The sequence below is a fragment of the Ptychodera flava genome, chromosome 1 (assembly GCF_041260155.1).
Source record: "Ptychodera flava strain L36383 chromosome 1, AS_Pfla_20210202, whole genome shotgun sequence".
In the NCBI taxonomy this organism is placed as follows: Eukaryota; Metazoa; Hemichordata; class Enteropneusta; family Ptychoderidae; genus Ptychodera; species Ptychodera flava.
Window position 1 is genome coordinate 59,809,267 of NC_091928.1, and position 288,358 is coordinate 60,097,624.

The 288,358-nt window shown below is 38.6% G+C and overlaps 11 protein-coding genes across 12 annotated transcripts; 4 read left to right on the top strand and 7 right to left on the bottom strand.

Annotated features, from left to right (window-relative positions):
- Window positions 1-75,050: 75,050 nt before the first annotated feature.
- LOC139142111 (uncharacterized) lies at window positions 75,051-109,272 on the top strand. 2 transcript variants are annotated; one of them, XM_070711946.1, is made up of 10 exons: window positions 75,051-75,215; window positions 98,091-99,364; window positions 100,098-100,178; window positions 102,547-102,621; window positions 103,392-103,763; window positions 104,441-104,704; window positions 105,112-105,567; window positions 105,708-105,956; window positions 106,982-107,044; window positions 107,354-109,272. In XM_070711946.1, the coding sequence occupies exons 2-10, from the start codon at window positions 98,101-98,103 to the stop codon at window positions 108,163-108,165; spliced, it is 3,636 nt and encodes a 1,211-aa protein (XP_070568047.1). In that variant the 5' UTR covers window positions 75,051-75,215; window positions 98,091-98,100; the 3' UTR covers window positions 108,166-109,272. The 2 variants fall into 2 exon arrangements, with proteins under 2 accessions (XP_070568047.1, XP_070568038.1); XM_070711937.1 differs by having other exon boundaries at window positions 75,062-75,215; window positions 100,095-100,178; window positions 105,702-105,956.
- LOC139146239 (paraneoplastic antigen Ma3-like) lies at window positions 89,312-90,217 on the bottom strand. The gene has a single exon (XM_070717650.1). The coding sequence runs from the start codon at window positions 90,215-90,217 to the stop codon at window positions 89,312-89,314; it is 906 nt and encodes a 301-aa protein (XP_070573751.1).
- An 11,353-nt stretch (window positions 109,273-120,625) lies between the features above and the next one.
- Window positions 120,626-121,570, bottom strand: LOC139146251 (uncharacterized). Its single transcript, XM_070717661.1, has one exon. It carries the CDS (start codon window positions 121,568-121,570, stop codon window positions 120,626-120,628), a length of 945 nt encoding a protein of 314 aa, XP_070573762.1.
- A 3,960-nt stretch (window positions 121,571-125,530) lies between these two features.
- LOC139142123 (uncharacterized) lies at window positions 125,531-129,329 on the bottom strand. The gene has a single exon (XM_070711957.1). It carries the CDS (start codon window positions 128,232-128,234, stop codon window positions 125,565-125,567), a length of 2,670 nt encoding a protein of 889 aa, XP_070568058.1. The 5' UTR covers window positions 128,235-129,329; the 3' UTR covers window positions 125,531-125,564.
- A 239-nt stretch (window positions 129,330-129,568) lies between these two features.
- Window positions 129,569-148,057, top strand: LOC139142131 (uncharacterized). The gene is made up of 8 exons (XM_070711969.1): window positions 129,569-130,090; window positions 138,211-139,489; window positions 139,907-139,999; window positions 140,784-141,155; window positions 141,646-141,909; window positions 142,173-142,622; window positions 143,287-143,519; window positions 144,414-148,057. Exons 2-7 carry the CDS (start codon window positions 138,220-138,222, stop codon window positions 143,502-143,504), a joined length of 2,667 nt encoding a protein of 888 aa, XP_070568070.1. The 5' UTR covers window positions 129,569-130,090; window positions 138,211-138,219; the 3' UTR covers window positions 143,505-143,519; window positions 144,414-148,057.
- A 3,223-nt stretch (window positions 148,058-151,280) lies between these two features.
- LOC139142138 (apoptosis inhibitor 5-like) lies at window positions 151,281-173,836 on the bottom strand. Its single transcript, XM_070711983.1, has 12 exons — window positions 173,643-173,836; window positions 171,587-171,748; window positions 165,994-166,159; window positions 162,060-162,211; window positions 161,098-161,238; window positions 160,694-160,759; window positions 159,816-160,010; window positions 157,262-157,443; window positions 156,654-156,804; window positions 153,240-153,325; window positions 152,552-152,727; window positions 151,281-152,113 (listed from the first exon to the last, which is right to left on the bottom strand). Exons 1-12 carry the CDS (start codon window positions 173,709-173,711, stop codon window positions 152,019-152,021), a joined length of 1,641 nt encoding a protein of 546 aa, XP_070568084.1. The 5' UTR covers window positions 173,712-173,836; the 3' UTR covers window positions 151,281-152,018.
- Window positions 173,837-175,434: 1,598 nt separating this feature from the next.
- Window positions 175,435-202,261, bottom strand: LOC139142155 (cholinephosphotransferase 1-like). Its single transcript, XM_070712003.1, is given in 10 exon segments — window positions 175,435-179,930; window positions 182,026-182,151; window positions 185,152-185,310; window positions 186,397-186,528; window positions 187,150-187,191; window positions 193,740-193,824; window positions 194,260-194,401; window positions 195,759-195,800; window positions 195,803-195,905; window positions 201,894-202,261. Coding segments are annotated over 10 exon segments (1,236 nt in total). The 5' UTR covers window positions 202,122-202,261; the 3' UTR covers window positions 175,435-179,753.
- Window positions 202,262-202,950: 689 nt separating this feature from the next.
- LOC139146262 (epithelial-stromal interaction protein 1-like) lies at window positions 202,951-203,436 on the top strand. Its single transcript, XM_070717671.1, has one exon. The coding sequence runs from the start codon at window positions 202,951-202,953 to the stop codon at window positions 203,434-203,436; it is 486 nt and encodes a 161-aa protein (XP_070573772.1).
- Window positions 203,437-204,554: 1,118 nt separating this feature from the next.
- On the bottom strand, window positions 204,555-214,350 carry LOC139142145 (alpha-1,3-mannosyl-glycoprotein 4-beta-N-acetylglucosaminyltransferase C-like). Its single transcript, XM_070711995.1, has 4 exons — window positions 214,074-214,350; window positions 210,963-211,099; window positions 208,905-208,995; window positions 204,555-207,960 (listed from the first exon to the last, which is right to left on the bottom strand). The coding sequence occupies exons 1-4, from the start codon at window positions 214,153-214,155 to the stop codon at window positions 206,762-206,764; spliced, it is 1,509 nt and encodes a 502-aa protein (XP_070568096.1). The 5' UTR covers window positions 214,156-214,350; the 3' UTR covers window positions 204,555-206,761.
- An 18,204-nt stretch (window positions 214,351-232,554) lies between these two features.
- On the bottom strand, window positions 232,555-237,631 carry LOC139142161 (uncharacterized). Its single transcript, XM_070712017.1, has 2 exons — window positions 237,346-237,631; window positions 232,555-237,213 (listed from the first exon to the last, which is right to left on the bottom strand). The coding sequence occupies exon 2, from the start codon at window positions 237,030-237,032 to the stop codon at window positions 235,953-235,955; it is 1,080 nt and encodes a 359-aa protein (XP_070568118.1). The 5' UTR covers window positions 237,033-237,213; window positions 237,346-237,631; the 3' UTR covers window positions 232,555-235,952.
- A 45,822-nt stretch (window positions 237,632-283,453) lies between these two features.
- On the top strand, window positions 283,454-283,963 carry LOC139146272 (uncharacterized). Its single transcript, XM_070717682.1, has one exon. It carries the CDS (start codon window positions 283,454-283,456, stop codon window positions 283,961-283,963), a length of 510 nt encoding a protein of 169 aa, XP_070573783.1.
- Window positions 283,964-288,358: the final 4,395 nt, after the last annotated feature.

Consider the following 288,358-nt stretch of genomic DNA (forward strand, 5'->3'; position numbering starts at 1 on the left):
CTATGAACCCAGTCCGTGATTCATCCCATTGCTCCGAAAATAAACATAACTCGTGATGAGTTGTCCGGGGTCACCCTCAAAGCAACCGAGCAGCCGACCTCGATCACTTACAGATATCGTAGTACGCGAGATTCATGGAAATCTCGATCCTTCCATGATGTAGTGAACTTATTTTTTATTTTAGCGATCGGTCATGACGTCGCGTCGTTCACCTATTTCCTACCATTTTCCTGACCGTGTTTCTCAGTCAATGTTTAGATCGGTAATTCGTGATTTCAACATACAAAATAGCAAGTTTCGGATTATTTTTAATGTTTATGTTTATTACTTTCTTGATGATTATTTCCAGTACGCGTACTACGTACGGCGCCATTTCCGTATGTAGATATGGCGGTCAGTAGCCGAATCATTCTCGAACGATGACATGACCCCGAAACTTCAGTAAATCAACTCAACTAAAACTTCAGTAGATCAACTCAGCACGCTCCTGTTTTTATGAAATTGATATTTTTTCCTTCTTTCTTTTTTCTTTCGCCTATTGCGAAGGCTGTACGTAAGCTTATAGTCAGAGCGTGAGTTGAGAGCAAACAGATTACGCAGACAATGCGAACGATAGCAACCGTTACCAACAGACTCATTATGCAGAGCCATGCCCAAAAACGCCCACCCAAACTAGGCATTAATCCGGATCCCGGTCCATTTCGCCCCGGGCTTTAAGAACGAGTTTTCTGACACAGAAATACTACTGGGACATGGCTGAGAAAGTGATGAATTGCCAGGGACAAGGTATTGCATTGGATAAACTTGGGAATTGGTTGATACATATTCATGAGAGTTATTTTGACATGGCCGGGATACTGATTCTTTTGCTTCTGTTCCTAATGTTAGGATTTGTGCATTGAAATTTTGATGGTTATTTGATAAACAATCCAATGGAGGAAGACCATTTGGCAAAAATTATGTGTTGGACAATGTACTATAGTCGTCTGACAGCATTACTGATGAATCATATTCCCCATTACTGATCTGACAGATGGATGTCTCCGGAGAATCAAGTTCTAAATGTGACCATAAACTGAAGAACTGAGACCAACGATTATTTGGGGCAGATGCAGTATAATGACCACCAGCAGTTGGAAGCTGTTTGTCATGCAAATGATTTGAAAGCGCTGGTTTAGAGGATTGTCTGTCACTGTGATTGCTACTATGACTTGCCATTTTGACACAAAAACTGCTATCTGATAATGGAAAAGCTTGTCTAGTTAATCTATTACAGTTTCTTTCAAAGACTGTCTCTGATATACTAAGACTTGCAGTGCTGAATGATTTGTACTTGTTCTGTGTTCTGTGGTGCAATTCTGTCAGAAAAAGTACTATATGATGGTGTGGCACGACTCATGTCATCCAAGACAAAGTACCTATTACTTGCTTTAATAATTGCCCAGAAATGATCAGGTACTAATTGAACAGCCCCTGTGAGTTGATATTGAATATTGAAAAACATACTCAATTCAGGAATTACTATTGGGGGACTCTGTACATTCTTTCCATCTAAAACACCTAATTCAATAATGTAGAAAAGTGGTAGTGCAACTGATCCTCTACTGACAACTATACTGTTACTAACAGTTCTCACATCCACGTCTGTGTAACCTATTTAATGACTCTCTGATTGTCTCTGTAACCATCAGTGGTAAACTACCATTTGAATTTTGACCTACAGAATAAGTTAAGGTCAAACAGCCAAAATTCCTTTCACAAGAATACTCGTGCCTACATATTGTACATTTAAGTGTTAGTGACACAGACATAGTAAATACATTGGTACAATCATTGCTAGTTAAAGCATTAATGCAGCAAAACATTCTGCATCGTTTCTTCCAAAGGGACGGAATGCATCTGGGATATTTTCCACAAGCCAATCCCAAACTGGCTTTCTAGCCCCCCTCAGCTGCTGCCGAGTATCTACACATTTCATTGGCAACAGAGGGTAGACCTGTTTTTGCAAAGAATGAATAACCTGACTTTTACGATACATTGCAAAACAATAAACTTCCAAGAAGCTGTCAATAGCACAGCTGAACTTGCCTGTACCAGATTTACACTCATTCAGGAATGGAACAATTCTCATCATGTAACAATAAAACACAAAATATACAGTACATAAGTACGGCCGCTTTCACAAGTAAACATTTTGTAACTTGTAGTCACGCAGCACAGAGGGCGTTATCATGTGACCTCAAGTCACATGTATTTTGTGTTCTTAGCTTGGTGCGTCTCCGGCCGCCAGCAGAAGCCATGTCGGAGACTCCGACGAAACTGGCGACTTCGCAAAATACTGACAGAATTGAAGTCATCGGTTGATGCCCTTTGTCAACAAAATAGGGATACACAGACCCGCCTTCACAATCTCGAACGATCACTAGGCGAAATACATGGACTGCAAGCAGACGCTGCCCACGTGGGTTGTCAGCAAGCGGCCACGATCAACCGGATCAGACCAGTCAAGCTCAGCCAGAGCAGGCCAACGTAAGGCAAAGTGAAGCCGCCAAAATTGCACACAGAGTAGTGCCCTTGGTCCTGTTTCTACAGCGACTTAACTCGCAACACACCACCGAGGATATTCAAAGTGAGTTTACAACTATTAAAGACTCTCTACAAAAAGTAAAATTACCAAGTGATCTGAAATTATCAGAATCCCGCCAAGGCATTAAGCGGGAAGACCAAGCAGTCCTCAACATTGTCACAAAGTGCGTCAGGTACAATAAAATGACGCTGAAGCTACAAGCTACTCTGTCAACAGCTACACTCTCAGAAGAGACATTGCAGCATTTATTTCTTATCCAGTGGGCACAGATTAGATATTTACAAGACGAATACGCAGCCATAGTAGTACAGGGGCAATTTGATAAAGACACATCAAGACTGTTTCGTTCCCTCCAAAGAAACACCTCAGGTTTACCACGTGAGGCCCTCGAGAATTTGAGACAAGTAGCCGCAATAGCGGCTGTACGCCAACCTCCATCAACTGGCACCCGACAGTGTGGTAGAGGTAATTATAACAGCAACTATAATAGAGAAAGAAGCAGTTTCGGTAACAACAGACAGGACACGTTCAGTCAGTTTGCCAATAGAAATATTCCAGCAAGAAGACAGGTGTCTGGATCTTACAGCCCTCAAAATGAAAACAGTGAAGCATGAACAGTAAGTTTCAAGCTGCTTCCCTTAGCGACCATGTGGATGAGTGGATTAAAATTGGAGCACCTAAACATGTTGTAAAGTGGCTTTCTGAGGGTGTTGAGCTACCATTTATCTGTAACCCGCAACCATTTTGTTTACCAAATCACAGACTTTCAAAGAAGCAGACTGAGTTTATAGACGGTGAGATTGTTAGTTTATTGAAAAGCAATGCTATAAAACAATGTTCAGAAAAACCTTATTGCGTTTCACCAATTGGATGTGTGCCACAAAGGGAGGAAAATGGCGTATGATAACAGACTTGCGAGCACTGAATCAAACTTGCATCCCACCAAAATTCCAGTATGAAGATATACGTACAGTTATGGAAATGGTACAGCCGAACGACCACATGGTAACATGGGATATCAAGAATGGTTTTCACCAAATACCAGTGCATCAAGACTTTCACAAGTTCCTAGGTTTCAAGTGGAGAAACAGATAATACCAATGGAAAGTCCTTCCATTTGGCCTAAATGCCAGCCCGTATTTCTTCTCCAAAGTGAATCGAGTTGTGGTTCAACACTTGCTGACAATAGGTTTTTGCAACATGGCATATGTAGACGATTTTTTCCTGACAGCCCAAAAGGAGAAAATAGACAATCAAATGACAAAAGCACTACAGACGATGCATTCATTGGGTTGGTACCTAAGTTGGGAGAAATGTGACTTGTCACCGTCCAGCAAGAAAGTGTTTATTGGCTACCAAATAAACAGTATTGGCCCAGATAGGCTACCAGAGATAAGCATACCAGCTCAGTGTGTTCGGAAGTTACAATGCGATCAGATAAGAGCCTTGAACGAGGGTGCCCTATAGGCACGATTACTGGCCAGGATAGCCGGACAATGTATAGCAATGGCTCAGGAAATTGTGCCAGGCAAGCTACTGCTGCGCAGTGTTTATCGACTGCTTGCTTTCAAAACTCCATGGGAAGATATCTTGATCTTAAACCAACCAGTGAAACACGAAATGAAGTGGTGGTTGCAAGCTCTATAGTCTTGGAATGGTCGGTCAGCAGCAACACAAATAGTAGATGCACAGATGTGGACAGATGCATCCCAGTCAGGACGGGGTGCTGTGTGCCTTCATTTCGAAGCAGCAGGGCTTTGGAACAAAAGAATGTCAATGGAACATTCAAACTACAGAGAGCTCATGGTGATACTGATGAGACTGAAATCTTTTGCCACAATACTGAAAGGCAAAACACTTCAAATACTGTCAGACAATGTCACAGCAGTAGCATATTTAAACCATTTGGGTGGAAGCAGTCCAGAAATGACACAGTTAGTCCAGGCAGTGCGGATCGAAGCTCACGACTTCCAAATAAAATTATCAGCAAAACACTTGCCGGGGAAAACAAATTGCCAGGCAGATATGTTGTCCAGGATAGTGGATCATTACGATTGGGATTGCACGCAAAACTTTTCCAGATGTTAGACGATATGTGGGGACCTCACAGTATATACTGTAGACCGCTTTGCCAGTATGACAAACACACAGATACCAGTCTACAACAGTTTAAGGTACGACCCTCTGTCTTCCGGAATCGATGCTTTATCACAACAAAATTGGAGAGACCACAACAATTACGTGAATCCCCCGTTCCAATTACTGCAAAAGTGTTACAGTGGTACAGCGACAACAGGCAGAAGCAACAGTGATTGCGCTGTATTGGCCCACACAGCCGTGGTTCCAGGAGCTCAAACGAATGACGGTTGCTACGCCACTTCATCTACCAAACTCACCTCGAACATTCTGCAAAATGGGAACTCAGCCAGAGCCAAGGAGAAACCCAAGATTGAAGATATATGCTTGGAGGATATCTGGAAGAAAAGACTGATGGATGGAGGATGGTCATATCGTGCAACAAAACAATACCCCTATGTTGGGCTGACTCAACACTTACCTTGTATAATCGTTTTATCAGACAGTTTTACAGATACTGTGTGGAAAGACAGATAAATTTCCCACCATTAGATACAGCTATTATTGCAGATTTTATGTGCAATATTGCTGACAGTTCAAACAAACCAAGATCACAATTACGATCAGCCTCCGCAGCATTGGGGAGTCTGTACAGCACATTTAACAACTCAAATCTGATGAATGAACCAATAATAGCAAACTTTATGTCAGCTCTTGTTAAGTCAGGCAGAACCAATGAAACATTCATCGGCAATGCCAGTATCAGTCTTCCATGAGTTGTTTATGTCATGGCCAGACAATGAAAAACTAAGTATCAAACAGCTGCGCTTTAAAGCAGTAACATTGCTTGCATTAACAGCGGGTCTTCGCCCATCAGATGTTGCTCCAAAAGGGCAAACCTTTAACCCTAATGCTTGTAGAAAGGGGCCAATTTGTTTTTCAACCAACCAACTGCGATTCAATGAGGACAAAAGTGTCAATATCACATTTGTGGTATTAAGAATGATACTAGTCGTACAGGTTTTGAGGTGTGTTTACCACCTTCAACTATTGAAAAAGTACACTCTGTTAAGACTTTGTTTGATTATATTCAACGTACAAGTGATGTAAGACCAAGTAATAATGCAGTATTTATCAGTTTGAATTCACCTTATCATGCAGTTGAAGCCCCTAGTATTGCTCGAATTTTAGATGAAGCAATTCAACTTGCTGGTTTAGGAGGAAAGTATAATGTAAAGGATTCTCACCCTACTGCGGCTACATATGCAATCACAGCTAACATTGACCCAGAGATTGTCATAAAAATTGGAAGATGGAAAACGAGATCTGTTTTATTTGACCATTATGTGCACAGCAAAACTCCACCAGATTATACAGACCAAGTGCTTGATTTGTAACACAGAACATTAACAAAACAGCAACGGTAACTCTCCAAATAGGCATATTGTATTAATGTTTAATGTTCAAGTTCATTAAAATTGTTGTTTCCACTCACAGTGTTGCGTGACGTAAGTTTACAAAAATTGTAGTCATGCAACACAGAGGGCGCTATCATGTGACCTCAAGTCACATGTATTTTGTGTTCTTTGCTTGGTGCGTTTGTTGATATTTAGACTAGTTTTTGGAGACAGAGTTATAGAGTGATTGTTGGAAGGAGACGTACTAGCAGGGATATAGGCTTATTGTATCAATGTTTAATGTTAAAGTTCATTAAAAGTGTTGTTTCCACTCACATTGTTGCGTGACGTAAGTTTACAAAAACAACAAAATAAACTGCATGAGCCAGATCTTGTCACCAACAACCTATAGGCAAACTGAGTTGAAGGAAACTTCAGATGCTGAAACAATGAAGCAATGTTTTTGTAATGACGGAATTTGAAAGTTTACATTTCCTTGAGATAAATCTGCAGACAAAGGCCATATGTTCCTGCAATATATATATGGTTTACAAGGTCTAATTTAGTCCAAATGAAAGCTTAAATTTCCCGCAAGAATGTACAAAACGTATATGGAATCCCATAGAAATACTAATGTGCTTTTTGAATGAAACTTATAATGTGTAATACCGTTTTTGTGTGATTATTATTACAGTACCATATCAGCAGTTTATTGGCCGATTACAGTTTGACAATGCCTGAAAATCGTCTCTTAAATAAGCTTCAATGTAACACTACAGAGCAGATTTTGCCCTGTCATAAACTGCATCTACACATACATTGTGACTTACTTGAATTACTCTGCCTCCTTGTGGTCAACTCTCTACCGCGATCACACATCACTGTATTGCGGTAGTTGTCAGAAAATGGTTGACGACATACCGGTATAGCACTCCTCAGCTGCAATGAAATCATAATTGCTGATGTCTTTACGATTTTCAATTTTTATGATGTTGTAGAAGAAATGTTCAAATGGATACAAATCCCAACCTCTACATGGCAATTGGTCTAATCTATGAATTGAGTTTGATACATAGTCTAGTACATTTGCATAGTTTGGTGCTGCTAGATGTAAAGCAGGTAAGTCAGTGGTGGGATAACACAGGCCTAGGTTCACTGTCTTTTTCATTGACTTGCTTTTCATACACACCCGTGCCTAAGATCTGATATGTACTGCCAGATGGTGTCTTCTAACATAACTTGAATATGTGTTGTCGTCTTCCTTCTGCAATGCGTCCATAACTGTGATTGCTGCTCTCCCCTTAACTTCAGCAGCTACAGCAGCAAGACTGTGTACTGCCACATTTGTATCAGGTACAATAACCCTTGAAGCAGGTATAGAGATCGTGGATTCCTTGCACATGGTAGAGTTGTATATAATATAGCCATGGCAGATAGGATCAGTTCCATTTGTGATTATAGATTCACATAAAAATCTGACCCCCAATGCGCTGTACACCTTTCCAGCGGAAGATTATCACGAACTGTTGCTGACATAGATCATAAAGAAATCCACTGTGTCTCACATCCTCCCTTGCAACACTGGGCTGTGAAACACGTTTTCGCTTTCTTCTTTGCACTCTCTTCTCAGGATCAGCCACTTCAACTACGGACCAAATGTATAAAAAAAATGTAAATAACTTACAGGTATTGGCTTGCCATGAAAATAATAATCATGAACCTTTTACTTGTCACAGCATTTACCTTTCACAAAAAAATAATTACAAGAAACTGTGACAGGATTCATGGACACTTGTATAATCACAATAACAATTAATCTATTTTCATAGACAATTTCAATTGGAATCCATGAAAATATTTACCTTCCACAAAATAATAATTAACAAAAACTGAGACAGGTTTCCTGTACAAAGTCCCCTGACTATTAATTTTTACTGATGATTTCAACGGCTACATGAAGATGAAGATATAAAATAGAAGCTAAATTAATATTTTGACACTAAGGCAAAGATGTGGATATTAAGTATTCTGAGACCTATGACTGATATATGCACAGCAAAATATTAGAAAACATACCTTGCAAAGAGCGAATGTCAGGGGACTGAATTATTTCTCCATTAGTTGACAGAATCTGCTTTCTTATAGGGTCAACAATGTCAACCACAATAGGCTAATTGTTCCAATAGACTATATCACCACCAATCAATTTTGATGTGATATCAGTTCCACGTCTAACTCTACATCTCTTTGTACCTGTAGGTAAACATCCTTTCATTAAAGAAGAAATTGCTATATACACAAACATTCTCAATACATATTTGTATGTCACAAAAATTACTCTATATTCTTTAATGCATTTAAAATAATGATTAAAAATGATTACATTGATCGTATTTCACAATTAGATGCAAAGTAATTAGAACCTTGAGTATGGAATATGAAAACTTCGTACGTTCAGAAGCTCACATAATGGATTTATTTATTTAACCTTACGATCGTTTTTGTAGTCAGTTCGAAGGTCCGCTCGTATTTTGACTGAGGGCGATGTTCGACATTTCTAAGGCTCCAGCTTTACGTACTAACTTTCAAACTGTAATAAATCGAGAAGTTTTTCATGAGAAAAACTCAGGCCATTGCCTTCGAAAACAGTTTAAACATACGTAATTATCGCTCTCTTGTTCCTTGGTGCGCTTTAAAAACCCACGATCGTACAGCAAAGTTTGACCTCGCGGTCGCTTCTTCCATTGCTTCCGCCATTTTGAATATAACTTATGAGGAACGATAAGGGGAGTACGCACGTTTTCATTGGTAGATATCAAGGTCACCACATAAGGGTGGGCAATTGCAGTAGCTAATAGAATCGTCCATTGCAATTCAGATTTTCATTCAGGCAATGCACACAAGACGTGTTACAAAGCAATTGAATTGCAGTCCGTATCATTTCTGAAGGTAAAAATTATTTTAGCGATTGAACAGTTCCTAAAAGTAGCCGGCGAAATTGTTAGAGTTACCGGTCAATTTCGCCGGCCGCCGATAAGATTATACGATCGAAGATGTTCACATGCACAGCGCGCAGCGCTAGCGGGTCCCCAAATTGCCGAGTCATTGAAAAGCAGACACGTAACCAGATTAGCGCTGTGAAAAACAAACACGGCTTACCATATTACCGATCATACAAATGGTTGAATACGGGCTCGTCTCACACTTTTAAAGAATTTAACGCTAGACCGCGTAGTACAAAAAGATTAAACTAATTTACAGGCTCACAGACTCAAGCCAGCATGGACACTGGACGACCTCTGCGCCTGTGAATGTGTTACGCCTCTGAGGATCAGCAGAGGGTGAACGCCTTGCTAAACAAACATCCACAGATGCATGTCCCTGATAGCTGAGCAAAGGCATTTCGTTTATAATTTCGATCATCTGACATGATAATGGAAGGATTTAGTTTACGATACAAGTAAAAATACCATTCTATGAGTAGTTTGATGACAATAAGCAGACAAATGCGTTAACATTTACAGATCGAACATGATTACCGTGACGTGTACCATATGCTAATTTAATCACGTGACTCAGGCGGAACTAATCCCTTCGACATCTTGTATGGTTCGCTTACTTCTACACTATTCCAACGAAACTTTAAAGAAGAAATTCCTCTATAAACCCTCGTGTATGTAAAAAAATGTACTTACCCTCAATAACAGGAGGCTTTGGTCTGACCATGTCTGGTGATACGGTCAAATCAAACCGTTTTGACCACCCCGGGAAGGTAAATTTGATATTGCCATCTTCGTGAAGTTCTAGGACTTTAGTTTTCGACCAGTCCACTGCTTCAATGTCATTCCCTCGTTCAAGTGTGAAAGTGGCCATACTAATGCGATGTTGAAAAGTCTAGTCAGACATGCAGTTTGACGAGTGGAAATAGCGTACAAGCAGGACAGCGGCCAACCGTTGAATGCCAATTTGAAATCGGCGTGATTATGTCTCCATGGGCTAACTTGTATGCATACGCGTCAAGGTATTGTACAGTGAAGCGGCACAAACTCAGTCTCATGTTAACCTTGACAGTATTATCATTTCAGGACATCGGAATTTGTTCCTAGTTTTATTAATTTGAACTACAATATGGCTTGTAGTATATTTATAGGTCCTATTCTGTAAAAATTAGGGTACAATGTTCAAGAAGGTCAAGGCGAACTATTTTCTGTATGAGTGAAATGTGTAAGGCAGAATCTCTTCCCTGCACACTCGCTTATCGCTATCTCTAATCACATTTTGCAAACAGCTTACGAGATGGCAAAGAACTTTAATGAGAAGCTCCATACCTGGTGAAAACCCTATTTCCCGGGGTGAATGTGCCTTGAATATGCATTGTTTTTTAGATGGAAACGTCCCCTAATGAGGTCAGTGTTGAAACTGCATGTTGATAGGTATCTATATCGGTACCGTACGTTTGCATTTATTGCAATGGTCACGTTGTCTTTGCAATTTTCCCATGTGACCAGCTTCTGACAAAGCTTTAAAACGTTTTCTACGCTCTCTTTCCACCTCCTTTAATTGGCTCTATTTACGTGTTACGTCGCTGCGACATGACCCTAAAATTCATATCGCGAGAGCTAAGTATTATCCCTGGCGCTAATAGAGCAGCAACTTGAGGTCGACATCAAAATTGACAGATATCAAAAAGTTTACCTATATCTAACTCGCCACACATTCTATTAAATATCAGCACCTTTCAAGAGCTGTTTTTAAAAATTCGTTTTGGAAAGGCAAAGAAAAACAAAGTAAGACTGACAATGGCAGTAAAGCCGTCTATTTATACCTCTTTAATGGACTGACATATATGACGATACTCTTTATTATATTACAGTCCATCGTTCAACTGTTCATCCACGAATCGAGTTTATGGGCACGCGGGGCATGCTCGAGTTGCATACACTCTGTGTCTTCTCAATCACAGGTTACATAATCCGTACATTCAGACAGAGATCAAGACTTGAGATTACGATTTCCAAAGGTCAATGTCAGTACCTTTTCTATCAGTGATGAGTGCTAATGCATAGAGCATACAAAGGAAGGGCTTGACTTATTACGAGTATGAATAAAAACATAGACAGTAGAAACTACCACCTATGATTAAAAGCTTATTTGGTGAATGCTATGTATAGATGAGTGATCGAGAGCGTTATTTTTGTTTTGCAATATATAGTGAAACATCATGAGAGACTGCGCATGCGCAATTTACTATTGGCCCCGTCGACCAAGTGCATGCCAGGCTCAAACACTCAGTGAAGCAAGGTATGACTTTGCACAATTTGGACTAGCGGATATTCACTGACTTGTTTCTAAGTTTGACGTCCCGAATTTTCTGTTATACATACCAATCGATTTTACCGGCGATTTTGGGAAGCTAACATTGATACTACCGGGTAGACGATGCCAGAATGACTTGTCTGTGTCTCGGCAAGCTGGCTCTGTGAAATCGCTGATAGGCAAGTGCTTGCTTGCCTTTTGCGCCAGGCTTTTGTGACTCATGAAGGCGCGACTTTGCACAATTTTTAAACATCGGATATTTACAATCTAGTATCGAAGTTTGACATATCGATGATTTTGGGACTAGTATCGATACTAGACGATACTAGAATGAACTGCAGTTGTCCCATGGGAAGCAGCGTCTGTGAAATTGATGATATTTACCCGCGATTTGGGGACTCTAACATCAATACAAGACGATACTAGAATGACTTGCCCAGTGCCTCGGTACGCTGGCTCTGTGAAATCTCCGATATTAATCCGATATTTATCGGCGCTTTGGGGACTCTAATATCGATACTAGACGATACTAGATTCAGTCAAATCGCACATAAATATCCGATATACCTCACAGTTCTGGCCAAACCCAACTTCCAAGGACTGACTCTAGCGTCGATACTATACGATACTAGTGAAACCTCTCAGAGACACTGGATTGGTATTTACAAATTATGCTTTAATAATATGACACGTCCTGACACGATACAGAGAGCTAACACAACCACAAACAATACAGCCACCTCACTCCAGTCTACCCAGCATTCCCCTGTTCCTCAACTACCATAGAGGGCGCCATCCAACTTAACCATCTCATTACCTCCCTCTCTGTCTGCACATGGTCACATGTGAAATTGACTAATAACTTTTTTTATACATCATCTGTGTCTCTTGTAGTCCTTATTGTTCATAGTTCATAAATTTCAGAGTTTTTTTTTAAACAAACAAACATTAATCGCATACAATTGTAACCACACAATGCATCAAAATCAAAGTTCAATTTTGTTTACATTTTCAGTCCTCATCTTGAAGCACATAGTCCTGAAATCGTATCGGCATACGGCGCTGTCTAGTAGAGCGACGCAATTCTAGTCCCTCTGTACTTTCACCCAAAGATAATTGTCTTTGTTGCTGGTTATCCACAGTATTATCTTGTGACCCACTTCCCTGCCTCGATGTATCCCTATGTTCAGTTGCTGACTGGTGCTCAGGTACATATGCAGCTGTGTCTTCATCCTCAGATTCGGATTCAGATTCAGAATCTGGAGTCCTATCCTCACACACACTCTCAGGCTGATTGTCATTATCACACTCCTGATCAATGTCATAATCTTGGGTATCTGAGGTATCTGAAGATAATAAATGTTCTGGTCTCTCTGTAAACAAACGAAGATGATTGTGATGAACAACTCTCCATCGTCTCCCTCCTTGGCTGACTCTATACAGCACATCACTGATAACTTTGATGACAGTATATGGTCCCAGCCATCTTGTGCTCAATTTCCGTTATAGACCTTTCTTTGTTACCATATTTCCAACCATTGCTTTTTCACCAACTTTATAGCTGTAAAATCTAGTGTTTCTCTTGGACTTTTCACAGCGATTGTCTCTCAGCTTGATAAGTCTTTGACGAGCTAGTTTCATAGTCTCAGTTAGTTTCTGAAATTGTGTTCTGGTTCTATTACGGGCTGCGGATAACCCTTTGAACTTTGTGTCTTCAGTTGCTACCGGCTACAGTGCTGTCCTGACTTCTTATCCACACAACAATAACATGGCGACTGCTCTGTTGCATCATGCAGACTGGTGTTGTAACTATGGATAACTTTAGGCAAGTGAATATCCCAATCATCCTGGTAAGCACTGAAATAATTCTTCAACATATCAACTAGTGTTAAATTAAATGTTCAGACTGCCCGTTGCCAGAGGCATGTTAACCAGCTGTTCTAGTTTTAGTGGTGTTGAATATCTTGCAAACCTCTGCCAGCAAGTAACTTTCATAGTTTTTGCCCTGGTCACTATGAAGAACTTCTGGAGCACCAAACATCATGCACCTATCATTGATAAAGACGTCAACAACAGTAGAAATATACATTTTTACTATAACCCAAACGGGATTCGAACCCCCACACACTCACGGCAACATCGCCTAGCTGCTAGGCCTCACACAAAACCAGTCGGCCACTGCTTCCAACCCAAAAGAGTTGGTCACAGTAACCGACTTAGATGTTGCAATTCTGTGTGGACCGAGCAACACGGTGTGCATGGAGCAGACGACACACAGACACAGTACACACACATATAGTAATCGGAAAAGCACGAAGCTTTTTACTGAGCTATCAGACAGACTCGGGGACAAGTAAATATCCACCAGGCAGAACTGTCCACTCAGGTTAAAGAAATATAAATTTTTACTATAACCCAAACGGGATTCGAACCCCCACACACTCACGGCAACATCGCCTTGCTGCTAGGCCTCACACAAAACCAGTCGGCCACTGCTTCCAACCCAAAAGAGTTGGTCACAGTAACCGACTTAGATGTTGCAATTCTGTGTGCGACCGAGCAACACGGTGTGCGTGGAGCAGACGACACACAGACACAGTACACACACATATAGTAATCGGAAAAGCACGAAGCTTTTTACTGAGCTATCAGACAGACTCGGAGACAAGTAAATATCCACCAGCAGAACTGTCCACTCAGGTTAAAGAAATATAAATTTTACTATAACCCAAACGGGATTCGAACCCCACACACTCACGGCAACATCGCCTTGCTGCTAGGCCTCACACAAACCAGTCGCCACTGCTTCCAACGCAAAAGAGTTGGTCACAGTAACCGACTTAGATGTTGCAATTCTGTGCGCGACCGAGCAACACGGTGTGCATTCTTGATTGGGAATGGCCTTCGCTACCACAAATTTGCTAAATCCATCATTAATAGTGATGATGCAGGAATTTCCCCTCTTGGTTACCGGAAATGGACCTACTATATCTGTACTGACCTGTTGAAATGGGCTCGAGGGTTCTGCATACGCTGGAATGGCGCCTTTCCTTTCACTCAAAACTTGTTATGGCTACACTCAACACAGCTGTGGCACCATTCTTGTACCCGCATATTCATTTTGGGCCGATAAAACGATTTTTTTAGCCTGCTTAATGTTCGTTTGATTCTAAGGTGACCCTCTTGGTCATGTACCAATGGCATCACTTCCGCTGCACAGGCATCTGGAAAAACTACTTGTATGCATTCTGTACTTCCCATCTTGTATTTACAACACAGGAGATCAGTATCCTCGATCTATATGGAGACCTTTAGCTAGTTTCATTAGCTCTTTGACCTTCTTTCCCTCATTTGGTGAACAACATTGTCCTAGTATTACCAGACCATATACCCCGGTTATGACAGGATCTGCGTTTTGCAAGGTTTTCAGTTCATCATATGACCATTTTCCTTGAACAATTACAGCAGCTACTAATGGTGCACGTGACAGGGCATCAGCATGTGGAATGTGTTTCCCAGGACGATATATAATTTCATAGTTATATGCTTGTAATTCTGATTGCCATCTTGCAAGTCTACCCCTTGGTTTTTTTTTTTTATTGATTTTAAGTACGTCAATGCCTGGTGATCTGTCATCACATAAAACTTGGTGCCATATAGATAACTACGAAACTTGTCTATGCCCCATACTACCGCATAGCATTCACGGTCGGTAGCAGAGTAATTTCTTTGTGCTTTATTGAGAGTGGCACATGCAAATGCTACATGTCTAGTGATACCATCGACAGTTTGTTCTAAAATGGTAGCAACACCCACAGCACATGCATCTGTTGTTAAGGTGAAGTGCTCATTAAAGTTTGGAAATGCTAACACCGTTGCAGTTGAAAGTTTTGCTTTCAATTGATAGAAAGCTTGTGCACATTGCTGAGTCCAGACAAATGACGCTCCCTTGGAAGTCAGTGTATGGAGCGTGCTGCTATCATTGAAAATCCCTGGATAAACCTTATATAATATGAGGTCTAGTCCTAAGAATCGTCGTAGCTCCGCAGATGTTGTAGGTCTAGGAAACTGTTCAACAGCACTGACAATGCGCAGACTGGGCGACACCCCTTGTGGTGATATGCGTTGTCCCAAATATTCAATCTCAGTTTGAAAAAAATGGCACTTCTTTGGTTGAAGTTTAACACGGCCTCAAGCACTTTGGTCAAAACATGGGACAAACTTTCTAAATGTTCGTCAATTGTAGTTGAAAATATCAAAATGTCATCCAAATAAATTAGCAGTATTTGCCACATTTCCTCACTAAATATGGAGCTCATCAACCTCTGAATGTGGCAGGAGCACCCTAAAGCCAAATGGCATCACATTAAATTGATATAGTCCTCTGTGTGTTATAAAAAGTTTTTTCCTTTGAACTCTCATCCATACGTACTTGCCAATAGCCACTTGCCATGTCTAAACAGGTATACCACTTACTTTGTCCAAGACAATCAATAGCATCATCTATTCTTGGTAAGGGAACTTCATCATCCTTAGTCACAGAATTTAAGCGGCGTAAATCCACGCAAAACCTTGCTGAGCCATCTTTTTTGGGTACCAGAATAGTAGAACTTGCCCATGGACTTGAACTTTCTTCTATTATGTCCTTTTCCAACATGTCGTCAATAATTGTGTCCACTACCTCTCTCTCATGAAATCCTGTCCTGCGTGCACATGATCTAATAGATATGCATCACCCGTATGGATTCTATGTTTAATTATGTTTGTTTGTTCTATTTCTCCATTCCAAGAAAAGGTGTCCGTAAATCTATTCAACATGTTGTGTAGATCTCCCTTTCTTGCCTGATCAATCTGACTTCCGTCCACCATAGCTGCAATCTTTTTTGGACTGTGTTGTCTTCCTTCCTGGATATTTCTTTATCTTTTCTCTCCTGAACTTGTCCTATTTGTATTGCCATACAGATACTAGAATCAAAGTTACCTATTCTAGATCCACGATGCAGTACAACTTTGTTAGGATGTGGATTACATAGTCTCACATATGTGTTTGATTATCATTAACAAGATTCAGCGATGCACCACATGCAACCTTTTTACTTTCAAAAAGCTGATCATTTCCTTCAGTAGCACCTTCCTGTCCAGGGGAAGCTGGAACTTGTACACGGCAAACTTTCTCATGTCTAGGCGGTATCACAGTTACTGTAACAATGTCACTCGAAAGCACTGTGGAGCATTGGTTTTCTTGCTGTCACTCAGAAATGTAGTGCAAGTTTTCTGCGTCTGTTGTTTAAATAGTACAGTTTTGTTGATGAAGTTAACCTCCATTCTACCGAGTCTCTCCATAATATCAGTTCCAAGTAGAAATTCATTACGCATAAATTCTGGTGACATCACATAAATCCACACTGGTCCTAGTGAACAACCCTGAACTGCAATGTTTACCTGCACTTGTCCCATAAACTGGACAGCTGTTCCATCACTGCTTCAGGACGTATTGTCACAGGACTAAGAGGCAGATCACGTAACACAGGTAAATCTTTCCTGGCAATCGTTATCTGTGAACCAGAATCTACGAACATGGTAGTTTGCACTCCATTAAAAGTCCCGATTACACTGTATTGGTCACCACAAAGTTTGGTACCTGTAGCTTGTCAGTATCTGAGGTGTTGTTTCTAGGTTTATGTCTTCTGCTACTGCTCTTGGTTGTCCGGAGAGGTACTGAATTTCAGGTGATGATGTCTGAGCTTTAAGGCCCCAGTCAGACAGTACTGAAGTCCCCCAGACATCACTCCCTTTTACAGTCTCAGTAACCACTCCTTCATTGGCCATGCTGTTCTGTGAGGTCAAGAAATGGCCGCCTACCTGACTCTGTCTACCGGTAGTTTGGGTAGTAAGCAGGACAATTAGCTGCTTTATGTCCAAAACGTTGGCATCAGAAACATTGCATTCTTTGGGGATAGTGTCTTCTTAAATGACCAATTTTATTACATTCAAAACACAGTTTACCGTTTTGATATGATCTTCTATACTGTGATCGTACGTTTCTGTTTGTATTTGAACTAGCACTCTTGTATATTCGGTTTACCTGAGCATCTACTATTGACGATATTGTGCCTGCTCGACCCTTTACTGCTGTTTCAACTGCTTCTACAACAATTCTGTTTATATCGGTTTTTAATTTTAGCCACCAGAATGGTTTTCCCGCACTGTTTAGGGGTTTCCCTAGTCTGGTACTTCTGCCAATTCAAAGCAAAATTTACAACATCGTCTAAACTCGCCTAAGTTACTTTATACTGCAATGCTGTAGAAAGCTGATCGCTAAGTTTACTTGGTAGTCCTTCAATAGACTTACCTTTAATGATAGAATCAAGCCCACTGCCAACACATTTCGGAAATCCCTCAACAGCTAATTTCTTCAATGACCACACATATTTTCCAATAGTCTCACCGGGTTTTCAACTTAAGGCTGTGAAATTCTCTTGGGCCGCTAATTCATCTTTCTTCTTTCCAAACTTCTTCCTTGGTTCTTCTGTAATGGCGCCAATATCTTTTCTGTCATCCTCTGACATTGACTGTATGACCATTGCAGCATCTCCCTTCAAACACGTGTGCACAATAGCTGCAGCCTTTTGTTCTTTGCCCTCCAACTCGATGATTGCATCAAACCTATCAAGCCATGTAGTCCAGTCATTTCATGCCAAAAAAGGGGGTAACCCACCACAAATTGCAACAGAATTTATTGTTTCACCATTCTTCTCAGAAATACCCATATAAAAACATATCAAAAGTCTTCAAAATCCAAGGAGTGGAAAACCGCCTAATTTGCATAAATCCAAAATGGCCACCCCGGTATTATAGGTTCAACGCTTTTGGCCACTTACTACCCAATATTGGTCCGATTTTGAGATTTTTTAAAATATCCATATACTTTGTACATTCCCTTCATATTTTAGACATGTTGACAATTCATTATTTACAAACAGGAACATAAGTCTGAATTTTACAATAACCAATCGTATTCTCATACACTATGTCTTGTAATCAATACTTGTTTCATTTTATACGATACAAATGTCTGTAATGTGAAATAAATAAATAAATAAATAAATAAATAAATAAATAAATAAATAAATAAATAAATAAATAAATAAATAAATAAATAAGACAAGAAAGACAAAATTATTCATCAGTTGTTGCTTCGTCTTTGGTAGTAAAGGGAAAGCAACTCCACACATCGTTCTTATTTGGGTTGTTTGCGTTTTGTGTATGATATTGTGTATAATATAAGTGTATATCATGTTTGGCTGTTTTATGTAAAATGTTGCTTAGCCATGGCGAGACGTACCCGTAATCTACGTGTCTTGTGTTAATCCGCACTGGAGCGGAGAGATTGCTGTGACACTACGATACTTTGGCGCTACGTTTCGAAAACAGAGTTTTCTGGGGTACACACTTGGAGATAGGTTCGGGTTAGAGAGAGACAGAATGGCTGGAGACAGCTTTGTATTGTGTCTTAGTATGACCAAGTTCAAAGCTAAAAAAATGAAACACAGAAACAAGAATCATAGTATGACAAAAATAACGAAACGTCGCAATAGAACAAATTGAGCACTGTATCAAACAACAATCTCATATTCATTAAGTACCTATCGACACACAAACTCACCAATATTGATATCAACGTACTTAGCAAAGGCTTAAAATTCATTCCTAACAGAATCCACCTGTTAGGGGACATAAAAATACATAAAAATACATTCGGAAAATGAGACTCCGATATATCATGAGACACAAACAGACCATACAACACCCATTCAAAATGAACTCTACTGTGTAAATGGATCCCACATACAACCGAGTACAAAAGACTAGAAAATTATTTGGAAGCGACAAAATTGGCTATTGTTACACACCTATTCGAAAAATAAATAAACAACATGACACGTAGCGTTTAAAATGCTCTCAAAATACAAGAACATAGCCATCGAACTCTTAGATAAAGGACGGGGGACACATATTTTAAACACTGATGATTACATACCCAGTAAGACAATGCCAACGTCAACTTAACGATCAACAATACTACACAAAATTGGCAATAGATGACACAAAAAATACAATAGAAGACATACACAATCTCACAACAGAAATGTACAATGAAAAACATATTGACCATCACACATATGAACTTTGAATCTAGTCAATAGAAAAATAAGAACACCACTTTGGTACAGATAAAGTATCGCTCAAAGCTTTGCTTTTCTAGCCTCATTATCGTTTCCGTATTGTTTCCGTATCATTTCCACTTCGCCCAACCCCCAATCATAAAAACGCTCCCTCGGTTGTTTCGTATCGTTTCCGCATCGTTTCCGTATCGTTTCCATATCGTTTCACTAGCGTATCGCCTCATTTCCGCCCATAAAAGGTGTGTTTTCATTTTAAACTTGCATTGCGTTGAACAATAAAAAGAACGATACGCGAACGATTTATTTTTGCAATATTCGCGATTGCAAAAATCGCGATCTTTTGACATTGCAACCATGCATTATCGCTCACCATGCTCACTGCTAATTTAAACGACCTTTTGCCGTGACACATATCAACAGCTGAGCAGGCCTGCTGCAGTGTTCGCGCTGGTGCTTGCCACACTCGCAAAATGCGAATAAATTTCTCATTTTGCGAAAAATTTTGAAAGTCATTAGCCACGCTTGCGAATTGAATTTTTCGCCCCAAATTGTTTGGACACATCGTCGGATCAATCACTCAACTACCATCGCCCCTGCACTATTACTTCCGGGTGCTGGAAGCGACCCGAATACTCCGTTCACCAGAATAGGAATGTATATATTTTAAAGGGGTGAGCAAATTAACTACCCCGAACTCACTGGCTAGCAGTTTTTACCGCAGGGCAAGTAACTTTTGGTACCTCTACTAGCCCGATGGGCTAGCGTATGAAGTGTAGGAGACAGCTGAGGAGAGTAGCAAAGTCGATCGGGGGCAAACGACATGTAGAAACGCATTGCCTGCGCAGCAAAATGAACACAGAGACGGACGTTTCCGAGCCTATGTAACTGACATGAAATTCCTCATCCAAGTTCGATTTTAAAGAAAGTGTGCAATTCTCGGATAAAGAAGACGAATTTCTAGGAAATTGCAGCTTGAATTTAATCTCGAAAAAAGACAAACAAACCATACGATTTGACGTCAAGCTCCGTACAAATTCAACTGAGGTGGGTCTACAGTACATCATGCATGCACTGTGATTAGGCCTAGCAGCACGCAAAAACACAGACCTTTCAAAGATAAAAATAAACAATATAGCAATGAAATTTGTTGTAGTCATGAGTGAAATGCCTCAAATAAAAGGGTCATTCATTTGGATCGTGCTGTGACACATGAAATCTCTCTTGTCAAGAAAGAAAATAATCGTCCATCGCATCGCGACGTTGACACAACCGCGCTGGCATACAGCTATGGCGGATATATGACATCAAAGAAGGACTCTTCTATTAGGGAAGAGGGACCAAGGATTAAAAATACCACAAATAAGTTTGGTTTTACTTGCAGTTCCGTCACTTGAACTTCCATTCTCCATTACTTGGTTATCCTTTATTGTTTTCTTTCATCAGTAAGGTAATCTTATCAAACGTAATGGGTTTGTAAATGTTCATGATATTTCCTAACCCCTTTCAACAAATAGTGCGCTCATCATGATGGTCCATGCTTTTGAATACAACACATGCATATGGGAGTCAACCACCATCGTCGCATTGGACACTTCTATCGCATGACATGCTACTATGTGTGTGCTTTGTTGTTGTTGCTGTTGATGTAATTTCATTTATTTCTGCAATTATTACATGGGTATCAAGGAGCAGAATGCTTCCAATGCATAGGGTTATTGTATTCACAGAGACATTCACATGGAGCTGCCGTGGTTGTAGGAAAGCACAAAAGGTGCTATCAGATCAGGTACTGATATCATGTGTAAATGGTCATGCTCTACGCTAAAAAATGACTGATTCGTATCTTCAAAGACAGGGGGAAAAAAGTCTGTGGTATTTTGCTATAGTTTTTGGTACACAATTTTCGTAAATTTAAGTAAAAAATCGTTATGTCAGACGAAATTTTTCCCTCACATTTTGCAGCTGGAGAGCAGGCAGTGTAAACACAAGTCACAGGCAGGCCAGTGGAAACTGGCGGAGCTAGCAATTTTTTTGTCTTCTTGCCTGGGGACAAGTGAGTTTATGACTAAAATTGATTTGCTCATGAAGTGTGTTTAGAAATGTTCCATGACGTCCAACATTGTCCACTTTGAATAACAGAGTCACATCAGTTGCATATCTTAATGTTTGTAGTAAAATATTAGCGTGGCTAATCAATTTTTGCTGTGGCTAATGTTTTTTTGCATGAATTAGCCACGCTAGCAGACCGTGGCTAATTTGAAAAAAAATCCTAGCGCGAACACTGCTGCTGTGTCATGTACTTATCTCAACAACGATATTTAGAGATGCGCAGACATGGCACAGCGCATTTTTGTAAGATGTAATAAATGCAATGATTTTGTTGAAAGTTCTGAAAAAAAATCAGAGCACAGGGGTCGACACGAGGTCGCGGCCATGTCGACCGACTCAATTTCTGCTTGGCTGCACGGAACTCAAAGACATCGGATATGAGCATGAAAAATCGATGTCATTTCGTCAAAAGTCAGCGAAAATTGAGAATATAGACAAGATTTCATCTAGTTGAAGGTAAATGATCGGACGATGTGGGTACGTGACTTAGAGTGCGATAGTTTGCCTAAAATTAATTTTATTTTTGATGGATAATTGGTTGCAGAGTGTAACTCTATAGTATGAATTGCGTAGCAATTATTGAAACACTTGGAAGTTCCCGCTATCAGACTGTTATCAATGTGTTGTGACTAAAGGTCACGGACTTCCTTCTACGTCATAATTTATTCATGTCAATTGAGTTTAAAGGTCACTGTGTAAAGAGTTAGGAGAGATCATGGCGGCATCACCGTATGTGTTAACCTAGTATATGATACACTGCAGTTATTATTTTAGCAATTCTCCTTACTTTGTACGGCCAGGTTTTTCTTGTGCGCTTTCACGGACGTACATGTACATGTATTTACGCGTAAAAATACTAATTTCAGTCATATAAAATGGTCATCCGCATACAGTACCGCACATTTTTGGGTTTCTAGTCAGCGGAAAAGTTGTCCAACGTCATTTTTTGACACTTGTCTCATCGGGCAACCGGTACTGGTGTTTCAGTTGCAGTTGCCCGAACGCGACTTTCACTTGCAACCGTTAATGTCTGTCCCTGGCAGAGTGCTATCTTGTTACAAAAATGTTCGCAAATAAAACGGTATACAAACTTCATATCAAATAAAACAATTCATATCAAATAAAAGCAATTTGCAAAAGTAGCGAATTATAATCACAATATGTTTCAACTTTGTTCCCATTTTTGTGTGTTGAAGCAACATTTCATGAATGGATAATGTCGGACACATGTATTTGATCTTTCATTTTGTATACCTTTACTCTCAAAAACATCGGCAATGCCAGGCGGCGAAATTTCCGAAGACGGCAACTTTGCTGTTGCATTTTTGAGTGAATATGCCGTGGCCAATTGGGACCATGAAATTGACTTGATACGATGCAGCGGCGATGTTTAGGCTGATACGATGCGGAAGCGATGCAAGGCTGATACGGAGGCGGTAATGAAACGATATAGAAAATAAACAAACTGAGGCGACAGCGATGTCGGAAACGATACGGAGGCGATCTAGCGGCGATGCGGAGGCGATCTGAGGCGAAGGTTTATGCCATACTTTATCTGTACCTTCTCCCGAAAGTACACAAAATGCCGCTACCAGGAGCTATGTTCGTAAGACGGCCAATCATAAGTGGATGCTCCAGTCCAACATTCTACATATCAGAATTCATTGACCATTTTCTCAAACAAATCGTCAAGAAACAACCGACATACATCAAAGACAACAGACTTTATACGGAAAATTGAGACAATCAAAGTTCCGGCCAAAGCGACATGTACACGAATACACCACATGATGAGGCAATTGAAATCAGTTTGCAAAGCATCAAATCAGGAAAGACCATCAAACATTACATAATCAAGCAACCACCAACGAAACACATGATAGCTCTGCTAGAAATAATCTTAAAAAACCAACACATTTGTGAATTGAAAGATGAATTCTACCGAAAAATATGGGGATGCTCGATTGGTCCCCGCCTTCTCCAGAAATAGCAGATATTACATTTCACCAGACAGAAACGAGAATAATACACAAACACAAACAACAAATATCGACCTGGCTGAGGTTCAGTTTTTCTGATTTTCATCAGAACACAACACGAACTCAATGAATTCATATCAAACATCGACAAAATGCATCCTACTTTCAAATTTTCATTTGAAAGCTCCTCTCAAGAAATCACATATTTAGACCTGACTATCTACAAAGGTCGTCGATACAACAAAGAGAATATTCTCGATATCAAGACACACACAAAGCCAACAGATACATTCCAATTCTTACAAAGAAACTCATGCCATCCGGCAGCAACATTCAAAGGTCTGATCAAAGGTGAAACATTACGATACATCAGGACAAGTAACAACGATACTGATTTCACACAGAAAGTCATACAATTTAATGAAAATTTAATTAACGTAACGTGGAACAACATGTTACAAAATAAAACAATCTACCATTCAACACGTCTCACCAATCAAAATGAATTTTAAGCGACTGATGAAGAAAACTCTGTTTTCGAAATGTAGCGCCAAAGGATCGTAGTATCGCAGCAATCTCTCCGCTCCAGTGCGGATTAACACAAGACACGTAGACAACGGTACGTCTCGCCATGGTTAAGCAACATTTTACATAAAACAGCCAAACATGATATACACTTATATTATACACAATATCATACACAAAACGCAAACAACCCAATATGAATGATATGTGGAGTTGCTTTTTCTTACTACCAATACTATTTAACTCCTTGTGATCTGTACACCTTCAAGGAGACTTTAAACCCCATCTCCCTTGGCTCGGCTCTCTTGCGCTGGCACACCCAGGCACAGCTGTTCATCTACAATTTGGGGTAAAATAAACAGCATTTGGTAAACTGGTAATTTTACAATTGCCAGCTAGTATTGAACCCATGTTGAGTTTCACAACTGTGGTGACAACCAGTGTACCCTGGTAACACAATATCACCACACTAGATATAACTAGACTTCAAACCATGTTAACTGTGTTTGATATGAATAAACCGCCCACTTTTTATAGAACGAATGTTCTAAACAATGCCTTAGTTCAGCTGGTGGCTTTTAATGTGAAATAGGGAATAGGTTATTGGCAAATTAACAACCAAAAACAAAATGGATACATATTCTGTATTAGTTATACTGAGATTGCTTTCAATTTATTTATATATTTCACACCATATACATTAGCATCTTGCAAAATTAGACAAGTATTGATTGGAAGGTGAAGTGTGTGTGTGTGTACCATTGTTTCAACCTGAAATTCAGACTTGTGTGCCTGTTTTACTAATAACAACAATCGGATATGCCTTAACATTGTTGGAAATTCGAAGAGAATGTACAATTTATTAGAAAATAAAAAAAGTGTCCAAATTGGACTGATATCGCGCAAAATGTGGTCATAAGTGTTGATTCTATAATACCGGGGTGGCCATTTTGGATTTATGCAAATTAGGCATTGTTCCACTCCTTGTGTATTTATTTATTTATTTATTTATTTATTTATTTATTTATTTATTTATTTATTTATTTATTTAACATTACAGACATTTGCACATTATAAAATCATGAAACAAGTATTGATTAGAAGACATAGTGTGTGAGAATACCATTGTTTTACCGTAAAATTCAGACTTATGTTCCTGTTTTGTAATAATAACAACGAAATTATCGTCAACATATCTAAAATATCATGAAAATGTACAAGGTACATGGAAATAAAAAAAAATTCTCAAAATCGGACCAATATTGGGCAGTAAGTGGCCAAAAGCATTGAACCTATAATACCGGGGCGGCCATTTTGGATTTATGCAAATTAGGCGGTTTTCACTCCTTGGATTTTGGAAGACTTTTGATATGTTTTTCTGTGGGTTTTTCTGAGGTGAGTAGTGAAAAAGTAAATTCTGTTGCAATTTGTGGTGGGTCATTTCGTATTTTGACTGGACTAATTGCTCGAACTCATCTTTCTCCTCTCCGGTGAAATATTCTAGTTTCTTTGCCATTGTTCACCGCTGCCACCATTGAAACCTCTCAGAGACACTGGATTGGTATTTCCAAATTATGCTTTAATTATATGACACGTCCTGACACGATACAGAGAGCTAACACAACCACAAACAATATGGCCACCTCTCTCCAGTCTACCCAGGATTCCCTGTCAATCAACTACCAGAGAGGGCGCCATCCAACTTAACCATCTCACTAGATTCATTCAAACCGCAACTAAATATCCGATATATATTGGAGATTTCACCACCTCACAGTTCTTGCCAAACCAGATACTAGAAGACACTAGAATGACTACAAACCCGACTTCCAAGGACTGACTCTAGCTTAGATACTACCCTACCGGACAGATGTAAGTTGACCACTTCACGCGGAAATACCCCATGTTTATATAGATCAATTAGCGTAACGTCCGCGTGAACCAATATGTAAACACGAGAGATTACAAGATACCGCGGAACAATTACCTGCGTGATAAAATCGTGTATAGGTTTGGTGGAACACGCCCTCAACGTTCATACCGTTGTCATTCTAAATCTACCCGGAAGATATGGCCCTGCATTTTTACGAACACATTTCGCTCCTTTTCATTTTGTTATTGAAGTGTTTTTAATGTTATGAAGTTTGTTGGTATTCTGTACTTCTTAAATGTAAGATCCGTCCATGCCATGGGCGATAGTTTCACCCATTAGGCTACGTGGGACCATTTTTACCCTGCGTACGTGGTGGTGCGGTAGGCCATGTACCGCACTTGATCACGTTGCACGCGTGTTGCATTTATGTCAGATAAGAGTGCCTAAGAATTCTATCTTCGACTGGTACGTCTGAACTCGCGAGTCTTTTGTCGCAAGTCCCAATCAGCGACTGTCTCAAAGTATATCTGCGTCTGTCTCCGATAATATCTTTGTTCAGATGAATTTACCTCTACGATCATCGCAGCTAAATTTACGACATGTCATCAATTGCGAAGAGTGCACATCTTGAGCAGTTTTGGCAGGGTACGTGTGATCAAAGAAATAAATACATGAACGTAACAAGCTTGTTTTCTTATTGTCTGTATTATTTCACGCAGAGGGAACGACTGTCTTTGGATTTTGACGGTTGAGTGTTAAGTAACGTGTTATTTTAACATGGATGATTTTCCGACCTTAGTTATCGAATATTATTAAAGTGGCACAGTTCGGAAAAATTTACGTACGTCGCAAAAAGCTTGTCATTTTTTCAACAGACAATCTCTTCCAACATTGTTATCAATGTAGTAAATGTACAAACCCATGCCTTTACTTACTTTCAAGTGGGTGAATTACCAATCATAGTGTCGCATTATCTTTTCTGAACCAAAAAAGCCTCTGCCGACTTTGACATCGATTTATTTCATTTACAGCTTTATGGGCCTTTTTCATTTGATATCGGGACACGTTTTCAAATGTCGAATTATCTCTTCTGACTTTATCAATGTATTTAATTTACAAGCCCATGGGCCTTCATGTTTGCAATTTTGGTATCAATTAACCTATGTCGCAATTTTTTGGAAGAAAAATCGCATCCAACTTTGTTGTTGACGTATTTTATTTACACATCCATAGGCCTTTTTCCGATATCCACCCGGGACTAATGTACCGACGTTGTAATCACTTTTTCTGAGTCGAATTCCCTTCCGACATTGCCATCACTGCATTTATTTCTAAAAACACGGTGCTCTGTACATTTTCAGTATCATAACAAATGTTCCGATGTCGTGCCATATATTATTCTGAACCTGAAATCTTTTCCGACTTGACATTTCGAGGAATTAACGGAACTGTACATTAGAGTTCATCTACTTTCTTAGGGATAATGGAGATGACATGTAATGGTAACCGAACTAATAATCGAATAAATTTTTTTCGTGAGGTATTTGATAAAAATTCGCACATAATATTAGATATAATATACGATAAATTACCAAGTTTTCACATGCAAACAGACCAATGGTTGCAAAACTGAACAACACGTAATTGTCAACGCATACAAAGGTTATGCTCAGCCAACCGGCCGATGATGACTCGGACCGCGGACAAGATACATGGTACATGAACGCATCAGAACACTTTATTAGTTCATGATCCCATCAGGAATGCAGTCTTGTGGAACTTTTTTATTAAAATGCTTGCTTTTCTTACTACGGTCATCTTCAAAGTTCCTGCTTTCCCGAGATGTCCAAGTTCTGGCTCTCCCGATTTCACCCATGTCTGTGCAATATGGATCAGAATTGACCTTCATATTTCGAAGATTTAACTTTATAGAAAAATCCTTAACAATTTCATTTGCAGATTCGACAACGGGGATGACTGTAACTTGAGTAAACTGATTTAATTATCGAATTCATTGCTGTTTTGGTACGTACTGTTTGCGAGAGTAAAGCACAGAATTTGAAACGTCATTTCTACTATTTGATATACGCATGCGTATTTGATTCATACCGGTTGCAACATCACCGTGTACGTGTTGACATGGCCTGGCTTTCCCACAAGCGGTCAGGAAGGTCTCTGCCCACGCCCGGGGCCCACGCCCGGGTCTCTGCTGACTGATTCAGCCAAGTAAAACATTGTTTGGTCAGATCGAAAGATGGAACCATAAAAAGAGTGACAAGTGACTACTGCACCACGTCGAGGAGGCAGACTGTGTCTACAGTTTCTCGCGAACCACCGTCACGGTACGGTCGATACGGTCGCCACTGTGTAAATATGCTTTCCCCCACCGAGCCACCACTGGCCAAATGCTCGAGGGCGAGTGCGAAAGCACGGGTTAAATTTTTAGATGCACTGACAAACAGCTGAAGCGGCTACGGGCAGTCTGCGTCGATATAGGTCCCAGCGAGGTTTTTAATCGAGTGGTACTGGCATGAAGTTGAATCATTGACCCTCGAGAAAACGAAGGTCTGTTGAATATGCCAGTGCAGTGGTCACTTATGCAAGCATGGCTTGTTTGCTTCCCAAACCATTTCACCTCGTCTCAGTGAAGTCTCATTGAAATCCTTAGCAAGCATTTCGGGCGTTAAATGTGATTTGATGACTATTCAATCAAAAGTTTAAATCCATTTCTTATCGGAGTTTATAGGAGACGAACTAGAGTAATTCAAAGTGGCAATATAACGGCAGTTCCGTGTGATGATCAACTTCGCTAGCCAGCGGTGTTTCCTCGGGCAAGGACCCGGGCAAGTCCCTCGGAACATCCATATAATGAAACGTTTACCTACCAACACCATGCGGACCCAATGATTTGTAATGTGAACCGGGCCGTTGTCCTTCCATTATTCAATGGAGGTAACAAATCACTGAGAGCCGTTAGCATTCGTTGATAATCTAGAATCCTTCAGGTCAAATAGGTATTTTTCGGAAACAAAGAAAAACTGCAGTCTCCATCATCAATGGTCATGGTCTCATTTTAATACGACGCGTCGACGCGATGAAATGGCCATGCAAGACCAGACTGAGGGGCAAGACAGTCAGTTGCCGATCTTCTGCAGTGGAGGATGATACAGAAGTGGGCAAGACTGTCAAACATATAGCGTGCAGATACCTCGCCTTTCAATATGAAAAATGTAACAATATAAAACGGGGAGAGGATTGCAGAAACGCTGTCAGGCACGCAGTGAACACAACCAGAACGATGTACGTGGTCTGGACGCTCGATCGAACGTACACAGTACATGCAGTGGGTGCATACGGCGATGATGGGTGATAAAAACCAATCACACGATAGTTTGTAGAGCTGTACTTTATCATATCGATATATGTATATTTCCGAAACATTGTGACGCTACCAGAGTTAGGCAAACGCAATTTTTTTTATTAATTTATTCATTCTATATGTCAAGTTCTGTTATTGTGTCGACATCGCCCTTCCAACGTGCACTCTATGGAGACGTCATCAGTCTTGATAATACCGTACTTGTCACGTGCACAGCAGAAAACGCCAATGTTTTTGTTTTGAAAGTTTGTTTACAAACAGCTTTTCTAGGCAGCCGCAAAGTATCAAAATGAACGTGTTTGTGTGCCGGGATTGGTGAGAGGCTTACTTAAATTCCTAGAAAGAGTACTTCCACGTAGTATGGGTTATTTGCTTTAGTTTTACGAGAAAAAAATGACAATTTTGTTTCATATTGCAACTTTAAAGCCTTATGTCTGATAAAATATTGTCTTTAATACATAACTCCTGTAAAACCATGGAAATATGTACGAAACCACGTCTATTAGCATTTTATTTGACCTGTTATGAGCTGGCAATGAAGCGATGTGACTGATTGAGTGGAAGGACGGACGCGTACGTGAAACGCCCCTGTAACTTTTGGTAAACTCTATCCCTGAACAACGGTAGTTTTGCGTTCTTTCAAGGACGAATCGCGGACAGTCGAGACTCGTTCAGAATGGCGTGTGTCTGTGTGATTGTCTAAATCAGTTTCTATTTTCTGTTCAATTTTATGGCTGCAATATTATTTTTTTCAAAAGTAACGAAACACAAAACAGTGAATTTTGGTGTACGGCAATAATGCAATGACCCGGATGAAATCATACCTTGATAAAATAATGCCGTTAACATCTTTTTAGATTTCTTGAACGTCACGAAAACGGGTACAAATGATCGTGCATACAAAAATCAGTATAGCAGATTCTACGTTCGGTTCGTCGTATTAAAATCATAAAACCCCGTCAAAACAATCACTGATGCCAACAACAAAAATGCATGTGGCGACGGACCAGTTGTTTCGTCCCATAATGCTAAGAGAAGGAATAATTCTCAGGCCTTCAGGATAATTTCTTGTGCCGTACAATTATTCAGTGGCAGATTAGTAACACTTCTAGTTTGTCTCTGGAGAAATTTACATCATTACATCACAGCGGCCACTGCCTGTCACAAAGTGTGGGGACGGTAATATTTGCTCAATAAACACTGAAAGACACTTCCAGGTATAATCTGTTTGTCAAATTCTGAAGTAGTTAATCAGCAGTTGACAGTTTGTTTGCAGATTAAAGTCTGGTTTATATTTCCAACTTCACCTCTCAACCTACAAAACGATCACAGTGCGTTGTGCCATTTTGTACACAGTTTGCTTTGTGGCGGTCTGACGTAAGTTCCGTGAATTGCCTCGGAAGAAATTCCATTGAGGAATCTCAAGTTCTAAATGAGGAGTAATTGTAATGTCTCTAGAAATGAAGATCAAAAAATTAATAACAAGCATTACCGCGCAGAGGAGTTTGGCAGCGATGGTGAAAGTTCAGAAATACCCCAACCACTCATGAACCTCCATGCTCCAACCATGAAGGGCGGTTGTCATGCCAACGGCGTTGAAGTGTTGTCAGAAGGGGTCAATAAACTTCCAGGGAATGCGGGCAAAGGGGCAAAGGCATTCACTTGACTGTTGGTTCACTCTAAAGAAAATCATGTTACAAGTTGCAGTACTGAAAGTTATTACTGTGATTACCAAAGAAAGCAAACAGAATGCAGCTGAGAATGCCATACCACCAGCATATCAAGGGCATATCAAGTTGACACTGGCCAAATCCGACTGAAACCAGGGACGGTGTAAAGTAGTCCTCTTTGGGGAATACATTTGGTCGTGCCACGTTTGGTGGTATTTGAGCCGGCGTAATTTAAAGCCCTGTGCTGTTTTATATCATGATTTCTTGTTATTTTACATATGTAAAGCTCAAAAGGGGACAATATGACTCTACCGTACTCGCCATAATCAGCGGAGACATGGGAGCAATTTCTCTGCCTTGATTATAAACTTTTTGCAAAACGTCATGAGCAACTTTCAAAGCTTACGGACAGTTTTTAAAGGTTTACAGTAAATCACCACACACTTTCGGGGATTTGCCGAACAGTTTGGCTTTGTATGATTTTTAAAAACAGTGTTACCGGTACACAGGACCCATCTCAACGGATGATTTCGATCTCTGTCACAGGGAGGTTTACATGATACAAGTGCACATAGTCCTGGATGGTTAATGTTATTGGAAAATACAAGTGCCAGAGAAGTAACTCGCGATTTTTTCCTTTCTGATTTCCTGACATTGACAATGACTAATTAGAATAAGATTCTTTTGACGTCTCCAAAATATTCACTTGTCCTAAACTGTTCCTGTTTGGAAAAAAATGACCTTCACGTGTTTATTTTCAGTCCTGGTGAGGTAAAAACATTTTTAACATTTATCTGTGTCGTACAGAAAACCTTTACGAAAGGTGTCCCGTACAAAAGAATTTTATTCTCAACATTGTGAGCAGGTCACGTCTTTTTGACCTATAATAAACATCCGATAAATTATCTTATGAAAAAATAAGTTGGGTGAATGGCAGGCCTGTTAGGTTAATATACAATGTTGGACGTCAACACTAGCCATCCAGCAATCCGTTCACTGTCTTTTAGTTTTGTGGTTAAAACCTGGAAACCAAGTGTAAAGAAAACTGAACTTCTCTTACACATGTCTGATAGTTGCTTAGTAACAATGACTAAATCAGTGTACGTGAATATATCAAAGCGAAAGTGCGTTGAACCCACACGCCGTATTTTCAATGTGTTCAACGTCAAAAGAAAATTGGCAATCTTCAACGCTGGAAACTACAAGTACTAGTAACTGAAAACTCGTCAGTAATTCTGTACTTCAAGCCTTGACATAAGGCATGTCAAGTTAGAATTTTGATGGTGACCGGGACGTCTCGCATAATTTTACAGGAGAAATACCGTCACTTTAGTCAACGGCGTAAAACAAATGAAAACGTAACTCTGGTACCCGACGCCTCGATGAAAATCAAGAGACCCTAAAGGCCTATTTTATTCGAAATCATGGCCTTAACTTTTAAGGTTGCAGCTTCATATTATTTCAGAAATGTATTAACGGTTGCAGCAACGGTCAGGTTATGTGGTCGGACTCGTATCAGGATCATTACGTCACGCATTGACATGACGCATGGGTCAAACTGCGACAATAATAAATGGGGTTTGAGCCTGTGAATCGTAAAAGAATCATTTCTCATTGAAACATAACAGCAGAGTAAACAGAGAAATAAAGTTTTAACACATTTTTACACGATATAATGATAAAAGTAGTATAATCATACTGCTTTCTGTAACATTTGTTGGTTGTGAAATACCGGTAGTTACAAACACCAAAAAAATGTTCCGAACGTAAAAGTGGATGTCTTTCAGTGTTGAGAGCATGATATCGGTTTTCGTTTTGCTTGCCATGTTATATCACATAAGCGTGAAGAAAAAAGTCAACTACTAAAACTTTAGCTGACGTTACAGTGTGAAGGTGATACGGAAACGACAGAAGTTTCGTCGTATGCCTTGACCTGCTATTGCCACACTTTTCTTCAGTTTTACTTCTAAGGGGAAAGGGGTTCAAGTAACGAGTGATACAAAGCCAAACACTTTAGACTAGATTGAAAAGACGTTATGTTGTCCAAAAGTGCAAAATGTTGATAGATGCCGGGAAATTAGAAAAATATAAATGCTGCCCCGAACGCGTGTACCGCGGTAATCAGTTTCAGATCACCGGTCAGACCGTGATAAATCATACCTGTGAGTAAACCTTAGAAAATGAAATGAAAATATTTTTTTCCCAATAACTATGCCTCAATGTACCGTAATTCAATCTCACAGCACTAAACTTTGTTTTCTCTGCTGAAAGCGGAAGTAATGTATCTAAGGATGATTTCAATTGTGTCACGCAATTAACACGATTGGAACTAATTTGGGATAATTGGATTTTAATATTTTTTCAAATTTCTCAAAAGTGTTAGGTGCCGTATAACTGAATGTTGCAATATTGCAAATTACTCGTAAAAACAAGTGTGTAATGTAAAAAGAAAGACAGATTAGATTACATTTGTAGCTTAAATCGGCATTAGTTCACCGTCCAATTATCCCAAATTAGTTCCAATCGTGTTCCTGAGGGTTGTTTCACGGCATACAGGACCGCCTGTGACAAAGAAAAGGCCCATTCGCTATGTCATAGGAGCAGCCCGGCGCGACTGTGATGACTACTGTCACACATGTCCGACCTACCTAATTCAGTACCTCATTTCTGTGTGATCACAAAACACACTTTGTTATTCGCCTAATTGATGTTGTCTGAGAAAACGGCACTTGCGCTTTGCAGATACCGATTTCATATGATTTGTATTGCAATAGGGCGAAAATCGTTTGTATCAATGAAAGACAGTAAAGATTCATAAAAATCGTCGAGTGCGTTAAAGCTTACGGTATCGGGAAATAAACTGGCACCCAGCCACGGTAGTGTGATGTGAATTTCCGCGGAAGATTCGTTCAATAGCTGTGGCCTTATATACCCCCCAAAATTAGTGGAAATTATACGGCTATTAGAGAGTTGGCTCATACCGAGGGCACGTCCAGCTGTTTTTTCTAACATAAGAGTAAACCTTCTTTCGAGCATGTTACTGTAAATGCGGCCAGGAGAAATTAGTGCATTGACCTTTTAACTTGCTGCGGTAATTTCTGCATATTGTTATCTGCCGACTTGCTTTCATTCCAATAGGTTTTCAATAAACGATATAATGAGAAACAAGTTTAGACTATGTTGAAGACGTGTATATGTTGTTCAATATTGAAAAATGTCCATGGGCGATGGGAGATTCAATGGTTCTCTAAATGTGAACTTCCGCGGTAATCAGTTTTAGGTCAGAGTCACACCCGTTATGGGCCATGGGCCGTTTGTGAAATATATCAAGTAAGTCTTATACCGAGATAGATCAATACTTTTAAATTCATGAGAGTCAATCTTGTTTACGCCTACATAAAATATGTCAATCCAAGGGGGAAGCAGTTGAAGCAACGAGTGATACAAAGCCAAACACTTTGAATTAGATTGAAAAGACTTTATTTGTCCAAACGTGCAAAATTTTGATACACGCCAGGAGATTAGAAATGTACCGTAAATGCTGCCTCGAACGCGTGTACCGCGGTAATTAGTTTCAGATCACACTGGTACCGGTCAGACCGTGATAAATCATACCTGTAAGTAAACCTTAGAAATGAAATGAAAATACGATTCCAATAATTCAATCTCCCAGCACTAAACTTTGTTTTCTCTGCTGAAAGCGTAAGTAATGATGTAACTGAGGGTGATTTCAATTGTGTCACGCAATGCGATGTTACTATGATTAAATTGAGGGTTGTTTCACGGCATACAGGACTGCCTATGACATGGTAGAAAAGGCCACTTCGCTATGTCATAGGAGCAATCCGGCGCGACTGTGATGACGACTGTCACACATGTCTGACCGACCTAATACAGTACCTCATTTCTGTGTGATCACAAAACAGACTTTGTTATATTCGCTATTTATGTTGTCTTAGAAATGGCACTTGCGCTATGTAATGTCGATTTCATAATTATGATTTGTATTGCAATAGGGCGAAAATCGTTTGTATAAATGGAAGACAGTAAAGATTCAAAAAAATAGGTGGTTAAAGCTTACGGCATCCGGAAATAAACTGGCACCCAGCTACGGTAGTGTGAAGTGAATTTCCGCGGAAGATTCGTTCAATAGCTGCCATATTTACGCCGGGCCTTATATACCAAAACAAATTTTAGTGGAAATTATACGGCTATAATAGAGAGATGGCTCATACCGATACCGAGGAACGTCCAGCTGTATTTCTTAACGTAATAGTAAACCTTGCGTGTTACTGTAAGTGTGGCGAGAGAGAAAGTGCATTGAACTTTTAACTTGCTGCGGTAATTTCAGCATGGTATCTGCCGACTTGCTTTTATTTATTCCATAAGGTTTTCAATAAACGACATAATGAGAGACAAGTTTAGACTACGTTGAAGACGTATTATGTTGTTCAATAGTGAAAAATGTCCATGGGCGATGGGAGATTCAATGGTTCTTTAAAAGTGAACTTCCGCGGTAATCAGTTTTAGGTCAGAGTCACACCCGTTATGGGCCTTGGCTGTTTGTGAAATATAGTAAGTCCTATACCGAGATGGATCATACTTTTTAAAGTCATGATAGTCAATCTTGTTTACGCCTACATAAAAATATGTCAACCGAAGGGGGGAGCAGTTCAAGTAACGAGTGATACCAAGCCAAACACTTTAGACTAGATTGAAAGACGTTATGTTGTCCAAAAGTGCAAAATGTTGATAGATGCCGGGAGATTAGAAAAATGTAAATGCTGCCCCGAACGCGTGTACCGCGGTAATCAGTTTCAGATTACACTGGTACCGTTCAGACGGTGATAAATCATACCCGTGAGTAAACCTTAGAAAATGAAAATATGCCTCAATGTACGGTAATTCAATCTCCCGGCACTAAACTTTGTTTTCTCTGCTGAAAGCGGAAGTAATGTAACTTAGGATGATTTCAATTGTGTCACGCAATCCCATGTTACTATAAATGATTGCTATATTGACTTGAGGGTTGTGGTTGTTTCACGGCACACAGGACTGCCTATGACATGGTAGAAAAGGCCACTTCGCTATGTCATAGGAGCAGTCCGGCGCGACTGTGATGACTACTGTCACACATGTCCGACCGACCTAATACCGGTACAGTACCTCATTTCTGTGTGATCACAAAACACCGTGACACTTTGGTATGTTAGCCTAATTGATGTTGTCTGAGAAAATGACACGTGGGCTATGCAGTCATCAATTTCATATGATTTTTATTGAAAAGGGGATAAAATCGTTAGTATCCATGAAAGACAGTAGAGATTCATAAAAAATCGTCGAGTGGGTTAAAGCTTATCGGGAGATAAACTGGCACCCACCTATACGGTAGTGCTTACTGATGTGAATTTCCGCGGAAGATTTGTTCAATAGCTGCCATATTTACGTGGGGCCTTATATACCCCCCTAAAATTAGTGGAAATAATACAGCTATTAAAGAGTTGGCTTATACCGAGGGCACGTCCAGCGTCATTTATTAGTAACGTAAGAGTAAATCTTCTCTCGAGCGTGTTACTGTAAATGCGGCGAGAAAGTGCATTGACCTTTTAACTTGTTGTGGCAGTTTCTGCATATTGTTATCCCCTGACTTGCTTTTATTCCAATAGGTTTTCAATAAATGATATAATGAAAAACAAGTTTAGACTATGTTGAAGACGTATTATGTTGTTCAATAGTGAAAAATGTCCATAGGCGACGGGAGATTCAATGGTTCTCTAAACGTGAACTTCCGCGGTAATCAGTTTTAGGTCCGGGTCACATCCGTATGGGCCATGGGCCGTTTGTGAAATATATCCAGTAAGTCTTATACGGAGATGGATCAATACTTTTAAATTCATGAGAGTCAATCTTGTTTACGCCTACATAAAAATATGTTAACCCAAACCACACTTTAAATTGCTCCGATCTTAAAATGTTTCTCACCGTGCACTTGAAATGAAAGTGCGCGGGGTTACGCGGGAATGTAATGAAAAGAGGTTTTTACTTATGTCACGCATAGGCCTACCGGTAAACATGTCTTTTTTCGTTCAGTGTTGAGGTTTTTTACGAAGATTTTTTGTTTTCTGTACGACTTATATGCAAGATGGGTATGTTTGCTGTTTGCCTTCTTGTGCTAAATATTGGTAAGCACCCTTTTTACCCGGTTGTGCAATTGTGTACGACTCTTTCACGTTGTTTACCCCTGTTGTTACTGACTGAACCTCAAAGTTACCGCATACTGGGTTCATTAAAATGAAAATCAAGTCTCAAGCTACATTAAAAATACAGTAGTTCTTTACTCTCGGGAAGAGTCATATGTTTACCGCGGTATTAAAAGCAAATAAAACCCGACGTCTCCTTGAAATCCCACCCACCGACCCCCTTATGACTTCGACCTTTTTCAACATTATGGCCTTGAACTTCTGATATCGCAGCTTGGTAGGATTTCAGAAATGTGACCAATATTCGGCCGGAGTTTTATTACAGCACTGTATCTTAACAGGTCTCAGGCGAACTTGTAAGCCTACAAGCAACTTAATGATTGGACGTAATTACGTGAAACGAAACCGGTTCGCAGCGTACCCAAAAGGATCACTTTAAAATGGTAAAGACTCAATATAAGGTATAAAACACACGTATCGTAAATGGGGCAAGTGATTTAAACCTTTATTGTGTAACATTGTTGCAATTAAAGAAATTCAAAATAAAATAGCCTCACTGATGATACCAAATATATACATGTGATTTCCAACGCGTTTTGTGTTGTCCCTGGGGAAAGCAAGCATTAATTTATTAATTTATTTACGCAAGCTTGTTTATCTGCAGCAATCCGTAGCCTAGTAACAATCATCAGAAAGACTGTCACATCGCGGGGTCAATCAAGCAAGTTTCATCGCTGTTTTGAGCTATTTACCCTTCAGGACATTCGTCGACCTCAGGGAGGTTGTCTACTGTTCCCTAAATCACGGCCCATTTCTGACACAAATGTTTGTCTACGTCTACCGATTCAGATAAATCCGATGTTGAAAACATTTCCCTTCACGCTATGGCTAAAATAAACCTTAAAATTCGTTTCGTTCCCGATGCTATTTCACAATGTTTATCGGTAAGATAAAATCCGATGTTCAAAACTATTCGTTATTACAACCGAAAAACTAAGTTAAATTGGGTCCGTATCTGACACCATTCATATTGTTTGCAGTTAATCTGAAGTTCAAATTTGATATCGTTCCGACGTTTATTTTAAGGCTAGAAAACTTAAAATCGGGTCCGTTTATAATACTATTTTACATAGTTTGTCGGTACAGATAAAATTGGGAAGTTCAAATTTCATACTGTTCCTATGTTTTTACGACAGAAATAAAAAATATCAATCGGGCGCGTTGTAGGTCATCAATAAAGTCCTACATTGTACTTTCAGATCATCTCGTAACTGTTCTGTGTGGAGTGACTGACCGTGAACAATAATTTAGTAGGTCACTAGAGTTTAAAGATTACGTAATGCGGATGTCGGAGAAAACGTACTAACATCCAGCGATTATTAGGAAATTACCCCTTCGGCCCCCAGCTATGGATGTTGAAAACTTTTCTTCCCGTTCTTACGTTTTAATGGCTCAAAACAGTTACAATTCGGTTCGTTCCTGACACTATTTATGATTGTCGGTTCAGATAAAATCCCAGGGTTCCGATTTTCAAAACTGTTCCTGTTCAGACGTTTCAAGGACGATCGTGTTAAAATGAAAATTGGATCCGTTACTGACAGAAATGTACAATGACCCTACAGTAGTAAAATCCGATGTTCAAAACTGTTCATGTTCCGGCGATATTAGGCCTACAACCGATAACTAAGGGACCGTGGTTAAATTGGGTCCATGCTGAGACCATTCGCATTGTTTGTAGGTAATCTGAAGTTCAAATTTGATATCGTTTCTTCGTTTCGACACTTCTTTTACGGCCGAAAAACTTAAAATCGGGTCGTTCATAAAACTATTTACATAGTTTGTCGATAGAGATACAATTTGAAGTTCAAATTCTTATTGTGCCTATGTTTTTACAGCCAGGAAACATAAAATCGGGCGCGTTTGTAGGTTGATAAAATTCTACTTTCAAAACATCTCGGCACTGTTCTATGTGGAGTGACTGACCCTGAAATGTTAATGAGTACGTCAATAGAGAGTTGAAAGGTCATGCAATGCGGACGTCGGAGGAAACGTAACATCCGTCAATTGTTTCTATAGCCCTCAGCTATCATGAATTATGGGCATGCGGCAAAACACTGAATTTACGTTGGGTGCGTTACCAGTTTAGCCCAGGCAAACAAAGACGGCACACGGGGAATGTTAACAATCTTATCGACGATATTCCGATGTGCGTTGGTTGTCTACACATGGTTAGAAACCTTGGTCAATCTACGTAACTAGCCCTGCGTACGATGCTGTGTGTTCCGCTACAGCTAATAGCCCCGCTCACCACAGCCCTGCAAAGACCCATACGTAGGGTCGGTGACTTCAAATCCATTTTGGGACTTGACGTAAAAAGCCAAATTACTGCCGAAATTCAGCGTTCTTGGGCCCAAGTCGTATCCCTGCCTACCTCAGCTACTCGATCGCTTCCAAAAATGCCAGTCTTTTATTTACTTCTCTTAATAACCGTCGATGTCGGCAACTCTCTCGCTAGCCCTGCGTACGATGCTGTGTGGTAGGAAAACACAGCATCGTACCCAGGGCTATCTACGTAACGTGACGATGAGGTTGGAAAACAGGGCCCATGAAAATAATAGGTTGTTTCCTGTGTTGCGTTTTCTTGAACTTGCCTCGTTTCCTCCATCATTATGATGAGAGGCTTTTTATAAGGAAGGGTGGTCTAAAGAGTGAATTTCTCGGCAATTTATATCACGCAATATACCGTTTCAGAAACAAATAACCTCACACACACAGCCTATACTGTCTACATGCTACAGTCGGCGTCATCAGTTGCCGATGGAACGAAAATCTGTTACCCGTCCAATAGAACTAAACGAGGTTGATTTTCTTGAAAAGTCTGAAGTTTATTTGAAAGAAATGAACAATGTTACTATTGTTAGAAATACAATAAAACATGACAATGAACATTGCATGGCATGCACTATAGACAAAACAAAATAATTAGTCTATGTTACGTACGTAGGCCTGTATGAAAAGTTCATGTTTTTTTAGCCCTGCGTACGGTGCTGTGTGTTCCGCTACAGCTAATCGCCCCGCTCACCGAGGGGTGAGCGGGCGATTAGCTGTAGCGGAACACACAGCATCGTACGCAGGGCTAGTATTTTTTAAGTTCTACATCGGCCAATCAAGACACTTTGCAATACAACAAAGGCACTGGCGTTTCAAACCTGCACTATTCAACACACGGCCATCGTTTGATCGGGGAGGTGCAAGGTGGTTCTGAGAAATTCTCGTCTACGATGATGAACCGTAGGTGGCGCTCACACTTACTGTTCACAAGCAACGCACTGTGTTGAAGTACACGCAATGTCGTGTTTGCTCGAAGTACACGTTCATTGTTCGCGTGAAGATTATAACCCACCCGCGGTACATAATGTCCGATAACGATGTTACCTGAATTAATTACGATAAAATACCGTCGAAATACTGCGGAAGTGGTCAACTTACATCTGTCCGGTAGGGTAGATGATACTAGATTCTGTCAAATCGCAAATAAATATCCGATATATATCGGAGATTTGACCACCTCAAAGTCTGGCCAAACCCAACTTCCTAGGACTGACTTTAGCGTTGATACTAGACGATACTAGATTCATTCAAATCGCAAGTAAATATCTAATATATATCAGAGATTTTACCACTAGACGATACTAGAATGACTTGCGTCGTGCCTCGGCACGCCGGATCTGTGAAATCTCCAATATCTGCCCAATATTTTTCGGCGATTTGGGGACTCTAATATCGAAACTAGATGATACTAGAATGACTTGCCTCTTGCCTCGGCACATCGGATCAGTGAAATCTCCGATATTTACCCGATATTTATCGGCGATTTAAGGACTCTAATATCGATACTAGACGATACTATAAAAACTTGCCCTGTGCCTCCGCACGCTGGATCTGTGAAATCTCCAATATTTACCCGATATCTATCTGCAATTTGGTGACTCTAATATCGATACCAGACGATACTAGAATTACTTACCTTGTGTCTCATCATGTGAAATGCGAAATCTCCCATATTTACCCGATATTTTTTTCGGCGATTTGGGGACTCTAATATCGATACTAGACGATACTAGAGTGACTTGCATTGTGCCTAGGCATGCCGGATCTGTGAAATCTCCGATATTTACCTGATATTTTTCTGCGATTTTGGGGACTCTAATATCGATACTAGACAATACTAGATTCAGTCAAATCGCGCGTAAATATCCGATATATATCGGAGATTTTACCACCTTACAGTTCTGGCCAAACCCGACTTCCAAGGACTGACTCTAGCTTCGATACTAGACAATACGTGATTCAGTCAAATCAGCGTTAATATCTGATATATTTCGGAGATGTCACGACCTCACAGTTCTGGTCAAACCCGACTTCCAAGGACTGACTCTAGCTTCGATATTAGACGATACTAAATTCAGTCAAATTGCAAGTAAATATCCGAATCAGAGATTTCACCACCTCACAGTTTTGGCCAAAACCGACTTCCAAGGACTGACTCTAGCTTCGATACTAGACAATACTAGATGCAGTCAAATCGCGCATAAATATCCGCTATATATTGGAGATTTGACCACCTTACACTTCTGGTCAAACCCGACTTCCAAGGACCGACTCTAGCTTCGATACTAGACGATACTAGATTCATTCAAATCACAAGTAAACCTCTGATATATATTGGAGATTTCACCACCTCACAGTTCTGGCCAAACCCGATTTCCGAAGACTGACTCTAGCTTCGATATTAGACGATACTAGATTCAGTCAAATTGCAAGTAAATATCCGAATCAAAGATTTCACCACCTCACAGTTTTGGCCAAACCCGACTTCCAAGGACTGACTCTAGCTTCGATACTAGACAATACTAGATGCAGTCAAATCGCGCATAAATATCCGCTATATATTGGAGATTTGACCACCTTACACTTCTGGTCAAACCCGACTTCCAAGGACCGACTCTAGCTTCGATACTAGAGGATACTAGATTCATTCAAATCACAAGTAAACCTCCGATATATATTGGATATTTCACCACCTCACAGTTCTGGCCAAACCCGATTTCCGAAGACTGACTCTAGCTTCGATACTAGACAATATTAGATTCTGTCAAATCGCAAATAAATATCCAACATATATCGGAGATTTGACCACCTCACAGTTCTGGCCAAACCCAACTTCCAAGGACTGACTCTAGCGTCAATAATAGATGATACTAGATTCAGTCAAATCGCAAGTAAATATCCGCAATATATTGGAGATTTGACCACCTTACACTTCTGGTCAACCCGACTTCCAAGGACCGACTCTAGCTTCGATACTAGACGATACTAGATTCATTCAAATCACAAGTAAACCTCTGATATATATTGGAGATTTCACCACCTCACAGTTCTGGCCAAACCCGATTTCCGAAGACTGACTCTAGCTTCAATACTAGACAATATTAGATTCTGTCAAATCGCAAATAAATATCCAACATATATCGGAGATTTGACCACCTCACAGTTCTGGCCAAACCCAACTTCCAAGGACTGACTCTAGCGTCAATACTAGACGATACTAGATTCAGTCAAATCGCAAGTAAATATCCGATATATCTTGGAGATTTCACCACCTCAGAGTTCTTGTCAAACCCAACTTCCAAGTACTGACTCTAGCTTCGATACTAGACGATACTAGATTCAGTAAATCGCAAGTAAATATCCGATATGCATCAGAGATTTCACCACCTCACAGTTTTGGCCAACCCGACTTCCAAGGACTGACTCTAGCTTCGATACTAGACGAAAGTAGATTCAGTCAAATCGAAAGTAAATATCTGATATAATATTGGACATTGTTGAGACACATACACACCATAAACAGTTGCAGATGGAATATTACTTGACAAGTGGGGATAATTATGAATTCAAAATCGAAATTATCCCTTTTGTCATACAGCTTAGTGTGTAGCCATTTGTACCCACTTGTAGGAACAGATCAAGATATGAAGTAGAGATCCTACTCCATGTTGTTTCTTTGATATCCAACTCATCAGGGTAAATATGATGTAAGTAATTTGATATGTCTGGATTTGTCTATACTAATCAGATCATCGATATATCTGTGCGTGTTGTTAAAACGCCTTGCAAGTTTTTGAGACCCTGCTTTGTAGAGAGACTGTTGAACTCTGCTTCATATGAATATATAAATAAGTCTGCAACAAGGGGTGAACAATTTGTACCCATTGGTATGCTGATAGATTGTTGAAGTGTCATACCGCCAAACTTAACAAATATGTTTTCAGTTAAGAAATTAAGCATTTTAATAATTGCTTCATCTGTGAATTTGTGCTGGGCATCCATGTTGTTACTGAAATAACCTGTCCTATGTTTGTTAAACGGTTGTTGTCAGTAACTACCTTGAATGAGTTCCCATACAGGTAACCATGGAACTTGTCAGTTACTGCCCACTTCAAGGCTAGAAACTCAAGTTTATGAGCTATATAGTTTCTTTCACTCGGAGACAAAACCCTACTCGCATATGCAACAACTCTCTTCCTGCCATCTTGTTCTTGATGTAGAGCAGCACCTAGACCATCAAGGCTCGCATCTGTGTGGAGTTCAAATGGGATGCCATAGTCAGCATAAGCAAGTACGGGTGGGTTTGATAACCAGTGAATGATGTCATTGAAAGCAGTCTGGCATTGGTCTGTCAACACAAACTCAGGCAGTGATGAGTGTTTGGTTCTCTCTTCGGTCCTTGCGCTTGCTTGGGAGTCCAGCTGTCAAATCATTCAATGGCTTCACTATCTTTGAAATAACCTGGGACGAACCTATGATAGTAACCGGCAAAACCTAAGAAGGAATTGACCTCATAGACACTCCTCGGAACAGGCCATGTTTTCAGGGCCTCAACCTTGTCCGGATCAATCTCTACGCCATCTCCTGAAACCGAGTGCCCAAGGTACTTGACTTGACTCTTGAAAAGTTGGCATTTGGATGCCTTTACCTTCAGCCCATACTCTCGGAGACGATCAAAGACTGCACCTCAAGCCACTGAAGGTGTTCTTCAAAAGTGGATGAGAATATGATTAAATCGTCCAGATACACAAGGCATATCTTTAGATTATAGTCTCCCATACACATTTCCATGAGCCTCTGGAACGTGCTTGGAGCATTGGTCAACCTGAATGGCATACGATTGCACTCATAGAATCCAAGGGCGTGGTAAAGGCTGTCTTTGGTATCTCTTTCTGTGCCATTCCAATCTGCCAATAGCCGCTCTTCAAATCAATTGTTGAAAACCACTAGGCCCCTTTCAAGGCATCCATACTCTCCTCTATTCTTGGCATGGCATACAAGTCCTTGACGGTCTTGGCGTTCAACTTTCTGTAATCCACACACAGGCGAATTGACCCATCCTTCTTCTTGACAAGCACTATGGGGGCTGCCCATGGACTACTTGACTCACGTATGGCCCACTTGCCAACAAACCCTGGAGGAGGGACCTCACTTCATCATACATGGCAGGGGTATGCGGCAATGCCTTTTTCGAATATGATAGGGAATCACTGAGTGGTATCTCATATTGTACAGCTGTACGATAACCAAGATAATTGTCATGTTTTGAGAATACAACAGACTTCCTCGCTAGTAGCTCTTGGGCCAGCTGACATTGAGTAACACTCAAGTGGTGTAAGTCTATATCGCTGCCCAGTGACACATTAGCACCCAGGTGATCACTACAATTACTATCCTGCCTGGCTGCTGTCATCTGTTGTTGAATCCCATTTGTGAAGGTGATCCGGCCCATGTAACAGCATGCACTTCACCATTCACATGCCCTGGCTTAACAGTTACTGTCTTGTTAGAAAAGTTCTGCAATTGCCCGGGTACTCTACATTTCTTCCCAGTACACTTCATAGTTAGGGCTGATGGGTTGATAACAACACCAACTGGAAACTGTCTCGTCCTTCTGGATTTGACAGTAACAATGTATTCCTCTCCCTGAGGGCCCAATTTAGTTTTACTCATAATGTTGACAATGCTGTTAGGTTGAACTCTAACTGGGCGCCGCAGCTGGGCTCTCACCACATCAAGATTACCATCTTCACCACAAAAATTGTCCCTGACATCAAGGTGATTGTAAGCATCCTGGACAGCAGCTGATATCCTCAAACTATGGAGAGATGAAGGCTTTTGTTTGCACAACCTGGAACTCTTCCTGTACAAGTAAATGAGGTTGGTGCCAACACACAATGATACTTCCTGGTTGTAAGCTGCATCCAATACAACCAGCACCAGCACACTGTAAGTCTCATCAGTACCAAAGACATCTCTTGGAAAAGAATCTCAGCCTCTATGTATCCCAGGAATTCCACCACCTGACCTTGTGCTCCAGTTATGGTTAACATCTCTTCAAAGGGTGTATCTTGCATGACGACAAATTGTTCTTGTAGAATGATTCACCAACCGTCGTTACCTGAGAACCAGTGTCGATTAAACTGTGGCAGCACACCCCATTAATGAATGCATTTTCTTCATTAGGGTCACCCACAATGCGGTTGAGTACTGATTGACGGTAAACGATGACATTTGCTTGGGCTTGCTCAGTGGTTCTGCCTACCACCGCGCTCGCTGGTAGAGGTAGTTGGGGGTTTAACTGACCGGATTGCTCAGAAAAGGAATGGGCATTGTCCACCATCTTAGGATTTCGGCAACCTCTGGCTAAGTGTCCCTCCTGACCACATCTGTAACACATTACAGGTCCTCGGATGCGGCCAGTACCTTCTGGACTTCTACCTCTCCTTCTCGTGCCAGCATTTTGTTCAGGGAGATTCCTTTCTCTTTGCCTACCTCTACCACGACCCTGCTGTGAGGGCATGTCTTGAGGGTTAGTGTCTGAACTCGTACCATTACCCTCCTTCCTGTCAAGTCTGGCTGCCAAAGACTGCATGTGTTGCTGAATCTCCTTTACTACTGAGTCCTCCTTCACCGCATTTGGCTTTTCGGAAACAATGGTCTGATTGGAGATGCCAGCACGTGCAGGTTTGGCGTACGCAAATATTTCCTTCACTTCTTGTTCTGCTAGGCGGGCAATGCGGAGCAACTCATCAAGCGATTTTGCCTTATCATAGCGATGGTTTGGCAATATTTTTCACTCGTTCATCACGCAAACCCTTCCAAAATACAGTTCTGAGAGCTTCATCCACCGCCACTGCTGCTATACCACCTCTCTCCTTGGCCTTGTTAATTGTCAGCTCAAGGCGCTACCCATATCCAGCCACTGTCTCCTTCTCTTCCTGTTTGCTGTTAGAAAACTGCTGTAGTAGAGTAGCACCAGTTTCAACCATACCATATATCCCACTCAACTTTTCCAGGATAGCCTCAATGGTAACATCAAACCCATGTGCATCACAACTCTACCTGCATCACCACGCAGTGACTTCCTAACTGCTGTGGCCAGCGTCTCCCTGCTATGTGTTCCATCCCTCTGCAAACACTCAATTTCATATTTCCAAGACTCAAAGTCTGAGTCACCTTTATTCTTCGTGTAACCAGAAAAAGTTCAAAGTCTTGGTGGTTGAAACAATGCAGCTGGTAGCATGACCATAGACTTGTCAGTTGTAACTGGACATGACACCGCTGGGCTACCGTACTTTGGTTTGTCTCCTATACCAGGTTGCCAACTGACAGGGGTATTTCATGTCCAGCTTTATGCAGAACTTAGATCATGCGGTTCAATTCTGCCTGGTCGACTTCACCGGCATTGGTTATTTCACTTTCGTACTGTAACTTTTGACAGGGTGTATACCTGGTTGGCGTGACAACTGGTCTGGATGTCATATTGCTGCTCATTGTCTTGGGTATGGTGTTAGATACTGATGGTGTGGCCTCATATCGGAGTTGATCATATAAACTGACAGGCACCCTAGTAATTGTCAACTTGCTGCCCTCCCTTACGGAAAATTGAGATCTACATCTAGTCCAAAGTAAGTCTACAGTAGACTTATTTTTAATAGAGCATTAGATCTTCAGCTTCATCTACTTTTTGTGCATACTAATGAGGTCATAGTTCAGAAAGTAGATGAAATGTAGACAAAATGTTGATGAAAAATTTAATGAAATTTGAAATGCAGACAAGATGTAGATCTACTGCTTCATCTACTTTTTGCATATTAATCAGGTCATAGTTTTGAGAGTAGATAAAAGGTAGATGAAAGGCAGACAAGATATAGATGGAATAAATTACATATAAGATGTGGCGTAGACAAAGAACAAGAAATTAATGATGCATGGAGATCATGCAAAAGTGTTGAAAATGAAAATGCAAGTATGTTAACATGTCAATGAATTTTTAGGCATTAAAAATTGACCAATGGTCATGGTGTAGCACAGGTTAGGGCCGCAGTTCACGATGAGTATCACAATATTGCATATCACAAATACATCCTCTTGATGTAATTTGGTGGCAACTTCACTGAGGACCATGCTATCAATGGACCTTTGCATAACATGAAATATCTCACGCTGCAAAAATCAATCATTCAACGACCGATCATGAGTGGTATTCAGTTTGAAATAGAGAGTAGAACATCGTGCAGGCTTACTCAAATTTTTCAAAATATTTCTCAACTGTCATATGTACGTACATACATGATTAAAAGAATAGATTGCATACAATTTGAAGCATTTCAATACATTCAACGACACTTTACTCAAAAATTTAGAACTGAAATATTCTACATGTTACACAATCAAAATTCATATGGTATTAAAACAGACGATCAACAAACCTTGCCTACCTCACGGGCCTACCTTACAAGTTGCATTACTATTACCGCAGTACCAGTACAGCTGCAGTGTAGATGCACTGCCACCATCAAGTTATCGCTCAGCCCAATGTAATTCTCGATCGGAACACTTTCTATGCATATCAGAATTGATGTCGCTAAAAACATGTTTCCAAGGTGTACAGATGACGAAAATGTGCTCGAAAAATAAGTTTTGTTGAAGTAAGAATGGTGAACAGGCTGGCTTCTCTCCCCGATATGCATTGATATGCTGAACCGTTGAAAACATCGCGCTTTCTGATTGCGTATGCACACAAGGCCAACTATCACAGTTGACCCGGAAATCGAACCTTAGTAGTTACAAGGTCATTTGCTCAAAAAAGCGACAGGTGAAGGCTGAGAGGTTGGGATTACTCTCCATGAAAATGCAACCGAATACGTCGCCCAGGTGAAGAAATTACTTAAAGCAGTACTGGTAATTCTTAAAGCTGACTCGTGTTATGCATGTAATGAAATGCCATTGCTAAAATAATTCTGTAGTCTATTCTGGATTGTACATGTTACGTTGGGCAATGATAACAATGTCAGTACAATTATTTGTAAGTTGACTGACAGATAAGGCCATGGCTGCTGATTTTCATACGATTCAGAAGTGACTTAATGTACTCAAAAGTTTTATACAAGGATGGTTTTGATGTCATTTTTTACAACAAAAATTGTCATTCAAAGCAGCTGGGATATCAAACAGGTTCGTTTGATTGTTTGTTGGATATCAAGCCGAGAAAATTAAAGTTATCAGTTATTAAAGATACAAATTAGATTAGGGTCCGGCCCGTGATGAGATGCAACTATATTGACCCATCCGAAGAAAGAATCAATGAAAACATATAGATTTTTTATTCTTTTAAATGTGATTCACTTTGAAGTCACTTTTTCAAAGATTAATTACTGGTTTATCTTTATATTTTTAACTTTACCAAAAAATTGTAGTTGATTCCTGTGATATTTGCATTTGTGTTCCTTGAATTAAACAGGAGTGCCTTAGGATGAAAAGAAATATTTATTTACTGATTTCTTCTCTCTATTGTTGTACAGTATGTATTCAAATGTAAGGTAAAATGTATTGTCTTTTACTGATGCCTTCTGCCATGGAGCCTGCAGTTTGCTAATCATAGAATTTGAAGGGATTGGATTGTTGGACATAGTACATACAGCAAGAAACAGTGCTGTAGATAAAATGTAGACAAGATGGTGCTTTTCGAAGTAGAGGTAGATCAGTCATTGTTTGCCTAAGTGAATTTTGTAGATGAAACTCCCTTAGATTGGTTGGTAGATCAGTGTAGATCAAGCGTAGATGGAGTTAGTGCAAAATGTAGACATAGTCATGTCTGGTGTGGACAATATCTGTAGACAAAGCTTCATGTAGACAAACTGCGTTGGTTCTTCATCTACAAAACCCTGATGTAGATGTACATAAAGTCTACTGCAGACGGTCCGTAGATCTACTCTCGTCTACTGTAGACTTAGGTTTTCCACAAGGGCAGGAACAGTCGGCCATTAAGTTTCACAATTATTGCTTCTTGAGCTGTGGCCTTGTCGGCAAACTGGCAGAAAGCATGGTCACTACGACCAACTGACTCTGGGTCGACCGCCAGACAATATGGATGACTGTACCGACATATGACAGGAATTCATTCAACTCTTTACATGTAGCACTCCCTGCAATGCCCTTAACATATACAGTATGGTCCAACAGGGCTCTAAATTCGCTGGGTGTACAGGTATGTGGAGGGGTATGTATCCATCATTGCTTGTACAAACACTAGTATGTCAATCAGATTTTGAGCAGGTATTTATCATTGAAAGAAAAAAAATTAACATACAGTTTACAGAGTCTGTCTTGCACTTTCAACTAGCACAGTAACAGTTCAGTTCAAACTCTCTATTTTTTCAGCAGCGTACAACTTGTGGTTCACTTTAATAGTTGACTGGAGTTACCATGGAGATATTGCTCGACACATCACCTGTCATACACTGCAGCATAAACGTCATAGGGCACTATATGCTTGTGTACTGCAACACTTTTGCAACGGTGCCCCATGTTGGCGCCCCAAATTATGTAGCCAGTGCACGTGGCCAGTGTAAGGGGGAACCCTGTTAAAATAAAGGAGAGTATACATCTACAGTTTACTCGACCACAACGTTCACTGCTGTCCAAAGCTTGAAAAAATATCAATGAGGCAGACACAGAAAAAATGCAGTTGTCTGCAAGTCAAACTCTTTAATGGATCTTGCCAGATATCGCGAGATTCTCAGCAGTGAAAGTCTGACACTGGTGGCGCTGTACCCACTCTTGCTAACATGTTACTCACTTGTATTAGGTAGGTACATATAGTACCTGTATATGGTATATATACAATCAGAAAAGCAAATAAAAAAATAAAAAAATTGTCTATGGTTACACATGCATAACAAATATAGTTCATCTTTCAACAACAGAGCTGCAGCAATAGCAAGCAAGCTTATCTTTTCAACGCAATTCCTTTCTCGATTTTCTCAGAGGTTATCATACGATCTTCTGAAAGTGAAGGAAGCAAGGAGCAGATGACAGAGTTATTCTGGTATTGAAAAGATATTGCAGCCCTCAGTTAAATGATCATATCACATTGGAAATTATGAAACATGCACATAAAATGTTAGGGCAATAATCTCATTATTTAATTGCAACACTTTGCATTATCTGACAGCTAACTAATGCACGGGGCTCAATTCAAAAAAAAATTGTATTGATTTTCAACATGATTGCTATGTTTTAAGGGGTCATGAAAGTCTTACTTGATCTTATGTGTAGATGATTCTTTGGACAAAGTACAAAATACTTGCAATATCGCATTAATATGGGGTATTAAATAACATTTTCAATTCGACGTGATTCTTGTGATTCAATTTTTTGCAAAATAGATATTATATTTATTTTCAATCATGCAAGATCACAGCACTGACGAAACCAATTTATGGAGACAAACTAACAAAGAAACCATTTATTCTCTTTCAACAGCATTGAAATGGATCATCTCCAGACAAAAAGTAACCCAAAGCCTGCTGTCTTAATAATCAGTGACAGGTGGGGATCTCCGTTCCAGGGTGGTATTCCAGCTGCTGTACGCCTCCTTGCCAAACTTTTCCATCTTCTGGGGTTTGCAATTTATTGCACTGTTTTACAAAAGACAAGAGAAGAGGAAAAAATGCAAAGGAATTAAATGTCATACTTGTCACCCCAGAACTGAGAGGGTCTTTAGAATGGGAGAAAGACATACCATCTCGTAAATGGCTGCTCTCACATGAATCTTATTTTATAAATTTGAAAGACCAGAACATGCTGGGGAATATTAAATAGTGTTGGGATTTGCACTGGCAACATCTGAGGCCTCTGCTTACATTAGAGATTATGTGTTACATCAGCTAAGTATTACATCACAAATCTCTGGCCCTGTGACAATTTACCTCCAAGTATCCTTGGTTGTAGCAAAGAAAATCTAGATAAGCTAGTGGATATGTTAGAAGGAACACATCACAAAGCAGCAGATGTCATTACATCCATTGATCATGGTACATTCAGATTTTTCATTCACAGACTTACAAACAAGCATTTCCAACTCTTGCCAACACCAGAGGAGAAATATTTTTTACTCAAACCACCAACACCTGGTGATATTACAAAATACCAGATCTTATCATGTTTGGAGGAAAATGATATGAGTGCCCATGTTGATTTGACAAAAGTAATTAATTCAGTTGCTGAAAACTATCATGCAGCTCGCCAACAACAACTAAGGTGGGTAATTCTTGATGCCCGCCCTACAAGGGAAAGTGAATTAACTGATACTCTCGAACCATTTCGCCATCTTGACGTAGTAGCAAGGGTGCGTTTCTCCTCACTGTCTATTGAAAACGATCTGCGTGAAACTCATCTTGTTCTTATCCCACCAAAGTCACCTGGGGTGAATTCCCTTCATCTTCTCATATCTACCATGGCTACTGGAATACCACTATTGGTTGCAATGTACTCCTCTTGTCATGATTTCATCAAGAAATATTTCCCAGATTATGAGGGGGACATTATAGTTGATATGAAAACTCCAGAAGCACTGGCAAAAAAGATACCAGAAATCTTCAACAGGTACCAAAGTTTTCACGAGAAAGCAGCTGTTATAAAGAACAATTCAGAAGCAAAGTAGTGGCACAGATTGATGATGTCAATCTTAACTTTATAGACCATGTGAAAAGAGATCTTCAATTAGGACAACTCGTGTCATCTGTAGACAGTGGCAATCGGGATAGAAGCTCTGCCGGTAAGAATTAGTTGAGGTACCTCAGCTTTATACACATAAATGGCAATGCTCCAAACTATTATAGAGTCTCGTAGGTCTTAGTATGACTTTAATGATGTAAATTGGAACCTGCCGGTACATATCTTTGTGCATCTAAAGACTATGAGATTAATGCTCAGAACAATTTTTCTCTCAGGTGACCAAGCATGGTTTTTATGTTCCACAACCTATACATGATGTATACAATATTATTACTATCATGTGGTTTACAAATTCACAAAAAGCTAAGATGTACATATAACCACCTTGAGAGGGCTGGGAACAATGCATCTGTGCTTCTGGATGGAAATAAAGCCTCATTTTCCCATTGATTAGTGACACACCATTCCAAACTACAACTACTGACCGGTGATGATTGGGGTTCAGCACATTTCAAAAAGAAGAAACGTAAATCAAAAAGTATCCCTTTATAAAGGACTGTCAGTTTCTTCGGCCTGGGGGGTGGGGGCGATGGATTCATGGGGGGGGGGGTCACCCTGTTTTTGACTTTGGTGATAGGGGGTTCACCATGTTTTTGAAATGCCCAATAGGGGGATCAGTGTGTTTTGAATTTCGACACAGGCTCATCATGCCTAAAATGCATCGTGTCAGCCTCAAATTTCATCATTCAGTCCAATTTTTCGGCGCGCCCTTCGGGCGCGTAACTTTAATAATCAGACATATTTTCAGTACTCCAAACTTTAACATATCATATATTAATGATTGACATCCATTTCTGTACAACAGTTCAAGACATCTGGTTAAGCATAGAAAGTGTGAAAAAATTAACAGCTCATTCAAAATGTACTGTATTCAAACTTTAAGATTGACACTTTGAAATTCCTATCTGACAACTGACATGTCAACAATTACATTAAAACATAGAACGACTATTTAAAATACAAATATATGTAAAATGCAAAATATATTATATTATAATATATATATATATATATATATATATATATATATATTATATATATATATATATATATATAATTTATGTCCACCTTTTGTTTTACCTACGTCGCGCGCCGGGGGGGGGGGTCACCCTGTTTTCGAAATTGGAACAGGGGGGGTCACCCTGTTTTCAAAATTTGGAATAGGGGGGTCAGCAACTTTTTGACGTCGGCAAAAAATAATCCACCGGCCCCCACCCCCAGGCCAAAGAAACTGACCAGTCCCTAATATTAAAACCAGGTCAAAGTTTAAATAATAAAAATATATGAGTATCTATTGTATATCATCGATCCGGTCAAAATTTTGAATCAATGAGTAAAAATAACAGATAATAGCCTGGCTCTATTCGTTACTACAATCTCCTTGTAATTAACGCATAGAGATAGACAGTGTGGCGTAACACTTCACTGTCTATATTGAGGTACCAACCTCCATCATGGTCTAATTTTTGCCAACACCGTCCGTTCGTTTTGTATACTTAAACAGGGTTCGCCAAGAATGACATCAATATAGCGTGACTTAAGAAGTGAAAACTGCGAAAATTACAGAGACAACTCGTGGATAAGGCGTATTGGAAATTACTTACCGAAATTTTAAACAATCGCTTCGATCTCTCCTGCCTCCATGCTTTGATCGAACTATGCATATGGGTTGTGTTCTTGTTCTATGGGACGATATCGCGGTCGATCTCAGAATCGGTCATCAAGGGCCATCAACGCATCGTAAACGCTGTTTGTTGGTTTTAAATTCATAGCTAACCTGTACATACCCTGAATGATTATGTCCTACGGTAATTTTACGCGAAACTCTGTCAAAATCAGAGCGGAAAGAGGTGACGATTTTCTCTCTCACTCAAAACGTCCTAACGTCCCACCAGTGCATATCAGATTTAATTTGCCGCTTAGGATTTGACCCGTGACCTTATGGCAACTTGACCAATCATAAAGAAATCTTCACATGATCTACAATAATCTGACCAATCATAAAGAAGTCTTCACATGATCTATGACATCATCAGGCGTGATTCTAAAGTCCTGGGTTCAAAGTCTGACCAATGTGACCTACGCACTCAGCCAGCTAGCAATGTCGTCGAACACAGTTGTATGCGAGCTCGCGTTTGAAAGCTAAAACGACAGAAAATCCATTACATGTTAACCTTTACCAGATCATCACAACGCTCTGCAAAACTTCTCTGACATACAAGTCTCGTGACTTACAAACTTGGCCCGATGATGACTTTCATCACGTCCGGCATGAGTCGATGTTGAAACTATGCTTATTACGCTGGGATAGGGCATCATACGTAGTCGTAGCCGAAAGCTTTCAATCTACTCTGTGTCGGACTCGTAAGGGCCCGGTAAGAAAACACAAAAGAACCAGATATACGTTATTTTTGAGTTGCAGTTCGTTGAAAGACTAGTCTTTTAAAGGGAGATATATACGTGAAATAAATTCAACCATATTTTACGTCGAGCTCAACGTTCATTTTTCACGAAGCGTTTTTTGGCAGATCGTCCATGTAGCCAACACGAACTGTCTGATCGTTTTGGGTTTTTTTTTCTGTAGAAACAGTTACGCTTTCAATGAGAACTGACCATTCGCAAAACGTACATATAAAAGTCAGTGATTGATTTTCTGTACCGATCAAAGTCAATGTTCTTTTCACACAATTTGTTGAACTTGAAAATCAAAATCAACTATCACACATTTCCGAATATGCAGCGTATGCCTGTCACTGTCACCATTCTAGTATGTGCAGACTTAAAATACGCGACACCGGCCCAAAACAACATAAGTCTGTAGGAAATTAAACGTAGTTGTTTACGTATTTTGACCTAGTAGATAACAAAATAAGTAGTTATGCTCTCCGGACGTAAATCAATTAGGTATGTACCGGTAGGATCACAAAATAAGTATGTATGAAGTTCCAACCACTTATTTTCCAAAAATAGGTCGTTTTGGGTCTGTACAGACCTAATCACTACACAGTAACTACTTGATAAGTCTTCAGTTTTCTACTTGCTTACCGGTATATACCACTAGGTCTCCTTTACAGGGACGAAATGATGACCAAGTTGACTCATCATTAGTTTACAGCATACACTGATGCACCATATGATATGTTTTGCTGTGTACTACTAACCACCAAATCTACCACAAGCTTTCCCAGCCATTTAACAATGGAGTGGAGTAATAGTTCTGACTAAATTCCTATAACCATATATTCCTGAAGCTTGTGGTAGATTCGATGGTAAAGCAACACAAAATCTGACAGTGGAGAGTTTATAATAAGTGATTTATCATTTATGCGAGGATACTCAATATAAACGATATATATGTAAGTACGCAAAGCCTGGTTTGAGCTTGGTTGAGTGGACCCTGTCATACCCATCGGAAGATGGTCTCTTCCATATCGCATGATGCAAGCTCCAAGCCTGGAGTTTTTTTCACTGATTCAAATTACATGAAGTTGATGAAGCCCTAAAAGGGAACTTCCTGTACTATTTATATCGCTTTGTAAAAAACCGCACGAGTATGAACGGCGAAAATAGCTTTTCTTATATAAGTGACCACCAAGCTATGTAAAAACATCCTTGGTAAACTTCCCCTTAAGTATCGGTACACTCACTCTGGCCTGCCACATTAAACCAAACGTGACTCAAGTGTCATAATGCTTTGTTTATTAATAGAGAGCATGCAAACAAAACTTCCCTTTTTCTGTCATTGCCTTGTACTTGTCTTTTCCATAAGTTAAGTTCAGGTACCACAAGAAGCTACACTAGCGCACGGCATGTGCACACGCGCGTGTGCACACACACACACACTCACTCACACACACACACACACACACCACACACACATGTTAGATACAGGTAATACACGGTATATGACTATATTTCATCCTGATATCTCATCTTAATGCATGTTGGTGAGAAATGTACTACTGCATGGACCTAAATAAGATTTTCGTGCAAGGAGAAAATTAAAGGATTCAATTCATTGTGGCTGATTTTGTTTCAAACAGATGCTCAATGCACAGTGACTGCAGATAACAGGGAAGTTATGGAGCCAGAGTCAAATGGAAAGACTAGCACGTCAGGTAAAATTACCTGTAATAGAACTAAATTTTTTATAATGAAGTTTACATGAATTCCTAAAATGTTGTGATTTACTTGCTAAAGATTTCCTTTCAGGAAACATTTCACTAGAGAATTACATGCAAATTTGGGTTTTTCCTCGTGCAACTGTTTCTCCGTAATAAAATTTACTCACAAAGTATATTAAAATATTTTACATGTGTTGTTTCTTTGCATATACTACAGTTGCTAAAATGATATTATAGAAAATTGAATGTGATATGGTATTGCCACGCTCTGCAAAAGTTATGTTTTTGAGTGCAGCTGATCTGCCAAATTTTGATATGCCATTCTTTTCACTAGGTATGATTTTTGTATATAGATTTAGAGATGTTTTAAATGAGTATGTTACATTGTACAATTAAGGAGACCAACTGAAAAACAGCAAATGTGCCTTTACAGCAAACCAGCCCCAGTGACTTTCGGATTGAAAATTACCTCAAACAAAGAAGTATTCGATTGAGTTTGAAAAGTAGCATTCACTTCACATATTTTAATATAACCTTTATTTTTCATGACAACTGAATATGATTTCTAAAAGTGACAATGCTGCAACAATCCCAGAGGGAAACCAAATTCAGATGTGCAAAACATCGGACGAGGGAAGGGTGAGCAAAATGCGAATAATGATGCATCAGGTAATGCTATTAAGAAAATCTGAAAAAGTTTTCTTAACCTTGATGTATTATCTATTTTGGTGACAAATACAAAAAATAGCTTCCACTGACTCAAGTCAACTGAAACAAACCCACTGCAAAAGAAATGTCCAACTTATTGATGATAACTAGAAGTCGTAAATATAAAGTGTTAATTTGAAAGGCATTTAGTAATCGGCGCAATCTGCACAATACGCAACATTTCGGCGCAATACGCAACATTAATTGCACCAACGAATGCAATAATTTTGCTATGTCCACTGCGCCAAATAGAGTTGGATGATACTATGACTGATGGGATTGGCAGCTTGCAGTCCATGGCGTATTTTTCAACGTAGCACAATATAACAACCAAAAAGTGTGTGATGTAGGCTAAATGTTAAATAAGTACAAATCATGAATAGAAAGGGCCAATTAATAAATGGCAATTTGAAATATTTTCCCAGTTCAACGAATGTACATAAAAAGTCATTTTTTCATGTACTAGATTCTCTTATTTATCATCGAACTGCATTCAACTCCTGTATTTTTCTTTCCGAGTCACACACATACCTGAAACTTTTGAACTTCACATAATTTTGAAGGTTTTGGGTTACATACCGGTGCATACTTAAAACTTAATAACATACCTTTAATTTCAGCCTGCCATTTGAAATGGATCTCCAACCTCCTCTTACGTGCATTATGCCTTATAAATACAGATACAACTGATACTTTTAGTTTACCATATTTAAATGTACCCTGTTACATGAATCGCAATACTTTACAAACAGGATCGACTAATTATGGACCTGCTGAGAACAATGAGAACTCATCATCCTGTCGTAGTACTTCAGGTAAATAAACTAAACCCAGAATTCAAATTGACCGTGGAACAAGCAGAACCATGTGCGCATACGAGAATAGAAATGCTAATACCAGTATTCCATTTGTGTTTGCACACCGTCATGCATGTCTGTACCATCATCATGTGATCCCCTTGGTGTAATGAGTGCGTGAAACACTGTGTGCATCCTTTTAATTCTGGAGAAGAACCATTAGCACTGTCTGTAAATTATATATTTGGAAATCACATTAGGTCTCAAATATCTTTGATACAGAGTATACCACTAGCAGCAAGCTAGCAAGCAAGCAAGCAAGTGTTCTGAACAAAAGAAAAGCCTAAAGCCATGGGATTAGATATCAAATTAATAATTCAAGGACCTTTTTATGAAATTTGATTGCAAGTGTTACTCAAAAAATCCATGTCATGATTTTTTTTTTTTTTTTGGGGGGGGGGGGGGGGTTATAATCACTTTCATCATTTATGATAAGGTAAAAAGTATTGCATTTTCTCAGGTCAAAGCTCATAACCATAATATATAGAAGAATTAAGTCACATATTTAGTACAAACTACAATCTGAAGTCTGGAAGACACATCTTGAGATATCCAGTCTTCCAATGCAATGCCAATTGGACACACCATTAGCTAAGAGAAATCTGTGTGAAAGAGCATTGGTCAGAGACAGTAATTTCTCCAGCCTAATGTCATGTCAGTTTTCTGTAAATATAATTTGTAGGTGGTTGTGTTTACAGCAATTGTGTTTATAATTATTATTTTCACCAAAATCCATCAGAGAGATTTATCACTAACCATGTGTCTTCAGTGTTCATTAGTAACTAATTAAACTGACTCTTCCTGTCCATGTTCATTCACATGTTGCTCTTTGGCGTTTTTGGTTCTCAGAGCTTGAAATAACATAAACTGATGTTTGGAAAATTATGGTAGAAAAGCTAATTGTATATTATTAACCTATAAAATCTAAGTGTATTTTCATGCACAAAACATTTAATAATCTATAATAAATGCATGATTTGAAAAGGTTAAGCTCAGGCATATCAGAAAACATGTAAGAAAACCTGTAATTTTCACCTCTTTCACACAGGTAACATGACTAGTATTCACGTTGATCAATCTGGTATTCCTAACAAAAACCTGTCTATGGCACATGTATCACAACAATATGAAAATCACCAGAAGTTGGTCGAGGAAACACCAAAGCGGATAAGTGGCATTCATCCAGATATCAAAGTAGAAGGTATCAGCAAGGGCAGCGTCATCTACCATGTGAAGTGTGCGACTCTGGATGCATTGAATTACTTATGGCATTATTACACAAGTCAGAAACTGCACAAGTTGATAACATCAACAACTGTTACAAAGAAGACTCTGGCAATCATTGGTGCTGTGTACTTGGAACTACAAGTCACAATGGACATAGAAGAGTATCGAAAGTGTAAACTGGAACTAACCCAGAAAGGTATGTGTGTAAACCAACAAGGAATCAGCTCTGTGGTGAAAACAAGATTGATATTCTGTTCAGGAATGTGCAACCTACTCTATGAGATAATTTATTAAAGGCAAATGGTTATAATCAGGTTCAATCAAAATTTTGTGGAGTGACCGTGTTACAATCAATTAACTGAAGATGATCATGAATTGCCGTATGTGAATACCGGTATATGTAGAAGTCAGCAATCACTACTCTGTCCAATGAGTTGTTGATAACGACTTCTCTATCTAGCTGGAGTTCAGTGAAGAACATTCAAACATATCGATATATACATTCACATACACAGCATATACACAATATTATTGATTGCTGTTCAACTAAGTTTTGTGAGCAATTTTGTTATCCGAGACAGTTTTCAGAATTGCCAAAGCATGGATGTAAGTTTGTAAACTTGGGACAAAGTAAGATCATCAATTTGAGTTCAATTACCAGGTAGCATTGGAATCTTGACATGTGCCAGTCAGAATATCCAAAGGAGCAAGTCTATTGACTCGATACCAGGCCACCTAAAACAAAATTTGCCGTAGATTAGCTCTTCTACATTCACGTTTCAATCATTGCTGATTATACAAGCTTCAAACTCTAGAGAGTAGAGTATTATTTTAGTTGACTTGTAGGTCATAGGTGCATGATGTGTTGATTCCTTACCTGGATGTGTATCAATCAATCACGATCACATGATGTGAAACAATTAGCGCCTGATTGGTTCCCAAAACAATATTATATTTTTCAGTTCAGGGGCAGATTTCAGCAGTATAGCTCTCAGCTGTGAAATTTGGATGGATTTCACATTTAGTGTGCATGACAACGTGGCTTTTTGAGGTGTGGCCGATACCAGTGATATAATTGGCTATTGTTAGGTTATTGGCATTTACGACATTGTGTAAGAAACCATTGTGGGTTCACCATTTAAGTAGATTCCTTCTTCAACTCAAGGAAATCACCTAAACCATAACACTGCCAATAAGCATGTTGAAATGTTTTTGCTTTTGCAGAAAACTTCACGTTTCCAAGAATTTTTGGTTTCCACTATCATTCATATATTTAAATATTGCAAAAGCAGCTGTCCAGAGAGTACCGGTAGCTGTCCAGTTCTCATCATCTGCTTGCCTGTTTGGGTCTGTCTTCTGTATATATGTCTGACTGCCTGTATCACTGTGTGTATGTGTGTCTGTCTGTCAGAAAGAGACTCCAAACAGTTTGAAACTAGAAAGCATTTGCAAGCAAAAGCGAAGTTCCAGAGATCAGAGCAGCGTACGAAAAAGAGTGTGTGTGACGAAGATTGGTGCAGAATGAAAGAGTGCTTGGGATTTTAATATGCAAGCAAGTACCTATAGTGAGGGCTGATACAACAACAGAATACAACTAAAAGCAGGCAGTCCGGGGAATTACAGTACAGAGATTACAAATGCCTACATATAGTATGCAACAGATACATACGGGGCGACAACGCACGGAAATGTATAGCAGACGAGAGGAGACATCGGAGAGAGGCGTTGAACTTGAAAACCTAGGCCACATGCATTTTCATTTGATTAAAAGCAATTAACGCTTCATCTGTTAAGAGTTTTTACCACTGACTAAAACAATTTCATTGCTATGTCACTGTTTCTCAAGATACTGACCGTTTGATCTTGGAAAGTTGAGTTGCTTTTACGTGCAGCCAACGCATGCCAGTTCGGTGACAGACAGTTCACTATGCTATGCCTAGCTCTGCATGGCAGGGTGTGTTTTATTGGCGTTAAACGGCCTCCCACCACAGCCCTACAGACTGATAAAGAAAAAACCGCTGGTGGCTTCTCAGAAATATGGGGGGCAGTTTCTCCACCGAAAACAGCTGATTTTGATTCCAAAATTTTGCATTGATCTTCATTTTCGAGCACACTCACCTCGCCTAGGTACACGATGTGCCCAGCCACGCTTATAAACTTACGCAAAGCCTACTTTTCTCTCTCTATGCGAGGGAAGCGTTCGTATCCGCCACCTTTGTTAATCTCATTCAACCCATGAGCACTCGAGCGAAAACAAGTGCAGCGTAGTCTAAACCATATGGAAGGCGTATGACGTAACAGTATAGCGCCACGTACGGCGAGTATTTAGAGAAAAATAAAAATCAAAAAGCAACAAAAAACAAAGCGAAAGAAAGCTAGAATTATTAATAGCTGAACGCAAATTGATATTTGTGCAATGCAAAATAAAAAAAAATAAATAAACAAACAAGAAATGCCCGTGAAACCCGTCCGAGCTGAGCGATGACGTCATAAGCGTGTCACAATGCATTCTGGGTAATGAAGGTAAAATTTGTATATAGCATGTTCTATGGTAGTAATACGAGAGAAAGAAAGAAAGAAAGAAAGAAGGAAGGAAAGTGAGCAAAAACTAACAGTTCCAGAGCTGGTCTCTGGAACTAATTATCCATAAACAACTTTGGGTCAAGAATTTAATTTATGACTTTGAAATTATGAAAAACAGTCGTAAAGGGCTGCAGATTACATTTGTTGTTAAACCAAATTAATCACATGACAGATAGCATATAATCAAAGTTAATGTAACTATAAATTACTAGTCTTAAACTTAGAAAGTATTTCTGGAGGGATTGAAATTTTTTGTAAAGATTAATTCCTATTATGATCCAGATTTACGTTTGCTCAAATCAAGTAGATAACATAACTTATATGCAAATAAACAAAATACAGTTAAAGATGATGAAATTCAAAACTCATTGAGCACCTCTGTGTGATTTTATTATTGTGTAATAAATTATCAACAGTGTAAGCAAAATTAAATGTTTGTTCAAACCAAAGACTAAAACTGCAGTTTCACACAGGTTATCCACTAAGCAAGGGAGCATGCATGTGGCTTATGTATTAAGCAAAATCAATATCTGTCCATCACGCAATTGTGAAGTGAATTACACAGTATTACCAGGATTGACAAATGTGATTATCTTGCTACTTTTTACAGTGATCATCATCATAATTATTAATGCCATCTGAGGACATCATTTCTCCTTCGTGTTATTATTGATGAGTGATTGTGACTGTTGTGATACATGAATAATGTGTCAATTAATTTCATTCCAGAATTGGAAGCTACTACTTTGAACTGGAAGTTTCCTGAACATATAATGGCAGGCTCTGCAGCTGCACTTTTTGTAACATCATGGAGAGAAATTCATATTGCCAAGCAAACTGGAAAATGATCCACAGGTATCTGTGAAGATACACTGAAGATAAAGCTTTGTCAGTTGTTAGCAATATACTGCACTGTCCTTGATGTTGATCTGAGTGAGGAACAGAGGGAAGATGCAGAAAGACATGGAGTTACTTTGATTCCAGCAACAAGGCCAAAATGGTCTGAGCCAGATGAAGATCCACCCGCAATCAATTGGTTTCTTAACCACTATAATTACTATCCAGGATTTGCAAAGTTAGAAGATATCACACATGTGGTTGGGTTGTCTGCAAATACACACAACGCTGCATTTGCAATACATGAAAGTCTTTTCCAACAAGCCAACCTTCATCTAGTACTTTCTATACCTGCAGCATTATTTGTTGGAGATTCCTGGAATAAAGATGAGCTGGGTCTGACAGGATTTCACAGCTCTCTTGTCAAGATTTCTGTGAAAGGAAGGCCCAGGCAGGAGAAGATCTGAAAGCCTACTCTACTGTACTTGATGTCAAAATCAGTGATGACCAGAAGAAAAACGCTGAGAGCTGTGGGTTACCTTGATACCAGCACAGAGGAAAAGAAAGCTGATCACAGGGATGATCCTCTTAAGTTAGAATGGTTGCTGAATCATGAAATCTACTACCCAGACCTTCAGCAATTAAAAAATGTCCAGTATGTGATTGGATACGCTCCAAAGACTGGACTTGCAGCTGCTGATATCAGGACGAAGCTATTTCCTGATGCAGAACTTGTTTTGATCAACCATGTTTCTCCAGAAAACAACTGCTTGCAAGCTGAAGCGTATGGTCTTTTGGAATTTGAACAGAAGATGCTGCAGATGGCAAGTGAAGCAGATATCCTGTTTTCCATTGGACCTTCGATTTATGAGTACTTCCAGAATGCATATGCAGCAGACATTAATGGTAAAGACCTGTCAGTCATTCCACATGAAGAGATTTTCCCAGACCCAATTTATGCTTCTTGCAGAAAAACCTAAAAGATAGGCAGATCACACAGCATAATATCCTTACATGTGGTCAGATGGATACACAGGAGGCCATAGAAAGATGCAAGAAAATTGCAGCTTCGATTGGTACTGCCGTTAATAGTAGGATAGAACATTACAAGAGCTGCCCTGAGTGGAAGATACAAGGAGTTTCCCAGCAAGCTGGGAAGGACGAACAGAAAGCTTTAGCAGATGCATCAAAAAGTCAATACATATATCCCAAACTCCAGCCTGGGCATTCAGCAAACTCCCTCCTAACATCTTTACAACAGTCTCATCTCTGCCTACCTTCACCATGCTATTGGGATTACAGCTTTTATGGCCTGGAAGCGATGGCTCTTGGTTTGCCTACTGCAGTCGATGAGGATTCTCATCTCGCTCACTTTGTTATAAAATACTTAGATCAACGTATTGTGATTACTGTCTTGTCAAAATGGTAAGGGCAACCTTTCAAATAAATATCACAACATTTAGAACAGATGCCAGAGTCTTTCAAGAAGGCAAAGGCTGTGAAAACTGCTTTTATAACTCTGAAGCCATCACTCAAAGTTATGCCAAATTTGCATCATTATTAAGGACCAGTTCATAAAGAAAATGAAAAGGCTTAAAGACTGGAGGGAAAAGGTAAATATGATTTGTATCCAACATCAAATGTCAAATAATTAGGAATTCTAAGTTGAATTATATCAATTATTATTCAAAATAGTAATTAGGGTGGTTATATGTAAATAATTAACAGCCTGTACGCAATGACAATATTGTCAAGCTTGACTATATATTATTTCATCCCTTTTTCTTTATGCAATGTCCTTTAGGATTGATGTCAATTAAATGAAATTTCACTTGAAATTTCTTTACGTATCCACTCTATTCTTATGCGCAGAGGAAAAAAAACATTAGTGCATTCATGAGAATTTAAATTAAAGGAAAGAAAACAAGAAACACACTAAGTACAACGTCTCATTAAATGCACCATATTTAATAAATATTTACGCCATCTTTATGATCTTTCAGATTTCCCACTTAAAGTAGCCTTGGATGATGAGACGCTGCAAAAACGTCTCAAAAAACTAGAAAAACCAATCAAAGATCTCTCTGTGCAACTTCAAAGGCTGCAGAAAGGAAAAAGAATGAGGCGAAGACAGCATGGGGAGAAGGTGAACATGGACTGAAACGCAGAGTGCACGCTGTGCTGGTAGACAAAGACAGTTGCAATGAAGTAAAAAATAGCGTCAAGGACACTGAAGCTCCTCAAGTGTGAGGCCAGTTGAAGAAGTTGGTTGTTGGTAAGCAGTAATTGACTTGGAGGCATGGGGTTTCGATATGGGATACATGAGATTTGTGTTAGATACATTTAATTGTATATACGGTATGATTTGGCGCATTAATATAAAAATAAGTTGCATACATTAACACCATCTATCCTGATGGAGTATGTGGCGGTTTATTATTAGGCCACTAGTAAAGTGAGTAAGCGCCATATACTGTATTGGAATACAGGAGAGCCGTCGTAATTTCTCTGTCAGCACTCTAGTGAAAATTACTTCATTGTGTTTTTAAACATTTAAATTTGTAGTATACAAGTGAATTGCATTTTCACATTGATCTGCATGACCAGAAAATTCATCAGCCTTTTGCTGAAGTAGGTTTTATATCTTCTTGTGTATATTGGCCAACTCTGAGAAGATTAAGTAATTCTGCAAAATGTTTACCATCTTTCTGTCTGTACAGGCGCAATAGAGAAATAAATATGCAAAAAAGATGAAAGGCTACAGTAGTTTTGAAATCGAGCTCAAAGGTCATCGAAGTCATGTGACATTTTGTCAAAAAAAAATTGTATCCCATAGTTATCCCTATATACCAAAATCAGAATTAGATATGTGCATAATTAATAAGGTACAGGATATGGCACCATAACGGTCTCCTGTCATACCAAATGTGAAGGGTGTAGCACTTGTGGTTATTGAGTTATGGCCATATATGTATATTTGGGTTCAAAGATCAGCCAGGTCACATAATATTTTGTCAAAAAAAATTGCATCTCATAGTTATCCCTATATACTGAAAATCAGAGTGTAGCCCTTGTGATTACTGAGTTATGAAGAAATATCTATTATGAGGTCAAAGGTAATTGAGGTCACGTGACATTTTGTCAAAAAATTTTATCCCATAGTTATCCTCTATACCAAAAATCAGACCTCCAGCTCTATTGGCTTGCCCAAAATTAGATATGTAAATAATTCATGAGGTACAGGTTGTGGCGTCATAAGGTTTCCATCATACAAAATATGAAGGGTGTAGCCCTTGTGGTTACTGAGTTATGGACATATATGTATATTTGGGGTCAAAGGTCATCAAGGTCACGTGTTATTTTGTCAAAAAAAATGTATCCCATAGTTATCCCTACATACCAAAAGTCAGACTATAGCTCTATTATTAAGCTCAGAATTCGGCATGTGCATAATTAACACAGGAAGTGGCTGGTCATGTGACATTTTGTCGAAAAACTTTGCTCCCATAGTTTTCTCTATGTACCATAAACACATCGAAGTTGATAGCCAGTTAGAGTGAAATGTGATCAAGCTGCAAAACTTAATTAGCCAAGGTATTGTGTATCAGCGATTTTTACGACATTAACAGCTGGGCTCGATGTGGTCTTGTTTATATCTTTAATCAGCTACACCTCTCAGTTACACATCACACCAGGGCCACTCCACTGTACCCAGACAGAGAAACATAAACAAATCACTACACTTTGCAATGTCATGTATCTTTTTTTTATTCATGATGAACAAATGAGCTTGAAAGTTCAGGAAGGTTGTGAAATTTTCCTTGTCCAGTCTCAGTGAATCTACATATTAAACAATTTTGGGAATTCCTGACAATGGGACACAATGATAAGTTATCTGTTGCTTACACAGTCTAAGCATTGCAATCCTAGTTCTTACAGATGAATCGAATCATGAAATACTGTAAGGGAACATTCTCATCACAGTATACCCAAAAACAGAACGAAAGAGAAAAAGTACTAGAGCTGTTACTACTTTAAAAATACCTTAAAGCTAAAAATAGAAATAATAGTGAAAAATTTGTCTAAATGGTATAAATGAAATGAGCTACAAGTAATAGAACACATCATAATCATGTTTGCAAGTGTTTCAGTGAAAAGGATGCCTTGTAACAAACTGTCTTTTTTTACGTTTTATTAGAATCGTTATGTTGAAAAGGTTCTTGCAGTGCACCATTGAGTCCAATCAGGAACTCCACGAATACATTTACAAATGTATTTTGAACATGTAAGTTTATATGATGCTGGTCTAGCCGGTCAATTCCCAAAGCTACCTGAACTTTCACGCTCACTTGTTCATCACAAATAAAAATGAAAGATACATGACATTGCAAAGTGTGGTGATTTGTTTATGTTTCTCTGTCTGACATTCATGGAGTGGCCCTGATGTGCTGAGAGCATGAAGCTGATTAATGATGTAAACAAGACCACATCAAGCCCTGCTGTGTTAATGTTGTAAAAATCGCAGATACACATCTACGGAAGCTAGTTGGCCAAATCTTGACAGAAGGAAGTCTTGGAGAAGGAAGTAAAAGTTGCGCCGCCATTTCTAGTTTTCATTCTAATAGCTCCTCAGTATATAAAACTGAGGAGCTAATAAAAACAGGAAGGAGAAAGTTGGTCTGGATCCAACAGCTGTCACAGCAGAGTGAAGAAAAATATTCTTGAGGTGACTCAACAACGCAAATCGATGATTCTGAGCCAATAATGAAGCTGAAACACTTTTTAAAAGTCCAAAGTCACTTTAGTTAAATACTGTTTATTCTTTCTTTGTTCTTCCGAAATAAAAATGTTGTTTACTCGAATAATTGGAATGTATAAATGGTCTACAATTAATTAAATCCTTAAATCTTCCACTTACATTTAAAATGCGATTCAAGATTTTGTTTACATTATGGATTTATAATTTGCTTCAAATATCTGCATTCCCACTGAAATTGTGCTAGTTGAGTGTGGAGGCATATTCAATGTGTTAGAGCACCAAGATCAATATGCCAGCACAGTTGAATCACCCCATTGTTGGATGTCAGCAGTAAGAAGGTACTGGTTTTAAAAGTAAATATAAAGAGTATTATAAGAAAAACATTTAATCTTAAAAATGCCTGGATGTAGATGAGAGCTACTATTTTCGTAATCTAGTACTGACAATAATTAGCAAGTACCCCCGGTACATGTACCAAATACAAAAATTAAATGTCAGAGGTAGTAAGTGATGACTCTGTGTTTTTTGGTATTGCATATAATGAATGTCTGGACTTTACATTCATACGGGTAAAAACATGTCTCATAACTTTCTTTCTTTTCTTTGTCCCATGCACCTGCAGTGTGACAATTATGCCTACAATATAAAAAATTCTCAAATGAAACAAATTCGATACAGAGTATAGTATATGAATGGTGCAATCTAAGAGGCAAAGAAATAAGTTTGCACCAATTAGGATAGTGCAAGGGTTGTATGGTTGCAGAAATTGTTAGTGTTAGTGTGATATTACTGTCAGAAAACACTTGTCGGCAGGAGCCGTTTGCAAATTTTGTATTTGTTGTTATCAATATGCAAAAATAAAATTTGTCTGCAAATTTAGATTACGTTTTGGAAATGATGTATTCACTGATAATAAAAATAATAGACAACTGCTGATATTACAAGGAACTCTATATACATTGAAGGATCAGACTTTAAGCTCGTATAAACAGCTTTGAATGCCATGCTGACAAAATCTGTTAACATTTTGAAGGTTAGTGTCTGATATCACAATTTTATAGCATGTAGTTAGCCCCCCTCCCCCAACCCCAAGCACAAGAAAAAAGCTATTCACGATAGTAGAATTGAACACTACTTGGCAAGGTATCAAGCATATGGCAGCAGTAAATAAGGTTACTCCTTCAGAGTCAAACGTTACACTTAATAACTTAGACTCAGCGGCGCTGCCAAAGGTCCTGAACACATTCTTCACTCGTTTTGAAACAGAGGATTTTTCATCTCAAATCTCAAATCTAAAACAGTCATTGTCTCCTGAGTTAGGGATGTCTATTGAGACAGAGAAAGTAGCTAACACTTTAAAATCATTAAATGTGAACAAAAGTCCAGGTCCTGATTGTATTTGTGGTCGCACCCTGAAGTTCTGTGCTGATCAGCTTAGTGTAGTCCTACAACACCTTTTCCAAGTTTCTCTTGATACAGTTAGTATTCCTGCCATATGGAAAAATTCTGTAGTAGTACCAGTCCCAAAGAAAGCTAGCCCTAAAGAAACCCAATGATTTTCGACCTGTTGCTCTTACATCCCTGGTAATGAAAACATTTGAGAAAATAATTAAGTCCATTATTCTGACAATAGTTGGCAACAAACTAGACCCCCTACAATTTGCATATCGACCAGGAAAAGGTGTTGAAGATGCTAAGCTTTTCATTCTCAATACACTGTACAAACACTTAGAAAAAACAGGTGCTCATGCAAGAATCCTTTTCGCAGATTTCTCCAGTGCTTTCAACACAATCCAACCCAACATCCTTGCAGAAAAACTCTTAAAATTTAATTTTAGCAATCAACTTGTTCTTTGGATTATTGACTTTCTTACAAATAGATCACAAAGGGTGTTTGTCAATGGTCTTTTGTCAAGTTTCATTCAAACAAATACAGGTTCTCCTCAGGGTTGCGTTCTGTCTCCTCTGTTGTACATCCTTTATACTGACGATTGTAGAAGTACACATGAAGGTAGCCATCTTGTTAAGTTTGCTGACGATAGTGCTCTGCTTTCACTTCTACTGGGATCAGAATGTCATCATGGTCCCGCTCTTAGCGAGTTTGTTGAGTGGTGTGATAATTCGTATCTAAACTTAAATGTTAAGAAAACTAAGGAAATGATAATTGATTTTAGGAGGCAAGAACGCAACCCTCCTACGTCCATTGTTCACGATCAAGAAGTCGAGATTGTTTCGAAGTATACATACCTTGGTTCAATATTTGACAACAAATTGAAATGGGATCATAACACCGATGCTATCTGAAGAAGGGGCAGCAAAGATTGTACTTTTTAAGGAAACTGCGTTCATTCATGGTTGATAGACAAATTTTATCTCTTTTTTCTAAATCTTACATTGAAAGCGTTGCTTCATTTTCATTCATTTGTTGGTATCAAAATCTGTCTGTTAAAAACAAAACTTCACTTGATAGAATTGTTTCACTTAGCTCAAAACTAATTGGTATACCTCAGAGAAGTCTTTCTACGTTTCATAATCAGCAAGTACTCAGGAAAGCCCGCTCAATTCTTTTGTCTAGTGATCATATGTTATCAGCAGAGTTAGACACACTTCCCTCTGGTTGGATTTTTAGATACCCGGCTTGCAGGTCAAACCGGCGCAAGTTGTCATTCATTCCAACCGCTGTGTGGCTTTTAAATTATTCCTAAACTGTTTTTTTATATATACCGGTAGTCCTGCGTCTCCTATCATTTGAAAATTATTTTATTTATATTTTTGATGTTGTATTTGAGCCACGCTTTTAATTGCCCGTGTTTGGGATAAATAAAGTTCTATTGAATTGAATTGAATTTACTATTCTGCCATATTTGTCACTAATTATTGAGAGAAGATTTGAGTTTTTTGTGCTTTAAACAGTAATGTAAATATTGTCATGAGGTTCGTTTATTTCAGCCGTATTTGTGGAATAAAATTTTTGAAGTAGATCTTGTTTGAAGAGAAAACGTTCCTGTATTATTGTAGTACTATCAAACTTCATTACTCCAACAAGTAGTCTTTGACAAAATTTGTCTTAACTTTGTCTATTTTAACATAAAAAACTGTAGATCACAGCATTACATGTTCTGGTATTGGCAAATTCTCCACATTCTGAGTCAGGTTCCAGAAAGTATCATCTTCAGTAAGTGATATTCCATCAAAATTGCCACTTGATTGTAAAAAGTCTCTTTTGACAGAATATTGAAACTCAGGTATGACCATTTGAATGAAATTAAGCAGAGATGTCTTGGAAGTTAGTGTTTCTTTCTGTAACCATAGATGAGTTTTCTTTTGTTTTGACTTTTTGCAGTAATTGCTTGCAAGTGACCCTTTTATAGCAAGGGTATGTAGAGCGCCACCAGTGTCAGTCTTTCATCACTGTGAATTTCACAAAATCTGGCAAGATTCATTAAAGATTGACTTGCAAACAAACTGAGTATTTAGTGTCTGCCTCATTGATATTTCTTTTAGGCTTTGACAGCAATGAACATCACTGTTATTATTCTTTAGTTAAGGTTAACAAAAACCAATAGCCAATGTAAAACCTGAAATAAAATTACACACAAAGAAACTACTTACATTGTGGTCAAGTACTAGACTGCAGTTGTATGCTGTCCTTTAGTTTTAATTTCACAGGGTTCCCTAAGATACTGGTTATTTTCTTTCCCCTTTATACCGGTATAATTCTGGATATAACTTTGGGGAGGAAACAAGCCATTGAAATAGCCACTGTTGACAAATATTCCTTTGCATTTACAAGACACCATTAGTCTGTTCAGAAATATTCAAAAAGGTAACAAAGTGTGATTGCGAGCATGCCAGTGTGTGTATTGAAAGAGTGTGTATCGATCAACATCCACAGAGCTTGAATGATTCCAAATATTTGATGAGAAATCAGCTGGCCAAATTACTGAATATATGTTAAATTTGGCTGGTTTCCCTACAATAAACTCTACAAACTTAAGGTGAAAAAATCAAATGAAATCAACATGTACATTGTTTTGAATATCCTTCGCAAAAATTCCACATTAAGGTAGATGCACCTCAAGGACAGACATTTCGACTGTTTAATTTTTATCTTTCTTAACTGACATACCACTTGTTGGGGCTTATTTTAAAGCTCTCGGTGTAAGAAAATTTTCTCATCAATTTTACTCAAGGCCGGTTTTCACAACTGGACAGCGCATACACTGTAGTTGGACTGATGTCGTTTCATTCAAGAAACTCAAAATTTTCCACTGTATTAGTTTTTACGAAAATTGAAAATTTTATTTTTTCCCATTGAGGTAATCAGAGGGACTGTGGCTATTTTAAATTTCACATACTGTTCAATGTCAGGTAACTTGTTTCCTTAGTACCAAAATTTATACGGTGACCCCTGGTAGAAGTAAAGTTGAGCAAAAGTTTTTAAGTCTTTCACTTTTGTGACACGAACTGTCAGTACCACAACACCTACAAGATCCCTTATCTAGGAAAAGACAATTTGGGGATAGGTTGACAAACCAGAAGGGATAAATGTCGGCATTTAAATCGTCTCTGAAATTTTGAAAATGCTAGCAAAAGAGGAAGGTTTGAAATTGTTGACAAGAGAATTGTCGCCCAAACTTATGAATCCCCTGAGATAGCAGGATACGGAACTTGAATCTGATTATACACGTTTGATGACAACGCATTTTGGTGTTAATTAATTGTGCCAATTCCATCAACACAGGAGTACCAAAATTATGGTGTTTTTAAACCGCAGGGGAAAATAATACAGAGATAACACAAAAATATTAAAATTGTAATATCTATAAAGAAATAGTTTATTGAACAAGATGAATCACTATTAGAGCTATTAAAAATTTGAAACAGTTACTGCTGATAAACTGTTAACTTTAAGTTGGCTGCCACTGAGGGCGCTCTACCACAGATGGGAAGTCTTTATAACCGTTGGAAAAATTGCACAGCAATAAAAATCTTAAGTAGTAGGAGATGGTAATTTTGCAATGAAAATGAGATATTCATCATATATACTGGTAGAGTTGGGGTAGTTTTATAAGGTATTGATGAGCTAATGATCAGACAGTGCACCTATATGCTACATTGTAAAATTATACCGTACTGTCACTTGACTGAGTACCATTCCTGAAATTGTGTAATTACTAAGGAAGAAAGCTGGAATGGTCCAATACAATGATGTCAAAAACTCAAATTTTAAAGTAACCTTTATAGAATGTCTGAAAAATTCACAGTCTACAGCTCTGCCAATATCCAGCTCAAGACAGTTAAGCCTTAGCTCCAAGATCATCTCATTCCAGCCTGCTTTGAAATGATGACACTTTTAGATTACAGTGTATTTTGACAATACGGATAGTTTTCAATCGGATTCGAACCCACAACATACGGCATCAGTCGCCTAACAAATAAGGGCTTAACAATTATGATCCTTTTAAGCAGTGAAAACCAGAAATATACAACAATCCTTGGTTGATGCCACTAGAAGTAATCCTCAAGGTGTGGTCCTAACTAATTTGAATCACATACATTCTTAATCAAGGTACCGCTACAAACAGTACTGAATCCAAAGCCATAATCTTGACCTAAAAATGTTGGTGCAGCACCATCCTTTCTGCTAAATTTTCAACTTGGTGCTTGATACATCTGACAAGCTCCTCTTACTTGCATGGTGTTGGTTTCTTTGACAGCGTTGACTCTTCAAATGTGATTGATGTGATGCCAATGGTCTCTGTTTTTTGTCTAAAGGCAATGGGATTTATTCTTTCTTTGTTGATAGTTAAAGTCACATGATTTGTTTGCCCCTCGGAGAGTTGAGTAATCAGTTGGAATTCTTTGATTGTCATTGTTACCCAAAATGCACTGCAATCCAGTACTGTCTCACTGCATGAAAGCTGTCCTTTGTGGAGGCAGAGACTATCATTTCCTTAGGCAAGAACTCAAACTAAAATGGTTGTTCTCTTTGCATATCTTGTGAACATCTACATATGACTTGTAACTTTTTATGATGTTAAAAGTTTTAAATTGAGGCCAATGTCAACGTGAGGCAGATTGATAAAAGAAAGGCTATCCAAATCAGACTGTGAGCAAGTCTCAAACTCAAGCTCTCATGGTGCTTGGATTGACTTACGTAGTTGAACTATAGTAAATATTTATTTGATTCATGAATATCAATAGCTCATTAGCTTGAAAAGGAATTTGTAGAGACTTATTGAATATGGGCAATGGAATGCAAGGATTATGGTATACCGGTACAGATGACATCATCATCTGCTGACTCAGAGAGCGTATGTAACTTGAAATATTACTCTTGTTTTTTTTATGTAAAATTCTTATCTTTCTCTGACCTTCCCTTCTCGAGTGTGCAGTTTTTATTTGCACACACGATATAAAGAGAACTTGTGATTACTAAATAAAAGTGCGAAAGTGTAGTTCACTAATTGACTGGAGGTCAACCCACCCCCTGTATATGAATGAATTTCGCTTTTAAACTTCTGCTGCAATCTGAGACAGTCCCTTATGTATCACATTCACTGCTCTCTTGTTCAGAGCCAGTGAAAAAAAAACCCAGGTAATACGAAGTACAATTGATGTATTCTACTGTTAATCTTACATTGTAGTGATGTTTCTTTTCCAAATTATACATAGAGAGCATTCTTTTGTGTCCATTCATGATTGCCTTGATCTGCTGAAGGGACTTCTTCATGTAAGTTCATGCTACAAGTGGTATTTACCAAGTATACAATCTTCTAACTGAAACATTACTATATTTTTTCACATGTGACGTGCCATCACACAGAGAGAAAATTTATCCAAAGCTGCATTAAATGCAGTATGGACGGTCATTTTGCACCATCTTTTTGCAATCTCCTCATCTGCATTTTGTGAAAAAGACGAAATGAAAATAACTTTTATTTGCATACACAGTGACGAACCTCATGAGGCAGAAAATGTCAAACATGTTGAATATTTTGCTCTCCAGCACAAAACGAAAAAGACTCACAAAAAATCACCACATATGAGAGTGCTCGGATAATTTCTCTTGTGTGTGGCAGGCTTTAGTTACAAGAATATGTAGAAGACAGTCCAAATAGAAAATACCAAGAGCAACTGACCTGTGATACATGTATGTTGTTCACATGTGTAACAGTGACATTTATGGGGAATTTAACATTTCTCAATTCGATAATTGCTGTTATAGTTTAACAACGCATGACATCAGTATTATGTCTATATTGACTGTACAGTACCTGTCCAATCAACATTGAATGAAATAAAACTTCATATTATTCTCTGTACAATAAGCCTACCATATTCAAATCATCTTGAAGAAAGAAGCAGTCTGTGAGATTAACTACATGATTTTTTCCAGCTTTGTAAACCTACTCAGAATTGGAACTCATAATCGCATGACATTGTTTCATGTAACAAATACCTGTATTTACGATACACTGGCAATGTTCCAAATCACATGACTGGCACTCATATACCGGTATGTTGGCAGCTCAGTTTTCAACATAGATGAATTGAGATCCAACAACAGGGGGCATTTGAAAAAACTTGCAATGGCAAAACAGCTTAGAGTGACAATTGATTTATTTTATACTCAGGTGGCTGTCCTGTAACATGATTTCTGCAGTTCTGGTCAATTGCTTTTGGTGAGTTTTACCAAATATTTTTATCCAATAGAGTTAACTGTTCTTCCTTTCAATTTACCGCATGATGTCTGTTTAAGGTTACTTGCGATTTACATGAGAGTTTTATATTTGTGTAAATATAACAAACAAAAACTTCTTTGCAAGAGCTTCCATGTGAGAATATCTACATACATCTTAGTTCAAAAATTCTTCGTTTTACGTGCAAAATTAGCCATGGTCAACTTTATTTTATTGGTATAAACCGTTATTTTCATGTTCACACAGCAGCAACATACCGGTAGATCTTATAAAATGTTTTGCCTTTTGTCCTATTATACTCAGTAAATATTACATATATTCTTTCGACTGTGATTAGAAGAAATTAATATGTTGTCGATCATCAGTCCCTGATCACCGAGTAGGATTTGTATAAATAATGATGAGCTTACCAAATACAGAATTTCAGAATAAATTTTCTTATTTGCGGTGAAAAATATCGAATTAAAATTTGATCTGGAAATGGTACGGTTTTTACGCACTGTTAGTCTTATAGAGAGGAGGAGAACAGACAAACAAAAAACAAGCATATGATTGCTTAAAAACTCACTCATATTTCTTTATGACATTGTAATCAGATTGTACTGCCATTTCAAATTTGATGATATAGCTGTTTCAGAGATTCCTTAGATTTTTAGAACTTATCGTATTTGCATATGTAAATTTTACTGAATTAGACCAATATTTCTTTCTTCCGTTTATCTTGCCATATAGATTTCCAAGGATCACATTTGAATTGTTCCTTGAATGATGATGAATTGTCAAATTTTGTTCTATCTTCCTCATTTTTTGGTCAAACCATGGTAACTATATCCAGAAACTTTTTGATGTATACCGTATCTTCCTAAGAATACTTTATTTATAATATTAGAAAATTTAAATAACATTTGAATATGAAAACTTTTCAGAATTTGTTACAAAATTTTGATTTGAGGTCACCTCATTTCAGTTTGATTGAATGATGACAAAAAATTTTTCCAATGTCCTATTCCATACAGTGCCCTTTTTCTGATTCCATCTGACAGCTATCAAGTTTAAAATGTAGCTTTCAAGAAATGCTCTTTTCTGATTCCTTACACATGAAATGTATTCTTTTTTCATATTTAATGTCTTTAAATAATTCTTCAAAAGACTTTTTTCCTGAGTCACTATAATTGACACAGAATGTGTACATGTATGATGTCTTTAGATTTATCTTCGGAGATAACTTCTTGTATAAACATGGGGCCAATGTCCCTGAAGCTACTGTAGACATGGATACACAATTTAGTATTTCCTGAATGTATGAAATTATCTCACTAAAGTCATCCTAGAGAACTGTATACCAAATATTAAAGCTGTCTGACCAGCGGTTTTGAAAAAAACAAGCGACTTAACAGATGACAGAGCTCCGCTGTGTTATGTAGAGAATAACTTTTTGTGACACACGTGTTGATGAGGAAGCTGGGTATCTTTGATAGCTCATTTCAGGACAGCCTGACCAAAAATACCAAAATTAGTTGCAAAAAAACCAAAATTAAAGATTTCATCATAATGTCAATATATTACATTAAGACAAACCCTAGGAACCTGTATACCAAATATCAAAGCTATCAGATGAGTAACTTTTGAGAAATAAAGATTTTGACCAAAAATGGCAAAAATTTACCCAAAAAATACAAAATTGAAGATTTCATCAAATTTCAAAATATCACACCGATACAATCCCCAGGAACCTATATACCAAATATCAAAGCTATCAGACACGCATTTTTTGAAAAACAAGTTTTTTGACAAAAAATGGCAACAATTGTGCCAAAACTACAAAATTGCAGATTTCCTCATTATTTCAATATATCATATTTAGTTCATCTGTAGGTACCTGTATACCAAATATGAAAGTCATCAGACGAACGCTTTTTGAGAAATAATTTTTTGACCATAAATGGCAAAAATTGCCCCCAAAATACAAAATTGTAGATTTCACCATAAGGCCAAAGAAAGTAAATTCTTTGTTTTGCGTCCACTCAAAATCCTACAAGGTACGCGGGTAAGCGGCTAAAAAACACATACAGAAAATTTAACACAAAATCTGTTTGCCTTTATTGGACAATTTTTCTCAAACCATATGAATACTCCTGTCACAGTGTGACACACTGTATGATCGCTGCATGCATTTTCATAACAAATGAATCAAAATAAACAGTCATTCGTCAACGTTTGCTTTCTCTTATTAGTTTTAAATTTCTTTCATATGCATTCAAAGTGTCCGCATGTCAATACCATTGCACAGCAACTTGACAGCCTCATCAACTTACTTAAATATGGACAGTTTGAGGAATGGGTACTACTACAACAGTATACAGTACAGTCTTTTGTCCTCAAGTTCTTGTACGTTTTTTCAAGTTTCTTGTAATTGGCTATGCTTTGATGGAATGTCATAGTTTTGCTGAAAGGTGTCTGTTTTGAAAGAAAACACTAAACAGAAATAGTAACTTGTAGCCTCTGCATTCAATTTTAGAAAGATGGGGCATCAGAGAGAAGAAGAAATTGGTGATATAATTGACAAAAGTATTCCCTGTAGCTTCCTGGGACCATCCGTAAAACCAGCACCTTTCCTTTCCATCAAATAAACGAAAGCATTTCGCAATTGTCAGTCTCCACACACAGACTCATAAGACCTAAATTTAGGTGGAAGCTTCACATCTGTATTCCTTGCACTTTCAAAGTAACACACCTCACATTGACTGAAAAGGTGAAGTATCATGGCATAAATGAAAATATTCTACAGTGGGTCAAAGCATGATTGACAAATACAAAACAGCGAGTAGTCATAAATGGAGCATCATCTGAATGGAGAATACGTCACAAGTGGTGTCCCAAAGGGTTCAGTTCTTGGACCAGTACTCTTTCTAATCTACATCAATCATATTGGCGGTGAAATTAGTTCTAAACTCAAAAAATTACTTACAATACCAAGACACATCATCCCTTGCGATATTGTAGTGATCCTGAAATTCTACAAGCTGATTTGGACAAGCTACAAAAAATGAGTGAACACTGGCGACGCATATTGGCTACAACAACCCCTTCAATAAATACTCAATGAACAATATTTCACTGGGACGTACAACTGAAGAAAATTACTTGGGCGATCTACTTCATTCTACCTTAAAACCTTCAAGCAAGTGTGTTAAGTTGCAAAAAAGCAGACAGAATGTTGATCTCATCAAACGATCATTGTCGATCAAATCAAAAAATGTCATTCGTCGTCTTTACAAGCAACTTGTGAGACCACAGCCGAACATGCAGTACAAGCTTGGTCACCATGGCTACAAAGGCCATGACCACTGTAACCTTTCACTCTTGAGTTAGCAGCCGACTCGAGAACTTGAGGACACTGTCCCAAACTTCATAAACTAACCATTCGACTTGACACAAGAAAGCACCTTTTCAGCAAGAGTTGTGGACACCTGGAATAAATTACCAGCCGATGTCATTAATGCAGAAAGTGTGACCTCCTTCAAGAGCAGCTACGACCGCCTACTACAAGTTTGAACTTTCACAGAAGGATTCTAATATACTTTCCCATCCCAAAACTGAACAAAAAAGTACGTAAAGGCCTTTCGATATTCGTTTACAGGACTGATCACTGGTTTATTTTGTGTTTCAAGTTAAAATGGACGAATTAACCAAATTTTTGACAAACCTAAAAGACCAATTAACTAGGATAGGCCTCAACACTTTCCGATTTTTTCCGTCTGCCATATTCTCTGAGTCGTGGTACCTAAGTGCAATCGGCCGACTGAATCTCTCTCTGTTCAAGTCCCAATTACCTTCAAGTTGCGTGCAAGGGTTTCCAGTTTTTTAACTTCGATTATTTCCCTGCTTTCATCCATTTTTTATCGTGACGACAAGCCACAACAGGCAAAGCCACAACAGACAGCGAGAACGTGAGGCCCCCGAGTGAGGCTGAGAGTATCGACAGGGGTAAATGTGTAGAGAATACTGTTTTACGTCACTGCATGGTCCATTATTGAAATCTGATTGCCGCAAGGAGAGTTAACATATCAGGCATACATATATCAGAGATATCTGTATGTTCAATATTTTTCAGCATGCTCTTCGAGCGCATTACTTTAATATATCAGACATTTTTCAGCACACCCTTCCTGTGCATGACTTTAATATACAAGACATATACTGTATATCAGAGATATCAGGATGTTTCATATTTTTCTCCGCGCCCTTCGGGCGCCATACTTTAATAAATCAGAGATATATGCCAGAGATATCTTGATGTTTGCTAAGTGAAGGTGTACCATTATGAAATCTACATTTCATATGATAAGCAAGACAAATTCCTGATACTTTTCTGTTCTCTCTATGAGAATTCAGTATGAGAAAGCAACATGCACAAATATTTCACAATTATACCCGTATTTGATACAGTGACTTTAATATTTTAGAGATGAAAAAATGACAAGATATCTTTCGTTCTCATTGATGCAACTGTTTTCCTTTGTGTCTCAGGTTTTCTGTAAAATGATGCTTTTTTATGACCAAAATAACAGTTAAAAAAGGCAGTTTTTCTCATTATTAGCTGTGCTTTCATGGTTTCAATGTTACAAGAAAAGGTCATCTCAGACACTGCACACATTAGATTTGGCTAAAATGCCTATCTATGGCTCCACAGGAGATTTAATTTGATGGCTGGCAAGTCTTAACATCCATCAAAATTTTGATTTACTGCTTTTTCCTCTTTGTTATTAATGATTGACATCCATTTCTGTACAACAGTTCAGGACATCTGGTTAAGCATAGAAAGTATGAAATAAATTAACAGCTCATTCAAAATGTACTGTATTCAAACTTTAAGATTGACACTTTGAAATTCCTATCTGACAACTGACATGTCAACAATATCATTAAAACATAGAATGACTATTTAAAATATAATTATATGTAAAATGTAAAATATAAATAATATATATATATATATATATATATATATATATAAAATTTATGTCCACCTTTTGTTTTACCTATGTCGCGCGCCGGGGGGGGGGGGTCACCCTGTTTTCGAAATTTGGAATAGGGGGGTCACCCTGTTTTCAAAATTGGAATAGGGGGGGTCAGCGACTTTTTGACGTCAGCAAAAAATAATCCACCCCCCCCCAGGCCGAAGAAACTGACCAGTCCCTTAGAACCTGCTGAACAAGAAAAAGATGTCAACATTGGATATTTTGGGATGCCCTACCTATCTGGGCTGGTTTTTGATTTGCATGCACCGCAAAAAATGGCGAAAAATGGGTAGGGGTAGGGGTACTATATCCTCCCCTACATTAAGTAAACTAGCATGGAATAGCACAAACCATACATTTTTGGAAAGCCCAGATTCTGCTCGTTATGAGAAACACCAACATTAGCAAATTAGTTTGTGTACATAGAAAAGGACGACTTTAAATGAATTTTTTTGACAATTTTGAATTTTTTTTCCCAAAACACCATGTAACAGTTGTGATATACTTTTTATTTAGCAAAATTTTTACAGCTTTTTGTGTTTAAGTTATTAATTCCCACATATTAAACAAGAAAAAAGTGTTAACATTAGATATTTAACTATACACTACTTCTCTGGAGTCCAATTTTGAATTGCGTGTATCTGTATGGGGTGTGCAAAAGCTAGGGGTAGGGGTACAACATTCTTTCCTTGATGAAGTAAACTGGCTTGAAATGCCATAACCTTATAGTTTTAGAAAGCTTAGATACCTACCCCTACCCATTTTTGCCATTTTTTGCGGTGCATGCAAATCAAAAACCAGCCCAGATAGGTAGTGCATCCCAAAATATCCAATGCTAACATCTTTTTTCTTGTTCAGCAGGTTCTAAAGAACAAAAAAATACCCATATAGTAGGGATGTTGGGGGTGCACGGTGGGCCCCTCCAGCCCACGGACTAAAAGTGTTTATAATGGAACAAACATACATACCGTATCTGTCTAATAATTTCCCTTCTATCAATTATTGTCACTTAATAATTTCTATTAGGCAAATAATCATGTACTTCATGGCAGTTTTAACATTTAGCTATATAACTTGTTGTGCTGCACTAGTATGTTATTTGTCTTTAAAAGTAATGTCAATTGGTATGAGACGTGCCCAGTATCTCAACAAGATTGTTATATTTCAAAATGACCTTAAAATATTGACCATTTTGTGAAGTCTTCATAATCATGCTACTAATCTTCAATATTTACTAAATGATATAAATATTCCTTGAATAATGTAAAATGTAAGCTAACAATGGTTTATTCACATGTAATTAGTTTTACTTCACGTATTAATACTTAATTGTTATGTACTGACTCCCAGTGAAAAGGGTCAATAAATGTGGGTTACAATTTCTAGGCATTATCTGAGCAGGTTTGTTTCAATAAAGGTATAGTTAGGGAATGCAATTTTTCCGTCTAACAATTCCTTTCTTCATTCACTGCAATTATTGTGAATATTGTGATATGACCATACAGTGAATGGAATGGTATATTGACAAGTTAAAAAAATACTTACAAGGGACTATTGGATACATATGATTGAAATATACCACTTATATTGAACACAAAATTTCTGTTGAATGTTCTTGATATTCCAAACAATTTTAACTGATTCAGCTAGCACACAAAGGAGTAACTCCTGCTACATTTTGCTGTTAGCAAAACTGGCTGGTGGTAGGCTGAGCAATAAAATAACAGCATCAGCAAAAATTGGCAATGACCATAGCATGTTAGTATGTTTTTGTAAGTTGTAAACAGTCCAATTCAAAACAAGTTAGGAGAGCACTGCACATGTCAACATGTGTTTATATCTTTCTTTCCCAAGACAAATTGACAGAGATGATGTACATGTACAAAGTCAGGTCTCTGACAGATCGATAAGCTTGCTTCTGTAAAATCATGTGGGTGGGTGAGTGAAAAAGCGGCAAGTGCATGCATTGAGGCAGCACAATAGTCAGTGAAAGCGAAGGCAACGATGCTTTAAAGCAACAACAGTCTATATATATATATATTATATATATATATATATATATATATATATATACAGTATATATATATATATGTTTATATCATTTAGTAAATATCAAACCGTACTCTCTGTGCCCAAGTTCAGAGGTTGTCATAAAGCCATTATGGTGATAACCGGGAGGGCACATTGTATGCATATATATATATATTTATATATACTTCAGGGTTGACTGGAGTGACAAAGAACTGAGTTGTAACTCTGAGTTTCGCGCTCTATGCGGTCATCAGACAACTGAAGAATCCTAGCTCCCGGCATACAGAATGTTCGTTGGCACCCAGGTGGCGAAGGTGTGGAATGTAGTTGGCAGTTCCATTTTTCTAGGTGGGATCGCAGGGGTAGTTCATTAAGTAAAATTTATTTTCGTGACGGCATTTGGAAACAAGTTCTGACCTTTTGTTGAGTAGACTGTTCTTGTCTGCGTTGATTATGCAGAATTTTTCTGCGAGGCACAAGTTGCAGCGTTTTGTTTCGTTGGTGTATGCGGTTGCCCTGGTGACGATGGACCAGCTGATAGTGAATGGTCGTCCTCCTTGTTTTAATTTCCATATAAAACAAGGAGGACGACCATTCACTATTAGGTGGTCCATCGTCACCAGGGCAACCGCATACACCAACGAAACAAAACGCTGCAACTTGTGCCTCGCAGAAAAATTCTGCATAATCAACGCAGACAAGAACAGTCTACTCAACAAAAGGTCAGAACTTGTTTCCAAATGCCGTCACGAAAATAAATTTTACTTAATGAACTATCCCTGCGATCCCACCTAGAAAAATGGAACTGCCAACTACATTCCAACACCTTCGCCACCTGGGTGCCAACGAACATTCTGTATGCCGGGAGCTAGGATTCTTCAGTTGTCTGATGACCGCATAGAGCGCGAAACTCAGAGTCACAACTCAGTTACTTTGTCACTCCAGTCAACCCTGAAGTACAAATCGCTCTGTGGAATGACCGCATCGAGCACTTTCTCAACCAGCGAGTACAACCTAACCTACCTATATATTCATATAATATATATATATATATATGTAACCGGGTAATTAAACTGACAATTAAATTTAGCCAGATAATTAAACCCGACCAAGGTTCATATCACACAATAAACAAACCAGAAAGAATGATTATCGTACAATTTGCGTTGCAGTTTATATTAAGGTTTATTTCACTACAGCTAAAATCTCTACTACTAATGATAATAATAATAAAAGAATAAAAACACTGGTCTACAATGATTAAAACCAATGGCAGTATTACTGGAAAATAATTTCCAGGCGCAAAATCTAAAGTTCATCCACCATAATAAAGTTCCAGATAATTCTAAAATGGCTGTTGTCTAGGGTTCATTCACTTAGCTATTGTTCATATGGCTGTACAATGGCCTCTCCTGAAGTTGTAGGTCAATGTCCGTCCGGTTGCTATGACGATGACAGTCTATCCAATAGGAAACTACGTTACACACACAGAGTCATTCCAGGCGCTCCTCCCTGGGGATTTGTTATTCCAACCCTGGTAGCAATACTCGAGTTGATGATTGACTCGAACAATTCCAGGCACTCCTTGGCTCTTCACTCGGGCCACACAATAGGAACACACAGGAACACACGCAGTCTACCAGTAATTCATTAACTGGATCTCCTCTGTAAGCACAGTCATGTAAAAGACCAATGGCAGTTATGTAAGCGTTTCCTTCTGTTTACACAATCTCATTCAGGATGAGACTAAGTCAACATGATAGCAAATACACTGTACAAAAATCCCATGAAACAAAGAACTAAGAATCACAGAAAATCTCCTTCAAAATCAGAAAAACCCATATTTCAACATGTTAAATAAAACTTCACTACTATCATAAAATACTACTAGAATCAAACTAACTACAGAATAACAACTTAGAAATTTTTCCACGTTAATTGGGAAAACACATGGTCCTTTCACGTTTCAGCTTGAGGGGTGTGTCTCACACTTTGAGACTTTTAAAAGTTCATTGTTTTCAATACCAAAGGGTTCAAATACACATACCTGTAAAGCACAGTCATGTAAAAGACCAACCACGTTGTCTTGGAATTTTTTCTTGGCAGTAAAACGGATAATAATTCCTAAACGTACATCCACACCAAAGTACTGTCTTCGAGCAGTGAAAATCAGTAGAGCATTGCAATGCATTGTGGGCGAAGACGCTATCAATGAAATTCCACACATGTGTCATCACACTCAAACAACACGCAGCAGGCCTAATCACATGACTTACAATCGTAACCGGGGTTACACATTCCCCTCAGATGCTTACACACTCCGGGTGTAAGTTACTTTGGTAATTGATATAATGCAACTCAACGTTAAAACATTAAAACTTAAAAGGCAAAGGTCATTGTCAATGCAACCCACTGTTATTGTTTTTAACAGTCAGTCACTCTAATCATACTTCACATCTTTGCAAACAAGAAACATCTCAGTACCTGGTATAGGTATTACATGAGTGGTAGGACTTAACAGGCTTAGCAATTTGCAATTTGCTTGTACCCCCATTCGGTCATAGGTCAATTTATCAGCAGGTCTTCCAGCATTCTGTCGTTTTGGTCGTCCTTCTTTGGGTGGTTGTTGCATAATTTCCACTTCATTCTGGTGTGTTTCTTTTTCATCAGGCACATCTGTTGTATCAGTAGGGTCGGCTGCAGTTTCTATGGTGCTGATATCATTGTCGTCAGTTACTATGGGTGATGCTTTGGGGATTGGCGGGTTGGCAAACAATTCCTCCATATCTGAATCAGTGTCTGTGTCCTCTTTCTTATCAGTCTGTTGTCTGGCGGACTGTCTGGTAACCGGTCTTCTTTCTTCAATTTCAACCTCTTCTGGTTCTGAGGCGGACAAATAGCCAATAGGAAGTAGCATGTTCCTATGTAGTGTCCGTTCTACCCCATCTCCAGTTTCTGGTTTTACCACATACACGGGCAAGTTGTCATCCAATCTCTTCTCAACAACATGCACATCAGGTTTCCAGCGATCGGCCAGTTTGTGTTTGCCTATCAACCCAACATTGCGTATTAGTACTCTGTCTCCCACAAGCAGATCACTACCACGCACCTTGCTGTCATAGCGTCTCTTGTTGGCGAGTGCTTTCTTCTTTGCTTCATTCTCAGCTAATTCATAGGCTCCTTTCAGTCTGCTTTTCAGGTCCTCGACGTACTGCAAGTAATCATGTTTGGTGTATTCATCTGGGCTAACACCAAAACAAAGATCAATGGGTAGTCTAGCTTCTCTTCCAAACATGAGGTAATACGGTGAGAACTGAGTGGCATCATTCCTGGTACAATTGTACGCATGCACCAGGAAACTGATATGTTGACTCCAGTGCTGCTTTTCCTTGGTGTTTAATGTTCCTAGCATGTTCAGCAGCGTACGGTTAAATCTCTCTGGCTGCGGATCCCCTTGCGGGTGATATGGGGTAGTTTGGGATTTGCGTATACCAGCCACTTTCAGTAATTCTCTTATAAGTCTGTTCTCAAAGCTGCGTCCCTGGTCGCTATGGATACGGGCTGGTAGTCCATAATGCACAAAGAACTTCTCCCACAGAACTTTCGCCACCGTCTTTGCTTCTTGATCTTTTGTCGGGTACGCCTGAGCATATCTAGTATAATGATCAGTTACCACGAGTGCATTCTGTGTGTTGTTTCTGTCCTGTTCTATTGTCAGAAAATTGATGCAGACTAATTCCATTGGGCAACTTGAGAATATGTTTATCATCGGAGCAGCGCGGCGTGGCAACTGTTTTCTCTGTACACACCTACTACAAGTCTGGCACTTTCTTTCCACATCTGCTCTCATTCTTGGCCAGTAGAATCTTGCTCTGAGGAGATCGAAAGTTCGGTCGACTCCCATGTGACCCATGTCATCATGCAAGGCTTCCATGGCTTGTGCCCTATACTTGGTCGGTAATACCAGCTGATTAGTCTCCCTTCCATGGTTATCTCTAGTCTTTCGGAATAATACTCTATGCCATAGAAACAGCCTGTTTCTTTGTCTGAGCAATATCTTGACTTCATCAGGAAGTGATTTCAAGTCTACTCTTTTCTTTTCATCTTCAATGTAGCCTATCACTTCATTCAACACTTCATCATTTCTTTGCAAGGCAAACCAATCCTTCTCTTTTGCTACCATGGAGACAGGGGTTCCAGGGGGGTTTTCACCATAGTACTGTAGCTGGTAATACGGTTTCGGCAATGCAGCTGCTGAGATGGCCACTGTTTCAGCAAGTGCGGGTGATTCAATCTTACTGTGGTGCTGGTTATTGTCAACTTCGGTGGTACAAGTGCAGGACAGAACACGATGCTGACATACCTTGGCTGTAGTGGGTCTTGTGATACCATGGCTCATGGTAATGGCACCTATCACTTCTCTGGTCATAATTTCATCTGATTGTTTATCAACTCCTAGGACGCGTTCTCTCAGTCGTCTTATCTTTTCTTCCATATCTAGTGATTCTTGGTCATCTGGCATGTCTGCATTTGGTCGGCGAGACAGTGCATCAGCGTCGATGTTTGCTCGGCCACTTCTATACTGTAGTGTGAAATCATACGCTGCCAGGGCAGCTAACCACCTGTGTCCCGTAGCATCTAACTTTGCTGTGGTAAGGACGTAAGTCAGCGGGTTGTTGTCAGTAACAACTTTGAACTTCGTCCCATACAGGTAGTCGTGAAACTTGCTTGTGACACACCACTTCAAGGCGAGGAACTCTAACTTATGCACTGGATATCTCTTTTCACTTTTTGTCAGTCCTCGACTGGCAAAGGCGATTGGTTTAAGCAGGCCATCATGTTCTTGGTACAGTACTCCACCCAGGCCATCCAGACTGGCATCTGTATGCAGTATAAATGGTTGGGATAGGTCCGCAAATGCTAACACTGGAGCGTTTGTCAGTTGTTCGATGATCTTATCCATGGCTTTTTGACACTCTAGCGTCCATCTGTCGCCGAAGGGTTCTGTAGCACTTTGAATGGTACGCCATCATTGTCCTTGTACTTCCCTAGCCTCTTTCTCAACTTCGGAGGATATACCCAGCAGTCAGGTCGTTCATTGGCTTGACAATTTGGGCATAATTCTCAACAAACGTCGATAGTATCCTGTAAATCCAAGAAATGTCTTTAGCTCTTTAATATTCTTTGGGGTGGGCCAATTCTTCAAAGCTTCTATCTTGCTGGGGTCAGGCTCACGCCATTTTCATCAACTTTATGTCCAACATAAGTGACTGTCCTCCGGAAAAGCTGACATTTCTCAGGTGATAATTTCAAACCATACTCAGCTAATCGGTCCAGCGCTTTCATTAGCCTGTCTTCTGCTTCGTCACTGATCTGCCAAATATGATCAAATCATCTAAGTATATCAATAGTTCTATCAGGTGCATGTCACTCATACATTTCTCCATCAGTCTCTGAAAAGTGGCTGGTGCTCCTGTGATTCCCTGGGGCATCCGTTCAAACTGGTAGAAACCAAGGGGACATATAAAAGCTGTCTTCTCCTTGTCTTCCTCCGCCATGGGAATCTGATAATAACCCGACTTCAAATCCAGCACATGAAACCATGTACACCCGTTTAGGCAATCGAGTGCTTCCTGTATCTTAGGTACCGTATACTGATCGGGTATTGTCCTTGGTTTTAGAGTTCGATAGTCAACGCACATACGTATCGCCCCCGATTTTTTTCTCACAAGCACAATAGGCGAAGCGTATGGGCTCTTTGACTCCTTTATTATACCGGCATCTAACAATTCCTGGATGTGGCGCTTCGTATCGTAGAAGTCCGCCGGTGCAATTCTCCGTGACCTCTCTCGAAAAGGGGTCGGGTCACTCAGGGGAATGCGATGTTCAATGGCCGACGTATGTCCTACATCCCAATCGTGTTGCGAAAACACATGCCATCGTTGCTTTAGCTTCTCGTTGATTCTGACCTTGTCCTCATAACTAAGCGGGGAGTCACCAAAGTCAACAATGAAGTCCGCTTCATTTTCCGTCTTGTCAGCACTGTCCTGTGCTGTCACTTTCGTTTGGTAACTGCCGCACTCAGTATTCCCCTCAGAGCCCTTTTGTTCTGGTTCAGGCATAAGTTCACTGGGTTGTATGGGCCGCACCCATTCTGGTAAGACTAAGTCCGCAACAACACGTCTTGGCATGAGGGTTATGTTATGTCTGGTATCATTATGCACAATGACTTTCACTCGTTGGGTTACTCCCTGGTAGGAGGGTGGTGACACTGCTCTTTATTATCAATCCTCCTGGGGTGTGGTGATGGGATGGAGTTTCCACCAACACGGTAGTTTCTGGTCTGGCAATCCAATTATTCCTCTTCCTATACATGTCAATGGCATTGTCTTTCCACTCGGTATAGTAACGGGTCTCCTCCTGCTAGCCTAACAGGGCTGATCCGTCCATCATGGCCACACTTGTCAAAGGCATCTATCCTCTTGTATGCTTCAGTGAAGAGGGCTGCCATCGGTAATTTCTTCAGGTAATGCTTTCCCGCTATTTCTTTACATCTATGGGCCATATTACGAAATATACTAGTGTTGGTACCACAAATCACTGGTACGTCTCCACTTTGGTCACGGTCTGGGGTAACTAAAGCAAGTGTTTCACAAGTCTCCTCCACTCCAGCTACTTCCTTAGGGAACCGAATAGATACTGTGATGTACCCATAGTACGGAACCACTTGATCACCTGCACCACGTACTACCAAGTCTTCAATTGGCTTGAGGCGGCAGTGAGACAGGTGTCGGTCATAAAACGAGCGCGAAATGAGGGTGACTTGGGAACCACTGTCAAGTAAACACTGGCAACTGACTCCATCGACGAACACTTCTGTAGTCATACTATCGCCTACCAGGCCTTCGGGTAGTGGTTTGTTGGCTACGGAATGTTCGTTAACTTGTGCAATGTTGTCAATTTTGTCTTTCCTTTCTTCGTGTATATTACTGGGGCTACACTCTTCTTGGACATCCACTGGCCCCTCTACTGTGGGTGTCCCCGGTAGTTTCCCTTCGACTCAAAAAATGCTCGTGCGAACTTCTGCTTGACCAGCTGTAGGTCTGGATTATCCTTTCTGAAACATTTCTTCTCTGTATGTCCGTCCAAACCACAATTAAAGCAAAAGTTCAATTTCTTGAACATATCAGATCCCGCTGGGTTAGAACTCAACGACTCCGTTGCTGATGTCGACGTTTCTGGGGTTGGGGTGGAGGCTGGTGTCGATACTTGGGACTGGTTCTGCTCTCTCTTCCTGCGATTTTGCTGACGTGGTCGTTGCTGACTAGTTGGCGTCGACCAGGTGTTACTCGAGGCTGGCTGTGTGGGTGACTGGTTGTCGTTTCCTTTCATCATCTGATCCATTACCTGCTGAACTACTTGCTGTATATCCGACTTATCCAATGTTTGCTTTGCCACTGGTGCCGATGTTGCGGTTGCTTCAAAACTATCACAGATAGCGGTGTAATTTGTACTGGCACTCGGCGTTGTCCCCTTATGGGCTCTGTTCTTAGCTTTCTCTTCTTGACGTGCTTCCTCCTTCCTTACCATCTGCATTAACTCGATGTAACCTGGCGGTTGGTTGAGCTTCGTGTCGAGTTGCAACGATGACAAGTGGCTTTCATTGTACAACACTCCATCGGTGAACTGTTTCAGGCGAAGGTAATCGGCCTCATACTCTTTGACACTGCCTTGTCGTATTGCTCGTCGCAACAGAGTCTGTAATTCCTGCAAATACTGAGAATGTGACCATTCTGCTTTCTGATAACACGACTGAAATGCCTTCAAAGACTCGGCAGGGGTAAGTCTTGTGCCATACGAACCCTCAAGGGCATCAAGGTAATCACGTACTGTCAAATTGGGTGCTGGGGTCAATGACCTAATAGTGTTCATAGCAGGTCCGGCTAAGCTTTCAGCGATACGTTTCTTCTTTTCCTGCGTCTGATACATTCCACTCTTTGATCATTTGTTCTGCTTGCTCTGCCCAACTTTCGTAGTCGTCTTCATTTACTGGTACTGGCAGCCTACCGGAGAAAACTCTCAGTTTACGATACCACCCAGACTCATTAGTCCTTGGTTGCAGATTAGTCACAAGTTTCTCCATCATATCCATCCAAGCAGCATCAGGACCAGCTTGGCGTGGTGGTGGTGATCTGCTTGGGGGTCTTTCTCTTGGCTGGTAAGGCGTACTATTCCTGGGAGGGGTAGGCAATGAAACATATTCTGCTGGTTCTCTGTCCTGTACATCATCGTAGCCGTCAAATCCAGCCAATTGTGCTGGGGTCAACGGTGGTGGAGTCTTGATTGCCGTCCGCCAATCACCCAAATCCTCCTTTATAGGTTCCGGTCCCTCCCTCATCCAACGGTAAGATGCTCCATCGCTGCTGGCCATATGCAGGGAAGCCTCCTCTCTGACTTTGACCGAATGGGGGAACCTTAGCGTTTTAAAAAACCGAGGCAACAGGAGTGAACATCCCAACACTAGTGTCGGCTCCACTCTTTTCATGTGCCAAGAATCAGCCCATTCCCTCTTTGTGGCTGAGTGGCAAAGCACACCTATTCCCCCTTCACATCTTAATATTTCTGTCAAGTCGGCATCTTTATATTCTCTGGTAATAAACTGTAGTAGATCACTCACATCATTAATAGTTGCATGGGAAACCCAGAAAACTAATCCATGTCTAAGATCAATACCATTCTTATCATATATACTCAACTGCTTTTCTCTCAAGCTCATCCATTTTTCGTCAACAACAAAACAAACAACAATGCAATGCAATACTGATATCAACGGGGTTGGTCTTTTGTAATCTATACTCTTAACTGTTAAAACACTACTGCAACATTAACTGTACGATAAATAACTCATTCAATCCAATAACCACTCCATCCGGACGAGCCCCCAATTTTGTAACCGGGTAATTAAACTGACAATTAAATTTAGCCAGATAATTAAACCCGACCAAGGTTCATATCACACAATAAACAAACCAGGAAAGAATGATTATCGTACAATTTGCGTTGCAGTTTATATTAAGGTTTATTTCACTATAGCTAAAATCTCTACTACTAATAATAATAACAATAAAAGAATAAAAACACTGGTCTACAATGATTAAAACCAATGGCAGTATTACTGGAAAATAATTTCCAGGCGCAAAATCTAAAGTTCATCCACCATAATAAAGTTCCAGATAATTCTAAAATGGCTGTTGTCTAGGGTTCATTCACTTAGCTATTGTTCATATGGCTGTACAATGGCCTCTCCTGAAGTTGTAGGTCAATGTCCGTCCTGTTGCTATGACGATGACAGTCTATCCAATAGGAAACTACGTTACACACACAGAGTCCTTCCAGCCGCTCCTCCCTGGGGATTTGTTATTCCAACCCTGGTAGCAATACTCGAGTTGATGATTGACTCGAACAATTCCAGGCACTCCTTGGCTCTTCACTCGGGCCACACAATAGGAACACACAGGAACACACGCAGTCTACCAGTAATTCATTAACTGGATCTCCTCTGTAACATAGTCATGTAAAAGACCAATGGCAATTATGTAAGCGTTTCCTTCTGTTTACACTATCTCATTCAAGATGAGACTAAGTCAACATGATAGCAAATACACTGTACAAAAATCCCATGAAACAAAGAACTAAGAATCACAGAAAATCTCCTTCAAAATCAGAAAACCAAATTTCAACAAGTTAAATAAAACTTCACTACTATCATAAAGTACTACTAAAATCAAACTAACTACAGAATACAACTTAGAAACTTTTCCACTGTAATTGGGAAAACACATGGTCCTTCCACGTTTTAACTTGAGGGGTGTGTCTCACACTTTGAGACTTTTAAAAGTTCATTGTTTTCAATACCAAAGCGTTCAAATACACATACCTGTAAACACAGTCATGTAAAAGACCAACCACGTTGTCTTGGAATTTTTTCTTGGCAGTAAAACGGATAATAATTCCTAAACGTACATCCACACCAAAGTACTGTCTTCGAGCAGTGAAAATCAGTAGAGCATTGCAATGCATTGTGGGCGAAGACGCTATCAATGAAATTCCACACATGTGTCATCACACTCAAACAACAGCAGCAGATCAAATCACATGACTTACAATCGTAACCGGGGTTACACATATATATATATATATATATATATATTATATATATATATATATATATATATATATATATATATATATATATAAGGGCAAAAGGTCAACAAGTCAAAGGTCTTTTTAAAATGAACCTTCATATGGTGAACCTTCAAAAGCATAGGGAAGAAAATTAGTATAGGTATGACCTGTATCTTGTATATTACATTGTATTATTATTTTTAAAAGGAAATAGGAGCTATTTATTGTGTTATTTGTTGTAATATATCATAGCAGAGATGTGTCAAGTATTTGCTGCTTGTTCCTTGTTGAGAAAAATCTTAAGCTTGCGGCCACGAGAGTATGCAGCTTTAGGCACAATTTCGTTCCAGCCATTTTAAGACAGTGTTTTCAATGGACGGTCATTTTGCACTGTCATGCGATCTCCTCATATACGTTTGTGAAAAAGATGGAATGAAAATAACGTCTGGTGTACATGGTGAGGAACCTCGAGAGGCAAAAAATGTCAAATGCTGAATATTTTGCTTTACGGCACATAAGGAATTAAGAAACACGAAAAATCACCGCACATGAAAGTAAACCTACGCCTCAAATGAAATTAAGCTCGGCTTCCAGTAATATCTCTTGTGTGAGGCAGGCTTTAGTTACAAGGATATGTACAAGAAAGTCCAAATAAAACATACTAAAAGCAACTGACCTGTGATATGTTGTTCACATATATAAAGGTGTGATTAAGTGACATTTATGGGGTAAACATTTCTCAATTTGATAATTACTGTCATGCAATGCTGGACATCGGTTAATGCCTATATTGACTATATACTGTCCAATCAACATTGAACGAGATTAACTTCAAATTATTCTGTACTTCTGTACAATAAGCCTACAATATCTAATTCATCTTGAAGAAAGAAGTAGTCTATGAGATATGTGGATTTTTTCGGCTTTGTAAAACCTACTCAGAATTGAAACTTACAGTCCTGCATGTAATTGTAATCCTTTAACAAATATTTACCACACATTGGCAATGTTCAAGAAGACATGACTGGCACTCATATGTTGGTAGCTCAGAGCACTGTTCAATATAGATGAATTGAGATCTAACAACAGGGAACATTTGAAAAAGAACTTGCAATGGAAAAACAGCTTAGAGTAACAATTGATTTTGTTTTATACCAAGGTGGCTACCCTTTACCAGTCAAATTATTTGCTTTTGGTCTGAGTCTTTCAAAATATTTTTATTTAATAGAGTTCACTGTTGTTCCTTTCCATTTGAATAAGCCACAATTTACATGAGAGTTCATATTTGTGTACATGCAACAAATAAAAACTTTCCAAAAGCTTCCACGTTAGAATATCTCTAAACATCTTATCTCTTCCTGTACCTCATTAATTTGCAGACTAGCCAATATAGCAATAGAGCTTAAGGTCTGATTTTTGGTGGGCATAATTATGTGATAAAAGTTTTCTGCCAGAATGTGACGTGACAAAGATTACCTTTGATCTCAGCAGATTTCACTGATCTGCCAATAAATCAGTAACTTCAAGAGCTACTCTCTTCATATGTGGTGGGATAAGGCACCTAATGATGTCATATCCTGAACCTCATTAATTATATGTCAAATGAAATATTATTGATGTTGACTGTGACATGCAGGGGGAAGGTCAATGTTAGTTGCCAAAGGAAATCTGGAAGGGTCACTTTTTTCTTGCCAACAATTTTGAAGGGGCACTCTTTTAGATGCAGCGTCAATTTTAAACAGTTTAAAAGCACAACCCCTTCCTCTCTGTAATTTCTGTCCAGGCCGTTGCTGTAATAACCTAGGCCCCAACATGTCAAATTCATAAATACACATATTGCAGGTAACCACTTGAATGCATATACAAGGTACTGTTAAAAGCCCTAATGGTGATTTACTGGTGAAGATGAATCTTAAAGTATTTAAAATTGGAGTGAAAATACATGTGTTTCTAGCTTAAACTGAAGAATGTGAATCATGAAATTTGGCGTGTGGTCTGTGGTGCTCGAATTATAGGCTTACCAATCAAGGTGCTCTATATTCATGATGGTGTTCAGTTATATTGAAGCTACTAATATTGTAAGTGGCAATCTTCATTAATGACACCATATCAAGCATATTTTATTTTACTTTCTTTATTTTTTCCGTTTCTTTATTTCTTCATTTTGCTATTTCTCAATTTTGTCGATTGTGGTAATTAGCCCCCTTTTTAACCTCCATGACCTTCAACTCAGGTCAAAAGTCAGGGCTTTGAAATCTGCAAATTGGTGAAGACCAAGTATTTGCATTTTACCGGCAACATCTACGGCATTTATGTTGTTTAACTAGCTAAGCCATTATTTGCAAAAACATACAAAAAATTGGGAGAAAGAACATATCTTTCATTCCAACCAAATTTGTTCCACCTGAAGAAAATTGTCAGTTAATGATCACCAGTAACAGTCTTAACTTCTGTGTTTTTTTTAAAAAATATTGAACCACATGAAGCGTAACTCTGCATGGCAGGGCTGTACTGTATGCTATACCGTAGGCAGGATCCAGCCACAGGTGGCAGGCCTATAGCCGGTTATGTAACACATGGCCCTGCCATGCAGAGCTACATGAAGCCACAGAAAATTTACATTATCAGATTTCCTTATTTGATTTTATTAATTTTGACTGTGATATTATATTATATAGAAAATATCAGGCTAAATTTAACACTTTATAGCCACAACCGGTCGTTGAAAAAAATTACCGGGAAAAAAGTCAAAGCTTGAAAGCCATAACCGATGACCGATCAGCCATGACCGATCGTTGAGAAATGTCGGGAAAAAATTCAACACTTTGCGGCCACTACCTCAACCGGTCGTGGACAGAAAATGAAATCTAATACCTGAAGTCACGGTTGTTGAGACAAATGTCCTCAAAATTCAATACTTTACAGCCACAACCTAGCGCGATAGGTTGTGGAGAGAAAATATTGGGAAAAAATCGGAAACCTGAAATCTACGTCCGTGGACGCTTAAAGCTCCTTGTCTGTGATGAAATCAACTAGGCTATTGAATTTAGCCCGAAATTTTCTCAATGATCGGTCATGAGGTTATGGCTTTCAGGCTTTGACTTTTTTTCCCGGTAATTTTTCTCCATGACCGGTCGTGTGAGGTTGTGGCTATAAGTGTAAAGTGAGGCATTTTTGCCAACATTTGTCACACGACCGTCGAAAAGTGTGTTTGCTTTCAGTAATTTCTCTCTATGGTCGGTCACTAGGAGCTCCTTTACCATTTATTTATGAATAATAAGTTTGTACCTTCCGTTTATTTACGAATTCATGAATATTTTAAGCGTCCACTTATAGTTTTACGGGACGACATCGCCGACACTGTGTTCTGTGATTTTCAAGCCTTTCCTTATTTACTACGTGTGGGACAGCTGTGGTGTTGACTCAATCAATTAATCCCGCGGATACGACAGCGGATCAGCAAGTTGGCAATGTTTTCGGAGCAATACAGTGGTGTATACAGAATTGGAGAGGAGCTAAGGACTTGTCGGTGTATACGGTACAAAGCAGTCAGATGGTGTGGAGTTAAACTCTTTATTTGAAATATCACAGTCAAAATTAATAAAATCAAATAAGGTAAACCGTTGAACAAAAAACACTCCCTCTCCACCCAAGGGGACTTTTCTCTGCCTGAGCTCTTTTCCTTAAAGCAACAGCTCATGTGGCCATAGCCATGTATGACAAATAGTGAGGCTGCCATGATAAATACTGGGAATTAAGTAGCCACTTTGTTTGGGTGCTTTCTATTGGCAAAAAATCTTCCTAAAACCAATCAGTGAGCTTGTTTTAAAATCAGGTTGACATTTACTTTGGCTAAAGGGTGGGCTGTCTTTCACCATGTTTCCCCAGCTACCATTGAAAAAGATATTGATTGCTTATTGATTGCAACTCAGAGCTTAATCGTGCTGCTAAGAGAAACTGGAACAGACGGTTACAAATGTTCTAGTACTTTACGAATTTGCACTCAAAAATAGACATCGTATTTAAGGCACTGGTTTATAGTGGAACTCATGCCCCTGATATTAGACCAAGTCACTGAAATACTCAACCAAATGGGTGGTACATACCGGTTTTAATATTTGAAAGTTATATGCCATGGAAGTGCCCCTCTCCTTGGGAGGGGGGTTGGAAGTAAATCAGATTAAAGCAAAGACAATAGGAGTATGGCGAGCATGGGAAGGCAATTAAGGCTGCAACAGAAGGTGTTAGAGCTCCCACTGTTAGTTCTCTGTAAGAAGCTTCAATGTGGATTTGATACACAGATATATGGTATTTCAAATTATATTCCAGTGGTTGTGAGGTGAGGTAGGTACGTATGCAGATAACCATATACCTTTGTGTCACTGGCAGACAAGAGTGATGTACATGACAGATCTGCATGGCAGGGCTGTATGTTACTCAGTGCAGTCTGACTGCTAGTAGTTAACTGCTGACCCCTCATCAGATTCATGGAGGACGGTTTTTTCCTGAAAACAGCACTTTTTTGAACCATGAACTTGTGTTGATCTTAAATGTTTTCCTGAGCAAACCTCTTAGGCACACAATGTGCTCAGCTGCGCTTGCAAACATACAAACTCTGCTCTGCAGTTACTCAAGGGATATTGTTGGGCGAACACCAGTTTGGACTCATATGCATATGGTTTTCTATATGTTATTGTCTTTTCTTCTGTTGTTAAAGCGCACTTTTCAATCCCAGGTTCTCGCATTAGTGGAGTTCTCCTCCCAGTCAAACACTATGGCCAGTATGATGTTTGATTTCTATAACATTAATTACACCAACTGATCTCAACCTCTTCACATTTTGCTAATCCTGCAAACAGAGTTTTATGCAAGTTTTTGATTGACAGTCGGTTCAAATCGCCAATGGTCATTGATTCCCCACCACAAACGCTCGAATTTCCCAAAAAATTGTCTTCCAGTCGCGTTAAACTTTTAATATTACCACAGAGTTCGATCGGCAGCAACTTCACGCTGACCGCTTGGGCAGTCTGTCTGCGTTTTTGCCGCCGGGAAAACTAAATTTAAGTGGCAATTTCTGGAGCGTGTGCCCGCGTGTTGCCTGTTTTGTGTCCACTTACAAGTGAACGCCGCCATACCTTGGCGTCCTTTTAAACGGGAGGCTCCGCCTTTAAGGAAAAACTGAAACCTTGATGGAAACATAATCCACTATAAAATTTGCAAATAGGTATTTTTGAAAACTGTTTTGAAAACTTGTCCACTAGGTTGTGATTTGGATATTTGGTTTTCAAGATGACCTAGCTGATAAACATATATTCTAATGCCGAAGAAATTTGAATATGTAAACATTGGGCTTAATTTACTTATCTTTTGTTAAAAATAATATCAAATTTTTCAGAATTGCTTGAGTTATAGCTTTTAAAGGTATTGACAGGTTCCTATTTATTTAACTTTGACTTGTGAAAATTATAATAACATTTGCATGTGCCAAATAATCTATAGGGTGCATTTCTCTTCCATTTGTCAGAATATCATATTTTTCGGAAAATTAGTTCAAAAAGAAATTGTATATAAGCTTAAACTTTTTTTATTTATGTATGTTATTTTCCTCCTTCTCACACAGAATAATCACAATGAGTGACATTAGACCAGGTGTTTTGATCATAAGTGACAGATGGGGATCTCCATTCCAAGGTGGTATTCCAGCTGCCATTCGACTTCTTGCTAGTCTCTATCATTCAGTCGGGCTGACGGTAAATTCAACAGTTTTACATGTGACAGAAACCGAAGAAAGGGAAGCAAATGATCTGAATATAGAATTAATATTTCCAAAGCCAAGAGGGACTCTGAAGCAGCAGAAACCAAATAGATCCTGGCTGCAATCACCAGAATCATACTTTAGAAATTTGAAAGATATTAAAAATATTCAGATAATTTTAGAGTTTGCTCTAGCAACATCTGAAGCAAGTTTGACAATCAGAGATGACATTTTTCCTTCAGCAAAACTTCACATTACAAATCTCTGGCCTTCTGAAGACGATTCACTCACTAGTGTTGTTGGTTGTAACAAAAAGGTGTTAGAAGATTTAATCAATATGTTGGAGGAAGAACAGCACAAAGAAGCCAGTCTGATTGCCTCAATAGATCATCAAACTTTCCAATATTATAATGTCAGATTAGAAGCTCAAAATCACTTTCAAATTTTGCCAACACCTGATGAGAAAATGTTCACATTTAAACTCCCTAAAATGCTACCAGAAGGCAAGCAAGTTTATCAAATTGTGTCATGTCTTGAGGAACATGACATAGATGAAATGAACAATCAAAAGCAATTAGCAGAAGCCATCAATATTGTTGCTGAAAACTTCCATTCAACTCAAAAAACTCCGCCCACTTGGCTACTGCATGGTGTCAATGAGGCAATGGAAGATAAGGTGAAACAAATCCTGAAACCTCATACTCATCTCAAAATAATTCCATCCAACAAACAATCTTCAGCATTTCTGAAAAAGGTACTTCGTCTGTCACATCTTGTTCTCATCCCACCGAACTCTCCTGGAATGAATTCTCTCCATCTTCTTATATCTACCATGGCTGTCGGAATACCACTTTTGGTCTCTCTATATTCCCCCTGTCATGACTTGATCAAGGAATACTTCCCAGAGTACATGGATGACATGGTGGTTGATATGATGGATCCACAGCTCTTTGCAGAAAGAATCCACCGTGTCATCTCAAACTATGAAGCTTCAATCAAGAAGGCAGCAGAGGTGAAGCAGTTTCTAGAGACTGTTGCTTCCAAATCTATCGGTGAAATCAATGGGGTCTTTATATCACAAGTTTCTGAGGACACAGAGTCACACATATCAGTAGAAAGAAGAGAAGTGCACAGTCCAGGTAAAAAAAATCAGATTTCTGTAAATCTGATACACAGAATATGAAAGCTCCTGTCACAGAGATAAGATAACCTTAAAGGGGAAATTCACCAAGGCTGATTTTGCATTACACATGGGTCAGCTTTGGGGCCACTTATTCTGAAAAGCCATTTTGTCATTTATAAGTTTTGCAATTTTTTACAAAAACGGATAAATACTGGTATACTGGTGGAAGTTGCAGTTTTGATCATGGAAAAAAAGCGCAAAGCTTGGCTCTTTCATCATGTAATAATTGGCAGGGATTACCGGTATCTTCCAATGGGTATGGCATTGTCATTCGCTTTCACACAAGGCTTTGTGTATTTGCACAATTATTGTTTAACTACACATTTGGCCTTAAGGTTGTTTGTACAGATTCTTCTAGAATTTCTTGGAAATTCTACATTCATGTAGAACTTTCTTGGCACAATTTTTTGAAAATATATTGGTAGATGTAATTGTTAGCTTAAAGTTTCTGACAAGAATGAAACCCTACAAAGACTCTCATACAATGTAGGAAAATTTAAGCTAATTTGGTTTTGTCAAATATTTTGTTCAAAAAACTGATTATCTGCTCCGCAGCTAGCAAACATCCAATCAGTACTTTTTTCTTTCCTGCTCACAGTAAATGATGAATGCAGTTATGAAAAGCTTATGAATTAAACGTGAAGTAAAAACACAGCTCAAAATTTTGTCATTTGTATTACTTTCAGCAGGCGACACAGGTGCTGATGACAACCCAACTCATGGAATACAAGAAACTGGCCAGGAAAATATTGAACAGACTGTGCACAACGGTAATGAACATCATAACTTTTGTTATTTTTCCAAATATTCTTTGAGGAAAAATATTTCATGGAGGATAGAATGTTCTTCAAAAATATATAAACTAAAAAGTTGACAAACAAACATATTGCAGGTGTGTTGGCTGAGTGAAATCAGTGAAGTTGAGGTCATTTTACAACAAATTCATCTTTAAGGGTACATTATTAACAGGAACATGAGTTTTTGCTTTTTTTTGCCTTACAGCAGACTGAAATATATATAGAATGCAATGGAAATTACCCTGTCTCAAAAAATCATAGTTGATAACACAGTCCCCACTTGTTAATGGGTAATTTGATGACAACTTCTTGTAGAGGATAGTCCTTTTCATTAATTGGGTCTGCGGCTAAAAATGCTGTGATACAGGTTGGGTTGAATGGCCGAGAATGAGTGTTGGTGAAAACTGAAACCCAATCTGGGCAGCCACCCTAATTAAAAAGGTCATTAAATGAGTCAATTAGTAGGTAAATGACAGGATGTTACTTAAGATTTTTTCATCCTATCATAACACTGACAGATTATCACTGATGCCATATTTCGTAAAGTTTGATGCAGCACTGCTTTTGAATAATCACCCTAAAAACAAAAAAATTATCATGTATGCAAATTCGAAATGAATTTAATCAATACCGCTATAAATAAAGTGTCATTGAATTGTATTACAGCACTATGAGATCAACATCTGTACCACATTTCATCAAATTTGATGCAATATTTCTGAACATATCACTGTAATTAGGAATGTTAATTTAATATTCAAATTCAAAATTAATTAACATGACACTGATAAATGTCTTTATGCAAATCAGCAATTAATTGACATGCTCGAGTATGTTAAGGCACGGCTCCCGCAAGGGCGCCCTCTATCGACGAGTGCGTTTCGGTTTTACTGGCTAAATCGGCACATCCTTCCGTATTAGTCAAACTTTGTATATGTATTTTATAAAAAACGACTCCGCAAAATAGTATTATGTTGATAAAATCCCGGAAATAATAATTTATTTCACTAAATAACGGTATTTTTGGTTCGAAAATGGTATTGTCTGTTCGAGCACAGAATCCAGCCGGTAGACTCCCCCATATCCTGTAAATAACCACACTGTCCGCGTTGACCCCACTTTCCATCACTAGTGCGACCTATACTGTAAGAAATTTCGCCCCCGTATTAATGACTCGCCACAAAATATCAGCTGACCCTTGACGGACGACCTCCAGTACGAGCGTAATTGGGGTCAAACTGTGCCTGCACTTGCTTTCTGGGATAAAGAATTGCCAGCATGATATTGACAAACATGTCAATATAATATTCAAATCAGCGATTTAAAAAAATAACAAGTTTAGCGGCTGGATTTTGGCATTTTTCTTGTCGTAATTTGGGACTCTAGCCGGCCCGGGAATCCCTATGCAGGCCCCTGGGGAAGCCCATCCAGGGACCACATACAATGCTTTATGGGTAGAGACAGCTGACTGTATCCTAGTAACGAGGCGGTCGCGTCCATTTCAGCACACATTCAGCGATCGCGTAGGTGCGACAGCAGTTCTGGAGATCGATAAAATACTCAGACCTCGCTTTTGTTTCTGACGTTTTTTTGTACATGTCGTGAGTAGTGACAACCAGTTGTTGCAAAACACCCCTGTCTGTCCTTGATGAATGATGGCGAAAACAAGTGGTGGGCCACATCAGGGATCAACATGTGCTGATGCACCGGGCGGCAACCATGATGGCGTAGCCACAATATCCTTCGTCAAACTGCGTTCATTTCGATATGCTCTTGATATGCCAAAGACCGAAACGGTGAAGTTGGCTGACATAAATAGCCGTTCCAAATCTCCCGTTTGGGTCTTTTGCCCACATGAGCTGAAGCCTCGAAGGCTACACTCGCGAGTACTCGCACACCATACACGTCCGCGACCCGGTTGAATCAAGCTGAGCGCGCGCGCTCAGGGAAATATGAATATTTATTAGTGCAAATTTGCATATTCATAGAAATTTCTCGAGCCTCGCCTTAACGTACTCGAGTGATACTTCTTACTGCGACATATTAAGCTATCCATACTCTACTGGAAGATCAACATGCGTTTCCTGAATTACAAAACAGACAAAAACAAAGATCTACCAGTACACGGTAGGGAGGCTCAGCTTAATCTTAAATTACCCAGAATGGCAGAGCGGCGCAACTTTTCAGGGATATTCAACCAACACTTCAAGTGCCCTCTTTTGAATACAACCATTCTTTTACCTTCAAAAATTTTGGTGTGCTCACAGAAAATAAAACATCGACAGCAGGTATGTATACTTACATAAATGCCATCTTTTATTTTTGTTATTGCTTATGATAGTTTTCCAAAGCAGTGAAGATCCTGAAGATGAAAATGAAGAAAGTACTACCGTGGATAATGGTACTCACAGTAGAGGTAATACTCTTCATCTACACTTGATGATTTTCCTTTTTAAGAGCCCTACTTTTTTTCTCAACACACATAAGATACATGTGCAGTGATTTCTCCTTCCGGTACATAAATGACTACACAATTCTATATCATATTTAGAAATAGGCTGGTAGGCAGGATGTAACTTAAAACGGTATCAATGACACATTAAAACTGATGTAAGTTTAGTGTATAAAAAAGAAGCAGTTTCGGATATGTTTGGGCAAAACTTAGACTTGGTTCAAGTCGGTGAATTTAAAAAAAATAAAATCATTTATAATAGTTTCTCTTGTGTCTCTCCTATTTCGTACAACCCTATCCGGAATTTGGCAGCTTACGCCAGGTTTTGCCAGCGATTGAATGCGTCACGTTTGAGTCTGCGCAGTAGTGAGTTAGTTTCTGCCGGATTCCGGGTGAAACTCCGCTGTATAGCGTTCACCCTACTCATCGCGTCCACTCACGCGCGCGTTTCACATGAAAGCAGAATACAAATCATGCGTTCACTCCACTCAAACATTTACAAATCACGGACTTGAACCAAGTCTAGGCAAAACTGTGTGAAATCTAATCCCAAAAGTTAACATAATATACAAATTTTACAATCATACAATGACTTATCAATGAAAATATTCAAAGCCACCCTCAAATCAATTTCAATAGTGTAAACCAAGTGTGCTCACAGTGTAGAATTTGGGATGGGATATCCATCATTTTGGGATCCACAAGTAACTCGGAATATCTTAATCAACATACAGGTCAAATAAACTTACATGTGATTCCTAGCGGCATTCCTGTTGGTAATCGAACAATGGCACAAGTTACACAGGAGTACTGTCTTTTACGTGAAGTGATTGAAGACACACCAAGACAGTTGGAGGCAATTCACCCTGACATCACTGCTGAAGGTACAAGTACTGGTAGCATGACCTATCATCTCAAGTGTAAAACACTGGATGCATTGATCTGTCTGTGGAATCAATATCAGACACGAAAACTAAAGAAAATGATCACATCTACAACCATCACCGAAGAAACACTGAATAAAATCGGTGCCATCTACTTGGAGCACACAACAAAACTACACTTTGAAGAATATGAACAGTGTAGAAAAGAATTATCACAGACAGGTAGATTCATCACCATATTCCTGGCTAATGTTATAGTAAATGAATGTAATAATCTACAAGTGTTTACATCACCAAAACAGAATAAACCTTCCAGATATACCGGTATAAGAAGTTTTGGACATTATATTGTTCACCATAACTTCTTGTACAGAAGGTCATTATTGTCATTTTGGTGACAAAAGGAAGAAACAAATGTTACTACAACTTTAAGACTAAAATGTACAGTACGCTTAGGGAAGTATCACGGTCAAGAGATAAATTATTCACCCATATATTTGCAAATGACATGTTAATAACTGCCTATCTGTGTATTTAAAAATATATAGTGAGCTGCAGTAAAGCTACTGCTGATGAGTCATTATCCAAGTTACTTCAACATCCTCATGATATTTTATGGATGCAATAAAACCAAAGATTACTGTCATGTCTTAGTGATATTGAAAGCTGTTCTGGTGAAATAAATGTCACCACTAGACTCATGACAATCTGGAGCTTTTTTTAATAGTAAATAATATTCAGGTATATCATTGTAATGTTAGGAAGGGGTTTTATTATAATTGGCTTGGCTTTCCAAGCATACAGAGAACGTTATTGGAATTACTAAAATTCTGTTTGTTTGCCAGAACAGACTTCTGAGGGTGAGTTGTTGCAAAGTTAATTTTGAAATTCTTTGACAGGAATGGATGTTGATAAACTGATGATCCTGGAGGTAGACCCAAGTATCATCTCACTCCTTCCAGTGAACAACTACCTGACATCTATCTTCAATGCTGGTGAAAGTTGTATTAGGAGGAGGCAAAGCCAATATGTTGTCCAACTTTTCTTTGCTATGACAGACAACGTTCAATATATCCTATCATCCAGGCAGGAAGTCTTAGCATTGCTCGGTGTCAGGAGATATCTCTTGAATAACCTTGGATTTGAAAACTTGACGATAGATGGTAATGTATCACTGGTATTATATTGCCAAGTGTAAAGTATGTATAGATTGAACACAAATATTTCAATAACAAGTTCATCAGTTTTCCCCTGATATAACTGGCACCCACATGCCTGCAGAACAACAGCCTTAAGTTAATGCTGGCATAATCTGATACTTTAAATTTGATATATTAACCCGATTAAGTCATTTGACACCTCTATCCAAACACTCAAAGAATTGGTGCTTTTATCCACTATTTTATCTGTACAACTTGTGCATACTGCATAAAAAGTATACTTAACATATAGTCAAATGTCCAGCTAGAATGATCTTCGTTGTAGATGTATTTCTTCATGAAGTGCATATTGGAAATGCCATAATAATCACAATATTATATCACAAAGTGCCCCATTTCTTTTCTTTCAGAATTAGAAGAAAGCCTTAGCCAGGCACCAAAACTGTCTCCACTACCACAAATAGCAGAAAGAAATATCAGCCCTCTACTTGAAAGCTTATTGCTTGCTAAGATAAGTCCATCGCAGACCATTCATTATGTAGTTGAATATCTGTTAGATCTTTGGCAAAAAGAGCCTTCCAAAGCATTGAAGCAGTCTCTTAAACTTCAATTGCATGAGACTGAAGAACAAAAGGAGAATTTTAAGGCAAAATGCCTGGAGCTAACAGAACAACTGGACACCAATGAGAAAGCATACATGAGAAAATGTATTGAAATGAAAGAAGAATATATGGTTGAACTAGAAAAGAAGGATAAGGTGATCAATGACCTTGGAGCAAAATTGTCACAGCATGCTGTTTCAGAACCAGAACTGGGAAGAATTAGAGATGAACATCAACATGTAAGAGATGGAAATGATAAGACTGGTAGGTGTCCATAAGTTTCATCCCATCAACTTACAAGCTGCATGCAAACAAACCTTGATTAAACTGAAAGGTGGTCAGGATAGAAGCAGAATTGTACTAACAGGCTAAATAAATATATTTTTGTTCAAATCTAGTGACAGAAGTAATTTCAGCTGAAATTCATCCAGCCATGGATAGTGAAAATGGCAACTCCCAGCTTATGAGCCCTACAATACAGCCAACCCAGACATCAGTGCAGATGACAGAGAGGGAGACAGAAGGAATTGCAGCCCTTGCACCAGTTGCACAAGCTGACCCAATTCTTGAAGACATACAGAGTACATCTTCTACAGAAGAAATACCAGCTGTAGCACCAACACAAATCATATTTGAAACAAAACAAAAGAAAGGTTTGTATCTTTTTCCATTTGCTCTGAATTTATCAACCAAAATCTGAAAATTACATGTTCTTGATATTCCTGTCTGCATATCTGAATATTTATCAGTTTATACCATATATTTTAGATTTGCTCCAAGTCTGTGGGCATACCGTTTAAATATCAAAACAGAATGAAGTGAAAAAGTAACTTTTTAGTAATAGGCTGTTGTGTGGTAGATCATGGGAGTGAACCTGTTAGCCCACAGACTTGTGAACCTTACAGAGTTTGGGTTAATTCATACTTACGCCAGGTTATAAATATGCATAAAGGGCAGGCAGAGTCTCCCCAGCAGTTTGTAGAGGGACCTTCTTGCAACAATTGAATTGCACGCCATTGTCCTTTATAACACTGATTACTGAAGTTTTATTTTAAGAAATTCAATGTTAAATGTTGTATGCACTGAAAATGGAGTCATAGTTGGAGATGAAAGCCTATTTACCACTGTACTGCATTCATGAATGTTATGCAAGGGTGTTATTGCTAGTATCAGGGCTATTTTCCTGACCATTTTCTGCATGTTCTGATGCTCTTCTCTGATGATACCAAGTCTTAAGAAAACCTCCCTTATCAAGTTTTGAGAACTATCGGCCTCATATCAAAATTATTTCTTATTATGAACCGATTGCCAAAGTCCTAGTTAATCATTTAATCATTTGCTTATTAGTGATATGTTGTACGCTTATGTCAACATACCGGTACAAGGAGACCACTTGTGACACTAGAGGGCTTTGCAAGGTACACTAGTCACTTGGCCAGCCAGTAAGTGCTGCTGACACAGTAACTGGTGCCGAGGAAGGCTAAGGGACCAGTCTACATATATTTTAAACTTCTGGGATTACATATTGATTGGAAGGGATCTGTTGTTTTGAAATATGCAATTTCACAGTCTCAGAGTAAATTTACTAAAATTTATCAATTTCAAATCAATGAATAAGAAATTTGGTGAATGTATTTTTAATGTACTGGAAACTTGAAGTATTTTTTTTAATTCTTAGGAAAGAAGGCTTCAGGCGTTACAAAATTCTTGAGACGTCTCAGCTTCAGGAAAAAAGCATCTGGTAAGTAAAACCGTGTAGTTGATTCAATGCAATATGCCCCTTCCCTCAGAGAGAAATGCACATTAAATTTGTCAAGAGGTTGTTTGTACGTTTTAAAACCCTTTCAGGCCTAAACCCCTATATATTCCAGTAGGGGTAGCTCTGCTAGGTTACCAGAAAATCAGGCCTGAAAGGGTGAAGGAGTTTTGCAAAGTACTGGTGTAGCTTTCTTTTATTGACAAGTAATTAACAATAATTCTTAAATTTTGATAATTCATTATGAAGTTGATATTATCCATGTTTTAATCATTCGCCATTTATCCCCTTTAGGTTATTGGTCAGTAAGGTTATTGGATGGGCAAGGTCCGAAACCAGGTCGAAAGTTTAAAGAACCAAGAGGTATGGTATTTCTTGGTGATCAACTCGTGGTATGTGACCCAGATAACAATATTGTACAGATACTGAATGAAGATTACAGCTGCGACAAAGTCTTGGGAAGCTTTGATGGTCAGTTTGCACAGCCATTTAAGCCATGGGATGTAGCTATCTCCAATGAAAGTCACTTCTATATCAATGACCGAGGAAATATTCAAATTGTTGTTTGTAACCTCATCAACCAAATTCTGAGAATAATTGCTCTCACTGGGGATATATGCCCCTATGGCATTGCTGTAATGGTTGGGTTTGTTTTTGTCACTGATGTAAGACATCATTATCTACGTAAGTACACTGAAGATGGCCAGTTCATTGCACAGGTCAATGGTGAAGGAAATGGAACAATACCATTTAATTTGCCTTTCTTCGTTGCTGTAAACAGCAAAAATGTGATAATGGTGTCTGACAGTCAAAACCACTGCATCAAGTGTTTTGATAGTAAATTGAATTACTTGTATCAGTTTGGTAGATATGGTGTACATGATGGTGAGATAGCCATACCAACTAGAATTGCTGTTGATGAAGATGATAATGTTTACGTTTGTGATAGTGCCAATAATAGAATTGTCAAATGGAGATCTGACAGGAAGTGGGTCTGCAATTTATTTAGACAAGATGTTAGCAGCCCCTGGCAGGTTGCTGCTCATGGTGACAGAATTGCTGTCACAGAGTCTGGAGCAGGCCATATCAAAATGTTCTCTGAATAAACAACTTTGTGTAAACTTAATTTTAACATTAAAAACATGTAAAGTTCAGAGACTACATATGGCTCCTGTGAATTGTTGCATGAACTGCAGACAAAACAGATCTGCATGTCCATCCTAACAGCAACATGCTAGTTATATTCCATAAACAAATGACATATACACCTTCCAAGGCATTGACAATGCCAGAGTATGGTCATAGCTTACCACTAGGCTGCTTTTCCAAAGAATACCCATTTTTCCTTGATCTCTGTTGCAAGTGTTCTAATAACATACTCAAATTTAATTTGTCAGTTCATTTGCATGCTTTCTCATTACATTATACATATCATGACTTTTGTTCAACTTCTTATAATGCAATTTTCATGTGACCAGCTGATTGGTAACCTGTTAATGCCATATTTAGAGCAGGGTGTGCTCACTACTTTCAAAACACCTGACATCACTTCTTGGTTTTATGACCAATGGTCAAAATGTATACGTACTTCTTCTGTGGTTTTCAGTATGCTGTATTTTGTGTTTTACTTTTTCTATCAAAATATCTCACATAAATGTTTGTACAGGTTTGAATACAATAATTCTATATTTTGTAAATTTTGGATCAGTATTTCAGTTGATGTTATGATATTTATTTGTTTGAAATTTTGCCACAGCTATTTAACATCCTGATGTGACACTTGAAAGTTTTGGCATATACCAGCATATGTGTGTTTGTGTACTGTATGTTTTTCCTGATCAGCTAATTATGGATAATATATTTATCATTTGATTATTACAGATACCCCCTGTAATTATATGATTGCATACACATTTGTGTTTATACCGGTACTTAGTTACGTGTTATACAATGCAAATGAAGCCCAGGGTATGACAGAAAGACAATGAACATAACATTTATGCCTTGCAATTTGCCTTTGTCAAGGGTGATGAAACACTGTAATTTTAAAATCCTCAGAAATGCCATAAATTCCTTAAAAATGTAATGGAATATTGTAGAACATTGATTCACACTATATGCAATATAGTATTGAATGCTTGTTCTGTTCAGGATGATTTCCAACCTATGTGCATGCTCTTAAAATTAAACTGCAATAAAATAATAAATTGACTTAAGAAATTTGTATGTCATGATATTTGAATGTGCTGTGGTTGTTCTAAATTGTAAGTATATATACACATGGAAAAAATAAGATTCATACCTTTGTTGAAAGATACATGCACCGGTGTTGACATCATATTTGTAAGTACACGCCACTATATAGGATGTGGAGCCAAGAGAATGTTTAACATGAAACAAATGAGTAATAAAACAAATGAACAATCTACAAGGAATTCAACTGGCAATGATGAGATAATAAAAGCATATAAATAGTCAACATGTTTATGGACTGAACCTTGACTACCAATAAGCACTTTGTCCAAAAATCTAGGTAAGACTAAAAACTTTTTAAGTACCGGTACTAAATCAATAAACTACGGTAGGTAGACAAAATAACTCAAAGCAAGGAGTGTCCGCCAGTCTGCTTCCGGGGCAAAGGTTTAGGTTGCAAACTTGGGTTTGTAGACCTTTAGAGAGCGGAAGGTGAAAGTGGTTCCGTCAGGCCTTTGGTGACCACCTTCTTGAATGGGGGTACATGTCATGACTGGCCCAGGAAGGGAAAGTAGGCTGATGAAGCTAAGGAGGAAATGGAGTTGGTGGAGGGATAGTGAAACAAAGGTTCCAAGAGTATGGCCTATAATGAATGAACCTGGACAAGAAGCCTAAAACAAAGGCTTGGTGACGTCAAGGGTCCTGTGCAATAGAATGAAGATTAAATAGATAATGCATACCAAGATGTCTATGTCAGCATTGTGTAAGTGGCTTGATCCTGCAAGGGGAGAGGGAGAGGGAGGTTAGCTCTGTGGACTTACAAACTAGATTTGATATCACACAAGTCTTTATTCATGAGCTATTGTTGTACCAATGTCTGTCTGTCAGTGTGATATCTAAGAACACTCATTGGAATATCTTGTAGTGGTGATGGCAAGACCAACTTAGTTTTTGTTGGCATGGCTTGCATAATTTCGTTCTTATTTTGATAATTATTTCAGAAAACTGGGTATATATCTGGAACAGTTTCTGATGACACTCATTGCAAATGTTGATTACACAATAATATGCTAGCAGTGAAAAATATTAAGAGCTGATGTGAAATTTCACTGCTTATTTGCATGTTTGGTTAACTTTTTTGATGGAAGGATTCAATCAATAATAGGGAAAATGATTGAAACAAAATCAAACACAGAGATTCTGTTTGGTACTGGTAACTACTTATAAGTTTTGTACGGGTATGGTTTGTACAATTCAATTTGCATAATTAATTGTCCTGATGTCATATATTTTCAGAATGAATGCATCAAATCAGATGCATCTTGTCACAGATATTGATCATACAAACATAAGAAAGTTTGTTATTTGGCAGTTTGGTGTCAATCTCAAAGTGCTCATTTGCAAACCTAGCAAACTTTTACAAAATAGACATATCTCTTGAAGGATAAAGTCAATGAAACTTGCCATATTTGTAGATTATTCATAAACTATATTTGCATTGAAAGAAAGACAGCAGTTCCATATCAGTAATTTGCATATTTTTGATCAAAACTATATTGATCAACACTCAGCCCTACACATTTGGTGAAACTTGGTACTGATATTGCCACAACATATTGGTGAACTTGCACTTTTCCAGACGTTTAATATTTAATACAGATTCTACACAAATCAGCTACACACACTCTTATAAGTTCAGACAGTTTTGTCATCTGGAGGTTGTAAACTCAATGAATTTTTAAATTTGAGATTCAATAAAAGTTGTAAAACTTGAAGGACAAAGTCAAAGGTGATTTCATCAAATTTGACGAAGCTGTACAGGTATAGTTATTAACAACAATATAGGATAAGGTGAACTAAAGGACACTACAGTTCATGTCAAATAAATGAAAATTTGCATTAATAATGAACATTAATAAATTAACTATCTGTGCTTTTCTCTTAAAAATAGCTGCACAAAATTTGTAAAAGTTTGCATGTGGAAAGAAATTTAGCAGCTTCATGTTAAGTCAATAAGTGAAAGTTGAAGTGTAAATCTAAGTTGCAGTAACAATGGAACTTTAATACCGGTATGGTGAAATGATTTGTAGTTCAATTATTCATCTGGGCTTTTCCTCCTCTCTGTTTGTACCACTTTCTTTCCTCGCGCAGTTCTAGAGTCAGTTTTCCCTTCCTCGTAAATAAACCTGCAGACAGATCCAGTCCCTCAATGAAGGAGTGGTTCACCAATACGTATAATTATTTGTTTGTAAAATGATGAAATTCATGGTAACACTTGTCAAACTTAAATCTCCAAACTTATCTGATATAGTATACTTATCTGATCTAGTTCCAGTAACGAGGCTATGCGTATTTCATATATAAAAAAGATGAAAACAGCGCATGCTATACCGGTAGCCCTGCGTACCGTGCTCGAGTTCCCGGGGCACGGTTTAATAGCCCTGCGTACCGTGCTGAGTGTTCCTGGCGTTATACGGCCTCCCCACCACCGTACGGTATAACGCCGGGAACACACAGCACGGTACGTAGGACTGTGTAGTGGTGAGGCCTGTACACACGAGAAGGGTCTTTGCAGCATGCCTCGCACCGGCGTTCGCTCTCTCTCATTCTCGTACGCTCACCGTTTTTCGAAACGCATGAGGGTATTTACATAATTTTGCGCATGCGTGGTGGTGGGGAAACGATTTCTCCCTGATGACGTACGCGTTTGTACGGTACGGTAGACATAGTCTGGTTCCCTGACCCATTTCCCCGGTAGAGGGCGTGGGGAAATATAGGGTCAGGTACCGGCTAATGTAAACATGGACGCTATTGGTTTAAAATAAAACAAGCTGTGATTGGATGAAAGTAACACTTGTAACTTATTCTCATCTTTCTTGGGTTTCGCATTATCAGGCTCACTTGACACCAACTTCTTGTTTGGTACCACAAAGCCGTGGAGGTAGAAAGAAAGACTTTCTACCTCCATGATTTAGCCACTGTTAGCCACCTCTTAATACTTTTAGAATGTCGACATGATGCCTGGCATTTTTCACGAATTCGGACACCATTCTATCCATCGAATCAATGGTCGTTCACAGTTCCAACAAAGTTTGCTTTCAATTAGCTGTGATATCGCAGCAGTACTTGTGGCGTGTATCGAACGTGCTTGGGTCTTGGGGTCACGCCACAGTCGGCGATGACCTCAATGACCCTAGCGCGTTCGATACATGCAACAAGTACTGCTGCGATATCACAGCCAGCCTTCATCACCTCTATTTCCCCGTACTTAATCCTTTCAGTTTGTTTCCCGTCTCGTGTGCCAATGTTTTTGGTTCGGATACCAGTGTTCGAACATAATTCTGATCCAGTCGAATTTTGACCGGCGTTTTTCATGGTACCAGCCATATTGTTGTGTAGTATGTTCTGTCAGGTGACTTGCAACCTCCGCCATCTTGAACAAAATTCTGTTCAAGATGAACAAAATTCTGTTCAAGATGGCTACCCGGTACCTGACCCTATATTTCCCCATGCCCTCTACTGGGGAAATGGGTCAGGGAACCAGACTACGGTAGACAGGCCTCCAGTCGCAGCTGAGTTATTGGCTGGCCAAGCGTTCATCCCACGATCTACGCAACAGCCTACCATTAGCGCGACGGTCTGCTAATGTTTAGGCCTTCAGTTCAGATACGCCAGGAAACGATAAGGAAAATGTTTTTAATGTAAAATAACACCTGAGGGTCGCATAATAACAGGCTCTCATCAGCCAACAGTCCCAAAAAATTATAACAGCAAGGTTTTGTGCGGTAAAAGTACCTCGTGCTGCCGTGTACCGTTTCAGAAAACGCATAAGGCTGTATGATAGTTTAACGTCGTATTACAAGTGGCTCTCGGCCTGAAAGCAAAGTTTTATAAAGTATCATAGTAACTACCTCGCAACGGCGTACGGTTTCAGAAAACGTATTATACGATAGTTCAATTGTCATATATCTACCTCGCAACGCCGTACCGTTTCAGAAAACGTATTATAGGATAGTTCAATCGTTGTAGTTCTACCTCGCAACGCGCTACCGTTTCAGAAAACGTATTATACGATAGTTCAATTGTCATATATCTACCTCGCAACGCCGTACCGTTTCAGAAAACGTATTATACGATAGTTCAATTGTCATATATCTACCTCGCAACGCCGTACCGTTTCAGAAAACGTATTATACGATAGTTCAATTGTCATATATCTACCTCGCAACGCCGTACCGTTTCAGAAAACGTATTATACGATAGTTCAATTGTCATATATCGACCTCGCAACGCCGTACCGTTTCAGTAAACGTATTATACGATAGTTCAATTGTCATATATCTACCTCGCAACGCCGTACCGTTTCAGAAAACGTATAATACGATAGTTCAATTGTCATATATCTACCTCGCAACGCCGTACCATTTCAGAAAACGTATTATAGGATAGTTCAATCGTCGTAGTTCTACCTCGCAACGGCGTACGGTTTCAGAAAACGTATTATACGATAGTTCAATTGTCATATATCGACCTCGCAACGCCGTACCGTTTCATAAAAGTATTATACGATAGTTCAATTGTCATATATCTACCTCGCAACGCCGTACCGTTTCAGAAAACGTATTATAGGATAGTTCAATCGTCGTAGTTCTACCTCGCAACGTCGCCCAGTTTCAGAAAACGTATTATACGATAGTTCAATCGTCGTAGTTCTACCTCGCAACGCGTACCGTTTCAGAAAGTATTATACGATAGTTTCAATTGTCATATATCTACCTCGCAACGCCGTACCGTTTCAGAAAACGTATTATACGATAGTTCAATTGTCATATATCTACCTCGCAACGCCGTACCGTTTCAGAAAACGTATTATACGGTAGTTCAATTGTCATATATCTACCTCGCAACGCCGTACCGTTTCAGAAAACGTATAATGGGATAGTTTAAAGGGCCTATGACATGCCCCGTACAACCAAACGTAAAATCACTCTTTGGGTTTTGAAGTTAGCTTATGTCACTATATTGCATCGCGTATCCCCCCCCCCCCCCCCCCCCCCCCCCCCGGTCCAGATAATACGCAAGTAAATGTTACGGGTGGGCGTGTACGCTTAGCCCAACTCGTTCGACTTTTTTCGGCTTTTCGAAGACGGCGATTCGAAATAAAATGGGGACCCGACAATGCGGCGACAAGCTTTCTTTGTTTTTCTTCATTAAAACATGTACAAAATAGGCCTAACACATCACTTTTTGCAAGATTCGTTTGCTCTGAAAATGCACGGGAACACGAGTCGATTGCATCATTTGTCTCGTGCTCCAAGGAAATGATAGTTCTGTCAAAGGTCGACGTCCAACACAGCTACACTCAGAGTGATAGTTTTCAGAAAGGGTAGTGAATTTTCTTTTTATGAAATAAGACAATATCAATCTTAGTTTAAACTTTTCACGGTTGAATTTATTTCATAAAAAGTGGAGCAATCCCGCGCATGACAAGTCCCCTAGCTGAGTTTTTGAAGGGAAAAAATAAAAACTTTGGAAATCATGTCATAGACCCTTTAATGTCATATTATAAGAGTCTCTCTTTAGCCAACAGTTCAACAAAATGATAATGATATTATACGATAGTTCAATTGTCATATACCTACCTCGCACCGGTTTACCGGTTAGAAAACGTATTACACGATAGTTTACACTCTCGTAACCAGAGTTCTTATCGCGCGTTCGCTTAGAAAACTATTTTACGATAGTTTAATGTCGTATTATCTAGTATTATTGTCGTATTTATTGGTATTATTAGTATCGTATTATTGTTGTATTTTATCATATTATCTATTATACGATAGTTTAACGTGTATTATTGACACTCTCCCCTTCATCTCCTCACGTGTTCCCGCCCTGTATTTTCAAACTCTGCAAAGTCAGATATTCTCGTGAGAATCTTTTCACGATACCGATCCAAATTAAACAATATGTTGGGGCTATAGCATGAGCTTTTATATATTCTCTATTTTGTTGTCACTTTGGATTTCATTTTGTTGGTGTCACCTTTTTCCACCATATTGAGATAACCGATGATAATCTAGAAGGGTACATCAGGAATTGAAAGTTCTTTACTATTGCTATATTTTTGTAAATTTTCCAAATACATGTATGGTGTTTAACTTTTCTAAGTTGGGGGGGGGGGGGTTTCAGTCAAATTTTTGAGTCAGAAAGGGGGGTTTCTCAAATTCATCATGGTTGGCATGGGGGTTACTCATAATTTCGAAGCTTGCGATGAAATTCCTTCGCCCCCCCCCCCCCGGGGTGTAAATAATGACGGCTCCCTTAGAACCTGAGGTCGTGGTTCGATCTGTATCATGGACGCCTTTCAATTGCAACGAAACACAATGTAACGAATAAGCATTAATTTCACGAATATGTTAATGGTGAACGGTATCCAGGGTATCCTACCAGTGAATTGCAGATACTGATGTCACCTAATTGGCCAAAGCAAAGAGTCTGAGGTCAATATAAACCACACTGCAGGGAACTCTGACAGAATAACAGTAAACAAGCAAATAAAAAAGGAAAATAGAAAAAACGGTCTAAAAGGAAGCAAACCCTTATGAAAATTTTCTGTAGAAATTCTATTGAAATTGATGACAAAATTCAATTAAAGTGATACAGAATTTCTACAGAAATTCTACTGAACCTTTATGGAAATTAACGGAGTTTAATGGAGTTTTGGCCCCCTTTTTCTGTAGAAATTCAACAGAATTCTGTATCATTTCTGTAGAATTTACAGAATTTCTATGTAAATTCGATAGACGTTCTACAGAAAATCGTAGCACTATATTGAATTTATACCACATTCTACAGAATTTTTATGTAGAATTTCTGTAGAACTATATTTAATTTCTGCACTCTTTACAGAAGTTTGTTTGTCTTATACAAGTTCAATCTCTTAGAAAGTATGACAACAATATGTGTTAAACTTTTATTAAGTAAGGAGCACCACCTTATGATATTGCCATAGATACCATGCAATGAATTACTGCAAAACTCACAAAAAATCAGGCAGCAAGTAAATTATAAACATGTTGTTTATTTCTAAAAGAATTATGATTAACAATCATACGCCCGTGCTCCAACACAACTTGATGAGAATGTGCGCGTCAGAAGTACAAGTCAATCATTATCAGCGCTGATGAAGCAGAATGTGCAGTTTTCTTTGTCTAAACGATAATTTAAAATATTAATGGACGTAGTCTGAGACAGCAACTTTCCGAATAACTTTGGAATTTCGAGAACGTAATGCGTCAAGTTCGTACATCTCGAATACATTTAAAGCAAGCTGCATCATCCATCCGGTCCCAACGAATGTATTTGTAGTCTGAGTAAACCCAGTATTAAGATAATGTCATTTTGACCTCGTTAAATAACTTTGATCAGTTGATGTGAAGGATTAAGTATTCAGTCGATATCCGGACCGAAAACCTAAATATCCGGTGAGAAAAGTCAAACACACTTTGCCCGCATTGCTCAAACAGCTAAAAGGTTTCACGATAGCGGCATAAAAAACGGAGACTCTGCGAAAAAGATTTATTTTGCTTAACTTGTCTGCATTTTCTGCCACAAAACAAAAAACCAAGATGCAATTTGTCATCAAATCGGTACTACAGTCAACCAAACTAATAATATTGATGAGCAAAACAGAAAACCAATCCGGGGCTGGGCCATTTACGATGAGAAACAATTATTACACTACATAAAACTATCGTATGATACGTTTTCTGAAACGGTACGGCGTTGCGAGTATATATGACGATTGAACTATCGTATTATACGTTTTCTGAAACGGTACGGCGTTACGAGGTCGATATATGATAATTAAACTATCGTATAATACGTTTTCTGAAACGGTACGGCGTTGCGAGGTAGATATATGACAATTGAACTATCGTATAATACTTTTACTGAAACCGTACGGCGTTGCGAGGTCGATATATGACAATTGAAAATACTTTTACTGAAACGGTACGGCGTTGCGAGGTCGATATATGACAATTGAACTATCGTATAATACGTTTTCTGAAACCGTACGGCGTTGCGAGGTAGAACTACGACGATTGAACTATCCTATAATACGTTTTCTGAAACGGTACGGCGTTGCGAGGTAGATATATGACAATTGAACTATCGTATAATACTTTTACTGAAACGGTACGGCGTTGCGAGGTCGATATATGACAATTGAACTATCGTATAATACGTTTTCTGAAAGCGTACGACGTTGCGAGGTAGAACTACGACGATTGAACTATCCTATAATGCGTTTTCTGAAACGGTACGGCGTTGCGAGGTAGATATATGACAATTGAACTATCCTATAATACTTTTACTGAAACCGTACGGCGTTGCGAGGTAGATATATGACAATTGAACTATCGTATAATACGTTTTCTGAAACGGTACGGCGTTGCGAGGTCGATATATGACAATTGAACTATCGTATAATACTTTTACTGAAACGGTACGGCGTTGCGAGGTCGATATATGACAATTGAACTATCGTATAATACGTTTTCTGAAACGTACGACGTTGCGAGGTAGAACTACGACGATTGAACTATCCTATAATACGTTTTCTGAAACGGTACGGCGTTGCGAGGTAGATATATGACAATTGAACTATCCTATAATACTTTTACTGAAACCGTACGGCGTTGCGAGGTCGATATATGACAATTGAACTATCGTATAATACGTTTACTGAAACCGTACGGCGTTGCGAGGTCGATATATGACAATTGAACTATCGTATAATACGTTTACTGAAACGGTACGACTTTGCTAGGTAGAACTACGACGATTGAACTATCCTATAATGCGTTTTCTGAAACGGTACGGCGTTGCGAGGTAGATATATGACAATTGAAAATACTTTTACTGACACCGTACGGCGTTGCGAGATAGAGATATGACGATTGAACTATAGTATAATACGTTTCCTGACACCGTACGGCGTTGCGAGGTCGAGATATGACAATTGAACTATCGTATAATACGTTTTCTGAAACGGTACGGCGTTGCGAGGTAGTTACTATGATACTTTATAAAACTTTGCTTTCAGGCCGAGAGTCACTTATAATACGACGTTAAACTATCATACAGCCTTATGTGTTTTCTGAAACGGTACACGGCAGCACGAGGTACTTTTACCGCACAAAACCTTGCTGTTATAATTTTTTGGGACTGTTGGCTGATGAGAGCCTGTTATTATGCGACCCTCAGGTGTTATTTTACATTAAAAATATTTCCCTTATCGTTTCCTGGCGTATCTGGACTGAAGGCCTAAACATTAGCAGACCGTCGCGCTATTAAATGGTAGGCTGTTGCGTAGATCGTGGGATGAACGCTTGGCCAGCCAATATCAGCTGCGACTGGAGGCCTGTCTACCGTACCGTACAACGCGTACGTCATCAGGGAGAAATCGTCTACCCACCACCACGCATGCGCAAAATTATGTAAATGCCCTCATGCGTTCGAAAACGGGAGCCGTACGAGAATGAGAGAGAGCGAACGCCGGTGCGAGGCATGCTGCAAGACATATCTGGTACACACAGCCCCTGTCACACGAAGTTAGGGTGCAAGGATATGAAAACGATCCCTCTGCTTTAAATCTATGAAAGTGCAAATTGCGGCCATAGGTCTCACCTTCCAGCTCTACCTCAAAGCATTTACATCCATGCTCAAAGTTTCCACGAGCAAGGTCAATAGGGGTCAATAGCCTCAGGCATAAACCGTCACCACAATCTCTCTATGGATCACAGGCGCTCCTTAGCTGGGTAGTCTGCTAAGTAGATCGATTTTCGGATCGATCTATTGATCCCGTAGTCGATATGCCCGCCACTGCAACCTAGTATTTAGGTTGCAGTGGCGGGCATATCGACTACGGGATCAATAGATCGATCCGAAAATCGATCTACTTAGCACTAATAGCAGACTACCCAGTTAAGGAGCGCCTGTGCTATGGATAGAGGCCACAGGCGTGCTGTTTCTGGGTAGTTTCTATAAGTGTAGTTTATTCTACGTTTCGACGTTCTCTTCCGTACGGAAGAGAACGTCGAAACGTAGAATAAACCACAGTTACGAGTGGAGTGATACGTACCGGCCGCCGCGTACTATGCAAGTACGCGGCGGCCGGTACGTATCACTCCACTCGTAACTGTGGAATAAACTACACTTATCACTTATAGAAACTACCCAGAAAACAGCACGCCTGTGATAGAGGCACTGTGCACAGTCGCTCGAGAGCTATTCAGCTCTGGGACCATTCGCCCCATAGACGAGTATACAGAAGCGAGTCGCTCGTCACAGATGCAACCGGTATCAGTGGCGGTTTTCTTGCATTGGGTCGAATGTCTGTGTCAAAAGCTACGCAAATTTTGCATGTCTTCGGATCTGAAGTGATAGCCGGGTGAATATATGTACTCACCATGGTGAAGCAAGATGTACTGTCCAGAACAGGAATGGTACATCTGTTCAGACAGTCAAGGTATCTGGCTTCTAGAGTGATGAGAAGATAATTATATCAGAGCTTGTAGCTGCGTGATGCGTATAGTATGGCTGTAGTCTTAGATCTGGCGTGTTCTGATGCGGAGATCACATGGTCCCAGGACGCTGACTCTGCGGGGGGGTCGGCAGTATCCCCTAGCAACCCACAGAGGCAGTTGGGGGCGCTGTTCACACTACACTCCCCCCCGTTTTATCAAACAGGTGGGAACCGCATCTACAGCTTGGAAGGAAACAAAACAAACAAACGAAAAAGACAGAGAGAAAGGGATAGCGGCTATTTTCTCCTAAGGCTTCCCAGTGAGAATATTTCACACCGGTGCTGCTCCCGTCACCAAGGGTGTCACCAGAGTAGCTCCCTCCTTGGATGGGTGGTTGTATTGGTTTGGTCTTCAGGGCGCGCACCCTCTGGGGTCTGTGAAGTCCCCTCCCGGGCACGAGTCCCGCTCCAATCCAGGTTTCCTGGACCTCCCTAGTCCCCATAGAGACGGCGGGTGTTGCTCATCGCCGTATGCAGGAGGCGCTTGATGTCTCCACCTCGATGTCTTATGACCTCCTGCGCCACGTCACCGATGTATGCGGGGGTGTTGTATTGCTGGTTGGGCCATGGCATAAGATACGGCGACTCCGTCTCCAGGAGGATCCGGTCCAGGGGGACGTCTCTCAGGGCCTCAACTTGCCTGTCGTCGAAGTCCGCCACCATTGCTGAGAAACTGAAATAGCAGTGGCGGAACGCCTGGCGCCATCTACGAAGGGTGCGCAGCTCTCCCGCGAAGTTATGGATATGGATAAGCTGGGTCGAGTCGCACATCTCCTTGACGGTTACCAGGGCCAGGGCGTGAGTACCACAGGCAACTTATCTCCCGCCGCGCCTCTGAGGTGTAAGATGACTGGTTTGGCGGGGTTGGCCATGCTCAGGAGTTCCCTGAAGACGTCCTCTTGTTTCGTCCACTTGTCGCTGCCCACGGTTCTGTCGAGTCCGATTTCCCCTAGAGCGGCGACGTGTGGGGATGCAACCAGGCGTCGGATCTCCTGCAGTACCTGGTTGCCTGCTCCGACGGCGGCTTTGGGGTGGAGGCCGATGGCAATCTTCCACCCTGGTTCCCGCGTCAGGTCTTCGGGGAAGGTTTCCGGGTCACAGTATACCTCCACTCCTCCAACCACTTGGACTGGCACTTCGGGTCGGACGCTTGGGCAGGCCGAGACGAGTTGAGCTGACGTTGTCACTCGGCTGCCTTTCCTGAGTTGTTTCACTGTCCGATCCAAGTGAAAATGCGAATCCATGGCTTTCGGAAGTGGAGATTCCTGGCTACGTTCCGCTTCCCATCCATACCTTGCTGGGGCCGTCGTCGGGTGTTCTGCTTCCTGACTGGCTGCTGCCACCTGTGTGCGAGGAAGTGAGGTCTCCCTGGTGGGCTTGGCTCCCCGTTGGTAACCTGCGGGGATCATCGTTAGACTCCCTGGCACTTTGGCGGCGGCTGCTGCTGGTGGGCGAGGGCGCTCCTGGGCTCCCTTGCCAGTCCAACGCCGTACCCGGTCACGGTCCGCTGGGTCAAGGTCATGTACCAGAGCCGACATGACTCTCCATTGGACCATGACAGCCAGAGTATTTGGTGGGTTGATGCGGGGCTTCTCTGGGACATCCCAGTTCATCCGGTGGCACAAACCCTCCATAGTCTTCCGGCAGGTGTCGGTGACTTTGGCGCCTTCAGGTATCCTGGCGTGGGCTCGGGCCTTCAGGTGGTCGTAGAGCGCCAAGATCGGCATATTAGGCCCCACCAGCTTCTCTTTGTCAGGAACTCCAGGAGGTCAACGATGGCGTTGTAGTCGACACGTCCTGGGTCTTCGCGGAGGCATCGGGGAAGGTGTTTTCTGAAGCAGTGCTCCTTGATCCCCTTCGACTCGAAGCGGCATCCCGGGAAGGGGCAGGGGGACGGTCGTCCGGCGTAGTAGCTCCCCGCTCGCTTGGATGAGCTGGGGTGAGGCTCTTCCTCCCTGCAACTCTTGCCGTTGTTAGTCTCTTCGTCACCCGGGTGGCTCTGCAGGGTGACTGATCTTTCAAGCTGCCGCTTACGTCTCTGCCTCCGCTTGGCTGCCGTGGTACGTACCTGGCTGGGGTCTGTGCCTTGGGAGAGACTTCTCTCTGCGCTAGTCACTGGCTCCCGTTCAGTCCTCCCCTGATCCCCGCTGGGGTGGCTGGCCACATCCGAGGACGTGCTGGCCTGTTCCCCTTGGGGTTCTGGGGGCAGACTGCTGGAAATCAGTCCCTGCAGCACCGAGAATCGGAGTCTCGCCCCATGGGTAGTTCTGGGACTCTTCAATACTACCGGCTCCCTGCCAAGACCTTCCGGGTCTTCCTCTGACGTCAGGCAGAAGAGGCTGTCGTCAGAATCCGGAGCGGCGACTTCAATCTCTGGGGCTTCCGCCCAGGTGGTGGTGGTGGACTTCCCCTGGTCCCGTGGCGAAGGTGTTGCGGCCGTCCGGGACAGATTGATGCCTTCACTGACTTGGACAGTGGGAGTAGGCTGGGCCTCCCCAATCGTTGTGGTGTACGCCCTGTGGCTCCCCGACGCCGGCATGCCCTCCCTGTATACGGTAAGGTCAGAACGAGTCTGGAGACGTATGTCCCGACACATACCGTAAGGGTTGGTGTTGCTGTCAACCGGCGCCTGCTTCCTGGGTTTTGGTGGCCGAACGTTCATCTTGGGGTTGATGTGTGGCATGTTCTTGACTATCCAGGGCACATCAACCATGACGTCGGCCTCCTCCTGCATGAGCCGCACCCATCCCCAGTTGCCTCTCGCTTTCGCGATGTCGTAGAGGGTGATGAGTGTTTTCTGAGCTTCATGGATATCCAGGATGCTGAGGGCGCCCATTATCTCTCTAGGCTTGAGTAGTCGTCGGGCGCGGATGGCCTCCCGAACTTCCTCAAGGGTCAGTTGACCTCGCTGTGCCATGGTACTGGGGTCAACTCCCTGCAAGGAAACAGAACCAGAACAATGTCAGTGTTCTCCCCAGGATCAAGCAAAAGCGTAGCGGCTAATTTGCATAATCATTTGCATATCATTAATTTATATTTGCATATGGATTAAGCTTGCACATGCACCCACGCATTCATGTACACTCACAACAAAATGCAATGGTAACACACAAGTATGCAATTTGAACATCATGGAAACTCTTTATTACACTTAAATAAATCATCACAGTATAGTACAATCGCAAATAAATCGAAGATTCAAACAGTAACAGCAAGTTCAGATTGAGAGCAAGAAATGGTTGTCAGACTCTGATTGGAGTTTCATTAATACATATATTGCTAATAAAATTGTCAAAATTGCCAACAAAGAGGAAAATTCATAAGTTTAAGCTTACACAATGAAATGTAATTGAGTTTTATATCATTTTTGAACGACAAACACCGCGAATAATGTTTCATCACGGGGATCAATTTCAACCAGCCCCCCCCCCCCCCCCCCCCCCCCCCCCCGCGTAACTACCAGTGCCACTGAACATCGTCGTTCGATTCTTGATTTTAAAAATACCACCAAGATGATCACAAGAACAAGTACGACTAGAATCACTCGAAAATCAGGTGTAAAATCTTTCAGAGAACGTGTCAGAGTGGAACCACACGCGACGCCAGGATCAATGTCAACACGTTATAATACACGTCGGCCAACATGGCCGCCGCCATATTGGAATTAATGCAATGTGAACTCGATCGCGATCGTGATCGTACTCGGACAAAAAAAAAGATTATCGTTGTAAAATCATAATCAACCTCACTAGTCAACTGCTTCTTTTGTTTCTTTTGCGGTCCATTTCGTTGATCAAAGCATGGAATGTGATCACAGGCCCCGCTAGTGCTACACCGCTAACTCTGTGAATACTTGTCCTCGATGTATACCGACTAAAGGTCTTTGTTGGTCGTAATAGTCGTTGTAGAATGAAAACTTGTGAACAACCCAGCCGATTCTTCTATTGTTTTAACGTTCCTCTCAACACTTACGGACAAGTTATCGGACGCATACCATACTTCACACCTTCCACTCTTTCACCAAGTTGAAAGTTGCAGTGAGCGCTAATGTGTAGACAATGCATGCAACAGCTGGTAGCTACGCAGAGCGCTAGCGTGTGAACTAAAGGATGGCGGGAATATTTTAAAGCGTAGCGGGGAGAATCAAAGCGTAGCGGGGAGAGGCGAAAGCGTAGCGGGAACCGCTACGCTAAAATGGCCTGGGGAGAACACTGAATGTAAGTGACCTTTGGAGTCGCTGCATTGCGGACAGATGACTTTGCCATGATGCTTTCTTTTGGCTGAATCTATCCCTACGCACTGCGCATGAAACAAATCAAAACACGCATCGCATTGCAGCATTAATTTGCCGTCATCCAGCTTACCACACACGCAATAAACTCTCTCTCCCGAACCGACCTGATCTCTGCGGCCCTTCCTACCCGTCTCCTGATATTTCTGGATCAAATCTGGTAGAACGCTGTCCCTGCACAGCTTCATCCTATCGTGGTGAACCGCTGTTTCCTGCCATTTGATTTTAACTCGGTACAGGTACGACGTCAGTTTCTCCACAACGATTCTGGGGCCCTTCCAAGGAGGACTCAGCTTCCTGCATCTTCCCTTGATTGTGGCTCCAAGGTCATATGCTTAGTGTTGATCCTAAGGTCGTAATCGCACTTCATCCTCTCCTGGTTGGTCTTTAGAGTCTTGCGTGCAATGTTGTGTGTGGTCTTCAGGGTCTGTTCCAAGTTCTGTACATATTGCCCTAAGTCTTCGGCTGAACTGGCAGATGGTTGGCTGTACATCAGCTCTGAGGGCAGGTTTACTTCCTCCCGAGCATCCGTCGGTTGGCTGTATAGCCAGTGCTGCGATTTACGGATGCTCGCATGGCTGCTGCAATCTGGGGTAGGTTGATATTCCAGTCACTTTGTGCGCTGGGTTCAGTCCCGCTGTCTGCCCACTCGTACACATACTGTAACTCAGGGTCGTTCGGTTGCGCTTCCTTGATGTCATTTGTGGTGCCCATAGGAATTGCCGTGCCGTCGAATTTATCACTGCTTCGGGTCACTTCGTAGACTTTCAAGGTCACATGTTCGCTGTCCCATCCGTGCTCGGTATCAGCATGAGTATGAAACACTGTCGTCACCATGGGGTCCTCTGTGTGTTGTATTCGCTATCCCATGATGCTCCGCCAGGGTCCCATGGCCTTCGCAGAGTTACAATCGCCTGTCTTTCCCACTTGTGATGTAGGCAATGCATCACTGCTGTATATCCGCTGCAGACAATTATCATGGTCGTTCTCCATTTGTAAAAGTCGGGGCAAACACTGATGTTCCTTTCACAACGGCTAGTCAGGGTAATGGCAGGATACAGTTTGATGATCACATGGCCATCAGTGAAGAGTCCTTGGGTCAGCAAATACAACATTATGATTATTGCCACCGCTAGACAACTTCTATAGTATTTACTGTATTCTACTTTATGGGAAGTTATTTTACCCCACATGGTGAAACCAGGCGAGTGGCCTGTCTTCCCACCTCCAGTGCTATTCACCATATCTACTCCATCAACTCCCAGTGGCTTTATCCACCCTCCTTCAAGGTCAGTTTGTGTAGATATGCCCATATCTGGGGTAACAGCATTCCTCACAGTTGTTTTGAGGTCGACAGATCACTTCGACAGATCCACTTCGACTGTTTCCTGTCTGGTCCAGTAGGCCTTTTAGGGTTTCTTGGGTCATGCCTAGGCCTTCTTGGATGACCCCTGGGAGTTTAAATGCTCTGACAATGAGGGCGCAGTTGCATTGTCTTGAACAGGCTGCTTCCCTTTTTGCCAATGTCCAGTTAAGTGATCGCTGCCAGTAAGAGGACTGTCAGTAGTTGATGAGACAGATGGGCGAACTACTGCAATAGCGTTTGCTGCACCCTGTGTCGCTCCCTGACTATCCACTTTGGTGTCACCTGCAGTCCGATCACTACATTCATTTTGAGTGATGTTGACTTGTGTCTGGGAAACCAAGAACTGACTGTTTTCCTGGAAAGCCGTAATTTCTTGACCTTTATCGCTGAGCAACTGTTCTAGCAGCTGAACCTCATTATCCAATGGTTTCTCCATGAATTGTGGCTTCTGCACTCTGTCATTCAATTGCTCAATTTCTAACTTCTGGGATGTTATAATCTCTTCTTTGATTTCTGCTTCCCTTTTAAGATTGTTAATTTCTGATGCCAGCTCAGTGATGATGTCAAGAGTGCGCGTCTCGGATAATATGGGTTGGATATGACGACTCTTTTCTTTCAATGGTGTCAACTCTTCCTGCAAATTCTTGACTTTCTTTTTATAGAAGTCCAGCTCTGCTATTGCTGCAACCAGCTCCTGTGTCACCTCTTCAAAGTGTGAAGCTTTCTCTTGCTTGCTGTCAACAAGTCTCTTAAGACAAGCATTTTCATCTGTGAGGGCTGAAATATACTTTTCTTCTTCTTTCAATGTGTCCGTCATTTGTTGAATGGTATCTTCAAATTCTTTGGCTTGATGTTTGTACTCTAATTCACTTGCAGTCATTTCAGAAGTCAGGAAATCATTCTGTTCCTTCAATGTGTCAATTTGTTTCTGCATGTTGCTCCTGGCTTCTTCCATATTTTCAAGTCTCCCCTCATATGCTTTTACAGTGTCATTATTGACGCTTGACATTGCCAGAATGGTCTTGTTAAGTCGTGCCTGAAGCTCCTGATGTTGTCTGTTCTGCTCCTCACTCTGTTCCAATTTCTTTTCAAGAATTTCCATTTCACTTTTATGCGTGTTGTTCATCTTGACCAGTCTCTGTTCCGCATGAAAGACTTCCTGACGTTCAGTTTCCAGATTTTCTATTTGAACTTTTAGTTCCTTATTTTCGTTGATGACAACAGAACACTGTTTCTGCTTTTCTTCAAGGTTTTTCCCAAGTTTCTGAAGCTCTGACGTCACTTCCTCCTTTTCCCAAATCAAGATGTCTTTGTCTTCCTCTGACTGGTCATACTTCTTCTGCAAGGAATCAGTGATTTCTTCAAAATCTTCAATCTGAGACTCGTTCAGCTGTTTTAACTGCACTATTTCTCTTTGAAGCCGTTCATTCTGGTCCTTCAAGTTGTCAATCAAATCTATAGTTGGCCGATAGGGCGACCCCGATGGTGTAGAGGTGGCAACGTCTGATTGACTGAAGTGCTTGGCTAATGTGCTAATGATTTGCTGGTAACTGATCTTTCCTTGCTGTTCTATCAATGAAGTGTAAATTTCACGAGCTGTTCCACCCAAACACCGACACAGATAATGTTTTTGTTCATTATCCGACCAGTCTAGGGCGTCTGAATAGTTCGTGAATTTAATATAGAAAACGCCCCACTTCCTTCCCTTTTCTCCCGAGAAAGTAAGCGTCTTTGGCAGTGTAACCTGCTTGAGCGGAGCTTCTCTATCTCGGTGGGCAGGTGGGGGGACATCTTCGTCGGTGTCCTCTGAATCGGAATCGAGTACGGACCACTTTCCCTTCGTGCCATAGCGCGGGCTCCCTCTAGTTATGGGAGGGCTCCACGCCATCGCCCGACGGGGCTGGTCCCTACTCACGCTTTCCCTGGCCCTGCTACGTCTTTGGCGGGTTTCCCTATCCGGGGAGTCCCTCCTTTGACTCAGGGGATAGGGTGGCGGCGGAGTGCGGTACGTGCTCGAGTCACGGGAGTAAGGTTGGTCCGTGCGCCGGCTTCGCCTCTCCGAACGGTAAATTATTTCTTCACCGTCGTTATCGTCAGGTTCCTTATAGAACCCATCTAGTTTTCTTCTTGACGAAAAGCCCGCGTTCGCTGGTCTGCGGGCCTGCGCGCTGTGGCGACGGTGTTCTCCCTCTCCCCTCTTTGAGCGGTGAGGGCGCCAGTCATCGCCGTCAGAAAGGAAATCATCGTCGGATGGATAGTGGGAGGGGCTCGCCCTTCGTCCCATCCTTACCTCCCTGTGAGGTCGTTCGTCACCCATGTCTTTATATTCTAGCCTTGGGTGAGCTCGTTTATTCGTGCTGTTGTCGTAGTTTTGGCTTAGCCTATCTACTCTCTGGGCTAGTCCAGGGACGGGGACTGATGCTAGGGAATCTTCTACATCCCAGTCCCGGGCTGTTTTTGTCGCCCAATCATCCCCTCCCCTGGTGTCATAACCCATGGTGTGACCTTCCCTACGTTGGGTACTTGTTGTCCTCGGCCCATAGGTAATCATGTCAAGAAAGACAGCTTGGGGTCTAAAATTCCTGATGTTCTCTAGCCCCCTCGGGGTGACCCCTCCAGGCTGGTCCCTAAGTTTCATAATTTCTTTCGCTGTTTTCTTGCCGACCCCAGGTAGAACAAGCAGTGTGTCTGGGTCGCAATGATTTAAGTCTATCTTGTCCTCTGTAAACTCCATTGTGGTGGTAATAATTTTTTGAAGTTGAGGACTTCTGGGTAATAATTGTCTTTGTCTGGTATTGGAGCTCAAAGTGTCACAAAGTGGGGTTTCACTTTAAAACCCTATGGACAACGATGTTTCCCAAAAATTTATTGAGCTCAACAATTGTCAAAATCTGTGTCAAAATATTGCACTGGGTATACAACCCTATACCTCCCTTACAAAACAATAGTTGCTTATAAAGGGTCTAGGAGGGGCGCCACCCAGTGCGAAATTTATGGTATGTACCTGATAGAGAGGGCCCGGTATACTTGCAAGCACACACACAGACACTTCCCTATCACACCGCTGGCTGACGTTAGCAACACCAGCTTAGATTTTAAACAACAAAAATCTTTATTGAAAATAAACTCGAAAATAAATAATGATCCTTGTTTTCACACAAAAATAAGAACGGTAAACGTCAACAAAAAGAATCAAATGCAATCACGCTGTACGGGGCACCGTCAGGCGACAGCCGAACCAACCTGTGGCGCGAATCCTGAGTCACGTGACGGAATTTTCCCAGCGCGCGGTAAATTCAGTGAGAGAATTTGAGCAAGGGCCGAACGTTTCCAAAACGCACCCTACGGCAATTTGCTACAAAAATCCTCGCACAAATGGACAAAAACTAGTGTGAGAGGGTCTGACTTACGTCTCCCTTCTAATTTTGGAACAGTGAGAGCTCACTTGCTCTGATTGAAAACTGTTCTTTGATATCACGCGTGTTTGGGCAGCCGCGTCACTACGGACTGGCTTTCCCGTGGTTGCGTGAAAAAATCAAAGCCGTACGATCGCACCACACCGTACAAAAAATATGACTTGCCCCAAAACCTCCGTCTCCTCCTCCTTCTTGGGAGAGAAAAGGCTAGCTGGGGAAGTCAAAAACTAAAAAATTTCGCAGCGATCACTCCCTAAACCCAAGGGCAGTGGACCGCGGCACGATGGACGAGTCTAACTCTGAATCGCCTCGTGCAAAATTAGAAAAAGTGGCTAGCACCCCACGTCTGGTTCGGAGCTTTTGCTCGCAGCGCCAGTGAAGTGATAGCCGGGTGAATATATGTACTCACCGTGGTGAAGCAAGATGTACTCTCCAGAACAGGAATGGTACGTCTGTTCAGACAGTCTAGGTATCTGGCTTCTAGAGCGATGAGTAGATAATTATATCAGAGCTTGTAGCTGCGTGATGCGTATAGTATGGCTGTAGTCTTAGATCTGGCGTGTTCCGATGCGGAGATCACATGGTCCCAGGACGCTGACTCTGCGGGGGGGTCGGCAGTATCCCCTAGCAACCCACAGAGGCAGTTGGGGGCGCTGTTCACACTACAGGATCAAGAAGGCAATCAAGAAGCGACTGTCTTCTGACATTGTTTCCATGATTTTGAGGATCAGCTCAAGAGGGCGGGCACGCGTCAAAGGGTCAAAGTTCAAGAAGGTCGAAAAGGGTCACTGGTACGTCATTTTTCAGAAAACTGGTTCATGTGCACAGCTCTGTGCAGTTGTTTTTGTCAAGGATTGAACTTCCCAGTTGTCGTCCAGATCACAGGCGTATTGGGTCTGCACGTCTTTGTGTGTATAGTTTTAATAAGGCCCGTCTTTCCCATCCTAAAGACTGAACGAACACTCCGAGGGCCTGGCGGGCGCCTGTTACAAGGGCAGCCTCTATCACGGAAATGTTAAAATCTCAGTGAAATGGCCGAACAAACTGTATTGTTAGTAATGCAGTGTCTGCTGTTGATTATGACTGACACGGGCTGGATTGACCATGCTGCCAGTACCCATAGCAACAGTTGCATGATATTCAGTAGCCCAGTGCACAAGTAACTCGATCGGGGGTAAGTGTGATATTGTTCTTTTGGACTTCAATATGTAACCTTTCATCAGACATCCATGATCCGCACATAGTGCATTGCAGGTCAACCAGCAATACACTTATCTAGCTTTTTAACATAAAATATCAAAATTAAGCAATTTTATGGTTTAAATGTGGCTACTCAAGAGTAACCGTGGATTACACAGTAAATTGTAAATTTATATCGTATTCTATTTCTAAATGCTTCAGTCGTTTACTTTATTAGCTTTAAATTGGCTTATTTTCAATGTGGATTCTTTGGTTTTCATGTAAAAGTGAGAAATCGATTAACACTGCTGTGAGGCTGACTTTCACACAGCTTAGCCCTACACATTTTGTAGCCTGCAATAAGCACAGTGGCACAAGTTATTATCAGTCATAGCAAGAATATAAAAAAATAATAAATTTATCATTATTAAAACTTGATAAAAATTGAATGTTTTTGTCATTATTGTATGCTTACAAAAGTGTCCTACTGTATGATGACCAGTTTTCATGCCAAATTTGTGAAGTTGTCATAGAGACCCCGTTATTAATAAATTTATGATTATGAATATTCTTGATAAAAATAATATTACTGTCATTATACTTATAAAATTACCCTAAAGCACTTGAATCCTAAATTAAGATCAGTAATTTTCCCAAATTCAAACAGTTGTAGTACAGACTCAGAGAAACAGTTACAGCAGCACCAACATTACACTGTAACTTGATGCGCGGTCACAGTACTGCCTTGGCATTACTGTTTAGAGGGTCTGCCAAGGCAGTACTGTGACCGCGCATGAAGACAATGCGCACTGTTGTTGCTGCTGTGACTGTTCCTCTGAGTCTATGCTACAGCTGCATGAATTTGGCAAAAATACTGATCATCATATGAAATTCAAGTGTTGTAGAGTACATTTGTAAGTATACAATAATGACAGAAATATTAATCTTTTATCAAGAATATTCACAATCATAAATTTATTAATTACAGGGTCTCTACTACAACTGCACGAATTTAGCATGAAAATGGATTATCATTTAGGATTCAAGTGCAGTTTGGAAGTTTTGTAAGTATACAATAATGACAGAAATATTTAATTTTTATCAAGTTGTCATAATCAAATATTTATTAATTTATGATAATACCTTGTGCCCCTGTGCTTATTGCAGGCTACATAGACTGATAATGCTCTGTGCCCTGAGGAAGAAAATCATTGGAAAATTAACTGTAATATCTTGAAGATTGGAACATTTTCACTTGTCAATAGTACTCAGCTAACACACATTCCCTGCACCCTCTGGTGGAGGGACTGTGGCTATATAACCCAGTGCTTGAAGAAAGTGAATACCGCCGCAGGACAGAAAGGAAACAGTTGTGTGCTACAACATTCTATAACACAAATTTCTGCCCCTGCTACTGACTGATGATCTTTTTAGGGGAGAACCATTTGATTCCTTGAGGAGGGGCTTACATTATTGACAGATTATTAACAGATGAAGAAGGAAAAAAAATGATTCACTAATGTCTACCAGTAAATATTCAGTAGTGACAGAAAAGAGAAAAAATTGCTGCCTTCACCATTCCTCCTCCCCCAAGAAATCAAATGGTTCTCCAATTGTGTAGGCATTTGTGTAAATACTTTCTAATCGAAGATGATGAGAGTGTTAGTTAATTGCCACCCAAATAAAGCATGGCTTGGGATTGGTCAGTTTGGCTCTTTTTGTCACTATCACACATACTCACTTGTGTCTGAAATGTGGAAAATTTACCAAAAAACTTTTATGCATATCTGTAGACCATAAACCCAAAATTTATTTCATTGAATGACTTGTGTTAACATCAACAACCTACAAAACCATAACCTATTGTGGCCATGCATTTTCATATGCTGCACCTATACTATGCAATGCACTACCACTCGACATCAGAGAATCCCAAAACGTGGACTCAACTTTCAAAAGAAAACTGAAAACGCACTTTTTCTCTAGAGCATACAGTGTGGTTTAGCCATTAAGCTTCACAGAGCAAAATATTTGTTGGGGGATTTTAGCACTATATAAACTTTGCTGATTGATTGATTGATTGATTGATTGAACTTTCGTCAATGAAATTTTCAACCATTCTCTTACCAAAACAAGAATAAAATTGAGCTGGGGGTATACTGTGCAAATTTTGGTACAAGAGGAACAAACTGACATTTACCAATATTTTAAAATCAAAATGGCTGCTATCTCTGAGTTAACTCTAGGGATAATAATAAAAACTAAGACTGAAATTGTTCTTACTTCAAGAACTTTAAAATGAACCCCAACAACAGTAGACCAGGGAGTACCGGTATGTACTGTAAAAATTTTAGAGCCTGAATGTTTTGTCTCTAAGGTGCATTCTAGTTTAATCTGAAATTTGTTGCAGTTTTTAGGCTGCGATAGATGAAACATACTGGGCCACAAATTCAGGCCCGTTCAAATTCAAAGATCCAATTAAAAAGAAGACAATTTGATTTGGTAAATTGATATTAAGTCAACAGCAGTGTTGCAGTTGCAGTTTGTTGGAGAAAAATAATTGGCTAAAATTTGCCATTGTCACAGCAGAATAAACAAATTTTTGACCTTTTTTACCATTACTAAAGAATCCTCATTTAAAATGGAAAGTCCCAAATTTTACCAGCTGGATGAAACATTTTTTCACCTTGAAAAATAGCCTGGATGACTTTGATTTTCTTTACTGAACATCCACTTTAGTTAAAGGGATATAGTCGGAACTGCGCTCAAAGGTCGTATGGGACCCATACCACCCATGGCAACAATGTATTCAAGGCACAATGGTGATTGATGAAAGTTAAAACATGTCTGTCATAATCTATCATCGTATAATTTAAATGTTGCAGCTATGATGATGAGGTACATCTTGATATTGTACACGAAATACATTGTTTGTAAACAAGAAACTCGCACAGGCGCAGTTCAGACGACTACCGGTATATCCCTTTAATTGATTGAGAAGGTTTAAAGTGATTGTTTAGGGGACCCCAATTATTCATCATCACTACCTGTACATGTACCTTAGTATTTTGTGTTAGAAAGGAGAAAATTGTGCATTTTCTCGATGCAAAGTTTATCATTCTGTTGTCTTCAGATTCATTTTAATCGACTATTCTTTTATCATGGTTTCCAGCAACGACAAAAGGCAGAGCTTTGTAGGCTACTTAGATCGCTTGTTTCTTACCACATTTTTCTTAACATCTCAAGGACCTTTATTTTGTCATCAACGTTCTGTGCTGGTTTAGGGGCCTTTAATTTTGTTTTCTGTATACAAGAGATACATACTGATTATTAGCTCATATTTAGTATATATGTATATATACCAAAGAGAGCTTATATGGTAGGTCGGTGGCGTCTATATATCTATCTGTATTGGGTATGTATGTATTTGTGTCACAGTATGTATGTGTATATGTGTGTGTGTGTTCTTTATGATGACTTTAGTCATATTTTGGGGGGTGCAATTTTTCCCATTCTTGGTCAAAAATTCTTCTTCTCTGAAAGCGCTCATATCATTGACTTGAAACTTGGTATGCATGATCCTAGGGTTGACCTCTGTCAGATTTATTCAAATTGTGGTTAATTTTTCATATTTGTAAACTTAACGCAATTTTTCCCATTGTTGGTCAAGAAATCATTTTCTCCCAAAGTTCATGTTGGATCTTTGAAACTTGATAATCTTAATCCTAGGGTTGTCTTCTGTTGGATTTGTTAAAATAATGGTGAAATTTTCATGTTAGTATTTTTGGTCAAAAAATCATTTTCTCTTAACTTACTTTTCTGATTGCTTTGAAACTTGGTATGCATGTACCTAGAAGCATTCTTACTTGAAAGCCTTCAAATTGTGATGAAACTTTTATATTCATATTTTGGGGGCACTTTTTCAAGCATACTGTGATGTTGTCTTTTCTCGGAGTGGTATAAATCAAATGTGGATATTAAAAAATTCTAAGGAACTCTTGGAAAATATGAAATCAAGATCTGTTTCAAAAATAACACCTATTAAAACTTTCGATTTTTCCACATTGTATACCACAATACCACATGATAAATTGAAAGAACGCTCGAAAAACATCATCAACCAAGCATTTTTCTACAAAAATGGTTCACGCCGTTACAAATATGTAGTATTAGGGTATAATTCTACATATTTTGTTTAAAATATTACTAACACTTAAGTGTTTTATACCGAGAAAGACATTATCAGTATGCTTGATTTGCTCATTGACAACATATTTGTAGAATTTGGAGGACACATTTTCCAACAGTGTATAGGAATTCCTATGGGCACTAACTGTGCTCCCTTGCTTGCAGACTTATTTCTGTTCTCATACGAAGCAGAATTTATCTAGAACCTAATCAAACAGAAAAAGGTCTCTGTAGCTAGAACTTTCAACCTAACATTTAGATACATAGACGATGTTATTTCAATGAATAACTCTGAATTCAGTGACTATCTCGCTATGATTTATCCTCTAGAATTGGAGATTGAAGAAACTACAGAAATGGCCTCTTCTGCTTCATATCTGGACATTTTACTTTAATTTCACTCTAATGGTCACCTTTCTACTAGGCTATATGACAAGAGAGATGATTTCAACTTTAGTATACTCAATTTTCCACACCTCATCAGTAATATTCCACTCTCACCTGCTTATGGGGTAAACATTTCCCAGCTTATTCGATATGCCAGAGCATGCAGATCATATGGTGATTTTGTAGAGAGACATGGCCATCTCTCTTACAAACTATTAAATCAAGGTTACACCAGAGCAAGAATTGTCTCTGCATTCAAACGCCTTTTTGGCAGGTATCGCAAGCTGGTAGATAAATATAATATCTCTCTTCGACAATTGATCGCTGATGGCATCGGTGACATTGGGCCTTAGGGACGGACCATTAGATCTTGGGAGGGGGGGTGGTCAAAAACAGAAAAAAAAAATTTTCAGAGCAGAAAGTTAGGAAAAAAAAATCTTCTAACTAGTTTGCAAAATAAAAAAAAATAAATAAGAAGACAAAGGCGTAAAAAAAAAATCTGCAAAAATCTTTAAAATTTTATTTTCTTTTAGATTTTACCGACAGTAAGCAACTTTCTGTATTTTTAATACATCCTCCCGGCACATTTTTAATTTTAATTTATACATTTAGAGTGACTGTATCCCTTATACTGGAAGTTGTGATTATCTTATCTTTTCAGGACTTTGTATTCTGATCACTTGAAAATTATGAAATTATAGAGCCTGTTTTCTACTTGTTTCCTGCGTACAAACCAAGCAGGTACACTAGGTAAAACATTGAAACTATGGTATGGTTGTCAAGACAGAAAGTTGTATTTGCCTTTTAAGATCAAGGTAAACAGATGCAGGCCACATCAGTTTCATTTTTTTCACAGCATTTTATTACAATGATGAAAGCAAGAATGGGTGAACAAGTAGAAACACGTCAATAATGATAAAAACAACATCTCAAGTCATTATGTATTATTTTGCTTTTAAAAAGGCATTTTCAATTCTTCTTTCTCAAAAAACAGCTTCAAATAACAACAGCAACACATGTTTTAACATTCAACAATACACTACGTAGAATGCCATCTATCCACAAATCCCAACACAAAAACACATAAAAGGGTTGAACTTTGAAAGTTTCTAGATAGCAATACTGAATAAATCTGCATGGTTAATCATTTTTGTGTAGCAAATTTCAAAGAAATTGGACAAGCCCTTTCAGAGAATACAGATTTTTTGACCATGAATGGCATAAATTGCCCAAAAAGACAAATATTGAAATTTCAACACATCTATACACATCCAATCAATTTGGACATGCTGCTACAGAGAAATAGATGTTTTGATCAAAAAAGGGGCAACAATTGCTCTAAAACACAAATATGCAAATTTCACTATATTATTTAGCTTATTTTAGCTTCTCAGCTTGTCAAAATCAATTGTAAATCATGAGATATGCATGATGTTTGGTGGGGTGAATGTAGGCATTTCACCACGCAGTAGAAAGGGAAGCCAGGAAACCAAAATAGTCAATTTTCAAAACTATACGAAGCTACTGAGGAGCAAGAAGACCATGTTCAGAGGAAGATGTGTAATCCGAAAAAAATGCTCCAAAGTGCCACCAAATAACACCATTTTTATCTCTATTTTTCAAAAGCTACAACAGCAGGAGGGGGACCAAAAATACTCCCAAAGTGCCACCAAATAACACCATTTTAATCTCTATTTTTCAAAAGCTCCAACAGCCCCCTCCTGACCTCCCCCCGCAAAAATACTCCCCAAGTGCCACCAAATAACACCATTTTAATCTCTATTTTTCAAAAGCTCCAACGGCAGGAGGGGGACACCCCCCCCTCACCACCACCCCCCCCCCCCCCCCCCCCCCCCCCCCCCCCCCCCCCCCCCCCCCAAAAATACTCCCCAAGTGCCACCAAATAACACCATTTTTATCTCTATTTTCAAAAGCTCCAACGGCAGGAGGGGGACACCCCTCCTGACCACCCATCCCCACCCACCCGCAAAAATACTCCCCAAGTGCCACCAAATAACACCATTTTTATCTCTATTTTTCAAAAGCTCCAACAGCAGGAGGGGGGACACCCCCTCCTGACCACCCCCCGCAAAAATACTCCCCAAGTGCCACCAAATAACACCATTTTAATCTCTATTTTTCAAAAGCTCCAACGGCAGAGTTCCAACGGCAGGAGGGGGACCAAAAATACTCCCCAAGTGCCACCAAATAACACCATTTTAATCTCTATTTTTCAAAAGCTCCAACAGCAGCAGGGGGACACCCCTCTCCTGACCTCTTCCCAGTGACCGCTTGCGTGGCCGCTTGTGGTGCTTGGCACCACATGTTTGCCTTCTTTATCTTCAGACAGCGACGAACGAAAAAAAAATTATAAATCTGAAAATTTACTCTGAAAAAAAAAATTTGCACAGCTAATCTCAATTGGAAAAAAAAAAATTCAGAAATTTACAATAGTAAAAAAAAATTTTTCACAATTTCATTGCGACCACCCCCCCCCCTCCCAAGGTCTAATGGTCCATCCCTTAGTTGGTGACCACTACCTATCTGACTTACAGATTGATATATGGTGGGTGCCACATGTGGGGCAGGATGCACTTACTATTTTCGAAACACCTGACATCACTTCTTGGTCTTTTGGCCAGAGGTCCATATATCTTTCTTTCATGAATTTGACTTTGTTTGTGTACCGTCTATTTACTGTCTGTTCTGTGATGTTTTGTGTCTATGTTTACAACTATTGTCTTACAAATTCTGACCTTAGTGTTATTGGATTATGGATTGGTATGATTGCGATTATTTTCCCATTTTTGGTCAAAAATTCTTCTTCTCTGAAAGCACTCATCCCATTGACTTGGTATGCATGATCCTAGGGTCGACCTCTGTCAGATTTATTCAAATTGTGGTGAAATTTTCATATTTGTATTTTTTAACGTAATTTTTCCCATCGTTGGTCAAGAAATCATTTTCTCCCAAAGTTCATGTTGGATCTTTGAAACTTGATAATCTTAATCCTAGGGTTGTCTTCTGTTGGATTTGTTAAAATTATGGTGAAATTTTCATATTAGTATTTTTGGTCAAAAAATCATTTTCTCTTAACTTACTTTTCTGATTGCTTTGAAACTTGGTATGCATGTACCTAGAAGCAACCTTAGTTGAATGCCTTCAAATTGTGGTGAAATTTTTATATTTGTATTTTTGGGGCAATTTTCCCCATTTTTGGTCTAAAGATTATTTTCTCTAAAATTGCTCATCCGATTACTTTGAAACTTGGTATGCATGTTCCCAGGGGTAAACCTAGTTAAGTATACTCACTCTGGCCTGCAACATCAACCAAATGTGAGCCAAGTGTCATTGACGCTATGTTATTTAGTTATAGGGACTATTACAAGTACAGGGGCATTATAGCCCCTTTCTATAGACCCACATACCAGTGTCTTCACTTTCTACCAAGATATTTCAACTGTTGAATACACATTTAGATAAATATTTGAATTCATTATATTTAATAACTGCAGTGACCATACTTTATTACTATCACAGGCTTATAACATGACAGGTGACGGAGGACCAGGTGTTTTGATCATAAGTGAGAGGTGGGGATCTCCATTCCAAGGTGGTATTCCGGCTGCCATTCGACTTCTCGCCCAACGTTTCCATTCAATAGGGTTATCTGTAAAGTGCACTGTTCTTAACATGACAGAAACTGAGGAAAGCGAAGCTAAAGATCTTAAAATAAAACCAATCTTCCCAAAGCCAAGGGGTTCACTGAAACACACTAAACCAAATAAGAATTGGTTACTTGCACACGAGTCATATTTTCGCAATTTGAAAGAACTCAGCAATATTGATCTGGTTATATGTTTTGCGTTAGCAACATCAGAAGCTGGTTTAGCAATAAGAGATGATATTTTCCCTTCTGCAAAATATTGTGTGACTAATCTTTGGCCCGATGATGATGAATCACTCAGTCGTATTATTGGCTGTGATAAGCAGATGTTAGAAGATTTGATTGAAATGTTGGAAGAAGAACAACACAATTCATCCAGTGTAATTGTCTCAATAGATCATCAAACTTTCCAATATTATAATGTCAGATTAGAAGCTCAAAATCACTTTCAAATTTTGCCAACACCTGATGAGAAAATGTTCACATTTAAACTCCCTAAAATGCTACCAGAAGGCAAGCAAGTTTATCAAATTGTGTCATGTCTTGAGGAACATGACATAGATGAAATGACCAATCAAAAGCAATTAGCAGAAGCCATCAATATTGTTGCTGAAAACTTCCATTCAACTCAAAAAACTCCGCCCTCTTGGTTACTGCATGGTGTCAGTGAGGCAATGGAAGATAAGGTGAAACAAATCCTGAAACCTCACACTCATCTGAAAATCATTCCATCCAACAAACAACCTTCAGCATTTCTGAAAAAGGTACTTCGTCTGTCACATCTTGTTCTCATCCCACCGAACTCTCCTGGAATGAATTCTCTCCATCTTCTTATATCTACCATTGCTATCGGAATACCACTTTTGGTTTCTCTGTATTCCCCCTGTCATGATTTGATCAAGGAATACTTCCCAGAGTACATGGACGACATGGTGGTTGATATGATGGATCCACAGCTCTTGGCACAAAAGATCCAGCATGTCATCTCACATTATGAAGCTTCAATCATAAAGGCAGCAGAAAGGAAGGAGAGGCTACAGAATGTTGTGAGCAAATCCATCAATGGAATCAACAAAAGATTTACATCAAATTTCACATCAGAGGAGTCTGCTCTACCGCTGAAAGACAGACATGATCATGGCCTACAAATTGGTGAGTTGGTGAGCTGAAGATTACATCTTGTCCACAACAGCAGTAATTAGCAACAGAGAGGGGCATTCAAGATTATCCGATAATTCTGGTGTGATTTTGCTATAATTTACGAAACCTGACATGACATGATAGATAGTGTCTCTCCTAAGCAATTTCAGTCACATTTATCCATGCTACTTGTTGCCATAATCACAAATCCCAAAAACAGAATTAGCCACGTGTACCGGTATAGGAAACTACAGCTGTTCCATATTTAGAAAGATTTTTGTGGAAACAAAACTACATTTCTGATTTTGATATTTGTTTCATTAATTGTTTACATCATGCGGAGGGAATCTACATTGAATAATTCATAAAATGCATGATATAAATAAAATAAATAGAAGAGTAATTGTTTCTGTTTTTGATTTTCATCAGAAACTCCTGTGGATGCTGGAAACCCATCACATGGTATGGAAGACTCTGGAAATGAAAATGATAGTCATCATCAGAATAATATGACGCCTGCAGGTACTACATACTATTAATATACTTATACGATGTTTCCTTTAGTTTGTGTGTATAGATCAAAGATATTGGAATCCATGTACCATTTCGTTTGTCCCCTCATAGGATTGTATTTATTTAACATGGGAAACCTGGAAAAATTTACTTGGGTTAACTGCCTGTAAAACAAACATTGCCTATATCTGCAATCTATAGAGTTTCATTGTAAAGTCTGTTTCAGTATCAGTGGACATGGATCCCAATAACTTTTGGTGTTATGGGAAGCCAGTTGACCTTTGACCTCACACTAGCTTTTAACGTTAAGGAGTTTTGTTTGGGTAGGCGGCGTTGACACCAAAACTAAGGAATTACAATTCTTTTGCTTCTGTTGTTATGATCGCTGGTCCTTAAAACTGATGAATAGTCAGAACAGTAAAACCATTTTTCCTTCTCTTTTCCCTTACCCTTTCACCACCATGGTTTGGCCCAAACATACCGGTATTGTTATCAATGGTAAATGTGGACCTGTTTACAGGGATTGGGGTGAACAGGTTAAATAGCAAATGATCTGAATGACGTTATGTGGTCTGTCAGTGGTGAACATACCATTATTCTGGCAATAGTAACCCTTTAGAAAATCTAAAATGGCTTAAAATGCTCAGATTGATTGCAGGACTCACATATTAGCAGTGGTTGCAGAAGGGGATGCGAACACTGACTATAAAATAGAAACACCAAACTATGATCTTTAACTTGTAACATCACTGCAATGTACATTTGTTTGTAATTTGACATCTTTACTGGACAGGTCAAATCAAACTTCATGTCAACATCAGTGGTATTCCATTGAGCAAATGTTCCATGGCACAAGTTACACAGGCATACCGTCTTTTGCAAGAAGTGATTGAAGATACACCAAGACAGTTGGAGGCAATTCACCGTGACATCACTGTCGAAGGCACAAGCAGTGGTAGTGTTATCTATCATCTCAAGTGTAGAACACTGGATGCACTGAACTGCTTGTGGCATCAATACCAGACACTAAAACTAAAGAAAATGATCACATCAACCACCATCTCAGATAGAACGCTGAAGAAGATTGGCGCCATCTACTTGGATGTCAGGCCTTCAGTTGATGCTGAGGAATATGAAAAGTGCAAAGAAGTACTCACTCAGCTAGGTACATGCAATCAGTGTTTTGGCAAACTGTTGCCAGGGAAAGAACTAAATCAATAATAATTTTATATTCCCTGCAAAAACAAAAAACAAGCATGGATACATAACAATGTATAATAAACTTTACGACCACTTCCCATCTTTATGTACTTCTGATATACATTATTTATATCAATTTAGTACCGTATGTGCTAGCTGTATTTCATATTTGATTAGTGCAAGACCTATGTATAATCACCTGGAATAGAGTCTTATCTGGGCTATTATGCAGCATCTTGGAAGTTTTTAGCCAAGCTGCTTCACAATGTCAGTCCGTATCCTGCGTGTATTATGCAATAGAAGAAATCTAACAGGCAGATGATTTTCAAATATGCAAATAATACAAAATTCAAATTTTAGCTACTTAGTCATACCGGTTGATGTTAAGCTTGAAACAAAATCATACGTAGAAAATCTTCATTCCACTCATAATCGTACAATATTTCATTTCACAGAGGAGCTGCGATCCCAGTTGTTGCTACTTGAGGTTGACCCAGCACTGGAAATTAAGTCATCCACTGAAACTAGTGTACAGACAATGTTCAAAGCTGAGAAGTGTATCAGACTGAAAGGAAGGCAGTGTGATATGCTGCAAGTACTGACAACAAATACAGACACAGTTCAACATATCCTATCCTGTAGACAGGATGTCTTAGCACTACTGGGTGTTACAAGGTATCTCTTGACTGATGCACCAACTCGGGACATGAATATTCAAGGTGGGTCACTTTGCAAATTACGAGTTTTTGAGTGAACATATTTGATCAAGAGCATTTGTTTATTTAGGAAAAAACATCGACAGTGAAACAATACTTGTTTCAAACGTATTTTCATAGACAGCACAGCATTGAGATGATATTGATGTAATTAGACAAAGTTATCTTTGATTCAAAACTACCGTACAATAAACTAACCCTACATTTTTACTGTATATTCTTCAAAGATTGACATCTGACAAGACAATTTTCTCCTTTTGTTGTAGAACTTGAGGATCAACTTCTCCACAAGGGGACAACTGTTTTGTCTCCTGATGAAGAAGTGGCTTTGCTTGGAAGGAGTTTACTTCCATTCCAATTCAATGACATTCAAGTTACGCAGTATTGGGTTGAGCATCTCCTGGCATTAGGGCAAACAGTGACACAGTCCAAGCTACATCTAGAAATGAAGATACTGCAAGGTCAACTTGATGAGTCTAGACAGGAGAGGGATACTTTCAAGGAACAGGCAAGGCTACTTACTCAAGAATTAGAAAGAACAGCGAGTGCTCTGACAAAGCAGCAAGTTGCAACCGATGCTATGAGAGAGATTTTCCACGCAGAACTTATGAAGACACAAACAAAGTTACAGCAAACTGAGGCAAAGTTGTCAGCAAGGGAAACAGTTATAGAAAGTGAAAACAGAGAGAAACAGATCACAGCATCGGAAAGTGAAGGTAAGGCGCTATGAATTGGTATTTCATTATGAAACCATACCGTACACTCATCATAGTATCCACCGAATAGGAATTACTCATTGATATCTAAATGCTTGTAAGCTAATCCAATGTTTATATAGATGAACACAATTTTACGATTCAAAAATGAAAAGCAAAGTGTACATTTGTCTCCATTAAAGGGACATTAGCTGTAACATTGACTAATTTTTCTCTACTCTGTTTCAAGGTATCAACAACAGAATTTTACTATAACCCGATCATCATGACCAATGCCCAGTGTCTGCTTGCCAACACAGCCTGTATATGTGAAATGACCATTGTTATTGTTGATAAATGTATTCTAGTCCGGACCTGAATACAAAATTTAAACAATAACAACACAGATTATACTCATATAGGGTAAATTTATGAGCTAAATATTAGGAATTTCTCCATAGTTCAGGGATTCAAACCAGAAACTGCAGATGGATACCGGTACACAGAACAAACGTACAAAATAAAAAAAATGACCAAAGTTACAGCTAATGGATCTTTAAGTGTTTGTTTGATGAAAATGCATGAAATCCTGTAAGCACATAATAAGTACTTGATGTTCCAACATCACATTTATCACGACGCCTGTCACATCAATTATTAATTTTTTGCATTCCATAATGAACAGACCTAGACAACTCAGCGTTGCACCATTCTACCATCAGTAAGGACACTGGAGATGCATCAGTACAAGTGATGACACCAGTGTGTCTGAAACCAAACCCACTGATGTTAGTGATGATATGTTTGTTGGCATGGCAACTGATGAACAGACAACAATTCACATTGATAAAGAGGATTATGGTGGATTTGCAAGTGATCATGGAGCCAGTACTGGCTCTGTAGGGACAGCAACTGAAGGTGAGGTAGTATTGCATGTACCACCTCAACATAAGGTATAGCAACTAGTTTGAACTCTGTAGTGATAATTACATTGTAGGCCCTATTGAATGAGTGATGTATAACCGGTCAATTCATAGAGCCTAGTGATAATCATATTCTAGGCCCTATGAATTGACCGGTAAATACATCGCTTTGATTGAATTTGTATGTGTGTACTCTGTACTCACATGTATGTCAGAGGTTCTGTTACAATTTTAAAACTTTCTTATGATGGCGTGCAAACGAGTTTAAAGTTCGTGAGATGTTTCAAAAAGTGAATACACAGATTAACTTACCTCTGAGTGAATGGTAACATGTCAAGAAATTAGCAATATGAATTGGTTAAAAGACATTTGATTTCCCATAAATTTATTTTTAACATATTTTTTCTACTGCCATTTATCATATAAACATACAAAATGGTGAATTGGCAAACTTCTAATATCCCATTTGCCACTTTGTTGAATTATACCTGTAATCATTTACTACCGTACTTGAAGTAGGGATTAATATCTGCAGTCATCAAGGGAGTTTGGGATGTCAACTTCTTTACTTGTTATATACTGGTCGGTCCTAAAGTGATGCAAGTTTCAATCTAATATAGACATAAGTAGATTTTTTATTCAGAAGTACACACAATATTATTGGCGATGAAGTACAGCACAAGTTTCCTAGAGTTGTTGGAAGGGCTATGCAATCATTCAGTTCATGGTTATCAGCAATATTAAGTCCAGTGTTAATCTGTCATATCATTAGAGTCATTTCTGTATTTGTTTTGTATCAACTATGAGCCAAATCTGCTTGTTGCCATGACACTCAGAGCAATACAGATATATTACTTTTGTAATTGTTCTATTTATCTTGACCTGATAGGTAACTGGAAAATGAAGTTACTGGAAGGCCATTCCTCAAACCTGGACAAGTGTTTATGAAGGCAACAGGAGTGGCATTCCACGGTGACCAACTGATGGCATGCTATCCAGACAACCATATCATACAGATCCTTGACAAAGATTATGGCTTTTTAAGGGTCATAGGAAGCTTTACTGGTCAGTTTACAAAAGCCATTCAGGCCACTGGATGTGGCCATCTCTAAGCAATCTAATCTTCATAAATGAAAGAGGAAATTCTCAGGTTGTTGTTTGTGATGAAAGCAACACTGTCGTAAGAGTTATTTCTCCTCTTAAAGAAGTCAGCATTTATGGAATAGCATTAATGTTTCGCTATCTCTTACTTACCGATGTCAAAGGTCATCGACTCCTGAAGTACACACAAGATGGAGAGTATGTGTCTGAGGTTGGAAGCAAAGGAAGTGGAAATACTGAGTTTGACTGGCCATGGTCTGTGATTGTCAATAGCAACAATGTTATCATGGTGTCTGACTGTCATAACCACTGTATCAAATGTTTTGATAGCAGCCTTCAGTTCCTGTATAAATTAGGTACACATGGTTCTGGTGATGGTCAACTTGATTGGCCGTGCAGTATTGCTGTCGACAAGGATGATAATGTTTATGTCTGTGATGGCAGCAATGACAGGATTGTAAAGTGGAGATCTGATGGAAAGTGGATCTGTAATTTATTCCAAGGTGAAGTACAAAATCCTCTGCACATTGCAGTCACAGCTGATAGAATTGCTATCACAGAGGTGAAAAGCAACACAGTGAAAGTATTCTACCTGTAGAAGAAACATTCTAGGAAGATTGCAATGAACTAACATTTTTCAAGAAATCCTTGAAGGTTAATGGACCCAGTGAAAAGTGTTCCATCATGATATCATACGAGTGTAATGACTCTTTCTGTATGATGTAAACATAATAGAACAAGCCATTTGAATAATCCAGCATTATTGCAAGCATTACTACAGTGTTTGCACTACCGCTCGCCAGACGGCAAAATGGCGAATTTGATTGACTCATTGGCGACTTACCGGTAGACGGTCAAGTCAATTGCCAGACTCAAAATTCGTTCACTACTTTCAACTAAAGACAGTCTAGCTTCTATGGTTCTCGGTTCGCCAATGTTCTGTTGCATTGCGGTAATTTTTTTTACTTCTTGGGGAGTCTTTTGCCATAAACTTTGTACACAAGTGGGTTTTCTCTTACGTAAAATGTGTCAAAAATGCATACGTTTCCATGAAGTTACTGCGGAGTCTGTATAGCTGAAGTAGGTTGTTTCATGGAGATAGTTTTTTCCTAGAAGTCGGGGGTTAAATTTTCCATTGATGTGCATGCTCTGTTACCTAAACACAATAAGCTGAGGGTCTTCAGCATTGACATGTCTTTTAGATGTTGATCTGCCATGCCGTGCAATGCTGCGGCCATGTGCAGGTTCCATGCCGTGATGAACGTTCGTTTAGCAGTCTGAATATTTCATTTTCACAGAAAAGACTCTTTTACTACAGACTAAGTGTATTCCAAGGCTAGACAAAAAGCAGACTATGGTCAAAGTCCAATTGGGACATCAGAAATGCCACTCGACAGACTGTAGATTGTCACCCGGGCCATAAACAGTGTACCCCAACGACATGCCACCATAACAAATGCACATAATCAGTTAACTGTATCATGTTTATGTGAGAATTTCCTGCCTGTCTACAACCCTTGTCCATAGAGAACTTGCATGTAATTAATGATTGGCACAATGCTTTTTGATGTGTAGATACAATGTTGCTAGGAAAGTTGTGGTCTGATCACAGAGGGACAGTGGTCTGATCATAGAGGGACAGTGGTTTGCAATGAACCAAAGTCACTTTTATGGCGTAACTGTGAATGAACCTTTTCACTTGCAAGCAGGTGTACATGTTCTATTTCCATGTTCAGGCCGGCCACGCAGTGCAGTGCAGGCTGATCGTACGTCATTGTCACAAAGGGACAGCTTTTTTGAAATGAGTATTAAATTATGAAGACGTCAATTTTTTGTATATTTTAGAATAATTTTGTGTCAAATACCAAAATGTTACTTCTGTATTGAGGGATATTTTAATCAGTTTGATTTGAAACAGCAATGTAAAATACTGTGTCAGTTGAGCTTGGAAATCGTGGCTGAGTTTTACTCCCTTGTAGTCAGGGTTGCAATCAGTATCAATGTGATCATGGCATGCCAGTTCATGAAGATCTTGAAAATGTTAATTTTTTCTGTAATTTTTCTGTCATTTACAATATGCTGGTCAATTTTTGAAAGTGATTGAAAGCATAGACCTTCGAGAGTCTATGTTGAAAGTTAGAGTGGTGTTCAATAATCATACATGAAAGTTTTGATGTGAAGTATTATTTTATTGAATTAAGCAGCACTGAGCCTGAGGATACATAATGATGAGAAAGAGGCTGACTTCTGAAATGTTTTGTTTATCATTACTCTTGCTCATTACTCTAATTGTATTTAATTATATGACCTTTGACCCTCTTATATATGCGACCCTTGACCCCGTCCTTGAAAAAATCTGGCTACTTGTGTTCACACTGTACCGGTATTAGCCAGAAAGGCTAATAAGCTTGAGTAGTCAGAGCAATCCCAGTACTAGCTGCGCACTGCGGCAAAAACCCATTTGTCTGTTCAGAATAGGGAGTTATGGCAAGCATTATTGCTGAACTGTACATTGTAGACAGGGGTTTCATTAAGAGCCGGCAGCCGGCGAAATTGACGGTTAATCTCACGATTTCGCCGGCTACGTTTTCGGAAAATTTGAACTCTTTCATAGCTGAAATATCTTTTACCTTCTGAAATGATACGGACAAGTTTCACAAACTGTGTAGTCAAACTTTGCAACGGCTTTTATGTGAAACAAAATTTAGAAGACGAACGACTACTACGATCGCCTTGTACTACGATGCAGCACGGTCTTGCGTATACTGCCTTAATAAAAATCAGAATTGCAACGGACGATTCTATTGGCTACCTGATTTGCTGATCCCGATGTGGTGACCTTATGTACGCCAATAAAAACGTGCGTACTACACCTGTCGGCTGTCATTTGCTCAATTCAAAATGGTCGATGAACAAATGAAGACGGAAGAGATCGCAAGGTCAAGCTTCTCTGTACGATCTTCGGTTTTGAAGTGGACCAAGAAACAAGAGAAGGATAATTACGTGGATTTAAACTGTTTTCGAAGACAATAGCCTGATTTTTTCTCATGAAAAACTTCCCGATTACAGTTCGAATTTAGTAAGCCGACGTGCGTTGCACCGTGGTAGGCGTAAATGTCAAGGTATATAACCAGCTGGACGTATTATATGTACTGCTTTTTGGTCTATCGACGCCAATAAAAACGTCACCCAGAGAAGGGTTAAAATACCTCTAAAAGACCTCTAAAATTCACTTCAAAAGCGATCGTCAGGTTAAATCCAAATGTGAGCTTCTGAACGTACTAATTTTCATATCATATATCAAGGTTCTTACTTTGCATACCCATAGGCCTATAGTCAAATAACCTTGAGGGTCTTTGTTTCTATTTGCGAAATATGGTAATGATTGTCATTTTTTATCGTTATTGTTAAATAAATTATCCTTTTTACCTCCCCAGTGGTATAAAAGTTCTTCATCTACATATTGCCATACCAAACATCAGGGTTCTTACATTAATTTTAAAGCAGAACATAATACATAAATGAAAATGTTCTCATTTACTGTGCTTAAAATATCAGTGTTTCATCCAGGATGGCATCAACAAGGGGGATTTCCCCCTTAATAGAACATTTTGGGGGGATTTCACCAGTTCATGTGTTCTACTTGTACCTCTACATTTCATTGGGGGGAGTGGTCCGCCTTGACAAATTTATTGGGTGCCAACATTTCAACAGAGGGGCAATCCCCTAACCCCCTGTCTAGATGTAACACTAATAACATCGTCTACAATATCAAATTTGTATCATTAATAATAGTGAATTATTATAGTTTACCTCCCAAAAGCATAGAGGTTTTTAGATTCTAAGACTTCAGTTTTCTCTGTTCAAAATATCGTCAGCATTACCACATTTTACTATTTGTAATTATGAATTATCATATTTAGGCCTATTCTCCCAGGTAAAATGGCTTTTATGATATGAACACACAAATTGCCCTGGAACACTGACAATTCTCCTGAAAATACTAGAAATTCATGTGACTATGAGCTGTAAAAAGTGAATTTTAACTCATTTTTCAGGGTTTCCGGCCTTCGGTCGGGAGGGGGAAAACCCTCTCAGACCCTTCCCCACGACGACCGCTTTGTGGTCATGGCAGCTGCAAGCCGCCTACGTTTTCATTCTGGCCCTCTACTTCAAAACTTAATGAAACCCCTGGTAGAGATATTCACTGTTTCTTGAAGAAGAGGCCTTGAAAAATGTCGAGCTGAATCCATGACAGGTCATACTTATTTGTACATTTGATACCTTTGTTGACTGGTCTCCAGTAGTGTTGTGAATTTTAATATTACCTTTTCTTTCGTACGTGTGCACATAACATTTTTGGTTTGCATACATCTTGTCTGAGTCTTTCAGTCAAAATGTGCAATGAACAACTTGTATATAGTCATTTGCATGTAGTTATTCCTTTCCTTGCTATTTTATTTTTGTAATAAATCTTCTACCAAGTTGAAATAATGTTTTTTCTGCATTCTCTCTCGTCTGGAAGTCTATGCCTTCAATAATATCAAACAGCAGGCTTTGATATGCAATAGTACTCTACAGTAGTACTTGTTGAACAACTTCACGCCACACCATTCTAATCAGTGCAATTGTGTACAAAACACATTCACTGGTATTGAAAATTTGCTTCACAGTGGTTAGTTATGTCATAGACAACAGATTTCAATTCTTCTGTGAATGATTTACTTTGTGCAGAACTGAGAATTAACACTCCAGGTTTGGTTCGCAATTTCAAGATGGCAAAGTCTCATTCTGGCAAAGTGTCTACAGTTAAAATGAATAATGATACAACAAATGTTGCCATTGAAATGAACTCTACAATAAGTGTTTTATGCAGAAAAGAAGTCTCTCTTTCCCAGATAAAACATGGAGGCGAAGGTAGTGTAATTAGTAATCAGAAATCAGTGGAGATTAGTACTGTTGACAGAAATGTCATCAATCGTAAGATATCCAGGGTTTTAAGAAATGTTCAAAGTGTCCGGACCTGATTGCTTGACTTCATCAGAAATGTAGGAGTTCACAGTGAGTGTATCCCTAGCCATAAAGAAGAGAGGTTCCAAATTTTTACAGGAAAGGAGCCAGTTAACATTAGTGGATACTATGCGTGTCTTGTCGTGCCAGAGCTCAAAACCTGCAAAAGCCCGTGGCCAGTCGCTTGTGTCTGAAATCAATTGCACACGCAGGTTAGAGGTCTGGCATGCAAGACCAATACTATGATCACTGTGAATAGTCTGGCAGATATCTGGGTAAAACTGAAACTCTGAGATCTCAGAAATTTACAATATGAACCTGATTTTTTTTATTTTTACATCTTTCACAGCTCTCATATCATTTTGCAACATCTATTGATTGTCAAAACTCTGTCAACATTAAAAGATTCCAAATTATCATTGCTATTGTTTTTCAACTGGAGGAAAGCAGATATCTTAAATCAATCCATCATCCAACTGGCAAAAGTAAACTTACAGGATGAAGTACCTGGTGGCCTTTACCTATTAATAAACAATGAGGATTGCATTTCTCAAAGGTACAACACGATGTAAGTCTCAAACCAACAGTAAGTCCATTTACTCTGGATTCTGTAAACTCGCAATCATCTGATAGAGTCCAGACACCTAACCACCTCTGTCATGAAATCCACCTTACATACAAGTTCACAGAATTCAAAAATAAATGACTGATTCCATTTTGGATTGAACAAAATAGTTTATTGAATGAGGAGAATGTATTCTACAAAACAAACTGTTCACAATTTGTAATTCTCGTGGACTGTGCAATCTGCAAAGACTGGCACTGAGGGCGCTCTACCATAGAAGGGAAACTCTTTGACAGAGTGAAGAGTTAGAGTGCATAGCTGTTGGAATCTTGACTGGTAACTACAAGTGGCTGGTATGAGGATTGCATTGCTCAAAGGTACAGTATGATGTAAGAGTCTAAAACCAACAGTAAGATCATTACTTTGGACTCTGCAAACTTGCTATCTTCTGATAGAGTCCAGAAACCCAACCACTGCTGTCAAGAATTCCTGCTCACATGCAAGTTCACAGAGTTCAAAAAATAAAATGACTGTTTTTATTTTGGATTTAGCAAAGTAATTTATTGAACAAGGAAAATGCATTCAACAAAACACAATGTCTGTTGTGAATGTGCAGTCTTGCAAAGACTGCCACTGAGGGCGCTCTATCACATAGGGGAAATCCTCACCTTGGTGGGAAGTTTGGGTACATAGCAGTGGAGAATCTTGACTGGGAACTACAAGTGTCTGGTATCCTGCTCTAAAAGCAATATTCTTAACACTGGCACAGTTGAGGTAGTGTTTTAAGGGTATCGATGCTCTACAAAAGCTGATAACTAAAGATCAGTGTGTACGGCTACCTTGTTAACTGCTGTAACTCTACACAGACTTGGCTAATTATTGTTTTTTAAATTTTGCAACGGAAAGTAAAAAAAGCTGGAATGGTCAATACAATAATGTCAAAAGTCTAAAAATAATCTTTAAAAAAGTCCTATGAATTCACAATCTACAGGCCTACTAACATCAAGCTCAAGACAGTTTAGCTGGCCCAGCTTCAACATACTCTCATGCTCTAAATTTTTGCTTTTGTAAATTTTGCTAAAATGCAACAATCTTCTTTGACAATATAAATGCATAAGATTGTATTCCATGCCATGCCACCAGAAGATATCTGAAAGAATGACCAGTTTTCCAATAAAGACTACAAAAGTAAATCAGAATTGTACGGCTCAGTTTTGTTGCAGGATGAAAGAAACATCTAGCTTGAACTGCTTGTGACAAGTCACTGATATCTGGCTGGTACAACAGTCACTCTACAATTTTTAAAACCGTTACAGCTAAAGTTTAGTAAACCCATGTTGTTTTCAATAGTTGAGATGGAATTTTGAATAAACTGAAACACTACTTTCCAGATCACTGCTGACACAAGATTTATGTGAATAATGAGACAAAGAATTTTAAAAGAGACACGGCCCTGTGAACAATCAATGAAAACGTTTTTGAACTTTTTCAATCACATGGTCTTTCAGTATTCGTAAGAAGATGTTACATTATCTCCGTTAGCATTGTTCCCAAAACTAGAGCAATCTAAAACTCTATGCATCCTGACATTTTGCAGACAGCCACTGACTGAGAATTCTCATCAACAGTGTTGATGTTCACAGTCATATCTCCAATCACCTGCCAGAGTTTCTTTACCAGTTCCTTACTTTGCAAGTCACAAAATAACAATGTTTCTGATTTAAAGTTTTTAAAATGCCTTGGTCAAGTACTTGGTTATAAAGTGGAGAAGATAAAACAACTGTTTTATTACTGTACATGTTTTTGTCCCGGAACATTTCAATATCTTCCTCTAGAGCCCCTCCATCCTCCACGTCCTCTGTTCCTGTTCCGATTACCACCACCACGCCATGCACCACGACGATTTCCTCCGCCTGAAATAGTATTACAGGGGATGTAAATAACAAATGAGGTAGTTATGTAACGTGATTTCTTTCCATTTCATCTCTGGTTGGATAAATCATTAATACAATTTGATGATTAAATGAATCACAACGTGGCTGATGTCAGCACCAAGAACAATGTCATACAAAGACAATTATTCAAAATAATTATGTCATCATCCTCTAACATGTAAAATTTTATTCTATAATTATGCTACCATTTCAACCAAACTGTGTATTGAAATGAAAATGGGGCTAAACAACCATGGTACTGTTTATCCTGCCTTCCATCTACAGCATTTCATTTCACAGGGATACCAGATACACACTACACTCTGAGAGTACCATACTCATTTGATTATAAGACCCTCCCCTAGGTAGTACTCACTGTCTGGAATATTTTGAAACACATTGTAACAAAATACTTACTGAATCCTGAGCCATAATCTGGATCTCCAAATGTTGGTGCAGCACCAGCCTTTGCACTGAATTTTCCACTTGGTGGTTGATACATCTGACGAGCTCCTCTTTGTTTGCTAGGTGTTGGTTTCTTTGACGGCGTTGAATCTTCAAATGTGATTGGTGTAATGCCTGGTCTCTTTTGTCTAAAGGCAAAATTAGGGTTTAATTTTACCAATTGCGGATAAAAAATTTTTCATACTTTCGATAATATTTTTTCTGAAAATTTCTTGGGTACATTGGTCAGAGGTTTCATTAAGAAATGACAGGCAGTAAAAATGACCGGTTACTCTTTCGATTTTTCCAGCTACTTTTTCAGAAAATTGACACTATTTCATGGCTAAAATCTTTGTTACCATTTAGAAAGGTGCTTACTTTGGTCTTTTTGGCCTTCGACTTCAAAATTTCATGAAACTCCTCTTAGTGATATATATATTTACAAAAATATAGTACTTATCATTTGTTAGACACATAACTTATGAAGATACACGTTTCAGGAAGCAATACCAAAATATCGATTGATCACTTCCATAAAAGCTTAACACCATTACCGTCTCGTGTGTTCACCCTATATATCCCGTGAACAGGTCAAAACTCCCCTCTGATAACAATGGGTTTGGGTTAAACCATGTTGAAAAAGGTTGAATGAGTTACTCACGCTGTTGGTTCTGGAGTTTGTTTCTGTACTGGTTTCCATGATAATGTGATAACACTTTTGTAGGATGGAGGGTTGTGGAAAAGATCCTGAAATTTGAACGGGAACATATCAGGTAGTGACTCGGGTTCCTTTGTAAATTTTAGCGATTTTGTGATTATTTCATATTCTGAACCCCTGAAATATGATCTTTTTATTAGAGAAAACTGTGAGATAACATTGTACTGGAAAATGTCTTAAATTTAGTGAAAACACGGCCTTCTAACCACTGCGCGAGTTATTATTTTCTTTTTGTTTTAACGGTCCGGATTACTGTCAGCGTTATCGTTATACCTTGAGGAGATTATGTAAATTTTACGCACCATGTTGCGCATGCGCACACGTCTTCATAAGAGACGCTATCCAACATGGCTGATGACTGCCGGCAGTATAAGCAGGGTAACTGGTCGTTTCGGCACCAAGTCGTTTCGGCCCAAGTCGTTTCGGCCTCACAATTTCCGTCCCAAAGTCATTTCGGCACCGCAACCCAAGACGTTTCGGCATCCCTGTTTCGATTTGTTTTCAAACTATTTTAGTAATTGACTGACCAGTCATATTCGTAAGCGTGACCTTTGCGTTCTGACCAGTACTTTTCTGTGCATTTGTGTGACATTTGCCGTGCTGTTTTGGCACCGCTTTCAAACATTTGCCGTGTCGGCGGCTATCGCTATCGATAAACTTGTGTCACAGATTTAAAAACGATATGAAGTTTTTTTTCTTACCATGCTTACGGTCTCTTACTATGTTCTCACGAAGTGAAGCATAATGTACATGAATGTTATTTGACACTACTTTTTTAGTGCTTTGATGTGCAACATTACATCCAGCACTAGTTCCCTCAAATAGCCCTGAGCAGTGCCGGAAACGTCTTGGGTCGCGGTGCCGAAACGACTTGGGGCCTGAAATCGGGAGGCCGAAACGTCTTGGGCCGAAACGACTTGGTGCCGAAACGTCTAGAAACCATAAGCAGTGTAGAAAACGCAAACGGGGGCCGAAGAAGCAAAATGGAAAGCTGATGGACGCGATGTTGTGTGTTGGCCGCTACAGCTAACACACAGCATCGTACACAGGGCTAGCGAGAGAGTTGCCGACATCGACGGTTATTTACGAAAAGTGAATAAAAGACTGGCATTTTTGGAAGCGATCGAGTAGCTGAGGTAGGCAGGGATACGACTTGGGCCCAAGAACGCTGAATTTCGACAGTAATTTGGCTTTTTACGTCAAGTCCCAAAATGGATTTGAAGTCACCGACCCTACGTACGGGTCTTTGCAGGGTTGTGGTGAGCGAGGCGATTGGCTGTAGCGGAACACATAGCATCGTACGCCGGGCTATAGATTACACTGCCGTCCAAAGAGAATCACTGGAAAATATGGTTCTATAACAGCAGCCCATATCTTGGACTGTCTTGGACTTAGTTTGTCCATGGATGTAGGAAGCATGGTTTGTCCAATTTGTCAATCCGACACTGTTATGTCGGTCTAGAGCACAGCAACGTACGCGAAACGTCGCTTCACGATCGTTGCCTGTCAATTTCTATCTGTGGTCAAGAGAGTGTCGCTGGGTGTCGCGATATGTCGCCGTTTCAATTTTAAAATGAGTGAATCTGTCGAGTATCGCCTCAGTCGTTTATTTTGAGTCATGAAGAATCGCTTTTACGTGTAACTGAAGTTGATTTTGGTTTCATACCCGAGGCCATAATAGTACATGTCACAGTGGAAAGCGAAATAGCGCACGAAAACCCGGTCATTTTTTATGGTGATGTGAGCAAAAGGACTGCAGCAGATCACATGTGAAAACCACAAAAACAAGTGCGACTTTCCCGCATTCCTTGAACTTCTCAACTACAGAATTTTTTAGAGCATCGAGAGTTGGTCGTCTCATCTCCGAAAGCAAGCAAGCAAGCAAGTGACGTCTTGTACTATAGGCACAAAAATCGGCACTAAAATGAACTGGGCCAACCATTTCACACTTGGTACGTGCACAAATTACGGGCTGTGAGACCGGAAGTCGAGCGCTAGCGAGAGAGCGAGCGCGCGTCGTCGGCAGAACGCAGACCTATGTAAACCATTCCGGCTGTATGATTTTTTAAACTTTTCTCGTCTTGTAACCAGACTCTAACCGTTACCAAACAGTGTACAGTTAATATAATTATAAGCTAGATACGTATTTGACAAACAGATTATGCCCTGAATTATCTCTCTAGTGTTTATCGTGTAAATAGTACCCACCGCTTACGCTGACCAGCCTCCGTTTCTACGCACAATTTTCATCATTTTTAGGCGAACTAATGTTTAGGACTTGTCAGAAATTCTCTAACCTGATGCCCAATATTTAACCTAGACCCAGATCGAATAATTTTTTTTGAAACGCACAAAAATCCGACTTTTTTCGGCGATTTTGTGTGAAAAATGGGACGTTTACACAAATCGTCGATTTTCTCAGTTCCGATTTTTGCTATGTATGCGCACCTTCAAATGAGTGTAAGTCGGCGACGCGTGGGCGGATTTCCCCGATTCTTCGCATGCTAACACTTCATGAATAGACCTGAAAAACCGTGTCTTAGATTTTTGATAAACCCCCCTGAAGTGACGATAACTTGACAAACGTGAACAAAAGCCGATAATTTATGCGAAAATCCGACAGTTCACACTTCGAAGGCTCACTGTGCAGAAACAAAAGCGAATTTCAAAAATCCAAAACACGGTTTTTCCCCCTGTATATCCAGCTGTCTAGTGCCGTTAACAGATCACTTAGGGGTGCTGCCAATTCTTACTTATACTCTTTTAAGTGAAAAAATTCAAAATCACATGTTTTGACTTAAACAAACATACCAATGCATGTTTTGACAACTAACAAAATTTTTACCTTCTTCAAATATAGACCTATTAGAAAATGTACCACATGTTGGGTGTGAGACCCTGTTTTCTATGTGAAACTTTTGATTGAAAATATGTGTCAACCAAACTGATCACTACCTTAAGAACAAGTGGGATATGATAGCTTGATGCAAAGTCAATATTGCTATGGTGGTACAGAGTCTGTGTGATCTGATAGATCAGTCATCAATCATGTTAGATTATCTTCATTTAAATCACTGTAGGGCTTTTCTTTACGTATCAGGTCTACATCAAATGTGAATCAAACATAACTGGTCATATGTAAGCATCTTGTTCTGTAATCATATTGTACAATGTGGTAGATCAGTTGGAGATTAAGCAGATAATACGGTGACTTGTGAAGCTTCAAAATTTCCTAAGGATATTGAACCCAGAATTACTGCTTCACTGCCACCACACCACAAAACAGCTTGTGTTCAACACCACAACACAACACTCAGATACACTTGTACAAACAATATTTAAACTTTCACAGTTTACCTTGATCAGTGTATTGATATTTGATGTGATTTTCAAAGCAACCACTTTAATTTTATTTTCTTCTGATTTCAACTCTTCTCCTTTCTTTCCCTGTACTGCAAGTCTTAATTGTTTCATGTACATCTGACAACCACGGGCAAAGTACTGCAACCTGTCATCACAAAGTCATGATTAGGAGTAATGTGGTTACTGACGACTTAAATTATTCTTACAATAATTACATACACGTATTATTAAACTCCACAACAACATATGTTTAACTTGATACAGTTTTATCCCTGTTTTGAGTTTTTATTTAAACACTTTTTTATCATACGGACATCTACATTTTCCATGTACTCATGCAACATTTTCCATGTACTCATGCAATAACATACACAATACATATAATAGTGTCTTGTCTTTCCTGTATACTCACCTAAGGAAATATCACTTTTATTTCTTTTAAAATCTCAGCCCTTTTTGAGTATTTTATATGATGCATGCACTGGACTCATGAATATCAAAAGAGATTGGGCATCAAGGTCACTAGTGACTGGTGACACAGTGTGATCTCACTGAATTCTACTGTAAAGTCTTTGTTTGACCTGAAATACTTATTCTCTCACCTTGTTCTGAAATCTTTGAGTCTCTCTGCATTTTCCTCGGCAGTCAGAAAATCGGACTGTTTTTTACCGATTTGATGGAATGAAAACATGAGGCACTCAACATACGAAAACTGTAATTTGGGTTCATCACTTGGCTGGTCATTCTCTCCATCTTCCCCCTCTGGAGGCAGTGGCATGTACTCCTGGTTAAATTATTGGAGAAGAGAACTGGTGAACCAACAAACATTGAAGATTTATGAATCCTATGAAATATTGACCCTTTTTTCTCTCAGATAATTACAGTTTACCAGACTGAATTTTGGTGAAAGTATTCTCAATTATCCTGAACGTGCAGATCAAACTATCTTCCCCTAATGCCATTTGACATGATATGTCATCAATGCCAATCAAAAAGCTGACTTCATTTTTCAACAATAAGATTCCATTTTACATGCAGTATATTGTATTTGCACGGCTAGAACAGATTTCAACATGCTTTACGTGTAAGAATTAGAGATATATAGATTAGACAACAAAACAGAATGAAAGAATTATTGAATGTGAAAGGTGATGTACCTTTAATCAAAACAGTGATGAATATTGTATTCTGAATATGGAAAAATTATTACCGTGTTTGTATTTAATTACATTTATATGACTGGACTTAGCTACATCCCTACCGTTCTCTGTTATGACTAAATCAGTAGCTTTTGTTCCTAATCACTGTGAATGTTGATCTAAACTGGCTGTGTCAACTTTTGTACACTATGAGAAAACAATTCTGAAGAGACTGACTAAGAGTCACTCATAGAAAATATTTAATATGTTTATCTATAGGATCACATGTACTGTACAGTTCTGAACAGTGAAGCCACTGTATCACTATCACCGTCTTGTAAGTCTGAATTACTGCTATGTATAAACATCCCTTACTTGCTGTTTGCATGTTGGTAATCTGATCTGATCTCCAGTGTTCTCCCTAGGCCTTTCAAGCATCACATCTCCGTGACGCTTGCCTTGATCGCCGTGACGCTTGCTACAATGCCGTGACGCTTCAGATTTTTCCGACACCCTTGATTGACAGCCCAACTTGACAGCTCAGTGTATTCATTGGCATGGGACATCTGCCAAAATAGCCTTATCAACATCGTTTTTAGTCCTGAATAGACTTTTTCGTGTCGATTGACGAGTTTACATTAATCAATTGACACGTACATAGGTGTTGAAAAACACCGGCCCGATCGGCACATCGGTGTGGCCGCGACTTTGATCATGTGGTTTGAGCGCCGTGTCAATGGCCGTTTATCAAGTTACGTGGGGGATTACAGTGACGTCGACGCCGTGAAAATGCTGGTGGTCAAAGCTATCGGTCAAAATTGCGACCCTCAAAAAGGTTTATAAGGCGTCTATACCTGATGACGGTTAGTCTACATGAAATCTCCATGGCAGTATTACGAATGTGCATTTGTATTTTAATTATTTTTCTGTTCTTGTTGTTGAGACAAACGGTGAAAGTATCAGAGCAGGAGAACGGTAGAGTTCGTGGGCTGCACACGATACGTGTGCGTCATATTACGCTACGCTGACTTGACCTAGTTTCTCGATGTTGGGGTCACTGTCATTTTACAAGTTTTTTGGCTAATCGTGCAATCGTTCTTTTGCATTCTTTTCGTTCTTTTTTTTATTTCACGCAAAGTTTTTAATAATATGAGTTTGGATTAACTTTTTGGTCGCGAAATGATGTCTACAGTGCCATGTGACGTAAACAGGTCAGGCGATTTCCAAGATGGCGGTCGAAGTGTGGGCTTTAAGCGTTTCACGCTGTTTTCAAGTTCAGATATCGTTTCAGGTTCGCTAAGGAGGCAAGTTACTGAAACGACAGGGGTTTCATAAATTTAGTGACGATCATTTGTGTAAATACGTCTGAATTTTCTGTTATGGTAAACCGTAACAGTCCCTCTATTCATTGGGACCGTGACCGTAATGTGCTCAAAAACTCGCAGGGGTACACAGCCTAGCCTGATTGTGTGGCTTCGTTGCTCTGTATAATTTCGTAAACAAGTGACGAAATGTTTCATCGCAAATGTTTCTCCATGCAATGAGAGTACGAGTTGAATTTTTACAACTGAAGTTGGATTGCTGAAGAAAGCAAGATGTGACCGTTCAGTTTTCATGTATGAATTTATTGCAGTTCATGGTGCCACCTGTAAACTTGATTGTTTATTCCCCTGATATGTATGTTCATGCAGTTCATGTGTAAGTAAATAAAAGGCATATTAAATGAGTACAATTTGCAGTGACTCTTTTATGTGTGTGTATGTATTAAATATATGTTAATGTATGCAAATTAATTATGTAAATTTTATGCAAATTTCCAACATGCTTGCCCTTGATCCTAGGGAGAACACTGATCTCATACAAAAAAATGAAATATCATAAAAGTCTTTGTCGCTGCATCATTTTTGACAAAACAAAGGACAAAATGAACAAATATTTTTTTTTTGCCTGAACAAGGAAATAAGAAGGAAAGGGTTGAAAGATAAATTTTCTCTGAGATAACTGATGCTTTACTTACAAGAAGTTTATCAAAGACTTTCTCAATACAGCTACTGTCTTGGAGTTCCCCTGTGAAGTTACTGAGCTCTGCAAATAACCTCAACATTTCCAGCTGTACGTCACTGTCATCTTCCAATGGATTCACCAAGGATGAAAGTGACGGCACTACTTGGCTACTCATGTAGCTCACAAATTTTGTAGAAGCAACATTTTTCTGAAATGATTGAAAAAATAATATAAGAGTTTAATTTACTCTTCAGCCCTTTATACTGAGAAATTGTTATTCACACGTACTAGGGCTGAGTTTACTTCTCAACAGTGATTCTATAGGTGTTAGGTTTATTACTTATGGTGACACTGTCAGTGAAATTTGACTTCATGATGCTTGAAGTGTGACACACTAGAATTGATCTATGTAAAATATATTTGTGGTTATGAGTACAGTAAAAGAATATAATCTGAAGGGAACATCTTGTTATTGAAGGTAAATTTTCATGTGCCTTGGCTGATGCACTGTATGTCAGCTTGTACACAAATCTTGTTTTTTTGCCAGATTGTTTACTGCTACAGTTTAGGAGTCTGATCCCCTGACATTGGTGTGGTATCAATAATAACATAGGTAGTAGTGAAGTATCATAAACTAGCATTTGTGAAGAGGTGGTCTCTGACAGTCTTATCATATTAATTTTGGTACAAAAAGATAAAATGTGACAGCATTGACATACTATTGCTATAAATAAATTGATTACAACTTATACAAACACTACAAATTGATACAGCAGAATAGTTCAACATGGCATTGTTATCAATGATTCTTATACAACTTCTTTCATTGGGTACGGTTCATCACATCAACATATGGTAACCACACACAAAGAATATGATACATGTACTTACTGAGAAAAATGGCAGAGCTTGTCTGATACACTGCATTAATCTGTCTACACTGTCTGCATCAGCGGGCTGTGATGAACAAAACAAGTATATTTGTATCATTTAGTAATATCTTGTTGTAATATCAGAGCTGACATTAGTTTTACAAAATCTAACAATGTATCAGATATAAAATATTTTACATTCCAGACATGCAGATTTTTTAACATCAATGTTCTGGTGAAAAAGTTTGTCATAGATAAATATTTTCAGATTATGTTTGGGTTAAATGATGGTTTGTGACCTGACAATATGTCACTAAATAGTAAGTTTCTGTCAAACAAAACGATAACAAGAAATTCTGTACAACAAATGATGAGTTTAGCGTTCTGTACATAAGCTAACACAGAGATCACAACATCACCAACCTGAAACTCTGATTCCAGATCTGCTTGCTCTACAACAATGTCTACAAGTTGTTGTCTCCCTGTCACTGTCTGCATGCTGGTTAGACCAGACAGTATCTTCATGAAGGAGACAAACTCATCCCCTGTCACATCATTTAAAACCTGGTGAAAATGACAAAAATTTATGTCAGGAAAAATTATCACATGGAACAGTAATTAGAAGTATATATGCATGGTGGCAGTGACAACACTGGCTCTATGGTCTACATGTTTATATACAGTGTATGAAGCATCTTTAGCGATCAAAAGAAAAGGTTTTCTTTAGTATCAATAAATTTAAAAACTTGCTTTTATAATCAGTTTTACCAGGGGAAGCATGTATAACACAAGTGAATGCTAAATGTCACGTCAGCCCTCTGATCACCATGGTTTGGCCTAGACCCATTGTTATCAATGGTGACTGTGGACCTGTTTACATGGATTGGGGTGAACAGGGTTATATACATTTTGGTAATACAGCATACCCCAAGACTGTCTGATATGAACATGTCCTCTTGTACTCAGCAAATTGAGGAAATAGATGCATCGCCATTTGTAAGGTTTTACATTTTCCTTGATCATACATGTATTTAGGCTATGATGTACATGTACCCTCTCCAGGACCAACCTTTGCACAACATAATGTATGACGCAAAGCCAAGTACACTATGGAATGCAAAGTTTGCTTATGTCCATTGTGAGCAAGGAATGGTATATTATTGCTATCATTTTATAGTTTTGGTGATGTCAGTGAATTTGTAGATATAAAAAACACCTTGGGGCCACAATACTGGATAATCGGATATATTTTGAGTAATAATCAGGGGTTGACATCACAAATTCACTGGTATTGACAAAGATATATCATATATTACTATTATTGATCAATGCAGTGGAATCTGAACCAAGAAATTGTCTCTATAAACAAGTTGACAAGATCTCACCTCCTTTGCCTTTTGTAGCAGATAATCTTCAACATCTTTATTAAATGTCTCTGATGGCAGTGTCTTCATCTTTGTACTCATAAATTTGATTGCTTTTTCTCTCACTGTCTCATCTCCTGATAAAATTTGTGAAAATAATCCCCCTAGAGTACCTGCCATGGAAAGACAAAAAAACATGGAATGATTAAAAACGCTACTTTCCATTAGGTACCTAATTTCATCCGTGTAGATGACAAAATGAAAATCATTACGTGTGTATCATCAACAGACAGAAATGATCACATCCTATGATAAAATGGTCATACATGTATGCTATCGGCCGTGACATCATTTTAGGAGCAAAGAGGCAAAGTTGTGTGTTAATCTGGTGGTGAAAAGTACATGTAATTCAGTTGAATTGAGGGTACCATGAAGAACACCTACATGTAGCTCTCACAGAACTGAGAGATTCTGATGGTATTGAACGTATCACAGCACTATCATGGAAAGCTTACAGCCAGGTAAAATATTTCATTTCATTGATTACTAAAAATCTCTACTTCAAAGAAAACTATGCTGAGTAGGGGATGTGAATACTTGGGCTGGCAAATTCACTAGCTAAAACTCTAAGGCTAATAGCTTTTACATCCTTTTTTTCGCTTACTAGCTACAAAGAATGTTTACTTTGCATACTATCAGACACTTAGGCAGAGCTAGCAGTTCCTTTTTGTTATAAAGCCATGGGTTATAGTCGGGGTCAATTGTCATTCCGTGTGTTTTAGTGAAGATTTTTGCCAACCTAGCTCATCGATTTACTTAATGGCCAAGTTTTTCAAAAAAAATTGTTGGCATTTTTTCTGACAACTCTGAAGGTCATTTCAAGGTCATTTCCTTAAATTGACTAAAATCGTTTTTTCTTAGCCATGAACAGACTTTATGGCCAGTTTGTAACCATATTACCTTTGGAAACATGCATTTTGATGTGAATTATTCCTTACAATCATTAACATTGAGGTTTTTTGAAGAAAAAAGTTATTGTATTAAAAATATAGAACTACTTTACCAAAGGTCAATTGAAGGTCAGTATGAAATTTCTTCTAATTTTCGTAGAAATGCCTTCCATATCTTAAAACATCACAATGATTATCTTGTATACAATTTCAGATTCATAAAACTTATACAACATTCTCAGGAAGTCAGATGTCTAACATTTCCTGTCAAAGGTCAATGACTTTTAATGCCATAATCTCTAATATGAAGAAAGTTTTGTTATAAAAGTAATAAGATCACACAGCAACTTCAAAACTTTGATAACTCTGCATAATGACTTTCAAAAAACAGATTTTCATGCTTAAGTTGTTAATCATTGTCAAAATCATCAACGAAAGCGTCACTTATAGGAGGTGAACAGTTCGGACAATAATTTTCATCAGCCTCACAGTGACACATTTCCGTACATGTGATGTCATTGCATTCGTCTTGCAAGAGCAGATATTTGTTTTGTATATATTTTGTTTACAAGAATATCTGATCAAATGCACAACAGCTTCAGGGAAAGGAGGAAGCATGCTTACTATGGGTATGAATGTGTTTTCCTCCAGCTTCCATTGTTAGTTTGCTGGAGGTGGCAAGTCGGGTTAGGCAATGATATCATTTTCCATATCATTGTTTGATAATGGGCTCTGAGAATTGCTTGGATAAGACTGCCTTTGGTTGGTGTACTTCTTGAAAATGATATTGCTTTTCTCAAAATTTTGGCAGCTTTGAACAGTACTCTTACATTTTCCTCTGTACTTTCCTCAGCAACTCTCTGTATTGCTGCATCTTTAGTAGCATTTAGCAAAACCAATTCTGGTTCACTGTGTCGTGCAGATTTTCCAAATTCCACACATTCATGTGATCAGTTATAATTTTCTTTAATTCCTATTTCCAATTGATGGGTTCACAATTCATGTTCCTTACGTATTGCCAAATATGAGTCATGTACTTCACCCAGGTTTAAAACTGAACCTTCAGCTAAAGAATTTCCAACAAGAAACAATTGATATCTGCAGCAAGCATGGTGGTATTTATCATTACCGACATTTGCAGATCCAGTCTCACACAATGGGTCTGCATTTGTGTTTAAATTTCGCAATACATTTTCAATGTTTTTGGTCCAACATCTTTTGTGATTGATATTTAATGTCATGGCTCTAGCATCCTTTGGATCTTTTGCACCACTGAGTCTGACTTTTAACAAGTCTGATTTTCCTTGGTTTACTGCTTTTTGTGGTTTTTCCCAGCATTGAATGAAGAAACCTCATGGAGAGGACCCAAAGGAAATATATATTGTTGACAGACAAAACACATGCTTTTGTCGTATGTACTAGCTGATGATCTAGTGAAAGCAACTTAAGGTTCAGATGAACCAGCACTTTACATGGTAGATGAGGGTAAAGTTGGTGTACAGGGTCGTCCACGAGCTAAACCTATTAATACAGAGCTATCACATTGCTCTAACGCTTTTTCATAGCGCAATTTTGTTCACTGCAGTAGACCTTTGTGGCAAGTATTTGCATAGCATTCCCTATATGCCAGCGAGCACCACAATCTCGAAGGGAAGAGGAATCATCATCCTTGAGTCTTGAACATATTCTTGGAAAGACATCATCACAAACTTCACCTCTCTGGTGAACAAACTCCAGCACTGTGTCATATTCAGTGGGATAGGTGACACAAGCTCACTACTTGCTTCCTGACATATCAGGCACATAACGTCCTCTTTTCGGAGGAATGAAATGCTTTTTTACTAAAAGTTTTGACGAAGTTATTTGCATGCAATGTCAGTTATGTGAAATATGTATATGTGAAATGCAACCACAAAATAACAAGATTCGGTGACAATAAAATATCGAGTAAATAGCCTTTGGATAACGGTTTCTGAGAAACTACTAACACCGTATATGGCTAATCTCGTCGTTTTTAAACCTAAATAATCTACGGACTCCCAGTGTCTCACGATAAAGGTTCAACCCGTTGTTAATGAATCATTTTTCGTACTCAGTATCAATATCTTAACAATTGGTGTCTTGGTTAGTACAACATTGTGCGTACTGGAGTTGATTTTCAAAGCCACAGGTAATAGCCTATATTTCTCAGCGCAGAGGCTTAGTTTTGATAAATTGCTTCTGCATGTAGCCTATGATTAGCAACAAGTCTCTAATCCCTGCTATTGTTAGGAAAATGCAAATATTTTATATGACTTGGAGAGAAATGCGAGGAAAAGGGATGACTTACTCTCAGTACAAGCAGAGAGTACACAGTGCTAGCTGCACAGCAATCCTGTCTAAACTAGTGAAATTTGCACAGAGGTCTGGAATTTACAACTACCAGAGTTGGTAATACTGCAAATGGCTTACGCCGAGATGCAGGGAAATTTATGATGTAGTTGTCAAGCACAGTGCATGTCAAAAATCTATCTGTGTCATTATTTAACACAGTGCATGGAAAAAGATGTACAACTGCAATACAAGCAAATCCTTGTAATTGCATATAAATTCATATAAAATGGTAAAAAACAGAAAGAATAAGGTTTTTGAAATCTTTTATGAGCTGTGAAGCTCCCTTCCACCACTGAAGGTATTATAAAGTAATTTGGTCAATGAGTATAGCCATTTTGTACGCACTACAATGCTTAATCAATAGAATTTGTGGAGTAACGAATGACCTTGAATTTGACCTTGACAAAGTGGAAAGAAAAAATGCCAACAATGTTTTTTGGACTCTCCAGATATTAAGGAACAAAATGATATATGTTGACAAGAGTCTTCACGAAATGCACACGGAAGCCAAAATCATGACAAGTGACCCCGGACTATTAGTGAAAACTAAGGCAAAAATAATACCCAGTGAGCTAGTGAATCTTAAAATGCTTTGCTCCTGTTCTGTGAGACCAGTGTTTTACTGTACATACCCTTTGCATCTAGTTTGAACAATGTCAGCAATGATGTAGTGACAATGCTCAGCTCTGCTGAGTCTTCAGTCTGCAGTAACTGTGTCAAGACATCTGCAATTCTAGGAATGTTTTCAAGAGACCCTTTACACAGGTTGGGTAGTTCCTTTATGGCTTGTCTGCGTATCTGAGGTAAAAAAGAAAAAGAAAGAAATCTAGACCATTGAATTTTCAGTGATCTCTCTGAGCTCTTGCTGTCAATTAAGGTAGCGACTCAGGTTCATTGTCACTTATTTTCAATCCTCATTTCACAAAGAAGACGTGGTCACACACCCGACATGTGGTACTTTTTTATCTGCTCGGTCACCGAAGAGTTCAGAAAATTTGTTAGTTTTTTAAAAACAGTGCGCATACGGCTGTTTTACTCAAAAACACGTGTTTTTATTTTTTTTACTCAAAAAAGTGTAAGTACAAATCTCCAATCGGCCTTGGTGATCGGTTTACGGCAATCGACGGCTGGGTATACTGGGCAAAAAACCGTGTCCCGGATTTTGAAATTCGCTTTTGTTTTCGCACAATGCACCTTCAAAGTGTCAACTTGACGTTTTTTGCATAAATTATCGGCCTTTGTTCACGTTTGTCAGGATATCTTCACTTCCAGGCCCTTTATCGGAAATCTGAGACACGGTCTTTCAGATATATTCATTCACTGTCCACAGGTGAAAAATCAGGCTAGTCTGTCCAGGCGCCGCCGACTTATACTTATTTGAATAATGTACGCACTGCCAAAAACGGAACTGAGAAAATCGACGATTTGTGTAAACGACCTATGCGTCACACATTGTGACCAAGAAGTCCAACTCGCGCACTATTTCTGCGAATTTTCTTACATCAGGACTAAGTTGAAATATTAAGAGTCAGTTTTGGGAATTTTGAATATGTTAAGGATTGCAGATCGTGTGAAAATAGAAAGAAATTATACACGGAACTGGCAAATGCTTAGTGCCAGCAGTGGGTGGTATTTACACAACAAACACAGAGGGGTACTTAGCGATTTAATCCATTTTGGGAACGTTTAACTAGTAGATTAACTGTATACTGTTGTCTCAACGGTTACAATCTGGTTACCAGAGTTCACAGTCAAGACGAAGACGTAGAAACTTGCGTAAAAAAGTCTATCCGATCGAGACTTATGTGCTGTCGTCGCGCGATCGCGTCGGGCATTCACTTGTTCTTGACTCAAGTTGTCTACTTCCTGTCTCGCGATCGGCAATTTATGCATGTTCTTTGTGAAAAGTGATTGTCAAGTTCATGTTAGCGCCGACACTGTGCGAACGGGACGTCACTTGCTAGTTTTCCTACCTCAAGATGAGACGAACACACGTAACTCTTGACAACATAAAATGTCTGTCGTATTTTCTTAGCTTTTGCACCGCACTGCAAACTTGTCGCCCTTCGTTACGACGGGAGAGATTGACTCGTGTTATTTTTTCAAACTTTATTTATATGTGTTCTTGTACCTATTTTATCAAACTAATAATAATCACGCCGTAGCGTAGAACAGTGCAGGCTGTCATCGACAGCGTGTTCCGAGAGACAGAGTATCGACTAGTCTACAGTGGAGTCACTCGACTTGCGCAATACCAGCGCACACATAATTATTTCAGAGATTTTTACTTTTAGTCAAACTTTCGATGACTGACCTCATATAGCAAAAATTGCTAGTTTCAGCACTTCTAGAAGTTGAGCCGGGTTTGTTTTACGTTCAGTGTTGAGGTCCAGCTAGCAGCTGTGGAGTCTGCAGGTAATTGATAAGTTTAGACAACACGCACACAAGAATCATTTGAGAACCGTCGCAATTCACGTTTGACGTAATTTAATTTTTGGTTATATTTAAAGAAAGAAAAGGCATGAAATAAAAAAAATATTTGCATTTCGTTTCGAAAAATTAGCAGATCGGTGAACTTGCTCTTGTGAATCTACATTATTAGTGTATGAACTCCTGCACTGGCTTGGGAAACTCCTTGACATAAATGTCGCGTGATGTCGGGTACGTGTTGTTCAAGGTTTCTTAGCAGACACGAAAAGACTGCACGATAGAAAACTCGAGTTTAAAAATATAAAAGAACACGATACTAACACCAAGCATGTACAGCAAGAGTGATAAAATTATCGCAACTAACAGAAGTTTCATCTCGCTCAGGCTAATTTTTGGACTCGGGTATGTAATCAGCATAGCCTAATATGTTCGAAAAGCAGCGTGTCAAATACTTTCATAGTTGTTGAACTGAGCACGTCTCCGTTATTGTCTGCGTCCTCGGCCAAATCTGACTCTTCACTGCATTCTTGATCGTTATTGCAGGGAGTATGAGCCAAAGTCGGACTGTTTTACATTTATATCGACCTTTGCGCACGTTGCCGTCTTTTCAGGTCCGCTTTTGTGGACCTCGCTTGCTTTTTCGACGGTACGGAGCGCAAGCGCCGGCTTTGGTCTGCTCGATGTGTTTGCCGTACCGATACATGCAGAGTTCAAAACGCTGAGCCTAACGTTGAAGCTAGCGCATGCGCACTAAACCGCAAAGCCTATACATAATCTCTGCGTGTTTATCAAAGATATCGTGGTCGGTAATCCGCGACCTTAAGACAAAAGGGAAATAATGGCACGCGGTGTAGCTGATAGTTTGCCATTTTAGTAATTATATTTCAGGAATTTCCCGGTACAATGTGACCCAACACCTTTCCCCAAAAGAAAGACCACGTGTCAGTGGTTCGAAATTTGAAATAAAAAAAAATTGCTAAAATTGACCTTTGAACCTGAGTCGCATCGTTAAAGGGAGGAGGTCCTCGGAACTCTGCTTAAATGTTGCCAGGAACCTTACGACTGATGTAAACACTGTATCTAGGGTACGTTGGCGATTGATGAAAATAATACGTTTGTTAATGATGAATATTGTTAAATTTAATTTTTGCAGCTGTGTTTACGTGATGCATCTAGATATGCATGAATTACATTGTTTGTAAACAAGAAAGTCGCACACGAGCAGTGCTGATGACCCCCCTACCTTTAAATGATGAGATGTCATGTGCCTCCTTTCATACCTGTGATGTCCCTTCAAAAGTTGAGTTTGTGCAGTTTGTAATGAAACATGTAAGAAAAGTATCAATCTAGTATGGCAGTAATCTGATGAGCTCGTCAGCTCTACAGTTGCGATGGTAACATTCTTGATTTAAAATTAAAATTAACAACAGAATTTCAGGGCTCGAAAATTTTTTTTAAAACTCACTTGCCATAGGGCAAGTGAATTTTCAATTTCACTTGTCCGGAAGAAAAATTCACTTGCCCTGAATTTCAGATGATTTTAAGAGTAAATATGTATGGTTTTATTAATGTCATTGTAAAGAAACAATAGCTGTAACTTACTGATAAATTTGTGTCCTTATTCTGTGTATCAAAAATAATATCTTATGTAACGTACACATACACAGTGTTTCAGCCAGCTTTTGCTAGCATGGGGACACAGTGACCCATAGTAGGTCTTAATGGGGGACCAATTAAATTTTTGGGGGACATGTAATGCATTTCAATAAAACAACACCGGTACATTGTCATTGTGTGTCATCATGACCTGGTACCTGGTTTTAATAGGCAAGTCAGGTAGGTGCACTAAGGGTAAGTATATAATGGGCCAGCGGTGTTGTGTCAAATTGTGCCCATGTGAAACTTTCAGTATCATTTAGTTTACTGCTACCACGTGGTATTTTTATAAACTGCAGGGTTCCCGTAAGTCACCAAAATGATTAGCCAACTCTTTAGCCAAATAAAAAATCTTGCAGCCATTTTGAGCAACTTTTAAACAGTTTATGATCTCAAGTGTAGCAACAGCTTTCTCAGCATTCAGGAGTTACTAATTTTACAAATCAAGATGTTTTGTATGTTGTTCATGATAGTTTTTACATTAAAGAAGTATTTGTTTAGTTTTTATTACATTAATTATCTGTGTTTTTTATGACATTGAAGGGATCAAAATACTTTTTCATTTCTGATGGTAAACTTTTGCCACAAGAATAATTAGGTGGCAATTCTAAAATCAGGTAGCAATGTGAAGTGTATTACCACAGATACAGAATACTTCTGCAGCATTGAGTTAGTGTTCACAGTATGACAACTTATCATACATATACACTACAAGCTCTACTACCTTATGTGGCACATTTATGCACTCTTTAAGTCATGATGTAAATTTTGTTAGCCACACAAATACAAATTTTCCATGCAGAAGAAAGCATTCGGTAGCATAGTGACAGTGTAGATACAAGTATTGTGGTGTTGTGTCATAGTTGTGATCAAGCAGGCTCAATAGCATCTTTAGCATAAGTATCCTTTAAACAAGACACACTGATATTGTTCAATTCATTTCCCAATGTTTTAAAGAGTAATAATAGTTTTAATGATAATGATAACATTGTAGCCCAGGAACATTTTCATTTGATATTTTGATATCATCAAGAAATGTCTAGTGATGTTCACTATTACATCATTAAACTGGAGGACTCTGCAGAAATATTAATGTGATGATTTGAAATGGATATGCTTACTGCAACTACTGTTGACAATTTCCCTTTGCCATAACTGTTAATAAAATTTAATTTAAAACTGACAGTCAAGCTAAATGCCATTAAATTGGAAAGCACCAAGAAATTACCTTTTATCATAAGATTGTACCTATTGGACCTCCCTAGGTGGTTTCTTTTGAACCATAATTGTGTACTTAAAGGGTCTTCATTTGATGACATCACATAAGATGACCCAGATTTGACCTTTCAGAAACCTCAATTTTTTCTCCTTTTCCCTTGTATTCTGACTCTGTTTGTGAAAGTTTCCTTTGAAATAATGGTTTTTACTATCAAACTGAGTAATTGCAGGCCAAATTTTGATTCAAGCAAAGTAGATAAAACTTGGACTAAAAAGGACGACCGGTACGCGGGACTCACAGAGGCAAAGCCAAGCCTCAGTGTATTCATCATTCCTCCATGATGTTTTGTAGCACGGTCCGTCTATATGAGGGACTGAGGGACCGCGATTGCAGAATCAAACAGCAACAATGTTTACTTCACGTACCAGGGAATTTGTAACTTTGTAGAAAGGAGAGTAAAGTGTTTTCAATACATCGCAACTTTGTAGGAAGGAGGGTAAATTGTTTTCAACACCTTACAACATTTAGCTGTAGTTTTCTATTGAGGAGGCATCGTGACATGATTTCATGAAAAGAAAAAAATATAAGAGCTGCAAAGACGTCAATATTTTGCTATTTTGTAACCAAGTAGAACAGAGCTATTTTATCGGCCGGCCATATCTAAAGCGGTACACTCAAAGAACTAGAGAGTGGCAGCGCATACGTACAGTGGCCTCATTGAAATTCACTTGTCCGTCGGGCTGGGAGAATGTTGTTTTCACTTGCCCGGACTCAAAATTCACTTGTCACGGCGTCGGGGCGGCGAGAATTTTCGAGCCCTGAATTTATCATCATAAAACTGAATAATTTATTTAGACCTGCTAGTGCTGTAAGGTAACTGTTTCAGCAAGACCTGACTATCAAATTCTTCACAAACTTACTGAAACATCCTCATCTTCACAGAGATCCAACTGTCCATCAATGGCTTGTTCTGATATGCTTGAGAAATATTTGAAAAATCTAGGTATGAACTGTGCAGCTAGTCTCTTCTCATTGGTTCCTCCTTTCACAGCACTGAGTATGGATAGGTATTCCTTCTCATGCTGCAAATCAAACAGAGAACAATAACACAACTGTTTTTGCAAGTTCTGCAGTTGCTGCCATTAATATCTGTACCACTTCAATTGTTGTATGTTCTTGCTTTGTGAAAGGGACAAGCACAATAAAGACCAAGGGCAGCCCAGGAGCCTTTGGCGGAATGTTAGGTGATCACTCTCTAAACTCCGGCGTGGCCTTTATCTATAGAATAACCTGGTTAGTGACCCCCAGTGTTGATACATCTCTTGTGTAAAATCTGGTTAAAACTGCTGCATCAATGGTAAGAAAAAAGAATTGAATAAAAACACTAAAAAAATTTCTTGTACTCTAACTACAGTGAAGTACATATACTCATGCAACATCTGCTCATTGTAAAAACGGACTGATCATGTTGTAGCTTTTACAGTGCAGCCCACTCACCAGGTTTTCCTATAGATTGTGCCATGGGGGCAGTGAGGATGACATAAAGTGGTGTAGTGTAAAAACTGTCCACCCAATGTTCAGCTAATGGATTTTTGGCAAGACTAAGGGAGTGGTGAGGATATTGACCACAGCACTGTCTGAAGCTGCTACAATTCACTATTTTGTGTCTTGAGTACTTGTACTGTACTGTACTATATACTGTACATGTAGCTGCAAAATTGTAGTGCTACGGTGAGGCGGTCGGTGATTTTTGGTTTTTGCGACTTCGCTCACCAGTAGCGCTACAAGGCCGATGGCCCTGGGGAGTATCATATAAGCGCACCCCACTCGACCAGGCGTGTTGATGTGGAATGCAACATATTTACTGCATTTGGTCGTACCGATTTATCACTACTGAAGACTAAACAGTATACTGCACTAACTTTGTCGTTTATGGGGTTTGGAATTTGTTCAAACACAACGATCGCGTTCCGAAACATTTCTGGGAGCCGTCATTACCAACTTCCGGTAATGGCGGCTCCCACAAACACCGGCGCCCCACGCTCAATGTTTCAGAACGCCATCGTCGTGTTTGAACAATTTCAAACCCATAAATGACAAAGTTAGTGCAGTATACTGTTTAGTCTTCAGTAGTGATAAATCGGTACGACCAAATGTAGTAAATATGTTGCATTCACATCAACACGCCTGGTCGAGTGGGGTGCGCTTATATGATACTCCCCAGGGCCATCGGCCTTGTAGCGCTACTGGTGAGCGAAGTCGCAAAAACCAAAAATCACCGACCGCCTCACCGTAGCGCTACAATTTTGCAGCTAACTGTACATTTTGTACTGAACATTTTGAATGCAAAAAGGGAAGTTGATTTCTTGTGGTACCTCCATGACTGTATCACCTTGTACAAGATTTGATTTCCTAATGGAACCAACAATGTCTTTTGAATAAATAATAATTATCAAAGTTACAATAATTATAAAATTATAACAATTATTACAAGTAGATTCGGTCGGTCGTTCAATCGAAAGACTATAAAGATGGATATTTGATCAAAAAAACTTTGATGAGTTCACGTACATATACATTAGTTACACACAGCATATTTTTCAAGAAAATACGTTTACATGGTGGACTTTTCATATGCTTCCATCAACCTCATCAAGAGCGTATACAAACGTCATCATAAAACCCCTCAGTCGAGTTGACTACGTGAGTTCTCCATAAAAGCATTGCCTGATGTTATGCTGACTGAACCATACGCCATTCAAGAGCAAGAACGTCAAGTAGGAAACCCATCTGTTGTTGATTCCAACAAGCTATGACCATTTTCAGTCCACCTGACGTTTAGACTGGTTCTTTCACTTCGATGTTTTTGACTAGGGCTCAATTCTGACAACCGTCGTGCGATCGCGTCGTCGGCCATGTTTGTTCAGATCAGAACATGTGTACAATGTTTTCGTGTGCCGGGTGAAGCATACTTACCTCGCCTGCTTTATCCTTCGCATCAGCGAGCACACCGAAGTCTTTATATAGCTGCTCGACTGTTGCCATACTCTCGGTCACTTTTCAACAAGGAAAATTGTCGCAAATGTAAGAGAAAAAGGTCAAAATTACAGTGAAATTGCCAGACTCACGACGGCGTCCATTAGTGAAGCTGCGTAGTGAGTATAAAAACTGACCAACTGTGCGCAGGGTTGGCCATACAACTTCCTGTCATTGTTGGACGTCTGCCGCAAGTTGAAAATATATATATATTGCGTTTTCCCATAGAATATCCGAAATTCGTAGTCTTTGAACGTTTCTCTCGTTTTAAAGATGCAGGAGAAAACCTTGCAAATTTTGTATTAAAATATTAAGAACAAAAGTTATAACTTCCCAAAATGTAGATAAAATATTGAAATTTATAAAAAGAAGATTGAAGTCAGAAACTGCTCAAAAACTTTAATTTTCACACACTTATTTACAACATAGATTCGAAAAAATCAGTAAAGGTTCGATGAGGAACTTGATTTGTGACAACTATGTAGTTTGACTGACAAAGTGGCTTCAACCACAGTACCTCTATATAGGGACTGTGGTTCAATAATAAACCCATATTTACAGACAATAACATTACAATTGCAAGTTGTTTTTATACACTGTTTTGTACAAATATATAAAACTAGCAAATTTGAACCACTGAGAGAAAATAAATGGAAATGTTGAAATCCTTACAACCAATAGCGAGTCAGATCAGCAGGATATTATAATCAATTTAAACAATTCATATATACAAGTCTATTCCATGAGAGAATAAACAAAATACACAAAGGGAAAATAGTTTCTTTCACAACGTTGGACAAATAAACAGAGGACAAGATAGTGGTGTAGAAGGGTTTGCCAAGTTCATGCTTTGAAATTGTTGGGTAATTAATTTGAAAGAGTTAACGTAATAAATACCTGGAAGTAGAAGTTTTAATTTTTTTTTCTAAAACTTCCGTCAAGGAGACTTTAAATCTGCACTTTCTGTCATGTCCAAGAATAAACTCAGGGGTGACCATAAGTTTCAGAAAACATGAAAAAAATTATCACAAATCATAAACCTTTGATATTAAGTATAACTTTTTTTTCAGATTTGTTGCTATGGTGACAGTATGAAATTCAAATCTGCATTCCCATACACATACCGGTATACACAGATGTGTATACACACACACACACACACACACACACACACATTTACAGCTGCACACTCAGACAGTTGCAAAGGTACACAAACACACGCACTGTGTTGCATCACAGACAAGTAGTGTTCTTGTCTATGGTTGCATGTGCCATACGTACATATACCAACTTTATTTAGATCATTTACAAAATGATAAAATATTTTTATGGTAGTATGTGCCTAAAAAGTGAAAGACTTAAACGTTTGCTCAAATGTTAACTTTAAAACTCTTTAAGGAATCTTCAACTATTCTCTTTCAACATCAAGAGTAAAAATCAGGGGGCACAGGGCAAATTTTGCGACTAGAGAAACAAATTACCCAAGATTTATGATATTTAAAATTCAAAATGGCCACCATCCCTGTGTTAACTCTATGGAGAAAAATAAAATTTTTGAATTTCCAAAAAACTACGCCAGTGAAAAGTTTTCTTCCACCAAGAGCTTTTAATGAGCCCCCTCAAGTGGTATATATCAGAAAAGATTTGTAAAAGTTTGAGAGTCCGAATACCTGTCCCTGAGGTACATTCTACCTTATAAATTTTCTACTATCAAATGATGGGCAGACACAACTTCAATATTTATGACCTTTATTTCTAGTAACTTGATGTCCATAATATGTATTGCAGGGTCACAGTAACCACATTCACCTTGGTTGGGTCGTACATGGCTAAAAGTTACAAACATCAATAATTGGCATACAAAGAGACAAGATACTGTGAATTACATAGAAACTGAAAATGACAACATCAAAAATGGAAAATAAAAACTAAGTGATGACTCTGAACCTCACTAAACCACAGTGAAACAGTCTATTGAACAACAAATGATAAAACTCTGAGAAAATAAATGGCAAAACTAAAATTGGAACATCATGGTAACTTCACAGCTGATATAAAATTTTAAAAATCCTGGGTTGTCATAACAACACAGTTGCATTGATAATGTGTTAAATGAATACGGTCAATACTGCACATTGAGCATCACAGATTTCAAGGATATCACTCCATATATTATGACATGATTACGAACAAATACAATAAAATGTGACAAAAACATTAACTTGTGCTCCGACTCTGCAAAATTTCTTTCTTATGAATTGAATTTACTTGTTCCACTATTCATGAACCTGAAAATATTTCAAATAATTTCAACACCCAAAGCTTTGTAAGTAGTAGTTAAATAAATGTCAATCATGTTTAGTAGCCCAAAGAAAAAAAATATCTTGTTTTATTTTTCTCTGTCCTGTCTGTCTATCTGCTTGTCCTGTCTGTCTGTCTGTCTGTCTGTCTAATGGTCTGTCTGTCCTGTCTGTCTATCTGTCTAATGGTCTGTCTGTCCTGTCTGTCTGTCTGTCTGTCTGTCTGTTTGTCTGTCTGTCTGTATGCCATGCCAATGGAAAAGAAGAATCCCTTTGACAAATGCAATATAACATATAAAACTTAGACCAGAGTAACATCAGAAATGTAGTGATTACGCTAAGATGTGTAAACATACTTATTTATCTCTGAAATCAACATTAATCAACAAAGAAAATATAAGACATTGAAATAACAGACAATAAACAATACAATTTCAACCACACTTTACTCATGTTTAATGTTTTTTGCCTTAATAAAAGCATTTTCTGTAAATTATTGGCTTAATATAATTCACCGGTAGTAATGGCTTGACATTTTCTAAATACAAAGACTTTCTTAATGATGGAAAAAATTAACCTTGATAAAAGATACATTAAATACACATGCACAAGAACACCAGGAAAATTAACTGGCTGATTTAAAATAGCACACAAATAATTACAGAGTAATACTTTTATTGTTTGAACATTTACTGGTATTTAGAAAATAAAACAAACGATATTGACCACATGAGTAAAGCCTAACAGTTAGACAGAAATTCAATTTACAAAACCATGGTTTTTTTTTCAAGATGGACTACATGCACGGTTCTCTGTGACATTTCTCAAGCTTAAAAGAATGTGAGTATATTTCTTTAATAGCAGTTACCATAGTAATAGTTGCTATGGTAATTACCCTTGGTAACAGCCACTATGGAATTTGTGTCTCTAGAGGGAACCTATAAGCAGTGTTCCATAAGTTTTAATAATCCACATGGAAGCCCAGTGGTGCAGGGGTGTCACTCTACTCTTCCTAGTTCTCTGGTCTTTTCACAACGTCACCTAGAAATACATATTAGGGCAGTGACCCCCTGAGATATTTATAGTCATGAATTTTCATACCCACCAAATGGGGCTAGGCTTGGGAATAGGATTATGATAAAGTGTCTGGTTGATACACCAGGGGGTGACTGTCCTAGAATTAAGTAAACACGTATACCCTGACAATTGAGGAATGCCTCTCTGACTCTCCACAAAGTTGTAAGTTGCGGTAAATGATATAACATAACTCACAGAAAAATAAAAACTAAAAAAGCAATACTAAATAACAAACTGTGATATTGTAAACCTGTTATGTTGGACTTGTGTTTTGAAAGACAGTAAAACTGTTGCAGTTACAGAAAAAAATGTTGCAGTTCTGTAAAACTTTCAGCTCAAATACTAAAATTGCAATACTGTCATACTGCAGACTTGTATTAGACCCCTGCAGTGAAAGACAAAAAAATTGTTGCAATGCTATATCTAAGTGAATGACTACCCAATGAAATAACTTGATGTGATTATTCCAAACTCAATCAAACACAAAGTCTCTTTTATTTCGACCAAAATATATTGTGGTCTCCATGAATCAAGACACTGAATGTTTTCAGTTTGAAACCTGTGAGAAATTAGTAAATTGTTGTTGTTTTTAAATCCATTACAGTACTTGCCGGTTTAAATTTAAATGAATATCTGTACCAGAGGTACATGAACCTACATCAACAAGCATCATTTAATTAACCTGTTCCAGACATTGAACCTATTTCAGTCATTCATTGTCATGAATCACTGGAAAGATGTCTTTGTGTTTTCATAGCCTGAAAGGCACAACACTCACTTCCTCTTTACAAGAGAATATAGGAACACCCTCTCATGAGAATCCTTCAAGTTTCAGAGTCTCAGTAGGTCTGAGAGTTCAAGTGTACACTTTGCAGGGCTTTGTTTTCTGAATCTGAATTAAACACTGTAATAAATGTCAATAATTCTGAATCTAAATCCAATGATGAATGATTAATTCTGAATCTGAATCCAAAATTTAATTAGTCATCCTGAATCTGAATACAATGTTTAATTGGTATGAATTATTTTGAACTGATCAATTACAAAACATATTTTATCAAAGGTCAATCATGTTGAGTAAAGTCATCATTCAATTCAATCATACATCTCAAGGTTTATACTCAAATCAGCTTTATAATTTGTGTCTGTGATCAACTCCTTCTGAAATAATTTTGACTCCAGCCACGTACTCTGGGAAAGTTATTAACACTTCTCAATAAAATCATAAACACTGAATTAAAGGAATTCTATCACTTGTATCATAGTAGTACATCATAGTTGCTAATCACTGATTTTCCTGTGGACTGCCAGATAAAACCAGGTGGACTTTGATAACTGTACAGTGTTACGTACATTCTGTGAGTAAAATTGATATACCTTTTTCACCATATATGAACAATATTTTTTTAAATGTGCGGTGACCTATAAGACTTCAAGATTGGCAAGATGGTTATTGTAACATGAGGGTAAAATATGTCACTAGAGGGCGCCCTGCTCGACAAATGGAGAATTTTAAACTTCAAAAATTTGATTTCAAGAATTCTTATACATTTGAAAGACTTTATACAGCAGCCACTTAAACGTTAAATCTAAAATATCTTCATTGTGATCTTTACAAGGAATTTAAAAGCATTTAAAAACTGAATTTCTATTGTTATTTCACAAACATATGAAAAGTTTTTATCATTGGTTTTAAAATTTCTGATATATAAAAATTCTGTCAATAATTTTAAGGTTTGATCACCCATTCAAGGACACAATGTTTTTCTTGGGATCTTTTATTCTCAGTCAGTCTTTGATCACTTTCCTTGCCTCTAATACTGGTATATCAACCACATTTTTGTGTTGAATAAACAAAATTCAATTTTGGTGACAGGTCAGAGACAAAAACACAGGAAATGGTGAAAGACTGATGAAACATTTTTTCTTCTTTCAAACACAAGTCTGATTCAAGATTAAGGTATTGTCATTAGAAGTTCATACTAAGTCACATGATTTGTTTGTTAAGAAACATTCCGATCGGCCATTCTTGAAAGTTGTCAGATGTCTGTGATACACAAACAGCTGATTACAACTAATATTGACCATCTTGCAACACTGTGCTCACTATTAGAAATTCAATTGGTCAGCCATTGAGTTTTCAAATGATTTACCACTAGCTTACAGGTATTCTACTATTCTGTTAATTTCTTTTTTCAAATGAACAGAAACAATACATGTATCTCTTATTATCCATTATTTTTCAAGCTTACCAGGTGAAACCAGCAGCCATCAGTAAAACTTTGTATTAGAGTTGCACTATGGGTAAAGTGTTTGGTCTGGTTAGTGTGTTTATCGGATATCAATAGGTCACAACAGATTAAAACTTGAACAAACAGTTGAAGACACTGATAAAAAGTTGTCACTCTAGGAGAAAGGTTACAAATGTGAATTGTCTACGATTTGATGACCTGCCTATCTGCCTACCCTGTTAAGCAATGCACAATACTTGTCTTAAGCAAGCTGAAGTCAGTAAAAATGTACCATTTTAAGATGTACAATGAGTGCAGTTGAAATCCAAATTCCATATAGAGTTATATATTCACTTTCTTTGCATTAAAATATTTTTTGTTTAAAAGTTATTATTTTTTCCATTTTTAAAACTTGTAATGATTTCTCCCCATTAAAAAAAGTCTTACTGTTTGTGAGAGACTGCAGCTCTCTGTTTTGCTGTCTGCGACCGAGTCATAATTTTGTGTTGATCAGCTGGTTGTTTGGTTTTTGTGATGTCAAAACAGAAGATGCCTAGATAGTTGCAGATTTCTCGGCACACCAATACTGCATATCGAAGTAAATCCACTGTTGATATTATCTGTTGGCATAGAAACACGATAAAAGAGAAACATCAATCATCGGGATGTTGATAAACAGACCATTAAACAGGAACCTCCCCTATAAAAGCCGGATTATCGTAAATCTATGAAAATGCTAAAAAAGCAACATTACTGATTGGACGTGCCATGTTTGGTCCCAGAATCCCATAATTTTGCCACGTTTAAGGCGTTCATTGTCATTGAATCTTGCATATGATGTCTGTGAATATACCGTATAGCGACTAAACTTGAGTTGAAAATAAACTTTAACAATAATAAACTAATAACAAGCGGCCGATATAGCTCCGCTGTGTTTTATAGAGAATAACTATTTTTGACACATGTTGATGAAGGAGGTGGAAATCTTTGATAGCTAAATGCAGTGGCTAGAAAAAAAGTGGCAAAAATAGCTGCAAAAATACACAATTGAAGATTTCATCATACTTTGAATATATCACAGCCGATCATCCCTAAGAACATGTCAACCAAAACTATCTGATGAGTAGTTTGTTGAGAATAAAATTTTCTGACCAAAAATGGCAACAATTGCCCCCAAAATAAAATTGCAGATTTCATCATAATTCAAACGATCAAATTTAGTTCATCTATAGAAACCTGTATACCAAATTAAAAGCTGTTAGTCCAGTACTTTTTGAGAAACATATGTTTTGACCAAAAATGGCTAAAATTGCCCAAAAAATTCAAAATTGCAGATTTCATCATAATTTCAATAAATATCATTTAGTTCATCTATAGAATTCTGTATACCAAATTTCAAAGCTATCAGACGAGTACTTTTTGAGAAACACATATTTTGACCAAAAATGGCTAAAATTGCCCCAAAAATACAAAATTACAGATTTCATCAGAAATTCAATATATTACTTAGCTCATCTGTAGAAACCTGTATACCAAATTTCAAACTTTCAGACCAGTACTTTTTGAGAAACACATTTTTTGACCAAAAATGGCAAAAATTGCCCAAATTACAAAATTGCAGATTTCATCATAATTTCAATAAATATCATTAAGGTGATCTGTAGGAACCTGTATACCAAGTTTCAAAGCTATCAGATGAGTACTTTTGGAAATACACATTTTTTGACCAAAAATAGAAAAAATTGCCCCAAAAATACAAAATTACAGATTTCATAAGAAATTCAATATATATTACTTAGTTCACCTATAGAAACCTGTATACCGAATTCCAAAACTATCAGACCAGTACTTTTTGAGAAATACATTTTTTGACCAAAAATGGCAAAAATTGCCTTAAAAATGCAAATTTGCATATTTCTGCACAATTTGAATAAATCTGAAATAGATCATCCCTAGGGACATATGTACCAATATCAAAGCTATCTGACTGGTAGTTTTGAAGAAGAAGATTTTTAAAGATATTTTTACCAAAAATGACAAAAATTGCCTTAAAAATACAAATATGACAGCGGAGCTTAAAATTTTCCGTTGTTTGTCGGAGAATACATATGTTTCAATATGTGTTCCTTGTACAACCATTTGACCCCTCTTTGCATATATCACAAAAGTGCCCATCACGATTAATCAAATTTATTATATGGTCAAAGCAATGCTATGAGAATTCAAGACTCCCACCCAGTGTATGCAAATGGCTGCGTCATCAGTAATCCCCCTATTGTGTGCCCACGGTCCTGTAACTTCCCATTTAAAATGAAAAAGCTTCATAAAATATCTCCCTATTTCTGTTGTGTTACAACAAGATGGTGTGATTGCTTGATATTCCAACATTAGCAAGCTGTACACTACCCACAGATTACATCAGAGAGACACTAATAAGACTGTCTTTATATCCTCAAAAGACAAACATACAAATAATGTCGGTCTAACCACAGACAGTAGAGGAACCTGTACTGTCTATGGTTTAACTTGTGTTGAATAAAGTTTTATAAATCTATTCGGCATATGAAGTCAGAGATAATGCTCACCTTTTGAATACAGATTTATTTCACACCTGGTGTGCTTACCTATACTATGCATAAATGATAATGCTCACTGATTGGTGTATCAAAATACCAACTTTTGAATACAGATTTATTTGACACCTGGTGTACTTACCAATGCTATCCATAAAAGGAGATGTTCATTGATTGGTGTATCAAAATACTGATTGAAAAACAACAACGCTGGACCAATCATTATTGTGTCTAGATAATTCATTTCACTCTTAGTCATGTTTGCAACCTGAAAATCAAAATACAGATTGCAATAAACTTTGTTAATGTAAATTCCAAACATAAAGTGAGTGATGCAAATCCCTATTCCAAACTTTAAAATAGCTTCACATAATATGACAACTAGATACATTCATTTCTGTTTCCAAGTGTTCAGCACAATACGTCAATAGATAAACAAATATCAAGTAATGGCAGGGACAGGGCTTGCCCTTTGTCCAGGTGACTTATTTGTCTCTCTACAGCGTTGGTGAAAAGAAAGTATATCTAACAGAGTTCACTCTTTAAATACAACAATCCATACCATGTCATAATCATTGGATACTTATTTTAATATTTAGGGATGGACCGTATGACCATTCTAATATTCCCTTCTAACATCTCATGGTCCTTCCTCAGCAAAATGATCCCCTCAATAATGGTTCCTTCCTCAGCAAAATGATCCCCTCTCAATATCTAATGGTTCCTTCCTCAGCAAAATAATCCCCTCTCAACATCTAATGGTTCCTTCCTCAGCAAAATGATCCCCTCTCAACATCTAATGGTTCCTTTCTCAGCAAAATGATCCCCTCTCAATATCTAATGGTTCCTTTCTCAGCAAAATAATCCCCTCTCAACATCTAATGGTTCCTTTCTCAGCAAAATAATCCCCTCTCAATATCTAATGGTTCCTTCCTCAGCAAAATAATCCCCTCTCAACATCTAATGGTTCCTTTCTCAGCAAAATGATCCCCTCTCAATATCTAATGGTTCCTTCCTCAGCAAAATGATCCCCTCTAAACATCTAATGGTTCCTTCTCAGCAAAATAATCCCCTCTCAACATCAAATGGTTCCTTCCTCAGCAAAATAATCCCCTCTCAACATCTAATGGTTCCTTCCTCAGCAAAATGATCCCCTCTCAACATCTAATGGTTCCTTCCTCAGCAAAATGATCCCCTCTCAACATCTAATGGTTCCTTTCTCAGCAAAATAATCCCCTCTCAATATCTAATGGTTCCTTCCTCAGCAAAATAATCCCCTCTCAACATCAATGGTTCCTTCCTCAGCAAAATAATCCCTCTCAACATCTAAGGGTTCCTTCCTCAGCAAAATGATCCCCTCTCAATATCTAATGGTTCCTTCCTCAGCAAATGATCCCCTCTCAACATCTAATGGTTCCTTTCTCAGCAAAATGATCCCCTCTCAACATCTAATGGTTCCTTCCTCAGCAAAATAATCCCCTCTCAATATCTAATGGTTCCTTTCTCAGCAAAATGATCCCCTCTCAACATCTAATGGTTCCTTCCTCAGCAAAATGATCCCCTCTCAATATCTAATGGTTCCTTTCTCAGCAAAATGATCCCCTCTCAATATCTAATGGTTCCTTCCTCAGCAAAATAATCCCCTCTAAACATCTAATGGTTCCTTCCTCAGCAAAATGATCCCCTCTCAATATCTAATGGTTCCTTCCTCAGCAAAATGATCCCCTCTAAACATCTAATGGTTCCTTCCTCAGCAAAATGATCCCCTCTCAACATCTAATGGTTCCTTCCTCAGCAAAATAATCCCCTCTAAACATCTAATGGTTCCTTCCTCAGCAAAATGATCCCCTCTCAATATCTAATGGTTCCTTCCTCAGCAAAATGATCCCCTCTAAACATCTAATGGTTCCTTCCTCAGCAAAATGATCCCCTCTCAACATCTAATGGTTCCTTTCTCAGCAAAATGATCCCCTCTCAATATCTAATGGTTCCTTTCTCAGCAAAATAATCCCCTCTCAACATCTAATGGTTCCTTTCTCAGCAAAATGATCCCCTCTCATATCTAATGGTTCCTTCCTCAGCAAAATGATCCCCTCTCAATATCTAATGGTTCCTTCCTCAGCAAAATAATCCCCTCTCAATATCTAATGGTTCCTTCCTCAGCAAAATGATCCCCTCTAAACATCTAATGGTTCCTTCCTCAGCAAAATAATCCCCTCTAAACATCTAATGGTTCCTTCCTCAGCAAAATAATCCCCTCTCAACATCTAATGGTTCCTTTCTCAACAAAATAATCCCCTCTCACATCTAATGGTTCCTTCCTCAGCAAAATGATCCCCTCTCAATAATGGTTCCTTTCTCAGCAAAATGATCCCCTCTCAATATCTAATGGTTCCTTCCTCAGCAAATGATCCCCTCTCAACATCTAATGGTTCCTTCCTCAGCAAAACTGATCCCCTCTCAATAATGGTTCCTTTCTCAGCAAAATAATCCCCTCTCAACATCTAATGGTTCCTTCCTCAGCAAAATGATCCCCTCTCAATATCTAATGGTTCCTTCCTCAGCAAAATGATCCCCTCTCAACATCTAATGGTTCCTTCCTCAGCAAAATGATCCCCTCTCAACATCTAATGGTTCCTTCCTCAGCAAAATGATCCCCTCTCAACATCTAATGGTTCCTTCCTCAGCAAAATGATCCCCTCTCAACATCTAATGGTTCCTTCCTCAGCAAAATAATCCCCTCTCAACATCTAATGGTTCCTTCCTCAGCAAAATAATCCCCTCTCAACATCTAAGTTCCTTCCTCAGCAAAATGATCCCCTCTCAACACCTAATGGTTCCTTCCTCAGCAAAATAATCCCCTCTCAATATCTAATGGTTCCTTCCTCAGCAAAATGATCCCCTCTCAACAATGGTTCCTTCTCAGCAAAATAATCCCCTCTCAACATCTAATGGTTCCTTCCTCAGCAAAATGATCCCCTCTCAATATCTAATGGTTCCTTCCTCAGCAAAATAATCCCCTCTCAATATTAATGGTTCCTCCTCCAAAATCCCTCTCAAATTGGTCCCAAAGCAGAATGATTGATTATCGTAAGAAAAGTCTGTCACCAAAGGCAGAGTAAACACGAGGCTGTGACATCACTGTTTCGTTGGCCTTAAATGGTCACACGTGTCAAAGGTGAGCTTGAGGACTAGAGCATATACCATTACAGTTGTTGTTTGTGTGTAGTATCTGCCATGTCAAAGGTTAAGAGGTCAATACACTTACCACAAGTTTGTTGACGACCTTTGCTGACACCATGCCAAAGGTTAAAAGATACAAACATGGGTGATTTTCATAAATGCGACTTGGAGATTTTATCATGATCATAAGTTCTAAAAGTAAAACTGTTCCTACATGCATCACTGGAGCTATAATACTGGTTCCCTGAAAATAACAACAAGTTGTAAATACATCAAAATTTACTGGACTGCATAGGGTTGAAGGCCCTCTAGTGGCATCTCTTTGTAAAATGAGAATATCACAATGTCTTTGAAAGATTCTCAGATGTTCTTTATATCCTGCCTGCCTATCAGACAAAATTAACTGCATTACATCACAATGCATGTGTGAAAGAATGGCTCTGTGAATTTGAACTTGCATCTTGCCACTTCAAAAACGAGTCAAATCAGAAACACTACAGACAATATAACATCCAAGTACAGATACTAAATAATGTGTTCAAATGGATACACAGACTTTGGTTTCCTTGACGATTCTAGTGTGTACACGCATCATATTCACCATATTTTGCATGTTTGCATCGAGGTGCCATATTTGAATGGAGTCCCTTGATATTTATATATCTTGTTACAATTTACACATACTGCTGCAGTTCACTCTACATGAACATTAGATTTTTTTTTAAAACATGAAAATATTAAACAATACAAAAGCTGCAGTAAGTACATAGAATGTGTTGTAACTAAACTTCATTTAGCAGAATTTGTCTTAAAAGACCTACAATTGTAACAATATGTCTTTCAAACCCAACAGAGACCTAACTGCTTGCGCCAAGGTCAGGGTTAATTGTACAGGAAATTCTCATTTCAATAAATTTCTAATTTCTAATTCAAAGACATAATTGATGATATGGACAAAGCAACACTGTGAACCCTGACCCCTTGGTAACTTGGAATGGTATGTAAAGATTTACAGCTAAACTCCATGCAAGCAGTTAAGTCTTTATTGGGTGTGAAAGACATATTGTAACGATTGAAGGTCTTTCAAGACAAATTCTGCTGAATTAAATTTAGTTTACAACATATTTTATGTACTTGCGGCAAGTTTCATAAGACATGGAATTTCAGCAAGTATCTGTACACGGTGAGCTGCCCTAACATTTTACATGTCATTGGATAGCCTGTGGAATCACACTAGATGGGACACAATGCACCACAACTTTTAAAATTCAGAAGCACTGTACTGCATCAATGAAATCTAAATTAAAGACTATGAGATTTTGGTACTTACAGCTACTGTGGATCCATTTTTGCCGATGCCGCCACTGAAGATGACGACAAAGTACAAAACTCCAGCATAAAATCCGCCAATACTGGAAATTATTACAAAAATATGTTTCATTTCTAAGCCAACAAATGGTACCTGGAACAGAAAATACAAAATCATGCTTAGGGACTGAGTAAGAAGACATTGAAGATTTATTTCATTTCTGTGACCATTGTAAACATTCTACTCTGATTAAAAGTGCATGGGTCATCAGATGTGCATTTGAAATACTTGAATTCTGACCACTGTGCATGTAAAGCATTGGTATGCTGCTTTACCCAGCATGCAGTGCAGTAGCAATACATTGCAAGGTGTTTGTCTTTGTGACATAGGCAGAAAGGAAGATAAGTGTGTTATGCTCCTGATCATGGATTTTGAAGATATACCTGGAAAATTACAACTGATTTGAAAGTTTGAAACATCAAATGACAGATTTTGTGCATTTTAGCCTTTCTTTTTAAATTCACGTTAGAAAGACTGAAAACATGTCGATGCTCAGCTGATGACCAACGCACTCAACTCTATGCTCATGAATAAAGCAATAGCACACCAATTACTGCAAGCAGCCTTGGCAAATATAAAGTGACTGATGGTTGGCAACACGACCTTAAGGCTGCTGGGACTAGAGCTTGGTCAACCAATCAGGCAGAGGCTTTTATACCCCCCCCCCCCCGGATGATGTAGGTAGTGTAAGTGCCAATGTACAGGCAGACTTACTTGGTGTAGGATGAGTGTGTTATTGAAACTAGGCATGGGTATCTGCAGGAGAAATACACAGAGAGAGAGAAATGCACAGTGTGTATCACAAAGACAAGGTGCATGCAACACAGGATTATGACGGAAGGTTACCCAGGGTTAATAGTTTCTTCGACAGAGAAGTCTGAGAAGGTAAACATCTCCTGTACATTTGGGTTTTGGTTTTATTTCTGAGATTTTGGTATGATTAGCAGTTAAATTTTATCAGATCCAGTTATGAATTCTTCTTTAACTATGTTTATGAAAATGCACAGAAAGTGATACTTTGAGCGTTGAAGACAGTTCTGCTATACTAATGAAAATATAAATTTTTCTGTTCAAGACATGTTACATTATTTCCATAAATTGCGACATTTACATGGCAGCACTTAGAAACGATTACGACAATGCATTGAAATAAAATGACAGCAATTAAATGCCAATAATATTAATCTGTACATTGAAATATTAAAATTCACATTACAAGTTACTTTTTAGCTGTTGTGGTTTTGTTAGTTATTTGAAGAGTAGCTGCAGCAGCATTTTGTTAATTTTAAGTTTGTCAGTTTTTTGTTCACTAATTTATTGACTTACTTATTTCTGTGTTCCTAAGTTTTTCACAAAAACTTTATCCTTGTTAACTACATAAAAGATTCATACCGGTACAATGATAATAGTCTATGTTCTCGTTTTTGTTTAAATGTTTTATCTTGAGACTAAATTTATTTCTTCAACCCAAACTCTCAAACCCACTACTTAACATAATATTGTTACGAGAAAAGGTTACAGATACTGCATCCTCATGGGAGTAAACAGGGTACAAACAAACATTCATTGTGTGGAAAAACAGGGAAGCAGACAGACAGGGCAGAAAGAAGGCATGCAATGTTGCCATGCTACGATATCAAGCCATGCTATGAAGAAAGGATTACACCTAATGTCTGTGAGAACATCAACCCTTCATGTCAAGAGTAGCACACACACCAATATTGTCTAATATTTTCTTTTTGCAATCTTTATCCTTTTCCTGCCAGACAATATCACTTACCCATCTGCTAAGTCAGTAAAAAGCAGTATTGAGCAAAAACTACATGTATTTTTATAACCCACTTGGCTAAGTCTGCTACAGCAGATTGAGTCTTTAAAAATCATGTTTACAGTATCAAGGTTTTCGGGGACCTTCAAATGTTGTACTGTATTGAACATGTTGTGTTGCATTAAGTTTAACCAACTTGACCTGATGGTGAAATTTGAACTTGGCAGGAAAAGGGTTTTCTATCATGGGCAAACCATTGCAGGTATCTTAAAGACATAATACAGATTACAGATGGCATTGATATTTGGACTTGTCACCATAATACATGTACATTGAAGGATTTCAGAAGATATTTAACAGGATATGTGACAGATTATTGCTGAATATTTGGACTTTGCAAAATGTACGGTACATGACGAAAACAGCAACTCAACAAAAAATATTTTGTTGTTATTTATAATAATTTGGGCAGATACCTAACAAAGTACTCGGTACATGTGTAAAATACATGTGGTAATTAGCATTGGGGAAATTTACTTCTAGCATGAGTTCAGAGTTATTCTAATATGCACATCTATACATCATTATCGGTCTAAAAAAGTATTGAGCATTTCTGAAGTTCATCACTAGATGGCGGTTCTATCAGAGGTTTCTATTCTGAGACGGCATAGGCCCACGACGAATTTTAAAATCACTTGTCTGTAATTGAATGGTGAAACTTGCATTTTATTACAACTGTGCAAACAGAAATCATGCGGACAGCTTTTGAGACATACTGTGAGCAGCGCCCAGAACACGGCTGTGGCCGCTCCGCTATCTTGTACACATTACTCTAAAGGTAAGAAACTATTGGGAAAATAATTTAAATAAAATCCTAAAATAAAACGTTGTTGGCAACCCTGGGGATTCAAACTTCTCTGTGTTGTCGCATGCATGGTACTAAATCGATCGACTGGGTTCTTGAAACACAAAAACTGCACCGGACCATGTAATTGCTGGTAAGTCGCAAAATTTTACCTCCGGACAACTCCCGTGACACCGCCATTTAGAAGGCTCCCATATCAGTACGAATAACAATGACGTATTGGTTTAAAAGGAAAGTATGCGCATGCGTCAACTTCAAGCCGCACACTTTGTAAAATGGCGCTGGCATGGGACTTGTCTGTAAAAAAACATTGCGCTAATTATCAGCCGTAGATAGGGCGATGTTGACTTTCAAGTTAGGAAGCCGATCGATCGATTTGTGTAAGTATTCCCTTGATTAAATTGAAGATTGAATCTCGAGGATGGCCAATAACCGTTAATTTTGTCTAATTTAAAAATTATTTTCCAAATACTTTCGTACCTTTAGAGTAATGTGTACAAGACAGCCGAGCGGCCACAGCCGTGTTTTGGGCGCTGCTCACTGTATGTCTCAAAAGCTGCTTGCATGATTTCCGTTCGTACAGTTATCAATAAAATGCATGTTTCAACATTAAAATTGTAGACAAGTGATTTTAAAATTCGCCGTTTCTATAAAGTTAGTAATGTTAACAGTAGAGCTGAGCGGCCACAGCTGTGCACGGGGCACTGTTCACTGTATGTCTCAATAGCTGCCCGCACGATTTCCGTTTGCACAGATTTTAATAAAATGCATGTTTCAACATTAAAATTCCAGACAAGTGATTTCAAAAGACGTCGTGTGCCTGTGGAGACAGTAGCATTGTACGTAGACTGAAAGATCCATTGTGCTTAAGGACACTCCCTACGCTCCCTCCAAAGAGGGGGAATGTAGAGAGCGCCCTTGAGCGACGGACCTTCTAGTCTACATTGTACCAGTCATCAGGCTTTCTGATTCTGTTTATTGAACTTTCAATGATGCAAAAACAAATACAGGAAAATGTCCTCCTGATCTCGAAGGGAGTTACAATTTTCATCTTCGGAGGTGAATTTCACAAAAAGTTCAAAAATCAACTATTTTGCAGATTAAACTGTCACAAGTTCTGCGTAGCACCATCAATGGTAGGAATAGGAGCAAAACTTGTTAAATATCAAAATTATTCTTGATATAATGTAGCTGACTTGAACACGATTTGTGTTGTACTGTCTGACCATCATAGGTAACAGAGAAATATTTAAAAAAATTCAACTGTGGTCAGAGATTGCCTTGCTTTCCTTCATATTCCTGACTAACTTCTGAAATATTTATACAGCTTCAGAATGTATCCACTACAGAGTAAAGTGCTTGCCTGTCTGGGACAGGCAAAGATTGGCCGAGCAGATGAAATTCTAGAGTTATTCCAAATGGAAGGCAGAAACAATGCTGATTCTTAGTTTTCTAATAAAGTGATGAGGTACTGGTAATATACAATGTGCAAGATATGATTTTCAGATCTGGTGCTATTTTTTTTGGAGGGGGGAAGGGGGAGGGGCAGACAACTTATCAAAGCTAGCTGCTTAGATTTCCTGTTTCTATCTTCCACAAAGTCCAAACTTTATAAAACAATAAAAATATTAAGCACATTTACAATCCCATTATCATACTCAGAAAAACATCACAATTACAGTTAATGGTCATGACATGAAACCCAAATACTCAGTGAAAATTTTTATCAAGGCAAGCCAGCATTGAAAGGACTACTCTATGAAAATTCAATGTTATTTTGATGTGGATGATTTAAGAACAATACAAATGTATAAATGAAGTCATGCTTACATACATAGAGTTTAAATTTACGAAAATTTGAACAGATGTACATTTTCACACAAAGCATTGTTTTCATTTTACCTGGCTGTCAAATAGGAAAACTTTCAACGTTCAAATATGATTCAATTTCTGTTCTTTTACTTCCATGATGATGATCTATGTACATTTATTTTGATTTGTTTCAAGCTGTATATTCCGTTTTGCTGATACTTTAGCTTCACTACAATCTGTGCTGGATATTGAATTATTTGAACTACTTGTCTATTTCACATGTATATGAATATCATGAGTGTGTCTTGCCAGCTATAACTAACTAATGACTAACCATGACAAACAGTCATCATTTCTCTATCTGTGAACAGCACAAGTCATGCCCAAACAATCAGAGCAAACGATGTCAGCATCAACTTTCTCAGCTGACTGTCACTTGGAGGCGCTATTCACCAAAGTAACCTTTGGAATAAAAACAACCACTGTTGAACTTGACCACCCAGTGGCCTTGATGTGGAATGCATCATCTATGCTAACTTTACAGTACCTGTACTGCCCAGAACCATGGACAAACAACATTCATGATTTGTGCTCACATTACCTTTACTGCCCAGAAAGATGGGCCGACAACATTCATGATTTGTGCTGACATTACCTTTACTGCCCAGAAAGATGGACCGACAACATTCATGATTTGTGCTGACATTACCTTTACTGCCCAGAACCATGGACTGACAACATTCATGATTTGTGCTGACATTACCTTTACTGCCCAAGAACCATGGACCGACAACATTCATGATTTGTGCTGACATTACCTGTACTGCCAAGAACCATGGACCGACAACATCATGATTTGTGCTGACATTACCTGTACTGCCAAGAACCATGGACCAACAACATTCATGATTTGTGCTGACATTACCTGTACTGCCCAGAACCATGGACTGACAACATTCATGATTTGTGCTGACATTACCTGTACTGCCAAGAACCATGGACCGACAACATTCATGATTTGTGCTGACATTACTGTACTGCCAAGAACCATGGACGGACAACATTCATAATTTGTGCTGACATTACCTGTACTGCCCAGAACCATGGACCGACAACATTCATGATTTGTGCTGACATAACCTGTACTGCCAAGAACCATGGACCGACAACATTCATGATTTGTGCTGACATTACCTGTACTGCCCAGAACCATGGACCGACAACATTCATGATTTGTGCTGACATTACCTTTTCTGCCCAGAACCATGGACCGACACATTCATGATTTGTGCTGACATTACCTGTACTGCCAAGAACCATGGACCGACAACATTCATGATTTGTGCTGACATTACCTTTACTACCCAGAAAGATGGGCCGACAACATTTATGATTTGTGCTGACATTACCTGTACTGCCCAGAACCATGGACCGACAACATTCATGATTTGTGCTGACATTACCTGTACTGCCCAGAACCATGGACCGACAACATTCATGATTTGTGCTGACATTACCTGTACTGCCCAGAACCATGGACCAACAACATTCATGATTTGTGCTGACATTACCTGTACTGCCAGAACCATGGACCGACAACATTCATGATTTGTGCTGACATTACCTGTACTGCCAAGAACCATGGACCGACAACATTCATGATTGTGCTGACATTATCTGTACTGCCAAGAACCATGGACGGACAACATTCATAATTTGTGCTGACATTACCTGTACTGCCCAGAACCATGGACCGACAACATTCATGATTTGTGCTGACATAACCTGTACTGCCAAGAACCATGGACCGACAACATTCATGATTTGTGCTGACATTACCTGTACTGCCCAGAACCATGGACCGACAACATTCATGATTTGTGCTGACATTACCTTTCTGCCCAGAACCATGGACCGACAACATTCATGATTTGTGCTGACATTACCTGTACTGCCAAGAACCATGGACCGACAACATTCATGATTTGTGCTGACATTACCTTTACTACCCAGAAAGATGGGCCGACAACATTTATGATTTGTGCTGACATTACCTGTACTGCCCAGAACCATGGACCGACAACATTCATGATTTGTGCTGACATTACCTGTACTGCCAGAACCATGGACCGACAACATTCATGATTTGTGCTGACATTACCTGTACTGCCCAGAACCATGGACCGACAACATTCATGATTTGTGCTGACATTACCTGTACTGCCCAGAACCATGGACCGACAACATTCATGATTTGTGCTGACATTACCTTTACTGCCCAGAAAGATGGACCGACAACATTCATGATTTGTGCTGACATTACCTTTACTGCCCAGAAAGATGGACCGACAACATTCATGATTTGTGCTGACTTACCTGTACTGCCCAGAACCATGGACCGACAACATTCATGATTTGTGCTGACATTACCTGTACTGCCCAGAACCATGGACCGACAACATTCATGATTTGTGCTGACATTACCTGTACTGCCCAGAACCATGGACCGACAACATTCATGATTTGTGCTGACATTACCTGTACTGCCAAGAACCATGGACCGACAACATTCATGATTGTGCTGACATTACCTGTACTGCCCAGAACCATGGACCGACAACATTCATGATTTGTGCTGACATTACCTTTACTGCCCAGAACCATGGACCGACAACATTCATGATTGTGCTGACATTACCTTTACTGCCCAGAACCATGGACAAACAACATTCATGATTTGTGCCACATTACCTTTACTGCCCAGAAAGATGGACCGACAACATTCATGATTTGTGCTGACATTACCTTTACTGCCCAGAAAGATGGGCCGACAACATTCATGATTTGTGCTGACATTACCTTTACTGCCCAGATAGATGGGCCGACAACCGCTGAGATGATGTATAGTGCTATAACACTGAACTGGGCTTCTGTTACATCAAACCTAGAAATATCAAAAAATACAGATTTCATCTTTGACAATTCTACATATCAATCATGTACTTTGCATTTAATGAAAACTTTCCCGAGCTACATTGTGGAAAAGTTACTTTTTAACACATATTATGCACACACATCTGTGCCAAGTTTTATCAGCAGTATTGAATACTCAATACATTGCAAATTTTCCACCACAGAAGAAATTGAAATAATTATTCGGTGAAAGTGATTCCATTGTTTGGTTTAAAATCAATAAATGAATTATGAAGAAATTTTTTCCGAGTTGCTACACTATGATGGCTGTGAAGTTACAGATGGGGAACTGGCTCAAGAACATTTTTTTAAAATTAAAAATTTGAAATTTGATTCAACTTTTAGAGTACACTTTTCTGCAGATAAATATCAATAAATAGAAGTTAACTTAATTTGTTTTACTAACCTTCCAAAGCGTAATGTTCCTGAGACATACGCCTGCCAATGTGCAGCATAGTAGAGAAAATTTCCAACACAACACATGTACAGAAACCATCCTGGATAGACACCTAGCTGTAATGCACAGCCTGTACTTATGCATACAAACACTGAAAAATAGAAATGAGAACATTTAAAGTCATGACTGAAGAATTTGGGGAAAAAACTAGGATTATGTCACAATTCTGAAACAGGTAATTAGGTCAGACTGCTGGCTGATTAGTATGTCAATGTGATACTTCAGACAATTTCAGTTCAAATCTGACAATATGATGTACTTGGTGTCTTATCTAATGATAAATTTTGAAATGTTCCAGGGAGAGTTAGTCCAACTATGGTACAACAGCTGAACTTGAAAAGAGAGTGGAGGAACATGATAGGAGCATGAGATATCAGAAAAGCATAACTCCAGGTATGAAATAAACAAATCTGTCTCAAGGTGTAAAATAAAGATCATTTGAAGACTGTATTCAGGTCAAATCATCAGCTTTTATTTCAACTTTCAACTCTTTCATTCACTTTTTTTTTTGAATGCACTGAAATTATTCTCATTAACATAGTTCACGCTTGTAAAGTGAAAGACTTAAACTTTTGCTAAAACTTTCCTAGAGAAATCTTTTAACCAATTTCTTTCAAAATCAAGAAAAACATCAGGGGTAACTGTGCAAATTTTGGTTCAAGCGAAACAAACTACCCAACATTTACAGATATTTGAAATTCAAAATGGCCGCCATCCCTGTGTTAAATCTATGGAGAAAAATATTACAAACATTCATTTTCACAAAATCAAGACGGTAATAACTTTTACTCCATACACTTCAAAATAGGCCCCAAACATTATAGCCAAAACATGGGACTATGTGCCCGAGGGCAGGAGACCATTTACACTCCTTACATCGGGCAAATGGTCACCTGCCCCGAGGGTACATACTGGTAGTCCCATGTTTGGGCTATAATGTTTTTATTCCATGCCTCTCTTATACAGTTTTCACTCAAAATATTTAGATTTATTGGCAAATGATAATCCAATGCTTTATTTCCATCTTAGACGAAAATCCGTTAACAATGGAATGATTTTCATCATCAAATGGCACAATGATATATTTTTATGACTTTATCAATTTTTTTTCTGCAAAATTTTCAAAAACCGGATTTCCTGTGCAAAACATGAAATTTCGACATTTTTACATCAAAAAGTTGCCAAGTTGAAAATAGTTCCGGTTCACTTTCAGTCCAATGATTACTATGCGGCCCACAACGTCATCGACGAATACCATTGAATCGTATGGAGCGCACGATGTTCGATATACGAGGCATGTAATAAAAGGGAAGGTGATGAGAAAAATTGTAAAAGTTTGAGAGTCCAAATATCTGTTCCAAAGTGCATTCTACCCCAACACTTACATCACATACATTTTTTGAAGATATGGGTTTAAAAAGACAACAAAGTATGAAAAATTTCCACACCTGTTGATAGGGAATCACAACCATGGTCAAACAATTCACCAGTGGTGTACTGCTGTTTGTTCGCCTAGCTTGTTTTCCATCGATGGCATCCAAAGATTGATAGATGAACAAACCTAGGGCACAGAGTAGATACACCCATACTGGAGCCTGAAATAATAGAAATTATTTGATTTAATATACATGTACTATGATGCACTTTCATTCAATAGGACTTTGCAATGATGAAAGGTCTCAGTGGATTTTGAATTACAACATTCCCTGTGATACAGGAAGTTGAATACCAACATTGAATTGTTACAGGCATTGACAGTCATTCAAACTAGAATATACTTGCAAGTAGTACTACTCTAAACTGACTCAAAAGGGGACTGTTACAGGGTGATAAGCTTTGATGATGTGAGTAATAAAACCAATGTTAAACTGTATAAAATCTTTCAGACAATTAAATTCTAAAGAAAACAATGAAAAACACATCCCTATGCAGTGAGAATCATGACTGAAACCAACTTTGAATTACCGGTAGTTGTTTTATAGGATTCTGATATCAAATGCACATACTCATTCCTCCTTGTACTTGTCACTGAGCATACCAGTAAAAGTTCATTTGAGGTCACTGTGACCTTTCTAGGGTCACCTGTGGCAGTCACTCTTGTGTGAGATAACCTCTGACCTGACATGTTTTTTTACACACTGTACTGTCACAGAGCAAAGTTATTCATGTTTCAATCTCTCTGTAGTAATAATGTCAGTGCTATCACATGTAATGCTGAATGATAGAAATTAAGTACTTTTAGTTTTATGTTTTATACTTTTCTGAATCAGTATTTGAATTGACCATAGACCCTGGAGAAGACTCTAGGGTGTCTGAATACACACATAGTGCCAGAGCAAAAATGAAACATGTCAGGATTCACAAAGGAAGTTATCATAAACACTATGAGACAGCAACAAATGTTTAACGACATTATCTTGCTGTGTAATTCACCCTTTACACATGATGGAAGAAAAACAAAAGACTAAAAATGCAACTCATTATACTCTAAATCAACACAGTTTCAAAATTACTTTCACTTTGCTGCATAGCTGCATTCAGAACCTTTCAGTAAATCGTCAAATTGCACACAGGACATTAAGGTCCGTGTTACGAATTTCATTTTCTAAATTGCTTTCCCTTCACAAAGTCCATCGTTCATCTTTAAATATCTCCTGAAGCTACAGAACACATTTGGTATTTTTGTCCATTCATGTCTACTCTGACTTGCCATCGGCTACATTTCCAAATATCTCCGCCATTCATGTATTCACAGCCCTGTTTTCAAAGCGTTGAAATCAATCTTTAGTGTCACATGACTTTTTCTATAGATCACTTCAACTGACACTTTGTCTACAAATGATATTACATTCCAATTACAGCAATCTATACATATCTCAACACCACATACATGTAAAACACCAGCTGTCCACATATCAGACACAGATCTCACCATGGCATACCAGTACATGTGTGCATGTCTACAGACAATAAACCGCTTGAGAAAATATGTAATTTCCAAATAAAATTTAGAGGATTTATGGACCGGTATATTTCATATTGAAATTAATTCCTCCATATGGCACTGACAATTTCAGAAAAGTTATTTCAATATGGATCTAAAGTGATCATAAATCTCTATTTTTTACTTTATGTCAAAATAGACATGTATTGATAATACTTATTTTGACAAAGACAAATTTGCAACAAACATATTGTCATTCCTTCCTTTTTGTACATTGCCTTTTGCTGTCAAAACATAGAGTCTTTGAATTATTCACAAATAAAATACTAGTATTACTCATTCTGAAACTATTACATGAAAAACCACAAATATTCAAAGAACAATGAAAATTCACTGATTTTAACATACACAGTATGGCAAGATCTCAAGTGACAGTGAGATAAAAGTTTGAATCATTACAAGTACAGTTTTTGTCAAACCATTGCGTTAATATACTTTAATGACAACACTTCTATTATCCTGCAAATGTTTTGGCAAATTTGTCCAAAATACACTGTTATGCAATACGTGCAGCTATACACACAGGTACAGTGTATTTGACCTGGCAAGGGCAATGTTGTATGTTGTATGTATACCGTACATGTACCACGCTGAAAATGTTCATAGAACTTTAAAGAATGATATTTTGCATGACAAGAAGAAAACAACATTGTCATGATAAGCAGAAATCCATTATGAGACCTTCTGGAGATTATTTGAACTATTCTCATCTGAAAGAACAGACAGAACTTGGAGAAATGTTTGATGATGGTAAATTCTTGCCAAGTACCTTGGCTATATTAAACCCCATATCATTGTGTGATGTACCGGTATGCTAATGCTTCATGCTGATTGGCTAAGAGTTCAAACCAACGATGGTAAAATTCTGGTAGTTACATACCACTGCTAAAACAGACTCTAAACTAGCACATAACTTTAATGCCAGTAAAAGGCATTTTACAGAGTAAGCTCTGGATTTGACAAAATGAAATCACTAATACACACAGATTAGTAAAAGTACCGTAATGTAAAACCTTTCAAAATGGACCAATGTATTTAGAGCCATGCCACTAAAACATTTGGCATTAAGTCTGACATAGCAGAGTTGTCACTTTATTGTCATTTCGTTTTATTGCCATAGTTGTAGCAGAGTACAATGTCTCCATTGTTGATAGTATTTGGTCCCTGAACCTTAATTTTGTTTCAACATTCAGTTTATGTCAAAATCTGTTTTCTTCTCAAACATTCCGTAATTAGATGCTGTCTGTCTGACACAAGGAAAGCTCCACTGGAAAATCCAGTTGAACTTTAGAAGAAGAAATACTGGTACCAGTGTCTGATGTTGTACAGTGTATGCTAGCTGTAGATGTATTGGAGGGCAATGACCCTATCTTTGGCAGAGCATAGACCCTGTACAGTCTGTATATCTGTTTGTCAACATGTAAGGTGTAAATGGTTCTACTACGATATGAAAAAAGGATGCGATTTGCTTTACAGACTCATTACGCCAGAGGAGATCACATGATAACGGTACAAACAAACCCACATGTGTACAATGCATATGGAAATACAAGTACTTCTACGTTCATGCATGTGGGTTTATACCATAGTCCATTTAAATTTTTGCTTTGACCTACATTTACTGTCCACAGCAATTATAGCGAAAAGCTTTCAATGATTTCGTTCTAACTTGCGTCAAATTACTTCTCAAAAATCTCGGAACTCACATCTTCAACAGCCAAATTACAAACCTTCTCACTGGATACTGAAGTTGTCAACATTACCAGTGTACTGTGTAAGGTTTTAAAGACCTCAGAGCTTTAATTCACAGCCCCTGACTTCAGATGTTTTACTCCAATAACGGTATAGGGTACATATATCAAAATTAATATTTCCCAAAACAAAAATGTATCTATCACCAACGACGTGCAGGAGGCAAAAAATATCTAAAAGTGCAGAATTTTAGGATAGTCTCTGTAGGTGATGGAACATACTGAAGCAGTTCATCCTAATCACTGACAGAAGATAGATACAGTTCTTGTTAATATTCAACACTGGAATAATGTACACTTAATGGGTAATATAAGCTGATCGTACCTGGACACTATTCTCCTATTTGAAATAAAGTCATGTCTGGACAAACACATGTTGATCATACCATGGCAGTGTCCATGTTCTTATGAATGGACCATTCCATTTTAAAAGGGGATGGTTAAAAATGGAGGAAAGTATTTTTGAAGCCTCACTGAAATTTTAAACAAATATTGACATGAAGGGAGGGGGAGTTTGAATGCATATAATTTTTTTGTTAAATTTCAAAATTTTGGAACATTTTTAAAGAACTTACAAGTCAGCATTGTGGTAATTTCACCCATGACATAATGGTTCACACCCTAGAGTTGAAATCATTTGAGGACAAACAGATGTTTTCCATGTGATTTAGCTGTGTACATTGCATGTACATCTTTTGAAACATCAGAACTGAACATTGAGCTCATCTCAAAAGACACAATTTTAAATAATAGTCATGAAAAGATCTGTGGATTTCTAACTTTCAAATCACAATGAAGTATTAACTCATTCAACAGCCCAGATGACTGTAATCTTATACTCTGACAGATGTGTACTATTGTTGGATGGGATCAAGGTCACAGTGACATACATACATGTACATCCTTACATACATTCCAAGTCTTTCATTTACACTTGTCAATGCGACATATTTCTTTCACAATCACAATGTAAACTTCAACCTCCTTTTCAGAATGAGGGGGTGTGTCATATGACCTTGTCATGGACAACTCTAAACAATGTACTTCAAATTTCATTGTTTACAGTAAACCACAAGAGCTCTTAAAATTTGTGTTTTGAACTTCTGTATGTCACTGATTGTATTTACATAAAAGTTGAAAAAGGAGTGCAAAATTATTGATTTAATATTCATTTACACATGAAGATATTGTCCCATATGTTCTGATATGACCTGATATGGTTACCACTTGGGCTGTACAATGACTATTTACTTTCAATACTGTCAAACACAGGTTCCCGCAATATTCCTGACCCTATACTTAGAATATGTTTATCTGATTCCTTAAAATTCATCCGTAAAATATATCTCAAAGATCCTGATTTGTGTCATATTCTGTTTGAACAATTGAGTTACACAGTCTCTCTATGATTTCAAATTCTGTATTATTTGTCGAAATACGAACATTTTCATTACGTTGTAGCTCTCCAAATAATGAATTGCTGTTTTGCACATTTTCTGAAAACAAAAATGCCATGAAAGTCTTCTAGACGATGACCTAGCAAAGACCAAAGGTCATCATTTAATAAATAAGTACTGTAACAGTTTATGATAGGTATGTAGATATTAGTTTTATTATTATTCTAGATTTATTGCTGGACAGATAATCCACTAATGATATCCATCCAACAGTTACACTATATTAAAGGCCCAGTAATGCTAATTTGATGATTTTTTCATTATTGTTATGTTGTATGTTAATTCTGTTTCTACAAGGCTCCATAGACAAACCATAGAAATAAATCCAACTTGGGAGAAAGAGGATTAACTACAACCTCTCATTCTACTCATATAGGAATGTTGAAACACCTGCTATTTAGCTTGTCAACTTAGTGTCTATATGTGTAAAATGCACTGTTATTGTTTACTTTTGAATTATAGTCAAAACCAAACTTCACTTGTCAACAATATTAACACAGTTTACAAATGAAGAGGCTGAGTTGACAAGCTGTATGCTGTATATCTCAGCATGCTTTGGGTAGTAGAAGAAGGAATTATGGTTTACGTTCAAAACAAAAACAGTGAATAATGATCAAAAGTTAGCATTACTGGTCCTTTAATTATTATTTATAATATTTTAATTGATATGTCAATAAACAAATACATGAAAAAAAATTGAAACATTGATAAATTCCATCAGTGTGCAGTGTGAGGTGATGTTTTTCGAAATAACAATGTATTAACTGATACAATAATTCACAATAATTATATGAGTGATCTACAATGCTTTATGAATGCTTTGAATGATTTACAACTGAACTGATATGGCATACCATATGGAGACATGCAAATTTGAAAACTGAATGATCTAAATTTGCATACAAGGTCACACCACACGTAGCATATTTGATTCAATAACACAACAAAAGGTTGTTCATGATCACAAGGGCAATCTGTGTATACTGTGTTTCCCTAAAACGCTATTACAATCGCTTTCATTTTTTTTCTGGTCGACAAGTAGTTCTGAATGAGTGACATCTCATCTTAAAATATTAATATCAAATAATGATGGGATAGATGTCCCGTCATTTTGTGTTCAAGTTATCATCCCAAATCAAGTGTAAATATTTTTTCAAGAGTGAATGTACGTGCGGGTGACGTGCGGATTTACCGCTATGGCTCACTCAGTGTGTCGATAGTTCGTGCTGGTGCAGCTTACCGGTTACGTTACAGCTGGTAGGATATGGTGTCGCCTACTGTCAGCTGTTCTGAGTGAAGGGTTCGTACACAGACTTCACAGAATCACGGCTAATATGTTTGACATGTTAACATTGCGGCATCAAAACTTACCTCTTCAGTGGCTGTAGGACAGTATATGAATAACACAATACTCGTTACAGCGTTGACGACAAGTCCAGCCGTCGTTATTGCGTTCGGAGCGATGGTCTCTGGGATTTGCTCGACCAACCATCGCCAAAAAACCTGCATTACCGGTTCGAAGATCGAGGTGCCATGGGAGCTGTATTTGTGCTCCGAGAGTTTCTTCAGCTGAACAGTAGACAGGATTTCAGTTGCCATGGTGTTCCGCCAAGCAGATCGACAACAGAATATGTGGTTACCGATCTACTGGTTAAAAATGACGGATATGGTGGCAATGTATGTTTCTGTTTCTGAATAAAAGAGAGATTGGTCACTTTGGGGTCACGGTCGATCGACCTCCAATCAGGTGACACCTCTAAGAGAACCTTCAACGACCCAGGAAGTTTACATTTACATCAAAATCCAGATGTCGAAAAGGCCAATTAGAGCATTCCCTTTCGTTTTTGAAAAATCCATGGAATCTCATACCGTTTTAAATACCATATTTTTATCGTCAAGAGTAATATACGATAAAATGTAATTTTGTAGGCGGTAGCGATATCCGAGATAGCCAATCATTACTAACCTAGCTGGCCTTGTTTAAAGACTGTTTACTGTTCTACGGTTCGTTACTCCAATGATGCTAAAAAGATGGTGTTATGGAAACGAAAGCAGCGCGGCGTCTTCTTGTCAAACCTTGAATGATCGGACCTGTATACCATTTTGCAGCAAGAAGTGATTTCAAGCTCAGCTTTATTTTAAAATATGGAAAAAAATTATTTTAACATGACGTAAGCGTCCAAAAATGAAAACGGAAATAGATCAGTTTGGGGAATTCCCAAAAGTTGTATGAGTAGATTTCGGCGAAAACGGCAGAAATGAGTTACTCGTCCAGCCGTAATACCAGGTCAGTCGGTTCAGAACAGGTGCAACAAACGCTCGTGGTCGAACTGCAACAACAACAGTGGGACAACAACAACGCGGCCGATATACTAGCCCGCAGAGAAAACCGACTGTGCCAGCAAGTACGCGGTCTAGATCAGTAAGAATGGATCAACCGTCTGATGGTGTATCGGGCCAGACCTCTGGAGACAATGTTAGTGATCCCAGACAGGGCCAAACCGTCCAGGAACGGTTTCAACACCGAGGTAACTACGCAATGATTGCGCCAAACGAGAAGAGACGAAGCCAAATCCAACAACAAGCTGAAAAAGAGACGAGGCAATACGAAGAATACAAAGAACGAAACAAAATGGGCTACATAAGTCTTCCACCCCAGGCTGTAGGGGGCGGCACAGTCGTATCACAAACAGGCGCCAGACAACAACAATCTTTACAGCACAGGCAAGTGACAGCTCGGTTGGATATGGTGCAAAGTCTTCGTATAAATCGTCACTCCGAGCAAAGGAAGAAGCCGAAGGCCTTAGAAAGAAAGCAAAGGCACGTATGCAGACAGAGAAAAATAAAGAACGGGAACAAACAAGACAGCAGAGATTGGATGAAGACCGCAGAAAGAAGAATGACGAATTTTTGAGGAAATTTGAAAGGAATGGAAAGCAACCACAGGGTATGGCAACGTCATCGAGTCAGCCTCAGGTCACTACCAATGAAAGCTTTGAACCGCAATCACAAACTAGTCACGTTATAGATCGTCCGGGGAATTCAACAAGTGACCCAGATGTGGAATTGTTAAAAGAGATGTTTCCACACAAAACAGTGGATGAAATAAGTGAGGCACTGAGCTCGTCCTGTGGTGTCTGTTGATGTAGCAGCAAATATGTTGATGATGGGGTGATAGACATCATCTTTCCTTGGATACTAACTGATTATATCAAGTTGCTTGCAACAAGTACAGTAATTTTATAAATTTATGAGTGAAGGAAAGTAAGTCTTCAGAGAAGTTACTGCCAGGAAATGCAGATTTCATTAATATGTGTACTTTATCTTGACAATGTTTACAAAAAGAAGATGTTATTCGCCCCATATCAGTGCGGATAAGGAATGGAAACTTCTTATTTGCCCCACAGTGGTGCGAATAAGGACTGTAGATTTCATATTCACATCTAGACAAAGGTATTGAACTTTAGTTGGATTTTACAATATTGAATCTATGACTAGTACTACAGAGTTGGTGAAACATGTCCAAAATATACAATATACAGTGCATAGAAGACTGCTGTTACTGATTTTTTATGCCATATAGTCTACAGTGTTGAAAGCTTGAAAGTTCTAAACTTCCACAATACTTTTATCATGCCCTCTTCGAAAGCAGTTGCTACATTCAAATATAGAAATAAAGGGCAACACACTGACCATAATCGTTTATTTTTTAGCAAGGGCAAGAGGAAAGCCAAAAATTAACAGGCGAGGCTTGCTGAGCCCATTAATTTTGGCTTAATTACCTGTCGTCCTCGCCCATTAATAAGTGGTCAGAGTCTGTTTTTTCCATGATATTATCAACAAGCCCAAGAAAACCTTCAAAATTTACGAAAATTTCCCACACAAAAGACAATGGGTCCTAGAACTGAGCAATACACAACGCACTGTCACATGCTCTGTAAAAATTTTGGAAATCTGGTGATTTTTTTGAAAAGTGTCTAAACTTGGCCTACAAGTGCTCCATTTTATTTTTTGATTGATTACGATCTTTGTACAAATCACAACACTACTACGAGTTTTTATTATTCATATTCATGGGCATGCAAACAAACCATTAATGTGTATTTGTGGTCAGTCACGCAGTTGAGCTCAACCAATCACAATGCGATGGACAGGGCATGGTAATATAATAGAAGGGGATTTCATATACATGAGGGAATCGGTGACATATTGACAATTTTAGCTCATGGAAAATTTCAGTCAAGTTTACTCAAATCTCAACCATACATGGTATCTTACAATTCCCATGAATGCTAGTCACAATCAAGTTAAAAGCTATATAAACCATCATTTTCTTTTATGTTGATAATCCTCATACTGGAATTTTGAAAGTGTACTCTCACTTCGACGCTGTTTTGCCTTCAAATCTTATCTCTTAGGATCCTTCACAGTGTTTCAAATCTTACAATGATGAAAACATTAACAGTGTCAGTGAAAGATAAACCAGTAACCACAGTTGTGAGAAAAGTTTTCTTTGCATTCTTCAGTTTACAATACGTTTTAGCATTTACTGACACCATCCCTTAACTTCAATGGCAAGTACAGGCAGCAATGATTATTTTGTTACTGAAGTGTGTGTACAATGCTGGGAACACACAGTATTGTACGCAGGGCTAGGTAATTGTTTGATTTTACCATATTTGTGTTGGTTCTCTTGATGTGCATGAGTGTTCTCAGTGACTACAACTATTTGCTTGCCAAGTTACACCATGCAAGTGTGATTATGAATTTTGAATTACTGACAAGATGACAAGCATTGTAAAACTGGCCTTCTCACGCATTCAGTGACGTCCCTTACCAAGACAGTCAGAGCAGAAATAATAAGACTCTGTGAGGGCATGTCAACAAAACTGAAGTCACAGATATGTGATAGAGACAAGCAGAGTGCCTGGGGCATTGATGAACCATAAACTGAACATTTTGATGACATATGATTTACCTTCATTCAGTTTTTTCTTTGTTTTTAACCATTTCTGTAAGCCATGGTGTAAATATAATTCAAGAACAATTATTCACCTCTGTTAGTTACAGAATAAAGACAAACTTTGAAAATTCCTATAACTTTGTTATTTTGAATTATCACAGACATGATTGGTCAATTGAAACTCACACCGGCTGAGGCTGCCATCATAGCAATACTTGATACACAATTGAAAAGTATTATCCAAGTTTATGAATTGTCCAAGTTTATGAATTGTCCAAGTTTATGAATTGTCCAAGTTTTAGAGTCCAAATACCTGTCCCGAGTTACATTCTACCTTACAAGAAACTGTACCTCACTGATTACAACAAAAAATTACATTGTGATTATTAGCATTAATGGAGGTTTTTTGTGTTATACCGTACTAAACTTTGCTATAAAAATTGATTGCAACTTGGAAAAATTTTCCACTGCTGACTGTAGATTTATCAAAACATACAATACCACATTACAAAAATTACATAACTTATTTTTCTTCCATGCAAATATTTTGTTCATGCACTGAAACTATTAGAGTAGTAAATATCATACAAGAAAATCTGCAAAAAATGTCTCTTATTTCAACTACCTGATCACAACTGACTATGCAGCACAGTGGAATATACCATTTCTTTGGAGGGTTGACCAGATGGGTTCTGTGTATATTTTAAGGTTTACACATTTTCTTTGGTTTGCAAGAGTCTGTACTCTTTTATCAACGGTCAAAGACACTGTGTGATCTGATGCTTTGAACAATGGTATGAACTTTACCCTTTGCCTCCTGGGATTCAGTCAGTCAGTTTTGACTGTTGTACAATTTTTGTGTTGAGGGCACAAAGTATGTGTTGTAAGAAATTGCACTGTTAGTCAGTTTTAACTGACATCAAAAGAACAGTATATATGGCAGGCATGTCCCAGAAGAAATTGCACTGTTACTAAGTTTTAACTGACGTCAAAAGGATTCTGCAAAGTTTCCAGGACAGTATTGACCCTGTTTTACATTTGCATGGTCCTTCTTTCACGGACGGACAGTCACATTTGCAACCAGATACTTGAATAAATTTACAAATGTCCTGACTGGTGAGTAGACAATGTATAGGTGACAAAATATTCATTGGTAACTCTCTTGATACAGACAATGTTGCTATGACTTCTCTGTTAAAATATCACATAAAAACAAGTTCAATAGTCAGTATTGACCAGGTCCAAAAAAAAATAAAAAATGACTAAAACAACATGGTCATTGCTTGAACCAGTCACCATTCAGTGGTGATACAAACAGCAGTGTTATTTCAGAATCCATACAGCAATCTCTTTCAATATCATCCATGCTACTTGATCTTCTGTCACACTGACTCGCAGACATTTCACAGCTTGCTCTGTTTTTCTTCTGAACATCACTAACATCCACTTTTCCATTGTCAAAGCTTCCTAGATAAACATAGTCAGAACATACAGGCAGTTGTTTTTCAGTCTGACCAATAAGCTGTGAGCTTGCTTCAAGTCGGCCATTTCTCAGAAAATCGTCTTTGTGATCCTCAGTGCCGGTTTCAAAAATCACTCTAGTCAGTTTCACTGCTGTTTCAAATACAACAAAGATTGAGTCACCCGTCTTTGGTGCCACACCCCAGAAATAGCCAGGTTGTGAGTTGTAAGCCAGCTGTGGTAAATACATACTAAAAGCACGCATGCTGCTGTACACTGTGGCTGGTGGATTGTCAGCGTTGTATTGCAGAGATCCCGCATTAAAAAATCTATCCATCAAATCCTGCTGTTTCTCTTTCAACGACGATTCCTGACCTACATGCTGGAACAAGGACGGCAAATGAATGAGTGTCTTGGTCTGGCCCATGACAGCTAAGTGATATCGTAATAAATAATCCACAGGTTGTTCATCGTAGAATAGCAATGCAAATTCTGATAATTTAGGAAGGTCAGTTGAATGATAAAGCTTGCCTATAAAACCAAGTTCTGAAAATTCCAAAGTCACCCAGGGATGATCTTGTGATTCAATAAAGACTCTGATAGAACTGATAAAATTTGGCGATGACACCACATCATCTTCAAGCTGTAAGTAATATGTTGAAATATCCTGACAGTAGCTGAATAGAAATGCATAATCAACAACTTGTTTGGAACGCCATCGTATCCTATCCTGAGAATCACCATACTTCTGTTTCAAATTTTCCAATGGTGGATAAAAACTTTGTGGCGCCTCGATAACCTCCAGGAATCCATTCCACAGGTACTGGGAATATTTTTGTTTGAGAATTTCAACAGTTTGACTTTTAATTTCAACATCCATGTCAGCAAGGAACACCACGACTACGATGTTTTTACGTTCATCTGCTGATGTGTTTTCTATGATTGAATCCAGAGTAGACTGCAGGTAGCTCCCTTTTGCTCTTTTTACTGTCGGAATACCGATGGTCAGAAATCCTGGAAAAGAGAGAACACAATTGTTTTTGAGTTGAAAATTAAATTGATAAGACAGAACATAAACTCAACAACGACATTCCACTGACTCATCTTACAACATAAATTAAGATGTGTTAGCTCTAAAATTGAATTCCTCCCAAAAACGTACAACATACATATCTAAATACGGTATATGTAAACAAGGCTTTGATATTACTTTTCCAAGGAACAGTAGCTGTAAATTTTGATGAGATTTTAATTTTTCTAAATACGGTACATGTACATTTTCTCACCATATCTTCTTAAGAACCATGTGTTGAAATATACTGTGTTATTAAAGCTTGCAAATACAAGTGTGCAACTTTTTATTGACAAATGAATTCTAGTCCTTACTTAAATTGATTTGTCAATGATAAAATAAGACTATACACACATAGGCCAGGCTGAGTTGACAATTGACACTGGGCGTACTAAAATTGATTTGTCAATGATAAAATAAGACTATACACACATAGGCCAGGCTGAGTTGATAATTGAACACTGGCATTTCAATATCATGTTGAGAGTTGAACAATAAACTGCTTTAAAAACAAAACAAAATCACTTAAATTCCTTACAAGTTACAGGTAATACAGCTATACCCCCCGGTATGACCGATTTTGAACAATTTGACCCATCTTGAACAATATGACTCTAAAGTCCTGTCAACATAAAATCTCCAAGGACTTCTAAAAACATTTTACAAATTTAATCACAGCTGAAATTTTTCCATTGGGATGACAGTTTCCACAATCAAGATGAGTTTCTGTGATCTAGTTTACCATTTCTGCAATCTAAATGACAGTTTCTGCAATCTAAATGACAGTTTCTGCAATCTAGATGACAGTTTCTGCAATGCAGATGACAATTCCTGCAATCTACGGTAGATGACAGTTATTTTGACGTTGTAAACCACAGAATCTTACCTTTATTAGCCCTGGCATTACCTAGCAACCGGACCTCCTCCTTGTCAATGACAATACTTGATCTCCTCATAGTGCTCTGATCTGTTTTATCCTGTAGTAAATAATCACATTTATTCTACATTAATTCACCTTGCAAGACAATGTCCTGTAGTGAATAAACACATTTATTCTACATTGATTCACCTTGCAAGACAATGTCCTGTAGTGAATAATCACATTTATTCTACATTGATTCACCTTGCAAGGCAATGTCCTGTAGTGAATAAACACATTTATTCTACATTGATTCACCTTGCAAGGCAATGTCCTGTAGTGAATAAACACATTTATTCTACATTGATTCACCTTGCAAGGCAATGTCCTGTAGTGAATAAACACATTTATTCTACATTTAGATTCACCTTGCAAGGCAATGTCCTGTAGTGAATAAACACATTTATTCTACATTTATATTCACCTTGCAAGGCAATGTCAAGTAGAAATAATAACATTTATTCTAAATTGATTCACTTTGGCAGGTTTTATTGTCCTGTTGTAAATGATCAGATTGACTCTACCGGTACATTGAGTCACATTGCTAGGCAATATTGTTACTGCTTTAATGTGCATGTGACTTTTACTGCTACAAATGTAACCTTTAAGAAATTTTGCACCATTTATCAGGTATATGCACAGAGTGGGTTAGAGTAACTCTAATACCTGTATATGGCAGCCTGTGTAGTTTCATTTGAATCATAAGAATCAATTTCACTATTCCTGTAAGCAATTTCAAAAAATTTCCTCATAAATTTTGGACCACTGAACACGTATTTGCATATCATGATTGAATTTGAAGGTCATTACAAATAAGTCCAGTAATGTCTTGAAGATGTTTATATGGGTCAAGCTGACACTTGCCAGAATTACGATTATGATCTTGGTAAATCTGTTGCATAAATATATGGCTAGTAAACTGAAATGCTGATAACTGTGTTATGAGTATCTGCTGAGTAAATATATCAGGTATGGCTGTCTATTGAAACACTGACTCTATGTTACTGTTATCTGAGTTTATCTGATGGATGAATATATGGCTTGTCTATTGGAAACACTGATAACTCTTATTACAGTTGTTCTGTAGTAATTTTAAACATATGATCCACGCTCTAAGGTCTGTGTTTTCAATAGCAGTATTGTCTGAGATAGACAATGCATATACTATGTAGGCAAGGATTGATAAGCTGTCACTTAATTTACATAACAAAGCAGTTGTAGCAATGTGTGTGGTAATTGTGACAAAACAAGTCAGTGAGTCTGTTTTGATGTAGAAAGTCACTAACAACATTCTCTTCTAACGGATTATCTGCCATGAAGTTGAACTTATAAAAAAATGTCCTTGTCAAATTACAAATGCATGTTTGATTTAGGATATGGCAAGAGTATATAAAATAACTACTGGATTTTCTTTAGCCGTCAGTGAACGTTACAACTGAAAGATGAAACATACTGAAATTGTGTCTCCCTGGGAAAAGCCCAATTACAACATGGATGAAAATATCGAACTAAGAGAACAAATACTGTAATGGAAAATAAAACAATGTGATATGAAGTGATGTGAACAAAAGAATCATTTACATCACAGTCCCTCTATGGACCATGTTTACATGTACTTCGATCATGTCAGTGTCATTGTAGGTAAAACTATTATCATGACAACTTGATTTCAGTCTGCTAAAAAGGCTGAGTGACAGCAAAGTCAGCAAAAGTCTAATGCCTAAAGGGCCCTTGCAATGTATCAACCACAAACAACGAATGTGTGTGAATTGTACCATATGCATTGATTTTTTCTCAAGTGTCTATGCATGGTGACACTGTAGATCATTTGTCGATATCGATCACCAGTGCGCCCTCTATGTCAATTGGGTGCAAATGACAGAAGTGTTCTTGTTGACTTAAAAATGTGTTGCACGAGTTCACACCAAGAAATTTCAAGAAATCCCAGAAAAGCTTTATGAGTAAAAAGATCTTTGACATTAGAGGGCGCACTCCATATCACAACACTGTATACCTGTTACTCACCACAATGCTCTGTTGGAATTGTTGATGTTTATTTTTTACATTGCAGTTATCTTGCAATAGTCTGATGGTTTTCAACATGGTGTCTTTTTGTTCTTCACACGCTGTTTTTGAGTCACTTTTGTCAAGAGAGAAGGTTTCTGAAAAAAATTAGGATAATAAATATCAATTCCTGCATCAACCATCATTTCGTGTTTTTAATCCATGAACCACTTACAAAAATCAACATTACCCAACATTCATAAAAATTTTCCCGATTTTTGGTTCTGAAGTCCCAGAGACGTACTGCTGAAAAGATTAATTTCATTTGTCTGTATATGTCAGTGGAACACAGGGACGTCAGATTAGCCATGCCTCAACCTGAAACTGCCAGCATACCGGTACATCATCTGTGTTCTCTAAACAGGGTCTCACCAAAGGGGATAGAAAGCTTAATTTCTCTGATTTCAAATGAACCAATTCTGAGTCAGTTTTGGATGCATTACATACATTGTTTTAAAAAACGTTGTTAATTTTGCTGACATCAACATCCATGACAATCCAAATTTTTTTGATGAGTGATCTGATGAGTGATGCATGGAGGAATGATCTGATGAGTGATGGACTGAGAAATGATCTAATGAGTGATGGACTGAGAAATGATCTGATGAGTGATGCATGGAGGAATGATCTGAATCCTATGAGGATTTCAAATCTTTAACTGAACTGAAGTGATATTCTAATGGCCAAGTGAACACAGAATAATTAAATGCAGAACTTCAAGATTTTTTTATATTTATTGTAAGTCCATCCAACATTAAAATATATGGTAGTGCTAGGTGATAATGCAAGTACAGCAACATCTGTCTGAGGTCACAATTGAAAATGTAGTAAATGTCTTCATAGTGAAGGAAGCAATGAAATAATGAAGCTTCCGATTGATGGTGAGAATTTTTCATAAAATAGAGGTTTCCTGATTATTAAGATCTCTTGGGGACAAGCTCGACAATTAATGCATGTCATCACGTATTTTGATTCAAATACTTTGTGACATGGCAGTTTATTTTACGGTGTGAAATACACACCTCACACAGTACACTCTATACTTTCAATATCTAAAGAGCTTTAGAGACTTCAGGTCAGCATTCACAGTCATGAATTCAATATCCTGTCTCCGATAAAATGAACACAGGTTTCTAAGTTTTTCATGATTGCTGTAGTGTCACTGTTTGGCTCACCATATTCTTAAATACTTGAAAAGAAGGAGGCAAACTATTTTATCTCCAAGAGATATAAAGTGTAAACCATCACATGGAGCAAACTTTGATCTCCATCAATATATAAAGTAACCTTATTTTACTGTGGTGCAATCTACTGTATCTTGAATGAAATTGTTATTAAGATAAATCCCAAATTTTATTATGTCAGCTTCATTATCAGAGAAGTTTATTTCATTTTGGATACTTAACTTAAATATTTTTATAACTCATTTTGATTTTATTGTATCTGAGATTGTGATTGTCACTGACAACAAACTCAATGGCAGTCCACAAATATGACAAAATGTGAATTCAGAACGTAAAAATTTATATCATAACTTCCAATGATATTGCAGTACAGGTTCAGGGAACACAGTAGTATTAGGTAGACTGTATGTAAGGTATATCCATGGCACTCTGTGTGTTACATTAACAACTGTGGTCATAAATTAACATTATCTGTTGGAGTTATTACTTTTGCTCATTAATTCTATTTCATCAGTGTACTTTATGTTCCTTGACAACTACTGGAATTATAATCAACAGCTGCGGTACCGTCAAAAACTCATGTTTAGTTTACTGGCTTATGCACCGTGCATATGTACATCATTATTTTTATGGATTTTGAAATCTTAAAGCCAATTAGGAAAAGCTACATGTACCGGTAACCTGATCAACTCATACAGGCTTTGAAGCTCTTACTAGTCATTGTAATACAAAATATCTACCCTATGGCCTTGTTTAAGTATCCCTACCACTGCCATTACAATCCTATGCTTTCAATGGCTACAGCTGTCAGCCATCTCTCATTCTACGTTACACATTGCACAGTGTTGTGTTACTGATTACAAACTAGTCAGTAGCCAAAGATAAACCTCATATCACCCATATCACCCTGGAGGTCAAAGGTTAAGTAGACTGCCCACAAATCATTCCTCAATCAGGACATTAACTTTGTTGGACAGTTTCTTGACATATAAGGCTGCTACTGGTTTAAAGTTTGTCATTTGTAAAGTGAGGGATTCTTATCAATGATCAGAAAGAGCATGGATCTCTTCCTATCTCCATGGAAAGAGTGAAATCATTGACTGAAATCATGACTTACAGACAGATGTGGAGTATAGAGGCTTGAATCTAGGTCAGTAGGGAAAGCTATTTAAACATTGTGCAAAGTTGAGAGCAGGGAAAGTTGAAAATTTATAACACTGTTTTTTGCTGATATGAGAAAGATTAATTGTGACGTGTTTTACAATTATGATATATGTGCTTTCACTTGCAACATAAGTGTGTAGCCAAATTGTACATTACAGTTTCATCTTTCTTTCAATTTCCCTTCTCTAGAATGAATTTTGAGGCTGTTAAAATTTAGAAGTCAAAGAATATAGCATACAGACTACAATTTCAGGGCGAAGGGATGTTTCTGTTCATCTTCTCGGTTTGTGAAGTCAAGAAATAGGGTCACTTTGACTTTGTACTCAAAACATTGTTATACTATGAATACCAATTTTAAGCCTTTTACACTCTCATGAGGGAAGTTACATTCAAAACGATATCAAAACAGGTTTTGTAGATATGGGGTATTTTCAATTCCGATTTGACTCCTAGGTTTGCCCTCTTTTTCGTCAAAATCCGCTACGTGTTATGAGTACAACAATCCTGGCATTCTCGCCGCTATTGTTCATGTAAATATTATCATTAACATAATTCGAACAAATAAGGGACTTGAATGCCACAAAAATTTTAAAATCAAATAAGTCAATTGAATTCTGAAGCAAGACCTGGCAGAACGCCAGAAATGAATTGAAGATAACAAAAACTGTGAGTGATAAAAATTGAATTGAAAGGACGAGTAATCGATGCGATGATCGAGGCTTACTTGCTAGCATGAGAATGCTGTTGACCGTGAAAGAAACCGCCAGGCAGGCAAGAAATAGATTTTTCCACATTCGTGCATTCATTTTCTTTCATCATGTTATCAACACGTCACTTTCACTGTGTTTACATACGGACGATGTGAACTTATCGCTTTCAAGGCCGCCATATTGGAGTCAAAGGTCACCAGGTGTACAGTGTATTCCATTTGAATTGAGGGGTGCAACTTGTGCAAGGGAATAAAATTGATGGAAAATTCAAAGTCAAAGGAAGGGGCGTTCACCGTAATCGTTGACCCTGTAGAGAGAGGGTATGTGCTGTAATCTGATAGTTTCTTCATAACTGCGGGAGTCTTGAGTGTTTCAATGCGTTCGTCCATTCAGCATTCAGTAAACATGATCATCGGTGTTTGGACTGAAGGCCTAAAGAGCAACGCAATGCTGTAAATAAAAAGAAACAACCAAGGCAGGACAAAAAACATTGTTCGCCGGGTTTTTTTCGCAATAGCAAAGTACATGGTGATTTTTTTAATTCATAATTTTATTACAACGAATAAATATAATCAACGGAGAGAAACAAATGATGAAACAAAAGCCTATGAACAGCTGTTGTCGATGAAGTGTTTGGTTTAAGGTAGTATGCGCCTCGAAAATGAAAGAACTAAATATTTTCTCAAGCTTTCGTTACGGAATCTGTCAACGTACCCTTCTCTTTCAATCACTGATAAAAATCTGGGGTTGCCGTGCACAATTTGGTTCTACATAAACAAATTACCTAAAATTTACGATATTTGAAATTCAAAATGACCGCCATCCCCGGGTTAACTATAGAGAAACTATAGAGAAAAATAAGTTTTCGATTTTCGAAAAACTTGGACGGTAAATTTTTTTCTTACACCAAGAGTTTTAGTTTAAAATGAGCCCCAACAGGTGGTAGATCAGAAAAGAATTGTAAAAGTTTTAGAGTCCGAATTTCTGTCCCCGAGGCGCATTCTACTGTAACGAGATAAGTACCTGCAACTTTGGAATTTTTTCAACATTTCTATTACACGTGGTTTCGTAGTCTACTCCCTTAAATTGAGACCATGAGAATTGTCAGTTCAAATGATCAGTATTCTGCTTGTTGACACACCCTTTCCACATAGCCACACTGATATCGATGACTTTATATTCTATTGTAAATAATATGCATACGGTTCTGTCTGTGGCCTCTCAGCTAGGCGACTGATGCCGTATATTGTGGGTTCGAATCCGATTGAAAACTAGCAGTATATGCATAAGCTTATTGCATGCTCGGTATACTAGTGGTGTTCACTTAGCGAATCGGCCTATCACCATACGAGTTTAGGAGAGGAACCAGAAAATACAAAGTTAATACATAGAACAAAACTGCTAAAAAGTATAATAATATGATGACAAAAATATGGAAATTGTGCCAACATTCAATCTTTAGAACTCTCAGACGAAAACTGTCGTATAATTTCTTCATAAGACTGCACAATAGTAAGAATTGTGTTCTGAACAAAATTGTGAGTTCTCATGCATTCGTCGTCTCAAAATATGATGAATCGTATAGAAAGACGATGTATACTGTGTAGTCGGGAGTACCCGCTTGGTTCCTTTTAACTAAACCTTTTTAACTTTTAAAGAGTCCTGTTTCGTGGTTTGTAATGTATAGATTCACGAACTAAATAAACAATAAAATATATTAAAATATAATAAAATAATAGATATTGCGCCCTTAAGGTCGGGCCAATGTCCTAACGCGTGTGTGTCCGTGTGTGTATGTGTGTGTGTACCGTGTCGTTCTTTCTTTTTTTTCATTTCTACTAGAAAACATTGAATATGACATCATTATATGTCCCTCATTATGTGTCGCCGACACTTTTTTCACGACGATCTCGACTGACGACACTGTAAAATAATTGCAATGAAGTAATTTGTCTCCTTCGGACTCACGCAAGTCACAGAGATTGTCTTGTAACGGCACCATAGTATTAATTAATATATAGAATTTGGAAAGAGGTCCATCGGCATGTCGATGGCGACAGTGCGGAAATATCTGTGCCATAATTATTTTGCATACCACTAAAAGTATTCATATTCGGAAAAAGTAGAAGAAAGGCAATTCTTATGATCAATTATCCATTTTGTTTTCTTACTGCAATTTGACATTGAACCAGTCATAAATGAAGCCAAAGTATAAACGCTACCATGAGCAGTAACTTAAACTGTGTTCCCCTCTGCTCAGGTATTCCCATACCAACTAACGCACGATCATTATTTTTGTGATATGACGTCACTTTCCCAGGCCATCATGCATAGCAATCATATTAGTGTAAAACTACAGGGAGAAATAATATTTGAAATATGCTTAATACCTGTGTAAGTTAAGCTTCTCCGCATATTCGTTCGTTCAATACATAAGCTTACTTTCACCTTGTAGGCGTCACAGTTTGTATGTACATGTATTGGTGCGTTGCCTGGAGGTAGACAGTCTGTCGGCATTCGTTTGTTTTTACACTGAATGAACACATTTAAAGCCACTCATCTGTTCTACAGTCATTTCCGTAAGTTATGCTGTTAACGTTTGATTTTAAAAAGTAACGAAAATTCACTGGCAGAGAGCAACAGCATACTTGTTCATAGCCTAGAAACCGTATAGCTCACTGTAGAGGGCGCAACACTGGATAACCGGGGCTCAAGTTACGCCACCTTCCTTTCGCGATGCACGACAAATGTAATATTTAAACACAGTGATGAAAAGCCATACGGCTAACATTTATAGTATGAAGAGAAGAGTCATTGTTAGGTGTTTGTAAACCTCATTCAGAAGACCTAATTTAGTTATCACTTATGATCAATGCATTCCATGTTCAGCGCACTTTGTGAGGTTTACGTTACTGATAACAAAACAATACTGACGATATCAGATAATAACAGTACAAGCTTATTCACTGGCAGTGCCCTCGATATGTAGTCTGTGCCTCTTAAAGATAGGTATAAGACATGCACTCAGAGCCATTTTTGATATTTTTGTTTTTTATTTCGACAAATGAAGATGTAGCACTGTAGCAATATTTTAGTGATGCAGTGGAGATTTTGTAAGAAAGTAATGATATCCTCTCATCGGATGACTAATGTAATTTTCTTTCCATCATATTTGCATTTAATCAACCACATTAGGAGTAAAACTTTGCGTGAATCAACAGAGAATAGCACCGTGATGAAGAAAATAGCCGATAGCATTCTGAACCAAACACCGACTTTATCTTGTAATATAAAGGCTAAGTTAAATTGTAAATGTCAAACGTCTTTGCAATGTTTACCTGGACGTTTTCAATCCCTCCACTATCTTCTCCTCGGGCTTTGTCAGATTTATTCGATTCATCGATGCAACTCGAGCGAGAGTTGATTAATTTTGAAGCACATGATTTTCGTCACGTTAATCTCTTCAAAGAAATTTCAATTTTTCCATCAATATTGTACAGATTTGTCGTTATCGATGGACTGAGATACCAGGGAGTCCCGGGAATGGGTTCGCCTAAATGCATTCTATAATCATTATAGCCCATGTACAATTATTGAAGGTGATTTATAAAACAAGGCTGCATTCACAAATATTGGGAGGGGGTATAGAGAATCGGGATTAAGATCGTAATTCATTTTCATTTCCTCTAAATACCCTCAAAAACATTCCTAATCCCATTGTGATCAAAAATGTTAAAATCACCAACACTATTAAATGGCAAAACATTTATTTAGACAACAACATTGAATTTTATTTTTCATTAATTTTGCTCTTTATATCAACTCGATTTCTTGTTTTACCCTCTATTATATTGAAATTTTCAGCATCCAATTGCAACCTGCTAACACGTACGTATTGCTAAGGCTTGCATAAATTTCAACCGGAAATCGTGCAGCGTGTAAACAAATTTTTGGAAAACGCTTGCCATGTGACTATTATGCAAATAATGACCATATACTGTGCACGGTCGGATTTATCTTTATGAGGGCTTTCAGAAAATATATACTTTATTGGGGTTTGGGACTTCTATAACTGACAAAAAAATAAAAATCTGAAAGTGTCTATAAGGTATCTAGCTCCCTTAATTTTGCTAGACATTTTCGTTTGAACACACAATAATGGGATAATCTCACTCCTTAGATATTAGTGTTTTATGTGCAAGTTCTTGGCATTAAATGGTGATTCCATCTACGATTTGTTGGTAGTCATACTGGTCAGCCCTGGGTCTAGCTCTACATGGCAGAGACTGTGTTACAACAGTCAGTCCTACCATGCAGAACTACTCTGAGGCTAGACTTGTCCCAAGCAGTCTGTGGGATTATTAATGCCAAATCAGAGTAAATTGATTGAAAACCTTCAGCAGACTGTCTCGTTGATTATGGGGTGATTGTGAAACTAGCTCACCTGGCGAGTCAATACCCACTGTGTACGCCCCAGCATATATATTTACAACTATTTGTCGTCTCTACCCCGGGGCTTTCTGTATAAAATGTAATCAATCAAATTAATGCAAACTAAAGGCTGTGTGAATCTATTTGCTAATTACTATCCTGCCCTGAAGACATGGAAAGAACACAAGAAAGCCCAGGAGCGCTGTGAGAAAGTTATATATTTTCTTCTCACTATTCGACAAGCAATGTGTGAAATCATTCGAAGTCTTGTTGCATGCTGAAGGTGAACTTGAATGTTTAAATTGCATTTAATGCGTAGGATATATTATAACCATATATGTTGCCATGGTTACAAAACGGACAAGCTCATTGGAAGCATGTAGAAGTGTTCAGATGATGGGGATGAGGATATTAAGTTGTCATAAATTCTACAACTGGTTACGTCAACTTATCTAGTTCCTTCATTACTGTTCACAGTTATGCCGTATACCGAGTCGGACAAATTTTTAATGGGTACACGAATTGTCTGTCTATTAAAATTGAAATTAACACTTTCAACACAAATCAATAAATAGCCCGAAATGGGGCGCCCTCATCTCCTGCTTTTGGTTGAAGATGAATAAATGCAATGGTGTAGCTCGCTTCGTGTTGTCTACAGAACAACTTTTAGTTAAAAGAGGAAATGTTCAGTTCAATTTGAAACTGAAGTGGGACTCGTCCACATCACCATAAACGTACAGTCTTTAAGTAGCGCTCCTTTGCCAATCGCCGCGCACGATGACATTGATATGAAACAGATGAAACACCACGTGCCATTTATATCGTCTAGTCTATCTTTGGAATCCATGCCACCATGCATGCAAAAAATTGAAGTTGGCAAACACAGAGGAACATGACGTGCATATGTGCATCGTTATGCAGCAATATTACGGTTACCGTATTATGATAGACAGGGAACTGACGATATTGTAGTATACTCTCCTAGAATTGACATGTGTAGAAAATTCATTTCTACCAACCAAATAAAACACCACATCACAAGCAATATTATTGGATGACTAGTGTTTGGCCATTTTCCTTCACTGCCTTCCGTTTGTAATGCATGATATATTATTTTATATATCCTTGCTATGTAAAAAAGATGGGCATCCTAATATGCTGCGGTCCTGGCATTGTTCAAAAGCAGATCTATGAAATTCCAGCGTCTAATTTCGTGGAGCGCCAAGGCAATATATTCAGTGACATTATGAATGACAGGACGTATGGCCAGTGTATTTATATATTAAAGACATAAATAGATGTAAGATAGGCCCTAGGGCACTGGGAAAATAACATGTGAACTTACATTCTTCGCAGAGATTTTTGGCATACGACACCAACTACTTTTAGCTTCCTTTCCATTTTAATCAGTAGAAAAATGTCTCCAAGAATCTACGATGCATGTCAGACCAGTGAGGGCGCTGTTGTTCAGCCCTCAGAACAAGAAATCAGATATAAGAAAATAAGCTAAGATAATCAATAGTTATTAATATAATTTGTGTAAATCTTTCTTAGACCGCACTTATTTCAGCACGAAATTTGATGTCAAAGAGACGAGACCAATCCGGTTTTCTGTTCTGTGCGGTCTTTTTTTTTTCTCACTTACACACAAAATCAGTAAAGGTTGCCGATCTAGACTGTAAATCAATTTATAGATTCACTATGTTTCTGAAAATAGCTAGGAAAGAACAAATGTTGCAATGCAGTTATTTTAGGAAGAAGGCCACCTTATTTTAAGACCTACCGAGAGAGAGAGAAAGAGAGAGAGAGAAAGAGAGAGAGAAAGAGAGGGGGAGGGAGGGAGAGAGAGAGGGAGGGCATGGTTGCAACAAACATGAGATATGCAATGATATTTCACGTCATTGAGTGGCAATATGTAGGAATAACGTCACTTAAGATGCCTGTTGTTTATTCTCCAAGACGAAAGAAGATGGAAGACATATACACCATTAGATCTTTAGATATGTAATCAAAATGAGAATGTTCAATTTCAACTTCAAAGATTTGACTTTTTTGTCCCAAATGGGAAATGCATTTACATATCATCAGATTTCCACATTTGTCTGGACTCTAGAGTGACGTCAGTATATTTGCTCAGCCTGAGAAGTAAAGCTGACAATTAAATTTAAGTACTTTTTCATTTTGAACACCTCCCCAAGATATAATGGTTTATTCCATCTTGAGTTGCTATGTATGCCACAAGTTAATAGGGAAATGAAAATAAATGAGTTTTACAGAATATTCAGACACTGAGAGCACGCGATAAAATCTGTCGTTGCCCGGAGAATATCAACATTTCAGGAAGTTATGGATTTAATATCTAGCAGAAGTTGAAACATTAGGGTAAAACGCGCCTCGAGGACAGATGGTCGGACTCTCAAATTTATACAATTCCTTTTTTATCTACCACTTGTCGAGGGTACTTTAAAGCTCGAATCTTGGGGAAAGAAAAACTTTTTCGAAAATCCAAAATTTAATTTTTCCCCATAGACTTAACACAAGGAATGGCGGCCATTTTGAATTTCAAATATTGCAAAATGTTGGGTTATTTGTTTCACTGGTTCCAAACTTTGCCCAGTGACCCCTTAATTTTTATTGTTGATCATAAGAGAATGGTTGAATGTCTGATTCAGAAAAAGTTCGAGCAGAAGTTTAAGTTTTCCACTTTCTGGGCGTTAACTACCTTAAGCATAACTAGTCTGGCATTGATTTATTCAACGAAGGTGGCATCTTTCCAAGTCGTTTGTTGTGAGGAAATTTGTGGGACATTTTTCTCTGACTCTCTTTAAAAGAGGATTATTGAATATTCCGAGAGGATAAACATAGACAGTATTTTCTAAATCTATCCCGTGACGTCAGCGGCAACCAATGGAAATGTTTGATGTAAATTCAGACTAAGCGAAATAGATATGAAAGATAAACGTGGAACGGGAAGTCAATATACCTATTTGGTATCGTAACACGCAACCCGTCAGCTCACTATTCTCTACTCTGTTAAAATGTTTCCCTAAACACGATTGAAACTAATTTAGGATAATTGGATGGTGAAGTAATGTCGATTTCATCTACAAATGTAATTTCATCTGCTTTTCTTTTCAAGTTACACACTTGTTTTTTATGAGTAATTTACAATATTGCAACATTCAGCTATAGGGTACCTAACAATTTTGGGAAATTTGAAAAGTATGAAAATCCAATTATCCCAAATTAGTTCCAATCGTTTTCCTCATAAAATACAAATCATCACACCCACTCAGCCGTTGGGTTATTGCTTCTGACTCTACTAAACATCAATATTGTCGTATTCTGATTCTAGCCGTGGCTTGATCCGTTCCTGTAATGTTGATAAATATTCGGCTTTCCAATGCTCAAATTGTACGAGTTATTTTGAAGAGAAATGTAATGTCAACAGTTCAAGTTCATTTTGTATAAATTATGAACAAACGACGATGTCAATCTTTACATGCGGTGAAAGATGGTAGGGTATACGTACGATTGAGTCATTCGGGTATCAAAATAACCATATTGTTATTGTCATTTTCTATACCACAGTCCCTCTATGTGTTTATACATGTATTTGTTTCTTGCACCTGGTAATCTATTCATATAAAAATATACCTAGAATGATATTGATTTTTTGACCTCATTTGACGTCTCCTTTAGTTAATATTCTGTAAAGGTCCAATTTTATCGTCCAATACAATTATAGTTCTCATAAAAGACAAACAGTAGTCCAAAACGTTTTGTAAGATCGGTCGTGGTATTTTCCCTACAACTAATAACGAACAGTTTCACAGCTGTTACTCCATGGCGTGAAGTATCCATACACCATCGAAGTGTATGATGGGAAGTGACAGTGCAAATGTTTATGACCTTTATGGTGACCTTTGCGATCAGTATTTTAGTTTCATAGGACTGAACATCTAGAAACCACAGCAAATTATTAACGTATTAACAGCTTTGTCTCCTCGGTGAACGCACGTTGCTCCATACATATATTGAAAACCATTTCTACGTTTAATGAGATGTTTCCAATGTTATCTGTCCATTACATGGGTATTCAGTTGTCTTACACTAAGTATCATCGCAACCTGAATTTCTCTGACATCGACTAATGTTTCTTATTCGGTGATTTGTTTGACTAAGAATCCTTTTTAAAATGCGATTTTTAAATCTTGAAATTCTTGAACTTTGTTGCATTGAGAAATATCAAGAGATACATTGTGAATCTTTCACTCTGTTTGAGTGAAAATTCACCTTTTGTCACCAAGTATCCTGCTGAAATAGCATTCGGGTATAGTTACTATTCTAAATTGTTTCTGGATCATGATTTAGTTTTGACTCGTGTCAATAAATATAGGTAATGTCCCATCGTCCATCTGCTGCAAAATAGAGAATGCCGTTATCCGGACACTGCGAGACTTCGAAAAAATATAACACCATAGTTTAACATGAGACAGATTTGCTTCGTATTGACTAGTTGCTTTGAATGGACAATTTGTGCAAACTTTGTACCAAAAGTACCACGCGCGTAGATTTTAGGTTTAACTGCAGAACTTCTTGGCTTGTTGGCCGTACTGCAAGACCAGTGTGCCTTCATAATACTTAGAGACACTGTAGTGTAAGTATGGAAAAGGAAGGTGTCCGCTTATTCTCGCATGTTCACGTTTATTCTCGCATGTTCACGTTCGAAATCGCGAAATCCAAATCACACGTAAGACCAAGCAAAACATGAAAATGGATGAATAAATACTCAGTGTTATGGAAATCAGAAGTGGTTTATTTATCCTTGCTTTCATGATTGGGAAACGAGCCATAAAAGTCACTTGAATGAAGTTGGCTATTCACAATCTTTTTTACATTAGACAGGTATCCTTGAAATCAACTTCTGAATGCACGAACACGCATTTATATATCCCGTGTTTTGAACACAGTCAGTGTCACCTTGACTTGTGAATGACCTTTGTCGATCAATTGCACAGTGTCATCACAGGACTGCTAATCACTTTCACTGCCTCGGTTAGATTGCCCCGGGGTGACTGAATGTATTTACTAAATCAATTGTATGGTATTACTGGAACAGACTGATTAGTGGTCCAATTCTGAACAACGATAATCGCGGATATTTTACACACCGCAATACGGCGTGGCAACCGTACAAATACAACACAGATAACGAGAGAGAGAGAGAGAGAGAGAGAGAGAGAGAGAGAGAGAGAGAGAGAGATATTAATACTAGATGAGTCGTCAGAGATGGGAGACATAGGGAATGTTTGGAATAAACTCTTATTCTGACTAAAACGATCGATAGCTGTAGGCAACGAAAGTGCTGACAATATCACATCCATCATTTGTCCCGTTCTATAGTTAAACTGTCGTTATTTGAGAGAGATGCATTGAGTATAGACTATGTGATTGCTGGCCTGGCGTGTCCTGTTGTTGCATTCTGAACTCTTGTCACTTGTATCCCATTTTTATTTGTTGGCTGCTCGGCGAGTACTGTTCTGTTGTCTTTAGAAGTGTCATCTTCCATTGATCGGACAAGGTTATCAGTCAATAGACGGACACAAAACACACGACATATACCGACAATTTATCTGCCTGTTAAGTGAAAGGGTCAGCTTAGCCTGCCTGTGACACATGTTGGCAAACAGAGTAAAAGTACGGTGTGGCGTGGCTATTTCATCGTTCACCTTTGATGATATTTAATTAGGTTGAACGAACGTCCCTCTATAGTACAGAAGTACCTTAACCTAACTCCTTTAATCCTGGTACCCTTTCCTTTACCACACTATATTGCCATATCAATGTATTTCCATCAAACGACCGAACATGCACTGCATAACTTATAAACTGATTTTCAGGATGCGAAACTCCAACCTTGTTGCACTGCACACCGAGTCCATTTGCCAAGGTGTATCAGATAAATGCCAATCTGGAAACCTCTATGTGTCTTGACAAAGCGGTATACGTGAGACTTTAAATACACATTTGAAAGTATGACAGGTTGCGTGACCTCCACGTCCTGATTTTCAAGGTCGATTAGAGAAAAAGGAGTACATGACAATATTGATGGAAAAGATTGTTATTCCATTTAGAAATTCAATGCAGAGAAAGGGGTCATTTCTATGAGGCATGGGTAATGAACTCCGTTAGATTTGAAGTCTTATTTCACGATGTCGCTACAATACTGTAGTTAACAGCCTACATAAACGGTGACACTACCCTTTTAACATTTACTAACGATTTACTGTAACGCTTCAGTTGAAATGGCTTCGGTAGATTTGAGTTACTGTAACTCTTAGCCAGGTGACTTGAAGTCCGTGCTGAATTCTGTCTTCATGATTGTGTACTCTCGTATATTCCCTGAATGCTGAGAAAATGTTGATTTTTATAGTGTATTGCACTAGCTTAGTCAGCATATAGTTTCAAAGTCAACTAACCAATGATAACCGCCATATATTGGAAGATTTGTCTTATACCTTTCTATCGAAAACTGTTGTTGCTTTACATTCACAGGTAAGATGTATATAATGCATTTCTGTACAAAAAAGGTGGTGCACACGTTTCCATCATTATACGACCCATTGTAGTATATTGTCCAGTTTACAAATTATATGAAAAGTTCTGATTCTGAATTCCGATGTGATTCCGAGTCTGTATCCTGTGAATTGCCAATTTTCATCAAAACCTGTTTTTCCTCGTTTAATGACTAGATACTTCTGTTTACCTGTCTACGGCTCTAGCATCTTGATTGTCGCTCAGATCAAATATAATCCGTCGGTTTAGAATCGATCTATCTACGAAATAGCCAATGGCAAAGCAGTTAACGAATGGATTGAATCTACCAATGAAATAGCCAATGGCAAAGCAGTTTTCGAATGGATACTTTAGGATTTATAAACGAAATAGCCAATTGCAAAGTACTTTACGAATTGGTAGAATAGAATTCGTGACTAGTTGTCAACAAATTATCGTGGAAACTTTGAATATTTTATGGTCGTTGCAAAGCCATTAGGCTGTAGCAAGAGTTGAATTCAGACACAGAATGGCTTTACATGATTTATTTATAGTGTATGACTTGAACATTAGCGATTCCGGAGAGAGTCTGCTACATCATCAAAACCATGCAGGCAACGTTTTCCACTAATGTATAATTTAAACTAATCTGTGTATCGCTAAGCCATATCATTATCAAATCTCGGTCTACCGGGAAATCCAAGACCATCGAACTGTTGTTATGGCGACCAGTTCTGTCGTAGCACTGACTATAAGACATGCGGTATGGAAAAGAAGCTAGGCACTTAACATTGAGTTTTGACTAAATCACGGAGCATCATTATTGAAAATCAAACTGTCTGAATGCCTTTCGTTTAGAGCGTTACAATAGCAACTTTTGACACATGTTGAAAAAAATATGTATGCCCTTGAATTGAGTTCTGTGCTATCGTCTAACGATAACACGATTGGAAGTAATTTGGGATAATTGGATTTTCATATTTTTCAAATTTCTCAAAGTGTTAGGTGCCATATAGCTGAATGTTTCAATATTGCAAATTACTCATAAAAACAAGTGTGTAATATAAAAAGAAAAGCAGATGTAGATTTGTAGATTAAATCGACATTACTCATCATCCAATTATCCCAAGTTAGTTCCAATCGTGCTCGATACAAGAAAACGAACCAGCGATTTCCCTTCAAATTTAATTCATAGAGGTGGATTCTGAATTTTGTCGATGCCGATTTTTTTTATTTAGAAAAAACATCGACAGAATCTCTTTTCAAACACGTTCATCATATTGATGCCAAAATGAAAACACTGAATTCCATTCACTCTAACTCTTGGAAACTGAGGTTTGCAAGGAACTTCATCCAAGGAATGACCCCTTTTAGCGCCAGATGCTAAGTGCAATGTCTCGTATGTCATGAAAAGCAAAGCAGACTACACGGTGATATGATGCACTCAGTCTCGTCAAAGCAGACTAGACGATGATATGATGCACTCAGTCACGTCAAAGCAGACTAGACGGTGATATGATGCACTCAGTCACGTCAAAGCAGACTAGACGGTGATATGATGCACTCAGTCTCGTCAAAAACAGCCATGCGCATTAGCCTAATACAAAATTACGTATTGACACTAAAGCAGTCTATTAATACATTTTCTAATTTCAGAATACTACCGGAAAACAATACCAGCAATTTATAAATACGCTACATTAGCTTTGCTGAACTTATCTAGCTTTCTGTCGATCTGTTTTCAATGACGTAAGCTCATTTTACGTTTGTTGAACTATCCAGGAACCGAGTTAGTGACCAGACGACCTGTGATGTGAATCTATGTCTACATTGAACACTTTGTAGGTTAATTGTTATTTTGGATACCTTGACACAGCTTTCTTGACGAAGCATTTGATGGGTGGATTTTGATAGGAAAATCAGTGAATATAATACATTCCTTTAAAAAAGGCGGCTACATAATTGAAATAGACGCCCTTCTACTCCTGAGTTGGCATGGATCCATTTCACAACAGCGGTGATGGCATGAATCTAAAAATATCGACCTTCTAAGCTGAACACCGTCGCGTCTGAATGGTATACATATTGCTGCATGTACACATATCTTGCTACATGTAGACACATGTCATGATTACAGCACCCATTTCTTGGTTCGATGCAGGACACTCATCTTTCACATCAAATCTGTATCAAGCTGACCACCTGTCAATCGTGACTCTATTTTCTGCACATGCTCTTATTCATGCAATAGGGACTCGATTTCAGCAGATATAAATACATAATGTTATGCATAATAATGCGATGGTGGTCGATATTCTTCAACAAACGATCGATGAGATACTGTGTGTGGTATTTCCAACAATGTGTGTGAACGCTGATATCGGTGTATGTAATATTCATTCACTTAACTGTATTTATATTTCCAGTTCTTGGAGGTACATTAACTATGTATAGTGTTAAAAGAACTCGTAACTTAGCTGCTCCAGATGAGTCACGATTATGTTAGATTTTAATTTTTTATAAAATTTCGCAGGAACGAAAAATGCAGTGCGATTGGTAAATATTACTCGAATATTAATGCACTGTACACGGATGACCATGAACTTGAAAAATTGATGGTGATGTATTAGTCTAAATTTTGACTTGAAATGGCATTTAGACGATTCAAAATAATGTCACTATAACAAACTGTGCTAACGAACACGGTATCGTTCATTTGTCGCTTTTTTTATTAATGGGCGTGTTCAATCACTGGCAGTGAGATTTTCCTCTTTAAATGCAATCTACCAACAAATGTATTTTACAGTCATTCTGCTCGATCACGGAATCTGGACATTTAGCACGAAATGTACAGAAAAGTGGATGTACTATTATTATTCACATCCAACAAAGAAAACTTGCAAATAAACTAATGCAAACTGCAGTGAACATTCTAAACTTTTAAGCAACGATTTGAAATAAACTAATTTCAGTCTTTGAAGCGGGTAAGAGGCCAAAAATAGTTACAAGTTAATTTATAGAATCTGACAACTCAACTCATAAGAATGACAGCTATACATAATGTAAGAAGTGTATCGTCAACAGCAACAAAACAGCAAGGCAAGCTACAAATCGTGCCTGACATCAACTATATCTCCCAGTGTTCTTTGATGGAGTCTACGTCACATCATTTCTCTCATGATTCTGATATTGATAAGCCAACAGATAATACGACAATTTCCGTTTATATGGCGCTTGGACCCCCTAAGTTCCATGCAGCATTTATGAGTAAAACTCGTTCGTGGCACACATAAGTGGTTATCAGGGTAGACGGTATCAGAAAGCTGTGGTAGGAGATAACCTTTGTGGGAAATGTCAATACGTTTCACCTGTATCATGAAGTAATTTTCCATCACGCAGCCACCACGCTTGTTTCAGGGCATCAAAATGGTCAGACAGATAACAAGTCATGTGCCCCTGTAGCCAGGTTACATTCAATGTCACACGGGATGCGTTTCTGTTGGGCCGCAGACGACTATTTGTGGTAGTCGTCTGGGGTTGGTCGGGAGGCGGCAAGCTGTTTTATGGTCGGATTCACTGTTGCCCAAGCCTATGCACAGGTTAATGTTTTTCTTGTAGTTCCATAATATTCCTTGTTATGTTGATTGATGATTGAAATATTGCTACATGCCAACATGTCACAAATTGGCATCACGAAAAAGCCAATAAATAAACCCTAAAACCAATAATGGTTCTCGTAAGATGGTTTGCCACTACCAGAGACTGGTGGAAACGTTTAATTTGCTTTCACAAAGACAGAAACGTTGGAAAATGATCGCGATTCCTCATTTGAACGAAATAAAAAGTCGTCTTCTAACACTTCTTTTGGTCTCTACTAGCTCTGTTGTTAGATCGTATATCATCAATTTAATTCTCAGATCACTTCATGCAGTGCCAGTCACTAACACCTGCCTGAACAGGTGTAAGTTTGCTTATCAATATGTTAATTTATGTGAACTGGAAAAACGGGAGTTAAAGGAAGTTTAGCCTAATGATGGAGGTAATGGGATCTAGCCGACTAGTATGGCGGGCAATGGCGAAATTGTACGAATATTATCAACTTGTTTAACTAATCACGCTGAGGCAATTTTTTAATTTATGATTCGGCGTCGATACTCTACATACAAATTCTGAATGAGTCGCGAACTTTGCTCTGTGCTGAACAGACTGGTTATTAAATGCACTTAGCGCGGTAGCACCACCCGTGACGAAAAACGTGGCATTCCAACAACTCTCATAAACTCCGTAGTCGTATCAATAAGGGAGCGTTCAGTTTTTACGGCCTGGGGGGGGGGGGGGCCGGCAAAATCTTGTCGCCGGTGTTCAAAAAAATATAGACCCCCCCTGCATTTTTTGTGAAAAAAAGATGACCCCCCCCTTTATCAGACAAAAAAATTGATGACCCCCCCCCCTGAAAAATAACCAAAACCCATATGTCAAATTTACCCGCATGGTTTGGATTTGAACTCCGGTACGCGGCGCACTTTATTCGATGCCAGTGCACAAACTTCTCAGCCACATCCATTGAAACGTCTGTTATTAGGACGACTGTAAGGCAATTTTTAACTTCATTTCCATAGACAACTCATGTCCATGGACATTGTATAAAGTAAACTTTATTGGAGTGGTTCACCAAAGGCAGCCCTCCGGTTAAGAGGGTCATGGGCCATTACGTAAAGTCAACTTTATTCTAGTGGGCCACCAAAGGTGGCACGCCGGTAAAGAGGGTCGATCATGGCTATTGCATAAAGTAGACTTTACTGGACAGGGCCGCTGAAGGCGCGCGGCCATTACCATTATTCAGTGCGTGATCCCAGGGTCCCTCAAAAATGTTTCTAATACAAGCCGCGGCTTCAATTGGGAATTTTACGGTAAGATTGCCGTGGGGTATTACATAAAGTCAATTTATTGTAGTGGGCCGCCGGAGGCGGCCCGCCGGTAAAGAGGGTCAATCATGGCCATTGCATGCCATGCATAAACCTAATTGGAGTGGGCCGCCAAAGGCGTCTGCTCTTTAATTAATGTATATCTATTGTAGTGGGCCGCCGAAGGCGGCCCGCCGGTAAAGAGGGTCAATCATGGCCATTGCATGAAGTAAACCTAATTGGAGTGGGGCACCAAAGGCGTCTGCCCGTTAGAGGGTCATGGGTAATACATAATGTATATTTATTGTAGTGGGCCGCTGAAGGCGGACCGCCGGTAAAGAGGGTCGATCATGGCCATGGCATAAAGTGACCTTTATTGTTGGTATTATGTTTTTGAAAATGTGGTGACCCCCCCTTTCCTACCAGTGAAAAAGCGATGACCCCCCCCTTTGCGGATTCCAAAATTACGATGACCCCCCCTGGATTTTGCCGCCCCCCCGGCCGTAAAAACTGAACGGTACCTAAGGGGTCATTTTCTGTAAATTATTAGTTGACTAAATGGCTTAAACATACAGGCTCCAAAACTGTGAGGTTCCGATCTGTTCAGAAAGTACCGCTTATCGTTATTCACTTGAAATATCATAGTCTTGTGGTTGAAAACAGCGTCTTTGTTATAAATTGTGTTGGAGTTGCATATCTTGTTCTTTGGCTGATGTCACTCCGTGACACACTGTCTGTTTGGGACAATGTATGGCATACATGTATAGCATAAATCTTCAAGAACATTCATTTGGCAAAATGCAATGACAAGTGATTAATATGGATTAATATGACAATCTCACGTGATTGAAATATCAAAAGGTCGGTAACCTGTGACATTTCATGATTTCTCACGTCTACATGGCCAGACGTAAGTGAGAAAATGTTTGCAAAGAAGGAAGGTTAATTTTATTATGCTACTTCAATCACATCGTTATGAAGCCAAGTACAAAAGTTTCTGAACTATTTTCCACATTTATAAAGTATCGCTAACGATTTTTCCAATTTCTGGTTTCTTTTATTGGCCGTAAAGCATTGAAAATAAAAATTAAAAAGTTTTCCGACCGACCAACTCTATTTTTGAACATATATTTAAACGGAAGCTCTTTTTCAAAATTTCATTCCAGGGAGTGAGTATTTGAATGAGGAAGCCAAGCTGTGATTTGAAACTGTGGCTTTATTTGTTTGTTGGGAACTGTTTGGCAAACGAAAGTGTTGAAATCCGTATTACGGTTTGTTTAGCTTCAACACGACTATCAGCGTGAAAATGTGTGTTTGAATCCCGATACCGAAACATTTTCATTACTATCTCCGGCATTACATTCATTCATGAAGTGACGCATCATTGCCCAATTTTTCAGATATATATTTCCACGAGCAATCAAGGACAGTAAAATGAGCAACCAAAGGACGATGGAACTGGATCTTGCCCTTCAAAGTTGTCCAAATATAGACGAGTACATTTCTTAGAGGCTGATCAGATAGTATCATCAAAATAAATGCAGCAATGCGATCAGAGCAGATGCAATGGTATGTCCTTTCTTTGACAACTCTTTCGTCTCTCCTGTGATCTGTTAGGAAAGAAATTCTTCTGATACAAGGTACAGTCGGTTACATAATTGAAATATCGTCTGCGAGAGTTAGGATTGTGCAAATGCCAGGAAATGACTTGATCTAGCTTACGAAGATATGCTAACGCTTTGAGTGCTTTTCCTCCCCAGGGTGAATGTTTACATAGTTCACCAGCCTAGCCTTCGACGTCTGATTTGTGTAGGGCATGCTGACCTTCGCAAGCTTGGCTGCCATAGCGACACAATTACTGCAGTCTTGATCTATAGAGTGAAACCAGCTTTCTGCAGGTTGCCATACCAACTGTTTCACGTGACTGAAAATTTGCATACGCTTTCTCTACGGAGTCATTCTGCTCAAAACTGATTCGTAAAAATTAATTTATTTCATTTAAAAAATTATGTATAATTTATTTAAAATTCTATGTACATGATTTAGTCATGAGGTTTCAATTCCAGTAATGAAAGTACTGCTTTGAAAACAGATATTAGGATGTCTAAAATTGTGACACCCTTAAGAAGAAATATGCGATTCCCAAACCCGAAATTTCTTGGGAATACCAAAACTACATGAAAAGACATAGTTTGAAGTTGACTCACTTGAATGTGCGATTTCAAAATCACAGAATAAAATTTGAATTAGATAAAACAGCGCAAAACAGACTACAGGTTCTTCACTGACAAAATCACGTCTATAACTGGCATGCCACTATAGCAGTGCGGGAACATATGCGGAGAACCTCTCCAAGTCTGACTACAATCAGAAACTATCCTTAAAAGATTTTCAGAACAAGCTCGCACTCGTATATGTTCGTCGTATAAATCAAAAACCGTGGCAGTTCACTGAATGAGGCCCCATGACCGACATTCCTCTCTCACGTACATGACATGATGTTACGTCACACACATTCACTGAATGAACAACATTACTGACGCACTTGCCTTGTAAGGTTAAAGGTTGATTCATTCGTCAGAGTAAGGCTGATAGTCACGTGTTAATAGAAGCAATACAAGATTTTATTCTAAATTTCTGTAAATATACATATTAAGATAGACATGTAAATGAAGTTTATTAGAGATATTAATTCAATATAGAAATCATTGATATCTTACATTCATTTTACTCTAGAGAGAACGGTATTAATCCAATCATGATTATTTAATATCAAGTTGATAGAACAGACACACTGAATGAAGGCATGGATGCCTTAATAAATAACGCACTTCATGCTAAGTCAATCATTACATGATATTGTGACAGCAAATCAGAGAAAGTAAACTTCATCAGGTGACATCCTCATCAATTAAAATAACATGTCTATAAAAATACAGAAAAGACTTTTTGAATGTATTGCGTCTAGCCATTTCATATGTAGCCATTTTATACATATATAGTTCCGAGTACGTTAATGGAATTAGTAAATTGAAGAAGCGCCAAGTCGACGTGCATTCCATGAAGTACGTCATACACGATATGCAGTGTTTATGGATCAAACATCTCCATGCCGGTCATTTTATCAATGCTGTTATTTGGTGTGCCATATTTAGAATGAGACTGTTAATGAATCTTGACCATTTTATTAACAATCGATAGCAGCTAAGTCTTACAACAGAATCGCTCGCTTTCTATCGATGACGTCTCTTGTTCTTGGATGAATACAAAAATCTTTGAAAAAAGAAAACGTGTCAAAAATAGGTCACTGATCATACAGTTACGAATCATGTTTTGAATGAATGACAGACTGCTTGCTACAAAGCAAAGGTCAACAACAGATGAAAGACATAACGATGACATTGAAAGTGAACAATTAATACACAATAATTGTATGATAAAAAATGGATATCTCAAAATAGCAATGAAAACTAAAATGCGTGATTGACAGACGTAGGCCCTTCCTCCTCCTTTCATGGCTTGTCAACTCCTACACAACTTACGTTGTGTGATACATTGCCACAATACAGCAACTTTCCCGCCAAATAGTGGCAAGCTAATCGTCTGCCATTTTGGAGAATGGTGGACTATTTGTATTTCATGTACAGAGATCTGAATAAGCATATATCATTAAATCCATGGAGATATATAAAAGATTAATCAGAACAATTTCAAACTTTGTCAGATTTGACATGTGGTTTAATCTAAATACCGGGTAGGCTTGCCGGTTATTTTATAGTAGTGTTTCTAACACAGGCTGTTCAAATATGTACAAGCTACAGCCAGAGTGCGATCACGGGATGACAAATATACATACTGGGTGATAACTTGTAAAGAATACGTCAGACAGGTAGATAAAAGTTGCTTTCGTATTTAAGGTTCCGTTCTTATTGTCTGTGTTTAATGGAAGGTGCACCATCAAACGCAGTGGAACACAAAACTATCAGTTCGCTATAGAGCGATAAGCGACCTATCTATTGTTGTAAAATTGATGGAGCCGATAATTATTTGTCGAACTATGACCTACTTCCATGTACACAGCCGCACTCTACACCATACGGCTACAAGTACAGTAAATAAAACGTGTCCTGATTTCGCGAACTGATATCAGGAATTTGGGTCAGAATGGGTTACCAATAGGTATGATAAAATGACTTCGTTATTCTCCCTATATCTCGGCAACTAACGTGAAAGCCATGAAAAGTGAGCAAAAAATGGGAAGTAAGAAAAACTGACAAATAGTACAACGTAAAACGTGGCACAATCAAAAGGTGACATCACTGTGGGTTGATACCGATTGTGTCGTTCTCGAACACAGAAGGCAGAAATCGAACTTTGTTTCGGTCATCATCGATAAACATACGGGCGCTGTTTAAACTAATCCTATCGCCAAATTAAATTGATGTCCGGATTAAAAATTCTTGGCCTCATTCTGACGTTATATTGCTTGTTCTATTTATCTGAGAACTGTAAAGAAATATTCAAAAGTTGAAATATCAATGAAATTTTTGGAGTTCAATCTACACAAATATTTTGAACATTTGGTTAAAGCATTGGACAAGATTATCGTTTCTTAGCTTTGTCAATCACCCCAAAAATTATTGCGAGTTTTAGACAAACAATTCCTGTCTTCAACGCGTTTCAAGCCTGTCCACAGAGAAAGTAGGTAAAATACAAATGCGCAACATATAAAGCCGAATTTTGTTTTCACTAGCACAACATGTAATCAGGTTGAATTAATTTCCATTTTTGCAATTCAGCTGTACGATAGAATATTCCGACCAGCAACAATAACAACGTGCGTGTAAACCGTGCCTGAAAATAGCTGCCGACACGCATAGGTCAATAAATTCTTCGACAATGTCAATATAATACACCGCGGAGAGGAAATAATCCTGATAAACTGTAACAGAAATAACATAATTTAGTGCAGTATCTCCTCTCTCATATCAAACGTTTTTAGAACAGTTCCCCATCTGAACCCAAGGGAAATTTCCACTGAACCATGAAATGGTTGCTATGGTTACAGAATCGAGATACTGAATGCAGCCTCTAGTTACTAATTACGGAAACAGCATTGTTGCATCGTCAACAAATACGTCATGATATCAACGTCCTAAACGTACTGTATACATAAACATTGGTCTTACCACGGTCCCTCCCTCCATAATAAACTGGAATGAGGTGCCGTGGTCTAACCCTCGAAGTTGACATAGCAGTTATCAAAAATAATAAAATTACAATATTTGTAGGATAATCTCTAAAATTGTAAAATGTAGTACTATTTATAACCATAATCATAATTTGCCTAATTTCGTCAAAGTAATTAGCATCTTTCTGGCTCAACTGAAAGACACCGAAGCTCATGCAGGTCCGAAAATAGTTCATATTGACCTTCCAAAATTTCAAACCTATTGTTTTCTGTGCCACAAACATGTCCCATAGATTAACATCTCACTTTTCTTGAAATACGAAGTTATTGCCTATAGAATGAAATTTTGCCTCCGGCATATTAGCCTTATAGTTGAAAATCCAAATAATAACACTTGCCAGTCTTCAACATGTTTATTAAAGTAACAAACAAGACAAGCTGAAACGATAGAAGCTTATGCCTTGTGCATGTAATGGTCCGCGCGTTACGAAACAAGAATACCCGGATGTTTGACCGTGGTTAAGGTCATCAGAAAGAGCTCGATGGTTATACAGCAAATGTCACATGTTAGTTAGTATGCCCGCTCTTGTCGCATGTACATCGCTTATTAATTTGAAAACAGTGCTGTATAATTCTTCCTACCTGAGTCTGTGAATCGGGCAGTATGGATTGATTAGAAGTGCAAGGTGTTTTGTAGTCTGGTGTTTTTGAAATTATTACCTGTGTATAATGCAATTCCTTCAATGGGTAACAAAGATATACACTAAAAGTCTCTTTAGAACTACTGTAAGCTATTTTCATTGGCATGGTTATCTCTGTTCAATAATTTTCTGACCCATATTACAGTTCATGCTGACCTCTTCTTCCCATGCCGGTTCGGTAGAAATTTTGCAAAGATTTCGTTCCCAGGACATGGTGCAGTAACCGCCCTGGTCTTTGACACAGTACCATAAATAAGAAGGCGACTCCAACTTGCCGTGTGTCTCGCATTTCCCGCTAAAGTATCTCAACTTCGTGTCGTACACTATATTGCCGTATGGGATTTTATCGCTTGGTAATATGTACTCAAATCCGAAAATGATACTTTCGACTGATGGGTCTTCGAACTCAGGTGGGCAGAGTGTACCGATGACGCCTGTGTTTAAGGTACGATTGCAGACATATTCGATGTACGTGATGTCGTTGTTTTCCTGGGTTGTGATGTCTTCTAGGTTAGCCAAGACGTGTTTCTGGTAAGTCGATGGCATTGAAACGTAGGCGTTCTGTAAGCCATACGAGTGGGCGGCCTGCAGTTGCTGAAGGTTGCGGACGAACACGGCGATGGAACAGCAGAACACGATACCGGTTCCGAAGAAGGCCAAAGCCAGAATGAGGACGCTGGTGACAGGACGTTCACAGCACGTTCCGCGAAAACAGAAGTTGAAGAGCAGCTTGAAAAACTTAAACAGGCAGACGATCGCTGCCACGGCGACTGCCACGAGTTGGGTAACTTTTGCCGTAGCCCAGGAACATGGCGCAATAAAGACATTGAGACACGCCAGCGGTACGTCTTCAAGCCACATAGGCACCAATCCAGCATAATCTTGTGTAACGTGTTTACGCCCCTTAGCTTTCATGAAGGTGTTCACCGTATCAAAGGCAAAGCTGAACGTTCCCGCTATGCTGAACACCAGAAGGCCAAACAAGGTCATAGTGTGGGGCGGACCGACCAAAAGACCGGAGCCCAGGTTGGCCCATGCTGCGTAATTGAGCCAGTCGGTCACCAAGTCAACACAGCCAAGAATTATGACGACCACACTCTTCCAGTCCCAGCCGACGTCTTCATACAGAACACGTACGGCACTATTTCCAGACTGGTACTTGACTCCTGCTCCACCACCGCTAGGCATTATTGACTTGATGTCAGGTCACGTGAACACTACAGACTGAAAGGTACCTGGACTGTGTCCTTGGACGAGCATATACGTCAGTGTACGTACTCTCACGTTTTCAATAGCACCGTCACGCTTCCTTGGAGATGTCTGAAAAACGAAGGCCGCCCTTTGGTCTGTCTGTTTACTAGTGTACTCACTGAAAATAAACAACAGTCAACATTCGTTAGGTGTATCACAGGAGAAGATATACTATTTCGATTGAGAAATACTAGCACAGGTATCGGTGCACGTGTCGCTACACTGGTCATTTAGGGGAAAGTTCACTCACCCGTGCCTCTGACAGATGTCTGCCCACAGATGCTGTGCCCGGTACGCGTCGATTGGCACAGTAGTGTCGTATGAGGAACTATCCCGGATTTCACTGATTCACGCACTCCGTTTGTCTAAAACGCCAGCTTATTATGGTTGCCAAGGTTACTGTTTAAACAGGTACACTCTAATTTGAGATGTATGGTCGACGGGTCGCTAAAAAAGCGAGACCAAACGCCGTGATCAACACGGACCGGTACAATGTCGTGCCGGTATAAGAAAATACAGTGCGGTTTCCCTAGGTTGCGGAAAATTCCACGACGTTATGACGTAAATCATGAATATTTATTACAGCGGACACAAACGCCCCCTATCTATTTGATTGTATACTGAGTTCCAGAGTTCCTTAGATAATACTTATCGGTACATTTCCATCCATGAAAATATTCATATAATTTCAATTTAAACATCTGTGTGGCCTTATACTAAAGGGCCTTGTACGCAGACATGCTGCTAATATAAGTATTCGCCTTGGAAATATTAATAGACATGTCACAGGTGTGTGGGTTTGACCTGACCTAGCCGTCACAAGGTGATTTTGTAAGCGTGGTTGTACAGAAAACTTGTGAGCGGGTAACAGAACAAATACAGCTATTAAATAGCTAATTATAGTTCAGCATCAATCGTACTTTAGGGCTGAATGGATTGCAGTAGGCCTACAGTTCACCCTCATATTACTGGCATTGTTTAGCGGGAACTTTGCAAAGTCAAAGCCTAAAGTTGTGCAAGTTTTATTTATTTATTTATTTATCTGTTTGTTTGTTTTTGTTTATTTCTGATAAAGTCTGGGGTCGTGGGAAGATTTTTATCCATTTAAAGCACTTCCCAAGTTAACATTTACTATTCATACAAAGAGCAAACCAAACAACTAGACATCACATACACACAGTAAGCACGAAACACAACAAAGAAAGGCAGTAGGTCTGCCAGTTAATGAACTTTAAAAGATGCATATTGCACAGTCTGCGTGCGAGACTGTCGAAAAACTATTGTAATGGTAGAGCAAATTACTTTGAAAACACAGCTGCGATGTTGCGCTGACCACGGGACTGGGAAGCGAGTTCCACTGCAGTAACTCTTGCTGAATAATTATTGTCAATCTTTGAAACGCATGTTTAACTTGAAACGGTACAAACATCTTGTTAGGTAGCGCCGAGGGTTTATCATTATTTATTTATCTATTTAAAATGGCAACATCGGCAAATATGTAAACATAAACATAATTACGTCAATTGAAAAAACATAATGCTGACAACAGTAATACATTTACATAAGTTTACAACGATGACACTGTCATTTAAAGTTTGTTTGATAAATTCAGAAGTAGGACAGTTTGTAAATTGAGCAATGCAATGAAATCCGTTGCATTGGAAACTTTATCTTTATTCTTCCGTTGAAGATCTGGCCGACTCACGGTCAACAGTACGCACAAACTGTCATACAAATCGGAGAAAGTTGCTGCGTTTCCACTTCATTAGAATTTTTGTTCGGTGCTGACTTTTATTTCACGACGCCCCACGCCACTAGACTTTGCAACAGCAAAAGACACGTGTAAAGGAAAGATGTCGTGCAGAGTTTTTTGTAATTGAATAGATTTGACTGTTGAGTACGTTGTAAATGGTATGGCGGGAAAAGAATGTGGTTGTCACAGTAATCATACGTAGCATAATCTGCACGGATTTAGATACAGCAGAAAAATATATATCAAGTGTAGCTACTGTCCCCTGTCATAAGGTCCATTAGTCTTGTTTCACCCATCCATGAAAATTCACACTATTTTAAATTGTTTCAAAATGAAAGTTATGAAATGCTATAGAATGATTCTAGAATGTGTGTAATTATATTAACATTAGAGCCATTGGATGATATAGCAATGTTATTCATTCAATTATTATTAAATTAAGCTTACTTACCAAACTGTTGAATTTGATAATGTAAAAAATGGGAACCAAAATATTTTCAGATCCAACCCCTATACCCAGTGCAAACCTTTCAAATCTACCATTTTACTAACCCCGGGCTTTCAAATTTCCTTTGATTTCCACAAGTTCCCACCCAATTTAGTTTTTTGTGAATGCAGCCTAAATGTTTTGTAGTCGAGATTGTGATATACTGTGTACCAATAATATATGTGAAGCGTGATTGCAGTCCGGCAAAACAGGTGTGTCACCTTTGGGTGTGTTGCAATAAAAATTCCACGGGCAGAACGAGATTTGACGGGAGGTCAGTACTTGTTATTTCCTACCCATGTGAAAAGAAGTAGCACCGATACTTTAAAGTTGCCAGGTTTTGTTCGCCTCATGCACTACCTAGGGTCGTCAATGTTGACTGAACGAGAGCATAATAGAGGTCAACAGGGGTCAACAGAGGTCGTTGATGTGGAGGTCAAGAAATACCATCGTGTCTATACACTATAAGGTATACACAATGTACCGGTATGTACTGGGGGAGCCGTGATTATTTACGGCCCGGGGGGGGGGGGGGGGTCGGCGGAATTTCATCGGAAACTCTGAAATTTCGAGTACCCACTGTCAACCATGATGAATTTGAGTAACCCCCTCTCTAACTCTTAAATTTGACTGAACCCCCCCCCCCCTAGAAAAGTTAAATACCAAAAATACTGCAATGGTAAAGAACTTTCAATTTCTGATGTACCCTGCTAGATTATCATCGGTTATCTCATGACGGTTGAAAAGGGTGCAACCAACAAAATGATGTTCAAAGTCACAACAAAATACAGATATAAAAGCTCACGCTATAACCAGTATCTAACCATATAGTATATTGTTTAATTTGAATTGGTATCATGACAGGGTTTTCACCAGGATATCTGACAGGGCAAAATTTGAAAGTACAGGGGGGTTGAGAACACGCAAGAGGCTGAGGGGGAAAGTGTCAGAGGGGGCTGTCCCCTATCTTGCATGGAAAATTTTGAGAAATTGATGTGTGCAATGATGCAGTCTGGTGCAATCAGAGAGGTGTTTTCAATTTGTCTTTTACCAGTAAAATTGTTAGAATACCCTAAGGGGGAGAGCACGAGAGGGGATGTCCCCTTTGAGCAACCCTCCTGACGTTTTCAGACGGCTCCCGAAAAGTCATTCCAGTTGATGTACTGCTAGTCATGCAACATGGTACCTCCACACCTATCGATTGCACATGGCCAAATGATATCGGGAAGAAAAGTAAACAAAGGTTTAAAAAATATTACGTCAGAATTCACTCAGAGTACACAGAAGATAATAATGAGCAAGGCGTTGTCCGAGGTTCAGTAAGTAGTTGACCCGTTCATATCTATGGTTGACCTGCAGTGTACAATGGATTGCAACCGAAATGTACGCGAAATGGGAAAAACTAAAACGAAGGGGGAAGGGGGAAATACGAAGGGCTATGATATTCACATTGTAAGTACATAAAACTTTGACAACACCATGCAAAAATGAATATTGTCCTGGCTTTGATTAAAATACGCAAAAGTGAAATATTACCCACACGCTTAAGGGACTTATGTTAGTAGACCAAGGAGGAGGGGGCTTTATGCGCACTGAATATATACACGCACTGGCACTAATCTGATGGGGGTCTATAACTACCACTGTTACCTTAAAGGGGACATGATATTCACCGTCTTTGTAGAGACTAATTTCACAACAATATGCAAAAAAGAAAAATTATCCTTACACTTAAAGTACGTTTCTATTGGCCGAAGGAAGGGCTTTGGTACAGTGCAATACACAAGTACCAGCATCATACTGATCGGGGCCCATAACTATCACTGATGGCCTGAAGGTGACAAGATATTCATAGTAATAGAAGAAACACTTTGAGAAAAGCATGTAAAAATTAAGTATTGTTCTCACGCTTCAGGGACTTAAATGCATGAACAAAAGAGGAGGGCTTTGTGCGTTATGATTAATATAGAGGCATTAGTGCCATACTGAAGACGGGGTCTATAACTTTAAATTTTGCAGCGAAGGGAGACATGATATTGTCAGTGTCAGTAAAAACACATTCATAACAATATACAAAAATGAAAAAGTGTCCTCAGGCATAAGGGACTATGTTATTGGACGAAGGGGGGGGGCATAGTGTATAACGTATTATATGAAGGCATTAGCGCCAAACTGAAGACAGGGCCTATAACATTAAATTTTGGCACCAAGGGGACATGATATTCGCAGTGTCCGTAGCAAAGAGTGTGATAGAAACATGCAAAGTTAAATTATTGTCCTCAGGCATAAGGGACTTATGTTATTGGACGAAGGGGGGGGCATAGTGTATAACGTTAACTATAGAAGGATTAGCGCCATACTGAAGATGGGGCCTATAACTTTAAATTTTGGCTCGAAGGGGACATGATTTTTACAAAGTCAGTAGCAAAGAGTTTGATAGAAACATGCAAAGTTAAATTATTATCCTCAGTTATAAGGGACTTATTGGACGATGGCGAGGCATAGTGTATAAAGTTTACTATAAAGGGATTAGCGCAATACTGAAGACGGGGCCTCTAACTTTAAATTTTGGCTCAAAGGGGACATGATATTCACAGTGTCAGTAGCAAAGAGTGTGATAGAAACATGCAAAGTTAAATTATTGTCCTCAGGCATAAGGGACTTATGTTATTGGACGAAGGGGGAGCATAGTGTATAACATTTACTATAAAAGGATTAGCGCCATACTGAAGACGGGGCCTCAAACTTTAAATTTTGGCTCGAAGGGGACATGATGTTCACAGTGTCAGTAGCAAAGAGTGCGATAGAAATATGAAAAGTAAAATTATTGTCCTCAGGCATAAGGGACGTATGTTATTGGACGAAGGGGGGGGGCAAAGTGTATAACATTTACTATAAAAGGATTAGCGCTATTGAAGACGGGGCCTATAGCTTTAAATTTTGGCACGAAGGGGACATGATATTTACAGAGTCAGTAGCAAAGAGTGTGATAGAAACATGAGACAGTTAAATTATTGTCGTCGGGCATAAGGGACGTATGTTATTAGACGAAGGGGGGCATAGTGTATAATGTTTGATATAAAAGGATAAGTGCCATACTGAAGACGGGGCCTATAACTTTAAACTTTGGCACTAGGGGACATGATATTCACAGTGTCCGTAGCAAAGAGTGTGATAGAAACATGCAAAGTTAAATTATTGTCCTCAGGCATTAAGGACTTATGTTATTGGACGAAGGGTGGGGGGCATAGTGTGTAACAGTAACTATAGAAGGATTAGCGCCATACTGAAGACGGGGCCTATAACTTTAAATTTTGGCTCGAAGGGAACATGATATTCACAGTGTCAGTAGCAAAGAGTGTGATAGAAACATGCAAAGTAAAATTATTGTCCTCAGGCATAAGGGACTTATGTTAATGGACGAAGGGGGCGCATATGTGTATAATATTTACTATAAAAGGATTAGCGCCATACTGAAGACGGGCTTATAACTTTGAATTTTGGCACTAGGGGACATGATATTCACAGTGTCAGTAGCAAAGTGTGTGATAGAAACATGCAAAGTTAAATTATTGTCCTCAGGCATAAGGGACTTATGTTATTGGACGAAGGGGGGGGGGCATATTGTGTAACATTTACTATAAAAGGATTAGCGCCATACTGAAGACGGGGCCTATAACTTTAAATTTTGGCTCAAAGGGGACATGATATTCACAGTGTCAGTAGCAAAGAGTGTGATAGAAACATGCAAAGTTAAATTATTGTCCTCAGGCATAAGGGACTTATGTTATTGGACGAAGGGGGGGGGGCAAAGTGTATAACATTTACTACAAAAGGATTAGCGCCATACTGAAGACGGGCCTAAAACTTTAAATTTTGGCACTAGGGGACATGATATTCACAGTGTCAGTAGCAAAGAGTTTGATAGAAACATGGACAGTTAAACATTGTCGTCGGGCATAAGGGACTTATGTTATTGGACGAAGGGGGGGCATAGTGTATAACGTTTAATATAAAAGGATTAGCGCCATACTGAAGACGGGGCCTAAAACTTTAAGTTTTGGCACTAGGGGACATGATATTCACAGTGTCAGTAGCAAAGAGTGTGATAGAAACATGCAAAGTAAAATAATTGTCCTCAGGCATAAGGGACTTATGTTATTGGACAAAGGGGGGCAAAGTGTATAACATTTACTACAAAAGGATTAGCGCCATACTGAAGACGGGCCTATAACTTTAAATTTTGGCACCAAGGGGACATGATATTCACAGTGTCAGTAGCAAAGAGTGTGATAGAAACACGGACAGTTAAATTATTGTCCTCAGGCATAAAGGACGTATGTTATTGGACGAAGGGGGGCATAGTGTATAACATTAACTATAGAAGGATTAGCGCCATACTGAAGACGGGGCCTATAACTTTAAATTTTGGCTCGAAGGGAACATGATATTCACAGTGTCAGTGGCAAAGAGTGTGATAGAAACATGCAAAGTTAAATTATTGTCCTCAGGCATAAGGGACGTATGTTATTGGACGAAGGGGGGCATAGTGTGTAACATTTACTATAGAAGGATTAGCGCAATACTGAAGATGGGGCCTATAACTTTAAATTTGGCTCGAAGGGGACATGATATTCACAATGTCAGTAGCAAAGAGTGTGATAGAAACATGCAAAGTAAAATTATTGTCCTCAGGCATAAGGGACGTATGTTATTGGACGAAGGGGGCATAGTGTGTAACATTTACTATAGAAGGATTAGCGCCATACTGAAGATGGGGCCTATAACTTTAAATTTTGGCTCGAAGGGGACATGATATTCACAATGTCAGTAGCAAAGAGTGTGATAGAAACATGCAAAGTAAAATTATTGTCCTCAGGCATAAGGGACGTATGTTATTGAACGAAGGGGGGGGGGGCAAAGTGTATAACGTTTACTATAAAAGGATTAGCGCAATACTGAAGACGGGGCCTCAAACTTTAAATTTTGGCACGAAGGGGACATGATTTTTACAGTGTCAGTAGCAAAGAGTGTGATAGAAACATGGACAGTTAAATTATTGTCGTCGGGCATAAGGGACTTATGTTATCGGACGAAGGGGGGGCATAGTGTATAACATTTAATATAAAAGGTTTAGCGCCATACTGAAGACGGGGCCTATAACTTTGAATTTTGGCACTAGGGGACCTGATATTCACAGTGTCCGTAGCAAAGTGTGTGATAGAAACATGCAAAGTTAAATTATTGTCCTCAGGCATAAGGGACTTATGTTATTGGACGAAGGGGGGGGGCATATTGTGTAACATTTACTATAAAAGGATTAGCGCCATACTGAAGACGGGGCCTATAACTTTAATTTTGGCTCAAAGGGGACATAATATTCACAGTGTCAGTAGCAAAGAGTGTGATAGAAACATGCAAAGTAAAATTATTGTCCTCAGGCATAAGGGACTTATGTTATTGGACGAAGGGGGGGGGCAAAGTGTATAACATTTACTACAAAAGGATTAGCGCCATACTGAAGACGGGGCCTATAACTTTAAATTTTGGCACTAGGGGACATGATATTCACAGTGTCAGTAGCAAAGAGTTTGATAGAAACATGGACAGTTAAACAATTGTCGTCGGGCATAAGGGACTTATGTTATTGGACGAAGGGGGGGGCATAGTGTATAACGTTTAATATAAAAGGATTAGCGCCATACTGAAGACGGGGCCTAAAACTTTAAATTTTGGCACTAGGGGACATGATATTCACAGTGTCAGTAGCGGAGACTGTGATAGAAACATGCAAAGTTAAATAATTGTCCTCAGGCATAAGGGACTTATGTTATTGGACAAAGGGGGGCAAAGTGTATAACATTTACTACAAAAGGATTAGCGCCATACTGAAGACGGGGCCTATAACTTTAAATTTTGGCACGAAGGGGACATGATATTCACAGTGTCAGTAGCAAAGAGTGTGATAGAAACACGGACAGTTAAATTATTGTCCTCAGGCATAAGGGACGTATGTTATTAGGACGAAGGGGGGCATAGTGTATAACATTAACTATAGAAGGATTAGCGCCATACTGAAGACGGGGCCTATAACTTTAAATTTTGGCTCGAAGGGAACATGATATTCACAGTGTCAGTAGCAAAGAGTGTGATAGAACATGCAAAGTAAAATTATTGTCCTCAGGCATAAGGGACGTATGTTATTGGACGAAGGGGGGCATAGTGTGTAACATTTACTATAGAAGGATTAGCGCAATACTGAAGATGGGGCCTATAACTTTAAATTTTGGCTCGAAGGGGACATGATATTCACAATGTCAGTAGCAAAGAGTGTGATAGAAACATGCAAAGTAAAATTATTGTCCTCAGGCATAAGGGACGTATGTTATTGGACGAAGGGGGGCATAGTGTGTAACATTTACTATAGAAGGATTAGCGCCATACTGAAGATGGGGCCTATAACTTTAAATTTTGGCTCGAAGGGGACATGATATTCACAATGTCAGTAGCAAAGAGTGTGATAGAAACATGCAAAGTAAAATTATTGTCCTCAGGCATAAGGGACGTATGTTATTGAACGAAGGGGGGGGCAAAGTGTATAACGTTTACTATAAAAGGATTAGCGCAATACTGAAGACGGGGCCTCAAACTTTAAATTTTGGCACGAAGGGGACATGATTTTTACAGTGTCAGTAGCAAAGAGTGTGATAGAAACATGGACAGTTAAATTATTGTCGTCGGGCATAAGGGACTTATGTTATCGGACGAAGGGGGGGCATAGTGTATAACATTTAATATAAAAGGTTTAGCGCCATACTGAAGACGGGGCCTATAACTTTGAATTTTGGCACTAGGGGACCTGATATTCACAGTGTCCGTAGCAAAGTGTGTGATAGAAACATGCAAAGTTAAATTATTGTCCTCAGGCATAAGGACTTATGTTATTGACGAAGGGGTGGGGGGCATAGTGTGTAACATTAACTATAGAAGGATTAGCGCCATACTGAAGACGGGGCCTATAACTTTAAATTTGGCTCGAAGGGGACATGATATTCACAATGTCAGTAGCAAAGAGTGTGATAGAAACATGCAAAGTAAAATTATTGTCCTCAGGCATAAGGGATTTATGTTATTGGACGAAGAGGCGCATAGTGTATAACATTTACTATAAAAGGATTAGCGCCATACTGAAGACGGGGCTTATAAATTTGAATTTGGCGCTAAGGGGACATGATATTCACAGTGTCCTTAGCAAAGAGTGTGATAGAAATATGCAAAGTAAAATTATTGTCCTCAGGCATTAAGGACTTATGTTATTGGACGAAGGGGGGGGGCATAGTGTGTAACATTTACTATAAAAGGATTAGCGCCATACTGAAGATGGGGCCTATAACTTTAAATTTGGCTCGAAGGGGACATGATATTCACAGTGTCAGTGGCAAAGAGTGTGATAGAAACATGCAAAGTAAAATTATTGTCCTCAGGCATAAGGGACTTATGTTATTGGACGAAGGGGGGGGGGGCAAAGTGTATAACATTTACTACAAAAGGATTAGCGCCATACTGAAGACGGGGCCTAAAACTTTAAATTTTGGCACGAAGGGGACATGATTTTTACAGTGTCAGTAGGAAAGAGTTTGATAGAAATATGGACAGTTAAACTATTGTCGTCTGGCATAAGGGACTTATGTTATTGGACGAAGGGGGGGGGGCATAGTGTATAACATTTACGATAAAAGGATTAGCGCCATACTGAAGACGGGGTCTATAACTTTGAATTTTGGCACTAGGGGACATGATATTCACAGTGTCCGTAGCAAAGAGTGTGATAGAAACATGCAAAGTAAATTATTGTCCTCAGGCATAAGGACTTATGTTATTGGACGAAGGGGGGGGGCATAGTGTGTAACATTAACTATAGAAGGATTAGCGCCATACTGAAGACGGGGCCTATAACTTTAAATTTTGGCTCGAAGGGGACATGATATTCACTGTGTCAGTAGCAAAGAGTGTGATAGAAATATGCAAAGTAAAATTATTGTCCTCAGGCATAAGGGACGTATGTTATTGGACGAAGGGGGGCATAGTGTATAACATTTACTATAAAAGGATTAGCGCCATACTGAAGATGGGGCCTCAAACTTTAAATTTTGGCACGAAGGGGACATGATTTTACAGTGTCAGTAGCAAAGAGTGTGATAGAAACATGGACAGTTAAATTATTGTCATCGGGCATAAGGGACTTATGTTATTGGACGAGGGGGGGGGCATAGTGTATAACGTTTAATATAAAAGGATTAGCGCCATACTGAAGACGGGGCCTATAACTTTAAATTTTGGCTCGAAGGGGACATGATATTCACAGTGTCAGTAGCAAAGAGTTTGATAGAAACATGCAAAGTTAAATTATTGTCCTCAGGCATAAGGGACTTATGTTATTGGACGAGGGGGGGCATAGTGTATAACATTTACTATAAAAGGATTAGCGCCATACTGAAGACGGGGCCTATAACTTTAAATTTTGGCACGAAGGGGACATGATATTCACAGTGTCAGTAGCAAAGAGTGTGATAGAAACACGGACAGTTAAATTATTGTCCATAAGGGACTTATGTTATTGGACGAAGGGGGGGGGGCGCATAGTGTATAACATTTACTATAAAAGGATTAGCGCCATACTGAAGACGGGGCCTATAAGTTTGAATTTTGGCTCGAAGGGGACATGATATTCACAGTGTCAGTAGGAAAGATTGTGATAGAAATATGCAAAGTAAAATTATTGTCCTCAGGCATAAGGGACTTGTGTTATTGGACGAAGGGGGGGGGCGCATAGTGTATAACATTTACTATAAAAGGATTAGCGCCATACTGAAGACGGGGCCTATAAGTTTGAATTTTGGCTCGAAGGGGACATGATATTCACAGTGTCAGTAGGAAAGATTGTGATAGAAATATGCAAAGTAAAATTATTGTCCTCAGGCATAAGGGACTTATGTTATTGGACGAAGGGGGGCATAGTGTATAACATTTACTATAAAAGGATTAGCGCCATACTGAAGACGGGGCCTATAACTTTAAATTTTGGCACGAAGGGGACATGATATTCACAGTGTCAGTAGCAAAGAGTGTGATAGAAACATGCAAAGTTAAATTATTGTCCTCAGGCATAAGGGACTTATGTTATTGGACGAATGGGGGCATAGTGTATAACGTTTACTATAAAAGGATTAGCGCCATATTGAAGACGGGGCCTATAACTTTAAATTTTGGCACCAAGGGGACATGATATTCACAGTGTCAGTAGCAAAGAGTTTGATAGAAACATGCAAAGTTAAATTATTGTCCTCAGGCATAAGGGACTTATGTTATTGAACGAAGGGGAGGGCTTTACGTACAATACATACAACACAAGCTCCAGAAGCATACTGAAAGCGGGGCTTATAACGTTCACTGATGCCACGAAGGGGGACATGATATTCACGTTGTCAGTAAGGAACAGGGTGACAGAAACATGCCAAGTTAAATTATTGTCCTCAGGTATATGGGACTGATGTTATAGGACCAAGGTTGGGACGGAGGCTTTGTGTAGAATTTATAATGTACAGGCTGTAGCCCCATACTAAAGACGAGGGCTATAACTTAGAATTTTACCACGATGGGGGGCATGATATTGATAACAAGATGAAAAAATGAAATATTGTCCTCAGGCTAAAGGGACTTATGTTATAGGACGAATCGGGGAAGGCTTAGTGTGTAATGTATGATACACAGACATTAGTGCCCATACATTTACAAGTGCCGCCCAGAGGGCCCAATAATTTGCACTGATGGAATTACGGGCCATACAATGCTTGCAGTGTTAGTTAAGAACACTGTGATACATATGTGTAGAAGCGAAATATTGTTCCCACACTTCAGGGAGTTAAAGAACAATGCAATGCCGGACATACAAGCATCACATTGAGGCAGGCCTATAACGCTCCCTTATGTCATGAAGGGATGGCATGATACTCACAGCTTTACTAGCCAACACATTGATAACAATAGGTGGAATTGAGATATTGATCTCACACTCCGGGGAATTATTTTATTGGTACATTGGTAAAAGGGGCATTTGTGCGTAAGGCAATATACAGATACAATAGAGTGGCAGGGTGACTGACTTTCACTGATGTCCTGAAGGTAAACACAATATTCTCAGTGTTATCAGAGAACACAGTGATATCAATATTTAAAATTAAAATTTCCATCTCGTACTTTAAGAAATGTTTTATTGGCAAAAGGTGGGAAGTTGGATTTCTGGACAATGCAGTGTATACAAGTACAAGCCTGAACGTTCTGATAATTTCAGGGGACACTATTGTTCACAAAATGATTTAGAAAAGTGCTAAATGGTTTAGGCTACCTCATAGCTAATCAAATAATATTTCTGATTCATATGGTAGAAGAAAAAGTACAAATTATATTTTTTGTATGTTCATCAAATATCCCACTGTTATATCACGCAACTGTAATGACCCACTCTGTCTGTATGTAGAGTGTCAGAGAGAACACTTAGATAGACAATGGCGTTGTTGTGAAGAGAACTAATGATTTATTGTCTAATTCTCAGACTGTAACACATACGCCATGGTTGGATAATACCTAGATAGGGACTCTGTATGTTGACTCAAGGATGTTTGCTTGATGGAAGTGAGCGGATGTTAGATAGTGTTGAGAGACTATAGGGCTTGATCACTGTATCGTGTAAACAGGGTCGTCAATGACAGCGGGAAAATGTGCCGAATGAAAATTACAAAAAAGTGTGGTAATTCTGGAATTTGAAAGTCACCAAAACATTCAAATGAAGGTCTGGCAGAACGTTTAGAATATGTTCAATTTGAAGTTTGAGAACTATAATGCTTACAAGCTGGTCTCCCAGTCGAAAGATCTAATGGTCTATCCCTAAGTTATTTTAATAGGATTAGGAAGTCATTATTGGTCTTTGTCATTAATCACTATCAAGTTTAAGACTGTTACAAAATAACGGTACTTCAAGAGTACTGAATAACAGCAATTTAACGCTAGTATTCGACGGTAAGCCCGTGTTATTTGTGCACTTGTAAGATAATTTAGTAGTGGCGAAAGCAATACTGGCATGAAAGTTTGTCAAATTGTACAGTCAGCGCGTGCCTGAATCATTTTAAGCACGTTTTGCAGCCATCATCCCACCAATCCAACAACACGCAGTTTGCACAAAGTATTGCTGTACCACCGGGCTGTACTAGCAAGTGGTATATAATATCGGTCAAGGTACAGGAGGATATATATTTACAAGTTACCACCAAGCAAAACCAAGAAAGGTAAGATTAATCATATTTATATTTCATTTTATGCATTGTGGATCTACTGTCGGAGAAGCAGAACTTAAGTATAGGATTGGTAGGTTGAAGCTGCATCGGTTACATAATTCCTCTATCAACTTTGCGTTTCTGCTTGGTAACCACAGCTACACTCTGTTAACGGCCTTGTGCGAACTTAAACTTTCAAGTTCGATGTACTAATTCATTTTTTACCTTCAGCTAGTCTTAAAGGTGGATATGTGGCGGCGTCCGTAGTCTGTCGTCTGCCTTCAGTCGTTCACCACCCTACAATTATTTATCATTCAAAGCGTCTTCTTTATAATGGCTGATCTGATTCCTTCATAATATTTGGAGTACAGATACCCGTAGCTGACCTTCGTCAAATGTTCAATTGTGATGAAATTTGCAAATTTGTAATTTGAAGGCTAATTTTGCCATTTTGGGGTAAAAATCAACGGCTGGTCTGACAGCTTTAATATTTGGTATACGGGTCCCTAGGGAAAAGCTTACTTAGATTTGTTCACATTACGATTAAATATGCATATTCGTATATTTTAGGGCTATTTTTACCATTTTCGGGCAAAAATTCTTCTTCACAACTGCTTGTCAGACCATAGCCCATATGTAATATTTGGGATATAGGTCAATAGGGGTGACTTATTTAAGATTTGTTCCAATTGTAAATAAATTATTTTAAGGCAATTTTGGTCAAAAATTCGTTTACCAAAACCGCTTGTCTGATTGCTTTGCTACTTGGTATACAGCATATTTGCATGAACTTTCTTAATATAGGATATGTACTGGATTAATTCTACCAAAGTTTTATGAAACTTGCTGTATAAATCAAAGATACAACGATATAAAGTCATAGATATTAGTTAATTTGTAATTTTGCATATTGAAAGGTATATGTCTGACTTGACTTCATCAAAGTTGATAAAACTTTTTCTGTTCATTAAAAATGATGCGCTATAACATTATTGAAAGTTATTTAACATTCTGAGATCAGGTCGTTACAAATTCGCATATTTAATTTTATTCAAACATTAAGAATAAGCGTTTTGAAAAGAATAAGCGTTTTGAAAATCAATGTATCTCTAATTTGTGTCGATGATAAGACACATTTCTGCTCAAAGGACACTTACGAATATATATGTGTATTTCAAAAATTCTTTTTTATTTTTTTTCAGATGTCAGATTCATGCAACCCATTCATGACGGGCAAACATAATGAATTTACCATGTCAGAAGTTGAGGAAATACTAGTCAGGGAAGTAAAAAGTGATAAGATCACACATGAGCCCCCTGTGAAACCTAAGGGAGGAGATGTCTTTTTGTACAAAGCAAAGTCTGAAAGAGAGGAACGAGCACTTGATTTTCGCAATGATCAGTACCGATGGATATCTAAGGGTGATAACACTGACAGAAGAAGGGAGCAACAACCAACCTTACTAAAAAGATACTACTATCTGAAGGACCCTGATGGTAAAGGAAAAGATTCATTAATGGGCTTTCGACGTCTAGTCTACTGTTTCAGAGCAGATGATACAGATGAAAGAAAATTATATCTGCTGCATTACATTGGTGATGAAACACTTTTCAAAGACACGAAACATGGAAACAGGAAAGTTAACAACCGGCCATTCATTCCTGTAAAGAAAAGTGTTATCGCCGATGTGAAAAATGAAGTTGACAGTGGGAGAGAGCCGATCAATATTTATAAGAAAATGCAGAGCAGTAAAGGACAGTTTTCCTCTCATGAGAGGATGCCCATTGACAGAGGGGACTTGAAACAGGTAGAAAATGCAATTTATGCTTTCCGCAAAGATAAAAAAGTAACAAATGATGAAATATTCAGTCTCTATGAGCTAGCAGCTCATCTCGATGGCTTTATCTTGAAGATAAATATCTATCCGGACCTGTTGATAATGGTCGCTCACAAAGAACTGCTGAAGGAGGCAAAGGAAATTTTACGAATGTCAAGTACAGACAAGACACTTCCTCAGCTACTCTCTTATGACACAACTTTTAACTTAGTATGGCGCTAATGCCTGTGTATTATACTTAAAACACTGTCCCCCTTTGTCCAATAACATAAGTCCCTTATTCCGGCGGACAATAATTTAACTTTGTATGTTTCTGTCAGCCTGTTCGCCACTGACACTATGAATATCATGTCCCCCTTCATAGCATAATTTAAACTTATTGGCCCCGTCTTCAGTATGGCACTTGTTACTGTATATTATACATTATTCACAAAGCCCTACCCCCTTCGTCTCATTATATAAATCCCTTAAGCCCTAAGACAATATTTAATTTTTGCATCTTGTTATCAATGTGTTTTCTACTGAAACTGATAATATCATGTGCCCCTTCGTGGCGAAAGTAAAAGTGATAGGCCCTGTCTTCAGTATGGTGCTAATCCCTTTATATTAAACGTTATGCCCTACCCCTTCGTTCAATAACGTAAGTCCCTTATGCCTGAGGACTATTTTACATTTCTGTATATTGTTAACAATGTGTTCTCTACTGACACTGAGAATACCATGTCTCCCTTCGCGGCAAACTTTTAAGCTATAGGCCTTATCTTTAGTATTGCGATAGTGCCTATGTATTATACATTATACACAAAGCCTCCCCCTCGTCCAATAGCATAAGTCCCTTATGCCCGATGACATTAACGTAACTTTCAATGTTTCTATCACACTCTTCACTACTAACACTGTGAATATTATGTCCGCCTTCGTGGCATCAGTGATAGTTATAGGCCATGACTTCAGTATGGTGCTAGTGCCTATTTATATTACATTACACAAAAAGCTCTCCCCCCTTCGTCCAATAACATAAGTCCCTTGAGCGTGAGGACAATATTTCATTTTTGCATCTTGCAATCAATGTATTCTCTACTGACACTGAGAATATAATGTCCCCCTTCGTAGCATAATTTAAAGTTATCGGCCCTATCTATAGTATGGTGCTAGTGCTAATATATATTATACATTAGACATTTACACAAAGCTCCCCCGTCCTATATCATAAGTCCCTTATGCCCGATGACGATAATTTAACTTGGCATGTTTCTATCAAACTTTTCGCTTCTCACGCTGAAAATATAATGTCCCCCTTCGTGGCATAATTTAAAGTTATAGGCCATGTCTTCAGTATGGTGCCCATGCCTGTGTATTGTATATTATGTACTATGCCCTCCCCCTTCGTCCAATAACGTCTGTTATGGAGGAGGACAACAATTTAACTTAGCATTCTATCAAAGTGTTCACTACTGGCACTGTGAATATCATGTCCCCTCCGTGGCATAATTTAAAGTTATGGGCCCCGTCTTCAGTATGACCTAGTGACTGTATATTATACATTGTACACTAAGCTCCCCCCCCCTTGTCTAATAACATGAGTCCCTTGAGCGCAAGGACAATATAAATAAATCCCTTTGCATCTTGTTATCAATGTGTTCTCTACTGAAACTGAGAATATCATCTCCCCCTTCGTGGCAAAAGTTAAAGTTATAGGCCCCGTCTTCAGTATGGCATCAGTGTTTGTATATTGTACATTATATACTAAGTCCCCCTCGTCCTATAGCATAAATGCCTTATGCCTTAGGACAATATTTCATTTTTTAATCTTGGTGTAAATGTGTTCAATATTAATTCTGAAAATATCATGCTCCCAGGCTTCGTGGCATCAGTTATAGTTATAGGGCCCTGATGTGTATGATGGTAGTACTTTAAGATTGAATTGTACTTAGCCCCCCCCTCCCCCGTGCAAAAATATACGTCCCTTAAGCGTGAGAATAATATTTCATTTTGCTTTTATTTATCAAACTTTTTTCTACTTACACTGTGAATATCATGTCCCTGCTCATGGCTGCAGTGATAGTTATAGGCTCTGCCTTAAGCATGGCGTGAGTGCCTGTATATAGTGTATTGTACATAAGCCCGCTCCCCCTGGGGTCACCCAATAACATAACTCCCTTAATTGTATGGACAATATTTCATTTTTGCATATCGCTATCAAAGTGTTTTCTTCTGTTACTGTGAATATCATATCCCACTTCACTGCTTCAGTGATAGTTATTGATCACGTTTATGGTTCTTGTAATTGTACATAAAGCTACCCTGTCTTGTCCACTAAAATCCCTTAAGTGTGACTATACTATTTCTCTTTTTCATATTTTTATCATAGTCAGGACAATATTTTATTTTTGCATAGTGTTATCCAAGGGTTATCTACTTAGAATGTGAATATCATAGTCCCATCCTAACCCTCCCCCTTCCCCCTTCGTTTTAGGGTCATAACCCTTGGTATCCCCCTTCCCCTTCGTTTTAGGGTCATAAGCCCTTGGTATCCCCCTTCCCCCTTCGTTTTAGGGTCATAAGCCCTTGGTATCCCCTCCCCTTCCCCCTTCATTTTAGGGTCATAAGCCCTTCGTATCCCCCTTCCCCCTTCGTTTTAGGGTCATAAGCCCTTCGTATCCCCCTTCCCCTTCCCCCTTCGTTTTAGGGTCATAAGCCCTTCGTATCCCCTTCCCCCTTCGTTTTAGGGTCATAAGCCCTTCGTATCCCCCTTCCCCCTTCGTTTTAGGGCCACCCGCGAAATGGTCACGCCACTTTCCACAATGTTGTTTTTAAACAGAAATTTATGTCATGTGTAATTCAGTGATGTTCGAATAAAATACCCTCGAATTCTGTCTGCCACCGTGAACGGCCCATAGCAGTATCTGTTTGTAATTTTCGATGGGTGTTTTGTAAGCTAAGACAGCTCAAGGTAAAATATTTACCGAATTATGTGACAACAGAACATTTTTTTGAAACGAATGCACAGCTTAGATTTTAAGAACTAAGTTTACAATCTTCTCTTGCAAGTTATGAGTGGCCGCCGCAAGTCAGTACACAGGTTTTGTGAACAATCGACCAAATCCATCGCCTGTGATTGAAATAGCAACATTTTCAAAGACAATATGGCTTAATAACAGAAATCAAAAACTCCCCGATGATCGGTTGGTATTTTTTTGCACAGGCGCACCTTGGCTGGGTAGTCTGCTAATTAGATCGATTTTCGGCTCGATTTATCGATCCCGTAGTCGATATGCCCGCCACTGTAGGTTGCAGTGGCGGTTATATCGACTACGGATCGATAAATCGAGCCGAAAATCGATCTAATTAGCAGACTACCCAGCCAAGGAGCACCTATGTTTTTGTGTAAGTAGAAATGTAAATAAGTGTTTGTCCCTAAATATTGATTAAATTTGTGTTATGCAAACTTTAACTATAATAAATCGAGAGCAAATTTTCCGACAGCTCGAGTGCAATTCAAGAGTGCAAGTTAGCAGAGGGAAGAACAAATCAGAAAGCCAAACGAATGTCTTTGCTTGGAGCTTGAGAATTTTCTTGAGACCTTAGACAATTAAGAGTGTTGCTAGTGCTGGACAAGACAAAGGCTGGCTGTTTGCTCATAGACATGGTTTCAGATCTGTTTGTTGTATCTATTTGGAGCCACTACATCCTTTAAAGACAACATCAGAGACAAATGGCAATGGCGAAAATCTCGTGCAAGGCTTACTGTAGGTACACTCATAAAAAGGGAGCGATTTTTTTATGCTAGAAGACATAGAAATGGGAGAAATACTTTTTAATTGACTCGGACCCTAATGTGTTTCATTAAAGCCACATTTGATAACTTCGAAAATGTCCAGTGTGTCTTTATCAGGAAAAAAACATGGAGAATTTTTCAAGCGGAAGGCAGCAATCACACTTCAATGACTTTCCTTCACATTTTTCTGTCTTGTAGGCCTACTGTGAAACAACGCAAGCATAGGGCAGCAGCAAAACTCTCAAATCTCAGAGCGCTCTCTACAGGATGAATGTCTCGAAAACGTATATTGCATAGTCCGGCCAGGTTGCGAATGGTTTTATATGTTCAAAACCATTTGTAGTTATCGTGTTCGTTTGCTTTGACTCGGTCATTTATCATATCCTGCAAAGTGGTGTAACATATTTAGTTGGAATATTAAACATAAAGTTACCTATTTTCATTTTGGAATGTACAAAAAAGTACTAGCAGCTGGCAGCGCAGGCCCTTGGAACGCTGGGTTAATAGTCACGTCAAAGAAAGACACCTCTGAGCGCCTGTGACTGGAAGGATATCTTCAATTTTTGCCAAAGTCAGGATTAAATGTCAGCTTGGATTTAGACCCTCAAAGATATTGGTCTTTATAACAATTCTATCATTGTATTCACCACTGACAATGGAGGACCTGCTGCTGGTTTTGACAGCAATTACGCTTCAAACTGTCCTCAGTGAGGTATCAAAGCTATGCTCTGGGAGGGGTGAGCCTAATTCAATCGCCACGGGGCACTTTCCACATACAAAATTTCACGATTTACGGTATGTTCTGTAGTTTAAGCTAGAAACAGATGCATGTTCACTCCAATTTACTTTGTCGAGTCTTCTCCACCGATGAATCACCATGTAGGCTTTAACATCGCCTTCTATGTGCATGAAATGGTATCACGCGTTGTTTTTGATATTGCTGAAAATGTATACTTCTATATTGTCTAATTTCGTGTTTTCTTGTGGAAGCATGTTGATCAGAATTTGTTTTGTCAACACTGCTTGTGATGTAATGCTCTAAATCCAGACCCTGAGTAATCGGTAACAATATAACTAGTAGAAGATATTGGCGATTTGTAAAAAGAAAATAAGTTAAACCCCTAAAGAACAACATTTTCCTGGCTCTACCAGCGTGTACGAAATAACTCATATTCTATGTTGGTTTGACTTCTTTTTCCTATAATTAAAAGTAGTGATGCATTGATTTCAAAATATGGGTCATCCTCAGTACCAAAAAGCAACATCAAATGTGAAAAATGTTTTCATATTTTGTTAAAAGCAATTTATGGTAATTTATGACAGTGTATAATTTTTGCTCCATGAAAAAATACTTCTCAAAAAAGTAAGTTGGAACAAAAGGTATTAGTCCTACAAACACTGTATTGTGTGCAATATACGATGTTATTGTTGACAAATTAATTCCAGTCTGGAATAAAATTCAGTTACCCTTACTGATATTGGGCATTGCACACATGTACCCTGTTGAATACTGAGCAGTTTGGTATGATTTTCGGAGTAGAATTTTTGGGGTAGATCCCTTCACGTCAGAATAGATGAATATCCACGTGCCATCTCCACTCCACATCGAAATCCTAGCATTGCCACGATCACAAACATAAACACGATCAGCGCCATCAATGGCAATGCTGCGTGGGTTCCACAGCTGACTATCGCCATTACCGCAGTGACCGTATTGGTACAGGAAATGAACTGAGCATCAAAACACTTGATGCAGCGATTCCCCAAGTCAGACACCACGATAACATCCCTACTGTTGACAGCCACAAAGTAGGGGGAGTGGAGTTGTGTCTGGCTGTTACCATGACTACAAACTTGTCCAATGTAAGGTCCAGTCTGGCTGTACTTCAGGACGCAGTGACCTTTGACATCTGAAATAATAACAAACCCCTTTCCAAGAGCAATGCACCAGGGATCTGATTCTGTAGGTAGGTTAATTATTCTGATAACTTAATTATTTTGATCACAAACAACTATTTGCACATTACAGTGATCAAGGATGAAGTAGAGGTTGTCCTGAGAGACAGCTATAGACACTGGCTTGAATGGTTTGGCAAACTGACCACTGAGTTGTCAGTACATTATGGATTTAAGAATCTAATATAATGAAAAAAACCATTTCTTTGGGGTAAAAAATGATTTTTCTGCGACTTTGCTAATGAAGTAAAGTTAAAAGTTTCACACTCGTATACTAAATTCAATCATTTACAATGTGAATGATATCAGCGTGTTTGTCAATGTTGCACTCATTTTGTGAAGGATTGTTGTAAGGCAACTTATTATTTGATAAATTTATTGATGGTTATGTTGTCATAGCAACACTTGTGGACCAAATGTTAAAATTTATAACTCAGTTCGCTGTCTTTATCAGTAATGTTTTTTTTAAAATTCTCTAACTATGCATCTACTAAAATTACACAAAGCGCAGTAGAACTATTATATAATAACGGGATCAATGCTCTTTCTATGTGTATTATTGATGAATTGAATGATAATTTTAAAGTTTTGAAGTTCTCATTTAGCTTCAACCTATCAGTAGACAATTTTTAAAATTATGGCTGTTCTCACACACCTTTGATATCAAAATTTGAAGGATAAAGTTTGTTAATATATTAATTCTTACAATGGTTACAGGTACTGTAAATCTTGCTCTGTGCGTCAACTTGAAATGACAACCAAGTTGGGTTGTCTTTGAGAACATTATTGTTATGGAAATGCTAATGTGATACGTGATCAGTATATCGCTTCATTTCGGCTTCACTTCGTCACTTGTCGGCCGTGAGTGACGTGTTTCCTTACCTGCTTGACAGGGGGATTGTGGCCAATCAGAAGTGCGGTAGGAGTCACGTGATTCGTAGAATGTTAGCATGCTTTTGGGAGAGAAGAGCTTTTCATGGCGTTGTGTTTGTATCGTTGTCGCTCAGCTCTGTGGAGTTTTAGTTAATTTCAACCCTTCCTTGCTGTGGTAGCCAGTCCGTAGTCCAGCGATCACAAGATCCTTATGTTATTTAGCTTAGGACGTTGGTTGTAGTCGCTATTTCTACCCGGGGCGTTTTTTTCTGGGTCTTTACCCGGTAGCGTAGCCTGACGGACATTTAAAACAACATGTGTGTGGAACAGTTGGGGAGCGGGATTTCTCTTGGTTGGATCGAAGCCACGTTACCAGATATTTAACTGATCCTGAGCGGAGTCCCGTCCACCACATTGGTTAGCAGCGGTGGGATTGTCGTCGTTTATATCAGCTACAGCTAGAGGCGACATCTCGAGACTTTCAACTGCCGTCGAACATTCGAGAACGGGCGCATTTTTAAAGGTTGGTCGGATGATCGTATACTCTGGGCACGGTACACCTCACCGGGTCTGACTAGTCGGACCAGTATATCGATCATCTGACTTTTGTTGTCTGATTTATTTTATTTTCTGTTTGTTTGAACGCTTTATAGTCTGAAGGTGCGGTCGTCAGGCTGGACCTTTTTGCGCCGAAGGATAGATTGAATTACACATAAGCTTACGTTGTTGGTGTTTTAATTAAAACATTAGTCTTGTACACAATGGCTACACCTATTAGGGATACGACGCTATTGCAGTCTGGAGATAAGGAGTTGTTTTTAACACTAAATTCGACAGCGGGATCAACAACATGTCTAAGCAAACAGCTTTGAATTCTACTGTTAGTTTTGATCAGGGTTTGAGTACTCCGCCAGTGTGTGTGCGTAGAAACAGTGTCTTCCGAGGCACGGGACGGGGTCAGAATGTGTCGCCAAGAGTGGTAGGGGAAAGTAAGAATGATCTGGAAATGAGTAGATGGTTAGATACCATGGAAAGATTGGTTTGTGATATCGCAAGTGAAGTGCAGAAATTCAAAGGGGTGGCCGATCAGCTTCATCAAATGATGCAGACATTTGTCGGGTTGGGTTCAATTCCACAGCAAAGTACACCTATTAGGCCGGTTGGGGAGGACAGCGCCCTCACACGCCAATCAGTGGCAACGCCTATAGTATGACAGGAAGTGCTTTGGGTGGACCTTCTCGTGCTGGGCCTGGTGAAATGAATAGTAGCGGGTTGGGTTTCAATAAACAACCAGAGGTTGGTTCGGCTACAGCTTCTACAGAGCAGTTAGGGGTGGCGAGGTCAGTTAGTTCTCAGGGAATGGATCGGTTGCCATTGGCAACACAGCCAATATTCTCATCAGTGTCTGCGAGTACTATGGTAACAACAGTCTCTTGTCCTACCCCTATCGTTACGACTGCAGTGATGAGGGTTCTGTTGCCCTTAAAATGTCACAGTCAAGACCAAATTACACAGCTCTGAATGTATCAAATACGGGTACAGGAAATTTAGTTTTGTGAAGCCAGAAACCTATGACGGTAGTGTTCTTTAAGTTCCAAACTCACATTGACATTTGTGCAGATCTCAGTGCTTGGTCGCCAGACCAGAAATATAATGTTCTCATGTCTCGTCTCTGAGACAGGGCTTTACGTTTTGTTACACACGGTTGCGGCAATGTGAAATTTACAAAGAGCTCTGTTCAATTCTTAGTCAGCGGTTGGCAGCACACACATGCAAGATGTATACAGGCTTTCAGCAAAAACAATTGTATGTGGTAAGAACCAGCCTTTGCGTGAGTTGGCACAACAGGTCTGTGAAATCATAACAAAAGCTTACCCTGGTATGACAGGCTCAATTTTTGAAAGATTGTGTATTGAGGCATTTTTCGAAGCAATTCCCAATATGTCTTTGCAGAGAAAGATTCATGAAGCTGGTGGGTTGCCCAATGCTACATTAGAAAGTGTCCTCAAGGCTGCCTTGTTAGAGGAAAATTTTCAGGCTTTACAGAGGCATAGTAGGTCAAAGGGTAAAGTGTCACAGGCAACTGATGATGACATAGGTCAGTCTACTGAAAAACAAAATGATGTACAGGAGATGTTTTCAAAGGTCATGAAACGACTAGACAAGTTAGAAAATGGTAAATCTAGGAAAGAGGCCAAAGTTGACAGAAAAGAAAAGCTCTGCTGGCTTTGTAATAGCCCTGATCATTTGAAAAGGGACTGTCCAGATTTTCAACTAAAACAAAAAGGAAAGACTATGAATAAGCAGTTAAAGGGAAGCGGGCTGTTTTGGCCGACCGACGAACAGTCCCAGTGAGTCAGCCAGGAAATATAGAATCCCAGGCAGGGTCGAAGTTCAATAACAAGGGCAAAGGTCAAATTGGTTTGCACACTGTTATGGCAAATGACAAAGGCAATGGCTCTGTAACACCCATGCCTTGTAATTCTGAAACTAGTGATATGAATAAAATTAAACAAGTTGGTAACAGAAGTAGGGATTCTGTCAGCAGTATGATGCTTGATGTGAAATTTCAAGGTGTGTCAGAGAAAATGCTTGTTGACACTGGGTGTACACATACATTGATATCGCTTGACTTTTACATCACTATCCCAGACAACGTGCGTCCCGATTTTTCTGGAACAGGTCATCATTTGGTTCAGGCAGATTGATCTCAACTTGATATAGCAGGCAGTATTACAGTGCGAATTGAAATTCGTTCCAGAAAAACTGACACTTCTGTTCTTGTTGGGAATGATCTTAATGGGTCAGCAGGTATTCTTGGTATGGATGTATTGAGTCAGTTTGGCTGTAAACTAAATTTGCAGAACGGTACAGTGATTTTTTGCAATAAACTTTTGAAGACCAACCCTGAAAGTTTGAAACCATTCTGTTGTAGACTTCAGGCTGTCTCTCATGAAATTATTCCGGCAGGACATGAGTCAATTATACCAGACGGGAAGGCCAAAACAGGGTGAGATGTCAGTAGTTCTTTAAGGGGGAATTCATTTTGGATACAGACACATCACAGTCCTCAATCGGTGCTTGTCATAGTCAAATTCAGGATGGTGTGAAACGTCCCATAAGTTTTGCAGATCGTGTATTGAGTCCACAGGAACGGAATTACTGTGTTACACGGAAAGAATTGTTGGCAGTTGTGTATTTCACAAAGCATTTCAGACATTACTTGTTAGGGAGACCATTTACCATCAGGACAGATCATGCATCCCTAGTTTGGTTACTACGGTTTAAAAATCCTGAAGGTCAGCTAGCCCGTTGGCTAGAGTCCTTAAGTCAGTTTGATTTCAAGATTGTCCATCGTCCGGGCAATAAGCATGCAAATGCTGATGCGTTGAGTAGAGTACCGTTTCGTCCATGTAAGCAGTGTGGTAGACAGCACTGTGGAAATTGTTCTATGCAAGTCATAGGTCAGGATGCTGAGAATAAACAGTTTGACTTACTGTTGGACCAAGAAATTGGTCAGTCACCGGTAATTGAAGGTGATGTTTCTGGTGATTATAGGTCTTTTGATGGGGCAAAAGATCCGGTCCTTAAGGGAGTGGGAACTCGGAAAAGTCAGGTTAATGACGAGTTTGAGGTCGGGGGACGCCTCGTCCAAAAAGGTTTTGTGCACAAGTCATCCACTCAGGTAAATCATCTTGACGATGAGGAAATGTGCAGTGATGCCATGTTCAAGCATGACCCGTTGTGGTCACGGGAAGAATTACGGAAGCAACAAATGAGCGACCCGAACATTGGTTTTCTTATGCAATGTGTTGAACTGGGTAAAGAAAAGCCGTTGTGGTCTGACGTATCATCCCGCTCGCCTGCATTGAAGTCATACTGGTCTATGTATGAGCTCTTGCGTGTTCATGATGGCATTCTGTACAGGTTATGGGAATCACCAGATGGGAAAATAGTCAGGTGGCAGATAGTGCTGCCACAGGTTTTCGTAGGACTGGTCCTACGGACTCTCCATGATTCTTTGTTTGGAGGGCATAGTGGTACAAGTCGTACCCTGAGTAAAATAAGGTTGAAGTATCATTGGTTTGGCATGTCCGTAGATGTGCGTGCTCATGTGAGGGCATGTGATTTACAAGTGTGCAAGTAACAACAAAACACAGAGTGTTAAGAAATATGCACCATTGCAGACCTATGTTGTTGGTGCTCCGATGTAAAGGATAGCGATAGATGTGTTGGGACCTTTCCCAGAATCAAGTTCAGGAAATAAAAAATTCTTGTAGTTGCAGATTATTTCTCTAAATGGATCGAGGCATATGCTGTGCCGAATGAGGAAGCTTCTACGGTTGCAAAGGTACTGTTGGACAACTTTTTGAGTCGGTTTGGTATGCCACTAGAGTGTCATAGCGATTTGGGTAGGAATTTTGTGTCACATGTATTCCAAGAGGTGTGACGACTGCTTGGGTAAATAAAACATACACAACCCCTGGACACCCGCAATCTGATGGCTTGGTCGAGTGTTTTAACCAGTGTATTGTTAGTTATATTCGTACATATATGGATCCAAGAGAAAATCAGTCAGATTGGGATAAGAATTTGAGTCTTGCAACCTTTGCGTACCGTAGCAGTATCCATCCTTCCACAGGGGAAACTCCCAATATGCTAATGCTAGGTAGGGATTTGATGTATCCACTGGATGTATCAGTTGCATCTGAGCCACCAGATAGGTCAAAGGAGACAGATTATGTCACCGAGTTAAGGGAAAGATTGCATGAGGAACATGAACATGCCAGGGCTAATTTGCAAACTACAGCTCGTAGGCAGAAGATTCGTTATGATTGTTTTGCTGCAAAGCACGGTTTGAGGTGGGAAGGTTTGTGTGGTTGGAGGATGAAAGGAGGAGAAAGGGTTATTCTCTAAAGCTTCAGTTGTCATATGATGGTCCATACTTGGTTATCAGTAAATCGACTGACGTTGTTTACCGCATACATAGAAGCCCACGAGCTAAACCTAAGATTGTACATTATGAAAAATTAAAGGCTTATCAAGGGAAAGATATCACTTCATGGTTAGACCAGGTGAAATTATTGCCAGTTGATCAAAGACAGCACATCGATAAACCATCCAATGGGGTATTACCAACTGTTAAAATTAAGGATAGTAAATCAGATGTAGTCACTTCCAAGAGTTTTGAAACTGTAAGAGAGATGGTGAGAACAAAACTGAAGATGACACTGGTCATCTTGCTGAGTCAAAACCTATAGTTGATCTTGCTCCAGTGGTAGAAGAGTCAGTGGAGGTGTTTGGAGAAAGTGAAACTCCAGATTTAGCTAAAGTAGATGGCAAAAGGATAGTCGTGTTGAGTCCTGTTGTTGAGAGTCAGAAATCCACAGAGCAGACTAGGTATCCAAGACGACAGAAAAAGTCACCAAAGTACTTTGGATACAGTGCAAAGTTGTCGTATGTCTTCAGATGAGAATTTAGAAGTTTTTATAAGAATTCCTTGTGTTCCAAAGATTTGTGAATTCACGGAATTAGTGTTAAGAAAAGAAGAAAAAAAGAGAGATGAGGACTCATTTTTAAAGTTTTGACACCAGTCTTAATGTTTTTGAGTTTGGCAGATTTTGTATCAGAGAGGTTTCATCACTTGTTCAACGAGAGTTTTGCTGGTGATTTTTCACACAGATTTGTGACCAAACCTTGTAGTTAGCGACTGCTTGACGAGTATCAGAAGCATTTTTGTGAATTTTTCTAAGATGAAGATTTTCACGGTTCAAATTTTGACTGACCGTGTAAACATTTGTGTTGTGGTAGTTCACTGAGATTTTTTCACTTGATACAGTGGTCTAAGATAAAGTAAATGCAAATTACTGTTTTTTTTGACAGTCATTTTTGCTGACTGTTTTCTGGAGTTGCAGTGTTTTCAAAGTTTTTGCAGGTAGTGTAGGACCTATGACAGGGCAGCAGTTGTTGGTTAGCTGCCTGGACAGACTGCAGACAGGTGACAAGGTGTGCATTTTGCACATGGCAGCGGATTTTGGTTGTGTTACTACGATGATGGGTTTTTGTTGTTGACAGACGAACGACGTTTTTTGTTGTTGACAGACGATAGGGACCTTGCGGATATCGCAAGTCTTTCCCTGATTTGCAGGACTTGGGATGGCTATCCTCTTTTCTTCTAGTCTTTGCTGTATTTTTGTTATTCCTTATTCTCAAGGGAATTCAAACGCTGAGGTCGGGGGAGATGTTATGGAAATGCTAATGTGATACGTGATCAGTATATCGCTTCATTTCGGCTTCACTTCGTCACTTGTCGGCCGTGAGTGACGGGTTTCCTTACCTGCTGGACAGGGGGATTGTGGCCAATCAGAAGTGCGTTAGGAGTCACGTGATTCGTGGAATGTTAGCATGCTTTTAGGGAGAAGAGCTTTTCATGGCGTTGTGTTGGCATCGTTGTCGCTCAGCTCTGTCGAGTTTTAGTTAATTTCAACCCTTCCTTGCTGTGGTAGCCAGTCCGGAGTTCAGCGATCACAAGATCCTTATGTTATTTAGCTTAGGATGTTGGTTGTAGTCGCTATTTCTACCCGGGCGTTTTTCTGGGTCTTTACCTGGTGGCGTAGCCGGACAGGACATTTAAAACAACGTGTGTGGAACATTTGGGGAGTGGGATTTCTCTTGGTTGGGATCGAAGCCACGTTACCAGATATTTATCTGATCCTGAGCGGAGTCCCGTCCACCACATTATTATTATGTGAATTTCTTTCATTACATCCATTCAAAAAAGTGACCATTCTTTGTATTATTATTATTATTATTATTATTACTCTTTATTTATAGAGGGTAATCTGAGTTACAAATGAATTGTAATTTACATCAGAGCCCTCGTCAAGAAAGCAACAAATCAATACAGAGTAATTAATTATATATCAAAGAAAAAAAAGAAAAGATACAACGAAAGCATCTAATCCAGTGATGAACCCTGATTAATGAATTTTTGAAAAAGAAAATTGCGCAATTGAGATTTAAACTGCGATAGTCTTTCAACACTTCGGGTTGAAATAGGAATATTATTCCAAATCGTTGTGGCTCAATAAATGAACGATCTCTGTCCAGTAGCTGTTTTGAAAATTGGAGCGTATAAATTCCTGTTACTAGAACTACGGGTAGTAATATTACTCACGTCAGAGATATAACGGAACTGGTTTAAGTAATCAGGTGCAAGCCCATTCAAGATTTTAAAGGTCATTACAGCAATGAAATAATCAATTCGAAAGTCAATGGGTAGCCAATGAAGGCGAGAGAAAAGTGTACGTGTAGAAACTGTAATGTCAACACCTAAAATAACCCTGGCCGCTCTCTTTTGAAGGCTGTAAATTCTTTGTAAATTATTCTTTGTGGTGTTTCCCCATACAGTACAGCAATAATCGAAAACAGAAAGAAAAGTGGCATTGTAAACTAAATAAGGACACTATAAGGAGTTAAAGGACGCAGCCTTTGCAAGACTCCTATTCTCATAGATAATTTCTTACACAGCTTATTTACATGATTATCCCAACTTAGAGTACTGTCAATTTCAATACCGAGAAGGTTGTGACTGAAAACATTTGAAATCTCACAGTTGTTTATACATACATTAATTGTTACATCTGACTCTTTTAAATTTTTAACCTTCGGGTTAGACGCTACAATCATACTCTTTGTCTTTGTGGTATTGATGGACATCGCATTGTTGTTAACCAGGTAGAGATAGGTAGCACATCGTCCTGAATTGTTTTTTCAACTTCATCAATACCATCTCCAGATACACATAAAGTTTGATCATCAGCAAACATGTCTAAGTTACACATATTTAGACACAAAGGAAGGTCGTTTATGAAAATCAGAAATAAAAGTGGTCCTAAAATGGAGCCTTGAGGTACTCCACATACAATTGGTAAAGTATATGATTTCTCCCCTAAGTAGCTGGTAAACTGACTCCTATCAGTGAGGTACGATCGAAACCAGCTTAAAGAGGAACCAGAAACACCATAAATAGAAAGCTTTCTAATGAGAATTTGATGATCAACAAGATCAAAAGCTTTACATAGATCTAAAAACATTAAACCATTATACAAACCCAGATCAATATTATTTAAAAGTTGATCTGTAAGCTTAAGAAGTGCAGTGTGGCATGAATGAAATTGTCTAAAACCAGACTGCGAGCTGATCAAAAGATTGTTTGTTTGAAGATAATCATAGAAACTCTTATAAACATGCCTCTCAAGAATCTTCGATAAAGCAGGCAGAATGGAAATGGGCCTGTAGTTATTCAAAAGTTGTTTTGACCCACTCTTGTGAACTGGTACAACTCTAGCACATTTAAAACATTTCAGAAACGAACCATTTACAATTGACAAATTAAACATTTTCGTGACAGAATCAGCAATGCTGGCAGCACCAACTTGGAGAAGTTTCGGGGAAATGTTGTCATTTCCCTCGGTTATTGATATTGATATCTAAGGTACTGATATCTTGGCCATAAAGGCAAGACAGTTTTCTCCAATTTCACTTTTTAGAGTAGCCGTCAAGTTGTCTACAAGAACATTTCAATCCATCTTGAAATGTTCAAGTCCTCCATCAATATAATAAGAAATTTCCCTTTCTATTCAAATTAATAGGAGCTAAAAAGTTATCCTCTGAAAACTGCCTCTGAATTATGATGGGTTGGTAGAGTTTTTGATGTCATTGTACAAATGTTGAATTATGGGTAATTTGCTTCAGAATATTTAAAAATTACTTGGAGCAATTTCAGAGGATACTTTTTGCTGACAACTTGATGACTGTTAGTACAAATGTTTCATTTCTCTATTGTAGGTAAATTTACATACAATCAAGTCATCATGTAATGTATGTACAGTACTAGTGTGGGCCTTCTGTAACCTATTCAGCATTTCATGTAAGTTGATTTCAGTTCACATTTTATTCTCTAGCAATCATGAACAACAGTACCTTACATTACAAGAAAAGATTTTGCCCGTTGTTATTGCATTTATTGTTATATACGTAAAGTTGCTTGTGCCTCAAAAATGAACAACTTTTGCTCAAATTTTCCTCAAGCAAACTTTCAACCATTTTCAAAATTAAGGATAAATTAGGGGTATTGTGCACATTTTGATAGTTGGGAGACAAATTTCCAAATAATCACCAAAAATTGAAATTCAAAATGGCTTCCATCCCTGTATTATAAAATTTCTGATTTTCTCAAACACAGCCAATTAAAATTTTACTCACTCCAAGAGCTTCAATATAAGCCCCACAATATTTTTCTCCGACACTTTTCCCCAAGGCACCTCTTCTCCCTTAACATTGAACTTTTTCCTTTCAAACAGTCAGTGTCAATTACCTCTACCCGTAAAGAATAACAGAGTATTTTACACATATTGACTATGTTTAGAACCTATATAGTGTGTGTTTAAACATTCTTTCGGTAAACTTACAATTGATAATACAAAATAAAATATTTGTGCTGGCTTTATCACCGTACTGGTATGTGTCTACAAGTTGTGTTGATATCACTTCCCAAAATTAGGAAGTGATAATACAGTGAATATTTCATGGTTAGTGCCTGCATGCTAGCATTCATCATGGTTAGCACAGGTTTCATCTGTATTCAAACTCAGCACCGCAACATTACTGTATATCATTCTATAGTCAATGCAAATGGTAACTGAATACCCAAAGTTAGGGATATTTTAAATTTCAGATAAAGTCAGGCAGTACTGGATCAAGCTGGTTTTCAATGTCATGTGAAACACTGTCTTTAGCATTGAAATACATGGTGTCTGTCTTATAGCTACAAAGTCATTCAGAGAATATATTTGCTGAACATAAAACTCTTGAAAACAAAATTGGTATATAGTGGCTGTATTACTCAAGGTGATATGTCAGCCTTGGGAAATGTCCAGCCAAATTTTATGAACAGCTGACACATTGATACATCATGGCTTACAGGTACTGAAAAATCTAGCTGGATGTCAACTTGAAATGACCAACTGAGGTAGTCATTCTCCCTTAAAGGTATGCAGTCACCTGTAATCTAAATATGCCCATATATGGTAAAAGGCGCGTTCCTTGGTATTCAAAATGCCCATGTGAGGGCGCTGTTTTAAAAAGCGGCCACCCGCTTAAAATCTGTGATTGGTTAGATTTTCTCTTTCCATGGTTACTGTGGCAAAATTTTGAACAGGTGACAGTATACCTTAAGAAATGAATGTAAATTTCTTTTGTTATATCCATTCAAGAAAAGTGTCCATACATTGTATTGACCATACAGCTGAAACTGTTTTCTCCATTTTAAATAATAATAATAATGTTTATTTTTGTATACCGTAAATCCATAAAATGCTCTAAACGGTTCACAAATGTAAAAAAATAAACAAACCTTTGACACTAAAAAAACAAGCACAGGAAAATTTTTAGAATCTTAAAGAGACAATTAATTAAAATTTTTGCGGAAAAGATGCGTTTTGAGACGTTTCTCAAAACAATCGATGGTATTGCACATTCTAATATCAGCCGATAAATCGTTCTATAAACGCGGAGCGACATGGCTGAAAGCCCGTTTGTATATGAAAGAAGACCTCGTGAACGGAACCACAAGCAAGCCTGAATCTGAAGAACGTAGACGGTGCGTAGTACTCATGGGTGTTAAAAGGTCAATAATATAGATATGCGCAAGACCATGAAGTGCCTTAAAAACCAGTGATAAGACTTCAAATTCAAATTAACGCTCGATTGGGAGCCAGTGAAGTGATCTTAAAACAGGAGATATGTGATCATACTTGCGGCAGCCAGACAATGGGCGAGCCGCGCTATTTTGAATTAGCTGTAGTTTCCGTAGTAAACATAAAGGAAGTCCAAGAAACAACACATTACAATGGTACAACTTAGAAAAAATGAAAGTATGAATGAGCCTTTCAAGTGACAAACGTGGAAGAAATTTACAGCAGATGACCTCCGTCTTACTGTCATTCATCTTCAAACGATGACTCAACATCCAACACTGCACACCCCTGATACAATCAGAAATCTGAGCAATGGCGGGTGCAGAATCATCAACCTCAAACGAGATGTAAATCCCCGTATCATCCGCATACAATTGATATGACACAGCGCGATCAGTGAGCAATGCAGCTAATGATGATGTGTATGATCAAATCTGTTAAGAGCTATACATACTTAGGACTGACAATTAAATCAAATGGTAGTTTCAGAGATTACAAATTTGGCTGATAAAGCAGCAAAGTCTTTGTATTGTTTAAAAAGGGTTTTATTGCACAACAAAAGATAAAATTTTCCCTACATCTATTCATGTTTTCATTAAACCTGTTTTACTGTATGGCTCAGAGATTTGGGGACAAGATTTCATGGATTACAAGAAGTGGGATAAATCAGCAATTGAAAAAACTCACCTCAAATTTTGTAAGAACATTTACAGTGTAATAGACAAGCTTGTAATGCCTCTGTGAGGGGTGAACTAGGACAATTCCCACTTCTACTTGAGATCAAACTTAATATTGTAAATACTGGCTTCATAATGTACAACTTCCACATTGTAATCTTGCTAAAGAAGCTTTCTGGAGCAAATGGTAAACAACACTAACAATAGATCCTGGTTTAACTGTTTAAGTGCTTTAATTACAGAAAATGGAATGGACTTTCTCCTTGATAAAGCTCCATGACTTAAACACCAAATAGTTATAACTGGATTAATGAAAACAAATGTAACAAACAACTGTGAGGTTGTTTGGAAAAATTTGATCACTGATGAAAATACTAAATTAAAATGTACGCCAAAAATATCATTTAAGGTTAGAACCCTACTTAACACAGTTACAATGTGAGAAAAGAAAACTACTCACCAAACTTTGCATAAGGAATCATGATCTAGCGATTGAAAAAGGGAGACACACTGTTCCAAAAACCCCAATTACTGAAAGATACTGCAATCAGTGTAACACCAACAGTATTGAAGATGAAACACACTTTTTCTTAGTCTGTCAGAAATACAAAGTCCAAAGAAAGAATTTTCTCAGTAAAATCAATTTCCCAAACGATACAAAAGAAAATCAGCTTATTTGTCTACTAACAAAAAACAAGAGTTATCTTTTAATGAACAACTCGCAGATTATCTTTTACTTTATATAACCAAAGAAATACCTAGTTATATTTATTATTAGCTACCATCATTATACTGTATTACTTTATCTTTATTGAAGAAAAATTTGAACTTATTTTTGTATTACACTTTTATTGCCATAAATGTGATGTAAATCCTATATTTACAAGCAAGCAATAAAATATTATTATTATTATGATTATTATTATTATTACAAGTTTAGGGGTTATAAGTATTATATAGAAATCTAATAACAGTTCATTGAAGCTGTGATAATTCTGAAACAGAGGTGTTCGAATGCAGGCCCAGTCGTGGGCGCGCACAAAACAAGGCACAGCGACTGTGGAGAGTCTATGCCAGTGTATTTGCTGCAAATATACCTTCACGCATGGGCACTCGTTTGCCAGTGTAGTCTGCCAACATGAGCATTCGTAATTATGTTACCTGTGCGTGAATGTGTAGTCTGTACACTACGTCTCGTGCTATAATCTTGTCGTTGAGCTTTGCATGTTGACAGAAACTGGAATAACTGCAGAGAATACTTTTCAGGACATCACAAGTGAGTCCCTAAGGTAACAAGTAGGACGTTTAGGAAATCCTTTTAGAAAGTTCACGCCGCCTGTGACCATTTTGTGGAGGAAGCTTATAAGCTTACGTAACTGCAGCATATTTCTACTGTACATATTGCCGGAACACATGCGATGGAATTTTGCGTTTCACGTCGTTCAATCATTCAGATGGCAATGCCGGCCTTCTCCAAACTTTGAAAAAAATCAGGGTGACAGACTTTGGAATGCTAACTCTTGTATAACAATGACGTTGAAGACATTTGTATTCGAGCTCGGCAACATTTTTTGATTTGAGAACTCTCATCATGGTGGATTCACTGAAACAGTGAGTATTCAACAACTTTTTCCTATGTCCATGTAGCACTTGTGCAAAAATAAGCAAGTCCACAGGCCTTTGGCGAATCAATAAATGCGTTTTTCACCAAGCTGAAAGGTTGAAAGATGCGTCCGTCACTTTGGGACGAGCTAGATAAATGCAGTCAAACCCAGCTGGGCATAGAAATTTGCCATAGTATGACTTTGTTCTGGAGACGACCGGCCGTGCGGTGGAACTTTGCAACAAAGTTTCCATATCTGAACTGACATACTTGAATGACAGGCACAGGAAACGATGGCCAATAAAAACGCATTCTCGTTGCATTTTGATAATAATGTATCAATCTAAATGACACGGAAATTATGCCTCCTCCCAACAGAAGGGCCATGGTCTATTTTTAGCCCTGCTACAGTATGTCTCAGTGCTGAAAAGGCCATATTGTTGTCATGGCGACTTTTAAAATTTGCATACAACTGTGAGAGTGAAACGGGTTGTTTATAGGTCACAAAACTTTTGAGTCCCACTGTCGTCCATTACACCTGTTTCCTTGGGCATTAAAGGTGTGCAAGTATACACATCAAAAGACTAGAAAATTCACTTCATGGGCAGAACCTTGTAAAATAGCCCTTTCTTGTCTGGTTAACGAAAGAAGATACCCCTGATCTAAAATATGCATGGGCTACCAGCCAGTGTCACCGGGCTACCAATTTCAGAATATGGTTGCCCAAGTGGACTACCAGGGAAAAAAAGTTAATTTCGAGCCCTGGGCAATATTAAACATGAAACATTTAACTTGTAATATTTCCCCTTGTCTTGGCCTGCTGGGTTTTAAAAAAATGTTTAAAGGTATACAGGGATCATGTACAAATTTAGCCATTGCTACCATGGAAAGGGGAGATCTAGATATAATCATCAGAATCATTGAGTTTATGGGGGTCACGCCAGGTCACACAAAAAAATGCACCACTACATGGCCATTATTTTACTTTAGTTAAACAATCAGAAATATATAATTTGTCTTCATTATTCTTCCTGGAATGAGGCAAAGAAACCAAAATAAATTATTATAAAATGAACATTATTATACGTTGTTAATTATAAATCCATAAAATAAATAAGTACCAGTGAATTATGTTTTAAATAAAAAAAAACTGTGCGCTACTGTTACTGCTTGTGATAAATATAATGGTATATTGGGTGATAAGGAGGATTGGGTTCAGATACTAGTAGAATTAGATTCAGGACATAAATTTAATTTGAAGGCATAAACTTAATTTGATTAATGCACAATAAGTTAGTAATGTACTATATAACACTTATTTGGGATGACTGCATGAAACACAATTAAAATGCTTGAAAAGTTATTTCTGGTCTATGTAAAATTAATTCTAACACACTAAAATTAACCGAAAACATAATTTTGACCAAAATGGCCCCAATATACATTATTTTTATTATTCTTTCCAGAATTAAGGCAAAGAAATCACAATTATTATTATTATTATTATTATTATTATTATTATCATAGAAGAAATGTTAAAAGTTGTTACTTAGAAATCCCTAAAATAAATAAGAAAGAGCGAATTATGTTTTAACATAGACCCTCTCAAAGGTCTATGGTTTTTAATAAAAAAACTGTGGTTACCGAAATGGTTACTATGGCAACATAAAAAAACAAAAATGAACATGGAGTTCATGCAGTTATAAATACACTTAGGAGAGCATTTGCATAGTAACTGGGATTACTTTTAATGGACTTAGGAAAAAAAATGAAATTTTAAAACGCAAATAGGTTACTATAGAAACACAGGGCAGTAAAAATGGATATCATATTTTGTCTTTCTAACCGGAAATAACCCTTTGGTATAATATTTCTGTTGATTACTGGAGTTTTACACTGGATATTTCGTCTTTGTTACCCAAAATATGCCTTTGATATAACACATTCTGTTGATTCCTGGATTTTAGGTGTAATCTTTGAAAAACTGGTAATAGTAACTCCTGAATGGTTGCCATGGAAACATCTCACATTCAAATGAGTGTGATTTTATTTTTGGTGTGCTAACAAGAATAAAAAAACCTTATGATCAATTTTTACATCAATCAATAGTTCTTTAATAGGAATTAGGGAAAAAGTAACATTTTCAATCCAAAAGTCACGACTAGTCTTTGCGGTTTTCTATAAGTGAGTTGGCACACGCCAAAACGATTAATCTATTGCACTCGTATTTCTGGGCACATTTAGTCTCACTGTTTACCTCTGGTTGGTTAGCAACTGTAGTCTAATTGACAGCCGATTCTTTACATTACTGTAAATTGTTGCAATAAGTGTTTCCTACGACGTTCGCACAAGTGAGAAATAGGGCAAAATTCATTGAGAGTTGGTGTTAGTTTAATTTTATTTACAAGAAGGGCAGTATTAAACGCGAAACATTTAACTTGTAATATTTCCCCCTTGTCTTGGTCTGCTGGATTTTAAAAAGTGTTTAGTTAAACAATCAGAAATAATTTGTCTTCATTATTCTTCCTGGAATGAGGCAAAGAAATCAAAAAAAAATATTTTAAAATAAATATTAATACGTCGTTTATTATAAATCCATAAAATAAATAAGTACCAGTGAATCATGTTTTAAATAAAAAAAGCTGTGCGCTAGTGTTACTGCTTGTGATTGCGTGCTAAGGGGAACTGGGTTCATAAAATAAATTTGAGATACTAGTAGAATTAATTTTAGCACGTGAAATTAATTTGAAGGCATAAACTTATTCAATGAATGCATAATAAGTTAGTACTATACTATATAACACTTATTTGGGATGACTGCATGAAACAAAATTAAAAATGCTTGAAAAATTATTTCTCGTTTATATAAAATTAATTCTAACATACTAAATTAACAAAAGGATATTTTGACCAGAATGGCCCCAATATACATTATCTTTATTATTCTTCCTAGCTGGAGGCAAAGAAATTACAATTATTATTATTATAGAACAAATGTTAAAAGTTGTTACTTAGAAATCAAACAATTAAATAAAAAACAGTGAATTATGTTTTAAATAAAAATGGTTACCATGGCAACATAAAACAAAAATGAACATGGAGTTCATGCTGTGATAAATACACTTAGGAGAGCATTTGCAAAGTAACTGGGAGAACATTTAATGGAATTTGGCAAAAAAAATTGAAATTTTAAAACCTAAATAGGTTACTATGGAAACACAGGGCAGTGAAAATGGATATCATATTTTGTCTTTCTAACCCAAAATAACCCTTTGGTATAATATTTCTGTTGATTACTGGATTTTTACACTGGATATTTGGTCTTTCTAACCCAAAATATCCCTTTGATATAACACATTCTGTTGATTACTGGATTTTAGGTGGAATCTTTGAAAAACTGGTAATTTTACTCCTGAATGGTTGCCATGGAAACATCTCACATTCAAATGCGTGTGATTTTTTGTGATGTGCTAGCCCTTATGATGAAGTTTTAAATCAATCAATAGTTCTTTAATAGGAAAGAGTAACATTTTCAATCCCAAAATAGTTACCATGGCAACTTGAAACATTCAAATAAGTCTGGTTTTTGTGTTCTCTTACCCGAACTCCACCACTAGATAATTTTCATATCAATCAAAGTAACTTTTCATGGGTTATTAATAAAACTGAAAAATTTCAATCCCTAAAATGGTTACCATGGAAACATGGGGCAGTCAAATCGATATCATATTTAGCCTTTTCGACCCAAAATACCGTTGTGGTGAAATTTTCACGGAAATGGAACCTATTATTATTCGCGTTATTATTTCTATATAATACTTATATTAATTATTACAAGTTTAGGGGCTATAAGTATTATATAGAAATCTAATAACAGTTCATTGAAGCTGTGTGGAAATTCTGAAAGAGAGGTGTGTTATCTGGCAGAGACCCTGCATGATGCGATTCGCGTTCTTCTCTGTTTGAACACGCGCGCGCCCCTCAGAGACGCGACGCTAATCCCAGAGCATGCGCAATTGAGAGTGCATGCGCGTGACAGAACGTCTCCGATCTCGTGCTATCGTGTCGTTGAGCTTTAAAAGTGATGGAATGTTGACAGAAACTGGAATTACTGCAGAGAATACTTTTCAGGATATCACATGTCAGTGTCTAAGGTACCAAGTAGGACGTTTAGGAAATCCTTTCAATAAGTTCTCGCCGCCTGTGGCCATTTTGCGGAGTAAACTTATAAGCTTACGTAACTGCAGCGTATTTCTACTGTACATATTGCCGGAACACATGCGATGGAATTTTGCGTGTCACGTCGTTCGAGCATTCAGATGGAAATGCCGCTCTTCTCCAAACTTTGAAAAAACAGGGTGACAGACTTTGGAATGCTATCTCTTGTATAACAATAATGTAATTTAATGAGAAGATATTTGTATTCGAGCACGGCTACAGTTTTTGACCATGGACCGTGGTTATATTCAACATTCGAGATGGCTAGGGTGAGTGGAACTTTTTCCTATGTACATGTAGCACTGCACTTGTGCAAACATAAGCGAATCCACAGGCCTTTGGCGAATCAATAAATACGTTTTTTTTGTTTTTGTTTTTTTGTTTTTTTAATTTTTTTTATTTCACATTTAACCAGAAACAAGGACAACAAAGCAAACAAAAGCAGACAGAATAAAAACAAACATTTACACAACAAAACTATGAGGCAAAATAAGTACAAAACGTCCCCTACTTTTGTATACGTTTTCCAGTGCGTCATTTGACAATGCTATACATGTTTCTGTATTGTACACTGATCTTGCATAATGTTTAAAATTAACAAGGCTTGGAGCAGAGTTTGTGTATCTACATTTGAATATATAAAATCGTCCCATAAAAAAACAAAGTTAATAATCGAGCTAGCCATAGGATCTATGTCACCAAGGATACAATTCATAGCGTTCAACAATGATTTTGTCTGTGTAACGTCGTAAATCAACTTTTTTACAGAGTTCCAAATTGAGCTGTGTGTACACAATCCCAAAATAGATGATAATAATCTTCTTCTACTTGTTTACAAATGAACACATTGGCGATTCAATCAATCCCCAAATGTGTAATGGGCGATTTGTTGATAAAATGTTCATAATAAGTTTGTAATGAAAGTTCCTCAATTTAGTGTCAATTGTTATTTTGAAAGGAAGCAAAAAAACTTTGTCTAGTGGAATAACAATATCCAGAATATTATGCCATTACATTAAGATGTTAGAAGGAATACCAATAGGTGTTTCTAAATTCATAAAATGAACGTACATATCTCTATTAATCTTTTCACCTGACATCCATTTATCATTTCGAAGGTTTGGTTTACAAACTAATAACTTTGATGAATTTGATCTTGTGACCATCTTCCTCCAGGCAGATGGTATAGCAGATAAAAGTTGATTATATTCAAAAAAGTACAAATACTACCATATTTTTCAACAAATTGATCAAATGTATAAAACTTACAATAAATATCAAGAAGATCATTTATAAAAACAACGCCATTCTCAGAAAAAATATTCCACGGATTGGCATCCCATGAATGCGTATGTCAGAATTATTACAAATTAGTTCTTGACAATATCATCCTTACAATCAACTGTGTTGTAATTGTATTGCAGCCATGCTGAAATAATTTCTTTTAGAAAAACGGAATTAATAGGGTCCAAAATACGAAAGTCACAACTTTTAAGATTGGCATAATAAATAAGAGGTCCACCAATCTTAGAAAGTATAAAATTATACCATTTACTACAAAATAAACTACTGCTACGCATGATCCTGATAACCCAAGCTGCTTTTAATGATAAGTTAAAAGCCCGTAGATTTGTCAGATTAAGACCATCAAACTCATAAGTATTGTGTATGGTACTTCTTTTTACCCAATCTCGCTTACCCTCCCATAGAAACCTAAAAACTAAAGAATCGTACTTCCTATAAAAATGTCAATATTAGGTGATGGAAGGGACATAAAGAGATATGTAAATTGTGAAGTAACTAAAGATTTAATAACAGCAACTTTCCCATACAGTGTGAGACCCCGTCCTGCCATGGCTGCAATATCTTCCTCGCCTTTTCAAGACAAGGGCTAAAGTTGAGGGTTCAAGTTGACATTAACTAGTTGTGATAAATCTACTGGAATGTGTACATCAAGAAAATCAACAGCGCCGTCAGTCCATGCTAAAGGACATTTAGTTTTGATATGGAAATTAGTATGCTTCAAAGAGCCGATGCGTAACACCTTACATTTATCATAGTTAGGTTTCAAACCAGAAACCGTTGAAAACTCATTTAAAATATCAATTAACGCATTAAATGAATCTGACGTTGGCTGGACTGGAAAGTTCGTGTCATCAGCATATTGTGATATTTTGTTCTCTATGAAACCCATAGTTAAACCTTTCACAGCCTCACAGTTTCTCACTCGGATTGCCAACAATTCTACAGCAATGACAAATAAATATGGTGATAAAGGACAGCCCTGACGAACGCCCCGGGAGAGAGTAAATTTATCGGAAATGTGACCATAGTTAATTATACGACTGGAAATATTACTTTCACCCATGATACAAAGGATGAACCAAAATTGAAAAACTCCAAACTCTTGATAATGAAGTCCCATCTCACTTTGTCAAATGCTTTCTCAAAATCGGCGATAAAAATCAGGCCAGGTTTTTGTTTCATCAATAAATACGTTTTTCACCAAGCTAAAAGGTTGAAAGATGCGATCGTCACTTTGGGACGAGCTAGATAAATGCAGTCAAACCCAGCCGGGCACAGAAATTTGCCATAATATGACTTTGTTCTTGAAATTACGAAGACGACCGGCAGTGCGGTGGAACTTTGCAACAAAGTTGCAATATCTGAACTGACGTACTTGAATGACAGGCACAGGAAACGATGGCCAATACAAACGCATTCTCGTTGCATTTTGATAATAATGTATCAATCACAAAGACACAGAAATTATGCTGCCTCCCGACAGAAGGGCCATGGCCTATTTTTAGCCCTGCTACATTATGTATTGGTGCTGAAAAGGCCATGTTGTTGTCTGGTTGTCATGGCGACTTTTAAAATTTGCATACAACTGTGAGAGTGAAAGGGGTTGTTTATGGGTCACAAAACTTTTGAGTCCCACTGTCGTCAATTACACCTGTTTCCTTGGGCATTAAAGGTGTGCAAGTATACACATCAAAAGACTAGAAAATTACTTCATGGGCAGAACCTTGTAAAATAGTCCTTTCTTGTCTGGTTCACGAAAAAAGATACCCCTGATCTAAATTATGCATGGGCTACCAGCCAGTGTCACCGGGCTACCAACTTAAGAATGCCAAAGTGGACTACTGGGAAAAAAGTGAATTTCGTGCCCAGGGCAATATTAAACATGAAACTTTAACTTGTAATATTTCCCCTTGTCATGGCCTGCTGGGTTAAAAAATTGCTTAAAGGTATACAGGGACCATGTTCAAATTTATCCATTGCTACCATGGAAAGGGGAGATCGAGCTAATCATCAGAATCATAGAGTTTATGGGGTCACGCCAGGTCACACAAAAATAATGCACCACTACATGGCCATAATTTTACTTTAGTTAAACAATCAGAAATAATTTGTCTTCATTATTCTTCCTGAATGAGGCAAAGAAATCAAAATAAATTATTATAAAATGAACATTACTATACGTCGTTTATTATAAATTCATAAAATAAATAAGTACCAGTGATTTATGTTTTAAATAAAAGAACTGTGCTACTGTTACTGCTTGTGATAAATATAATGGTACATTGGGTGATAAGGAGGATTGGGTTCGGATACTAGTAGAATTAATTTCAGCACATAAAATTAATTTGAAGGCATAAACTTAATTCGATAAATGCATAATAAGTTAGTAATATACTATATAACACTTATTTGCGATGACTGCATGAAACACAATTAAAAATGCTTGAAAAATTATTTCTGGTCTATGTAAAATTAATTCTAACAAACTAAAATTAACGGAAAACATAATTTTGACCAGAATTGCCCCAATATACATTATCTTTATTATTCTTTCTAGAATGAAGGCAAAGAAATTACAATTATTATTATTATTATTATTATTATTATTATTATTATTATTATTATTATAGAACAAATGTTAAAAGTTGTTACTTAGAAATCCATAAAATAAATAAAAAACAGTGAATTATGTTTTAACATAGACCCTCTCGAGGGTCTATGGTTTTAAATAAAAAAACTGTGGTTACCGAAATGGTTACTATGGCAACATAAAACAAAAATGAACACGGAGTTCATGCTGTTATCAATATACTTAGGAGAGCATTTGCATATTAACTGGGATTACTTTTGATGGACTTTGGAAAAAATTGAAATTTTAAATATTACTATATAAACACAGGGCTGTAAAAATGGATATCATATTTTGTCTTTCTAACCCGAAATAATCCTTTGGTATAATATTTCTGTTGATTACTGGATTTTTACACTGGATATTTGGTCTTTCTAACCCAAAATATCCCTTTGATATAACACATTCTGTTCATCCTGGATTTTAGGTGGAATCTTTGAAAAACTGATAATTTTTACTCCTGAATGGTTGCCATGGAAACATCTCACATTAAAATGAGTGTGATTTTTTTGGTGTTCTAACCAGAAAAACCCTTATTATCAATTTTTACATCAATCAATAGTTCTTTAATAGGAATTAGGGAAAAAGTAACATTTTCAATCCAAGAATAGTTACCATGGCAACTCAAAACATTAAAATAAGTCTGGTTTTAGTGTTCTCTGACCCGAACTCCCCCCACTAGATAATTTTCATATCAATCAAAGTATCTTTTCATTGGATATTAGAAAAACTGAAATTTTCAACCCCTAAAATGGTTACCATGGAAACATGGGGCAGTGAAATCGATATCATATTTGGTCTTTTCGACCCAAAATACCCTTATGGTGAAATTTTCACGGAAATTGAACCTATCATTATTCGCGTTATTATTTCTATGTAATACTTATTATTATATTATATTAATTATTATTATAAAGTAAATAAAACGGGACCGAGCACACTCCCCGGGGGACCCCACATTCCAAATTTTTGGTGGCAGACACAGCACCATTGAGATTTACACATTGATCACGGTTCGAGAGATAGGAAGAAAACCATGATAGCACATTTCCAGTTATGCCAATTGAACGAAGTTTGTGTAAACAAAAGATCATGACGAACAGTGTCGAAGGCTGCAGACAAATCAAGCCTGACAAGCAAAACAACTTTCTGTTGGTCAATGGTACAAGCGATATCATCATGTAAATGGAGTAGAGCGGTCTCAGTACTATGATATTTTCTATACGCAGATTGACGAGGTACATGTAAATTATTGACATTCAGATGGCTCTGTAATCGGGCCGCAACGACTTTCTCTTTAATCTTTGATATAAATGATAAATTTGACACTGGTCGATAATTGTTTAAAACATCCTGATCCAATGATGCTTTCTTCAGAATTGGAGTGACCATTGCCAGTTTCAGTCGATCAGGAAATTTCCCTGTCGACAACGAAAGATTGATAATTTTGAGAAAAACAGGGAGCAGTGAAGAAATACAGGCTTTGACCAATTTAGTGGGCAATGGATCCATAAAACTCGACTTGTTTGGGCAGTTCATCACAATGCGACGCACCTCATCAGCCTTTCGTCTCGGTAGCAGGTTCAAAGTCGCCCCATTTAATGTCCAGATCAAAATCATAGCGCTCAATACCGATGTAAAGTGTGTTTTGTCTGAACAAAAGCATGGTTTTTTGCCTGGGCGATCATGTGAATCTAATCTATCTGTCTTGCTAAATGAAGCTCGTATTGCTGTTAATGAGGCAAGACAGTTGGATGATTTACAGATTTTTCCAAAGCATTTGACAAAGCAAATCATAAATATTTAGTTTACAAACTTAGTAAGTATGGAATACAAGACGCTCTCCCTGACTGGTTTAGTAGCTACCTAACTAATAGATCCCAGGGGTCACAACTGGGACCACTGTGTTTCATTCTTTATTTAAATGATATATTTGGTAATTTTAAATATGGCTCCTTAGGCTTTGCAGACGATCTGAAGTTGTTTAAGATAATAGGTATTGTGAATGACTGTTCAATGTTACAAGAATATATCAATTACTTGTCCACATGGTCTGAGAAATGGAAAATGCACCTTAATCATGCCAAATGTGAAGTACTTCGTCTTTCATTGAAAAGATTGCCAATTGAGAGGGATTATAATATTGATGCTCACAACTTGAAGACTGTTTATAGTTACAGTGACCTAGGCGTGACACTAGACACAAAGTTAACTTTCAACTCACGTTGTTTCAATTGTCACTGCAGATGCTCGAAGACTACTTGGCATGCTAAAAAGGTTTGGCAAACGGTTGTCAGTGGATGCATTGCTCGTGGTTTACAAAACATTCATTAGAACTAAACTCGAGTATGCATCAGTTGTTTGGAACAGCATTGACAAAGTGTACTCAGAGAAACTAGAAGCTGCACAGCGTGTTAAATATTTGTGTTATCTTGTAAAAGTAAGTTGGATGATTATTCATATGATGATCTGTGTGTTATGTTTAATTTGCTGATGCTGTCTAAAAGGCGCACTTATTTTGATCTTGTTTTTCTTCACAAATCAATTAATGCCCTTCTTGATTGCCAACCAATTTTTAATTTACACATTCCTGGGCGATCAACTGGACAGAAACGGACATTTCATGAACCTGGTGGTTGTAATATATGCTAATATATTCGTGAAGTGACGTATTATTGTAGTGCGCATGTGCAGAATAAAGTATTACTCTCCTCATGCTTGAGACTAGTGAACAACGGACTCCGTGTCTCTCTATACAATACATAGTACATATACTACAAGTGGCGACGAGGATAAAACATCAGTGACCTTAGAGTGCAAAGTGCATTGTTCGCGCAACGTGTGAGTTGTTTCGAACAAAATCGAGGTCGGAGAACGGAGAAAAAGCGGCAGATTCAATTCGGACTATCAAGCAGTTAGTGAGGAAGAGTGCCACGCCGTCGAGCGGAACTTGGGGCAAAGGATCGGAACAGTGGAAGCGATCCAGTAGCGAGAAGTAACTTCAAAGTAACTCGAAAAACTTTGAACAGTTGTTCTACGCAGTGCAGTCGGGGAAAATCTAAGCGAATCTGAAAATTTAAGACTGTGTCACCCGAAGTTCAAGTTTTCAAGTACATTCCTTTGTCTTAAGCGATAAAGTAAACAAGCGATAATGGCCAACGCCCGAATAACACGTGCTACGACTGAAGCGTTCGACAAGACGAAAAGTACTTTCAAGTCTTACTACAATAGAATGGAGAGGTTCTACCGTGTCAACGGCATCACGGAGGAAGAAAGCAAGAAAGATGCTCTTTTATATTGCATTGGTCAAACGGCTTTCTCCGGAGTTGGAGGATATACTCCTGCCAGCAAACCAGCAGACAAATCGCTAGCAGAGATTGTGGCGTGCTTGGAAAAGTACTACGATCAAGCGCGGATGGAACTTGCTGGAGCTTTCCATTTCCTGAAGCGGGACCAGAAGCCAGGAGAATCGGTGCAAGACTACATAACCGCGTTGAAGCAGAAGCTGCGGGACTGTAACTACAAGGAGTGCTGTCAAGGCAGAATTTTGCGGGACAAACTTGTAACGGGACTGTACAACTCGAAAATTCGTCAGCACTTCATGACTATGAAAGACATTTCAGAGTTGAGTTTCGTCGAAGCGTGCGAGATCGCGGTATAGATGGAAGCGGGACTGCACCAGTCGAATCAAATGGCGAAGGACACTTCAAGTAAAGGGACGATCAGTAAAGTAGTAAGCAAACGTGACTCTTCTAAGACTATGCAGTGTTATAGGTGTGGAAATAACCATTTGGCTAAAGATTGTCCACACAAAAATGTTGAGTGTCATAAGTGTTCTAAACGTGGTCATTTTGCGAAATTTTGTAAGTCGAAAACAAAGGGCAAAGATAACAAAAGTGGTAAAAAGCCGAAGTCTGGTAAGTCAAAATCAGTAAAGGCTGTCACTGAAGCAGATAGCGACAGTGATGATTCTAATTGTAATGTGTATCATGTTGAGTCCTCCATTAATATGAATGTAAGTGGAGAAAAATCTGGTTATTATGTAAAACTGGATGTTAATGGTAAATCAGTGTCCATGCAAGTAGACACGGCAGCTGACTACAGTATCATGTCAAAGTCAGAGTATGAAAAGAATTTCCGGAAAATTCCTTTGAGACAGTCGGGAATTAAATTGAAAAGCTACCTGGCGATACAATTTCCGTTAGTGGAGAAATTTTGGTCGAAGTGAGCTATGAAAGCCAGCGTGTCAACTTGCCACTGATAATAGTAGATCACCCTGGTAAACCACATTATTTGGGCGAAACTGGTTGCAAAAGTTGAAATTAAATTGGGGTAAGATTTTTACATGTGTAGCTGAAAAAGCTAACAAAGAAAGCGGTGATTGTATGACCGGTAATACGAAAGACAAACTTGATTTAGTCTTACGTAAGTACAGCAATGTGTTTTCCGATAGCTACGATGGTATGCGTGGGCACAAAGCTCACATCCGTGTGAAAGAAGGCGCCAAGCCTGTGTTTCATAAACCTCGTAGAGTTCCATATGCGCTCAGGGAAGCAGTGGAAACAGAGTTACAAAAGTTAGAGGAAAACGGTGTAATTGTTAAAGTAGACCGCTCTGAATGGGCGAGTCCTATTGTTGTCGTTCCCAAATCGAATAGATCTGTAAGAATATGCGGAGACTATAAAGTCAGTATTAATCCGGTAGTTGAGGATGAGCAATGTACTCTGCCAACTACTCAAGATCTGTATGTTCAATTGTCAGGGTCAAAGGTATTTTCACGATTAGATTTGACGCATGCGTATGCACAATTGTCAGTTGATGATGAAAGTCGGAAGTACTTAACCATCAATACTCACAAAGGCCTGTATGCCTATACTAAGTTACCTTATGGTGTGAAGTCAGCACCAAAGATTTTCCAAAGTAAGATGGATTGTATCTTACAGGGTATTCAGAAATGTGTATGTAAACAAGATGATATTCTCATTGGAGGAAATAATGTTCATGAGAATCTTGTTATTTTAGTGGAAGTCCTCAGAAGATTAAGTGATAACAATCTTCATGTTAATTTGTCGAAATGTGAATTTGTCAAAGCAAGTACTGTATATCTGGGTTTAGAATACAGTGGTGAAGGATTGAGACCTGTAGAATTGTCATTGCAAGCAATTAAGCAGGCTCCAATCCCAAAGAATGTCGCACAGTTGCGATCATTTCTAGGTATGGTACAATATTACCATCAGTTTTTGCCGAATTTAGCCACAACTTTACAGCCACTCCATGAATTGTTAAAGAAAGGAGTTGACTGGAAATGGTCTGAAAAATGTCAAAAAGCGTATGAAAAATGTAAAGCAAAGTTAAGTAGCGAAACTTTACTAGTACACTATGAGCCAAATAAGAAGCTAAAGTTAGATTGTGATGCTTCAAGTTATGGTATGGGAGCTGTTCTCTCACATGTATTTGAAAATGGTGACGAAAGACCAATAGCGTATGCCTCTAGAACTCTAAGCCCGAGTGAACGTAACTATGCTCAAATTGAGAGGGAAGCACTTTCACTGATATTTGGAGTTAAGAAATTCCATGATTTCCTGTATGGGAGGAAATTCACTTTGGTTACGGACCATAAGCCATTGCTAGCAATCTTAGGTCCAAAATCAGGTATTCCTACCATAGCAGCTGCAAGAATGCAAAGATGGGCACTGACTCTGCAGGCATATGACTATGATATAGAGTATCGTAACACACGAGCACACGCAAATTGTGATGCGTTGTCAAGACTACCAAGTCCAAGCACACAAGGTGCTGAGGACAGTGTATTTGCTGTTAGCGTAATAGATGAGAGTTTCCCAGTTTTAGCTGATGATATTGCTAAGGAAACCAAAGTTAATCCACTTCTTAGTAAAGTGTATGATCTTGTATTGAATGGTTGGCCCAGTTATTTCAAAGATATGTCTGAGGCACTTAAGCCATTTTATCGTAGAAGAGACCCATTGTCGACGGAACAAGGTTGTATTTTATGGGGTACTCGAGTGGTGATTCCAAAGAAGTTTCGTGAAAGGTTGTTAGACGAGCTTCATTGGGAACATCCTGGAGTATGTGCCATGAAAGCACTTGCCCGTAGTCATGTATGGTGGCCAAATATTGATGCGGATATTGAGAGTAAAGTGAAAGCATGTTCAGTTTGTCAACGAGTAAGACAAATGCCAGCTAAATTACCTTTACATCCGTGGGTATGGCCAATGAAACCTTTTCAAAGAGTTCACATTGATTTTTGTGAAGATAAGAAATACTATTTCTTAGTTCTTGTTGATTGTCATTCTAAATGGGTAGATGTAAAACCTATGAAGAAAATCACAGCTGATCATACTATTGATGAGCTGAGATTAATCTTTGCAGAACATGGTCTACCTGAGCAGTTAGTTTCGGACAACGGTCCACAATTCACATCTGATGAATTTGGATGGTTATGAAAAAGAATGGCATTCAGCATATTAAAGTAGCTCCATATCACCCGGCATCTAACGGCGCTGCTGAGAGAGCAGTGAGGCTGGTAAAAGAAGCCTTCACTAAACAAATCTTAGCAGGAGATGCGTCTTTATCTCTGAAATGTAGAATTGGTCGATTTCTGTTTAGATACCGAACTACACCTCACAGTACAACAGGTGTAAGTCCAGCTGAGTTAATGTGCAAACGTCAGTTTCGTACAAGATTGCAATTGGTAAAACCCAGTCTTGCAAAGCGAGTAGAAAGAAACAAATTGCACAAAAAGAGCAGTTTGATCGTCATAGAAAACAAGAGAGATATTTTGAAATTGGTGATATTGTAAGAGTGAAAAACCCTAGAGCCGAGTCAAAACTTGATAAGTGGTTATTAGGCTCTGTAATTGAAGTCGAAGGACCTAGAAATTACATGGTCAAAATTGGGTCCACGACTAAAATGGTTCATGCAGATCATATGGTGAAAACCTATGAGGAAAGTGAACCAGAGTTCAAACATATGAGTGTACCAATGGCCAGTGAATCAAAGGTGTACGTAAGGGATTTCAGTCCACAGTCAGTAAAAGAAATGCCTAGAGCAAATCCGACTGAAATACCAAATGTAGTAAAACCTAAAGAAAATACTGCAGTAAATGGTACCAGTAAATCTGACAAAGTAACACCAAGTCAGGAGACATCAGTAAAACCAAGTGTAATTACTGAACCAGTTAGAAGATCAAATAGAGTTAGAAAACCAGTAGTGAAATTAGATCTGTAGATTTTGCGATGTAGTTTATTTGTAGAAATCAGGCATGTAACACTTTTCTTTTAAAAGGGGAAGCAGTGTAATATATGCTAATATATTCATGTAGTGACGTATTATTGTAGTGCGCATGTGCAGAATAAAGTATTACTCTCCTCATGCTTGAGACTAGTGAACAACGGCCTCCGTGTCTCTCTATACAATACATAGTACATATACTACAAATAAATGAGGTAGAGTTAAATTTACTACCAATTCACTTTTTAATCGCATTCCAGAGCTATATCATAGTTTTTATCAATGTCTACCAATTTTTAACATTCCTTTTTGGGTTTTAAAAGAGAAGCTAAAAGCGTTTGTTTTTAAATTTTTACTTTGTCCTTGTTGTGCATGTCATTTGTTTTAACTTGCTTTCTTGTCCTGTAACATCATGTTATTCGTAATTTTTACTAAAATCCTCCTGTAAGTGGTGATGTATATGGTTTTGACTGTATCATATCTGTGTTGGAGTTATAAATAAATAAATAAATAATAAATAAATAAATAAATAAATAAATAATAAACATCTGACGGTGTACCCTAAGTCCAGAACCTCTCCACAATTTTTCATATCGTCCCCGTACTAATGCTTCGCAGCCCTGATGTAATCATTATACCATGGCGCCTCACTTTTATGATTGATAACACGGGTCTTCACTGGGGCAAGTTTGTCAACAATGCTCTTCATGGACGTTGTGTATTCAGCACAAGGTGATTAAGGTCATCAATTGATGCTGTCTCCGAGACAAATCGATCGATGTCGGCTGACAGGTTATTAAGTTTT

Bases quoted from the DNA above. Each gene is read 5' to 3' on its own strand.
- LOC139146239 (XM_070717650.1), bottom strand. From the start codon at position 90,217: ATGAACACTATTAGGTCATTGACCCCAGCACCCAATTTGACAGTACGT.
- LOC139142111 (XM_070711937.1), top strand. From the start codon at position 98,101: ATGAGTGACATTAGACCAGGTGTTTTGATCATAAGTGACAGATGGGGA. The intron at 100,179-102,546 runs GTAATGAACATC...TGCTTATGATAG, and splicing joins TGAACAGACTGTGCACAACG to TTTTCCAAAGCAGTGAAGAT. The intron at 102,622-103,391 runs GTAATACTCTTC...ATCAACATACAG, and splicing joins TAATGGTACTCACAGTAGAG to GTCAAATAAACTTACATGTG.
- LOC139146251 (XM_070717661.1), bottom strand. From the start codon at position 121,570: ATGCCGATCTTGGCGCTCTACGACCACCTGAAGGCCCGAGCCCACGCC.
- LOC139142123 (XM_070711957.1), bottom strand. From the start codon at position 128,234: ATGGAGTTTACAGAGGACAAGATAGACTTAAATCATTGCGACCCAGAC.
- LOC139142131 (XM_070711969.1), top strand. From the start codon at position 138,220: ATGACAGGTGACGGAGGACCAGGTGTTTTGATCATAAGTGAGAGGTGG. The intron at 141,156-141,645 runs GTACATGCAATC...TTCATTTCACAG, and splicing joins AGAAGTACTCACTCAGCTAG to AGGAGCTGCGATCCCAGTTG. The intron at 141,910-142,172 runs GTGGGTCACTTT...CTTTTGTTGTAG, and splicing joins TCGGGACATGAATATTCAAG to AACTTGAGGATCAACTTCTC.
- LOC139142138 (XM_070711983.1), bottom strand. From the start codon at position 173,711: ATGGCAACAGTCGAGCAGCTATATAAAGACTTCGGTGTGCTCGCTGAT. The intron at 157,444-159,815 runs GTAAGTAAAGCA...TAATTTAACCAG, and splicing joins AAGTCTTTGATAAACTTCTT to GAGTACATGCCACTGCCTCC. The intron at 153,326-156,653 runs GTAAACTGTGAA...TTCAAATTTCAG, and splicing joins ATATCAATACACTGATCAAG to GATCTTTTCCACAACCCTCC.
- LOC139146262 (XM_070717671.1), top strand. From the start codon at position 202,951: ATGGATCAACCGTCTGATGGTGTATCGGGCCAGACCTCTGGAGACAAT.
- LOC139142145 (XM_070711995.1), bottom strand. From the start codon at position 214,155: ATGAATGCACGAATGTGGAAAAATCTATTTCTTGCCTGCCTGGCGGTT. The intron at 208,996-210,962 runs GTGAGTAACAGG...TATTTACTACAG, and splicing joins AATTCCAACAGAGCATTGTG to GATAAAACAGATCAGAGCAC. The intron at 207,961-208,904 runs GTAAGATTCTGT...TCTCTTTTCCAG, and splicing joins TAATGCCAGGGCTAATAAAG to GATTTCTGACCATCGGTATT.
- LOC139142161 (XM_070712017.1), bottom strand. From the start codon at position 237,032: ATGCCTAGCGGTGGTGGAGCAGGAGTCAAGTACCAGTCTGGAAATAGT.
- LOC139146272 (XM_070717682.1), top strand. From the start codon at position 283,454: ATGGCCAACGCCCGAATAACACGTGCTACGACTGAAGCGTTCGACAAG.